Here is a 274,634-nt window from a genome sequence, read left to right as displayed (position 1 = left end):
TGTCTTCATACAATGACTCCACTATATATTTGCCACCTGATGGTTTTCATGGGAAAGCACCTGGGGAGCAGCGCTCTCTGTCTCTTTGACCTCGGGGTTGGCTCGCAGGTCAGAGGATGATTGGCTAATTACTCCTCTAATCACAGCAAATGTTTGGTTATCACCCAGCTTGGCCACGCAGGCCAGGGGTGGCGCTGTTGAGCTTAAAAAAACACAAACAACCATTCATGAGCTAATGGATACCAGTTATAGGCCCTACTGCTGTGTGGGAGAGAGAGAGAGAGAGAGGCTGACATGAAGAGAAAGTAGGGGGGGGGGGGGGACTAAAATTTTAGTTTTTGTTATCGCATGACAGTCAAATTAATATGTATAATAATGGCAGTTTCTATGTGTGCGGTTTTCAAACCACTGCTGCTGAAGTACTGACATCATAGTTTCTTTTATGAGTCTTCAGCATCATGCGAAAACAGCAGCAGTAGTGTGGAAATCACACTTGATTCAGGAAAATGTAGTAATCTCAAATTTACTGGTAGATTTTTTTTTGTCAGTTGTTCCGAGAGGAGGATATTCAAGCGGGTGACGCACGAGGTCAGACGAGAAGTGAAATTTTGGCTAATGGGTCATTTTTAAAGTTACAGGAAATTGTAAAAGAAATCGTCAAAGAGAACAAGGTTAGAAGAAACAAAGAGAGTTTACAGTTGTTGTTCTGTACACACCTAGAAAATATAATGTTTCAGTCTGTTGCTTATATAACCATTTGTGCCACTGTGTGTTGTATGTTGCAGATTTTATGTAATGGACAATCAGTCAATCAGTGGTGACAAACAGAGAGTCTTGTGTCAACTGTACAATATATTTGAAGTTAACAGCATACAAATGGTTAAATATGACCATATCACATAGTGGTGCTTCTTAATTTTAATGCATTGCATAGACACCAAAGGCATGTTTGCAGTTTATTTTAATGTAATATTCGCTCAGTTGAACTCATCACTAGAACTAGAGACTAGTTCATTATTTTATTGTCTTGCCTATGGAGACACCATACAGTATCTCTGTACTGGTCTCCCTCTCTATCAGAGTTGATGTTATAATTGTTCAGGTTACATTCCTGAAATCCTTGTCTCCATTTCCACCTCAGAGCCACTGACCAATCACTGCTCTCCATTCCCCACCCAGTTAAAATCAAAGTGTGATGAAGCAGTTTCTTCTTTAGAGATGTTTTTTTTTTTGATGGTTCTGTGTTTTCTACTTCTAGAATTCAGTGGACGCTGTGTAGCTTCCTGGCTCATGGTGAACTTAAACAACTGTCGTGTGTGTTTTGCTTGTGGTTTTCCAGGGATGTCAGAGTGTCCCCGTTAATGAACTGCGTTCGTAAAGGACGATGTGACTTTAGCAGCAGTTACGGGATGGAGCAAAGGCAATCAGAGAGAGAAAATAACACAGAGGATATGAGGAGGGAGAAGAAGGCTGGAAGTATTGAGTGCAAAGAGAAAAAGGAAGGAGGGAAATTCAAAGTGACACCTGTGTGAGTGTGATGGAGGAGTGAGGAAGGAGAGAGAGCAAAGAGGCCAAGAGCAAAACTGAGAGATTTAGGTAAAAGACATGGAGCCTAAACTATGAGCGGGTGACGGGTCAAGAGGGGTGAGGAGGTCAGAGTGAGCCCAGCAGCTCTACTTAGAACAGGATATCCTGCGAGGAAAAGCCATCTGTCTCTCTTTCTCGCTCTGTCTCTTAAATCCCCACAGAGGGCAGAGTGGAGAGGAGAGGTGTAACCTTTCACTGGGAACACCGGGGAAAACGCTGCACGCTCCCGACCAAGACGCTTTGTTTTCCGCCGTCCACCGACACGACAGACACTGACAGACAGACAGACGGCAGATACGATGTGTCTGAGCGTGTGAAAAGTGTGCGTCAGTGTGTGGTGAGAGAGCTGTGATGTGATGTTTTCATCCCCGCGCTGCTGTTTGTTGCTGTTTTCATCCCCGTCGCTGCAGAGGATCCACCAGCCAAGATAAATTTCCCTGCGGGGACAATGAAGTTTACATCACTGTATCTTATCTCAGCCAGACAGACAGTGAGTCAAAAATGATGAAACATCCCCCTCATATTTTAATTACGATCATGACATAAATTGATAAGTCCTGCAAAAACACTGACATCCATTTGTGGCTTTTTAAGGTTACTGTTATCAAATATGAATCAACAGTTCGTATTGTCGTAGAACTGTGTCAACTGGGTTTGGGTAAAAGCTCCAGGGTTGGCTTGAGGTTTTCAAAACTTCTGTTATTTGGCTACCTGCCCTGCTGAAGTGCCTTTGAGCAAAGCACTGCCTCCGTGACGCCTCCAGGCCCACCGCGAGAACAAAATGAAACACATCATCTTTGTGTTGGGTGTGTTTAGAGAGCAAGACAGGTGCTTTGTGACAGGCCATCTCAGGTCACTCTCTCTCTTTTGGCACCCGTGAGAACAATGGCTTACAAACTCGAATGCCACCCAATAATTACACAGAGATGCCAGAAAGTGAGAGGCTCTTCTGGGAAAACTGTGGTCTGTGGTCTGTCGAGGCGGAGAACAATCTTATCTAATAACACAAAATGACCTGAAACACGAGATTTTGGTTTTGTTGTTTCGTCTTACAGCCAAACTTGGAATGAGCAGGGCCCGATACTGTTCATTAGAGCGGCCTGTTAACTAGTCTTAAGCGCAAACATTAACGTTTTTGCCAAAGCAACCAAATCTCCTTAGATAAATGTTGAAATTATGACAGCAGATGAAAAAAAACAAAAAACAGATACAGATAAGGTTTTATTTTTATAGTTTTTCGTCACGTATGAAACAACACCAACTCAGTAGCTGTCTAGCTAAAAGAAGTCAGTCACAATAATTCTGTTTAGATTTCTCTATTGTAAATCATTTCAGTTAAAAGGCTGAAAAGAAGTGAGACAGGGTAAGAAACACGAGCAGTCGGACTAATCAGACTGTTTGTGAAACACCCAGGTTTGCCAGATATACTTAGCGGTGAGCAGTAAAATTATTACCCAAACTTTAAACATCCTTCACACATGTCGGCCTGATTCTTGGTACAGGTTTGGGTCACCACACTTGCCATAGTTATGTTTGATTGAGACGTCTTTCGCCTGGGTATCCACAATCTCACACCTCGGCAATTACTACTGACTGTGGAGCTATTAGCAGAAAGATGTGACGGCCAAAACTAAGAGAGTTGTGATTAATCACAATGATCCTTTAAGCACATCACAGTGAGACGGGCTAACGCAGCTAAGGTCGATGATCTGCCAGAGAAACACCTCCAAGCCAACCGCCCCTTGCTTATTTGACAAAGTCTGCAATTAAATTTTGTTTAAATGAAATCTCTAACTTTGCAGGATGACAGGTTACTAAAACTGTCCGGTAAACAGGCTACTTGTGAGTCCATGTGACCTTTGTTTACAAGCCCTGCTTCACTTGTAATTGGGTATCCTGAAGGTAAACAAACTGACAGAGCTGCCACCACGGTTTTGGAAGATATCTGTGGGTGGGGTGGCATCCTGGAAAAAAAGATGCAGGAGAAGAGATCCTGATGAAGATCGACATGGTTAATGGTGTGTGTTTTTTTTTTTTACTTTTTTGCTCTGATCCAAATTTAACTTCATTTTGGCACAAGTAAAAAAAAATACCCAGAATTACTTTCTTATTTTCTCCTTAAGGAGTGTCCAACCTCCCTCATCAGCTCAACGTGTCAGACCAAATTTCAGCCTACTAATGTTTCCCTCCTGTGCAACAGTCATGGCCAAAATAGTCATTACTCCCCCCATACACTCAGTCATATACCCAGTCTCATATTCTCACATTCAAGTGCACTCTTAAGTGGGTGATATTTTCCGTACGGGAACATTAAGGTTTTTTTTTTTCCTATACTGATGGTTTGTAGTGACAACAAGCGAGAGACATGAGAGAGAGAGAGAGAATGAAAAGAGAAAGAGAGCGAGGGACTGAAAGTGAGAGATGGGGAACGAGTGTTGAGCTATTTTTGGCCTGTCTGGGTGTTTCCCACACACACACATACGCTCACGCTTCTCAGGCTTGTTGTTGTTAAGAGTGGTGGGTGTTAAAGGAGGGTAAGTTTTGATTTGATTTGACTTTGCGTTTCGAGAGATCCTATGTTTGTGTGTGGATGTGTATATTTGTGTGTGCGTGCGGGTGTTATCTCAGGGATTTTCCTGCGGTTGCCATGGTTTCTGACTGTGTTTTAAACAAACTTGCCGTAACTCCAAACATCCTCAGGGTGTAAAGGATCCTCGAGCCCTTTATTATAGGCACTCCGCTTGTGTTGTCGCCGGAGCAGCTGACCTCAGTTCACTTTCAATTTAACCAGATCAAACGTTCACGAGAGGCTGTAATTCATTCACATACGACCATCTGTCACTTTAAGTATTTACTGTATCTCTGTCCTTTTGGTTGTGGTGGCACTGCAGCTTCGAGTTCTTATTTACACTATGACTGATATTGTTTCTGTAACGTTACTCCTCAGATCGCAAGGCATAATTAATTTTTCTCTATGCCCCTGGAAAAAAAAGTCACATTACTGTTTTCACTTAACCTTTCAGCACTGGTTAGTGATGACTGCACACACGACACCGTTGCTCTGTTGTGGAAAATGTCTGTCAGCGATGCATTGTGTTTCTGTGGACGGCACATGTCACCGAGGCTTTCAGCGTGGCTGCTCCTTTCAGACACTCTGCTCTGTCTATCACTGTTTCACACATACACACACACATGCACACACACACCATGGAAATATTTAAAACATGCTTGTGTGAGCAGTCTGTAAGGGAATGTGTGATTGTGTCTTGTTTGGGTTTCCATTCATGTTTGCTCAGCCATTCTGAGGGATGTATGTGTGCATCAGGCTTTTTCTTTTTCATCGATGTGTTGAAGACTAAATCCCATTATGACCTTTATGTCAGATGATGTGTCAGAGCTTAATTTAAAGACGCTAATGTTTAAATGAAATACATATTTATAGATCCTTGCAGGATTTCATTTGGTGTGAGTTTTCAGACTGGATACAAAACTGCATAACAACTTCTATTTTCATAACTGAGTAATATACCAATAGTTAGTTTCTTTTCTTTTCTATTTTTTATGTTATGAATTTCTTACTTTGAAGACCGCCGCTGTTGTTGTTTGTTTTTTGTTTTTTTTTACAAAGGGAAGGTATTTTCATAAGCCTTTTTTGGCCTTCACCTCTCCTCCATTGTTTATGCAGGTTATATAATGTGCAACTTAAAAAAAGTAAAGTAAAGTAATTGTTACAGAATTATAATGTAAGACAAAAAACTTGAAATTCAATTTAGTTCAAAGCAGCTACATATCTCTTGCTTTAGCCAGTGTGTTGGACGTCTTTCTATGACATGGAAACTGTAGTAATTGTGATTAAATTCAGTTCTAGCAGTCAATAATGAAGTTATTGCTTTCACAGAAATACTACATTTCTATAGCATGATCATGTTTTTATCGAGTAAAGCAGATGCTCAAACCACAGGCTCTGATGCCAACTCTGTTTTTAGTGGCTGTGTTTTGGCCTGCTGGGTCTGCAGCTCTGTCTTCAGTGAGTTCAATCTCTGGAGGCAAACTGTGTAATTTTCTTCAGTTTCAGTATATTCTGTGTTTTCAGTGCTTTAAATAACTCCGTAGCCTCCATGTTATACCTGCCACAGAGCTGGAGAATCGTGCGGTTTGAGTGTGCTCTGTCCGTCCGTCTGTCCGTCTGTCTCTCGTGATTAGCAGCTGACCTCCACAAGACTGATTTTTACTGGACAATCTGTCAACCATGGGAAAAGATTATTTTCTGTAGGATCCTGCAGGTGTGAAATTTCTGGCGCTGAGAAAGATTGTTGGCAGAGAGAAACTTTGAGGGGAAAAGAAAACTCTGCGTTTGGTGCCACACCCTGATACTCTCTCACTCTCTCTCTCTCTCTCTCTCTCTCCCTCTCTCTCTCTCTCTCTCTCTCTCTCTCTCTCTCTGTCTTTCTTTCTCCCTAACACACACACATACACACATGCACACAAATGCAAGTTTGTAACCACACACAAACACATGCTTGTGTGCATACATGAATATCCACATGCACAAAAAATAAAAACACACAAATAGAGCTCAAGTTTTTTCCTCCCAAATATTTTCCAGCCTTATTATTTTTATCCTCTTTGTTCTTGTGTTTTCTCAGCCCACTAAAGATAATAAGTCTTTTCCTCAGTGTCTGCCGCCCCCCACCCCCCCGCACTCCTCCTCATATTACTCTCTGCCTTTAACTTCCTGTCTCCCTCTTTCTATCTTATTTCTCCCTCCTCCTCCTCCTCCTCCTCCTCCTCCTCCTCCTCCTCCTCCTCCCTGCTTCTCCTTCTTGGCTTTTCTTTCTTTCCCATAGTCCTCCTCTGTTTCTCCCTCTCTCCTCCACTCCTTCCTTTTTCTTCTCATGCAGCATTCCTCACATTCCTGTTGGCTTCTTAAGGGGAAGGACCCCACTGGCAGACCAAGGCCAAACATTATTACAGTGCTCTCAGCCTCTCTCTCTGTTTCTCTCATCCCATCTCTTTTCTTCTTTTACTCTCCATTCAACTCCTCACTCCCCACTTTTTGACTTATTGTCTATTCGTTATCTTTTTAATCCCTTAACTCCCTTGTTCCTTCCCTCGAAAACCTCCATCCCCACTAATTCCAGTGTACAGATAGTGCCTGTAATGCTTGTGCTTTAACTGTGTTTAACTGGCTCACTGAGACTACTGTGTTTCATAATTAGTGGAAATAAGGGTCATACCCTGTTCTGTTACGTAAAAACAGGCTCATTCATGTTTATACAAGCGCATGGGCTGCGTTTTTTTAACGACGACACACTGTCCGCACATGGGAGATAAAGTGTCAGACACACAAATGTTCACAGAGAAGACAGAACACACACATAGCCAGGCAGATCTTGTTTAAGTCTTTGCAACATAGATTATCTTAAATATTGAAATTTGACATTTCAAGATTTGGTTCTGCAGAAACACTGGACAGAAAAAAAAAGTAAAATAATATTTCAGACTCCACCTTTGTGTTTTCTCATTGTCGTTCTGTGAGTTTTGCACAGTTTTTGTGTGTGTGTGTGAAGAATCGCTTCTTGTGTCGAATGTTGTGTTGTAGCAGGAGCGCACATCTCTGCAGGTGGGAGGCAACTATGTAGCTCACAGTTGACCACATCCTGCCCCATATAGTACTGACAAAAGAGCTACATACGTCAGACTGGCTGTTTTTAACTGTGTCATTTCAGCACAATTTACTTCTAAAGTATGACTGATCATGTTTCTGAAAACTCAACTTGATTCCAACTTTTTTTTTTCTTTCTTTTCTTTTGGCACTGAAGCTGTGGTGCATTAAATTTTCAGCACTGACCACACTGTCTTTATAGCCATGTTGAATTAGCAGGGATTTCCTTTGTATTTGAGGCGCAGGGTAAGAACTCAACAGCGTTCAAGTTGCTATAAGCTCTCACATATGGGTTAACTGAGAATAATGCCAGTACTTCATATGGCTGCAAGTGCAGGGTTTTGGAATAAATTGGTAAACTCTTTATTTTTCAATCTTAAAAACAAGATAAGAAAGTGAAATGCAGTCCCTGTTTGTGTAAAGGAAATCTCTTTTTAGATCAACTACATGCTGTTTGTGGAAAATACCAACTGACCAGTGCTGGACTGTGTGTATGTGTGTGTGTATATGTCTATAATCCTCTCTCCCTGTGGGCGGTTGCCTGCTGCACTGCTTTTCTGTCACCCTGTGGTTTTGTTATTTTCAGTCTGAAACCGGATGTGATTCAGACTGCATGGTAGATTGTGTAATTGAATGGACTAACCACATATACACTCACATGTGCGCACACACATATGCACACACTCACGCACACACACTTTATGTCGATGAACATACACAAATGCGATCACACACGGAGTTATGAAGCGCTCTTACACCCACGCACCGAGGGTTTCTGGGAATGGTGCTGGGTTCCCCCCGTTCTCAGAGGCGCCCCAGGGTGAGCGAGCGGACGATGCAGAGCCACCAGCAGTAGACAGACGCACGCTTCTTGGTTTCAGTATTGGTCTGAAACATCAGTTGTTGACCCGACTGACACTGAGATCGGAAAAAAGGATAAAACGCACACGCTTGTGCTCTGTGGAAACAGAAGGACGGTTGATAGTGGGGAAAACACTGAGAAGTGCTAGTGAAACTCATAATAAATGTCAGTTTCTGCCTCAAAATTTTTTTAAAACTGCACTATGCAGATAGGGTTAATGGCAGAGAAGATAAGGAAATCAGGGAAAAGACAGAGTGGAAAAAGTCGTCAATTCAGCCATATAGTTATTGTTATATTCTGAATGTGGCATTTTCATTCATTGCTAATGTTAACGTTGCAGAGATGCATGGATTTATGATTAAACAGTGAAAGGAGTGAGGACTTCCATCAGGCTCGCTACGATTCAGCACATGTGATGTGATGCTTTAGGTGATGTGCTGTGTGTGACTCAGTGTGAGCGTCTGCACAAAACAGCGACCTGATTCTGGGAAAAACTCTGGACCGGAGAATCTGAGAAAACGACGGCCCTGCGTCACATAAGCCACCACAGTTAACGTGTGTGTGTGTGTGTGTGTGTGTGCTGTAGGTGTCTGAGCGCTGACAGGATGCTCTGCTTCCTCCAACCTCCTCCTCAGGGTGCCCCGCCGTGCTAGGTGGTCGTGACAACAGCGAGCACAGATTTACCTGCAATGACAGAGAACTGTACAGAACGAACTGCCACTTGTTCCATTTAAATCAAACTCGTCTGCCCTCCAGTTTGTCTGTCACAAAAACACCAATATAACCCACATGTGAAGAACACTGAGTCATTATAGATAATCAATAGATCAAAAGAAGTCAAAAATCTGATAATGTCAGCATACGCAGATGGTGAATACTACTTCATATTCAACCACATTTTACAGTCTGCTCAACCATTTCACCCCATTGCTTGTCCTGACGTGTGCATTCAGTGTTCTTATCTTTTCTTGGGCTTGTTTCAGACTGTGAGAAATATAGTCTGATTTCTACATAAATTAACTGCTAGCAATTAACAGCTTATTTACTGCAAAAAACATTTATAGTAGGTTGACTGTAACCTGCACAATGTTAACTGGTATTGTTGAAATTAAACAGTAATTTAATTATAGTAAATATATAATTACAGCAGGGGCATTGTAACTTTAAAATAAAACACAATACATTTTATAAGGTCAAATAAGATATTCCTCTGTTACTCCCACGATGGGGAAATTTTCAGTATTGTAGCAGCAGCAAACATAAACGGACACTAAATAAAAAACATAATAGGTATATTAAAAAAAAATCTAATAAAATAGCTTGTAATGTTATGATACTAATACTCATTTATAGCAATTAACATACTGCTTTATAGTCAATGCAGTATTACTGAAGAACTGTAGTATTAAAAATTGTTTAAAAATATTTTTTAGTAATTTACCATGGAAAGCCAAATCCTTGACAATTATTTATGGATAATTTTGGAATAGTAGAAAACATACCTCCGTGCTCAGCATGCTGTACCATAGTTATGGGAATTTTAATGGTATTTTTCCATATAGGAATATCTGCTGTGGGATGTGAGCTACCATCTGGTTTTCCACATCCAAACAAATGGATTTCCAAATGCAGTTAGATGACATTTTCATAGAGGGAACTCAGCTTTTCAGCTCTTTCCCCAATCCTCCTCTGCAACATTAAAACTGATCTGCTGACCGAACAGTGCTGTGGACACTAACAATGCCACTATAGGTGTGTTTTGTTTCATAACAGGCTTTCTTAGATGTGCTTTGATTCTATACAGATTTCACCTTTAATCCTACAGCACATGCACAAAGTACAGCTTTAATCTCAAAGAGATTACAGCTCTACATGCTTCGGGCCAGTACAATAGAGTACAGTAGATGAAAACTATTTGTACAAGCAGCTCAGCAACATATGACATGGTTATTAGGCTCGTGGTAACTATTCCAAACATTTCCTCTAATGAGAGCCTTTCAACAGCAGTGAAAACAACGTCCAGGAGTCATTTCCTCGTTTACACGGTCGGACGCCACCGCAGATTAATCACAAAGACGTTTTGTGAGGCTGTCGGTGTGATCTCAGCTCACTGAGGCCAGCATGTTTTTATATGATGAAAAACGATATTGCAGCAGTGTTAAGTGTATTTAAGAGAACTGATTCTGACATGAGATGAAACTTTAAAGGTCTCCTGAAATGACTCAACAAACCGTAACATGTTATTATTAAACAGGGTTACAAGGGAACGTCTTACTGATCTCCTCCTCAGCGAAAGAAAATTCTGTCCAGTGATTTATTTTTATTCTGCGGCTTTTCATTATAGGAACCAAAACATGTTCACTGACAGGAAGTCCAAGTGAAAAAGGAAACCAAATGAAGTTCTAGAGAAGATTTTTGTTTCCTAAGAAAAGGCTTGTGTCTTTTTGAGATGTCATTCTGTATAGGAACGTGCACCAACAGCTAATAGTCATTTGTTCTGTGTTATTACCGAGACATTAAGCATTAACTGGACATAAACTGAACTGGCGCGTGAACGTTACCAAAATGTTTTCGTCTCCCCACCTACACACAAAGAGACAGTTTAGCACAGGAAGCAATTCAGGATCAATAGTGGCCGTTTATTACAAAGCAGACCAGTGTGAGTCAGTGATGCAGGTTCCTTTGATTTTTAAAGCAGCAGACTCATCAACACGTGCTTCATCTTGAGGAGTCACATGCTGGTCTGAGGTTGTTTCACCCTGACAAGACCAGAATAACACACTGACCAGGCTGGTTGTGGTTTTGGAAACATTTACCTACTCATGAAATCATTAAAAGTGATCTATATCGGTTGAAAGCTGTGGAGAGTTCGTAGCACCGTAAAGATACAGGAGGTAGAATCTGACTGAAAAGTTTAATGGTCCTTCAAAAATGAGGGTGTCTGGACCATAGGAGGGCATCTCAGTGTGGCGCTACAACAAGGCTGGGTTTTAATGGATTTTGACAGCAGATGGTGCCACAGTGTAGGGTGGTGTGTGTGTATATGTGTATATGTGTATGTGTGTGAGTGAGGGGGCATTGCTGCACTTTATTTGACACAAGACTCTAGAGACTGTGGAGACAAAGTTAAAGACTGTTGGAAAAGTTATGAGGAACCAGTCGCGGATTGGCTGCAGTGCTCACCCAATGAAAATCAGGCGGCGCAGGAAAACAATAGTCCTGAAGGTCCGTGTGAAGTCAAGGCTATTTTTGGTGGGGCCCGCCTCGCTTGCTATTTCTGTCGGCAGGAGAACGGAGGGGAGGGGGCAGGACTGGAGGGGGCCGGACTTTCTTTTCTGCAACTTGCCTCCGATAAGTCTCTTTTCTTTTCCTCCTCTCTTGCACTGTGTTTGCTGACAACACCAGCGGATCTCTCCATCACCTCCCGTCGGGCTTTTTCTCTGTCGCTCTTGAGTTTTACGCGCCGAGCTCCACTCGATACTCGCTGGATTTTTACCTTCAAACTTGAGTGTTTTGGAGTCGGAGTTGTGTCAAGAGGCTGTTTAGAGGTGTTCACGGCTTCTGTCGTTCAAGGTAGGAAACACCGGCTGGCTGGTGACAAAGGTCCTGACGTGGGAGCGGCTAGAAGTTTGTTAAATGTCCCGTGCGTGTGTTTTTTTTTTTTTTGTAATCAGAGTTTTACATCGCGGGGAGAAGATACAGGGCTGAGCTACCTGCGCAGGTGTTCGCTTTGTTATACTAATTGCTCGCGAGCGCTCAACTGTAATTCACAGTAGGCTATATTTAACAGCTTAATGCTTCCTATTGTATGTGTTTAGAGTTATTTTTCATCTTTCATCGGTGTCTACAGTTTATTTATCATGGACACCACGCTCCTCAGAGGATATTATAAAAACAGGCTGACAGGTAAAACTGTGCTCAGGTGGAAGAAACATTAAGACTTACTTCTGAACCTACATACAAACTTTGAAGTCTTATCAGCTATGTCTCAGTTAGCTATTATTCACATTCATTTATACTTCTTTTTTTTCACTTTCGGTCCTGTTGTTTGACCCCATGAGGTTTTTGCTGCTGAACAGATGTGGGCCAGTGTCACACACACACACACACACCGATTATTTCAGAGCTGCCTACTTCTGTACCATTTGAGAGTGTTTTATTTCTGCCACTATACACACTCTTTGTGATCTTTTCTGTCCAGACCTGGGCACTAATAAGACCTGACAGGTTGGTGTTACATCACAGGAGCAGCTCAGATGGTGCCCAGCCACACCCGTCAGGTGTCCAGGTCCTGCTCATACAAAACCTTTAAGGAGCATTAAGTCATCTCTGACTTTTATTTGCCTCTGCTGGCTGCCAGCAGGAATGGCAACAACCCTCTCTGGAACAGATTACACTGTCGCGCTACTGACACTTTCACGACCAAAAGGAGAATTTTAGATAAAAAAAAAAAAAGAAACTGACAGTTTTTCCTTTATTGTTGCATATGGGCTTCTTTTTTCACTTATTTATTTCTCTCTTTGTTTCTGCAGATGGAATCAGCTCCTCTGGGAACATCATAAAGACAAACAGACACGACAACATATTTCACACAGTGGCAGGTAGGACGTTTTAATCTCTTGAAGAAACTTTACTGAACAGCAGCTTAATAAGTAGTTGTGTTGTGGGTTGGTTACATTTTACACAAACTTGTTAAAGTGAGGCCACGGCCGCCCATCTGCACTGAAACATCCATGTGGAAAAATGCTGCCTGTCTACAGTCAACCAACCCCCTCAGGCCTACATCTTGTCCTTTTTACTACCTTATTTTTTACAACACACGCACACACACACATTACACATTTTGGGTGACAGCAGTTTTTCCAGTGCAGCGTACAGAATGATCTAAGCCGTTTGACTCTTAAGAAAAAACTGCAGAGAAGTACAGAACAGGTGTTGGCCTAGTTGGAGCGCTGCACTCGGTCTGCTGTGTTTTTCATGTGTGGGTTTAGAAATCTGGTTTTCACCGCAGGTCAAGTGTAGGTATGTGTGCTAAGAAAAAAACCTACAAAAATATGTGAAAAGTAAGAGTTCACGTGCCGTGTTAAACTTATTATAATGCTGAATTGTTTTTTTTTGTTTTTTAAAGTCTCTTCCAAGTACTGGAAAGGTACAAATCTGCCAATGGGGCCAATTCACAGCACAGTTGTAGGATTCACTTCACTTTTTTCAATTTCACTTCCATGATTGTGTCATCAACATCTGAAATTATCCAAACGCATCTCCTACAAATGACGTCCAGTGATATCACAGCATCTCTGAGCGCGGTCGCGGTCTGCCGGTGAAAACGTCAGCAGCGTCTACTTTATATGATGCAGGATGTGAACTCGAGTCAACTCGGTGTGCTTAATAAAATATAAGAAACTGAGATGGGCTTGTTAGAATTTCAGTTTGGTGACTCACTGTGGGGGAAACGCGCCAACATCTCCTCTTCAGCCGGAGGTTAAAATGTATTTGATGTGCTGCTCCACCCGTCAGAAACAAGTCACTCGGCTGTTTCTTTGTGTCCTGCCTTTTTAGTTTAGATTAGCATTCTCCGCTGTGAAGCATGCCTGTGTGATCACACTGTGTAGGATTACAATGCATGACTCTCTGAATGGAAGCCGGCTCTCGCTGTGCCAGGCTCCGCTGACTGTATGCTAACCAAGAACCCACTTTGTGCCCTGTGCATGTGTATGTGTGTGTGTGTTTCTGTGGAAAAACTCAGTGAGGTCATGGCCGTGGCTGCAGGGTCTGGTTACATGTGTGTTGTCCACACAGGGCAACTGACACTGGCTCTCTCTCCTTTGTCTTCCTCCATAGTCTCTCACTCTTTACCCACATGGACCCTCATATAAGCTTTTTCAGCATCCAGCATCCTGCTCTGACACCTGGTGTCTCTGGAGCTGGAGACGGGTTAGCACTCTGTGGTGGCAGCACTCCATGCCAGATGTGTAAAACATGTGAAACCACCTTTTTTTTAAAGTCTCAAACAGACTTATAAACACACATGGGACACACAGGACTGCTATAATATGTAGGGCACCATGATTACGTCTGGAACACCACTGAAAGTCATTTCTTTACACACACACTAAATAAATCAACAAGTAGAAGTACTGTCTCCAAGTGTATCTGAGGTGGTTCCCATTGCAGTGACCTGAGGAGACCCTGCATACTGGGATAATTCACCATGCAGTCAAGTTGTGAATCTCTTATAAAACCATGAAAACTCATATCTTCAAGATTCTGCACACTTGAATCATATTCCAGCTGTTTCTCCCAGCATGCAGCTGTCTCCTCTACGCACATATCTGCATGGATACAAACATACAGTATTGTTGTCAGATGTTGTGTACTTTCATATCTTGGTCAATAGGTTGGTAATTTTAGAGTTAATTCTGAGGTCACACTCAAGTCATAAGATCGAGTGTTTAAAATGTTGTTTTCCTCATAAGAAGTCAAAAGGTCTGTTCATAGATTTTCAGCCACCTCTGTACGATAATATCCTGCAGTCCATGTCCGTGTGCATACAGTATGTTCAGCTACAACTACATATTTTTGGGTCCTCTTTGGCTCACTAAGCAGAGCAGGGACAAACTTCAGGGACAAATAACAACAGGCAGGATTGTAGTAGCTGCAGTGAAGAGCACATATCCTCTTCCTCGTCCTGGTTTCCAAGCACCAGGATCAGCTGATCAGGGTGCTCTGCATGATGCTGCTGGAGGACGAGTTAGTTACAGCAGACGGAGCAGGAATGATGGGAAGGTGAAATAAGAGAGGATGTGAAATGAGGAATGTGTTTAATTAAGGCTGCAGCTGATGCGATGTATTACATATTTACACAAGTAGGCGTACTCGGATTTCATTCTTTGTTGGGTTTGAACAGTCCAACAACACAACATGATATTCAGTTTATTATCAGAGAAAATCAAGAAAATAACACATATATTTACACTGGAAAAGCAAGAACACATTTTTATGTAAAAATAAATCAACATTTATTTTAAAAAAAGTTGCAAAAATTTTGTTAAATGTGTATTATGTATGTTGATGGATTCATAATTAATTGTCACAGTTTATATAGTTATATATACTATGTATATAAGAACACACTGCACTATTCATTCAACATTAAATTGTGCTTCAGCCTGAATGTCAGGTTTGTGAGGCATTTTTGTTCCAACACGGTATCAAATCATTAAATCTTATTTCTTCTGATCAACAACCATATTAACCTCTGCTTAGGGTCATTTTAAACCGCGGGGGCCCCTTAGAGCCAGGCTGCAGTGCAGACACCGGCTGTGAAGTAGTTGTGGTGGTGGTGGTAGTAATAGTAGACGGCAATGAAGGAGGCGGCTATTTTTTGACCTGCTGAACAAATGGCTCGATTGTCCTGCCTCTAGGTGCGTGAAATCACTTGATATGTCAGGGGTAATGTTATATAATACTCTCCTTGGGGCCCCACAACACTGTGTGTGTGTATTTTTGTGTTTCTCTGTGACAGCCCACACTTATTAATAGTATTTTGGTGCAAATGGGCCAGAGAGACTGTGTATGTGAGTGTTTTGTGGCCTGAGGTAACATTGTTCTTAACGTTTTTATTAGTGTGTCAAATCAGTTCATGTTGTATTAACCTTTGAGCTAAAGGCTCCTCGCTGTGGTCAGCTGGGTAACTGGTCTGTGATTGGCCTCCAGCCGCAGTCTGCAACCCCTCGGGAGTTCTCTCTCTCCTTCTCCCACTCTCCTTCTCCCTCTCTCTCTCTCTCTCTCTCTCTCTCTCTCTCTCTCTCTCTCTCTCTCTCTCACACACACACAGGCACACACACAAAGACACACTTAATCCCACTGAAATTTACTGAAGTCGATGGAATTATTTTTCAAAGGATTTATTGCTGTGGCATTTGGAGGGGGGAAAAACCTTCAATTTTCACCTCGGGTCCCACCCACTGCTCCAGACCAGAAGCCTTGGATCTAAAAAAGCGTTTCTTTAGCCTTCGCTGATTTGTTTTTTGACCAGAAAAGCAAATTCACTCTTGTTTAGGATCAGGGCGCCGGCTCGTGAAAACTGATCCTGAATATTTCTGCCTGTGTTTAATCAAAGCTTTTTGTGTTTGAAGTGATAAGAAACAATCTTCATGAAAAGATCCTATTTACTACAAACATCTGGCAAATGTAAATGCTGATTACAATGACAGATGTGCCTGTGTCAGGAATGCTCATCATAACCGATATGACAGTCAGATATGGGATGTCTGATGAAAGGCCGGCGTCGGCCCCATATATCAGTCTAGCCTTAAGTTTTTCCGAGACGGGCTCCTGGCTGTATTTGGGTATTGTCTGATCTAAAGCGCGGTGGAGAGTAATGGCTGGCTCACATTCACTCCAGATCAGCGAGGTGACTGACACTGACCTCAGATCAGATAGCCTGTTGTGAGCGCAGATGTAATAGGATCTCCTCTCATCTGGATGGACTCCTGACTGCAGGCGTGCATGTGCTTGTGTGCGTGCGTGCGAGTGTGTGTGTGAGTGTGTGTGTGTGTGATGGATGGTCCGCAGTGACGTTTACAGCTCCAGGCTAATTTCAACAACTCTGTGAAGAGAAGGAGGAGGAGACACAATGCATGTTTATTTAATGTGTGTCTGTGTTTGTGTCTGTCTGTGGGTGTGTGCACATGTCAGGGTGTTTTGTGTGTGTGTGTAAACGGTTTTCTCAGAGATGGCCTTTTGACACTCACAAGCTGCAGAAACAGACAACAGTGGAGCAGACTAAGGGAGTTTTATAGATACACACCACAGAGAGGGATATATTCAATATCACAAAGAGGAAGGAAACTAGATGCGCGAGTATACATGCAGTGATTTACCAGCCTGCAGCCTCTTCATACACACTTCATCAGATTCACACACACACAGTCTCTCTTAATTTAACCCCCCAAACATACTTTTCCTCATTAATCCTGTGTTTACACAGTCAGAAATGTGCTATAATACAATTGAAGGTATCTAATATCAGACCTGTGGCAGATGCCTAAACACTTTCTGCTGATTTTTTTTTTTTTTCCTGGCAAACAGAAAGACGTTCACATTCTCCACCAGTGGCACTTCATAATTTGTGCCGCCTGTTTGTGGCCGGAGACGCTGTTAAAGCAGCTCGTTTCTCAGCACATAGAGAATAATGGTCGCTGTGTAGTCTGGGCAAGCATAGTGACTGCTGCTATAGCTGCTGTTTATCACACATTCATCTGGTGATAATTTTATTGATTAATTGATTGCTACATAGAAGAGTTAAGACGGTGAAAAGTGTTATTACCAGACAGCTGCTTTTGTCAGATCAACTTCATTCACACAGAAAACAAATAACGCCAATAAATATTCACATTTGAGAAGCTGGGACCGGAGAATATTTGACCTTTTTTCCTCACATAAATCAGTGAATCAATTATGAGTGATAGTAATGAATTAGTAATAAATAGATATCAAATTAGTTGCACAAATAATCGAGCTAATTGATTGATTTCAGCACTAATCAATCAGCTGTTTGTCAGCCTGTGGCTTTATTTACTCTGTATAATAAAATTGATATCATGATTTATCTCCATGCATGTTGTCAAGAGAAGCCAGACTGGAGTGTGGTTCAGAGTGTATTTGTGGTTGGCCATGTCTGGGTTTATATGGATTTGTGTGTGTGTGTGTGTACCTCTGACCAGAGTGCAGAGCATGTGCAGGAATGTTAATGTCTTCTTCCTTTGTTGTCCGTGCAGACAGCTGAGTGTGACTGTGCATATTCATGAGCCTGCCTTCCTGGAACACGTTAACTATTAACTAGAAAAGAATGTAGATTCAAACAAACAAAAAAAAGTAGGATGGAGAAATTAAATGAAAGAAAAAAGTAGTAGACGGATTCACTGTGCGGGTATAGAAGTAGAGAAAAGGGGATGGTGGGAAGTTGTATGAAAATAAGAAGATGAAGTAAGAGGCGGAGGCAGATGTCGGCGCCCTGTCAGCAGATCCCCGCAGCGACACTTCACTTCATTAATGTTTTGCAATTTCCAGAGGAACTGAAGTTGTTTATTTATGTCTGTTGCTCTGGCGGTCGGCCAAGTCGAGGTGTTAGGTTCCCTATACCAACTCTGCAGGAGAGAGGAGGTCCTGCAGTGCAGCGTTGCGTCTTCAAATCTGTTCTAGCGCAACATAAAAAACGAATTATTGTTAAATTTCCCTCTACATTTATGATGAGAAACTAAAAGACTTTCCTCACTCCTCTCTCTGTGTTCACCCTGATGTGATTTTACATGATGCTGCCGAGCGTGCTGCAGGGTGAAGTGGCGCTGCAGCAGGATAAGCCGATATCTACACTGGCTCTTATCAGCGGAGAAGCCCTTTGCTGCAGACTGGTTTTACCAATCTCGCCACCACTACCACAGGCTATCAGTGTATCAGTCAGCCAGTCACCACTGTTTTCATGACTCACCGTTTTCACCACTGATAATCAGCCGGATCAGTCAGTTCATTTGAAATCACTTCCCCTATGACGCTATAAAATGTGTGAGACGAAATTAATAGAAGGGAGTCTTCAGAAACAGCCGTGAGCTCAGTGTTTTTTGTTTTTCTATGTCTACCTTTTGTAGTGTGACTGTGCTGTGAGTGTGTATTGTGGCTTGTGATGATAAAGGTGCGCTGATATTTGTGTGTGTGTTCTAAGATAAGGAGGGATGAGTGGGGGGATCCCTTTGAGTGAGATGTGGTGTTGAGCGGCTTTATCTGTGTTGGGAAATGTGGAGAATGTGTTTGATGTAGGGGAGAGAAGGAGTGTGTGAGAGTGAGAAGGAAAGCTCGGACACAGATGCACACACACATCTTAGAGTGTGTCCGCTACAGTGATTATAAAATGATAAGTTTTGAGATGTGTGCGAGTGAATCCCAGAGGATTCCCAGAAAGCCTGAGTGAGCAGCATGCAGGCTGATTGAAAGCAAAGGTGTGTTTTGTGGTCGTCCCCTGTGCTTGCACTGGTAGCTGGTTGCCGTGTGACCGCTGCAACAGCTGTACGGCAGCCGCTGCAGGGAAACGGTGTCATGGTGAGCGACTTCAAACAGGCGAGTGAGTTTGTGTTTTCCCCGCTGAAGTGAAGTGTCCACAGGCGAGGCGGCGGGCGAATACCTTCCAGTCCCAGGACGTGTCTTTGCAACTGATCATGATGTCTGACCTCCCCAAGGAGGGCGGCAACAGAAGAAGAAGAAGAAGGAGAAGAAAGAATTTACCCACAGGGAGAAGTAAAATGTCAGATGTTTGCATAGGTCAGCAGCTGATTCAAAGCATGACTGCTCCGTGAGAGGAATTTGGGTTTTTCAGACGAGCTTAGTGTCAGGTTTCTGAGAGATTGAATGATGGCGCTTTCAGACAGCACAAAGAAACACTTCATCCTCACCTGCGCTTACACGTAAGATGATTCAGTTCTCTGCTCGGACGGGGCAGGTGTCACTGCTCACGCTATAGACTTCCTCTTCTGTTTATTCCCAACAAACCAGAAACAGATTTATTCCCGGTAGGTGGAGAAGTGGAGGGGTTGAATCACAGCTGAGCACAATCATCGTACATAGAAGTGCATCTATCAAAGTCCCAGTTCCACTTTTACCCCTCAGCTCTACCCGTCCCATTTGCATGTTCACATCAGGGGAAGAGGTATCCTCGTCCTCTTCTAGATAAAAGTGTAGGCTAAGGGACCACACTCCAGGACCACACTACCTACACACTATGAATGGGTATGACAAACATCCCAGAATACACTAGATACACCGGCTGCACGATGAGACAAAAAGTTAATTTTAACAAGCATTAAAAAAATTATGACAACCAATTATGTTACCTTCAAGCATTATGTCCAGAAATTACAACCCTGTGCTTCATAGAATTTTTTTTTTTAAATCAATATTTTGCTGGATTTCAATTTTTGCCAGTTTTACATTGTTGTTGCTCACACTTTTACATATTTTCACGTCCAATAAAGCGGATGATGTCCAAAATGATAGCTTATATTCAAATTAGTGTCTTATTTTGAAGGGGGATATTTCTCCACCGATACCCCTTGCCACTCTGCTGGGAGGGGACAGGAGTTGGGGGTAAGTGAAGGGGTATGACTGAGAAATGTGATTGGGCCCAGCAGAGAGTATGATGGACAGGAACCAGAGGTGAGAAGGTCAACAAGGCCTTGAGTTGTTGGACTGTTGTCGTCTGTGCCGGAGAGAGAGGAGTCGCTGTCATTTATCAAACAGGACGGCACACCTGGTGTCTCCTCTCTGACAGGCAGAGGCTTCCACATGCATGTGATCATCTTAGTTTGTGTGTGTGTGTGTGTGTGTGCGTGACGTGTGTGTAATGACTGAGACGCTCTAAAGTTTCCAGCTTCAGGCGATTTTGAGGCGAGCACAAGATGACAGGAACATATGGAATGTTTATGAGTGTGAGCTTTGACGGTGAATGGGAGCGTTACTGGCATGCAGACCCGGTGAATCCTAAAGCACCTGTTTAGTCGAAGCAGGACAGGATGTAATAGCTCACTTAAATTCCTCTTTTACAAGCCTGCGCGACATTCATAAATCTCTGAGATGAACAACGAGCAGCCAAATTTTTTAAACCTGTAATTTCTTTAAAACAAGATTGTTTGTCTGCCTCGACCCAGTGTGCCTTTTCACCCGTGAAAAGAATGCACTTCCTTGTCGATGTATTTATTTTCATTCCCACCATGTTATCGGAAAACCAGCATTTATAATGACATTAAACAGTCAAAGAAGAGTGTGTTGCAGTCACAAGACATATTGCAAGAAAAGTGTGACTCTTTTTTTCCATGGTAGCGGCATGTAGGAATGACAGAGTGGGTTGGCCGGTCGGTTTGGTGCCGACTAAAATATCTCAACAACATGAGGTGAACTGCACTGAAGTTCGGTGCCCAGAGGATAAATTCACATTTGTACAGTAGTTTGGATGGATCACGCTGACACCAGGGTACAGCCATGGCTTCCTCAGGACTTAAGTGACCCCTTGGCACATTTTCCTGTCATTCCAATATCAGGTAAAATTTTATTTTACACCTGCAACTTTCACCGATTTTCCTTCTACACATATATATATTTTGAGAGTATGCTGATGTTAACTTAACATGCGGTGCAACTGTTTTTAAAGCCACTCCCTCCATTCAGACTCTAAAAATAGCAGCGCTGAGGTTGCAAAAAAAAAAAGATGACTATGAAAAATTAGTTGTTGAGTAAACAATGAATATATTTTCTAGATATTGTTCCCTTTTAATTTGATAAACACATTAACAACCCGTATTTGTCCAGTATTGTCTGAAGGCAACAAGTTGACACAATCAAAAAGTATCATGGGTTTGACGGGGCTGAACCATATGCCAAAAAAAAAAAAAAATGCAATTGCGAGAAGAGTGGTGATTTCAGTTGAAAGGGTTAGGGTTAGTCATTTCTGCATTTCATTTTCAGTGGGAAAAATATATAAAAATGATGATGATGTGATTTCTTGTGGGGCGTTGTACCAAAGTAGTACAAATTTGTAGCATTTCTTTTGCACCACAGTGCTTTATTTATGGTCTCATGTGACACTTTTTGCCGTTATGAGAATAACTGCAGCTCTTGCTCTTTGGATATCGCACTTAGTCATATTGCAATTCTAATAATGTTTTGGTTAATCGATCAACGGGTAACGGAAATAATAAACAATAAAAGTCTGTGTAAAGGAAAATCACAGCGTTGTTGTTTTTTTTAAGGAGATACTGACTTGACGATCTGCAGCCAAAGATTTACACGAGTCATGTGGATGATTTAGGTGCTGCAGGCGTCCTCACTTAACCCTCCGTAGATGTGAACAACAGCAAAATGTTCTCACTCAAGAGGGTCGTCCTCATCACACACACGACAGAGGGTCATTCTTAAAGTTGTCGACAGCCTCTCACACACACACTCACTACCATTTACACTTGAACAGTCAAGTGTGCACCAACAGAGCAACACTATAAATATAGAAATAGTTTGGCGACAGTTGTAGGCAGGCGAGTCTACACACAGACACAGGCACAGACACAGACACACACACGCATACATGCACACACATGAAGCTCAGTCGGGGCCAGCTGCTCAGGGAAGATGAGAGGTATTGAATGGGAGTGACAGCTGTGGATTCCTCAAGATGAAGGAGGGAGAGAGCGAGAGAGAGAGAGAGAGAGATAGCGGGGAGACAAAGAGGGAGATAAGTTGGAGAGAGAACAAGTGTGTGTCAGCGAGAGCCAGGATGGCAAAGAAAGACACACACACACACACACACACACACACACACAGAAACACACACACACACACACACACACACACACACACACACACACACACACACACACACACACACACACACACACACACACACACACACACACACACACACACACACACACACACACAGAAACACACGCACTGACAGAGGAATGAAAAGAGGTGGGACGTGCCGGAGAGGAAACACTGATGATTTATTTTCCTTTTTTTCCCCTTCATCCAGATTTAGAGACTGAGGCCTGATTCTTTTCTTGTAATAAAGTTGATTTATATAAAGTAAATAAAACTGGAAGAAAAAGAGTGAGACATTTGTTACAAAGCTTTGAACCTGAGACCAGAGTTGAATTAGATCAGTGTCTGTGTTTGTGCTATTTACTGTACCTTTTTTTTTCTTTTACATTTGTTGTACCTCACACACACAAACATTACAGCTGGTACTTGGTTAGTATTGTGAACCAAAGAGGGAGATAGAGTAACGAGCATGTGATCCTAACTGTCAGTATCAGACTATTCATAGAGATCCTGTGTTGCACAAGGAGGATTTAGCAACTCTGTCTTTTTTCTTTTTTTCTGGTGAACACTCTGTCACCTCCTGCACCTTTTACTGGATGTGGTAAATTACCTCTTATACTGATACTACATACATACATAATGTTATCAACAACATTAGTAACATGTGTCATCAATAACTTCTAAAATAGCTGCTCTAGTCTAAACTATTAATATCTGGCAGGTCTTTGCTGGGAAAACGCTCAGATTCTCAGGAAATGATGAGTTTTACATGATCGGCTCATGTTTCTAACAAATAAAGGAAGGAGTTGGTATCATCATGAGGTGTCGCAGTCACCGCGGTTCCACAGACAAAGAGAACTTTCAGCATCACAGACAGAAACTAAAATTTCATCACACTGCAGACGGAGGGAGGCATGTCAGCCAGCCCGGCAGACAGGTAACCTCCTACAGTAATAATAATAATACATTTATTTATAGAGCACTTTCCATCAAAGTGCTTTACAGAGGTTAAAAACGACAAAAAGCACAAGCAAATACATAAAAGATAAACAATTTCAATGTAAAAGATAAAATACAATTAAAAAAGATAGATAAATAAAAACAATGTAAACAAACAATTTTAAGAATTATAGACAATAGAGAAAAGATGTGTTTTCAATTTAGATTTAAAAATGTCAAGTGAGTGTGCCTGTCTAATATCCTGAGGAAGATTGTTCCATAGCTTTGGTGCACGGAAGGAGAAAGCCCGCTCACCAAGGCTTTTCTTCTTCACCTTTGGGACACTAAGAAGCCCAGTCCCCTGTGAGCGTAAGGAGCATGCTGGCTCGTAGAGGTCAACCTGATCCGTCAAATAAGCTGGTGCGAGACCATTCACTATTTTGTAGGTGAGCAACAGCACCTTAAAATCAGCTCGCTGCACTTCTCCCAAACTAAAGGCTATGGTTGTAACTGATGTTAATACACTGTCTGTCGTTTGTCTGGGAGAAAGTTTAATTTTAGGAATAATTTTGTTTCAGAAAAAAACCCTCCTTTTTTTAAGAGTTAGATGAGAAGACCGATACCAGTCGGGTGTTTCAGTAACAGACTGCCCTTTCTCCTCTCTCCTGTCCGGCAAGCGTCACTGTTTAATTTTTGCAACCAGACTTTCCGCAATGGATTTTTTTCGAGGATGATCAATGATAGAAAGTTTGTTTAAATCTAATTTCAACCAGTATTTTGATCTCCTTGTTGCCTCCATCAGCCTGCGTCCTCTGACTTACAGCTACAGTCAGCAGACGGTTAGCTTAGCTTAGCAAAACGTGTAACATCATACTGCGTGTGCTTTTTAGTGCTGCAAGTTGTTTTTCTCAAAGTTTATCCAGATTGGTCGCAGTTAAACTCACAGTTTTATTGACACCAACAATTGAAATAGATAAAACAACAATTTAACTGGATAGTCAATAGTTTACCTAGTAGTTTTCCATGTTCCTGTAATGGGTGTGTGTGTGAGTAAGAGTGTGTTCAGCACATTAGTGCGTTGCCTTCAGGGCCGCTGTTAGTCATTAATCTGAGTTGTTAATGGATGTCAAAGCACTCAGCTTTTTTTTAAAAAAGCCGTACAGTGAGAGGAGGAACGGGAACAGTGATTTGGGTGTGTGCGCGTGTGTGAGTGTATGTGTATGTGTGAGAGAAACTGTAAGATGGGGACTCTGAAAAGCTGTGGTTGTGTCTCCTGCCACTGTGCTCCAGTGGGCAGCTTCAGTGCCACAGGGCTCAAGGGCACTGCGGCAGTGGCATCACAACAACAGCTGGAGGGGGGGGAGAGGGGAGGAAATGGGAGTCTAAACTGAGCACTTAAACAGGAAGCCACCCGGGTCTCTCATTGTTGTGTTTTTATAGACTCTACTTCCTGCAGGGCCGACCGCCCCGTTACCACGGTTACAATCCCTGTTGTTTATGGGATGGATGGTGAAGATCCCACAGTTGCAAGAGCTGATGATCATCCATGTGACACTTGAAAAAGAGAAGAAAATGGGACGTTTTCAAAACCCTCACCCCTGTTTTGTCATCATAACGTCTCATTATTCTCTTCTTTCATTCCCTATATTTATATTATCAGGCTGATTTCAGTCACATTGTCTCTCATTCTGTCTGTGGTGTCACTATTTGTAGTTTAAATGAAGTTAAAACTCTTTTAAAAAACCCTTTCTGTCTGCAGCCTGCAAAATGTCCTTTCTTTCTCTGAGCTAGGTGCTTACACCGTGTGAATGACATGATGAAATCAACAGTTTGACGTCTGACACTGTCAACAGACAGAGGCAGAGATAGCAAGAGGGAGGGAAGAGAAGAAAGAGAAGGAGTTAAAGAAAAGAGGATGTGGCCGACAGTAAAAGATGACTGGAGGGGAGTGGAGCTCTCCGTCTAATTATAGATCCTGCTGTTAGCTGGCTGATGCAGAAGTGCTACTGGGGTTTTCACACAGCCGGATATTTACAAGACGCGGTATGTGCCTTTGACTTTATTTGTCGTTTAACTTTGTGCGCCTGCCTGCACGTGAGCGGGTTGTTGTTTCTCTGGACGTCTAGGTCTTTTGTTAGTGTTGTTGTATCAAACTTCTCGGTTCTGACTGTGCACGGGAAACCCGCTGTGCTGTGTGTTTGCGAGCGTGACAAACTGTGATGATCGAGTCTCCTCAGCCCAGTGGGGAGTTGAGAGGGAGAGAGAGAGAGACGGGGTGGGGGGAGTGGGGGGAGTGGGGGGCAGATTTTCTTCTCTTTTGTCTGTCTCACTTGTTTAGTGACACTCCTCCTGCGCTGCTGTTGCTACACTTGTTTCAACAACAGCGACACAATGCAAGACATGTACTGTCTCATTTTGTGTGTGTGTGTGTGTGTGTGTGTGTATGAGCCTGCTGACCTTACAGACAGCGGCCCTGGATGTTTATGGAAACTCAGTGAGGACTTAGGAAACTGGACCCATGCTGCATTATACATCAACCTTCCTCTGTTACTGCCATCCACACACACACACACACACACACACACATAGATAAATACAGCTGTACAACTCCATGGCACCATTTCACACACTCTTACCCTCGTCTCTCACACACATTGTTTGTCGTGATTACCAGCAACGACGGCTTGAAATGCAGGAAGCCTTTGACACTGGTCCATGTGTTATCGTCCAGTAAAAGTGTGTGTGTGTTTGGTTTGTGTAGCTCCTGCAGGTTTGTTCCTCCAGGCAGCAGCTGTACTGTCTTAAAACGTATATAACGTGTGTATATCATATATCAATATGTGATGTAATTCCTAGATAAAGAGGTGTGAACTGTGAAATCCAGATGTGTACCAACCCAGCTCCAGGCAAAGTCTCCACAGATTGTATTTTTGTTTCCCTCTCATCTAATCTGTCTCCTGTCAGTCGTATAGAGGAAGGTTTAAAATGCGCCTTCAGCATAAAGGTTTTAGTTAGCTAAATAAGGAAGTGAGGAATAGTAAGATTTCAACAGTGTCCAACTGTACGATTCAGTGCCCTCAGTCTGTCTAAACTTCCTCTCTTCCTTTATTGCTGAAATGATAAATTTATCAACTGATAAACATTTTCTACTTATTCATCAGCTTATGGCTATTTATGAATCATTTGCTTGTTCCAGCTTCTGAAAACCAAGGATTTCAAACCATTACACAGTAATCTCAAAGACATCAGCTAAATGCTCTGTGAACAGTGACTAGAATGTTTCATTAGTACGACTGACAGCAGCTGGACACTGCTGTCATCATGTCACCATTACAGTGTCACAACTTTCCAACATGGAGTTTGGAGATGGATGTGGACGACCCCTGAGAGCGGAGCCCGCTCTTCATATTATGAAATACCAAAAAAACGACTGAATCCTTATGGGTCAGAACGTGGTCATATTAATGGACGTCACAGCTGCTGTAATCCCATCACATCATGGTCTCCAGTTTTCAAACTTTCTTCTGACTCACCAACACTTTGTTACAAATGATCAAACAGTGAGTGATGGAGTGAATAATGGAAAAAGTGTGAGGGATGTTTGATAAGTAAATAATCAGCAAAATCTAATCTATTCAGCTAATCTAAAAGTCTGAAATTCTTTACTACCACCACCAGGAATCAGGTTTCATTTTGAATGGGCGAAAAGAAAGATCAGTCCTGTGTTTCACCAGATCAATATATGACCAGACAAATATTTGCCTTATGAAACCTACGTATGTAATAGCGGACCCCAGTAGTCAATCACTTCATATTCAGGCCTGCACCGCCCGCTGCAGTTGGGTTAGTCATTTATTTATCTGTTTATTTTGTGTCTGTGTGTGTGAAATGAGAACAGTTTGGTTTGGCAAAGAGTTGCTGCAAACTTGGCTCAGTCATTTTGTTGCACACGCACACAGACACCTGCACACACATTCGTACACTCATTGATTCACTAAGTGTTCCAAGTAAGTATGATTGTGAATGAGCCGACCATGCTGGGAGATATATGCGCATGTGGATGTTTGTTTTTTTTCATTCCTGAGCCAGGGGGAGAGAGATAAGAATGAGCCTTTTCTATTAACAGCCTCGCTGACACCCAGAGGTGCTGACATCTATCAACTGAAAGTGGCTGTTGCCTCTAAAAGGTGTAGTGTGATTTCGACACGCTCATGCACACAGGACAGTCAGAACAGAGGAGGGCCGTGCAGCTATATTTGGACGTGTAACGAGACACAAAGTGGTGGCGTCTGTTCGCTTGTTGACTTTGTACAGCCAGAGCATCTATCACTTGTGGCCCTGCGCTGGCTGTCAACTCTTCCTCAGCGTGCAGAGTGACTGTCTGCAGCTTGTTGAAGACCGAGACTGGCTGGTCCTTGTTGTCTTTTGACTTTACTTCTCCTTGTTTTTAGCCAAGCGTGTCTTTTTTTTTTTCATTTTTCATTTTTTATCATCCCTATTCTCCGTCGCTTTGCGCCATTCAGGCTCTTTCCCTCTGTCAACACATCCACTCCATGAGAGGGTGTAGAGGGAGAGAGGAACCCAGGGGGAAATGGAGAGAGGGAGGGAGGAAGAGCAAAATCTTTGTATATCCTCGTCTTACCTGTAGAACCAGTCCTGACTGAGCAGTGAACATGTTCACAGTAAAAGAACAGAGGAGGGAGGAATGAGCGTGAAGGGATTAACCAAACATCAGGTTGTGACTCTCTCTCTCTCTCTCTATGTCACACACACACACATATACACACAAAGAAATTCGTATTGTTCACAGAACTCAGCCTCATCCACCTAATCATACAGATAAATCAGCACATTCCCAACGGCCTCTCTAACCAGACGAGCCATATCATAGTGTGTCGTTGGTGATTTCCATAATGACACGCTGACACGCCCATTTACAGTCAAACACACACACACACACATTATTATTTTATTCAAGAGGAACTTATCTGTACTGAATCCAGGGCCTTTGAACCTGTAGGACACCAGTCTGGCTTGATTTGGCTACAACTGCGGTTACTGCTGCTTTGATAGCACACACACACACACCTTAAGTACTCAGTTAATACGACAAAGTCAGAGCCGCCCTTCTCCCATCCCTGTATTAAACTGTGGCATCAGTGTTTTAGTAAAGAACATCCATCAACGGCGTAAAAATGAATCATCATCTTCTTTTCTGCACACCTGCATCCTTATGTCTTAATCGCAGGCTCGTTGGTTCACAGTTGACGCAACAAATAGTGAGAATGCTGGAAAAGTGCCAGCCACATATAGCTAAATAGCACCATCGCATAATTGCGCAGTTGAGTTTGAAACTAAAACGTGACACTGATAATTATGTTTAGACCCACCTAGATCTGCTGAAATGTAGGTGGTGAAAATAAGTAGTTGAGAAAAACTCAAGTGATATTGATCGACCAGGCAAATCCTGATAGAGTTTGACTTTCCTGCAGGTTTTTCTCAAGTTGTCTCATGCTCTCACATGCACCTGCTGCTTAAATGCACAGAATGTGTAGACGTGCATGCAAAACATTGTGTGTTATTCTCGTTCATGGTTTCCCAGCCTTGTTCTCTCTGAAAAAAAACAGCCCTATTTAAATTAAATCAACAGAATCACAACCACAGGATCAGGATTTGTTATTCTTCTCTGAGTGCTACACGCAGATGTAATGAGCTGTAACATAATACCACTTTTTAAGAAGTAAAAACATTAGAGTCTCTGTTCCTTGGAGAGACCCACGAGAGAGGGACTGCGGAGAGATTACACTAAATGTGGTCGCAGAGGTCCGGAGACTAAACCGCAACACGGATTGTCGACTTTAAGTCACACTGGCAGCAGAGGAACTGGGTCATTATCAGGTAGTTTACAAGTGTCTATCACTCACAGGGCAGCAGTGGTCAATTAGATTGTTCCTCAGCTGAAGGACCGGATTTCATGTGCAGCTAGCTAATAAAACATGATGTAGAAAACTGCATGAAATCGAAACAAAAGACAGCCACTTTTTCTCATATGCTATAATAATAATAATAAATGGTGCAATTCTCTTGAGACTGATCTCAGTGTGAATCCATTATGGATATTTCACTGGAAGCTGAGGTGTGAAACTCCGGGGTGAGACTGGCCTTGACAACAGGAAATAGAACTGTAATGTAGGCATTAAGATTTGCATTGGTTTTAATGATTGGAGAAAACTATGGGATGTTTGGGAACATCAAGATGCTCAAGATAATCAAGATTCACTAATGCTTATACATTATGTATCATAAAATCATCTAGTAGTGAAACGTGGACATCTAATAGCCTGTATTATACTGTACACTGAGGAATGTGAATATTGTGATTTTGTTCTTTTATTTTTCTATTACCTTTATTTTATCCGGCTTCCTAACAATCTTTAATGTGTTTGTGAAGCTCTAAATCAAACCAAAAGTCCGCAGAGCACAATGTCCTTGATTTGTGTTTTTAAAAAAAGTGAAAACATGAATTATAACATGGAGTCTTCCCATCATGCCTTTTCTTTACTGCTGCAGAGTCAATAACTGGCCCTGTCACGTCTGTTTGGGAGAAAATGTCTCTAGTCAAGTGGTGACTGAGTGTACAGACAGTGAAAGGTCAATAAAAGCCACTTTACAGTGACAATTGACCGATTCACACGTTCACGTCCAGTGTCAACCCTGTCGCTCTCTCTCTTTATCTGCTCTGTTGTTCTTCATCTCTTTACCTTTTCTTTTTACCAGCTCTTTCATTTGCATCTTTTCATTTCACTTCACCAACAACTGGAAACTGGATGTGACATCACTGGGAGACTCTGTGTGTGTATGTGTGTGCGTGTGCGCGCGTGCATGTAGGTGGTTTTCTCTGTCGAAACAAAAGGCCCAGTGTAGGTAAATGTTGGAGCAGTGTGTGTTTTGCTATTTATAACCCATGGGAGGCAGGGAAGGAGAGAGACACTGGTGTTCCCGACTGTGTGTGTGTGTGTGTGTGTCTACTGTAGCGTCCTTTGTTTCCTTGTATAAGCATGTTCTCCTCTCCCTTTCCTCAGAATAATAGCCTTGTTATTCTTTGCTGTCATTACCGAGAATATATGTGCGTAACATAGTGTGTGTGTGTGTGTGTGTGTGTGTTTGTGTGTGTGTGTGTGTGTTTACCAAGGGATTTCTGTTATTCCAGTCATGGTCGGCATTCAGTCAGTCTCTCTGCATTCATACCTCCTAATATGGAGGAGGAGTACTGACACTGCATGCACACAGACACACACTCACTCACTGCTGTGTCACATCAACCCAAACAGTGTTGTGCTAATAAGATCACTGTGTGTGTGTGTGTGTGTGTGTGTGTGTGTGTGTGTGTGTGTGTGTGTGTGTGTGTGTGTGTGTGTGTGTGTGTGTGTATGTAGTGTACATACATCCACTTGTACGAACAACATGATCATTCTATTCAATTTCATTCCCTTTCACCCATTTCCACTGGCATGTTGGCACAAGGCCAGATTTCTGGTGAGTGACATTTACTTCACACACTGCAGAGCAACACCATGAAGCACAACGGAGATGATGTCACACCAAGTTATTTCAAGACTCGCTCTCTGTCTGTGTATTTGTGTGTGTGCGTGCGTGTCTTTTAAAGGTTCGGTTCAAGCATCGAGGCAGGTTTGTGCAATAGGTGTTTGCTCAAGCCTGTCGTGTGCGCAGCTGTTTATGAGTGTGAGTGTAGATATCTTCAGTATGTGTGAACCTTTATGGAGATTTTATTGAGTGTGTATGGGGTGTATTTAAATGTATTTATAATGAATGTATATATATCTGCAGGTGTATGTGTGTCGCTTACTTCATTACTTCATTATTTTCCACATGTGCGTTTATTTTGTGAATGTGAATTTATGTGTTTACAGCTGTGTTTTCTGTGTGAGTCAGTGTGCATTTTTGTGTGAATATGCAAGTGCATCTGTGTGTGTATGTGTGTGTGTCTCACAGACAGAAACCACCCCCAGCCTTTTCCCAAGCTGTTCCCTTCCTGGATCCTGTTTTTAGTGTCGGATGAGGCAATCTTTCCCATTGACTCAGCCATGTAATGCAAATAGCCCCAAAAGCATGCAAAGAGCATGGAAATCACACACACAGTACCAGAATGACAGTGTGAGTTTTTGTATAATAGAAAGACAACAAGAATCTATTATTTTGCAACTATATATGTGTGTTTGCGTGTGTGGTATGAGTTTAGATGTCAGCCCAGAAACCCAATGCTAACCTCTGTTTGCTTTCCATTGCTGTTGGTTTGTTTTCATTGTCAGTTTTCATTCATATGCACTGGAGCTGTATTGGATCCAGTATCATGGAGCACCTGTTGCATGCTGGGTAGTTGCTGCAGAGCCTAACTTGTCTTCACAAAAAAAAATGTCCTCACGTAGGAGGCCACTAAACTTCTGGTCACGCACCTGTACAACAGATCACTTCTTACACTGTTGCACTGAGGAAATGAAAACTAACTGAGATGATATCTGCCTGTTTTAACATGTGCCATTTATGGGCTTTTTATAGCACAGCAGTAGCAATTTGATGATCTACAGTGAGTAGATTTTATGATGAGATAATAAGAGGTTAAACATGCAGTCACAAAATATTATCTCATCTAATTCATGTCGGTTTATAGGCCCAAAAACTGTAGTTTTCTGTCCATTTCATGAACCAAATCATTAACATTTAACAGTGGATGATAATGATTTTGACAACAAAATAGTTTTAGCTGTAATTATTAGTAATTAAAGCAATCCCTATGAGAAAACACATGAATACAAGGTGCAATATATCAGAGGCTTGTGTAACTGGCTAATTTAACGTTGCTATCACACAAAGTTGGTTTTCTATGTCACTGTGGCGGTTGTTTGCTAAATGTTGGTTCATGCCAACTGATTCTGAAGCTGCGCTCTTGACAGTTATTATGATGAGTGATAATGAGAGAGTCGTTCAGAAAACTTGTATTTATACATTTCTCACCAACACTGATTATTTCTGAATGAGTCCTCCAGCTGCATTGCCTCTGTTATACGAAACCATGCACACTGGTTCGTTTAGTCTCTGTTCACACGTGCTCATTGTATTGCAGGTGGACTTTCCCACACAGTTTTGTGTAAACTAGCTGTTCTTAAGGGGGATGAAGCGAACTGACGCCTCTCTATCCTCTCCCTCCCCTCTCCCATGTTTTTTTTTTCCCCCAGACTCCTTGGTGGCAGTGCCGGTGTCGTGTGCGGCCTCGTTTCCCATGGACCTCAGGGTGGGAGAGCGGGGGATGCGCCCTGGCTCGGACACGGCGCTCCTCACCCCGCTGCACCCGCCTTTACTCCTCACCCAGTTCCCCCCCCAGCCATGCGCCCCCTTCTCCCAACAGCAACTGCATCAACAAATCAGGGTAAAGGATACAAAACACAGAGATGGATGCTAAAAACATCACCAGCCTCGTGAAAAAAATACTGCTGTATAATACTATAATGCTTGCTAAACACTTGACTGTGGCTGTTTTAGTTTAATGTGGAGCAGAGGAGGCGAGAGCAGGAGCACCACGAGAAACAGCAGGAGCTGCAGCAGCTAAAGCACAAAGACAAGAGTCAACAAAGTGAGTCCGCACACACACGCACACACACTCGCTCTCACACATCAAACTTTACCAACATGTTGCTTCCAGTCCCAGTTTACATTTGAACTTGTAATTTCTTTTCACTGGGCTGCAGTAAGCTGTTTCCTCGTCTTTAAAAATAATTACCGACCACAGTGCTAATCATAACCAGAGAGGAAAGTCCCTCCGAGCGATGTCATTCATCTTTATTGAACAGTGTTACTCGCCTTTCAGAGCTGTTTGCATTGAAATGAGATCTAAATTTAACCCGCAGCTACAACAGGGGAGTTAAATATAGCTTTGGTCTGAGCACACAAAGTCACTGGGTCAATATTGACTCGATCACTCCTCGCACCTCTCGTCGCCTCTTTGTGCACACATGTCCACATACACACACACACACACACACACACACACACACACACACACACACACACACACACACACACACACACACACACACACACACACACACACACACACACACACACACACACACAGACATGCACAAACACACACACGGATATAGGAACAAACTCGAAGACAAACTGGTGACCTTTACCCTGCATACCCAAATTTGAATATACTCACTTACACTGTACACACTTAAGTCTTGCATAAATGTTAAGAATATATAATAAATAAATGCCCTTTTTTGCCTGAGCTTTTCCTTGTTCCTTCTTTTTATTGTGAAGCACTTTTTTTATGATGGGTGCTCCCATGTTTTTAATCGACTCTCTGTGTGGTTAATTGACAGGTGCAGTGGCCAGTTCCCTGGTAAAGCAGAAACTCCAGGAGGTGATACTTAATAAACGGAAACAGGCGGCGCAGGAAAGAACAAGCTCCAACACTCTGACTGCAGCTCCTGTAGCATACAGGTGACACACGCACAGACACACACACACACACACACACACACACACACACACACACACACACACACACACACACACACACACACACACACACACACAAACACACACAAAAGCAGAACACAAAAGGAAAATATTACCAAATCTGCATCATGAGCACATTAGTTACACTACATGTCAAAATCGACTTCACATCTGTAATTCTTTAAATAACTCCTTAAATCTTTGTCAGCTCTAAAATCAGAATTTTCGAATAAACTTCCTCCACATGTTGTCTCACTACGCTTCATGCTTGTGTGTGCTTGTGTGTGTTTGCGTGTGCGCAGAAAGCTTGGCCCAGACCCAAGTGTATCCTCCCAGCCTCTGGTCTCATCTCCACCACAGCCTTCCCCTGAGGGCTCAGAGGGGACGCCGCTGCGCAGAGCAGGTAAAACACCACTCTTTAAAAGGACGGAAGGAGCAGACTGTAAAGGTTTAGGGATTATGAATTTTAGATGAATGAGTAGATTCATAGATTTATTATAATAATGATAATTTGGTCAAACTGCAGTGTTTCAGCATTTAGAAGCTAATAACACTGAATAAACAGATGTGTTGTTACGGTTTGCCAATATCTTTGATATTAGATGAGTGTAATCCCTCTGAAGACTATTGCATGTTAGTGTCTTTCTTGGCCAGACTTGATTTTGACTTGTCACATTCAGAAAAGCACAGGTGCAAACAATAAGATAAAGGATGGATTCCATTTAGTTGTCTTGTTTTTTTCCCATGCTGGCTCACAGCGTTACTTGAATACAACAGATCCATTGTTGATGTTATTAGTAACACCTGTGGGTTGTCTGCTGTTACCAGTAAATTCAAAGGATTTCATTGACTGGAAATCTCTTGAATCACTGTTGGGATGTTACCGTCAGCTGCAGCAGAATGAAGTTAACTATTTGGACACACTCACACTGAGTAACCCCCCACCCTCCCCACTCCTCTCCCACACACCCTGCCACTTTCGTTTCTCAGCATCTGAGCCCAATCTGAAGGTGAAGCACAAGCTGAAGAAACACCTGAACACCCGCAAGAGCCCGCTCACCCGCAAAGAGAGTGCTCCGCCCACTATCAAACACAGAGTACCTGACACACTGGGTAACTACACGCGCAAACACAAATGAGTTGTAATACACTTCAGTTGTTTGATGATTACATGTGATATGTGCTTGATTAGGTCAAACAAGGGAAGAATGGATTCTCTGATGTGATCAACTGCAATATACTGTACATAATGTATATGTATACATATGAGACTTCTTTTAAATTTATTTATTTTTTTGTATTTTTTGTCTGAGTGAAATCTGAAGCTGCAGAAATTAATTTTAAAAAATCTATTTAAAGTTTCTGAATGAACTCTTTAAAACAAGCAATTGTTATTCACCAATTTGTCAGTCACCTAATTAATTAATATATGTCTGTATGTACATGCTCACATTTATATTAAATGAAATGTACATGCATATTCATATTTAAACTCCACTACTGTCTGTTTCTCTCCAGACTCGTCTCCCAGCAGCAGTAGCACTCCCGTCTCTGGCTGTAGTTCTCCTAATGACAGCCTGCCCAATGAGAATGGGCTACTGCCATCTGCAGGCGGCCTATCACACGAGGTGAGAAACGCGCTCATTTACTTGTTCAGTCCGTTCAGAACGACAAAGCAACCACGTCTCAAACTGAACTGCACCTTTCCTTCTGAAAGCTGATTCGGGAAGAGACAGAAGTTACGAAAGTTTCCTTCTCTCTGGAGGTGGAAAACCATGAGCATTTTAAACAACTGAGCACTTGGTTTGATTAAAAAGAAAAAGAAGTGATTGTTTCATGTGCATGAGCTGTGCCGAGACCCTGAGTAATGACATGTTTAAAGCAGCGGCAGGGGGCACAGGAACAATGCGTTTGTGTCAGCTGTTTATGCATAATTCATTTAATCACAGAAAGTCAGAGCAGAGCAGCCTCCGTCACACCTGCCTCGGATGTCTGATTCATGATTCTCCAGTGTCCAGACAGCTCACGACAAAACATTAGCTCAGGTTTAATTAGACTAGACAGGCTTAGATTACAGCAGCGGCAGCAACCATTAGGAGCATAAAGCAAAGACAAACTTTGTAACTAGAGCAGAAGAAAGAGGAAGGGTCTTTATTCCTCTGGTGTCTCATAAAAACAATAATTCTAATCACTGTTGGTAAGTTATGAGCATAATTAAATTTAGATTTGAGTGTAAATGTAATAATTTTCAATGGAAAAAATGTGTTGTGCACTTCCAGGCGCAAAAGCTGCTGCTCAGAGATGGCACTCTAGCAAACTTCACCATCCAGAGCTCCTCCACTCTGCCCACCATCACTCTGGGACTCCCAGCCAATGCCAGGGTAAACACTCAACTGCTCACTTATTTTGAAATCATCTGTTTTCCCTAAAAGAAGTGGGGAAAAGCTGCTGGGAAAATCCTCTGCAGCCTAATGATGTTTTCACCAAACTTACACAGTGATCTGCTTCATTTAAGATACATTTTTAAAAGTGAAATTGAATCTGGACAAATGATCAGCTAGAACAAATTCATGTCTTTATGTTGGCCTGATGACTCGGCTGTGATGAGACATGATGTTTTCTGTAATAATTAAGTGGCTGAACTGTCTGTCTGTGTGCAGGCTGAAGGAGAGCTGTCCTCCCTGAAGGTCACCCGGATTCCTGTGCTTACGGCCGGGGGCTCGCAGGTCTTCCTCCCCCTGAGCAGAGAGGATCAGGCTGGGCACCCCCACCTGCCCGTCATCATCCTGGAGCCCTCAGGACTGGTACACACTCCACTACTCACTGGTGAGGCACACATATATACACAGGAGATACTGTAAATACATATATTATACTTCAGATATGTACACGCATATACACACTCTGTGTATGTGCACAGTTGTAGGGACACACTTTATCATTGTTGAAACCTTGATAAGGAAATGCTCATTTTGATTTCACACTCTGTTACTGATTTACATCATGCCCTGGAAATGTGTGCACATGCAAAAGTTCTCAAGGCTGCAAAATACACCACAAATAAACCATAAATGGACACACATGCATTCATCAACCAGGGCCCACTGGAAATGCAGTGGTTTCACACAGGGCCTTTAATTGTAATGTCTGAAGTCCTATAGCACCACCCAGTGGTCACATTTGAAATGTTTTTCTTTGACACCGTGGCAAGTGAAGCACTTCCAGCACATCCACCTGTCAGTGGTTTTATCATCTGTAAAAGTAGCACATAAAATAAACACCTGACCTGTGTGCACAATATGGTCCTAAACAACACTGGAGAGAAATGTGTACATGTTGGCCTAACTCCTCCCTGTTCTCTGTGTGTCTCTCACCAGTTCCAGGCTTAGACTCGGTCCCGCTGCAGTTCGCCTCCCAGTTAGACCACCTGTCTCCTGGAGCTCCTCAGCCCCACAAGCCCCTGAGCAGGACACGCTCTGAACCCCTCCCCCAGAGCACAAGGACCCTTCACACACATCTCCTCCACCAGCAGCACAACACACAACTACTGGAGAGGCTCAAACAGCAGACCCACCTAGGCAAGGTGTGAATACACTCTGATCTGCATTCATGGAAAATGATATAGAGAGAATTGTCTCTTGACCTTCTATTTGAATTTACTGGGAACAGTGGTATCACATGATCGATGCGTTATTACACATTTGCATTCGATTTAAATTGTAAATATATTCAACTTGGTGAACGTTAACAGCCTTTAAAATGGCAGGCTTTGAAAGTTAATTAACGCAGAGACCAAGTTTTTTTTTTATGACTGAATGAAGTGAGTTTGAAATGATGAAGCACACCTCCCAACGGGGGTCTACTGTAGGAAAAGTGTGTGCGTTTGGTCTAGCTCAAGTCACACACTATGCATCTGGATTCAGTATGAAAAAAACTTCTTGAGGATACCATTTTATATATATCTTTATTTCGGACTCCGGGTCCATATCAAAAACATAACACAACAAGACGTAACACAACAACACACAGTAACACAACGACAGACACACAGCACAGACAATAAAATAGATTTACATGTCTGTAAATCTACAAGACAAATCTCAGAGGTTTTCCCGTCTGTATCAAAGTAATCCATTGATGGCCACTGCAAACAGCTGGAAGTGCTGGAACAGCTAGATCCTCATACTTTTAATATTGCAAATTTGCTAACATGAACGCTGGCCTCACAGTTTGAGACTTTCCTCCTAATGTTATGTGAAACCACCAGGTCAGAAGAGTTCTTTCGAGACCGTAACAATCGTGTCTCAGAAGGAGATGGTCTCAAGGCTGAAATCATGGGTGTGGGCACAACAATTTAAACATTAAAACGCTGCTTTGTTGCAATAATGAGACGGAGATGTCTTCCTCCAACAGGAAGCTTGACCAGCTTGTGTTTACTTCTGGGACCACATTGGCAGTTTTTGCATGTTTGCCCTCAGAATCTCCTTGTAATTCTGTGTATAGTTAGATAAGAACTGAGACAGAAATGATACAGTGTTATAGGAATTATAGTCAACAGAAAAAGCTGTATCCATCTGTCATCAGATGTTGCATCAGTGATGTGCTGGTCCTACTTGTGAGTCTCTGTGTAGATCATGTCTTCATCTGAATGTTGAAACACCTACATATTCATCTATGTGTGTGTGCAGCTGATGTCCAAGCCCAGCGAGAAGCCCAGACTGCACCAGATCCCCTCTGAGGACATGGACTCGGAGGACGGTGGTGGGATGTCGCCCACGGAGCCGACCTATCAGAGCAGAGTGAGGTCAGAGTCATTGAGAGAGGCGGAGCCAACAGCGTCCAAGAGCCACGAAGAGCAAATGAACCTGCAGCATGCACTCATACTCAACCAGGTAGGAAACAGTGTGTTCCGTTCAGACTGACCGACAGATGGCTGTTCCTCATCAGTCCTGTAGATGGCAGCCTAACTCCTGAACTTGCACGATTCCAGTTGTCCTTGCATCATCTTGTGGTTTGACAACCACTCATTATATTAAAGTGGTCATTTCAGCACGATATGATGACAGAGTGCATGTAATATGAGCTGAGCTCAGACTCTTTACCACATCATCAGGAGTCCAGCCTGGACAGAAAGAACAACAATAAGAGGATTTTTAAAAAGAGATCAGAGTCAGAAATGAGTTCAGTCCGAGTCAGAGATGACTTCCACAGCACTTGATACTGATCCTAATTCCCCTCGATGGTGCTGGTCAGGTCAGAGAGGACAGTTCAAACATTTTATTGACACGAAGCTGAAAGCCTAGAATACAAGTCTTTATTCACTGATAAACTACTTTACGATAAACGTCATGATATTTGCTATGAATTCCATCCATGACTGAACTCTCCTTCATCCTCATCACCCCCACCCCTCTCTATAGTCATTGCTATGGGAGCAGCAGAAGCAGCTGCAGCAGCTGCATCGACAGATGGAGACCCTGGCAGTGCCCATGTTACGCGGCAGCAGCAGTGGCGGGGTCGGCAGCGGGCTGGGGGTCCACCGCCCCCTGTCTCGTACGCAGTCGTCCCCAGCCTCCACCTCTCTCACTCTGCCTGAGAAGACCCTGAGCCTGCCCCCACAGGAGACCAGCAGCAAACCACGCTTCACCACTGGTGAGTCAGACAAGCTTGTACAGTATTATGATATGTACTGTGTGTGTAAATATTTTCTTTTCAAAAATTCTAATCCAGTGGCTCCGTGGCCTATGGGTTAGGATACTGATAAACACCAGTTTCAATCATATTTTGCAAGATTTTCCTGATCATGCTCTCTCATCTCCTGCCCTGTCTCCATTGTAGCTATCTTATAAAGACGTGAAATCCCCCCACAACACTAATAATAATAATGAAAATAAAGAAAGCATCATGCTCTGACCAGCAGAGGTCAACATCTCCAGTAGAAGTGAAAGAAATTCATAAATGAACGGCTGCTCCTGATGAAAAGCCTCTCCACCTGATTTTAACAATGTAAACAATAAATGAAGAAGAGACTGATAAACAAAAGGAGAAATTCGTAGAATAATTAAAACAGTAATGACCAAAAAAAAAAAACTGCTGTGTTTTTAGTTTGACAGTGTTGTAAATCTGTTAATTTGCTTTGTTGTTACCTGAAGATTGATTTCACTGATATCTCTGCGCTGGATGCATTCCAGCTGACTGACACCAGTCTTGCCAAAAAATAATTTCAACACAGAGCTCCACATAAAACCACAAGTTGTGTATTAATTAACATGTGTAATACACAACTTGTGGTTCCAACTGTTATCTATCATCGACATCTTCTTTATATTTAGCTTCATGTTCATAGCCAGACATCAAACTTCTCATCTAAGGGTAAATGTGACTTTTCCTAAAATGTTTGACTATTCCTGTGATGGGTTAGGGTTAATGTCAGCAGGTGGAGGTGGTGCAGACTTTCACACCTTCAGTGATTGAGGTCATGGATAAATCAACTTCAATATTATACAATAAACTTCCACTACTCTTGTTATTACAGAAGTGAAAGTCTCGAGACCCTGTGGGTGTTGGTCTTTGGCTTCTGGTGTGAATATCTTGTGTGTATATGTGTGTTCAGGTCTGGTCTATGACTCTCAAATGCTGAAGCATCAGTGTACATGTGGAGACAACAGCAGTCACCCAGAGCATGCTGGGAGGATACAGAGCATCTGGTCTCGACTACAGGAGAGAGGCCTGAGGGGACAGTGCGAGGTACACACACGCACACACACTTTCAGGTTAAACAGTGATATTATTTTTATCTCCTTATAGCCTGAAAATAGAATGGTTTAGTTTCCTTTTGAAATCCAGTTTTCTGTCTGTTTCCTATTATTACTCAATGCTAATATAATACACTGTCCACATGCATATGATTCTTGATTGCAAGGTCAAATGAAAATATTGTGTCTCTGCAGAGTATCCGTGGCCGTAAAGCCACTCTGGAGGAGCTGCAGTCAGTCCACACAGAGCGTCACGTGTTGCTGTATGGCACCAACCCACTCAACAGACTCAAACTGGATAATCGCAAACTGGCCGGTAACATACAGCTCACACTGATAAAACGCTAGACCTTATTCCGAGCCAGATTATCTATTTGAAAACTATTTTATAACTAATAATGTTTGTCTGCAGAGTAAATGCATTCAAAAGCAAACTGTGTTCCAGATGTCAAGTTATTCTCTTGAGCAGCAGACTTCATTACATTCACAATTATGTTTCTATTTTCCATCTTGAACTATGTTAAGTTAATTACGAGCAAGATTCAGATAGGGAATCAATTGGGGGCCATCCTATGATTTTTGTTCATAATGTTTTATTCATTCACAGTGTAATATAAAGAGAAGCAGAAACTGTAACATACTGTATATGTAATGATTGTATAAAAATGTTTTTTGTTTCTGTTTTCACAGGGATCCTCTCTCAGAGGATTTTTGTGATGTTGCCATGTGGAGGAGTAGGGGTAAGAAGCACACTAACACACACACACACACACACACACACACACACACACAGGTTTCTATTTTTGATTGTAATTCTCTAAAGCTCTTAATGGACGCTATACAATACACCACAATCACTGCATTGATGAAAGTTGATCTTGTTTCAAAGAAAAGTATAGAAAAGCATGGAGAGAAAATTACAAGAAAGACGGAGAGGACGACAGGATATTAAAGAGGAAGAGAGAGTTTGCTTGGCCCAATGCTAACGTTCGCCTGACAGTCCGTGTCGGACCATGACAAGTCAGACTAATGAGAACAACATGTCCGTGACCAAGGATAAAAGAAATGCCTCGGATTTCATTGTCCGAGCCAGATGGACAGTAATGCCAGTTTGTGAACAAACAGCAGAGAGAAAAAACAGAATGGAAAGGAAAATTAGTGGCAAATATGGATCTGGCCTCGAGATGAGAGAGTGAAACTGACATTTTTACTCTCCAGTCACAGCTGTGTGTTTGGTTATCCATGCCCTAGGGAAAGTCTTTGGTTTTCTTTTATTGCCCCAGAGATGCTGTTTTGGACATTCAGATGTAATTCAACAACAAATATTTAAAACAAAAAAAAATGGTTCCACACATATGGATAAGTGAGCAGATATAATCAATGGAATCCTTTATTTGTCTGTTGATTGGCAGGTTGACAATGACACAATCTGGAACGAGTCACACACCTCCACGGCGTCACGCATGGCGGCGGGCAGCGTTGTGGAGCTCGCCTTCAGAGTGGCCAAAGGAGAACTGAAGGTGAGGAACTGAACTGGGACAGAGTCAGAGACGGACAGGAGAGGGATGGGGGACAACGAGTAGCTACCTCCCATTTGTTGCTTCAACCCCCATATCTGTTTCTTGTTTACGTCTCCTGCCTCCCCTGTCTGTCTTCATGAGGTACTGTATTTAGATAGTGATTTAATTTGCCAAACTCCAAATTGGTTTGCAGCTTTATTTCTTCTCATAACAAAAGTTTTACCCCACAGGAGAATATGTAAACAGTTACACTGCAAGACGTGTCCCCATATCAGAATATGATGGATGAAGTGCAGGCACGGAAGTCCAATAAATATGATCTGATGTATGGTATAGTTGTAATATTATATATATATAGTTATAGTATATTATAGGGTTGTCAATTAATTATAACACAAATTTAACAATTAAACACAATTTATTGCATGAGTGTCCATGGTTAATCCTGACTAATTGCAAATCAGTCACACTTTTTTTTGTTTGTTCAAAATGCCCCTTTGTTTTCCAAGTGCTTTATAATGGACAAATATGCTGCTTTATGCAAATATAATGAATAATTCTACATTAACCAATAACAAATGCTCAAATAATGACATGACAATCATCTGTAACTATTTGCAGAGACAGTTTAGCTTGCGACTGCGAGCAGATTCATCACTGGTCTTAAAACCATGGGTTCAGGACAAAGGCCAGTGTAAAAGGATGTTTGTTGATCACGTGACAAATGCAAATAGTAATTTTGAATTAATGTTGTTTTTTATGTTACCTTTGACAGCACTAATTGTGTGTTTTCAGTTACGTACATCATGGCAAGCATAACACAAACACATAACGACTAATTACACAGTCATTTGGTCAGAAGGTGAAAAAGGCAGAGGGTTTTTTGTGGCAAAGATGTAAAAATTAGAATTTTAAAGTTAGACTCACAAATGCAAAGTTAGTTCTTTCGGCTGAAAACAGGCTGATGACAACTGCTGGGGTCAGAGAGGAACATCAGCTTAGAAGTGCATCCAGTAAAGAAGCATGCCTCACCCAGCCTCAAGGAACTACCAACCCACTTCAAAGGCGACTGGGTTTCAGAAAAGACTTTCCCCTGTCTCATAATGGCCAAATCTTTCTTCCTTTTCCTCCCTCACTGATTAAAAGTCTGGGATAAACATGACATTTTTCTGTTTTTTCAAGTGTAAATATACCACTGGCTGAAAGTATTTATAGTCGGCAGCTTCAATCCAAACATTTCTCTACCCAAAAACAAAAAGATGAAAAAAAAACAATGTGTAAATCGGGCAGAAAACGTAAAACAATGGCTCAGTCTGTAGTGAGCAGCAGCGGTAAACAAACCACCAGACCACAGCACAACCACAGGACAAGCACTCCACTTCAGAAAAGCTGTTTTTGTGCTATACATATTGTAGGGGACGTATACTGTGCATACTCATTTACAAGACAACATAATAAGTACCATTGATGTCCTGAACTTGTGCATTTGTGCTCGTATGTGCATGAAATGTTTTGCTTCATGCTTTGAGGTTTACTCTCTGAGATCATAAAGATGAAGTCAACTTTGGTTCACTTCACTGGATTTTAAAATAGAAGTGAAAATATAATTTTATAAAAATCCCTAAAGCTGCCAGACTTTCTGTAAACCTCTTGGGAAAAAAACAATATTATCAGGTTTTAAGAAACATAAACTGGGTTTAAGGTCAAAGTCATTTTGAATGATTATGACATTGAGGATTTGTGCCATTGTGAATGCTGCAAATACAAGGAGCACTGATGTAAACAAACCTCACACAAACCAGGAACAGTAGCTGCCGTCAACAGTTGATCTTTGTCACTATTGATGTCAATCTCAGTGACAGGTTATATATTTTTTTCTTTAAGTAAGAGTTTCCTTCATGTTAAGTGTTTTATTTCTCATTCATTTAAAAACCTATAAAAGTGAAGGATTGTAGTTTCTTGACATGTAAAGTCCTTCACATCACGTTAAACCCTGATTAATGGCGCCTTCTTCATCTTCCTCTGTGCAGAACGGCTTTGCTGTGGTCAGACCGCCGGGGCATCATGCGGACCCCTCCAGTCCAATGTAAGTGTGTGCGTGCATGTGCATGTTTGTGCGTCAGTCACAAGCTCAGCCTGACCACAGTGAGTTTTCCTGTCCTGGCTGCGCTGTCAGCAGCTTCTCTCCCAAGGATATTTATGGAGTGATAGAGAAAAAACAAAGGGACAAAATAAGGAAGATTAATAAGTTTGTTCTTGTGTGTGCGCATGTTGTTTTCCTCTTTCACTGATGCTTCTTTCTTCATTTATCCTGAGCACAGTCATGCACAGCTCATCAACAATGAGTGAGGATGCGTTAAAGTTCTGAGTCACTGAGACTACAGACAAGGCAGAGAGGCACAGAGCCTCTCCACCCGTCTCATGTGTGACTGTACACCGCACATGAAACTCTGAAGACAGCAGAGTTTAACTGATTTTTCCCTCTCATATTCTAAACTGTCTCTACACTCACATCCACCGTGTCTGTCTCCACAGGGGCTTTTGTTACTTCAATTCAGTGGCCATAGCCGCCAAGCAGCTTCAACACAAGCTCAGCGTCAGCAAGATCCTCATTGTCGACTGGGTGAGTTGTCAAACTCTATCACTCATGTCTGTGAATTACATTTTTGTTTTGTACACTATCAATATACCTTTATCCTGTTGATAGGACGTTCACCATGGTAATGGCACCCAAGAAATCTTCTACAGAGACTCCAGCGTTCTCTACATCTCACTTCATCGCTATGATGATGGGAACTTCTTCCCTGGCAGTGGGTCTCCGGCTGAGGTGTGTGCCATCACAGGAAACTCTGTTGCCCTGTTGTAAGTAAAAGCCGCCAAAGAACCCCCAGAATTAAATGAGTTTTCTACATGTTGGTTTCAGGTCGGTTCTGGAGCGGGTGAAGGCTTCAACGTCAACGTGGCGTGGACGGGAGGACTGGACCCACCCATGGGAGATGCTGAGTACCTTGCTGCTTTCAGGTACAGTATAAGCAGCTGCTGCTCGGTTTTGAACACTGCAACACAAGCTGCCAACAGAAGTTGATAACGTACTGCACGTCACAAAAAGATAAACCAGTGTCTCAGTTGCTCCAGAACAGCTTCAGCGCTCCAACGCTGCAGGGACAAACAACATCCCATGTCTCTTTCATCAGTAAGGCTGGCACATGAGGAATGCAGAGAGTTTGTCTTTCTGACTTTAATTCATGTCTTGGGATGCGAAATCCGGTCGATTAGGCAACAAACAGAAAAAGCTTTGCCACCAGCTGTGTTCCACTTTTTATTGATCAGGATTCTCAGTGGAGCTGTAATCAGACAATTTCTCTCATTTCCTTTACACTGAGCCACAACAAACAGACTTAAGCTGATCAGAGGCTCGGCTCCACATCGCCTCTGACGTACTTCTTGCGTAATTAATAATCCTTGTCATTTGGAGAGCATGTGTCTGGCGTTCTTGGTTTCCAGTAACTTCAGATGCTTTTACAGCATATGGCAAATGGTGTCCAGGTCTTGTGTTTGACAGACTGCAGACTGTGACTTCCTGCTCGTGGGTTGGGATAATTGTCGTCGGTGGGTGTTTGCCACCAATAAAGTTTCAGTAGTGTGGGCTTTTTGGTCGTCTGGCGGAGCAAACACTGAGGAAACTGTGGCGACCGCATGGTTACTGGAAAAGGGGAACAGTGGCAAAGCTGCAGACATAAAGGGGGGGGGGGGGCTGCTTGCTTACATCAGGTGTGGGGGCCATGATCCCAAAGTCCTGTAATTACTGTGCTCCTCCAATAACACACAGTGAATATGAGATTTATCCAGACATGTTGCTGCTCATCTGAAGAGTTGGATATCAGAAGGCAGAGACCCTGATGCTTCAGGATGCTGTGTTTCCCAGCTCCAGCCCTGCCTCCCTGTAGCATGAACCTGACCTCTGACCTCTACATAAAGACAGATTCCCTCGTGAGAATAAGTCAAAGCAGGGGGCCCGGCGCACACAGCGTTTTTGAGGGGGAGCAGTTCACCTCCATGGCAGTGACAGGACATTCAAAATTTATTAGCAGGCTAAACGTGGGTGTTTCGATTGGATTACAGTACATCTGCCTTGTGAGAGCATATGTGAAAATGCTCATCTGGCTGTTTTGAGGCAAAAGCCCAGAAGCTCCTCTGTATGTTTATTGTCCAACGAATAGTGGTAGAGCCAGGTGGATGGAGAAAATCCCCAGAAATTCGATCGATATATCATGGTTTTATGATGGTGTTTTCCTCTTCAGTCTTTTTTCAAACATTTAATGCAGCTTTCAGCATCTGATGCCTGTAGATGCATCTGCTTATAATCTAGATTGAAATTTGTCCCTGTTTGTTTCTTAACGTCAGGCGTTCTGATGTGAAGCAGGTAATGTCGCCTTCAGGGGTTAATCCTCGTGTGAGAGCGAGTTTTCCAGGACTCTGTGTGTCCACAGAGGCCGGTGTGGTGTTTACCTCCCACAGCTTGAGATCATGAACAAAAAAACAGAAAAGGGAGTTTTTTTCACATTTAAAAGAGAAAATGTTTTGAAAAGTATTTAATGACAAAATTGAGCCGAGCTGCTCTCCCACCAGATCCAAAGAGAATTTAAGAGGGATGTGCCTCCTCAAGTTCAATGGGAGCGACAGATTCAAAGTATCATTTTTATTACATAATGCCAATCGTATGGGCCGCTCTTCAGATCTGGACCTAATAGAAGATCTAAGTAATTCTCAGTTTGTTTCAATCTGCCTGTAGCAGCAGATGATGAGAGTTCACCACATCAAAACCTCTCAGATAATTGCCTGCTCAGTTATAGAAAATAATACTGATTTAAAGATGTGATGTGAGCTGAGGTCACTGATTCCAGATGAAAGTTGAACTGAGTCCAATAGAAGGTGCCATTTCTACCGCCGGTCACTTTTAGTAATAGCTCATATAGAAGGAGACATGAGAGGAAAATGTGAGTAGAGAGAGGGAAGACATGACACTATGGTGGACTCGAACTGTTGTATAACATCATTATACTGTGTTGAAACATAACGAGGGACAAGGCTCTCTCTGCTTTGTATTGAAAGTACATTAAACAGCTTCATCCCCATGAAATAAATGAAGCAGATAATGTGATTACATGGTCAGGATCTCAGCCACCCAGAGCACCAGGATGCAGTGAAATCCTGACAGAACACAGCGGTGTGACTGGTCCTGGATCAGTCTCAAAAGGTCATGTCACTACACAACTCATCCACCTACTCTTACTACTAAGGATGGGTACAAGTACTGTCATTATTCAAGTAGCATTTAACTTCTCACTTGCCCGTGCAGTAGCCACAATAATCTCCTTCCCATCCACAGCCAAACAGTAGGCTTGGTCAGAGAAGCCTATATCTTTTCTTACAATATTATATTTATTTATATAATTTGTGAGCAATCAGGTACTTATTCATAAGGTACTGAAAGTGCTTTAACTTTTAAATGACTGAAAATGCCCATCCCTACTTGCCACCTGTTGCCACCTGAATCAAATGAATGTCACTAAAACTTACTTTCTGAGGCACCCATCTACTTAACTCAACTCTCTCAGTGCCGCATGCTCTGGGGCCGCTCCATCGCAGTCCAAACTGTTCTCATCTGTGCTTTCCTGATGGTGGAACAAGCCACCGTGTCGTCTCCTCTTTATCTTCAAGAAGCTGTAGAAGATTCATCTGTGCTGATTCTTCCTCTCCTTAACCCCCAAACCTGCCCAACTAACACACTGTGATCTCTGATACTGATGAAAATAATTACGATTGGGCGCCGTGTGGTGCAGTGGGTTGCGCAGGCGCCCCATATGCAGAGTCTATAGTCCTCGCTGCAGTCAGCCCCGGTTCGAATCCTGCATCAGGTGGCCCTTTACTGCATGTCATTCCCCCTCTCTCTACTATCCTGTCAAATAGAGGTGAAAAAAGCCCCAAAATATACTTCAAAAATAATCATGATTAAGATCTTTACCCTTGTCGAGCAGCTGAAAAAAAAAACGTCTTTCTAAAAAAAGTTGTTCTCCAGATTCCGAACAGAGCTGGGAATTATTCATCAGGTCAAGAACAAAGGTGAGAGGGAATAACCGGTGGAATTTGAGCTGAAAATTTCTTCAGAGAATCAATGATGATGATGATGATGATGATGATGATCCTGCAGGGACACATAATCTCTGCTGTAATGAGAGGCCACTTTGCTTTAACGTTTTAACAAACAGCATTTTTCCTTTATGGAATCAGAATCTAAAAAAGCCCCCACCTCCCACCCACCACTCAGGCTGCACACATCCCTTTGGAATTAATGAAGTTTGCAAAAGTTGAGCTCTGGAAAAGAGTGTATGCCACTGATTGAAGTCAATTTAATGGGTGAAAGTTTGAGGAGCGTTGGTGCATTTTCACCTTATCCTTCAGTCTACCCCCCCCCCTTCTTTTCCATCAACCAGGCCCCCACCACCACCATCACACTACACACACACACACACACACACTGCCCCTCTACGTCTCCTCCCTTGATTGATCTTTAATAAGCATCCCCTCCTCTCCTCCACCTTCCCTCCTCCCCTCCATCTTTCCATTAGTTTGTCTGTAGTTACTCTCTCTGGGGGGAGCGCAGGACCTTTAATGGGTCTACAGGGGAGGTGGGGTTGGGTTTTGCGGTTAGGTGTGTGTGTGTGTGTGCTTGCTCTGCTTCATATCCACATGACTATGATGAAGTTTAGGTCTTAGGAATTATTTATCAAATCAAAGTGTAACAGAGCCCCAACATACACCACATAGTGATGTAAGGGCTGTTATGACTTTGCGTATGTGTGTGTGTGTGTTTACGTGCATTATATGTTAATGGGTGTGTGCGCTGTGTATATATGTTTGTGTTTTGTATTTGCGTGTATATGCTGGAATGTATTTGTGTTTTATCTCTGTGTGTCCTCATTTTTGTCTATGAGCTCATGTTGTCCATCTGCATGTAGTCATGACTGCACTGTGTGGATATGTGTGTGTGTATGTGTGTGAAAGGGAGGGGGGGGGGGAGGGGGTGGGGGGGGTCTCCAAAGTCCCCAGGCAGAATAATGAAAGTAAATGGATCCCAGATGGACTGTTTTTCCTCTTTTTCTCTGTGTTGTCAGTGACGTGAGGCGAGTGACAAGCCTCTAATGGGAAACAGACTCACACACTCTGACTTTGAACTCTGCCGACGGCGTCGAGCCGCAGAGCTGAGCCTCTTTCCACCTCAGGACACCACCGCTCTCTCCTCAACAACAATAGCATGGAGGAAATGGTCATGTGTTTGATGTCCACCAGTAACACTGTGCAGCGAGAAGAGCTGACAAAACAATATGAGTCGTCAGACCCGAGGCTCTGCAGCCTCTCCAGAGCAGGGACAATGGTCTTTTGTCAGCTGCTGCGCTGGGATCAAAAGTTGTTCACAACTTTTTGTAGATTTGATCATAAATATTTGTCGTGGCAGAGATCATCCAGTTTGGAATATTAGTGACAACGTCCAGGAGCATATTGATGAGACGAATATGAGTTATTATGCTTTGAATCAACTAAGATGTGAGTTTTTTGAAAGTCACTGTTTGGACACTGTGTTGATGTGTGTCCCTGTTTGTCCCACATCTGACTCTTCATTTGCTGACTTGCTTGTTCCTTGCTTGTTCTTGTTTCCCATTCAACACAGATGCATTTTGTTCACATAGCGACTGAATGTCGCTGGTTTTACACCTTGTTTGTGATTTGAGGTGAAAAACAAGCGAGGTGACATCACCACATTAACTTAGTAAATAGTGTAGTACAGTAAGTGTTGCTCTTTGGAACTGGCTGTTGACTGTAGAATTGTGCGCTTGAAGTCGGCATACCAGGTGCGTGTTAGCATGTTAGGGTGTGATGATAGGTTCAACGGTGTGATGTTGAGTTTTAAAATCTCAGGATCCAGATTTCCTAAATTATTATTGAGACTTGTGTGTGAACTCAACCTCTGTGTTATTCTATTACTGTTTTTTTTAAGTGTTAAGTGTTTGAAGTTTGCTTTTCATTGGCATTTATGGTAAAAAAAAGAAAAATAATGATATAAAACACACTATTATGTGATTTGTATAATCAAACTCTTTAATTTACAGTGTCTTGTGTTTGTGTCCTCAGGTCTGTGGTGATGCCCATTGCCCAGGAGTTCTCCCCGGACGTCGTCCTGGTGTCGGCTGGATTCGATGCTGCTGACGGACACCCAGCTCCCCTGGGAGGGTACAAGGTCTCCGCCAAATGTAAGCATAGCTCTCTACCACAGGCCGCAGAGTCCGACCTCCAGCCACTACCTCAGGGCCTGGTTCTTAGGAAGGGAAGCCAATAAGAGCTTTATTTTATCGTGCTGCCAGTGTTCGGAGATATGAATAGATTATTACAGCTCCTGTCAAGCGTGGACCAAAGAGCAGGAGCTGTGTCCTCGACTGTAACTGGCTTGATCACTGATGTAACCATAATCATAGTAATTGATAGTTGGTAATGTTGCTGTGGGAGGATCCACAAGGTAAAAATATAACTTTGTTTTTGTAGAATATCAGAAATTATAGTAAAACGTAACACCAAAGGCTTGCGATACGTGTTCTCAGCTCACAGCACAAACTTCATTCTTCTTGTTGGCTTTTGCATGGTTCATTCTTCAAGTTAACATTTCTGTGTGTTTGTCTACCTCAGGTTTCAGCTTCCTGACTCGCCAGCTCATGTCTCTAGCAGGGGGTCGTCTGGTTTTGGCGCTTGAGGGAGGTCATGACCTCACAGCTATCTGCGACGCGTCTGAGGCCTGTGTCAGTGCACTCTTGGGCATACAGGTAAGGCATGCTGGGTAATGGAATCAGTTTTTAAACGTGTGCTTCCGGATTATCTGAGTAACCAATACACGAGGGAAGCATGGAAAGGAAGTAACTTCTCAGGGTTTGTAGAATTTGGATGTGTGGAGGTTTTAAAAGCTCAGGCATGACAGGATGGAAAACCTAAAAAAAAAAAAAGAAATTCAACGAACAAATTCAGTTTTTAAACAAGAAATTATCTCTAAGTAGCCATTAAGATAATGAAATGTTTCCAGACTAAGACCAAAGTTTAAGACTGAAGGTCACTGACTGTGTCCTCATGTCTCTGTCCTGTAGGAGCCACTGCCTGAAGACGTGCTGCTCCAGAAGCCCAACGCTAACGCCGTCCGCTCCCTGCAGACGGTCATCCAGATACAAAGTGAGCAGCACTGACAATATTCTTCTGCTACACTTCTATTTTTTTGTTGTTTGTATTGTTGTTGCATCAGAACAGACTCCAGATTAGTTTTGTTTTTTCTCACAATGACACTACTGTAGTAACCTGTGTGCGTGTGTGTGGCTTTTGCAGGTCAGTACTGGCAGAGTGTGAAGGCTCACAGTGGCTCAGTGCCTCTGTCCTACCTGGCTGCTCAGACAAGAGACTGTGAGGAAACAGATGCTGTCAATGCTTTGGCTTCACTCTCAGTGGGAGTCCTCTCCACCAAGAGGTACAGACACACACTCACACACAGACACACACACACACACACACAGTCATTCAACCAAGCAAAGGCAAAGGCAAAAAAAACACTTTCTCCTCTTACATCTGTGTCTCACCTTCTCCTCCAGTATCTCCGATGAGCCAATGGAGCATGACAGCGACTCCATGTAGAAGGATCTGACCAATCACCTCACAGAGACTCACCTTCAGGAGTCTGGGCCCGATATTGTGGCCTCGGATCTCTTGCGCTGTCACGTTACCACGATTGGGCATGTATTGTAATGCCACCGAGTCCCGGCCATCTGCCTTATCCACCAACGCATGCACGTCCACCGACCCACAATGCGGAAACCTCTCACAGACCAACAGTATGAGCACCTCAATGCTGGTCAACACTCAGCTGAAGCCAGCGACGCGACCTGCAGCTGGTAAACCTCCTGAAACCTCACCAAAGAGCAATACAAGATGATTTTTAATAGACTTTTCATGTCTCCTGACTGACAGTGGACCGTGGTCCCGACCCACAGCTCCGTGACCACAAACCTTTGTAGGAACAGACACTGATTCTTCTTGAAGCACTATGTACCAGCAGCTGTTTTGTTGCCTTAAATTTTTTTGCCTTAAAAGAAAAGACCAACATCTGGTTCCAGAAGGAGACGACTTTGGATTATAAACTCTTTTCTCTCGTGCCACAATCGCTTCATCCATATCAGAGCTGAAGCAACTGTCGACCAAATGTATTGCAGGACGGATGACGCAGAATGAACCTACTGTATGACACCAGGTGAAAGCATGTACTGCATGCACATGCACCTGATGGATAAGATGCAAAAAAGAAAAACCAACAACAACAACAACAACAAAAAAAACACAAAGAAAGAAGTGGCCACATCAAAAAGAAAGAACATGGAGAAGAACACACGGAGATTGTCTGTTTTAACGATGTCATCACATGCAGTTAACCACTAAAAGTAGACAACGAAGTACTCAAGGGAAAGAGAGAAAATGAAGACACAAAAAGGACAACTGTGGTTTTTGTAGAAACAAAGAAAGGGCAAATGTCCCTGTTTTTTAATTGCACTGTTCATTCCATAATGTGAACCATAAGAAATTCCAAAGCTCTGGGAAAAAAACAACTCCTCTCTTTAGGTTATTTAATAGTTAGGTTTTTTTTTTCTTTTTCTTTTTTTTTTGAAGATTTGGATGAAATGGTGTTTGCTATATTTTTCCCACTCTTTATGAGATGTCTTATGAAGTCTCTGACTCAGTCTTTGGACTTATTTTGGCCGAAATACTGTACAGTTGTATTTCCTCTGAAGTTCATCTGAAAAGTAGGCAAGGGTTTAGTAGCAGGGTTATTTTTCACTCCTGTTCAGTGTCTTAAATACACACACACACACACACACACACACACACACACACACACACACACACACACACACACACACACACACACACATACACATACACGTACATATACACATACAACATGTACAAAGCAATGATGAACTGTTGATGTACCACTAGTATTGAATACTGTATATTCTTGTTTATATTTGAGACTAAAGGAGCATTCATTCCACCATAGCACCACTGAGGACCATTGTATTGTTCAATGGCGGCAATAATGTAAATGCACTTAATGGACATCACCCAAAGAAAACTGCCTTAAAAAAAAGAAAGAAAAACAGCCTGCACATGGCAACGGGACTGTATGCAAGCAGCACGAGGGACCAGTGCGGACACTGCTCTTACTCTATGTTTAAGAAGACGACATTTGAACCTGTGGATTTAGGTGAACATCATATATGCAGACTTTTGTATTTGTGTGTGATGAGTACAGTCACCCTCGCTTGGTCTGAATGTTTTGGAGTCCAGGCTTCACCACAGGCTAATTAAGGAAACGAATGCATTGTGTTTCTGTTTGAATGTGTTTTGTGAGTGTTATGTGTTTCCCATATGTGACTCTTCTCTGCAGCCGTGCTCAGCAACTACACTCCTCGTCATGTTACCATCAACCTAGTCATATCATAATAACACTCCTCTGCTGCAGAGGGGTGTAAGGGCTCTGCATTCCACAAGTAAAGCTAACATGATCATGATTATTAGTTTGCAAAAGTCCATTTGTCATGTACACTAGATTTGACCATTTGATGACCAATGCTAATGTTTTTTAGATTACAGCTGCAGATAGAAGAATATAGATGATTACTTTTGACAAAATTTGACTCTTATTTTTAATCATTTGAAGCAGCGAGTGGACACTAAAAGTCTCAGAGTGAAACTGAGACTGATCAGATTCATATTTAACTTGTGGATCTCATGTGGCTTTTGTCTGAAAGTTGTTGCTTTTGAGTTTTTACGTCCATGATTGGATTTTAAAAGCAGCACAATCCTTTCGTCAACAGATTTGATAAAAAGAGATGTTTATGTGTAAATACAGCTTTTGGAAAATCTAGAATAAAATAAGCACGACCTCCACTGCAAGTTCATTTAACTGGCTGAAGGAGCTATTGTCAGTATAGCGTTCAGGTAGGGAACTGTATGAGAGTTTAGTCAGACCCTGGGCAGCATCTGCCCAACAGAAGGACTCAGAGTTTTTATAGCAGACGACAGGACAGTCGGTCCGTCTGAGGTCCCTCTGCTGTTGCACTACTGCTCCATCCCAGTAGGAATAATTAAGGAAATGTTGCATTGGGGACTTTTATTCTGAAACTAGTGCAAACAAAAGTGCGTCATTCTTAGTGTTGTTCATAGTATTCTTAACAACTAGTGACAGCATTCGAACGCCATGCTGTGCCTGTCTTACACAGCACGCCCAGCAGGTGCACGCGGTGTCTATGAAGTAATGTTTTCTGTCTGTAAATGTGTGAGAGTGAAAGAGAGAGTGTGTGTGTGTGTGTGACTGCATGTGCACTAGTACATTATGTAAACTTTTGTCATGTGTGTGGATTTGCAAGTGTCAGAATGTGTGTGTTTATGTGTGAGTCTGTCTAATACTGTAAGTGACCTCTCCTGTATTATATTCCCAGTGGCTGTTTTTTTGTCTTATAGAGGCCAGTATTGCCTCAACTCTTAATTCCCTTTATTACTGATGTCATTTGTACCTTCTTCTTAAAGAAAGACACTGTAAATAGAAACTTTGAGACCAAAATACACATGTCACACATGTGCCTTGATGCATTCAGTTGTATGTGTATTGGTAACTTTAACTAACTGGACTTACAGTAACTCTGTATCTAAAAAAAACATGACATTGAAATCTTTGTTTCATTGCTATTCTTTATTATTCACCCGTATGTGTTATTTCCCCTTTACATTTCCTACCATGTGTATGTATAGAAAGATTGTCTATTTTGTACTGTTATTTTTGTCTTTTCCTCTTGATTAAAAAAAAAAAAAAAAATCCAGTATAAGCCCGTTTTTATACTTCCTCTCTTGTCCAAACATGATCATATAAAATTGTTTGCATAATATTTTTTTCATAAATGAATAAAATAGTGATCATCTTCACCATATCCTGATTCTGAAACGTTTAATGGAAAAAAGGGAAATAATATTGGAGATGAATTTGTCACACACTGTTTCTAAAAAGTCCTGTGATCAAACTGAATACTATCACTGACTGCAGTAACAGATTGGACTTAAGGCTATTTAGGTGAGCATTGTCCAAATGATTGTATGGGAACAATCTGAAGTTAATTGTGAAAAAGAAAATGCTTCATTGTATTATTTTTTCAGATATTTTTGTTTTTAACTCATTGAGTGCCAACCACGTAATTTCTCGTTTTTCGTTCCCATGCGTTGAGTGCCAAAAACGAGATTTTACGTTTTTTGCTTTTTTTTTTAATTATGAAAATAGACACTTTAATACACCTTATGTGTAAATTTGGGGACTCTACGACGAGCAGAACTGAAATAGATGACGATCAAAGTCTCATGACAGCTCATGATCTGGAAGTTTTTATCATAACTGGGCTTTTGCAAACAGAGTTCTGCATGTGGATGCAGCAGCTGCTCTGCTCTCACCCGCGAGGCTCCAGCAGCTCGGAGCTGAAACAGGAAGCTCTCAGCCCACTGTCCCGCCCGGTCTTCATCTGGAGCAACACCGTGTCCTCCCCAAAGTCCTCCCGCGGTAAAATCTGATGGTCTCTGGACCAAAGCAGGCTGCCGGCACCGACCCGTACCACAGACGGACCGCGACCACCGGCGGGACCGGTGTTCCCGAGCCGCTGTGGCCGACTGACCCTCACGCTCCGCGGCGAGAGGATGTGACACAGCGCGGTGCGTCTGTGTTAGTGTTGTTTAGTGGCGCCCCCCGCCCCCGATGGTGGTTTTGTGAATAGAACAACAATTGTTGTATATATTTATCTTACACGAGCCCTTTGATCCAGAAATGCGAGTGTCAGAAGAGCGACAGGCACAAACAGAGCACCTTTCATAAAAGACGCTGTATCTCCTTTTCTAGAAAAAAAGGAGGGATTTTGATGAAACCCAGCCATGTTTAGCTTGACTTGTCTCAGGAATGGAGGCACGTAGAAACAAACGGTTTGTGGCCATTTGACGCATAAAGTTTCACCTTTCAAATGAGCTACAGTATGTGTTGGTGGCAATAATATAGAATACACTATGGCTCTACATAAATCGTCAAAAATGGTCTAAATTGCCGGTACACTTGACTAAAACTTTGGAAAGGAGCGGCACTCAATGAGTTAAGAGGAAATAAATGGGTATTTCTACAATAAAATGTGTTAGCTTAGAGAATATGAGCTTAAAATTGTAGACATTTCAGGAAGTATCACAGTATCAACAGGGGCAGGGGCAGGGTTAGGGTTAGGGGTTAGGGGTTATTCCCAAAAAAAAAAGAGAGAGAAAGAAATCACAATTACTGGACTCTGTCTCATTTATCAAACATACCAAAGGCTGAAAGTAGGTCCTCACACCAAACATTACGCTACATCTAACCTGTGTCTTACAGAAATGCTTGGAAAAACAAATACAGTCCACTTTCAGTTCAGTTTAATTAAACTCAAATGTCATGCTGCATGGAGAGTGAAAATGTGCAGGGTCTTTTTAACCCCCAGAGATCCAACCACAATCATACAAGCATCTAATTCATAAATCATAGTCATTACATGATACTCTAGATCCAGTTTGTTGGTAGCTATGGTAGCACTTTTCCATTTGAGATGACATGAATGCTTGGACGTCATTAGCATGTTTCCCATCCGTTCACATGATGGATGATGTAAACGCTGTGATGGATCACAGCTGTGACTCAACAACATCAGCAACGTCTCTAATTAGTCACCTGCTAACAACCAGCACCCACAAAAAAAAAAACTAACCCTAACCCTAAAACTCATCAGGCCTGTGAATTAAAACTTCTCCCAATTAATAAGATGTCACATGACTCTTTCAAGGTAAACTAAGAGTTGACAGAGGTTTTATTGGCAAAGAGGCAGAGAGAAAAGTTGATCTAATCACTGTATCTTTAAGCCACGAGCAGTTTCGACACCCCACTCATTGACGCCTCACTCTAATCAGTCAGTCTAATCAATCTGGAGACACCTGAGCATGACCAGAGGCTGTAAGTGGCTGCACCCACTGATAACTCAGCACACATGAACATCACATTTGCTGCAGTGTTTCAAAGCTGTCACATTTAAGAGGAAAGAAAGAACATTTTCAAGCAGTGTCACTGAGAAAATATGCAGCTATTCTTGGTCTTTAGATCTGTGAGAGATGCTGACACGTGTGTGGGACTAATTAGCCTCTAATTAACTTACAATGTGGATTTAGGAAAGTACCAGGAAGCTGTGTCAACAGAAATCAGCAGACATCAGTGCATGTGTAGTGTTTTGTCATGTATGTGGTCTAATAGATGATGGAGTATTTATTTTCTTACACTGATCAGCTAAACTATTTGTATTTTCAGAATTTACTCCTTTATTTTTTTTTCTACTTCAAACTTGTGCAGAGTTTTAATGATTTAACTCTATGCTCAGGCATGAAAATACACAACTGAACAGATCAAGCAACAGCCAAGAGTTTTTTTTTAAAGTCCACACGGGCTGTAAATATCCCCCAGAGCCCTTAATTGCATATTAACCGTGTTCTTTTTGGAGGCATTAACTGTTCCTCAGTGACCAGGCAGAGGCACACATACCTCATTAAAAAAAAAAAAAGGACAGAGAGCGGGGGATGGAGGAAGGAAGGGAAAACAAGAGAGAGACAGTTTAACAAGAGAGACAGGAGACTAAGAGGGTGTGGTGCCAGTGTAAATCTTTGTGCTGTTCATCATCATCCAGTTTTAGCCAAACAACAGGAAACCTTTTGAAGAAACTTTTATTTTTCAGACAAATAATGATACATGTGCGGTGTGTATCACGAAATCTAATCCTGCAGGGATGTTTCTGCTTGTAATGTTTATAATCAGTCAAACTGTATCAGTGTTGTTTGTCATAAGCACCACACTGTATACTTCAAGTAAATGCTCTCAAAACAAAAAAAAAGAGTCTCACGCTGGTTGTAAACACATGTAGTAGAGATGAACACACTATTATCTGAGATTGGAGTCTAGCGTTAACTGTAGTATTTTTCCAGTGACAGCTATTATATAAGTTTCCTTAGAATAATCTCCAGGGGAAAAGAGTATGAAACGAAGAGAAAAAAAAAAAAAAAAACTGAACAGAAACACTGCTCCAACTTGACCTGGGTTGCCAGTTTCTTCTCAATAAATGAGATTTTTTGTAGGTGTAGCTGGTCCAGAGAAATGTCAGTCTGCATCCCAAACAAGATGCATTTTATTATTTTTAAAGTCTTTTTTTCTTTTCTATCCAAAAGTGAGGTACCTAAAGGTTTCTGTCTGCAACAAAGTCCATGTGATTTGGAAGGAAGAAATGGCAGCAGGGAGCATGGAGATGTAGAGGGAAGATCACAGTCACTGCATTCAGCAGCTGGAAAGATAAAAAATTGAGACATGTTACTGACACTCATTTAGGAGTTTGTGATTTTACTATATGTATCATTGAACAATGGACAGAAGGATTTCCAGATTACTGCTGTACATGAACATATTTCTTTATATTTCCAGAATGCTGTAACCCTAACCCTTACCCCCTAAACGTTACCACTTTTAGCTTTAAGATTCCTGCATCAACTTGTCAAGTCAGAAAATGGCTTCAAACATACATCGGCATTAAAATGAGGAATGTGCCAAAGTTAGCAAAAGCACTCTGGCTCATTGTTTCCAAATGTGCAAATCATCAATCACTGCACAAAGAGTTCTGGAGTAAAAATTGCAGATGCCATCATGTCTAGAATTAATGTTCATTTCATAAACAAAATGCACAGGGGCTGCTTTTTTCCCCTCTCTCCAAGAAGTGAATTCTTTTTAAATGTCAAGTGTCTTGTAACATGTCAGTGAAGGTTAGTCCTCTGAGACCACACTGTGCTGACTGTGGGGCTCAGTCAAAGACTTCATAGGAGCTGGAAACATTAGCCACCTCCCCGGGACATTCTAATGATAGGTTGCTGGGCTTCATGCATATTGGCAATGAAGGAAGAAGTGGTTTGTCATGGATATGTGTTGAATACAAACACCATGTCAGACCCCATTTCCTTGTAGTTTGGGTGTTTATACGAAATGAAAGCTAAACCTTGCAGGTGCTGTTTGCTTGGCATTTGGTCTCTTTCATGTGAGACCGACATCTGAGGCGCAATAATGCAAAAACTGGCTTTTGTTGCTTTGGTGCTTGTGTATAATTTGGTAATTATGGATGTGAAGGGCACCCGGGTTCTTTTTTAAAACTCAAGATGTGGGGGGATGTGTGTGTGAGTGTGTTTTAGTGCCTGGGTGCGCGCGCACGACTACACCTATGCATGATGGCTCATTTGCGTGCGTATAAATCAGCTCTCACCTCCTCCATCACTCCCAGTGGTTTATGGGAGCCCAGCGGGGAGGCACATCAGCCTCCCCCCTTTGATGGTGACACAAATGATTCATGGCTTCTAGAGACCGTTTGTTTTCATTACGCCTCCTCGTCAGCTCGCTGTAGCTGTATCACGGTTTCATGCAACGCAAGCAAATTTGGGCCAAAATGAGAGGAAAGAATTTCAAGAGGAGAGTTGTTTTTGGCGCTGGAAGAAACAAAGGGGCTTGGTTTGGGTATGAAGAGGAGAAACTTAAGTCAGGATGACGGCTGCCCGCGGCTACTTTTTCCACTGTCGTTTGGGTTCAGAGGTGGTCAGGGATTCATAATATGTCAGAGTGTCGGAAAAGTAGGAGTTGAAAGGGTACGGAAAAGTCAAAGGTCCCAGCCTGTCTTCGTTCAAACATCAAATCTTGTCTTCCCAGCTCTGACCTTTTGTCTAATCCCTCCTCTGTGTTCTCTGGTTGTTGCTCTGTATGTGTTATATACAACTTGCTTACACTTGTCCACCTGGGGCAGAAATTAACTTAAACAAAAATTTAAAATGAGCATCACATGCAGGTGAAAGAATGCATACCTATGATGATGACAATGGTAACGATGATGATGACAATGATGGCAGATAAATCAAGGGTGACGATGATGATGATGATGATGATGATGATGATGATGATCGAACCAGAGGTCAACCTTCCCAAGAAAGCCGAGGGGTCAAAGAGTTGTGCTGTCATGTGGAGGCAACAATTATGGCACTGCATCCCGTACCATCGTCAGGTTGTTGACTTGACTAATTGTTGAATGAAGTCTGGTTGTTTTTGTCTCTCTCCTGTCCTGCCCTCCACTGTGATCTATGTAAACAGAGTACAAATGTCGGGGGGGGAAAAAAGAAAAAAAAAACTTCATTTCTCCAGACCTGTCACTGGCACATGTGAGCAGTAAGAGTTGCTTGTGGCAAGAAAAACAACAGAATCACGCACAATCCATATTTACATCTGATATGTAGATCGACAACAATGTCAGGTACTACATCTTTCATAAAGGTGCGGTGGCTTAAATGCTCACATAAAACTATCAAGGGTCAGATAGTCTTTCCATTGAGGCAGCTGGATAATCCATGCTGAGGTGTGTCAGTCTACTGGTCGGCCACTGGTGAGCTGTCTGTGTCAAGTAAGAATATTTCCGTCTTGAGAAATTCGTCACACGTTATCGGGCAGCAGTCAAAAGACGAGTCCTGCTTCCAGGCAGTGGTTAGTGACCGGCGGACATGGTCGACCAGGCCCCCTCCATTCTCCACACGGAGAAGGCATAGCTCAGTCTTTCATGGGCCAGGTAGTTGCATCCAGCCAGCTTAGAGTCCATCTCGTCACTCTGCAGTACCTGGTACAGGAAGTCAATGTAACGTGATGCCAACTTGAGGGTCTGTATCTTGCTCAGTTTGTCAGAGGGGAGCGTAGGAATTATCTTACGCAGTGAGGCAAAGGCGTCGTTCAGGGATTGTGTCCGCTGCCGCTCCCGGATGTTGGCGATCACCCGCTGGGCATGTGGGTCCTCGAGGGCTGAGAGACCTCCAGGACTGGGGCCGGGGACAGGAGAAAGGGACGGGCCTGAGGAAGGTGGCCGATGCTGAGGACTCCTCTTGAGCCTTTTGGGTCCGGTCGGGGTGTAGATCTGGACGTCGTCCCCTGGCTTGACCTTGCTGTAGTTTGCTGATGTGGTGGGGGTCACAGCGGTAACGTGATCCTCTGTGCGTGGGCCCGTCTGCCGTTTACGCCCGTTGACCCCCGGCGTCGCTACAACAACAGGACATGCGTTCGAAGGTGGTCTCCCCATGTTCTCCTTGCTGGAAACCACCCCTCCCTCAGGGTGGTCATCATTAGACTGCTCCTCCTCTCTCATGCTTGGCCACGTTTTTTCTTGAGTTTTCTCTCTTCTTTATGTGATTCTCTATCCTTCAGTGCTGCTCTGAATATCTTCAGTGTGTCTCTCTCCACTCCCCCTCTTCCTCTTTCACACTGTGTTCAGGTCGTCTTCAGGAACTCCCTCTGTTACGTTGTGTTTCTCTGGCCCTCTGCTGTGTCCTTCTTCTCCAACAGTCTCTCTTTTTTTAAAATGTGTCCCATCCAAACACGCTAAGCCATCAACACTCAGCTTTGGTTTACCACAAAGCTCCTTCATCCACTCACATGGAACCTCGTCTAAAGATCTCCTCCCAGTCTCTGTCAGTGTACACTACATCGGCAAACTGGACTGTTCTCATGCCTCACTCCTGTGGCTGCATGTGAGACAGCAGCAACCTGAATCTGACTTTTTAAAGGGAGGAGACCGTGAAACTCTCAGCTACCCACCCATCTGTCTCTCCGATTGGTCCGCAAGCCTTTTTTTGGACAGCTGAGCTTAAGACAACAGGAAGAATGAATCGTAAGGGATTGGTTCGATCGAAGGGACGAGGCGGAGACAAAGGTGTGCCGCGCAGCCAACCAAATCCAACCGTTGTGACGTTTACTTCTTGTCATAGAAGTTGCCCAAGTTTATAGGTTCCAGATTTCCTCCGAAGCGAGTCCTTACCATCCCCCCATCCTCTCCTGTCTCCCTCAGCAGAGCTCAGCACCAGCATCAGTTGCTCTCTATATAGTTCAGAGAAAAGGAAAAAGAAGCTCTGAAAATATTTTTTTTGTCTCTGGTTTGACAGTTGGACAAATCCACCTACATTTTTCAGCCACATGGTGGATCTCTGTGCCTCAGACAAAATGAAAAGTGATGATATTCTGAAGACATTGCATTCCAGGCAGATGCAGTAATGGTGGTCAGGGACTTAGGTAACATGTCTTTTGATTGTTTATTTTGTACTGGGTAAACAAAACTTCAAAAGCTGTGGTTGCCAGGTCTGGCATCATTAGTGACGGAAGAGGAAGAGAGACGAGTGTGTTCAGTACATAATAATACGGCCGTACAATACTATATTACAGATCATATCATGATTTTTAGTGTTCTATATAAATTATGTATATTCATAATTTGGAAAAAATATTGAAGAGCTGAGATGGAGAGTTCTTCTTGTTTGTGAAACAACAGAGGGAGTGTGTTTTATTGTACTGGCAGAGGCTTGGCCGCAGTTTCTAAGCATAGACCTGGAGGGAGGGAAGAGCTGGCATTCAGTCAGCACCGCCGCACCGAGGTCTAATCACAGCATTAAGGAAAGAATGAGTCGTGTGAATCAGAGCGAGGCCTGTGGGACATTTTGTTACTTTCATCCACTGAGCTCCGTCTCCAGAACAAGCCTCGGTCCAGGTCCAATGTGGACTGTTGCTTTCCAAACTTGTGGGGTGATCCCTCCAGCATGGCCTACAGCCACACCCCCACAAGAGAAGAGACCATTGTTGCCGTGATGCCTTTCAGAGACGTGATGCTTCCCGCTGATGAGGCCGCTGGAAAACTCAAGGTGGTTTTTGTACATGACACAGAACTGGAAAATGTCAGAATCTCTCCACTGAGTCAACTCACTGCTGGCTCAGGTCCGCAACAAGAAGAGAAACCTCCATTGTCTAACCACAGATGATACCATTTCTCTTGCGCATACACAACTGTACACACAACGCAACAATATTTGCCCCTGTATTCATAGTATTCACAGCCCTATGTCAGAAATAGGTGTTTTAGACTCTTGTGCAGCTTCTTCAGCCAAGACACAAGTTCACCTGCATTAGAAAACACCTGCTTTTACTTTTGACTGCTGCAAAACAATCTCATGATGCTTGCCATGTATGTGTCTGGGAGACTGGCTGGCTGAAAATTTACAGTGTCTAACGTGTCAGTGTTTAATCAAATTAAGTTTAAATTTAGTGTGAAACTACTGACAGTTTCATCTCTGCCACAGGCCAAAAATGACTGTGGCATGATCACTTTTAGCTTTAAGTTCTTTTTCTCATCAAGACAAAAAAAATCTCTCTCTGCTGCCACCGAATGTTTGACTTCTTTCATTGCTAACTTTGATCGTTGAGTTGTCTGATAGAAATCCAGTTATCCAGTGTGCCACAAGTGGTAGCTGTGGGAACCAGAAGATAGAAGTGACTTTTCCATCATAGACCCGGGGGAGGGGTTCATATCTTTGCTTGATTTATTTTAAATCACAGTATTCAGCACAGATTGAATGATTCTGGTTTGAAAGTCTGAGTATATTATGAGAAATATATTCTCTAACTTTATAAGAAGAAACTGGGCACCCGGTCACACAATGATCAAATTAATATTAACACAATCAGTCTGGTGTTGAATAACTAGAAGTATTTACATGAGAGAGCTCAAGTTACTGTAACAATCCCGATCTACAGTGCTTCAAATTGTTGTCGTGGAAATTAGTGTCCATATATATACTGAGTGCACATAAACGCTGCCAGAGTGGCCGATTCCTTTTCATCTTCTTCTCTTTAAACATCATCAGAGCGTGCGTCCTTTCCCTGGGCAGTGAGTGAGACACCTGTGATGGATCACAACTATTTACATATCACAGCTCCCTTGAAAGTGTTCCTTGCTTGCTAAAAATAAATACCTCCAAGCTAGAGGAGTGATGGAAAATGGATATCAGGTTTTGATATAAACACGTATATTGGGGCAGGGGAGAGCGGAGGGTCGGGTCACGCTCACAATGGTTGGTCTTTGTGTGGGAAGGCCCCCCGGACGCTGACTGCGTCTGGAAAAAGGGGAAAGAACACTGGACCCTGTCTGTTTGAACTGCACGCTCAAATGAGGACTTAGCATAAATATTTCCACCATGAGAAATGGGAGAATGTTATCACATGTGGAGCTTATATATACACACACATGGCACACACACATGCTCGAAAATTCATAGGTTTACAATGTGGCACGCACTTACACAGACACACAAATAAAGAGGATCCACTATGTAAACAAGTCAGTGTAGGATGTTAGTTAGGGGACATGGTGAAATTTAGTTTGTCGTTCATATGAGTGAAGCTAACTATAACTGTAGTCCATTTAAACCCCATTTTTAGATTACTTATTTAATATCAACAAGCTATCTACATTACACTTGGGTTTTATCAGAGTTAAGGTTCATTATGGTAGCCTATTGTATTTCTAATGTGGTAAAGTTATTTTGTATAATTCTGTGTTTCCCATTCTTTTTTATAACAAGTCCTCCAATGTGAACTTAGATCATGAAATAATGTCCCCATGGTGGGTGGCATCGTCACGGTTACAATAATAAGCAGGTTAGGTTCAGGTACAAAAACTACCAGGTGAGGTTTGGGAAAACATTGTGGTCTGGGTTGAAATAAGTACTTCCAGAGGTTTGGAGGACCTTTGTTGTCATGGTAACAACAATATGACCTGAAAAAAGCAGTAGCCGCACTGCCTTCAAACAAAAAACTGGACTTTTTACTCAAAGACACTTTTTATTCAGATAAAGCCATACAGTACACACATACACAGAGGTGGTTATGGTTAAGATGAGGCCCTTGGTGTATTTCATAGATTGTTTTGGGTTTATGTCCAGTAATGTTACTGATTCAGCAGCAGCTATCAAATGCAGCAGCTAAATGCGTAAGTGGTTGTTGCTCCCTTCTCTAATCTGAGAAACAGCTGCTAGCTGTGACGTGATCTCTTTAAAAAAAACCGAAACAAACAAAAAATCATCAAATTAGCCATGCAGATGAATTTCTCCTTTTGATTGCTGCATCAGTTAGTGGAGCCCTCTCATTAGTAACATCAGTACAAATTAATTTTGACACTCTATGTGTTTGCAGAATTGCACATGTCAAAATCTGTCATTGTGTAAACACTGAATATGTTTATTCAGTGTTATTATACATTCAATCTCTGTCCCTATCACTGCCTTAGTAGCTAAATACATTCACTGTAGAAACAACCACTGCTCAAGTTTTTACTTCTTCTTTACCTTGATGATTCTAGGCTACTGACATATTGATAGGTAGATGTAGTGACTATGTCACTATGGTGAGAAGGTTTGAAGTGAGGGCTCTGAAAACACCACCACAAACCAGTGGACTAATAATAAATCTCCAGTTCCTCTCTGAGCTGCAGCAGCTGCTTCAATTGTCATCTGGTGGCAGAGTAAATGACATTTGGTTCCATTTCTGTCTCTGGAGCAGGCCTCTGGTTTCTCTTTGTTTTTGGATGAAAAGTCACTGACGCATAATTCAGGTCTGAGTCCTGAACCTGTGGACAAAAGGATTTTCAGTCAGTCTCAGAAAAAGACAGTAACAATGAGAAAGTGACTACTGTAGCAACAGCTGAAATACAAAAATGGAAAATCTTTACCATCACCTCTGTCTGCAGTGCATTATGTTCCTCAATGCAAACTACTGTACAGAACAGAAACAGCATGTCTGTTATTTGATAAATACTGTAAAAGTGTTGGTTTAAAACAGGAGTTTGAGGATCATCGTCATGTAATGGCTGCAAATGTCAGGTTAGACAGTTAGTAGAATTACCTTTCTTAAGCTTTTTTATTTTGACAACCAAACCAAAGGTGGCAACAGTGAGGAAAACAGTCAGACCACCCAGGATCCCGTTCATTGTCTTTGCAAGTCCACTGAACCTTTCTACAAGAAAGACAGTTGAATTAGGGTTTGTAGGTTTTACATAGTTGCTTCAGATCTGATTGATTCAAAGTGAGACACAGAGCACAACAGAAATGTTAATATGAGACAGGATGAATTAGATTTTTTGATGAAGTGTTGAAAATCTGAAACTGGTGTTTGCACTAAAATGAAATGTTAAAGAACCAGCCACTGACCAATGATCTCACCTTGAACCTCTAGATATGTTGCACCGACAATGACCGGGTCTTTACTAATGACAAATCCACAAAAATATAATCCAGAGTCAGACACATCCACTTGTTTGATTTTGAGAAAGATAGTGGACAAATCGGACGTCATCTCAAATCTTCCATTTTTAAATCCATCACAGTATCGTTCAGCAGTACCAGCTTGGAATATATGAGAAATACAGAGTGGACGTGAAAGCTTGACCACTCTGAACCAGTAAATCTGAGTAGGAGAACTGCTGTAGTTGGAGCACAGCATCGTGACTTCTCCACCAGGCTGAACCTCCACAGTGTGAAACTCAGAAACTGAGACAGAGATCCTGCCTGAAAGAAACACACAACTAATCAAGATGTAGGAACCTAAACAATAACGAGAACCATGTAAACTATTATTAGTTATCGGCAGGTGTTTTCCAATACTTGCAAATACTCACAGAGGCCACAGAGAAGTAAAACTGCCACCAGGGTAAGGTTCCTCATCGTATGTGTGAGGCTGTCACTTGAATGGTGTTTCTAACTGAACTGAATGTGATGCAACTGAAAATGTCACATGGATCTTCAAGTGGGTTGTGTGGGGAGGAATAAGTGACAAACAATTTTCACACCTTCAAAAAAGAAGGTGAAGGTGAACATAAGACATTTGAAATGAGCATGTGAACTGTATCATTTTGGTATTATTATCATTTTAAACTGCTCTCTTGTTTGGATCATTACTCTGTTGTGTGGAGCGCTGGAGGCTGAGTTCTGTCATGAAACAGCTACAGAATCGTGTATTTGCCATTTTCATTTGTATTTCTAATCTCAAATATGAAATCATTTGAAAAGTCACATTTATTGTTTAATATATGTTTTTGTGACTTAAAGTGCTATAAAACTTGTCAGCAGGAAACAGTTTGTACAACAATTTGTACTGTGTAAAAAAAGAAGAAAGCACATGCAATCCTGTGGTTGGGGCTTCCTTCCCTTTAGGATGACTCAGTGCTGAAAATGTTAAAGATAATATCAAACTAAATATTACGTTAAGACAGACAGTAGGACCTCTCTGCCAATGTGATGACAGTGATGGTTTACTATACAACAACTTGTAACCTTCAAAGGTGCTCTATCAGTACAGTTTTACTTAACTCACAGCGTTACACCCTGAGAACACCGTCTCATTCTGGCCACTCCTCTAGAAGGAGAGCAACACCTTCCCCCTCGAGTATGAAGCAGCCTCCGCTGTGGACATGATGGAAGGTGGACTGTTTCTGTGTGAAGGTGTGAAGCTCAGTTATGCTGTATGACATTTACTATAGATAAGAAAGTCAGAGGTGTTGCTGCCGTTAAGAGACCAATGAGTCTGGTTGTATGATGACAGTCACTTTGAAGTGCTGTGTGAAAATGCGTCTGATTTACTTCCTTTCACTGTTGTGAGTGGAGGATTTTAGATGTTACTGTAGGTCAAACTCCTTCCATACTCATTGTGTGTGTTATAATTGACCCTCTGGTCTTATTCCTCAAAGTTTCATGTATAAATTCTCTAATTCTTTGTTATGAGAGGTGTGCACACTGATGTCCTCCTGCTGTGTTTATATCGCATCACATTTAACTTGAAACATTAACTGCTTCTTATATTATTGTATATACATGAGGGGACAGACTGTGATAAACAGAAGCAGATGAAAGTATTTCCTCCACATACTTAGTAAATCTGTTGTTTAAATTTTCTGCTCATTTTTGATATGATGACTGATTATGACAAACTGAACAGATCCTCCAGTTTCTGTGGTTAGGGGTTGTGAGATGCAGTGGAAACAGCCGCTCTCCAGCAAGAATGGGGATGAGGATGTCATCATCAGCTACAGATAGAGGAGCAAGACACAGGGATACCAAGCTCCTCCAGGTTCTTTTAGAGGAGGGAAGAGAAGGCATCAGAAAGGACACAGACATATCTAACATTGGATCATTGGGACATTTTCTATTTGCCGTGCGAAGAAGGCTGCAAGTGAGATTTCTGGAGAAAATTTGGGACTTGATACCACAGAGGAGGCATACGTGAGGCATGCACTGGAGTGGCGTCCTTCCACATTTCTGTGGCAAGTCGTCTTAACATTTTGGTCGTCCATGCTGGGGACAATGATCTGTGACTAATATCTGTCAAGGCACTTGCAGCTCAAATGCAGAGTGAATTGCTGCAGCAACATTCACACCTTCAATCAATGAGAATTGCGTATTCATGCATCAATGACTGTCAAGTGTGGAGATACGGACAACCTGTGGAGAACAACAAAGACAGGAAGATTAACACTCAGATGAGTAGGGCTGTTCGCAACTTTGGCGGTAAAGTTATTCATCAACACCTCCTGTTCAGTATATTTCTGCCAGATGCAGATGGAGTGCACTTCACCAAGGAAGGAAACACAATCTTTTTTTTTCAAGAATCCACAGTGCACTCAAGAAGGTCCCTCAAAAATCTCCATAAAACCACACTTCGTTTCTTCCCATTTCAGTGGGGGTACACTGGATGTTTTCCACAACACAAGAATGTAAACATGAATGTAAAATTGAATTAAATGACTAATAAAAACAGAAAATGTGTACATTGGTGAAATATATGTGGGTATAAACTTTTTCAAGTTTAAAAAGTAGCAGAAGGTATTAAGCTTTACAGTTCATGTTAGATCTGTCTGAGCTCTGACTTAATCTATTCCTTCATGTCAATTTTGATAAAAAAAAAATTGTAAATTGATCTCCAATACACACTAGTACACATTACTGCTCAAGTTATTTACCACTTCTCTCTCTCTCTCTTTTTTAGTCTGTCTAATAATTAATAATATCAATAACAGTGACTTAATTTGATGAGGTAAAGTAAAACCAGGTCAGAAATGATGTAAAGTTAAAAAGGAAAGACATGACCTGGCCATCCTTGGATGCTCGGCTGAGACTTCTGATCTTCTGCATGACACTCAGGTCGCTCTACACCTAGGGATGGTGGTGGCCAAGAAACTTATTCTCTTAACTTTGAAGTCTACCACTCCTCTCACCTTTGCTCACTGGCTCAGCAAGATGTTATCGGTTATTCAAATGGAAAGACTGCGCCTGCACAAACCCAATGAACAGAACAGATTCGAGAGAATTTGGGGACCCTTCCTGTCCCAGTGTCAGGTGTGATACCTGACTCAAACTTCACATGGTACTTGCTTTACTTTAACAACTGCAACTATGTTTTTTTTTCTGTAAGTCTACTTATGTAAAATGTAAAATTACAACTGTCTGGCAGCCCCTTTTCTTTTCCTTTTCCCCCCCTCTTTCCTCTGCTTTTCCTCTGTTTTCTTTTATGTTTGACTGTTCCTCTACTGTGGTATGTGTCATAAGTTAAAAACTGTAAATAAAGTATTTAAAAAAAGGAAAGACATATAATATACTTATAAAAAACCCCAAAAAACATTTTACTTCCTTAAAACTTGATTGAACCAGGTTTGAAGTTAAACCTTGGTTACAGTGACCTCTGCTGGAGTTTTGAGTTTTGATGATCTCCACAAGAAGCAGCAGCTGTTCAGTCTAAACCACAGGTGCAGCAGGACTCAGCAGATGTAGATGACTTTGACCTGAACAGCACAGGTTCAAACCTGGTTCACCTTCATGTGCAGCTAAGCTAGAGAGAGAATAGCAAAGCACAGCACACAAGAAACATCAAATATGTATCATGAAGATAAGAAGTAATATGCAAAAAAAGAAAGAAAGAAAAAGAAAATAAACGCTTACATGAAAACACAACCCAATATGTGTTTGGTGAAATGTTGCATAACACAGTGTGTCCAACACAATGTAGTCCAGTTAAAAAGACTAGCCTACTTGTTTTTAGATTTTAAATTAATGTCAACATCAAGACCAGGATTTGTGCACCTCTTTGATCAGTGTTGTCTTTCTTGACAATGCAATAATAACAAGTCTGATAATTTTCTAACTTTGGTGAGGGAAAAAAAAATAAACTGAACAGAACAAGTCTAGCTTCAGAGTGCAACACAAGAAATATGTGTGTGTGGGGGGGGGGGGGACTGTCTACTGATCTACCTCATTAAATTTGATTATTTTTTATCTTTAATTTTTCCTTTGCTTTAGTTTTTAATTAATACATTTTTTTGAATGTTTTCTTTTTATATATATTCCTTGAATGATGTCAGATATGGTGCTATAATAAAACCCAGTAGAAACTATTAAATTGTGATCTATCCATCTCCATCTGTATAATTGTGTCTATGACAACCAGATTAGGTATGACAATACAACAGTATTACTTTTTATTTAGGTGCTTTATAATGCACTCAAGCACAATTTACATGACATAGTAAAAGATACAATCCAAGTATACGACAGAAAATACTGAATAAATTGAAATAAATGTTCTTGCATTGAAATAAAAATTATTAATTACTGGTGTTATCACTCCATATCCAGTATTTTAGCTTTATGATAAAGCGGAAGTTTTTGGTTGTTTAGTTAAGCTATTTGTTTTACTCTCGATAATGGTGTTCACCTCAAGGTGACAGTACAGTGAGGTCTGAGGCTACATTTTTGGAAAATGTAAAATGATTCAAAATGCTAGACATTATTTAAATAAACAGAGCTATTCATTATACTCAGCTGAACCCAGCTTCATAGCAGGAAACCTCAGTTACAGTGACCTCTGCAGGAGTTTTATGATTTCCACTGTAACATAATCAGAATATGAGGTGATTGTGTGAATTTTATGTTGACAAAAAAAAACTTGAATTGCATTTAAACTAATGACAGAGCAACACCAAAAAACAAACAAAGAAACTACAACAAAAAAGACATTATGTCATAAAAAATGTGGCAGCAGACAGAAAACATTTACAGTTCTGGCTGACGAATAAAGCTGCATGATCCGCTGGTTACTAGAAAACACCATTCAAAAGAAGCCAACAATATTGTTCATTTAGCACGAACCCCTGACATGAATTCACATATATTTTCATAACAGGATCATAACTTAGACACTGTGGTGATAGTTTGAAGTGAGGGCTATGCTCACACACACCATCACACAACTGTGAAGTAATAACAAATCATCAGTTTCACTCAGTCCAGAGTCAGACTCATCCACTTGTTTGATTTTGAGAAAGATAGTGGACACATACATTGGACGTCACCTCAAATCTTCCATTTTTAAATCCATCGCAATATGATTCAGCAGTAGGAGCTTGGAATATATGAGAAATACAGAGTGGACGTGAAAGCTTGACCACTCTGAACCAGTAAATCTGAGTAGGAGAACTGCTGCAGTTGGAGCACAACATAGTGACTTCTCCACCAGGCTGAACCTCCACAGTGTGAAACTCAGAAACCGAGACAGAGATCCTGCCTGAAAGAAACACACAACTGATCAAGATGCAAACATTTTGTGCAACAATTTATACTGTGGCTATTGCTGTGAAAGTAACACACTGTAAAAAAGATGAGAAGAAAGAACATCTAGCCTTGTGGTTAAGGCTTCTGGCTCAAGGTGACTCAGTGCTGAAAGTCTAAAGCCACTTTATAATGATGACACATGGTTATGAATCCAATGACCCACAATGTGTGTGAATGTTGAGCTACAACTTTAAAGATAATATGAAATAACAACAAACTAAATGTAAAGACAGACAGTAGGACCTCTCTGATTTCTCCCATTACTCACTGCCACAGTGATGATGACAGTGATGGCTTACTGTGCAACCTTGAAAAATGCTCTATCAATTAAGTTTTACTTAACTCACAGTGTAGACACCCTGAGAACACAAACCGTCTCATTCCGGGTGACGTTTTCACCTTCAACTATGAAGCAGCCTCCACTGTGGACATGACGGGAGATGGACTGTACACAAAATATAACATCAAAAGGTGCAATAAAGTTGAAATTAGCCATGCAGATGAATTTCTCCTTTTGATTGCTGCATCACTTAATGGAGCCCTCTCTTTAGTAAAATAAGTACAAATTAATTCTGGCACACTATGTGTTTGCAGAATTACACATGTCAAAATCTGTCAATGTGTAGACTGTGAGTATGTTTATTCAACGTTATTCTGCATCATTAAATATCCAGTGCTCTTACCAGATACATTCACTGTAGAAACAACCTCCAACTGCTTACGTTTCTACTCCATCTAATTTTTTTTAACCTGTCCTTCCCCCTATACCTCCACCACTTACAATCTAAGGTCTGAAAATAAAATAAAATCTTAATATTAAAATGAATGGAAACATAATGCTACAGCCAAAGCAGCTGACTGGAATATTGTGGAAGTGTTATCATAAGTTTTGTATATTTCTAAATGATTGAGGATTGTTGAGGTGGTTTGTCTCCCTCTCTGGAAAAAAAGGATTCTACTGACATATTGATAGGTACTGTAGATGTAGTGACTACGTCACTATGGTGAGAAGGTTTGAAGTGAGGGCTTTGAAAACATCACCACAAACCAGTGGACTAATAATAAATCTTCAGTTCCTCTCTGAGCTGCAGCAGCTGCTTCAATTGTCATCTGGTGGCAGAGTAAATGACAGTTGTCTCCATTTCTGTCTCTGGAGCAGGCCTCTGGTTTCTCTTTGTTTTTCGACGAAAAGTCACTGACGCATAATTCAGGTCCGAGTCCTGAACCTGTGAACAAAATGATTTTCAGTCAGTCTCAGAAAGAGACAGTAACAATGAGAAAGTGACTACTGTAGCAACAGCTGAAATACAAAAATGGAAAATCTTTACCATCACCTCTGTCTGCAGTGCATTCTGTTCCTCAATGCAAACTACAGAACAGAAACAGCATATTTGTTATTTGATAAATACGGTAAAAGTGTTGGTTTAAAACAGGAGTTTGAGGATGTGACATCTTAGTCATGTAATGGCTGCAAATGTCAGGTTAGACAGTTAGTAGAATTACCTTTCTTAAGCTTTTTTATTTCGACAAACAAACCAATGGTGGTAACAGTGAGGAAAACAGTCAGACCACCCAGGATCCCATTCATTGTCTTTGCAAGTCCACTGAACCTTTCTACAAGAAAGACAGTTGAATTAGGGTTTGTAGGTTTTACATCACTAGTTGCTTCAGATCTGATTGATTCAAAGTGCGACACAGAGCACAACAGGAAATGTTAAAGAACCAGCCACTTACCAATGATCTCACCTTGAACCTCTAGATAGGTTGCACCGACAATGACCGGGTCTTTACTAATGACAAATCCACAAAAATATAATCCAGAGTCAGACACATCCACTTGTTTGATTTTGAGAAAGATAGTGGACAAATTGGACGTCATCTCAAATCTTCCATTTTTAAATCCATCACAGTATCGTTCAGCAGTACCAGCTTGGAATATATATGAAATACAGAGTGGACGTGAAAGCTTGACCACTCTGAACCAGTAAATCTGAATAGGAGAACTGCTGAAGTTGGAGCACAGCATCGTGACTTCTCCACCAGGCTGAACCTCCACAGTCCACAGTGTGAAACTCAGAAACTGAGACAGAGATCCTGCCTGAAAGAAACACACAACTAATCAAGATGTAGGAACCTAAACAATAACGAGAACCATGTAAACTATTATTAGTTATCGGCAGGTGTTTTCCAATACTTGCAAATACTCACAGAGGCCACAGAGAAGTAAAACTGCCACCAGGGTAAGGTTCCTCATCGTATGTGTGAGGCTGTCACTTGAATGGTGTTTCTAACTGAACTGAATGTGATGCAACTGAAAATGTCACATGGATCTTCAAGTGGGTTGTGTGGGGAGGAATAAGTGACAAACAATTTTCACACCTTCAAAAAAGAAGGTGAAGGTGAACATAAGACATTTGAAATGAGCATGTGAACTGTATCATTTTGGTATTATTATCATTTTAAACTGCTCTCTTGTTTGGATCATTACTCTGTTGTGTGGAGCGCTGGAGGCTGAGCTCCGTCATGAAACAGCTACAGAATCGCGTATTTGCCATTTTCATTTGTATTTCTAATCTCAAATATGAAATCATTTGAAAAGTCACATTTATTGTTTAATATAGACACAAAATGGTCAAATGACTAATCTTCAACCTTTGCAACAGCCAGGTTTTTGTGACTTAAAGTGCTACAAAACTTGTCAGCAGGAAACAGTTTGTACAACAATTTGTACTGTGTAAAAAAAGAAGAAAGCACATGCCATCCTGTGGTTGGGGCTTCCTTCCCTTTAGGATGACTCAGTGCTGAAAATGTTAAAGATAATATATATAAATAACAAACTAAATATTACGTTAAGACAGACAGTAGGACCTCTCTGCCAATGTGATGACAGTGATGGTTTACTATACAACAACTTGTAACCTTCAAAGGTGCTCTATCAGTACAGTTTTACTTAACTCACAGTGTTACACCCTGAGAACACCGTCTCATTCTGGCCACTCCTCTAGAAGGAGAGCAACACCTTCCCCCTCGAGTATGAAGCAGCCTCCGCTGTGGACATGATGGAAGGTGGACTGTTTCTGTGTGAAGGTGTGAAGCTCAGTTATGCTGTATGACATTTACTATAGATCAGAAAGTCAGAGGTGTTGCCGTTAAGAGACCAATGAGTCTGGTTGTATGATGACAGTCACTTTGAAGTGTTGTGTGAAAATGTGTCTGATTTACTTCCTTTCACTGTTGTGAGTGGAGGATTTTAGATGTTACTGTAGGTCAAACTCCTTCCATACTCATTGTGTGTGTTATAATTGACCCTCTGGTCTTATTCCTCAAAGTTTCATGTTTAAATTCTCTAATTCTTTGTTACGAGAGGTGTGCACACTGATGTCCTCCTGCTGTGTTTATATCGCATCACATTTAACTTGAAACATTAACTCCTTCTTATATTATTGTATATACATGAGGGGACAGACTGTGATAAACAGAAGCAGATGAAAGTATTTCCTCCACATACTTAGTAAATCTGTTGTTTATATTTTCTGCTCATTTTTGATATGATGACTGATTATGACAAACTGAACAGATCCTCCAGTTTCTGTGGTTAGGGGTTGTGAGATGCAGTGGAAACAGCCGCTCTCCAGCAAGAATGGGGATGAGGATGTCATCATCAGCTACAGATAGAGGAGCAAGGCACAGGGATACCAAGCTCCTCCGGGTTCTTTTAGAGGAGGGAAGAGAAGGCATCAGAAAGGACACAGACATATCTAACATTTGGATCATTGGGACATTTTCTATTTGCCGTGCGAAGAAGGCTGCAAGTGAGATTTCTGGAGAAAATTTGGGACTTGATACCACAGAGGAGGCATACGTGAGGCATGCACTGGAGTGGCGTCCTTCCACATTTCTGTGGCAAGTCGTCTTAACATTTTGGTCGTCCATGCTGGGGACAATGATCTGTGACTAATATCTGTCAAGGCACTTGCAGCTCAAATGCAGAGTGAATTGATGCAGCAACATTCACACCTTCAATCAATGAGAATTGCGTATTCGTGCATCAATGACTGTCAAGTGTGGAGATACGGACAACCTGTGGAGAACAACAAAGACAGGAAGATTAACACTCAGATGAGTAGGGCTGTTCGCAACTTTGGTGGTAAAGTTATTCATCAACACCTCCTGTTCAGTATATTTCTGCCAGATGCAGATGGAGTGCACTTCACCAAGGAAGGAAACACAATCTTTTTTTTTCAAGAATCCACAGTGCACTCAAGAAGGTCCCTCAAAAATCTCCATAAAACAACACTTCATTTCTTCCCAATTCAATGGGGGTACACTGGATGTTTTCCACAAACACAAGAATGTAAACATTAAAGGGACAACGAGGAGTTTTGGAAAAGCGAAGCGTTTTCACACTACATTTATGAGCCTCCGCGCGCACCGTACATTTCTTTGACCGGGCGCAAGACGGACTCATGTTTTCATTCATCAATAATTAAAGTCAGAGGTTCAAAGAGGTTCACATACCACCGTAGTTCCGACCATAAACGGCGATGCGGTTGCGTTATTCTCATGATTCGCAACGAAGGAAACGCTGGTCGGCTCGACCAGCGTTTCCGCCACCACTAATAATAACAAAATAACGATAGAGACAGAACGATATATTTATCGAAAATGGGCCCATTAACAAGTGTGGGTAGCGGAGATTCATCCACATTAACGTGAGACTTTTTTATAACCGAATAGAAACTCCTCGTTGTCCCTTTAATGTATGAAATAAAAAGAAATAAATGACTAATAAAAACAGCAAATGTGTACATTGGTGAAATGTTTGTGGGTATAAACTTTTTTCAAGTTTAAAAAGTAGTATAAGGGATTAAGCTTTACAGTTTATGTTAGATCTGTCTGGCCTCTGACTTTATCTATTCCTTCATGTCAATTTTGATGTAAATTGATCTCCAATACACACTGACTACACATTAAAGCAGAAGTAAGTGATATATTTGTGTTAATATAAGTCTTAAATAGTTATATCTTCCGACAGCAATCACTTACATAGAGTGTTTGGACTGAAACACGGGTCTGTCAGTCCCTCTGCTCTGCTCTGAGCCGAAGAGAAAACATTTATCGTATCCTACAGTTTTTATCCAATGAGGAGAGAGAACGGCATGCAGGGCTGTTTGTGCAGCCAAGGAACGCCGTGAATGTGGCGACGTAGGGACGAGGACTGTTATGGTGCGTTCAAGGAAACTCGTATTTTTCCGACCGTGAAGTGGTACCAGTTCGATCTGGTACGAGTTCACCGGTCGGAAGTTACGAGTGGCCGTTATAGTGACTTTCACCGATAAAACAGGTCGGAAAAACACGAGTGGGTTGCCTGGAACGCTACAAAGTCGTAAGTTGTGACTTGAAGCTGTAATTTACGATTTCAAAAGCCTGCCTGGAACGCAGCATTAGCGAAAACGACCGGACCACTTACTTCTGCTTTAATGCTCAAGTTATTTACCACTTCTCTCTCTCTCTCTCTCCCTCTTAGTCTGTCAAATAATGAATAATAACAACAACAGTAACTTAATTTGATGAGGCAAAGTAAAACCAGGTCATTAACGATGTAAAGTTAAAAAGGAAAGACATATAATACTTCATCTAAAAAAACATTACATTTTACTTCCTTAAAACTTGATTGAACCAGGTTTGAAGTTAAACCATGGTTACAGTGACCTCTGCTGGAGTTTTGAGTTTTGATGATCTCCACAAGAAACAGCAGCTGTTCAGACCACAGGTGCAGCAGGACTCAGCACAGGATGTTGATTACTTTAACCTGAACAGCACAGGTTCACCTGGTTCACCTTAAAGTGCAGCTAAGCTACAGAGAGAGAATAGCAAAGCACAGCACACAAGAAACATCAAATATGTATCATGAAAATAAGCAGTAATATGCAAAAAGAAAAGAAAAAAGAAACTCTTACATCAAAACACAACACCCCAATATGTGTTTGGTGTAGCGTTGCTGTATAGCTACTATGCCAGATAATAATCCAACACAATGTAGTCCAGTTAAAAAGACTTGTTTTTACATTTTAAATTAATGTCAACATCAAGACCAGGATTTGTGCACATCTTTGATAAGTGTTGTCTTTCTTGGCAATGTAATAAATGTTAGAAAGTCCGATCATTTTTTAACTTTGGGGAGGGGAAAAACAAAACAAGACAACAACTCTAGCGTCACAGTGCAACACAAGAAATGTATGGGGGAAAAAAAGGCTGTCTGATCTCCCTCATTAAGTTGGATTATTTTTACCTTTAATTTTTTTCTCTTCTTTAGTTTTAGTTTTTAAAGGGACAACGAGGAGTTTTGGAAAAGCGAAGCGTTTTCACACTACATTTATGAGCCTCTGCGCGCACCGTGAAATTCTTTGACCGGCACATGGCGGACTCATGTTTTCATTCATCAAGAATTAAAGTCAGAGGTTCAAAGACGATCACATACCGTCGTAGTTCCGACCATAAACGGCGATTCTGCGGGGTTATTCTCAAGACTCGCCGCGAAACCGAAAGTAAAAAATGCTGGTTGGTCCACGCCGCGGTCCAAAAGCGTATTGCACCGTGCAGACCATACCGAACGGTTCTGTATTTTACCGAGAACCGTTGCATCCCTACTCTGTTCACTTCAAGAGAACATAGAGTGAGTTCTGAGGCTACATTTTGAAATGATTCAAAAATGCTAGATATTATTTAAATAAACAGCTATTCATTATACTCAGCTAAACCCAGGTTCATAGCAGGAAACCTCAGTTACAGTGACCTCTGCAGGAGTTTTATGATTTCCACAGTAACATAATCAGAGAATTAGGGGATTGTGTGATGTTGGCAAACTTGAAACTTGAATTGCATTTAAGCTAATGACAGAGCAACACCAAAAAACAAACACAAACAAACAACAACAACAAAAAAGACATATGTCATAAAAATGTGGCAGCAGACAGAAAACATTTACAGTTCTGAATCTGCATGATCCGCTGGTTACTGTTAAACACCATTCAAAGGAAGCTAGTACAAATCAGTAGAAAGAAGGATATTGTTCATTTAGCACAAACCACTGACATGAATTCACATATTTTCATAACAGGATTGTAACTTAGACACTGTGGTGATAGTTTGAAGTGACGGTTCTGCACACACACACCACCGCACACAACAGTGGAGTAATAACAAATCATCGTTTTCACTCTGAGCAGTCCAGAGTCAGACACATCCACTTTTGATTTTGAGAAAGATAGTGGACACATTGGACATCACCTCAAATCTTTCATTTTTAACCCTTACATACTGTTTGGGTCAAATTTGACACATTTGACAGCAGAAAAAATACCCTAAACATCATTCTTTTAGACTGAAATTTTATGACTTTTCCTAAAGTGACCCAAATACGGAAGCTTATTGCATTCATTCAATAAAAAAAAATACAGATCCTGTTTTTCTGAGTAATTTTTTCTGTTTTTCTGAGTAATTTTTTTTAAAATCAGTTTTTCTGAGTAATTTTTTCTGTTTTTCTGAGTAATTTTTTTAAAATCAGTTTTTCTGAGTAATTTTTTCTGTTTTTCTGAGTAATTTTTTTTTAAATCAGTTTTTCTGAGTAATTTTTTCTGTTTTTCTGAGTAATTTTTTTTTAAATCAGTTTTTCTGAGTAATTTTTTTTCCTGTTTTTCTGAGTAATTTTTTTTGGATCAGTTTTTCTGAGTAATTATTTCTGTTTTTCTGAGTAATTTTTTTTTCCTGTTTTTCTGAGTAATTTTTTTCCCCCTGTTTTTCTGAGTAATTTTTTCCCCTTGTTTTTCTGAGTAATTTTTTCCCCTTGTTTTTCTGAGTAATTTTTTTCCCTGTTTTTTTGAGTAATTTTTTTTCCCCCTGTTTTTCTGAGTAATTTCTTCCCCTTGTTTTTCTGAGTAATTTTTTCCCCTTGTTTTTCTGAGTAATTTTTTTCCCTGTTTTTTTGAGTAATTTTTTTTCCCCCTGTTTTTCTGAGTAATTTTTTCCCCTTGTTTTTCTGAGTAATTTTTTCCCCTTGTTTTTCTGAGTAATTTTTTTCCCTGTTTTTTTGAGTAATTTTTTCTCTACTTCGAAATCTCGCGATAACACCTCACTTGCAAGTGACTCCTGCAGCTCCTGCTCCTGCTATGACCCGTCTTCAGCTCTCTACTCCACCGGGGTCAATTAAGGTGAGGCAAGTTACACACAGGGTATGATACACATTTCAGTTTAGTTAGCCGCTAACAGTTTTGTTTCCATCATGCCGGACAGTTTCTTTTGTCAAAAGTGAATCGCCTTTCTTCCATTTTATTGGCTTGGCACAAATAAAACGAGCCCACATGCCGTCATAATATTAAGCTATATGCTAATCGTAGCCTATGACTCATAGGCTATGAGCAGTGTTGGGTAGTAACGCGTTATTAGCCTAGTAACGCCGTTACTTTTTTCTGTAACTAATAACGTTTCCGTTACCGAACGCTGCATTACTCCGTTCTTTTCCGTTCGTTCTGGTGAGGTTTTACAACGGCACACAGTTCCCACCATAGATATATATGGTTCCCACAACATTTGAGCGATCAATAAAGTTTCATTGAATTGAAAGACAGAGCACAACAAAGCACTCGGTGCCCTCTAGCGTCCTACATGTAATCAAACACGCTCCATGAAGAGGACGAGACAGGTCAGAGCACGGCATGACGGCGAGCTAAGCTAACATTAGCTAACGCAGCATCCTAGTCCAAAGCTGTGTCAGTTCAGGCTGCAGCTGGGACACAGCTCCAGAGTCACAGCGAGCACACAGCACCCACTCCACCCGAACAGCAGCGGTTAGAGTGCGACAGACGGACTCCAACTATGACACCTGAAACTGTAAACACAGCTGATCGCTCTGTGTAAACACAGCTGATCGATCGATAAAAATGACCGCTTAAGTGAATTTTTCCGTCATTGAAAACAGGTACTACGATTAGCATATAGCTTAATATTATGACGGCATGTGGGCTCGTTTTATTTGTGCCAAGCCAATAAAATGGAAGAAAGGCGATTCACTTTTGACAAAAGAAACTGTCCGGCATGATGGAAACAAAACTGTTAGCGGCTAACTAAACTGAAATCATGTGTATCATACCCTGTGTGTAACTTGCCTCACCTTAATTGACCCCGGTGGAGTAGAGAGCTGAAGACGGGTCATAGCAGGAGCAGGAGCTGCAGGAGTCACTTGCAAGTGAGGTGTTATCGCGAGATTTCGAAGTAGAGAAAAAATTACTCAAAAAAACAGGGAAAAAAATTACTCAGAAAAACAAGGGGAAAAAATTACTCAGAAAAACAGGGGGGAAAAAAATTTCTCAGAAAAACAGGAGAAAAAAAATTACTCAGAAAAACAGAAATAATTACTCAGAAAAACTGATCCAAAAAAAATTACTCAGAAAAACAGGAAAAAAATTACTCAGAAAAACTGATCCCAAAAAATTACTCAGAAAAACAGAAATAATTACTCAGAAAAACTGATTTAAAAAAAAAATACTCAGAAAAACAGAAAAAATTACTCAGAAAAACTGATTTTAAAAAAAATTACTCAGAAAAACAGGATCTGTATTTTTTTTTATTGAATGAATGCAATAAGCTTCCGTACCCAAAATACACAAAAATGAAAATATTTTTAAATTGTATACTTTTGAACAGGTGCTACAATTTTTTTTAACACTGAGGCTGTTTCGGGTCAAATTTGACCCGTATCTGTTTAGATGGATGTTAGATCCACCAGTGTGGGTCAAATCAAGGAAAATTGTGGTTTTAGGGAATCTTGAAACTGTGGAACTGTACAGGCCATGTTTGTGTGTATGATTTATGGGACAGTGGTGACAGAAACAGAGTTCAAGGGGGACTTTGACACTGTCACGAGAACTGCCTGTGTTCCCACCACATTTGCCCAGGTTCCCACAGAGACAGACACCTGCTGGTCTTTGAGGGGGCATGGGGAAACCTCGAAACAGTGAAATAGTAAAACAGCATAGTAGTGATCATACAGTATGGTGCACAAAGGAAACAGAGGTCATCTGAGGTCAAGGGGTGCCTTGACACAGACACGAGATCTGCACCTGCAAGCACCTGCACCTGCAATGTAATAAAACCATCTATAAAGTAACAAATTTGAATCAATTTGCGTTGGGAGGGTGGTGGTGGGGGGTCATGACATAGAGGTTCCTGAGCTACCATTTCAGTGACTGACATCATGGCAGCAAGACTTGGTACAACAGGCCCTTTATCTGATCTTCCAAAAGGAGGAGGTTGATAGTGATTTGGTGGAGGATGTGCCAGAGCAGGAACACAATGCCAAAGAAAACCATATTATATATAAAGCAGGGAGAGTGCATTTTTTTTTAAATAATAAGCATTTTATTATTTAATGTTTTTGTGTTCTAAGTGGTAAATGTTGAATTAATATTGATAATTATGATTTCTTATGATATAGCATTTAGCTTATAACATATAGCACGTAATGGTTGCAATGGTTAAACATGGTCATATTATGAATTCCAACAGTTCCACAATGTTCATGCCATTTTAAAATTCAATGAAATATATTTAAATCATTGTGGCTTTTATGTGTTTATGTCTTATGTAGAACAGGATGTAATACTGTGTAATAGTAGAAGTTTTTCTCCAAAAACGAGTGTTGTAAAACTTAAAAAATGCACTCTCCCTGCTCTCTGAATTTTTTTTTAACACTTAATGATACGTTAATTTATGTGTCATAGGCTATTTAAACATTCTAAATAGATCTGTAGTTTAAAATTCAATATAGACACTTACTACAGTATGAGGGAATTCTTGGTCCGGGTCAATTGACCCGAACCATACTGTGAAGGTATCAAATTTAAACAGTATGTAAGGGTTAAATCCATCACAGTATTCAGCAGTAGGAGCTTGGAATGGAGAAATACAGTGTGGACGTGAAAGCTTGACCACTCTGAACCATCTGAGTAGGAGAACTGCTGAAGTTGGAGCACAGCATCGTGACTTCTCCACCAGGCTGAACCTCCACAGTGTGAAACTCAGAATCTGAGACAGAGATCCTGCCTGAAAGAAACACGAAACTGATCAAAATGCAGGAACCCAAACAATAAATGTCATGTGAATTATTATCACTACTATTATGAGTTATGTTGGCAGAGGATGTTGTTCAGTGCAAATACTCACAGAGGTTGCAGAGAAGTAAAACTGAATGGTGTTTCTAACTGAACTGAATGTGATGCATCTGAAAATGTCAAATGTATCTTCAAGTGGGTTGTGTGGGGAGGCTGAATAAGTGACAGAACATTTTTTACATTTTAAGAAGAGATGGTGAACGTAAGACATTTGAAGTGAACATTGTATTATTATTATTATAAAACTGCTCTCGTTTGGATCGTTACTCTGTTGTATGGAGCGCAGGGGGCTGAGCTCATGGTCATGAAACAGCTACAAAATTATATATTTGACATTTTCATTTGTATTTCTCATCTCAAATATGAAATAATTTGAGAAAGTTGAATTTTAATGTTTAATATAGACATACAATGATCAAATGACTAACCTTGAACCTTTTCAACTGCCAAGTTTTTGTCTTAAAGTGTTACAAAAAACATTTTGTGCAACAATTTATACTGTGGCTATTGCTGTGAAAGTAACAAACAAGAAAAAAAGAAAGAACATCTCCTCTTGTCGCTTCCGTCTCTAGGATGACTCAGCTGAAAGTCTAAAGCCACTTTATAATGATGACAAATATGAATCCAATGACCCACAATGTGTGTGAATGTTGAGCTACAACTTTAAAGATAGTATGGAATAACAACAAACTAAATGTAAAGACAGACAGCAGGACCTCTCTAATTTCTCACTGCCACAGTGATGACAGTGAGTGATGGCTTACTGTGCAATAACTCGTAACCTTGAAAAATCAATCAATCAATGAACTTTTACTTAACTCACAGTGTTACAGAGACACCCTGAGAACACAGTCTCATTCTGGCCACTGAGTCGGAGAGCAGCTCTCTGTGTGACATTTTCACCTTCAAGTATGAAGCAGCCTCCACTGTGGACATGATGGGAGATGGACTGTATCTGGGTGAGGACTTGCCCTTTGGGGGTGAAAGGAGTCCTCAAAATATACTGACACCTGCTGAGGAGGAGAAGTCTAGAATGGCTCACTGACTCTAGCAAGAAGAAAGAAGACATTATGCTAAAATCTTGCAGATGTCTTGCAAAGATAGCAATAACTCCAGCAAGAAAGAGGATGACAGAGAAAAACACAAGAAACTTGGGCACCTATAGGATGACACAGTTCAGGGCAGAAACATCTATTCGATTAAATGTTATGTTAACATAATAAAAAGGTTGACAAAAAAATGAAATCAAAAGGTGCAATAAGTTGAGTGGTCTTGTTTATTGATGAACAAAATCGTCAAATCCACTCTATCCCCAGTACATTCACAGGCAGCAAAAATAATGTTTGGGGGGAAAAAGGAGAGAATAAAGAACACAACCCTGGCTTAGAGCCCAAAAAACATAATCAAAGGCAATAATAGTGCTAAAATATATCTGGTGTTTTTTTCCTAATCATCACAGGATGCCCTTATATTTATAAGCAATCTAACATTCACAGGATTTTATGCAAAATATTACAAGAAATAAATGAAACCTGACTCCAAAAAATGCCACAAAAATGTATTTTGCTCATATGCTTTTGCTCCCTTACACAGACATTACAATATTCTTCCCACCCTGTTGCATATAAGTTTATCTTAAAGAGTAAAATTGGTTTAAATATGTTATTTTGAACAAAATATTCAGGACACAGCAATGTGAGTTGTGTAAAGTGCCACTAGAGGTTAACTTATCTGAAAGCTGACTCGACACCTCTGCCTACATGGTTTGAGAGAAAGGTGTGTATACTACTCTTCTTTCAATAAACGCCCAGTTCTAGCCCAGAATTGAAGCTAGGCTTTCTAGTCCTGTGTCTGTCTATGCCGAAGATTTGAGGACAAAATATATAGGAAAATATTAGATATATTATGATCATGTAATACAGACATGAGTAACGGAATTTCGTGTACAATACATAAAAAAAGGCACTATAGGTAAATGACACATGGAAAATAGGTAAAAGCATGAACATACAAACACAAATCTTGAACCACCGTGATGGAAGAAGTAAAGGTAGCAGTAAAAGTTCATGTCCAGCAGAAACTGCAGCTGCACACAGAGCCATGAACCAACCTGACAGCCCACTGTGGTTAAGTGAGGATAAAAAAGCACCCACAGCTGCTCCCACTGTCACGCCTATCTTCCCTACCACACCATAGGGTTCTACTGCTCGTCCATACTCATCTGTTGCTGCCTCTGCAGCAGCAAGAGTTACCCCCACTGCCCCTGCAACTCCCGTCAGAGCTCCTATAGTGGGACCTGGACCTAGTGCAGGTAGACGCAACTTTATAACACCTAACACTGCTCCACCTAAACCTGCAGCAGTAGTTGCACAGATTTTACATGATTTGCCCCTGTGCAAAGATACAAATAATGAAGCTCCTATAGCAGCCACCGACATCTGAGTAGTGAAAACTCCAATGAAAATACTCTCAAGTACAACACTGCTGGTGTTAATTGGTGCAGCGCTGCTGGTGTTTGCAGGTGCTGGTGCCTGTAAGGTGACTATTGGCTGCTCAGCAATATGGAATACATCAGCTATGATCAACATCAATGGTACAGATGAGGCAGATATTTTGGTGAAAAGGGATTTATTTGGATAGAACGCCATAGTTGTGTAAACAAAAACACCTAAAAGAGTTAATCTAGTATTTGCGAAAGTAGTTGTTATAAATACCATAAATGTAGCACCTGGTGTGAAAGACAGCCATACCAGTGCATACTGTTTATAGCCATCAAAGGAAAGGAATTTGAACCAATGCTTAATAAAAACATGGATGACTAAAAGCACAATTACTGCTACTACTGAAATTTTAAACCACATGGAAATACTAACATTTAATATGCTAGTTAGAAAACTTTCTAAAGCTGGGCCCAGAGCGTATCCAATTGCAGTGGCAACTGTGAGACAGACTGATCCAGCCAAAGCACAAGCCTTTTCCAACTCTGCCTCACCAGATATTTTACCCGCCATTGCATATGTCGATGATCCAACAAAGATGCATCCAGCTAAAGAAATGGTTGAGGAAAACAAACCAAACACCTGTGCAAACAAGGATATTTGAATGCCATGCACTTCATTATACTTTTCCCATTGCAATATTCCTTTAACGGCCGTTTCAAAATAATAATCATTGCCCATGTAGTGCTCAAACTGCTCCATGAGGGGCCTGTTGTCAGCCAGAAGCTCCAGGGACTGAAGGACAGTGACGGCCATCATTCCCAGCAGCAGACCTCCAGCAGCTCCTGACCCCAGCCCCAGCCAGAAGACAGAAACAGCTGATGCCAACCCTGAGGATAAATGGATATGGAGAGTATGAAGGTGTCTACTAGTGTATTAGTACTAGGGGTGGAGCCGAACCCGAATACGGTATTCGGAAAGGCACAAATAACGTGGTTTTTTTTTTTTTTTTTTTTTTTTTTTACAAATAGGGTGAATTCAGGTATATTGGGACAATTTTTGTAAATTCATTTTCTGAGCCATTTTTTGTCATCAAGATTAATAAATAATCCAACAAATGAGATATGTCTGGATTCCTCTATGTGTCTACATTCTTTATGTGAAACAATTACAATTATTTTGTGGGAGCACAGCACTCTATTTTAAAGGTTTTGACACAAAACAATTTTTCCGCAACTTGTTTGGTAAATTGGGACAGTAGGTTTGGTAATTTGGGACACAGGCTTGTGGTATGGGATATTGCATGGAGCTACAGTTATATTAAAAAAAGACACGAATAGATTGCTTAATTATGTATATTAGGCCTATAGCCTATTATTTTTATGTTGTGTATTGTTTGTAATCTCGTGATTTGATTACAATATACCAATTATTTCAACAAACAGTCACTCTTGGCTTGTCGGTGAAACGCGCGCTGCTCAGGGACTGGGGGAGCATACATCAGTCCGACTGCCCAAAAGTCCGACAGCTCATTTCTCCGACTACCCATTCTACAGTGTTAAGGTTAGGTTTAGGGTAAGGTTAAGGGTTAGGGCTACTTAAGTCGGAGAAACGGGAGGTTGGACTAATGGACGCAAAAATAAAGAAATGTATGGTCGGAGAAATGGGTAGTCGGACAGACGTCATGCGCCCCAGGGACTGGGCAGATCTGTCCCACTTGCTTTCTCTCCACTCCGTTGTGGGAAATCTCCACAGAGTAAAAAAAAAATACACTTTTTTTTTCTCTCTCCCGCTTCGCTCGAGTGTGGCTGAACCCGGTTTGAGCCGAGCGCGAACGGGGGAGAAAAAAAACAATCTTTGCACGGTGCTTTGGTTGGGTTTTAGGCAATGAAGAAAGGAGTTGGTTAAGTTTAGTAAAGAGACCAGGTACAGGCTAGACAGGCCAGAAGCATAATGAGCTACTATGTCATATTATAGATCTCCCAGTCAGGGGTTGATAAAGTTTAGTTATTGGAATTCTGTGCATTAGAAAGAACTGTTATTTTAAGTAGTATTTGTTTTTATTCTGTCTGTTCAACGTCCTCCAACAAGGACGGGTGGTGGTGGGGTTCATAATGTTCACAATATATTTGATATTTTGGTTTAACCATGGATGAGGTAATGGCTGTTATGTTATTTTCTTTTCAATGACATTCCTTGTTACATGTTCATTGCTGGATATATGGAAAAACATCAACCAATATTGCAAATCCATAATTATTATAATGGAATATTAAAGAATACTTACACTATAATGTAAATTAGAAGTGTAACGCAAAAAAAAGAAAAGAAGGATTTTTACGCCTATTTTGAATTTTAATCGAATACAAATACTCCCCCCCCCTCAACAAATACAAATACAGATACAAATACTGGCTCCGCTGCACACCCCTAATTAGTACTATCTTTTACTGTGCGTTCAGACCGAAAGCGTCGAGAGCGTCGCGGTGGCCGGAAGTCATTCATTTTCAATGAGAACCAGCGTCGAGGAGCGTTGAAGAGCGTCAAAGGCGTTGGCGTCGCGTTTTGGCGGCGAGAGCGTCAGGAGAAAGTTGAAATCTCCTGAACTTTATGCTAATGAGCGATGATGCGGAGCAGCGGCAACCAATCAGAGTGTAGATGTCCCCCACTCAACCAACCACAACCGACGTCAACTTCTTTGACGCGCGTCAAAAACGCCAGGGTGTTCAGACCACCAGCGTCGCGGAAAAGTGTCAAGAGCGTCTTTTGACGCTTTTGACGCTTTTGGTCTGAACGACCCATTACAGTACAGCACATTATACACTTGACTTTGGCTTTTACATCAATGACCTATAACTTCAACTGGACTTTAGCATTTTGACTTCCCTCCTGTGCATTTCTGGTAAGTAATGTATAAATATAAAATACTGCGTCTTATGCTCCAGTTACTTTTCAACCGAGAACATGATCTTCCCCAATCCAAATGTTTACTCATACTGTACTTTGTATGAGTGGATATTGTATTCCAATAATGTAAATTGCAGGAAAACATGTTGTCGGGTAAAATTAATTTCCAAATATCAAATACATTGAGTAGCATCCTCTGAACTAATGTGCATTACATTTTAATTTAGAATTTTATTTATTTTGTTAACTAGTCTTATAAAATGTTATTTGGAAAAAGGCCAAGATATCAAAGCTGCTGTGGTCTATACAAATCGGACATCAGGACAGTATGTAAAACAGTTGTTATTGTGTTAAAGGAATTGTGAGGGCCTATTGCCACTAGGGCCTGTCCTGTGTGTGGTTGTGTGTCTTTGCTTCTGTCTGTGCAGGTTGGCAGTGGGTGTGGCTCTGACGCTGGTGGACCTGGCTAGTCCCCAGGTGTTCTTAAGTGGCTCGTTTCTCCCTCGTCTTCCCTTGCTTCACCTGGCTCCAGAGGGAGAGTGGAGTGCAGCTCCGCCGCAGCCCCTCGTGTTCTTTTGTTCTTTTGTTATGGTTCTGTTTAGTTGTTACATTCTGTTGTGTTAATAAATGGGTTAGGGTTAGGGTTAGGGTTAGATCAGTTTATCGTTTCACCTTTACGTTTCGTTGTATTTGTCCGGCCTAGAGCCGGGGTCGTGACAGAATGATAACTTAAAAGTTAATACTGGGGATCTGTTAATCTTGATGTATTACTTTGATAACATCATAGCCAAAACCTGAGACTCATCCCAACTCTGTTCACTATTAGCTACTTTATAAAAATATATAGGAATGCACATTCAACTTACCACATGTAACACAGGAAGGTAGTCTGATACCTGTGTAATACATAAAAACAATGTGTAAAACAAAACATGACTGCAAAGAAAGATTGAAAATTTCATTCGTCAATACAGTTAATTGCATGAGAGGAAAAATGGATTCATTGATTGTTAATGACTTTATTGTAATGAAACATAAAACACAATTTTAAAGAATGGGATGGATAGGATGGATGGTCCACTACTATACTCTCTTACACACACTTTTAAACGCATACACACTACTATACTCTCACACACGCACACACCATTATACTCATACGCACACTACTACTCTCTTACACATACTACTAGAAAATTTCCTCTGGGGAAATTTTGAAAGGCCCACGGGGCTACTGCCGGTTTTGCCATCTCTGTCAACATGGAAATCAAACCCACGATCTTAAGGTCAAGACAGAGCTGATCAGACAGACACATGATCATCTTTCTATAAGCACTGATATGGAGGAGCTGTAACCACATTAGGTTAACTGTGTGTGTGTGTGTGTAATCACATGAAGTTACCTGTGTGTGTTAGAGTGTGGGAGAGGAGTGCGCGCTTCCGCGCGCATTTGTGTGTTGATGTGTGTGTGTGTGTCTGTAACTGTAATCACATGAAGCTGGTTCTAGAGTCTGTGTGTGTGTGTGTGTGTGCGTGTGTGTGTGTGTGTGACACTGACTTGACACATGTTATGAGCTGCATCCTGTGTCAGTCTGATTTAGCTGTGTCTGTGTTTATAAACATTTAAACGAGCGCCAGGTGGATTGTTTATGAAGTTAACGAGCTCTGGCCTGAGAATCAGACATTACCACGGCAACTCGAGGTGGTTACCACGGCGATAGGGGCCCCCCAGGCTGAGGCAGACAGAAACGTGAAGAAAAAGAGCGATTTTCTGCCTCTGCACTGGTCTCGCAAAAACGGTAGCTCCTATCAGAACAAAACACAGATCAACGTTGCTCTAAGGACTTCCTGAAAAATGTGGTACGATTTGGTGTTTCTACAGTAAATATTTTGGAGACGCTGGCAGTTTTAAAACATCGGTCCGTTCTGCTTCTCTCAGAAAATATTTGTATTGGAGTCAATGAGAAGCAGAGACAGACGTGGTCGCACTCAGAGGCTTATTCTGTAAATTCTGTAAGTCTCTCTGATATTTTGAGCACATGATATGAGAGATAACAAGTTTGTCTTACAAATTCTGAAAAAATCATGTGTGTAGAGTGTAAATTGTGGCCGTACTGACAGTTTATCCAGAAAAAATACAGAATGTTTTTTCACTCTCTCCCACTCTAACCGATGATGTCACGCACTCTGACACGAACATTCTGTGCAATACACAACCATTATAATCTCATAATTTCTCCAAAAATGATCATGGTCATTGATCAGGGATTGATCAAAAACTATATGACCTCAAAACGTGGAGTAATACGACAATACACAAGACTTGTGTCTACTGTTTAAAGTTTAAATGAAGTCTCTAGGTGAAAGTATGCCTGAGCATTGACTAGTAGCGAATCGAAAATCGTCCGGAAGATAAAAAAAAAACTAGAAAAAGATAGCATTTCCTGCAGAAAATGCGTGTGAATGCTGAAAGCAGCTGAACGCTGTTGCTGAATGAGCTGAAGAAATTGTTACAGTAAAACAATGCTGAGTTAGCTGAAGAAACTGCTTAGGCAATGTTGAAAAAGGCTAAAGCTAAAATATAAAAGTTGAAGACTGAGAGATGAATGTCTTTCTATGGGCGAAAGAAAGAAAGAAAGAAAGAAAGAAAGAAAGAAATGGGGTAGAAACAAAGATGAAAGAAAGAAAGAAAGAAAGAAAGAAAGAAAGAAAGAAAGAAAGAAAGAAAGAAAAAGAGAGAAAGAAAAAGAGAGAAAAAAGAGACAGAGGGTTTGAAAGAAAGAAAGAGAGTAGGGGTAGGAGATAGATAGATAGATAGATAGATAGATAGATAGATAGATAGATAGATAGATAGATAGATAGATAGACAGACAGACAGACAGATAGGACAGAGAGTGAGGAGGACAGAGAGAAGAGGATAGATAGATAGATAGATAGATAGATAGATAGATAGATAGATAGATAGATAGATAGATAGATAGATAGATAGATAGATAGATAGATAGATAGATAGATACTGTTGAATAATATCAAACAAAACAAAGAAAGAAGGAAAGAAGGAAGGAAGTACAAAGACAGAGAAAGGGGGTAGAAATCAAGAAAGAAAGAAGTAAAAAGACAGAAATAGGGTAGAAGAAAAAGAGAGAGGGGGATGATAGATAGAAAGAGGTAGATAGATAGAGATAAAACAAAACAAAGAAAGAAGGAAGGAAGTACAAAGACAGAGAAAGGGGGTAGAAATCAAGAAAGAAAGAAAGAAGTAAAAAGACAGAAATAGGGTAGAAGAAAAAGAGAGAGGGGGATGATAGATAGAAAGAGGTAGATAGATAGAGATAGATAGGGAAAGAAAGACAAAAAGAGAAAGAAAGAAGTTAAAATACAGATGAAGGGGTAGAAGAAAGAAAGAAGAAAAAGAGAGAAAAAAGAGACAGATGGTTTGAAAGAAAGACATAGATAGACAGACAGACAGACAGACAGACAGACAGACAGACAGACAGACAGACAGACAGACAGACAGACAGATAGATAGATAGATAGATAGTTAGATAGATAGATAGATAGATAGATAGATAGATAGATAGATAGATAGATAGATAGATAGATAGATAGATAGATGCAGGACAAACGACCATTTCTATGAGAGGCCGTTTAGGAAATAATTCACATTTGCTCTCACATGTTGCATCATACTCTCTTACAAACACTAGTATAGTCACGCACACATACTATCATACTCTCTCACATACACTACTATAGTCACACACACTTACTACTATAGTTACACACACACACACTTACTATCATACTCTCTCACAAACACTAATATAGTCACACACACTTACTATCATACTCTCTCACAAACACTACTATAGTCACACACACTTACTATCATACTCTCTCACAAACACTACTATAGTCACACACACTTACTACTATAGTCACACACACTTACTATCATACTCTCTCACAAACACTACTATAGTCACACACACTTACTATCATACTCTCTCACAAACACTACTATAGTCACACACACTTACTATCATACTCTCTCACAAACACTACTATAGTCACACACACTTACTATCATACTCTCTCACACACATTACTATAGTCACACACACTTACTACTATAGTCACACACACTTACTATCATACTCTCTCACAAACACTACTATAGTCACACACACTTACTATCATACTCTCTCACAAACACTACTATAGTCACACACACTTACTATCATACTCTCTCACAAACTACTATAGTCACACACACTTACTACTATAGTCACACACACTTACTATCATACTCTCTCACAAACTACTATAGTCACACACACTTACTATCATACTCTCTCACACATACTATTATACTCTCTTACACACAATATACCTACTCATACACACACACACACTATGTGAGAGAGTATACTGGTGTGTGTGAAAGAGTATAGTAGTGTATGTGAGAGAGTTTGATTGAAATGGAAGTGAGTTTAAATTTCCAGTTTCTGATTGGTTCTTCGCAACACCGCCGGAACTAGGAAGTAAATTCAGTTAGGCCTACGTGTTTTTTTTTGTTTTTTTTACGTTGATCCATTCGATTGTTTTCCACCGTATAAAAATGTAGCCTAATCATATACAATATTCACAGAATTGAGGGATGAAGCAGTTATTATCCCCATTATGTTGGAGTGTATTAGTGATCAGACGTGACCGAAACATGGTGTTGTGATTCAGCCGCCTGCTCAGGGCCCATCACCGCCTGACGGCGGGGGACGAGCCCGGCTTGGTTCACTGGTCTCGGGAGACTGCTACCGGAGGCTCTGCTGCGGCGGAGATCCGACGACGCACACGGGGCGGCTGGGTTTTGCTGCTCTCCGCCGTCCTGGTGCACCACAGTTATCAAGACTGAGACCCGCATCAGCCGAAGCAGACCTGCTGTGACACGACACAGTGTTTCCCGAGACCCAGACCTCCGTAGTGGCCAGAGCACGGCACAGTCCCGAGACCAGCGGAGCAAGCTGGGCGACCGAGTCTCGGCTCTTTCTCCGCCGTCAGTCGGTTACGGCGGGTGGATTGTGCCAATCCAACCCACTCGCCATAGCCAGTGATCTGCTCTGGCCACTACAGAGGTCTGGGTCTCGGGAAACACTGTGTCGTGTCACAGCACGTCTGCTTCGGCTGATGCGGGTCTCAGTCTTGATAACTGTGGTGCACCAGGACGGCGGAGAGCAGCAAAACCCAGCCGCCCCGTGTGCGTCAGCGGAGCCTCCGGTAGCAGTCTCCCGAGACCAGTGAACCAAGCCGGGCTCGTCCCCCGCCGTCAGGCGGTGATGGGCCCTGAGCAGGCGGCTGAATCACAACACCATGTTTCGGTCACGTCTGATCACTAATACACTCCAACATAATGGGGATAATAACTGCTTCATCCCTCAATTCTGTGAATATTGTATATGATTAGGCTACATTTTTATACTGTGGAAAACAATCGAATGGATCAGCGTAAAAAAAACAAAAAACACGTAGGCCTAACTGAATTTACTTCCTAGTTCCGGCGGTGTTGCAAAGAACCAATCAGAAACTGGAAATTTAAACTCACTTCCGTTTCAATCAAACTCTCTCACACACACTACTATACTCTTTCACACACACCAGTATACTCATGCACACACACCACTAAACTCTCTCACATAGTGTGTGTGTGTAGGTATATTGTGTGTAAGCTAGTAGGCTATAATAGTATGTGTGAGAGAGTATGATAGTAAGTGTGTGTGACTATAGTAGTAAGTGTGTGTGACTATAGTAGTGTTTGTGAGAGAGTATGATAGTAAGTGTGTGTGACTATAGTAGTGTGTGTGAGAGAGTATGATAGTGTGTGTGACTATAGTAGTGTATGTAAGAGAGTATGATAGTAAGTGTGTGTGACTATAGTAGTGTGTGTGAGAGAGTATGATAGTAAGTGTGTGTGACTATAGTAGTGTATGTAAGAGAGTATGATAGTAAGTGTGTGTAACTATAGTAGTAAGTGTGTGTGACTATAGTAGTGTTTGTGAGAGAGTATGATAGTAAGTGTGTGTGACTATTGTAGTAAGTGTGTGTGACTATAGTAGTGTTTGTGAGAGAGTATGATAGTAAGTGTGTGTGACTATAGTAGTGTTTGTGGGAGAGTATGATAGTAAGTGTGTGTGTGTGTAACTGTAGTAGTAAGTGTGCGTGACTATAGTAGTGTATGTGAGAGAGTATGATAGTAAGTGTGCGTGACTATACTAGTGTTTGTAAGAGAGTATGATGCAACATGTGAGAGCAAATGTGAATTATTTCCTAAACGGCCTCTCATACATTTCTGTACACCTTTAACACCATCTAAAACCACCAACCACCCTATTCAACCAGCTTCTAGACCATCAACCAGCTAAGACCCTAAAACCACCAACCACCCTATTCAACCAGCTTCTAGAACATCAACCAGCTAAGACCCTAAAACCACCAACCACCCTATTCAACCAGCTTAGACCATCAACCAGCTAAGACCATCTAAAACAGGGGTGCTCACACTCCTGAGAGCTGCTTTTAAAGTGACCAAGTCAAAATGATCTACCAACATTATTATTGATTCACGTTTATATATAGCCTACTATATGAACATATACATAACCAGGGTGCGATTTGCCGGGGGGGATGGTGGGGATTCCCCCCCCCCTCTGTTTTCGATGTCCCCCCCTCTGGTCATTTATTATTATCCCCGGGGGGGATACGTGTTGTCCCCCTCTGGTCAGACAGAGCCTACTTTAGATCAAGTCTACATTATTTGAACCGTGAGCCTTCTCATCCTCCCTACAGTAGCGCACAGCGTCTCCCAGACCGTCATATGTAGGCTAGTCCAGGCTACTGTAAATTCTCAAAAAAAAAAAAGAAAAAAAAAAGGCGCGTCTCGAGATGCCGGTTGCATTGGGTCGGGTCTGTCTCAGGTTTGAGCAAATAAAAGCCGGTCTCAAGCTGGGTCTGTTCTATATGTTTGGGTGCAACAAAGTCACTGTTAACAAAAAGTTAGTAAAGTTAGTGACGTGTCTGTTTGGAGCAGCTGCTGACTATGCGCAGCTGCAGTGACAGTTTCCTCATCACTAAACCTGGGCCACCATCCGATCCTTCCTCGGGACAAAGTCTCTTATTGTATATTCTGTGTTTTTCTTCTCTTTAACCATCTCATTTCAGTTTTTGTCGGTTGGCAATCATCTGGTGCACACGCTGTTTCTCTCTCGCGCTCGCTCGCTCACTCACTCACTCACTCACTCACTCACTCTCGATGCGCATATAAATGTTATAAAACAAAATAAAAAGGAAAAAAACACAGATGCGCAAATTGAAATGACCTATAATCTGACTCTATTCAATGACCACAGCTGATCACAGCTTGTCGTGACACACCTGTTACGTCTCTATGAACACAACTACAGGCTTTTTTCCCCCATTTATTTGCTCAAACTTGGAGCCAGACCCAGAGTCTGGTTGAGAACGGTAGTTGTCAGGTGCGGAGGTACGGTGCGGCGGGGGAGGGGGGGGGACTATAGGAACCCCCCCCCAGCGCAAACTATCCCCCCCTCTGTTTTTTTCACAAATCGCACCCTGTACATAACACTTTTTTTATTTATTTAACCTTTATTTTACCAGGCAAATTGCTTGAGATAAAAAAAATCTCTTTTACGAGCATGGCCTGGCCAAGAAAGCAGCAACAAGATAATAAGTATACTTCATACTTATCAGTATACTTCATATACAATATGTCAGTGTAGCCTACCTTTCATAACTGCATGAACCCATATGGCACAATAAATGTCCGTACATTTTTGGTCTTCCAGTCGTTGGTCGGACTATGCGACGGACGGACGGACGGGCGGACGGGTGGTTAATAGCGCTGCAGCTGCATTTACCGTGCGCCCCTGTCTGTATGTGAACCTGTGTCTGTCTATGTGCGGACAGAGATTTTTTAATAATCATTTAATAATCATGCTAGCGTTTCACCATCTCTCATCTTCGCCAGTCAGCCTCTCAACCTGCCGCCTCTCTCGCGTGCGCACCGCACGTAACACACACGAGAAAAAAAAAAATTGGACACATTTTTTTTTTTTTTACTTATTGGGAAACACTGATCAAGCTGTGCGTGCGCACAACTCTCCGCAATATTCCATTGATAAATCACACCGGACGAATGGTGCGGACATGAACACACCTCATATTCCACCCCCAGAATGCCTCCGCACAACCATATAGGTCAGTACGTGCATAATTGACCTTTCGCAAAACCCCGCCCCCGAACGGTCATTGTCCAATCAGTGGCTATCTGTGACTATTTAGTGGTAATGGATTACTACTCAAACTTCCCTGAGATGGCGCTACTAGCAAGCTCAACATCAACTTGTGTCATAACACATGCTAAATCTATCTTCGCCAGGCATGGCATCCCACACACCGTGGTGAGCGACAATGGCCCCTGCTTCAGCAGCAAAGAATGGCAGAAGTTTGCAGAGCAATATGATTTCAAGCATGTGACGTCAAGCCCACACTATGCACAGTCAAACGGGCAAGCTGAAAAAGGAGTTCACATTCTCAAGCAACTCCTAAAGAAAGCAGCTGACAGTGACTCGGATCCCTATCTGGCTTTATTGAGCTACAGAGCATCACCTCTTCAGTGCGGCCTATCACCAGCTGAACTGCTGATGAAGAGGAAGCTACGAAACTTGGCCGAGTCATCAAAACGACAAATTAAAGCAAAAGAATCGCTCAAAGATTGAACATAAGCTACGTCAACAGAAAATGATGCAAAAGTCATTCTATGACAGAACAACCAAGCATCTCCCTCCACTGACTACCAACAACACAGTCAGGATTGAGGATGCTGATGGATGGAGTACAAAAGCAACTGTCCTGCAAGAAGTTGCTCCACGATCGTACACAGTGAAAACTGATGATGGACAAATCCTCAGACGCAATCGTCGCAGTCTGTTAAAGACTCCTCAAGGGACTGTTGGTGAGCTCAGTGTAACCTGTGGTGAATCTCAGGTAATTCCCACACCTGTTATGGACTGTAACACTGACTCTCACACACCTACTCCAAGTGAACCTGAGTTAAGAAGGTCCACAAGAGAAATCAGAAAGCCTGATAGACTGAACTTATAAACAAAGACAATTCAATATACATGTTAAACATGTTGAACAAAATGTATATTGATTGATGTTGTGAATGTGTTCTAAATGGTCTAGTGTTGGCTTAGATATGAGTTATGCAATCTGATGTAAACTGTTTATACAGCTTATATGTTGCAGAGTTATGCTGAATGTGAAATGGTTAAAATAACTGACACAGCTAATGTGATAATTCATGTTAATGCATTTTACCTTAGAAAAAGGGGGATGTTATGATTAGATGTTATTACATGTTTGACCGCTAGGCGGCAGTACTGGTTAGTAGTCAGCTTACCGTACCATATAACGAAGTAGAGCAAGACTGCATGAAGCCACATGTATGTTGTTGAGAACGTGAGACATTAAACTAAGTTACTTGCTATCAACACGGCCTCATCCTTGGAACACGAACATGACAGCTACCACCGGACGAGCGGTCTATCACAGGCTACAGCCGGGCTGCTGTGGTGGTCGGCCGGCTAAGCCGCGGTCTCCTCCCAGTGGGAAAACGACCTGCATTGTTAATGTCAACTGACTGACCGTTTCATTGTAAAACATTTATTTATTGATGTAGCGGTGGTGATTGTACATAGCCCATTATAGACTAAATAGTTTTGTTTGTTGATATAGCCTACAGTCTACACCACTGAATGAGACAACATTTATCTCCTAAAAATAATTCATCCAGCCGGCGGTAAACCTCTAAAAAACTGCCGGTAGATTGATGGGCTCCTTTTCTCCCCTGGGAGGACGACGCAGATTAGCCGACCGACCACCACAGCAGCCCGGCTGTTGCTTCTGTGATGATCCGCTCATCCAGAGGCAGCAACCGGGTTGGGGCTTGGTTTCACCCCTGGAATGACGCCACGGCTTAGCCGGTCGACCACCACAGCAGCCCCGGCTGCTTCCTCTGTGGTGATCTGCTCATCCAGAGGCAGCAACCGGTTTACTTAAGTGCTCGTTTTCTCCCCCGAGAAGACGCCGTGGCTTCGCCAGCCGACCACCACAGCAGCTCGGCTGTAGCCTCTGTGATAGACCGCTCGTCCGGTGGTAGCCTAGTTAGCTGCTCCACAGGTGGAGCTTCACTGCTCCGGCGTCATTTGGATAAAAATAACCACATATTGGGGATCTAAACAGTCTAACATCTAAACATCTAATCAGATCTAAACAGCAGCCGGGCTGCTGCGGTGGGCTGGCTAACCAGCTTCGTCATTCCGGGGGAAAAAACTAGCCGGGGGAGACCTGGATGACAGCGGAGGTTAGCCGGCCGACCACCACAGCAGCCCGGCTGTAGCCTCTGTGATAGACCGTTCGTCTGGTGGTAGCCTAGTTAGCTTAGCTGCTCCATAGGTGGAGCTTCACTGCTCTTCCAAACCAATATCGTCCGGCTGCGGACACAAATGGGCGTTACTGTCGCCCCGTTGTCGAGGCCAGGAACGCCCCCTTCGCAGCCAGGAACGCCCCCCCCCCCCCCCCCCCCCCCCCCCCCCCCTCTCCCCTTCTTCTTCGTCTACCCGCGCTTGTCAACATCCGGGGGTTAATAGCTGGGTTAACATAGCCACATCCGCTAGTCAGTTTATACGACTTGTAGTGGAATGGATCTTGATACTCAGAAAACAGGAACAGAGGCGTTTTTTGTTTTGTTTTTTAACCGAGCAGCTAATAGCCGCTAACGGCTTTTTAATTTATTTTTTTTAAATGAGCGGCTGACTAGCCGCTAACAGCTCTTTACCGAATAAATCCATGCTCATTACGTTAACGAACTTAGAGAAACCCGGTTATTCAGTATCCCTGTGTACATGATAAATACAGTGTGTAACGTGTGTATTTCATGTTTCCAACCGGAAGCGAAACTACTGGGAAATATGTAGGCCTAGGTCATAAAATTTACAAATTAAAAATGCTGCCATGTTATATAACTTCAAAAAGGGTGATTTCTGTACACACGTTAGGCTGCACAGCCTCCAGACAGGGCTGCTGTGTCCATAACGCTGCACACATGAAGCTTCACTTTTCATTCAAATAAACTAATGCAACTGCCACAATAAGATTTCATCAATGAAACCAGCATTTATCTCCTAAAAAGAGTTAAACCAGCCGGTGGTTTACCTCTAAAAACCTACGGATAAGTTCATTAACAGTCGTTTTCCCCCGCAAGGTGACGGAGTAGTCTGGCCGGTCGAGCACGTCAGGAGACGGGGTTGCTGCCTCTGTGATGTCCCGGTCACAGCTCATATTTATCCAATATTTATTTTATCCAAACGACGGCTGTTTAGAAGTTAACCTCGAAGCGAAGCTCCAGGTCCGAGCAGTGACCGCGGCATCACAGAGGCAGCAGCCCGGCTCCTGACGTGCTCCGCCGGCCAGCCTGCAATCGTCACCCCGGGGAGAAAACGACTGCTAATTAACTTACCCGATGGCTTTTAGAGGTTTACCACCGGCTGCTTAAACTTCTTTTAGGGAATAAATGTTGGTCTCTTTGATGAAATCTAACAACTGTGGCAGTAGCAGAAGTTTGTTTGAATAAAAAACCATGGTTGGACAGTAGCAGTGCTGCCTTGGGGTCAGTCTACGCACAGAAAACACCACATTTACATAAATAAATAAATACTTTAAAACGAGCCAGGCCTGTCTCAGAGCTGGCAAGACTCTCCGGTGGCATATTGAACGATTAAATGCCGTTAACGGGACGAGAGAGCAGTCAAAACGGCAGCTCCAAGCTAGCTACAGCGAGGGTAGGTTCATTTCCTGTTTACAAAGTAAAAGCACCTAAGCGATAAAAGGCAACGGGTATTTTATTTTGTGAAAATAACCGGAAGTGCGTTGCTCACTACGGCTAGTTTTACTAGCGCCAGAGAACGCCGACTTCGTCGGAACAAATTTGTAAACAGCGGGTATTTTGTCAGATTTTCAACACAGTGGGGATCTAAACGACCACTTTCTCGCCTGAAAATGTTTCAAATGTTGCTAAAGTTATATATTTACAGAGTTTAGCAGCAGCTAGCTGCTCGCTAGAATGCTACTTCAACCGGAAGTACGTCACATGAAAGGCTACCAGCCAGGAACGGATGAAAGGGCAGCATTGTAAATTGGAGATAGGTCTGAGACACCACCTATCTCCAATTTACAATGCTGCCCTTTCATCCCTTCCCAGGAGACTCAACAATCTAGCCTCAAAGAACAACTACTGTTCACAGGTGGCAAGTGACTCCAATGACTGCCGTTAGAAAACAATAGGGCACTAACAAAGTCGAAACCAACTTCCCACCAACGACTGTCACTCCAACGACTGTCGTTGGCACTTGCGTACACAGCTGCGTACATGAACTGATGAAGCCTCTTGGATGAGAGGTGAAACGTCTTCCTAGACAAATAACTAAGTCCAGTTGCTTTCGATTTAACCTCCTTTGAAACTCATTAATGTTGTTACTGAAAACATAAACTGTTTTAATTCACCTGTTGACTCTGCCATTATCGTCGGTAACACGAAGCACCTGATCTGAAAAGGAGAAAGATACTTTTAAACAGAAAAAAAAAAAAAAAATTGTGAATTTTCAGTATTATAATGCAAAGACCCAAATCTCCATAGTGTTAAGACCTGTATTAAGCTCACCAGTGTTAAACAGCAATAGTCAGCAGTAATCTTGGATCCTTCGATGCTTAGATCTTCCCACTTTTCAGTTCTTCAAATTATGTGATAGGCCTAGTATTCCAATTTTTCAATTATGAGGCAAAATCCTCACTTGACTTCACAATTTCGGTCAAAACACAGGTGATGTTCTCCTTCTCATCGACCTGCTGCGTTGCTTTTATGGCACAAACTGAAGTTGGCAAACTGGAAATTCAACATTCTGTAACTCACCTATGATGAACACCTGATCAAAATCTTTGAGTGATGATTCATTTAGACTTTTTTTGTTTGTTTTTTGCTTATGCTACATTTTCTTATCTTTGAACTTAAACATTTCAATTAATTAATGTATCTGTAGTATATGATATCCCCATGAATAAAAGTCACTCTCTTTGGTCACACTGGGACTCCTCCCAGTATGTACAGTATGGTGGTTGGAGTATAGCCAACTTCACACTTGAGATCTTTACTTTAAATGTTTGTCTGGTGATAGTAACAATGTTGATCATCAGGTTTGTGTTTTGTCTTCAAGAGCTGGGTTGTCACGAAACATTTCATTTCCAGTAAATGCACAGTCACTGTGAACAAAAACACAAATATAAAAGATAACAACAAGGAGAACATTTGCAAAGTTCTGGTTCTTTAGCTGTAGCTGTAAAAACAAAAGCAGAATTATAGCTGCTGCGCAGCGATGGGTCGGGTCCGGGATATATTTTGGCAAATTCTGAACAACAAACAGTAGAATAGGAAGACAGGACAGTTGACCGTGTAATGTTAACTCATTGAGTGCCAACTACGTAATTTCTCGTTTTTCGTTCCCATGAGTTGAGTGCCAAAAACGAGATTTTACGTTTTTTGCTTTTTTTTTAAATTATGAAAATAGACACTTTAATACACATTATATGTAAATTTGGGGACTCTACGACGAGCAGAACTGAAATGGATGACGATCAAAGTCTCATGACAGCTCATGATCTGGAAGTTTTTATCATAACTCTGCTTTTGCAAACAGAGTTCTGCATGTGGACACAGCGCAGCTGCTCCGCTTCACCCACGAGGCTCAAGCAGCTCGGAGCCGAACAGGAAGCTCTCAGCCGACAGTCCCGCCCGGTTTTCATCTCGAGCAACACCGTGTCCTCTCTAAGGTCATCCCGCGGTAAAATGTGATGGTCTCTGGGCCAAAGCAGACCGGCATCACCGACCCGTACCACAGAAGGACCGCGACCACCGGTGGGACCGGGAAAGCCGCTGTGGCCGACAGACCCTCACGTTCCGCGGCGAGAGGCTGTGACACGGTGCGTCTGTGTTATTGTTGTGTAGTCGCACCCCCCCCCCCCCCCCCCCCCCCGCCCCCGATGGTGGTTTTGTGAATAGAACAAAAGTTGTTGTATATATTTATCTTACACGAGCCCTTTGATCCAGAAATGCGAGTGTCAGAAGAGCGACAGGCACAAACAGAGCACCTTTCATAAAAGACGCTCTATCTCCTTTTCTAGAAAAAAAGGAGGGATTTTGGTGAAACCCAGCCATGTTTAGCTTGACTTTTCTCAGGAACAGAGGCACGTAGAAACAAACGGTTTGTGGCCATTTGAAGCATAAAGTTTCACCTTTCAAATGAACTACAGTATGTGTTGGTGGCAATAATATAGAATACACTATGGGTGTACATAAAAAGTCAAAAATGGTCTAAATTGCCGGTACACTTGACTAAAACTTTGGAAAGGAGCGCGGCACTCAATGAGTTAAGATTAAACCCACAACCTCTGGAACCAAAGACCATTGTTTATCGCACTGAGCTAACTGGCAAGTGGTAGGGCTACAGTGGCTTCACAAATTGCCAATAATAATAATAAATAAATAATTGTGATTATCTGCGGCACTCGGCCTGCGGCCTCGTGCCTACGACCGAATCACAGCCGTGCTGATACAGTACAACAGCACTCCCTCTCGTGTGATATTGCTTAAATAGCATTCATGTCCGAGCCAATTACTAACTCAAAGTCAGAGAGTTCAGCCAATATACTATTCAACTGAGTAAAAAAAACCTCTTCATATAAGTTAGGGGCATATATATTGATGAATGCCACTTTTCTTTCATTATAAATACACTTCAAAAAGGCAATTCGACCATTTTTATCACCCCCTTTATCAATGATGGTTATTCGTAGTGCTCTACGTATTAATATAATAACCCCTTTTGTTTTATTTAGTGCAGAAGAGGAAGCACATACTTTATAAAGGTGGTTTTCCAGCCTATTGACATCATCTTTTTGAAGATGTGTCTCCTGGAGCATAGCTAAATCAATGTTGTTTCTTGCTAATAAATCTAAGCAGGCTGCTCTTTTATTAGGACCGTTAAGACCCTTGAAGTTGCAACAAAAGATCTTCAAACTACCCATGTGGTTTTCAAAAGCAAAAAGTTCAGGACAAGGTAATATATAAACAGAGACTGAGTAACAAAAACATTTTGATAAATGCTGATTTTATGCCAGCACAGTACTATACAAAGATATAGAGAAGGTCCTGTACATCCTCCCACCCCAACCCTCTGTGCCACCCACAAATAGGACAAACATATAGTCAAAAATAAAGTTGCAACATAAAAAAAAAGTGTTGCCCTATTATGCCGACTCCTCTCGCTCCGCCACATCTGTGCGGAGGTGTAACACACTTTAAGAAAGAGAAAGGGAGAACGGGTCCACGCCGCTTCTTTAAGTAACAACCCAAAATCAGTTATATAGTTCATTCTACTTATTAATCTTATTACAAAAATATCTACCTTGAAGTTAGAAGGTGAGAGGAGAAAAAAAGAGAGAGAGAAAAAAAATCGCCTTACTTATAGACTGAAGTCAATGATCACTCATGAAGAGTGGGAGAAAAAAAAAACAAGAAAAAAATGAGAGCAAAAAAAAACTCTGGTGTCCTGACCTCGTCATGACTGAAGACAGAAGCCTCTTTCTTAATCGTTGGAGGTAGAGCTGGGCGGTATGACCAGAAATTTATATCACGGTATTTTTCATAATTATATCGTTTTTTTTTTTTTCATGCATGACTGGGTGTTAACCCCATTTTCTAATAATTTAGAGAATAATTACTGCAGTAAATTGGCTTAGAATGACCTATTTTACTGTCACGAGTGAATATTGTAGAAGAACATTAGTATCCAGACTAGTAATACTAGTATTAACACGGGTTTGAATGGTCCCACAAAATGCTGCTGTTCACAAAGAGGTGGCAGTGGCACTCTTAACTGTAATGAGGTGAAGGAATCAGAATGCATGACTATTGCAGTCAAAATACAGAACCCTTTATTAATATAATACACACTAAAAAAATAATCAACTTGATTATATATAAAGATTTTTGCACATGAGAATAATCATCAATCTAAATGCTATCTAATAAATATCTGTTCTCAAAATGAATTCATGACATCAATTATAAATAAACATTTCTTCACACACATTGGGTCTCATTCATGAAACGTGAGCAGCACGGATTTGCGTGTAAACCCTGAGCAGCGCAAATTTACGTGGATTTCCGCATTCATCAATCTTTTAGTAGTGCTGATTTTTTCGTAGCTACTCACAAAATCTACACCTGCTCCGGACTGTGTGTAGCGCTTGTGTAAATGTAGGAATGCAAATAAATACTGCTTGTCACTGTTGGAAATTACAATTTTAATCCGTATTACTCTCTCATGTTCAAAATACGCCGACGCCTTTGAAACACGTAATTTAAACATGACAAACAATTAGAAATATTTGGAGAGAGAGACGTTTTAGGGATCGGGCACGCACAAACACGTCAAGGCTCCATCTAATGATGATAAAAATCTGATATAAAACCGGAAAAAACTTTTTTGTGTTGCTACAGTACACGCTCGGTGGGCGCACACTTCACCCTGCGCAGCAGCGCAGTCGGCACCGGTTTGGATGGAGCTGTGACAGACGGCTGGTGCTTCTAAGAATATAACCTGCCCGTATAACTTCATGTGCTGATACAACCATGCTCCTCTACAGCTGAGGCTGTGAAGAGCCTCCTCCTCCCGTCGCTGCTGTAGCTCTGTAGTTGTGTTTTTTTTTTTTTTTAAGTTTCATATCTAACTATTCTGGCTTTACTTCTTAAACGGTTCTTTAATCAACCAAGGCAGGCCCACTTAATTCACTAAATCTGTTTCTTCCCTCCACACCTTTGACCTGTTCCAGTCACACCACTACTAACAGAAAAGAATTAAATATTTTTTCTGGACTCCACTTCACCCAAAATGACTTTGATCCGTGATCTCTCTTTTTTCTCTCTCTCCCTCTTTCCTCGTTTGCGTCATGGCCACAGGTGAGCAGGATGCACCAACCTCCTAATATGGTGGTCAGGATCTCCTTATATGGCTATTCATGTATGGAGATCTATGCTAATTGCTGATCGCCGGGGGCGTGTTGTTAGTTTACGATGGGTTGGCATTCATGAAGTTACACACGTGTTTACGATCAAATCTGAGTTTCCCGCACCGTTCATGAATCCGGAGTAGAGTTTTAGTAGAGTGAGCTTTTATGTGCAAATCTACACACAGATTTACTAACATTTCATGAATGAGACCCGTGTGCCATCACCTTTTCCGATGTTTCTGTTAAAATTAAAAACACTTGTGGGGAGAATAAAGCCAGTCATTTTCATATCTTTTGGGGATGCCCCTGTATTCTCCCTTATTGGCGGGAGTTACATTAGCCTATAAGAGTATGGAAAATAATTTGAAAGTGAAAATTCCATTTACATTTGAAGTTTTATATTTGGGAAAAGAGAACCAGGAGATTACAAGGTCAGGAGAAAAATACATATTTCGAATAATGCTGGTGGCAGCTAAAAAAGCCATCACCAGAAAATGGCTTAAAACGGATGCACCAAAAATGGAGTATTGGGTAGAGGTAATGCTCAATATTTATAGAATGGAGAAGCTGACTTTCTCAACTAGACTAAAAACAGAGACTTTTAAAAATTACTGGGAAAACTGGGTTAATTTTGTGTCTCCATTGAGAGCAGACTTTGTGCAGTTAGGATAGATTACGGATCCCCCTGGTTCAGGCTACAAATTTGTTCATTGTTCATATGAAGAGTTCATTTGCAAAAGCAGATAACTCCGTTTTTAAAAAATTCCAGAATCTTCATTTTTAATTTTTACTTTACATAAGGTGATATCAGTCAAACCAAAGTTGAGTGACTTTGAGATGTAACAAAACAGACATATCTCAAAAAAATAAAGTTTTATTGAAAAGAATAATTAGCAAAGAATAATTACAAAGCCTCAGCTCATTTTTTTCAAAATGGCACTTATCTGCTTTTGCAAATGAACTCTTCATATGTTTATTATGTTTACCCTCCAACAGGAGAAAAGGGACGATGTAAGAGAGATGTGAAAATAAGGACAGGAGTGAAAAAGCGTTTCTTTTATTTCTTCAAATTTACTCTACAGTAACTTTCTTTGAGAATGTATGTTTATGTCTCTGCTCCCTGGTGGAGAAGTTGTTGTATACTGTTTGAAAATTGTAGCCTATGTGTGAAATGTTAAATATTGATATGTGGAATCAATAAAAAATGTTAATTAAAAAAATTAAATTAAATTAAAAACACTGTTAAAAATCACTGGCACATTTTGTCTAGTGACCCCACTGTGGGACATGTTTTCAAAAACACGCCTTTGCTCAAAAACGTGCCCCGAATTTGAGGGGAAAACTTGTTAGAGCTGACTGCCATGTCCAGCCACAGCATTTTTTGTCCAGTTTACCTAGTGGCAATTTTCCATGTCATAACTGTGTCCATTGCAGTGCCATGATTAAGGGTGATGTGTTCACACATCCACATTCTGGTAGGAAGTTTAAGGTTAGAGGTAGGATTTCGTGTAAAACTAAGTTTGTGGTCTTCTTTTAAAATGTCCTTGTGGCTTATGCTATGTCGGTAAAACCAAGAGGGAACTCAAGACCCGTATCTGTGAACACAAAAGCAGCATTAGAAGTAAGGATGAAAAATTGTCTGTAGCAAGACATTTCAGTGCAGCAGGCCATGATGTTTGCTTTTTGAGATACCAAGGTATTGAAGAAGTTAGGCCACTGAAAAGAGGGGGGGACAGGGAAAGAACACTTTTACAAAGAGAGGCGTTTTGGATCCATAATTTACAAACTCCTTTTAAATTGTTTAATCTGATGTATTTGTGCTGACCAGTTTTTTTAGAATGGGGGTCTTTGTAACCTTTAACCTTTAGTCTTTGTAATGCTTTGTGGCCTCTGTGATGGGGCTTTTTGATTACCGATTACTGATTTGATTATTTTGATCAGATATATTTTTGTATACAATATTGAATTATTTAGTCTACTGTTTTTAATATTTTTTGCCCTGTGCGCTTTATGTGTATATTGTTTATAGGAGACTAATTATTTCGTGAGGAGGTCGACTGACTGAAGAATGTTTTAACACCTGTGGTAATCAGTCTGATGGTACTTATCTCTCACTTCAGTCACCTGTGATCTCACATTAAAGGGACAACGAGGAGTTTCTATTCGGTTATAAAAAAGTCTCACGTTAATGTGGATGAATCTCCGCTACCCACACTTGTTAATGGGCCCATTTTCGATAAATATATCGTTCTGTCTCTATCGTTATTTTGTTATTATTAGTGGTGGCGGAGATGCTGGTCGAGCCGACCAGCGTTTTTTACTTTCGGTTTCGCAACGAGTCATGAGAATAACGCAGCTGAATCGCCGTTTATGGTCGGAACTACGACGGTATGTGAACCTCTTTGAACCTCTGACTTTAATTCTTGATGAATGAAAACATGAGTCCGTCTTGCGCCGGTCAAAAGAATTTTACGGTGCGCGCGGAGGCTCATAAATGTAGTGTGAAAACGCTTCGCTTTTCCAAAACTCCTCGTTGTCCCTTTAAAAAAGACTTTGGTCGAAACGTCTGTGCTTGCCTGTCCTACAATAAAGAGCATCAAAAGGATTTTGAGAGTCGTGCTGGCTTTTTCCCCTCTCAGAGCTGAACTCGGCCAATCATGTTGTTGCACCAGCGCATGCGACAGACCAACTTACCTGGTGGCAACAACAACACGGCTGGATTCGAAACAGCACAAAGACTATTATATTACTACATACTGCTTTAGCACCGTGTGTACTGTACAGTATGTGGTCAGGTTGAAAATTTACTCTAAGGTTTTCGGAGAAGTGCAGAGAGCCACCGGCGACCAGGAGCGGCTCCTCATCCTGGGGGGAAAGCTGTTAAATTTACCCGCAGAGTTTTAGAGGTTTACTGCCGGCCCAGCTGGTTAATTTGACAGTCACATTGGTTTGTCTCAATGAAAAGTGAAGCTTCAGGTGTGTGCTGCTGAACAAAAGAGCTACCTCGCTACCTCGGGGCTACGTATACAGAATTCACCCCATTCACATCAATAAACGTTTTACAATGAACCGATCAGTCCACATTTTCTTTAATTTAATTTTTGAATGTAGAGTTTTGTTCGTCTCAGTTTGTAGCCTAAACATTCAAACTGGGCCCCCTCCTCTCAGGCTAAGCGTTAGCCTCCTGCCTATGACAGCAGTAGCAGCAGCAGTCCAAAAAATATTTGGGTGAAGCACTGGAGCCGTGGACCGATAGACACCGTCACCATTAACGAGAGCCTCTATTGTTTTATTGTATTATTAATAGCAAAGTTCCCTTGGCTTGGATGTGGCCCAAATAAACAGAAAAGATCTGGCCCACTTACGGAAGTGAATGACGGCCCATATCTGGCCCAAGTATATGAAAGCTATGCTTAACCATAACATAACCAGACCTCTACCAGAACTGTACCAACTACATATGGCTTATAGCTGGGCCTCATAGGGCCTGCCTATACGGCTGTGTTCAGGTAAAGCCTACTGGCTCTTATGCTCTGATCTGACAGACCAAAATCCAGATTTTACCCAGAACCTAATAATATACACCAAACCTTTCACCTGGCCCACTTTTGGAAGTGAATGATGGGCCACATCTGGCCCTAAGCTACATTAAGCCCTAACTGAACCATAACAAAACCAGACTTCTACCAGGAGTAAAAAAAATTATTGTATGGCTCATATGTGGGTCACATACAGAATACGTGTGGCTCAGTTCTGTTGTGGTTGTGATCATTGTGGCCCATGTGGTTGACAGAATAAAACTTACTTACTTGTTTTTCATCAGATCTATAACACACCTTCCATCTGCCCCACATTATGAAGAGAATGACAGGTCAATTCTGGCACCAAAAATAAAAAATGATCATTTTAGTGTAATAGCAGTAGACCTACTGATTAAGTTGTTCGATACCTATATAGATCACTTAGGCTAAATCACACAAAATCAATATGAGAAATTAAGAAACACACAAGTTTCCCTTTAAAATTGTATTTTTTCATACTTCAAAATTGCCTTCAATGAACTGTACAGAACAGAAATTACATCCATATAAAAACAGAATAAAAAAAAATCTGATCAAATAGGCTACAGTAATACTATACAAAAATACAAGAACAGTGTAGAAATATTAGAAATGAAGAAAGTTTAATTTGTGCATCAAAACTGTCTGTCTTAACTGTCAGTTTCAGCTTGTGTTTTTTGTCTCTCTTCACACCAAGGCCCAGTTTCCCATCACCTCCACCTCCTTGTCTGAAACAGCTGCAGTCAGGGTTTCGTCTACGGCACCTTCAGAACACAGGACATTTTGAAAGAGTAGTGTTAATATTAGGGCTGTCAAACAATTAAAATTTTAAATCACGATTAATCTAAAAATTTCCTGAGTTAAAGCAGAAGTAAGTGATATGTGTTAATATAAGTCTTAAATAGTTATATCTTCCGACAGCAATCACTTACATAGAGTGTTTGGACTGAAACACGGGTCTGTCAGTCCCTCTGCTCTGCTCTGAGCCGAAGAGAAAACATTTATCGTATCTGTTGTGTCGTGCTATAATGCAGATGTGAACATAGGGGGCGCTGCAGGAATGTGTGTTACACTGCAGTTGTGGTTGCTGTAAGCAGAGTCGAAGAAGAATAAATAAAGCGCGTAGACTGAGGCATAAAGAAGCTCTCCGGCTATTCATTTTATTTCTATAAATACTAAACACCACATTTTGGCGACGAGGATGGCCGTTTTCGTACCTTTGCCTGCACCTTTCATGCCTTGCCCAGGCGAACCTGCTATCGCTTTTACTACGTGGTTGAAGATGTTTGAGAACTACATGCTAGTTATCAATGCTACGGGGGATAGCTGGCCTGATGCTAGAAAACGCGCCGTTCTTCTCCATGCACTTGGCACAGAGGGACAGAGACTGTTTTACGCTTTACCGGATACAGGTGATACTTACGCTGCAGCTGTGGAAGGACTGAAAAAGCACTTCGTTCCTAAAGTTAACGTAATAGCGGAACGTCACAAGTTTCGACAGAGAGCACAGAGACCGGATGAGACGGTAAACGAGTTTCTGGCTGCACTACGCCAACTCGCTGCTGCTTGTGAGTTTGGAGATATGGAGGAGCAGATGCTTTGTGATCAACTGATAGAGCGTGTTGCCAATACACGCATACGGGACAGACTGCTGCTGGAATCGGACCTGAACCTGGCTAAGGCTACTACATTAGCCCTGCAGATCGAGACCGGAATACGCAACGCCGACGTCCTTTCTGACAACACTGCTGCTGCACCGGTGAGAGCAATACACTCACACTCACAGACGCGGAACAACCGGCCGCGGGAAAAGAAGAAGCTGGCCCCGAGGACCGCGCCTGCTACAGCTCCAAATGCCGGTAAACGTCGCTCCTGCTACCGCTGTGGATCTACCAGCCACTTGGCTAATAAGCCATCATGCCCTGCGACCAAAGCCACATGCAACTCCTGTGGTAAAGTGGGACATTTTGCCAAAGTTTGTCGGTCTGGCCAAAGAGAAGTGCGTGAGGTACTGATAAACGAACTGACTGTGCTTTACATGAATGATGCTGTGCAGGATAAGATTCTCTGTACTGTACATGTTGATGCTAACGAACATTCTCATGATGTTGAGCTAATTGTTGATACGGGCTTATCTGTTTCTATTCTTCCTGTGAGCATATACCAGAACCTCTTTCCTACATGTGAACTTGCTAAGCCTACTGTGACCCTGTGCACATACTCAAAAGAGAAAATACAAGTTATTGGACAGTTACATGCAACAATAACTCATGAGGGACATTCAGCTAAATGCTCATTTATGGTTGTTGAGTCAGGTGCTGCTTTGCTTGGGTTAAACCTGTTTGTTGCTCTGCATATGTGTATTGAGGGTAACAAAGTAATTCCTGCTGCAAAACCCAATGTGTGCCCTGACCCTGAGTCTGCAGTACCAGTTGCACCACCACTGATTGCTGCAGAGGCTCAGGTACAAGAAGTTGGATGTGCAAAAGGATTTGTGCACAAAATACAGCTGATGCCACATGCCATTCCAGTTCAGCAGAAGCTGAGGAGGCTTCCTTTTTCAGTGAGACAGGCTGTTACTGAGGAGCTCAAAGACCTACAAGACAGGGGCATCATCGAGCGCATTGATGCGTCACCATGGGTCTCTCCCATCGTTGTCACCCAGAGACGAGGTGGAGGAAAGCCTCGTATGTGTGTTGACTTGAGAGAGCCAAACAAATCAATTGTCTGTGACTGCTACCCCTTACCACACATGGACGAACTGCTCACCAATCTGCGGGGGGCTACTATGTTTTCCACCATTGACCTTGCCTCTGCATATCACCAAATGTTGCTCCACCCAGATAGTCGTGATATTACTGCATTTATCACACACGAGGGCCTTTTCCGTTTCTGTCGTGTTCCATTTGGCCTTGCTTCAGCTCCGTCAGCTTTCCAAAAAATGATGTCTACCATACTGTCTGGCCTCCCAGGCGTACAAGCTTACCTTGATGATATTATATGTTATGGTGTCACTCAGCAGGATCACGATGCCAGCCTACGGAGGGTGCTGCATGCCTTGAATGAGGCGGGACTCAAGTTGAACATGCGTAAATGTAAGTTCAAGCAGACATCTTTGTCTTTCCTAGGACACACCATATCCAAAGATGGACTTCACCCTGACAAGGATCGAGTCAGCGCAGTGGCTCATGCGCCTGCCCCACATGACACAGGCTCCCTGAGATCCTTTCTTGGTCTCGCATCGTGGTACAGTAAGTTCATTCCCAACTTTGCTACTGTGGTTGAACCATTACGTGTCACTCTCAAAGACTCTACTGACCTGAAGTTCACCTGGACGGCTGAAGCTGAGTCCAGTTTTGCTGAACTCAAAAGACTGATACTTGAAAGCCCTGCCCTGGCACTTTATGACCCTGAACTGCCTACTCAAGTGACCACTGATGCTTCTGACTACGGGCTGGGGGCTGTACTCACTCAACTCCACCCAGACAACACCGAGAGAACTGTTGCCTTTGCTTCCAGGACTCTTTCCCCTGCTGAAAGAAAGTACTCTACTATTGAACGTGAAGCTCTTGCATGTGTTTGGGCGGTAGAGAAGTGGAGAACCTACCTGTGGGGACGTCACTTCATGCTTCGTACTGACCACCAAGCACTCACATCTCTCCTCACATCCAAAGGGACTGGTCGTGCTGGATTGAGAATTGCCAGATGGTCAGCCAGATTGCTTTGTTTTACGTATGATGTTACTTACCGTCCAGGCAAACTGAATGTGACAGCTGACTGTCTTTCCAGGCTTCCACTTCCCACTACAGGAGATGCGTCTGAGGTACCAGACATGGTCGCTGCTGTCTTTCACGAATCTCTACATGCTGTTTCCTTGCCAGAATTCACTGCAGCCTGTGACACATGCCCTGAACTGACCCAGCTGAGACGTCAGATTCAGACAGGCTGGCCCAAATGCCGGAAGTATGTGACGCCTGAACTTGCTCCATACTTCCATGTGAGAGATGAACTGGCCGTTGAAAACTCACTCATCATGAGGGGCACAGATCGCTTGGTTGTTCCTGTTTCACTCAGATCCAGAGTGATAGATCTGGCACATGAAGGACACCAAGGACTGGTACGTACAAAGCAGAGACTTCGTGAGCTATATTGGTGGCCACAAATGGACACTTATGTACACAATATGATAGCTTCATGTGTGTCATGCCAGTACACTGATAAGACTGCAAAAACTACACCTGCACCACTCATACCTGTGGATCTTCCAAGTGGACCATGGGAAAAAGTAGGGATTGACATTACAGGTCCTTTTGACCATGCTACATGGGACTGTCGCTTTGCTATAACTCTGATTGATTACTATAGTAAGTGGCCTGAGGTAGCCTTTGCTCCTACTGTCACTGCTGAAGTTGTTATTCAGTTTTTGACCACTGTGTTCAGCCGTGAAGGAAATCCTTCCTACCTAGTTTCTGATAATGGTTGTCAGTTCACCTCCCATGCATTTGCCAATTTTCTGAGGGAGAGAGAGATAAAGCACCTGCGCTCTAGTGTATATTATCCAAGAGCTAATGGAGCCATCGAGAGGTTCAACAGAGTGCTTAAAGAGTGTTTACAGACAGCTGACAAAATGCACAGACCATGGAAACAAACTGTAACAGAGTTCTTACAGAACTATCGTGCCACACAACATGCTACAACAGGAGCTACGCCATTTGAGTTGCTGAGACACAGAAAGATGCGCACCAAACTACATGTACTCCCTGTCTCCCACAACATCAAGACACACGCACAAGTGGAAGAGACAGTAAAACAAAAGCAACAAAAGAGCAAAGAGTACACAGACAGAAAGGTCGGTGCAAAAGTACCTAGGTTCCAAGTAAATGATACAGTGCGTGTCCGGAGACCTGAACATGTTCCAAAGGGATCATCCAGATTCACAGAACCCCGGACTGTCATCAAGAAAGTAGGACCTAACACTTACCTGCTCAGTGATGGTCGGAAATGGAACGCATCCAAGCTGGCATCCTTTCCCAAAGGAGCTCTGACCTCCACTGGTATAGACAATGACACTGCTTTTGATGGTTTTATGGTGCCTGAGAATGTACACCCTAATGTCCAAGAGCTAGGCCCAAGACGGAGCCAGAGAACAAGAAATACACCCCAATGGTTAACAGGTTTCATTAGATAAAGGAGTACACGATTGAAGCACTGATACATGGTTCCTTATAAAAAGGAAAATGTTCTGATACTGTTCCTTTGAAATATAAAAATAGAAATGTTGATACAGTAATGACTGATGCAAATAAGGGTTCCATACTGTTACAATGATTTGCTATTGTTAATTCATGTGATGCTGAGAACTGAGTTAAAATAATGTTATGTTTGATAGTGGTTAAACATTTCATATAGTGCATATCATTTAGTTAAAAATCACATGATGTGAATACAAAAAAAAAAGGTGAATGTGCATTTGTTTAATCTTACATATCCTGTGAAAGAAGATAAGTGATACTTATTAAGTTTCATACTCATTTATGATACTTACGGCAGTTGATATTTGTTATTGTTACAGAATGCTGTTAGAAAAAAAAATGCTTCATTTAATCAGTCTGTGAAAGTAATTCCTTCAAGGAAAAGGGAAATGTTGTGTCGTGCTATAATGCAGATGTGAACATAGGGGGCGCTGCAGGAATGTGTGTTACACTGCAGTTGTGGTTGCTGTAAGCAGAGTCGAAGAAGAATAAATAAAGCGCGTAGACTGAGGCATAAAGAAGCTCTCCGGCTATTCATTTTATTTCTATAAATACTAAACACCACAGTATCCTACAGTTTTTATCCAATGAGGAGAGAGAACGGCATGCAGGGCTGTGTGTGCAGCCAAGGAACGCCGTGAATGTGGCGACGTAGGGACGAGGACTGTTATGGTGCGTTCAAGGAAACTCGTATTTTTCCGACCGTGAATGGTACCAGTTCGATCTGGTACGAGTTCACAGGTCGGAAGTTACGAGTGGCCGTTATAGTGACTTTCACCGGTAAAACAGGTCGGAAAAACACGAGTGGGTTGCCTGGAACGCTACAAAGTCGTAAGTTGTGACTTGAAGCTGTAATTTACGATTTCAAAAGCAGCATTAGCGAAAACGACCGGACCACTTAGCCTACTTCTGCTTTAATCACGATTAATCGCATCTTCTTCTTTTTTGCTTGAAATCACAGCAATATGAATGGATATTGCTTTCCATTCATGGATATTGCTTTCCATTCATGGTCTTTAAAAATCAGCTGTCAGAGAGAGAGAGCAGCCTTGTTTGGTGATAAGAAGAACAAGTTTCTCTAGTGTAGGAACATGAGGAGAAAAAAAACATATGCAGCTTTTCTGTAACATTACAAGACGGCGACGGCCGAGGTTCCAATGTCACAGCGTTAATCGAGCAAACCCGATGGTCCATGGAGGAGAGTGGAGAGTGTGGAGCGAGCTGGGAGCCCCCTCAGCCAGAGCTCCAGTCGTCTGCGCCTCCGCAAGTCTCCCAGAATCTCCCCGAAGTTTCCAAATATCATAATAACAAAACAATAAAGAAGTCAAAAACTTAATTTTCACGTTATTCTGTTTTTGTGCAGCTTCACATGTGTGAGTGTGATTTTGTGTTATTCTGTTCTTCCGTATTTCCGTCCTGGTTTTAAAACAGAATAACAGAAAAACAACGTTGTTTTTTTGCTTTTTTGATTTGGTTTTGAAATGGAAAAACGAAAGAACGAAAGGTTCACTGATTAAGCGGGCACTTTGGTGCGCTGAATTGCGTTGTACGTCTCACGTCAATCAAACAGGAAATACCCCTAAAAATGACATTTCTCATGGTTTGAAGTGAACAACGCAATTGAATTATACTTCGTACACGGACCAAAAACCCACTCAGCTCAGTTTTATAATGTAATAGGCTATATTTGATATCTGTGACACATTATTTTATATGTGTGTTTCCCCTACATGTCCAGAAGGTGTCCTCCTTGATGCCCTTGTCTTTAAATATGCTTGCTTGTTGTCCCAATGTACTTAAAGCAGAAGTAAGTGATATATTTGTGTTAATATAAGTCTTAAATAGTTATATCTTCCGACAGCAATCACTTACATAGAGTGTTTGGACTGAAACACGGGTCTGTCAGTCACTCTGCTCTGCTCTGAGCCGAAGAGAAAACATTTATCGTATCCTACAGTTTTTATCCAATGAGGAGAGAGAACGGCATGCAGGGCTGTGTGTGCAGCCAAGGAACGCCGTGAATGTGGTGACGTAGCGACGAGGGTTGTTATGGTGCGTTCAAGGAAACTCGTATTTTTCCGACCGTGAAGTGGTACCAGTTCGATCTGGTACGAGTTCACCGGTCGGAAGTTACGAGTGGCCGTTATAGTGACTTTCACCGGTAAAACAGGTCGGAAAAACACGAGTGGGTTGCCTGGAACGCTACAAAGTCGTAAGTTGTGACTTGAAGCTGTAATTTATGATTTCAAAAGCCTGCCTGGAACGCAGCATTAGCGAAAACGACCGGACCACTCACTTCTGCTTTAACATACGTGCTGACAAACATGTCTGTGGTGTGAAACAGATCAGCAATTGTAATGTAATGATGAAAAACTGGGAAACCTTTATGACACATAAACTATAAATATTATGTTTGATCGCAGTCACCAGTGCTGTTTTTGTTGAGGAAGGACACGTACTGTCAAATAATTAATGGTCCAATTCGTTTCATGAACTGACTTTTATGCTTAATGTATTTATGGGCTCCTGTGTTTTAAACAGTTTACCTGCATGTTACTGGTTATTTTCAGACACAGCTTTTCCACCACTGTCAAATGGTTAGAGGCTGAATTTGGAGAATGCTCTTCTCCTTCATTAAATTGAGTGCTTTTTCACTTTGCTTTTTGTCAGTGGGTGACCTTAATATCTCAACTGGAATGTACCCTAGATTCTTTGTAAAAACACAGCAACACTGTTTACAGTCAACAGGATATGTTGGTACATGTGATTTTTACTGTGTGTACAGTACCAGGTTCCCCCATTTGTGCACATCCAAGCACAAGCAGCTCATATACACGTATGCTCACAGTGAACCAAATGGACTTGGCTAACACCTTTGACCTCCATGCATTTCTTAAGGTCAGTATTGCTTGTGGAATTAGTGATTAGTAAGAGATGTTGCATTTGTGCAGCTTTTCTTTCCTCATATTAGATTTGTCTTCTGCAAAGTGGAGTCCTAACACTTCACCAAAAAAGGCTCAAAGGACATTAGTATAATAATGTCATGTGCAGCATATTTTCACTATCAACAGCAGCCTCGATGGTGGTGTCAATACTTGGCAGTGAAAACGACGCAGACTCTCGGACAGGAATGTTGTCCAGCACGCATTTGTGGATTAACCTGCCATTCAGATTAACAGCTGAGGGTTGCTGACTTCCTTGTTTGCTCTGTATGTTACCTGTGTTCATTCTAGCATTACCTAGACAAGAGTGTGATAAGTGAAGAAAGGGAAAAGAAGACATCTACATCATGTCTTGGTCCAAGCCAGAGGAGTTGCTTGCACTTGAGCTGAGCTGCCCTATCTGTCTTCAACTCTTCTCTGATCCGGTGGTTCTCCCCTGTGGGCACAACTACTGTCTATCCTGCATCGGCAAGACAGCTGACACCGCTGACAAGATTGGCAAAACGCTTCCACGTTGCCCAGAATGTCGTGAGGAATATCAAGGTGTGGAAACCCTGAAGAAAAACTTCAAACTCTCCAGCATCGTTGAGGGTTACTGCACCTCCGCACCACATCATCAAACGCTTCCCAGCTCTAAGCCGGGGATGATGGAGGTTTTCTGCGACCAATGTACAGACGAGCAGTCGCCCGCCGTGAAAACATGCCTCCAGTGCGAGGTGTCAATGTGTGCCAGGCATCTTCAGAAACACCTCGAGAGGGAGTCCTTCAAGACACACTCTATGATGGAGCCTTTTAATAAGATGGGGATGAAGCACTGTGCCACCCACCTACGTCCATTTAATTATTTCTGTTCGAATGACATGTCCTTGCTCTGCACTGCATGCTTGGTAGAAGGTCATCACCAGAACCATGATCTTCTTACCTTCAGTGTGGCTGAAGAGGAGATGAGGCGGGCACTGGAAAGCCGCAACAAGGTTTGTTTGTTTTTTTATCATTGACATTAGCCTAATGACATTGTTGCCATCAGGTAAACATACTGTAAGGCATAATGAGATAAGACAAGATATACTCTCTGTAGATCTGGATATAAAGTGAATGACAGGGATTTTATTGTGACAGATCAAATTTCAATCCAAGATGTTGCCTGGTAAGAACTGTGGCAACAGTTAAAATTAAATTATTGACAATTAAATGAAATACTCATAACATGTCAATGTGAAAAATGTCAAACTATTCCCCTTAATTAGCAAGAAAAGTTTATTATTTCTAGGACATTTATTATTATTGTTATACTGAATATACTTATAGTGAAATTTCACATGCTAAACCTTTTACTCATTCAGTGGGAAAAAGGCTTGAACAATATGACTGGAATTCATGTTGCTCCTTCTATTGTTCTGCAATGCCAAAACACGTCTTACCGACAAGAGCGTGAAAATGAGGCCAAACAGGTGCCGTGAGTTCTCAATTCCAGGGGAGCCATAAAAGACATGTGTTGATGGTTACATACTTTAATTTCACCTGATATGCAAATATGCTTTTTTTAAACACACAATGCATTTTTGCAGGTGGTTGTCTGCAGGCTGCAGATGATTGAAAATCTCCTACAGAAGAAAGCAGAGGAGCAGGGAGCTTCTGAAGCTGTAGGAGACAAACTGATGAACAAGGCCGTCACTCTCATGGAGAACATGGCTGCACTAGTGGACAGGTAACAGACTGCACAAGTGTTCACTGACATTTCAAACATTCTTTTTATAGGTCCTAAAGTCACTGTCTTGGCTTGAGCAATGAAAACACATACTTTGGTGACATGAAGGGGTTTGTGCAGTTTTCTCTGTACATCTCACTTCTTTGAAGTCAAACTTAGCTGGGGGGTTTTTCATACTTTTACTCTAATTGTTTCTTCTTTAACATGCATTTCCTAACATTTCATCCAATCATTGTTGACTAAAGAATCAATGGACAGTAAAACTATTTGTATTGACAGATGGTTAGAAATATTGCTATAATGTATAATGTATTCTGTCTTGTTGTATTGTATGTTAATGTATCATCTACCTTTGTAATGTAGCTTTCATGACATAAAATACAGACAGTAACAGATGAACAGTTTCCTCTAACACACACCATATGTATTTAAATTGGTCTTGGTTATATGTTTGGTTTTTGGCTGAGACACTGACTGCCCAATTTGCTATACACTCAGGCAGCCTTCTGGAGGATCAGGGCTACAGTACTGTTGTAAACGTGGCACATTAAAGGCCTGCTTGAAGTTTTTAGATGTCTGAAATGCACACAGAACAATATCTGTGCAAAAATAGCAACAAGACAAAGAATCTAAGCACAACAGACCTTGGAGCTCACAACAACATGTTCTAAATAGCATTGCTGCTAGCATGTTAATCTTCACCAGGTTGTGTTTACCACATTTACTGTTTTCATTTTGCTTGTTTTTCAGACCAAAGTAGCCTACATCAGAGGCTGAGAGAGAATGTTATTATCCATCCACACATTAACTATATAACTTATGTTATGGATATTCTGCCATCAACCAAAGTCCTGGACAAATGAAGAGTTTGACCTGATGATGGTGCTAAATTAAGTGATGACATCACCAAAGCTATACGTGGATTTGCAGTGATATATGCAATGGCATTATGATGGTGTTTCTAGTCCAGCCTCCTGCTGATGTGCTGTCATTGTGCTGTGTTCAGATACAGGGAGCGTCTCAGCATGCTGTTGGAGGAGGAGAGAGACCAGCGCAGAAAAAGCTTGCAGTTTGGGCTGAGTGCACTGGAGGATCAACAGCAGCAGTTACTGAGGGTCCAACAAAGTGCCACAGAGGCACTCAATGAGGTTGACACATGCATCTTCATACGCAGGTACAATAGAGCCAAAACAGCCTAAAAAGTCTCTCTACAGTCTAATCTAATATCCAAACATACTGGAAGTATTTTTAGTATTTTCAAAGGTACAACCAATAGAAGCAAGGCCATGAAATGTATTGGCTTGAATAAACTCATATTTTGCTAAATTGGAGCATGTAACATTAGGTAAAAGTTTTACAATTTACAAGTGCTTCACCATGCGGCTAAAAATAAAGAAATTAGAATAAAAAAAATGTATTTCAAGGCATTCATAGGTATTGCTAAAAAACAAAACAATTTTTATTTGTACAGCTACTAAGACAGAATCTATGCATTCAAGCATGACTATTTGAATAAAGACAAAGACATGATGCTCTACCACCTGGCAGCATTGTAATCCATGAAAATTAAAGTCATTACATTACTCTGCTCTCTAGATTCATGGAGCTTGACAAGAGAATGAGAGAAGTTGTTGAAGACAACAGTGTCTCCATGATCCTCTCAAAGGCCCCGCTCAACACTCGCCGTCTCCCCACAGACCTCAAAACCCAGGCTTTCCGTTCAGAAATGACCTGCCTCCTGGATTCTCTTCACCTTCTCCTCAATCCCCTGGATCTCACCTTCAACATCTGCACTACCCACCCCAGCTTGAGTGTGTCCAATGATCTACGCACAGTCAAGTACAGCTCCACCAAACAGCAGTATGGTGAGCATCCAGAGCGTTTCACAACTGCACCTCAGGTTCTGTGCAGCCAGAGCTTCTCAAGTGGGGAACATGTGTGGGTGGTGGAGGTGGGGGCCAACACCATGTGGTCAATGGGCGTGTGTTACAAGACCAACCCTCGTCGTGGTGACCACAGTCGGCTAGGGCACAACTCCGTGTCCTGGCGGCTGCAGTGGAAAAACGGCAAGCTGACAGTGTGCAAGTCGTCCTGTAATGTGGCTCTGAAGGAAAGGACCCATAATCCTCCGCTGAGGATTGAGGTAGCACTGGACTATGAGGGAGGGACGTTAACTTTCCACAGCATCAGAGGGCACAGGGAGCACCTCCATACCTTCAAGGCTGTATTCAGGGAGCCGGTTTATCCAGCATTCAGCATTCATTCAAACACACCAGACTCCTGGATCACACTGCATAGTGGGATGTGAATGAAGTGTCATTATTTGATACCTTCCAAGCATATAAATCAACTAAGATTGGTCTGTGCGCTTTAACATGTAGTTTTTTCTTTCAAATATCTGCATGGAAATAGTAACCTACAGGTTGACTCAAACTCTGCCAACATGGTGTGTGGGTCATTGTGGTGGAAATGTGGCCAGCACAAATTCTCAACCATGCCATGTCCATCCATTGTCTATACCTCTTATCCATGCGGGGTCGCGGGGCAGCTGGAGCCTACATCCTGGATAGGGTTGCCGGTCTATCGCAGGGCTGACAGATACAATGCACACACACAACAATTTAAAGACAATCCAATGTACAATCTCCTAAAGCCATGCTGCCATACAAAAGTGTTTATTTACTATCTAGCATGACTACATTAGCCTATCTAATCAATCAAATGAGATCATTTGCTATTCATGATCAGGACTATCAAAGGACTATGATTTTTGTGGAGTAGGCTAGCCTACTATATAGCTCAATATAGGTGTTCCATAAATGAATAAGATTTTGGGGGATTTATCTGTGGTCATTTGAGACACACTATGTAATGTTTCCGTTTTAGCTATTTGTTTGGCATTAACTTAATGTTACATGTAAATGTTATGTTTTGTCCTTTCTATATGGTAAATGTAGCCTATGAAAAGATGAACACATCATGAACGTCACAGTGAACACACGCGTGTGTTTATGCAACAAATAAACAGATTTTAATACTTCTATTTGAACATCTCTGCCTATAACCATTATTACCGTGTGTACACATGACTGGTGTGTGTGGTGTGTGATTGGCTCTTGAAAGTTCATTCATTCAAGGAGAATAGTCCGTGACAGTGAGGTTGCCAGGTTTGACTGTAAATAGGTAGCTAAAAGCAATTCCGTCGTATATGATTTATCTAAATACACATCCCGGTGAATTATTTTATGAATAACTCTCTTCGTGTAATTTTATTCTTGCCTTAGTATGAAAAAATAGACTCCTATGGCGCGGGAGTTACATCTATCTATGAGAAGAGGGACGGAGTACGGAGAACCTGGCAACCCGTATCCCATCTGTCACAAATTCTGTCATTGGGCAGGACACTAACATTATTTCATGTCAGTGGGATTATTACACATAAGACAATTAGCAAAGCCGTCACAGAACACCAGGAGGTATGGGCTCAGGAGAGAGTACGACCAGGAAAGTGTCTTTCGGTGTGGACGATGAGGACAGAGTCAGGATTCTCCGTGGAGTCAAGGTAATGCTAGTTTAGCCAGCGTTTGATAAGCCATGCTAACGTTACTTTAATGTGACGCTAACGCAGCTAACTAGCCACTAGCTTGTTGCTGCACGGTAAATGGAGTAACAGGTTTATTGTGAGGTAAACCAGGGTAAAGTGTACAAGCTGTGAGGCGACTGCTGATGCCAGGCAGCAGGATGTACAGGCTCTGGTACAGGGATGCAGGGGCTGGCTGAGGCAGGTTGATTTACGACCTGAGGCACTCAGTCGTAACAAGCTTCGGATAACGTTAACTTAGAAGTTTGCTTTTCTTATTGAAAATGGGTAAATGTCTGCCGCATGACTGACGCGTGTTAAAAACATTCAATGTCTTCTGGTAAATTCGGCGCTGTTATTTTCCACATTGCAGCTCTGAATTCATTGCTAGTCCCACATTTTCTCCACGATCACTAGCTGCTGTGCAGCCTTTGCTAACAGCGTTAGAGATGAGGCGTTCAACAAGCAGTTAATAAAACTAGTAAACTAAATTGGCAAATTATAAGAAAGACACACACTGATGTCTTAACCGCCTCTATTGTTGTTGCAGCTGTGCAACATGGCCAGAAACAAGGTGGCTTTAAATTGACAGATTTCATATGAGGTCTGGCTTCCTGTTCTCTGCTTCTTCATCCTGCTGCCTTCAAGTGCTGTTGACTTCGTCGGAAATTTTCTGAAAGTCATGACCAGCCAATTAAATCTATGTTAAAACACCTCTAGGACTGCAACTAATCGTTACTTCAATTATCGAATAAGCAAACGATTATTTTATTTGTTCCTTGTTCAACTGTTGTTGGTATGACAATAATCATATTTTCCACCAGACTTACTTTAAATGCCTCCTTTTAAGTCTAACACCCAAATATATTCAGTTTACTGTCATGTGTGACAGAGAAAAACATCAAACTTCATTTTTGAGAAGTAGTTTTTGATCATCATCATTTGATCATCAAGATAGTGTCTGATTACTTGACTTATCAAGAAATTACTGCAGCTACCTATCTACCCCATATCCACAGTTGTCACCATGTATTCTCATGCATTTGCAGAGATATATGTACATACAGTAAAGGCAAATGTGCCTCCTATCCTACAGTACTGTATACTGCATTATCTTACTGTAGGTTAAGAGTTCATGTCACCAGATGGAGATTTGGGCTTGAACAAATTCCAAGTCCTTGTGTCACCAGATGGAGACTAGGCATAGATGAGCCAGAAAGACATTAAGGAAGTGTCTAACACAGGGAGAAATAAATTGGTAGCTACACCTTGACCTCTAGCTTCACAACACACACACACACACACACACACACACACACACACACACACACACACACACACACACACACACACACACACACACGGACACGGACACGGACACGCACACACACAAGACGATATTTGGCTGTCCAAAGTGTGACTGCATCCATAGCATTCCTACTTCCTGAGATGTGGGAGGAATTGTTGGATATGATTGCTAAATTTCCAGTAGGATTTGAAGGCACCTGCAGCTCTGGCCGTACTCATGCAAGTGCAAACTTGCAGTAGCTATAACAACTGAAATATAGAAGACAGAGCACAAAAATTGAGTGTTAATAGTTCAGAAACTTAACTGCAACACAATGACTGTGAACAGCATGTTCCAAAAGCAAACAAACAAACAAACAAAAAGGGACAAAGAGCCTTTCCGATAAGCATACTTACGAGCCCTGCCTGCACATTCAAATGTTATGAGTCATAGAAACAGTGAGTCAAGGGCTGGTCCTACTTCTGTGGTTTTTGGTGTAGCTATGTTTAACTATTTCCCTTGACAGGCACAAGTGCACACATCCAGTGTTCTTGGCATACAGTACTTTGCTGGTTCAAAACAAAGTTACTCTACTTACTAAACTTGTAACTTACACTAAGGATTGAAAAGATAAAAGGATGCTTTTTTGAATAAAAATCATACCATATAATGTGTATGGTTTGCTTTATAACTGTGTAACCCGATAAAGTTTATGTAAACTTGTAGCAAAGCCTCTAATTGTTTTTGCTGTGATGATGTTGAAATGTAAACGTTGAATAGTTAGTTCTGTGTTGCTTGCTCTCCAGCCAACTCATCATCCTTTTTCATTCTGCTTTTCATCCTTCTGTCCAGCTGTCAGAAGATGTGCTTCAGAGGATGAGAGGAGTAGCCAACATTGCTCCAGAACGCACACCAACATCACCCTCCAGCACTCAGAAAGACACAGGTATCAAAAACCTTACGACCATTGTATCTGTTTATGTTGCATTCAGCCTCTGTTACAGCTGTAAGAGAAGATCTGCTGTCATTTTTGAAAGTCTGTGTCCGTCAGGACATGAAGGTTGATAAACCATAACAATTACTACTGTAGGCAAAGATAGTGTAAGGAAAACATGGGAAGTGTAGTATCAGTTTTGACCATTTTATTTATTACCATTTTTATATTTTGTATTCATTTATTGATAACTCACCTGTCCCCAAGTCCCCAAACTTTATGGAAGGGCTACACTGAATTGTAGTTATATCCCCAAATCATAACGCAAAGACTAAAATGTAAATAAATAAATAAAAGATGACAATGATTTCACGATGAATCACAATGAATCTTGACCCTTTTGTAACACCTCTGTTGAGAAACTTTCCCTGCGATTCTCTTCCCTGTCATGACTTTCTCTTGCTGTCCTTGTCATAATAATATTAATAATTAATATGAAGCCAAAAATTGCCATAATATAAATTGAAAATAATTCATTATAATGCAAAATCAAAGTCTCACTTTGAGCTTGTCTAGCGGCCACATACTCTCATGTTCTCATCTCAGGCTCTTGGTTCACAATCCTTTTTGAGCTCCTCATTATGATGCACTGTGACTGATTTGATTAGTAACATCTTAACAGATAATCTTGCTGATTAGTTCTACAGTGAAGAGCAACTTGGCCAAAGACACATTTTTAGAGCTAATGAACAGACATGCTATAACAAAAGAGAAATCCTTTGCATTTACATTAATGCTACAATCAACATACATATTTAAGGCATTAAAACAAAAAAGGACAGTAACAGGTTAAATAATCAGTATCAGGTTTTATAAACATGAACTTACACCATATAATAATTCTATCTAGTAATAGTGATATTTGCAATAGTCTTGATCTTTGATATCTTCTCTGTCTTTGTCCAGGTGCCTCGCGCAGTCCCAGCTCAAGCTCCAAACCCAAGCAGCGGCCCCAACAGAGCAGCCAGTCCAGTGCCAGCAAACCAGACTCCTACGCTAAGGAGGAACAAAGGAGGTGGCTAAAAGAAACTTTTTTTTAATAATATAGATTTTGATTGGTAGACAGACATTAAAGCTGATGTATGTTTTGTAACTATATAAACCCCTTTAAAGGGGAACTATACAAGATTTTTGCCTGAATTAAACAGCTTCGGAGTAATTGTGATTTAAGTTAAATTACTTGTTGCGGGGAGAATGGAGGCTGTTTGCCTTCCACATAGCGTCTCTTGGCTGAAAACTAACCTTGCAAGTTTAGCGCCTCCAAACCCGGTGTCCCAGATCTCGTCTAGCGAGAAACATGGGCGGCACTATGACACAAACATGCCCAGTAATCTGTAATCTCTTCTTTATGACAGATAAGACTCCGCAAATACACACATGGTAAAACTTGTATGATATACTATAACATTATCCACCCCTCTATGGATTGCCTTCTTGCCAGCTTTGTTGAAAACAAATGCACATGGCCGGGGAGGGGTGGGGGTGAGGGGGGTGAGGGTTAGCTGCGAGTTGTACAGTACAATATGCACTCTGAAACTGGAGGAGGAACACTGTAGAGAAAAAAAGCGACCTGACTTAGTTCAACATAGTTCTCCTTTAATTGGGGACTGGTTTGCGTTGGAACTTTAGTTTGAAACTGAGGTTAACAACAAAGACTCAGGCATTTTAGGGTAAGATTGCAGTCAAAACAGAAAAACAAGGGAGGTATGAAATATGGAAAACATGTCTGTGTTTTGTAGTAGGTGTTTAAAATTTAACTTTTAATTGTCAAAGACTGGGCATTAAAATGTCAAGTTTCACAGGTTGTATATTGCACTTAATCTTGACAATTCCTCTAGACCCCAACACTGAGGAGGAACTAATTGTCTTGGATTCTTAATGGATCTGAAATGTGTTATTTGCTGCCCCCTTGTGGACATGCATGCCCAAAGTATTTGACCACAATCAGAAGACTTTGAAAACCAGGCATTTACTTTCACAGGCAATGAATGTAACCATTGTTTGATGTATTTCTGGTAAAAATGTGTTTTAGGTTCGAAAAGAAGCAGAAGATTCTCAAGGAGGAGTTGGCAAAGGTGGCACAGAAAGAGAGGGAAGCAGCCATTCAGGAGATAACTAAAGCCATGAACCGAGAAAGAAAACAGACACGGCAGGAAGCTGAGAAGACCAAACAACTGGTACACACACAAACAGACACAGACACACAAACAGAGGCTTGTGTGTGGAGAATGGGCTATATGTCCTGGTGCAAACCTCTTCCTGATGTGGCGATGTCAGACCACGTTGTTAGTAAATCACAAAATCTCATAGAGAAAGAGATACTCTTTAAACCAAGTGATTGTTGTCTTTTTAAGCTTTACATGAACACACTGAACACTAGGGGTTGCACAGACTAGTCGACTAATCGACTAGTCGACTTTACTGCTCCACAATGACGTTTTCAGCTTGACGTCGACTAGTCGCTGATCATGTGACAGTACAAGAGTAGCGGCTTTAAACAACAGCTGAGTGCGCTGAATGAAAAAAATACGAGCGCCGTCAAGCTGGATAGAACGAGCGCGTACCAGACAGGAAGTCGGGCACAGAAAAGGCGAGAGAATCCGGTCAATTTTCAAAATAAAATAAATGATGATTAAGTTTGCTTGTCCGTTTGCGTCTACACACAAGACACACATCCATACATACAGCGCTAGAGACAGACCTGTGGAAAACCGAGCAGCCTACAGACGGGTCGATGTTTGACCGGCGCGGAGAGAGCAGGAGAAGCTGCTGCCTGCGAGACGCCAAGCGCCTGTGAGGCGCTGCGCTTCCGCGGGCAGTGTGTCCGGGCTGCCGGCAATTTAAAAAAAACTCCGCTCATATCGACAGCTTTACGTCGCGCACAACAACAACAACCAACCAGAAAAAAAGCTGTGAGTGAAACTGTGAGTGAGCAGGACTGTGATGGTGACGAGGCCTGTGTGTCGTTTTCCTCCCTAATTGTTTAACGGACAGTAGCTACAGTAGGCTAGGCTATTATCTTTTGCACTTGTATAGGAGTGCATATTACAAAAAACCAAACTGATTTACAGCTTGTTGTTTATAAAGCTGCTGTTCTGTGGACTAATTTCTGTGCATGAGCGTCTGTCAGTGAATACAGATTGTTGCAAAGCATTTCCCTCCTCCTGTGATTTATGATGGGAAAAATATGAATGACGTCATCAGCGACTAGTCGACGTCGACTCGACTTTCATAACATTAGAGTCGACTTTTAAAAATCTGAAGTCGTGCAACCCCTACTGAACACATTCATGTGTGGGGACAAGTGAAACTAACTCCTAAAATGGAGATGAAGTTTTGACTGACTGACCATTTAAAGAGGAACTAAGCAGGATTTCTCCCGTGGCTATGCTACATTTTTACCTTAATTAAAAAGCTCCGGATTAATTGTGATAGTTGTGATGGTTAACTACATGACTTGTGACTTGTTCCGAGTGAGAACGGAGGCTCTCTGTCTTCCACCTTGCGTCTCATGGCTGAAAACCAACCTTGCAACATCAGTGTAGTTACTCGGCCGCCGCCCCGGTGTCGCAGCTCTCGTCTCTGCGGCATAGTGTCACAAACGCGCTCTGTAACCCGCAATCTTTTGTTTATGACGGTTAAGACTACACAAATACACACGTTGTAACATCGTATATGTTATCCACTGCTCCATGTATTGATTTTCCGCCAGCTTTGTTGTAAACAAATGCACATGGACGAGAGGAGCGTTAGCAAAACAGTGGAAAAGCAACCGGACATGCATAGTTCCCCATCAAATCGGTTAAGACAACGTAAGATGTCACCATTCACAACACACAGTACACCTTCAAATAAAAAAAACAGCTTCTTTTGCTTTCTATAGTACTTTTAATACAAAAAATGACTAATCTAATCTAATGAACATGTAACAACATGAAGAACTGAACATGTTAAAGCACTGGTCATCATGTGTGTAAGTGTCATGTCAAAACACAGAGGCCCTGCAGGACAGCAACACATCATATTGTGTGGGCCTCCTGACCCCTTTGGCTTCCCCCATAGTTAAAAGAATAATGTGTGCATCACAATGGTGGTGGACCCACACTGACAGGCACCCACCTACTGTCTGACTTTTTGTTGTCCTTACACAATGTTTCTTTTGGTGGTTTATACTGTATGCCAGACAGTGGAGGATGGGAGCCTGTTAGTTGTGTATAGCTCAGTTATAGGATCGGTCACCTTGATGCAGTTGTAGTAGGCTGACGAGAAACATATTGATATGAAATTAACAAATGATTGGCTCTTGGTCAGGAAACAAAGAAAGTGCTTTGCAGTTAAAAGTCAACGTTTGTTCAGAGAATTGTGGTTGGATTTTGTTGGGTGTCTGGAGGGAATGATTTGTAGTCCAGGGCATCTCTGTGGTAATGGCTGTTAAAATCTTGGGCAGTGCTATGGTGACATTTGTCCTTCTCATCCGTGGTCCTTCTTCTTTGCTGAAAAGAGGCTATTAGGGAAGTTTTTTCTCTTTTTGCCCTTGGCCATCATTCACAGTCTACAGAAAACCTAGCTAAGTGCTGTATTGTCACTCAAATCTGTCCTTCAGTTAATGTGGTGCATAATGTGAAAACTCCTCTTCCCACTGCAACCTCTACTGATGACCAGTTGGCGGAGCTGTTGTAGCCTGTGTGTACTGACGCACAGTGCTGCTGGTGTTTGTTCAGCAGTCTCTCTTGAACGTTTGGCTGAAGACTTTAGGGGTTTTACATGTGGAGAGCGCTGTGATGAAGCTGTGTGAAAGCGGATTCATTTGAGAAGATAAGTTTGTGTGGGGTCAAGTCATGATTCAGTCCAGTGCACTTTTCTCCGGTCAAATCACATGTTGGAGCATTTTGCACAGACAAATTGGGTCTTTGGGATTGCATTTGTAATTTCCATGGTGGTATTCCCTCTGCCTCCTCCTCCTTCTCTCACCTATTATATCGCTCTTCGTTTTCCATCTCCCCCTCTTCTCACCGCTACACTCTACCTCTTTTCCTTGGTCTTCTTTCTCTCTTCTCGCACACCCCCACCCTCTATCTCCCTCTCTTTTCCTCTCTTTTCTATACCAGCCCATCACTCTCTCCTTCCTGCCCTGGAGACAGTATTATCAGTGCAGTGCAAGCGGTAAATTGCACCCTGAGAGTTTCCTGGAGCTGGAGATAGGACTGGTGCAGGGTTGGAGGTATAGTCATGGGAAGAGGAGAGCTTGTTTTACACACCAGTTTCACATGACCCCCCCCCTCTCCCCTCCTCCCTGTGTTGAGACATGCTGTAGCACCTGTCTTATCTCCACTACAACACACTCCCACTCCTAATAGAAAGCCGCTGGAGGGACGTTGTGAGCAGAATGACCAGTGGAGCAGCACCGGACCTCCTTATGCCGTGGGCTCCTTGTAATTACTGTTTCTTGTGCTTTGAATACATATATGCATATACACATCAGAATGGGCAGATTTGTTCTAGTATAGTTCCAGTATGAAGCGTTACGCTGCTGATTCTACTGATTCTGCTGTACATACACCACAACAGCAAAATGTACAGATGTACAACAACATAACAAGCAGATAAATACTCAAACAAAATCTGTTTATGTACTATGTTAAGTACTGTGTCGGGTAAGATCCAAAAATGCTTGGTTATACATTTCCCATAATTCATAATCCCAAATTAAGTTATTTGTATATGGGCTTAAATAAAGTCGTCCCTTTCATTTCACAAGTCATTAAAACATCAACTAGTGGAGTGTTGAATCCCTTTACCTTAATACAATTAAGTTCTACCCTAATGTTTTCATCATTAATTCAATGATGGAATTAAACGTTGTCATTACAAAGATAACACCATCATTACATTACATCTTTTGCTTCTCTTTTTTCCTTTGTTATTACCATGATATTACATTGCTGTAACTGAGCTATACAGTAAGGCAACATGCCACAAAAATACAAAGGCTATTTGTTGGACAATGGTTTTACTGACATTGGTACATTGTATCCGAGTAGGTGAAATGGTACTCGGATGCCGCCCAAGCCGAGTGAGTACTCAAGTACTCGGGTATCGGCTACAGCTCTATACTGCATACATGCATGCATTTTCCTTCCTATACAGGCCCGTCCAAAAAAAAAAAAAGGCACACACTCTAATATTTCGTTGGACCACCTTTAGCTTTGATTCCGGCTCGCATTTCCTGTGGCATCGTTTCGCATTCATTTTTCAAAAATTCTCAATGGGGTTAAGGTCTGGACTTTTCTTCCTTGAAGATGATGGTTCCTCACAATCCTTCCAGTTTTTAATAATGCGTTGGACAGTTCGTAACCCAATTTTTGTAGTCTCAGCAATATCCTTAAATGTTTTATTTGCTTGATGCATGTCAATAATTTGACCCTTCTACAGATTGATATCTTTTCCATGACCACAGGATGTGTCTTCTGGCAATGTTTAAGAAATGAGACTGCATCAGTTAGGGTTAAATAAGTTATTGCCAGCTGAAACATACTGTAACCATCCATGCAGTAACCATCCAATGCAAGGCTCTTACTAGCTTAGTTAAATCCAGGGTGGTGACTTTTTGGACGGGCAGTGTATTTATATGTGAGTTTCCACAAAGTGAACTAACACCCACAGTTTAGGTGTAACGTAGCACATGTACTCTTAAAATCTATCTCCAAGAATTCAAATGGATCTTCATACTGTATGAAAGCCTCCAAATTAGAGCACATGCCAGCACGGCTGGTGGTATCTAGCTGCCATGGTCAGCACCAACCTACATTTGGCAGCTGGCCCATGTTAATTTCACACCCTGTGAGGGAAAGGTTTAAAGAGATGACAGTGATGCAATATTGCCTGGAGAAAAGGGATGAGGAAGACTGAACATATGAGGAGATGAGAAATAAGAGGTGACAGCTGATTAAGCATTTACTAAGTAATTGGGAGCAAGAAGGATGTGAGGATGAAAAAGAAGTGACTGAACATTTTGTGAAGGGTTAGAATGAAGAATGAAGAGGTGCGGAGAATGAATGCGAGCGAAAGAGCAGATGACACACATTTCTTTTGGAAGTGAGCTGAAGAGGAAGGAATGGACGGAAAGGTGAAAACGAAGTCTTCACAAGCGATTTAACATTTCCTGGAGCATGAGGAGGTGGAGGGGAAGAGCAGCGCTGGAAACACCAGAGGGAAGGAGTGACTCTTTGTAATGAAAACTCTTCTGTGCTTTGGGGAGATGATGTTTGCAAAACACTTCCTGTGAAGGATGCACTTGAACTAAGACAGTGCAGGGGGTTCACCAGTGTTTCTGATAGGGGGGAGGAGTAGGAGACCATGAAGGTGAAGGGGAGAGAGAGTCGTGATGTAAATGTGTGGCCAGTAACTTTGTAAAGAATCACTGCGGTGTGACGAGCTGATGAAAACAAGGCCCAGTTTAGCCTTGATTGTGGAACAAAGGTGTGAGGAAAAGGTGCTACAGGTGACTAAGTGCTTCCTGTCCTGTGTGTGCGTGGGCTCAGCTCTGAGTCACGAGTCAGAGGGAGCCAGACAATGATGTGTGGCATCTGCTATTTAGTTGCCTCTTTCTTGTCTTAGCCTTCACTCCCTCACTCTATTTCACCCTGCCTTTTGTCCTCCTCCCAGAGAACTGTGTGATCCCGCCATTCCTCGGGCCCTTTCTTCATCTTTCAGCCAAGGTCCTCATCCAGTGTGCTGCGCTCTGTGAATAGTCTTTGTTAATAGCAAATCTTCTGCAGATTAATTTCAGAATGGGAGAGGGGCATGGGAGAATGGAAAGAAAGGAAGCAAGTCGAACTAAAGGGCTGAAAGGGATTTTCTCTTTTTATAATGTATTAATGGCCTTTTGGCGCCTGTTGAAAGCAAAAAAAAGGTTATAAGTCACATTAGCATACGGTAAATTTCTCCCTCTCTCTCTGTTCCCACAGAACAATTACGCAGCCTATTTTATTAGCTGCCCTTTAACTTCCTCTGATGGAGCTTCAGCTAATACAAAATGCCATCCATGCTTTCTATATTCTTTATACATGGCTGTGAATCACAGGTGAACTTGTTGCATCCAACACGGGAGAAACGTACAATGATTTAAGTTACATTATGTTGAATTTTTGTCATATGTGATTATAGCTCTGATCTGCTCTGATCAAGTCATGTTAATTAATAAGGAAATTATTGATTATGTTTAAGTAACACAACATTGGTGCAGTCAAGGACCACCATTGTGCATCCAGTTGCCCAGCCATTGTCCACAGGGCTGGGCGGTTAATAGAAAAAGTATCAAAACCCCAGTTAGAAACCCTCACTGACTTGCAGTCAAAAGTTCAAAATCTTACAGAATGTTCAGTCACGTCCAAAAAAAAAGTCTACATTCACTCAATGCAAAGCTGGCTAGATGACTATAAAACGAGCAGCCTCTACATAGTTAAGGAAAGTTGACACCGGCCAAAAAGTTAGTTAATGTTAATCACAAAAAGTGCATTAGCAACAATTTAAGTGATTGGGGCTGAACCAGTTTGTTTGATAACTTGGAGCACAATCACATTGAGGAATATGAAGAGTGCACAGCTAAAAAAGAGTTGTAAAAAAGAGAAATTCTTTACAGTATGGAACTTGTCAGAGAACCACAAGGGCAGTAAAAAGTAGCCAAAATAAGTAACTGATCTAAATTAAAAAATAAATAAATAAATAAGAAGCTTGAATTAACTTTAATCAATACAAAATCTCCAGGGCCTTATGGCTCAGAAATTGTGGGGCTGGGAGTGGAGTTTTAAAAATGTAGGAATTTAGCAGTGAGATGAACAAAATTGAAGTCTAATGGAGGATTTAGACTCTTTTTTTTTTTTTTTTGAATGATACTGCACCTGAAGAATAGTTGGTTTCTTTAACTGGTGTGTTTGGACAGGTCTCTCTGACAGCTACACCCCAGGGATTTAACTCTTGGAGGTGAATTTGCCATGGTGTGAATTTCAGCTTCTCTAGCGGTCTCCAGCGTTTTTTTTCTCCAAAGCCAAGTACAACCTTCGCAAGATGCGAGTTAATGTAAGTAGTGTGGAGGTGATTTAGTTGATCAGTAAAAGTTGGTTAGATGCTGGGGTTTTTTCAGTAAGACATCTGTTGAAAAAGCTGGATGAACCAGTTCCTCTGAGCGACACTAGATGGCAACAGAAGGATATTCCATATTTCACTGACTCTCCATCTCTCTGTCTTGCGCTGTAATATTCAGTCTGCTGCTTTGTCTCTGTGTCCATCATGCACAATATTAAGTTAAATTTCAAGCGTGAAATTCTCTCATTGGAAAGCCAGTCACAAATGTTATGCCGGAAGTTCCCCATGTTAATTTAATCTACCTTTTCTCTCTCCATACGATGACCTTTCATCTCTTCCATCATTCTTATTGCTTCAGAATTGGTTGTGGAGTGGCACAGTGACAGGGAACATTTCATTGTAATGTTCAAATTACTTTAGTCTTCACGGAAGCTGTCACATGCCAGGAGCCGCTGCCGCTCCTCGTTTCACCTGCCTCTATCGGAACTGCAAAAATAAAGCTGGATTCTTCCACAGGAAGTAATTAGTCTGTAAAAATTGGCAGAATTTGTTTTTCAGTCACAATCTGTGACTTTCCGTACGTTTTCTTTTGTTTGCTTGGATTTCTTTTCTTTTGGCTTAATACCTGTCTTTCTGGGTGTCACATTCTCTCTTTTTTGTATGAAGGGAGCAATCTGTGTTTTAATTACAAGTGATTCTAATTTTATTCTGGCTTTCTCTTGTTTTATATTTCAAACAGTAGCATTTCATTAAAATTGACTTGGGTGTTGAGGCCACCACAGCTGGAAAGTTGTCTCCTACGAGACTTAAGCATTCTTCTCTATTGCTCAACCCAGAAGATATTAGTGAAGAACAACACAAATGCTCACATATCCAGTTCTCTCCATGAGAACAATTTAAAGAAAAAAAATTAAAAAGGAGATGCAGTGTGTGTAGGATAGAACCACAGTTTAATGCAATCAGTCATACTGTAGCTGATGTAGAGCATTTCATGTCAGTAGCTAAATCACATGAAGCCTTTACATGTTTTGGTGCTGGTTTCAGAAAACCTCCGTCTTTAAAGATGACCTAAAGGAACCAGTCCCGGGACAGGAGTATAATAAACCTGAAACCAGTGTAGAGATCAAGAGTTTGTATTGGCACAACCTCTAAAACTGTATCAGCCAATGCCAGTAACAAGCTAATAAACAATAAACAAATATAATTTATATACTGCTTTGACACATCTGGTAGTCTCTCTGATGTTTCCTCTACTAACTTACCAAAAGCTTGTCTGTAGAGAGTGAGAGGTTGCATCAGTATAGCTGCTAAAACCATATGATAATCTAACAAACAACATTAACCAATACTGTGTCTGCTAGATACCGATTTTGGTGTCAAATCAACTTGTCACTACTCAAACATTCCTCTGTGGCTGAGTCTCTCTGCTTTTTTACTATCCGTCAATCTAATGCGAATAGTGATGGTGGCGGGGGCACAAGACCTAAACCAGAATTTCTCACTGAGGTATGTATGTGTACATGAGCTTCCAGCCCCTTTCGCTCTCTTTTGCTGCAAATCATGTTAAACAAAATATGAATTATAGTGTAATATTTTTTGACATAGTTTAAAACAGTGGTTCTCAATCTTTTTTCAGTGAAGTACCCCCTGTGACATATTTTTTCAGCCAAGTACCCCCTACCCAGCGCAAAGCATTTTTGGACCAAAAGACGTAAAACACAGCAATGTGTCATCAGTGTCTGCTTTATTTTACTTTAAAACTGTGTAAAACATTGGTTATAGTGGCCTCTTTTGAACTATTTGGAAATAAAAATATATAGAAATACAGACTAAAAAATAATCAACTTGATTATAAAGATTTTTGCACATGAGAATAAACATCAGTCTAAAATGCTATCTAATAAATATCTGTTCTCAAAATGAATTCATGATATCAATTATAGATACACATTTCTTCACACACACAATAAAAGTCCAGACAGTAGGGCTACTGCTTTGCAAGTCAGTCTGTGTCCTGCAACACGGTGGCATGGGGGGACTGTGCTCAATCAGAGGTGTGGCTTCAGATCATAACTCCAACAGGTTGAGAGCCAGAGGACTTCTCTCTGTCTGTGTTAACTGAGGCAGTGAAACACACCTGCATTAGTGGCCTTGACTTTATGAAGTTGATCGCTTTGATGCTGTCGTTTACAAATCTCATGTAACACCAACTCATAAAGTTTCCTCATGAAGCAGTCAGGAGGCTCACCGACATAACGTGCATGTTTTGTGTTGAGATGCGTCTGGAGATGAGCCAGCTTCATGCCACTGTTTGCTAACTTCTCCCCACAGAAGAAAACAAAACATGATGCCTAGAGTGGGTTGCAACTCGTGGACGTAAATCCCTTCATCACAAATTCTTCTGAACACTGTCGGGATTTTACCGGCTCTGGTTTCGACTTTTTTTTTTTTTAATCACTTATCCCTCCGTGTTTCAGCAGCCTGCTGCTACGTCAACCCCGACTCCGTTGTTTGATTGACAGGCGATGCCAGGTTGGGTTAAACCATCTGGTGGGGGGGGGGGGACTTTTTTTAGGATAATTAATTAAGTAGCCCACTGAATATAAGATTTAGTTTATGAATTTAGACATGTATTTTATTGAAATATCCATTATATAATTATTTTAATGGATTTTGGAATTTATATATTTTTTTATATATATATTTAAAATCTCACGTACCCCCTGGAGTGCCTTCACGTACCCCTAGGGGTACGCCTACCCCCATTTGAGAAACACTGGTTTAAAACATGTCTGTCCAGTGGCTTTTAAATTCCCTCTGGGAATCAATTAGCACAGGTGTAGCATCCTTTACCCAATCCTACAACTCCTACTTTCAGAACCACTGCTGCAACTTGTGGTCTGTGGGTTCAAACATTTAAACTGATTCATTCCCTGGAGGGACTTGCATGGTTAAGTGATAGACGCAGCTTCTCATCTTTGTGAGACAGTCTGTGCTTGTTTAGAGGTTTTTAGCATATATCTATAATTGTAATTGAAGTACTTCAAACATTAGCAGCAAACATCTGTCACAGGAACCTGACATTGGCACCAACAAAGACCGCAGCGCTAAATATTCAGCTAAATTCCCAGTGTTTGATTCCCTGATGGTTTTACTGATGTGGCAGCGCCACTCCAGAGCAAGATCGCACTGGGATCCCTCTTGTCTGCCTATCTGTTTGTCAGGAATGAGCCAGATGTTGGCTCTGATTGGACAAACCTGCCTCCCTTGTTTTTACCTAAATCCATGTAATCAGCTACAGATTCTGTGCTGATGGAAAGACCGTGTTGTCTCTTCTCACACACACACACAGTCAGAAAACTCATTCAGGCTTTTGCTAAGGGTGTGAGAAACAGCTGTGTTCACGCACATAGACACACAGCCACACGCGTAAAAAGTGAAACAGACTGAGGCAGATGGGAACGTGCTTCATTATAGCGGTACATGTGAATTGTTGAATGGCTGGATGTTTTATCATGTACTCCTCTGACTGCTTATTTAGTCCGACATATGGTAACACACTGATATTATATCATTTAGATGAGTGGAAAACTGGTTAAATGAGTTGCTTTGCTCGGCTCACAGGCTTTGTCTTGAATTTCAATGGATTCACATTGTTCAAGCAATTTAAGAATCATTACAGAGTTGATGCAGAACACACATGCTTTAATTTTTATATGCATGCTTGTACACTAAAACTTATGAACTCTTGAATAGTTAATCACAAAGCTGCAGAGCTTGGCTCGAAAAAAACATAAGCTCACTAAGGGTTAAGGAAGTACAAGCGAGTTCGGAAAAGAGAGGATGCAGTGAAAACAGGGGTAAACAGGAAAGGGCAGACCAGAAAAGAGAGGGGGTGTTGGGAAATGAGGGCTGCTGGAGAGATGGGGAGATGGCAAGACTGGCATTGAAGGGAATAGTGGGAAAGAGGTGAGTGATGGTATGGGTTGAGGAGAAGGAGGCTGAGGTACAGATAAGCCCGCAGTTGTATCAGTAATTGTAATCTGCAGCAGCTGACATGGTTCTGCATGTAAAGCTATTAGGCTGCTCAAAAACCAGCCTCCCTCTGCTCTGTCAGATAATCAGGTAAGAAGCGCGCAGGCAGACGGATGGGAAGCCCAGTGAATCGTAGTACACCATGAAGCAGGGCAGACTGAGAGAAGATTGGACATCAGAGTAGATCCATCTGAATTTATTAGCGACATTGTTGCTGCAAAATCAGCACACTTACAGGGGCCTGTAATCGACAGAGTCACATTTTCACACAAGAGATGAGTACGTTATAGCTCACTGGAGCAGTTAAAGGGTAGTACACTGCGTCTTTGTGCTCGATATAGCTTGTGTGCTGTAATACTGAAATACAGCTCGGATAGGATGTAAGGCGTCGCTGTGTTCCCCACTGGACCGGGATATACATTTTATTACTATAAAATCGATATTCTCAATATTCTCTCATCCCGAGTAATGCGAAGTGGAAGGTTTGTGTCTAAACATCTCCGCCTTGTTCCTGAAATCCTCAACTCTCGCTGAGAAAGATCATCTCTGCTGACGGTTCATGTCAGCTCACCTCCAAGCTAACACCGACTTGGGCATGTGAGCAGATACTAATGAGACAGTTTTAGCAGGTTTGATTGCAGTTATGGTTCCTGACTGTATGCACTGAATGCAGAGTCCCCGCAACACATCTGCTAGCAAAATCCGATGTTGCTACGAATGAGGAAGCATTTTGTTTAATGTGTGTCGCACTGAACATCCAATCATTATGAGCCCAGCTTAGTCAATATTAAATTGCAGCTTCATAGACACTTTGACATGTCGCAGTAGAAAAACACAGGTGCAAAGGAAATGAATGATGGCTGAGTTCCATTTAGCTACTTCATTCACAGGGTCTTGGTATTATTCATGCTGGTTCGCTGTCACACTGTCGAGGCTCACTAAGGCACTTGAATAGAACAGAGGTGTTGTTAACATCATTGATTATGTCCACCGCACTTTCTCTACTGTAACATGTCAAAATGTCAACTGTAAAAAGGCCTGTTGTCATTATCCTAAACATTTCATGCAACACAATTTTTGATCAGAGCTCTTTTTTAGGTGAGTCTCAAAAAATGTGTTTTAAAGGTACATTGTGTAGGAATTACTCCCATCTAGCGTTGTGGTTGTATATCGCAAGCAACTCAATCGTATTTTTCATGCTGCATTCACGTGAAACTGGGCAGACGGCAGACGGACAACAGCCGCTGAACGTAACGGCATAACCAAGCCTCTATGTAAACAAGTGGCAAAACAATACACGTGACAATATGTTGTCATGGCGATGTGGTATTGTTTACCTGACCCACGTTTTACCGGCTTTTGCTCGAATTCTGTGACTAAAATGACATCTGGTTTGTTACTGACTGCCGTCTGCCCGACTGCACCTGAATGCAGCATCAGTGTAACGCTCCATTCCTCCTCACTGCGTTACCGCGGTGACTTTTCACAGACGCCACCTCGACCTGAGCCGACAGCTCCGGTGTCTCCGCTGAGTTTCCGTGGTTTCCTACCGTCACGCTGCCACTGAACATAAAAACATGGCAACACCACATGGCAGCCAGCACCGAGCTTACCCGCTCCATGGAGATATGAATGATATGAACGGCAAATTCAGAGCTGAAAGGAACACTTCAGAAGTATGTTTTTCATTAATCAGTAATCACCCCATCAACAAACTGAACAAAATAATCGATTTTCGTGAACAGATAACAGGATAAGTTACACAATGTCCCTTTAAGTGCTGTGACTGCTTCAGACAATTATGGGTTTGGATTCAATCAGATTTAATCACACAAATCTTAATTGTAACAAATCGTATTATTTTAACATCTTAAAGCACATATGTATACAATACACAGATTAAATGCAGATGGTACAAACATACAGGTGTACAAGAAATGTTGAGATTCAGACTTATCGTGGTCCCAGGGGATTAACACCAGAGACATGAATACATGTTTAACCAAAGGGAATTGGTCTGATCATTCTGCGGATTCATAACCAATATACTTTACAAAACCAGCCATTATAATGATTAGGATCCTTAAAAAGTACATCACAAATTACATATTGAGCATCCTCATAGTGCATGTGTGCACACTTAAAATACCCACACTGCATATCGTTGGCAACTGGCAAGACAAGACCACTTTTACTCTACATCTCATAATTATGTAGACGCTTAACATTAAAACATTAAAGACGAGACGTTGTAAGGAAGTGAAAAAAATGTAAAACTATTAATAGAGGAGACGAGGAGGAGCAGGATGATGAGGATGAGGAGGGGGAGGAGTAGGAGAAGGGCCAGTGGCCACTATTGTACTACTCCTTTCTCTGTAAAGCTGCCTTGCTGTAATTATCAGTCAGATTATTATTGAGTGCTAATTTATTGCCTCGCTGGGAGCTATGTGTTAAATAAACGCAGCAGAGTAAATAAAGAGAGGGGGGAGTACGAGGGAACGGGAGAGCAGGCTGCTGCTACTATCAGATGGCAACACAGCGCACAGGCTGCCCACGGGGGAAGAGTGTGATGCGTGAGTGTGTATTTATACATGTCTGTCCTGTGAGCCCAAACACTAGTATTCCATGCCCGTGACAGTTTGTTGATGATCCGTTGGACTGTTAACATTGGTGGGTTGCCCTCGGATGCTCTCTTCATGCGTTCCTTCTGTACCGGATCAGTGATTTGGGCCCCTCAGAGCTGATATCACTGTGGCGAAGACACACTAATAGTCAAGCCAACCGCCATCTGTTGTCCCTAACAACGCAATCTCAAAACCTACAGTACAATAAGGCTATTGTAGGGTAGAACTGTGTGACTGTGGGGGTTAAAATGTCATATATTTGTGTTTTAAGGGGACATATTTTTCGTGCAAGTAATTCGAGTGTCAATAACTTTTTTTTCATCATGAGTCCTTTCACACAGACAGCGAATACGCAACATCATTTTTTTTCGGAGTTAGGTTGATTTTTCTGAGCTTTCACACGGCAAATAAACGCATCAACCAATCATGTAGCGTGGGATGAGGCTTCTTTGTTTTTTTACTGATCACTCTATGTTGAGTTTTTTTGAATCAACATAGCTGGATTTTTTCTTCTGTGACCAATCACCCTGGAAGCAGATCATCTTCATAGGGACAGTTTGTCTTCTAAGTCAAAGTAGCTCTAACCTTCACCCCCTTCTGTCATAGCCTGGTCCCAACCAGTCTCTTTCACTTCTTTCAGAAAGAAAATGGCCACTCTCCATTGAGACACGTGCTGAGAAAGCATCACAATCCCAGGTGGAGTACAGAAGGGAAATTAAAATTGAGTGAAAGTACCTAGGTGGGTGGAGCCAGTCAGCCAGGCTACTTCCTTCATTGACTGGACTCCAGATTGTATAACTCCCAAGTCCATTAACTTTTATCGACGCCATTAACCAAGAGGTTCACACAGTTTTTGTAGCCAGCATTGTCAATGTTAGAATGATGGACGAGAACAGTACAATTATTTGCATGTTATTGAAATGACTTGGAAAAGTAAACTTAAGTATCTAAGATCAAGATCTGATCATATCTAAGGTGAGAGAGTTAGACAGGAGTTGAGAGATAAGTTGAGATTGTTGAATATTAGGGCTGCCCTTACGGTGGCCCTGAGGGGTCATGACGCTGCAAAATCCAGAACACAACACATTAAGAAAAACACGCTGCAAACTCCACAACACAACACATTAAGAAAAACGCGCTGCAAACTCCACAACACAACACATTAAGAAATTGGCTGCAAACTCCACAACACAAACGCGCTGCAAAAGTCACTGACTCAGCGAGTGAGTGTCACGACCTCCTGTATCTGGCCCTTCAAATTAAAAGCCCTATAGCCTTTCATAGTTCAGTCATATTGATTTTAACTTAATTTTGACAAGACAGGGCACCAAATGTTTTTTTTTTCTTCCTGCGACCAATCAACCAATGAAATTTTGGTCGGCTAATGACTTAATGACTGAAACCAGATATTCTCTGCAACAAAAGATAACAGGTCTCTAGAAATGGAGGATGCACATGAGGTGACCTATCAGGAAGTTTGGGGGGATATAGGCAACTCTGTTTGTTTATATTTTAAATTCATCCACACCATCCTTTTCACCTAATCCTGTTGTGGTGGTGGTGGCTCCTCACAACTAATGAACTGTATCAGACTTCTCTTGGCAGCAGATCGACACCAACATCTCAGTGTGGGCGTTTGGTCCACCCCATCTCACAACTGGCACCGTGACATGTAGACAGCTGCAGCCAACTGGCAAAGATGACACAAAGAATGGCCAGAGAGCAGCACTGAGGCAGTACCACACTTCTCACTGACTTCTCTCACATCATTTCAATAACATGTCTCAATGTAGAGCAAGTCATCGCTTTAAATGCCCCCCCCCCCCCCCCCCCCCCCCGATTTAAGAATCGTTTAGTATTTTAATATTACACAGCAAGAACATTTGAACCAGCTGTTAGACAGTGATAATGATGAGGGTGATGCCCTCTATGGATTAGTCCTGCTGCTGCTTTACTGACAGAGTCACAAAGACCTCATTGAAAATTACAAAACCCAGACTGGTTTTATTTCACTTTTTTTTTTTTTTCTTTTTTCTCCATAGTAAGGAATTCTGAGATGATGACCAGGTTATGGAAACATCTATTCCTATTCGTGCATATTGACCTTACTGTCTGAAATCAGTAGAAAAGTGGACAGACATGTTTGTTCTAGGCTTGTGGTCCAGAAATGAAAGAGTGCAGTGGAGGTTTGAGCAAATGCCTTAAAATCAATATCAATCAAAATCAATAGCCTAAAAGTAGCCAGAGTGGACTGTATTTGTACTGATGTGAAGTATTTTCTGACACCTGTTAAGCAAATAGTTGATAATATGTTCAACTTTTGCAAGTTCATATCATGTCAGGATCATAACCATAGCCGTTTCTATTTTTTTCTGACTTGCAGTTTTTATTTCATAACATTCAATCAATCCTGCAACATAGTGGACATAATGCAAAAACAACCAAACAACTCACCCAGTAGAGTCGTCTACTTTTCATGAGTATAGAGACACTGCAGATCATAACTAACTACAGGTATCATAAATAAAGATAGAAATGACATTGCATAACCGATATGAAGTGAGAGAACTAAGCAATAAAAACAGAATATTAATAGAAGATTACCATCACAGCGCTATATCTTATTCCTGTTTAAAACAAACACCGTGCATCCGCTAGCTCTTTTTACTGGTACATATATATATAGAGTTAACTGTAGGAGAGTTTTTTCTGTTCTGTCCTGCAACCTACAGTATGTGACAAAAAAATGTTTTCCAACAGGTTTGTGACAACTGTTATAAACCAGTCTCGACTCATCAACATCCCAGAAAGTCCCTCTCATCTCTGTAGGTAGAAATACAGGTACTGTACCGGCATCAGGGGGGAGTAGTAACTACTGCGTAAAAAAGTGTCCCCAGTGCTGGGAGTATTTTTCCCACATGGCAACACTATTAGCGTCTGTGGTTGGCAGTGTGTGTCCGTTGATAATTTGGTTGTATTGGTTGTTTGCCTGGCTCAGACCCTTTCAGTCCATTTGGTCTGCATGTTCAAGTTCGGACTCATGGCACTGTGATGGGAGCTTTTAGATGCTGTCATTTAGCTCCAGCTAACAAGCAAAGCTGTATTACAAACAGTGGGAGCTGTCTAAACCTCTCTGCTAGATTTCAGAGATGTTTCCACAACAGAGGCACAACTTGCTTGCTCACTCAGTCTTGCTAGGATTTAGTTTTTTCTCACATTGTCATTTTTTTTCTCCATTTGTTAACTGTTCAACCCTCATCATTTTCAACTCGTTTTTCCCATCACTTGCTCTTGCACATTTTTTCCTCTGTCTCTAGCTTCTAAATAGATGCTTCACACTTCTAGCTGTGTACTGAATTGATTTTATATGCAGACGGTGCCTGGGGCAGGAAGAATATACAGTAATACGTTTGTAAGCCAATCTCCCATGTAGCCCATGGCTAGCAGCTGCCATATTCAATTATGCACCTTCTTAATAACTGAAGCTATTTTTCTGCACTTGTTTACATTTGCTGTGTATTCGGTCTTCATTCTGTTTCTTGAACTTTCTGCCTTCTTCTTAACCAGATCTATTTTCTTTTTCATTTTAGTCGTTTTGTATGTTTTTAGTACAACTTCAATAGTGTTAGAAGAAAAATAATTTGATATGGCATAAGACACACAGCATTAGGACAAAAGATGGGAGGAAACATTGTGAGTTTCTCACAATCTTGAACACAAACAACCAATAATGCAGTGTAAAGTGTGTAGATCTGAACAAATTAGTCTGATATACTTTGTGTTGATCAAACTGCTGTTTTAAAAATAAAAATAGCTGACAGTATTTAAATGTCAAGCATTTCCTGGTTCTTTGTACACTGAGGAAGACTATTCTTGTCGAAACGTTTGTAACTCGCCACCTGCTTCACTAAAACACCAAAAGGACATTTTGAGAGCGCTGGCCTTTCTACTCTTTTTAATGTACAGTACATCTAAAAGCACAGCCATTTTCCTGGTCATTTTGCGCTGTTTTTGCAGCTGAGCATCTTGCCAAATTGAATTCCTTTTGTGTACCGGTGCACTCGGCCAAAACGCCGATGGTGAGTCTGATATCAAAAAGGACTTAAAAACAGACATTACCAAATGAACAAATCCACAGCTCGGGCGCTCAGTTTAGGGATTAATTTGGTAGGGGGATAATCCTGAGATGACTTGGGTGTGTTTGTTAGATTTGTTCATCATTCTTGAAGCTTTGGGGTAAAAACTGTTTCTCAATCACTTCTGAGGCTAATGCTGCTGCTTTGCCATTAGTGAATGGAAAGGATCACCACTTGAATTAATTTTCTTTTCTTTCTTTCTTTTTTTTTGCTAAAGTTTTATTTTGAGACTATGCTCTTGGCTCCAGGGTCAGACTGGATATTGAACATCGATACCTCTGTGCTTTGCTTTCTTGCTTTGTATTGAAAATGGTCTTGTAATGTTCTTTAGTTATTTCCTTAAATTGTATTCATTTGCTGATTTAAACCAATTTTTCACAATTTAAACACTTATGTAATTGTTAAGTTCTTATGTTTTGACAACATCCGACATTGGAGATGCTTGTTTTCCTTCTTTAAGGCAAATGCCATGCTAGCAGCTCTGTGAAGCTATGTTCTGGCATGTCAGTGCTTTTAGCTGAATGCTAACATCAGCATGCTAACATGCTAACAATTGGAAAGTAAGTAGATAAGAGGCCGACTACGTTTTTTCAGTTTGGTTTAGCATGTTAGCACAGACGCACTGGCCTTGTGTGTGCATGTGTGGTTGTCTCTGTGTGTGTCTACTTTAAACAGTCTATCTGTGGGGTATTTTCACCAACATTCAGTACTTCTGTGTGTTTTCAAAGCCAAAACTATCCATATCTCTGACCTTTGGAGTTGATTTGGTTTGCGCCAGAAGTGATAATGATACATTCTTTAATTTTTCAGCTCCTATATGGTTCGCTTTCACACACGTTTGTTTTCACGCCTGTTCAAAGCTGCACCACTGGCAGAGTATCCAATTTCTGTGATGTCTCTAGCTAGGTAATGCTAAACTTTAACAATGATTTCAGCTCAAACTTGTGGAGTGTACCGGACAGTGGGAAGGGATCGAGGTCCGGCCGCGTTCACATAACAAACAAACCGCACCAGAGTTCGATTGTAGCCGCGCCAAGACTGCACGTCGTTTTCGTGCGCAACTGCACCGCATTAGAGTAGCTGCTTGGGTTCGCTGCTTCTGCCATGACTGTGTTGTGTTTGAATTGTGACTGACTATAATACACCTACTATACAGGGTTTTGTTGATAGACATTGATCTCTGTGATGGATGAACAAAATTAATTGTCATACCGTAGTTTCATGTCTGCATCGGCTGCATAAACCTGCAAATTCTATGCCTGCACCACACACACAGATACTCTGAGAGGCTGATTTTTGTGTAGGTGCCTTGCCATGATTTAAACACAGCAGAAGAGGTCGATAGAGAGACTGAACATGTCACATATCGGCTATTGGCAATTTTACAGGGTGACGACAGGATGATCTGACTATGAATAAGAAAGCACAACCCTAAACACACACCTGATTCCTAGAACTACATTACTACCAAAACACAGCGTGGTGTTGTAAACATCTTGGTCATATTCTTAAAAGTAACATACAAAAAAATCATATAGCATAGAAATATTTGTTAAGAATGCTCAGCCATAGGGTGAATGGGCGAAACCGGACTGTGTTTCCTTTCTTTTGCAGTCCTGACAACTGCTGCTGCTACTGCTGTCAGGGGCAGGAGGCTAATGTTACACAATTTAGCCCGAGAGCTAAAGGGCCCAGTTTGAATGTTTAGGTTACAAACTGCAACAAACAAAACTCTACATTTAAACATTAAATTAAAGAAAATGTGGACTGATCGGTTCATTTTAAAACATTTATTGATGTAAATGTGGTGATTTCTGTATACATGTAGCCCCGAGGTAGCGCTCTTCTGTTCAGCAGCACACACCTGAAGCTTCGCTTTTCATTAAGACAAACTAATGTGACTGCCACAGTTCACAGACCAACATTTATCTCCTAAAAAAAATTGAACCAGTTGGCGGTAAACCTCTAAAACTCCACGGGTAAGTTAAACGGCTTTCCCCTGGGATGAGGAGACGCTCCCGGTCGCTGGTGGTAAAATATTTGTCCTCCTGTTTCGAATCCAGCCGTTTAATTGTTGCCACCAGGTAGGTTGGTCTATCGTTGGTGAAACAACATGATTGGCCTTGTTCAGCTCTGGCAACGCAGGTGATTGGTTGTTCGTGAAAGGGGGCAGGATATGCGCCATCTTTGCCGTCGCAGATTTCCCCATTCAAAATGATCTGAGTGGTCTGTCTCTACAATATAGAACGTCTCTGGTGAAACTCAGTCAGTCACCCCTATGGTTAATATATCAAACAATGCTTCATTGATTGTCTAAGGTCTATACAGTATGTGCTTGTCACTGCTGCTTGTGAGCTGTTGAGGTCTCATTGTGATATCTTAGTGCATATTTCAAACAACATATCACGTTCATATAATGTGGAAAGATTCAGTTCAATTCTTTAAGGCCATAATGGCAGCCAGAATTGGATCTTCTATTGTGACATTTATGAGATTAACTGTAGAGCAACCTGTTTATCTTTCAAGCTACTGTATGAATGTGAACTTGCGTGTAACAACTGGGAGAATGCAATGATTTTTTTTATTTTTTCACCACATGACAGTGTTTACTTAGCTGGAGTCCTCTTGCACCGGCACGGTGGGATGCCATAGCAAAGATAGATAGAAATAAATCAGGCGACTGTGTTTGTTTCACGCAGTGCTGATGTCAATTTAAATGTCAGTTTAAACACAGTCAGGAGCAGGAAGACATAATAACAGGCTCATTGACACACATAAGTAGACACAAAAAAAGTCTAAATGAATGACACAGACAGGTTCTTCCAGGTATCCCAAAAGAGAGACAGACAGCATGAAGCCCCAGCCCCATCCTCATTGTGTGTGTGTGTGTGTGTGTGTATGCGGTGTGTTGTGTGTAAAGTCACGCCTGGCTGGCTGTTATCTACCATAGACTCGCGGGTCCCTGGAGGGACACCAGAGGAGTCATCTGATTCACTCGCAGTTTCTTCTCAGACTGCAAATTAAAACAGGACCAACACAGAGAAGCTCAGATAGGAAGGAGAGTTGTGTTTTTTTTAATTAAATCCATTCTGTTTCTGCTTAATCCCTGCCAAACAGATACTTGTCTAACATATAAAATTAACACATGAACAGCTCCGGTTCCTCTTTTCACTTGCATCAACATGCAGCAGCTGCAGCTTTTCAGCTCACGGTGCAGGTATCTCTCACATCAGAAACCCTCCTGCTCTTTGTCTCTCCTCAGTTAAGGTCTGTTTATGAAACACAGACGATCGGCTCTGATTTGATTTGGCGTTCAGCGGCCCTGATAATTATGATGAATCTTCCTCCCTCTGTATGTACGTGCATGTTAGACTCACCTCACCTCGGTTTCTCTTTTACGGGTGCAGCTTTTTCACCGCTGCAGCGCTGCTTGTCAGACCTAATTCATGCTGATAATAACGGTGATAATGCTGATTGAGTGACATTAATATGCGGTGTGTGCTTGATGTGAAACATTTAGTACACTGGCTTAGGTCAAATAGCGATACAAAGAGGTGCTTTGTAGTTATTATTTAAACTTTCTAGACGTCGGTTTTCCAATGTGCACCCATTTTGGTATTAAGACATGCAAGCTTTATGAATTACATGTGCTCAAACAGTAGGAACTTGCAAGATGTTTGCCTCATGTCTATACTTGGACTCAGAGCAACAAGTTTCTAATCTGAGGAAACATCCTCCGCTGTGACAGCGCTAACATGCTGCTCCTGTGTAGTTCACTGGCAAAGAAACCAGAGGAGTCTTGTTTATCCAGGCTAATTGCCATTTTGTTTTGCATGGCACAACTGCAAAGCTTTTCATTTTCAACACATTCCAAAATAGCTGCTGCTGAGAGTCCATCAATAGCCACAAGTGGCTGACTAGTGAGAATTGAGTCAGAAAAGCAATTAACCTGCAGTCTTTACCGCATGAGGACAGTGTAATGCATAAGTGACCTGAGAGTCATATTGAAATTATGTAATGTTTTAAGATAACTGGTAAGTTTGATATTTTACAGAAGTTAGAACTCCTTGGTGCAAAGATTTCTCATTAATTTAACAAGTCAAGTAACGGCAAAGTTTGTATTTATGAAGTTTTTATTCCTGTTTCAGTTCAAGTTGTGAAATTACAAATATTTTTTTATTCATAGATTCTTGAGTTTTCAGTAAAGAGGAGGGAGTGGGTGTGAAGAATTTCTAATTACTTATTTCAACGTCTTTGTATCGTTCGAAACAGTACTTTCTAAAACATTTTTGAAGATGACCTTCAGCATTTTATACACTTTTATACACATACAGTACTTTTAACATACTGCTTTGACATGATTACATAATCTATTATTGTGCTTGTTCCATTGCTTCACTTGAACTAAAAGAGCAGAATATATAAACCAAACAGGCCTTGTTCATTATGACAGCACCATGTCACCAGATTTATCGATGATATGTGCTTGATGGAATATATGCTATCTTTTCAAAATGTTGTCATTTCCTGTAGAATGGGGGAATCTTTGAAATTTTCATTTCAAAGGAGCCAACTTGAATGTAGACAAATGATACCAACTGATTTGACTCCTTGAAAGTTTTCATTCTGTCACAAGTTCACAACTCAGTCATGGTTTTATGAATCCAGGGTTCCTTGTGAAATAGAGTACACTTTGCTACGGATGATCACAATAGCAGTGGACGTTTCTGAGGGACTTTAATCAGATCAAATCTGTGATTAATTGCAGCTGTATCTGCTCACAGCTCCCACTCCTCCTTGATCTTTCTGTCCTAACCCTGCTTTGTCTCTGTACACCCTCTTCTCTTTCTATTCTATTTCCCAACCCGTGTAGTCCGCGGAAGAGATGGAGGAGATGGTAAGTTATGTGACAGTTTTGAAATTCCTTCTCTTCCGTCCATTTCATCTGTTCTGCTGCTTTCTTAACCCTCCGTGTTTTATTTCACCATCGTCACAAAAAAAAAACCGAGCTGAAACCATCAATGTGCTGATTAGAAATATTCATAATACTTTCTATTATACCAAAAATCCTTGACCGTTGAAAAAATTAAATAACTCAAAATTGCAGCTTCTGGAGAAAAAACATCCTGTTTGATTTGATTTGAATAGGAGGTAAATTGAAAGCCCCTTCTTTCTGTTTTCTTATTATCTCTGTCTTTAGTTTTTCATGTCTCTTCATTCCATTTCTCCTCCCTTCCATATATTTTGCCTTCCCTCTAGCCAGGACTCTCCTTCCATGCCAGCAGCAGCTGCAACATCCTCGACACTGTCGCCAGACTGCCTGCGTTTGAAAAATTATATATTGGCCTGACATTCAGACGTTTGGTTTTAGAGGGATTTATAACACTTGTTGGAAAGCTTTTATTGCACTTAATGTAACGAGTTGTCAACCTCGTTCTCCTCCACCCGGCTCCACTCTGTGTGCGTCTGCTGAGAGACACACACAGACAGACACACAGACACACACACACACACACACACACACACACACACACACACACACACACACACACACACACACACACACACACACACACACACACACACACACACACACACACACACACACATACACACCAATAGGGGGAACAGGGGACCTGTCGGGCCAAGCTGCCAAGAGGGGTCTTATGTTTACACTTATTTTGAAAAAACAAACATGGAATATAAAATTGACTTTTAAGGTCTTTTACCATAATATTACTGAAAATGTGACTTTTAATTATTTTTAAAGAAATTGCCAAGAGGGGACTTGGATCTCTGAGCGACATTTACCTATCAAAGAGTGGACCTCCACATACTGCAGTGGAGCTGTCTGCACCCATTCATTCACCTAACGACCCATTCATTCACCTAATGAGTCCTTGTTCACAACAATGACTTTCTCAGTTTCTTTCAAAAATGGATAATATAACTTTAGAGTTATCATTACTTATTTTAAAGTCTCTGTAGTACAAATTGTATATAAATATATAATCATGGCCACATTTGAGAGTGAATATTTTTTATTGAATTGCATGCAGTTCAGAAGTAACATGACTGCATGCACTAATATCAAGTTCTGCAGTATAAGCAACAACATTTACTTTAAACCGGCTTTAATATAGATTAATTCTTTTTTCTTAACAAAGATAATTTGCTCGTCCGTCTTTACTCATCCATAAATGCGTTGCCTCTGTCATTCTTAGCAGTCCAAGAGGGGATCTACTATCATCTCAATTTTAAATAGTCAAAATGCTCTAGACATTTGGTTTCAACCAATTAATAGGAAATAGGAATGCATTTTATTTATTGTTTTGCATTGCAGAAAAAAGGTCCACACTTGGTTCATATGGAATGACAGGGGTCCACTGTTGGCTGGTACATAATGACACAGGTTCCCACTTAGTTAGCATGGAGTGACATACACACTCCATCATGTATGAATATGAAAGAAATAAGCAAAAGTGATCATTCTTAAGATATTTTTTTTTCATCAAAACTTAACACAAACATTTCTAATAAAGTAGCACCAATAATGTTTTCATTATTTTTAAATGTAGGGTGTACTACTGCAACACATATTTCTACAGTCTATTAATTTTTCCCCTACAAGAGTTTTATACTCCTTGACTGCATTTTTGTTATAGGAAAAAAATATTTGAATTAAAACTAAGGGTTTTAGGTCATTTTAATGTACTTGCATCATGAATCTGTATTTATGAGGATGTATTTTATTTACTTTTTTACATTACAGAAAAAGGTCCACACTTGGTTTATATGGAATGACAGAGGTCCACTGTTGGTTGGTACGGAGTGACACACACACTCCAGCATGGGTGGATAAGCAGAAATGAGATAAATTGCTAAGTTTTAAGATACATTTTTAATCTAAATTTAATACAAACATTTGTAACTATTAATACACACAACACACACACACAAACACATGCAAACACACATATTTAAACTAAAGTAGCACTGGTGAAGTTGTCATTGTAGTTTTTTTAAAACATGGAATGTACTGTGAAAACTCAATGGCAACCTATCAAGATACTTAAGGGAATATTTCAGTTATTGACATTTATGGCTCAACAATAAAACATGTATGGGAAAATAAAGGAGGCGCTGGGGGGTCATCAGTTTGTCTGAGATACAAGGGATAAATCTTCTAGAGGATGGATTAATCTCACTAAGTAATATACCACTGCAACACACCTTTCTACAGTCTGTCAAGTTTTTGACTTAATGAAGTTTCATACTCCTTGACTGCATTGTTGTCATGGGAAAACTACTTTAAATAACTAAACTCAGGATTCAACATGGTCTGATGGCCCAGAGCCACAAAGTGTTATTCTGTAGTCACCTAATGTCCCATATAGATGAAGCTCTGTGGTGGCCACCTATTGTCACTCTTCTACTTTTTAACAGCACATGGTTTCAATCAATTTTAATGTACTTGCATTCTAAATCTATATTAATAGGGATGCATTTTACTTATTGTTTTACATTGCAGAAAAAAAGGTCCACACTTGGTTTATATGGAATGACAGGGGTCCACTCTTGGTTGGTGCATAATGATACCCACTAAGTGCCCACTTAGTTAGCATGGAGTGACATACACACTCCATCATGTATGAATAAGAAAGAAATAAGCAAAAGTGATCATCCGTAAGAGAAATGTTTCATCACAGCTCCACGTTACACTTGTTCCAGGCTCTGCCCGTCGTTTTTCTCTAGAAATAGAAACTTTTTCCAACTTTTTTTTTATCTCTGTGTAGCGATCGCACTCGTCTTCTCCTTCTATTTCACTTCTTGCTCTGATCTACAGTCTCATTCGTTCTACACATCCCAGAAACCCCAAAATTACTCACAGTGTGGGCGACAGCGTCCCCATTTACCAGCCGCAGAAAACTGCGTTTGACGTATACAATATGTACGTCAATGGCACTCAATGAGTTAAGTGGGAGGTACACAATAAATCTAATTCTAATCAAATTTATTTTGAAAACAAATAGTAGAATGGCAATCTGATTCAGTGATTAATTTGTTACACATTTGGGTTGCTTCCTAATTTCCTGATTTTTTGATGTTTTAGTACCCAGCTAAACACAACAACAAGTGTGTATAATCCTTACTATCTACATTATGTATGTGCCTTGTAGGCACTTTACTTGCAGTGTTTTATAAATCTGAATATTTTTTATCACATCACATCTACCCCGACACTTTAGAGCGCTTCTGTCTCGACGCCGTGTTTGCCTTCGTTCTGACCTGAACACGGCATGTGTTGTTTGGGTTAGAAACATGCACATTTGCAAAGGAAAAAAAGCAAAATCGATAAGCGGAATCATTAAGCAGGCACGCACACAATCCCAAGGAAATGATCACGTGGGAACCAGTTCTGAAGAGGAACCGGTTCTCAATTCCCACCCATAGACTTCAGTCTATGATGTGGACACAAAAGCATTCCTCTACATTGAAGTAGTGAAGTCATCAACACTCATGTATTTCACAGATCCTAAATCCTGGTACACACATAAAGATTCTCTAAATTTCAACCAATTTTTTATCTGTGAAAGACCCCACACGTGAAGATAAAAAATCTGTGATTGAACAGTTTTGATCGTATTGTGTGTGGTGTGCTGTGATATTCCAAACACAACACACCACACACATTAAGATTTTTCAGAGTCGTGACCCTCCGGTCAGAAAACTCAGAAAGAGATCAGTATTGTTGTAGCTACTCTTTCGGGTCTATTTCCGGAATGGACAATGAGAGCGATGTAATTTTTTTAAATGAAAGCGGGACACTTCAGCCTTTACAACGATACCATCTGTGTGTCTGTGGCTTCGGAGGCCGAGTAGTAAAGCGGCTGTGAGCGGCGGTCACATGATCATTTAAACATGGCTGCTCTATTGCTGGCTGTTGCTGGCTATGATCGCTACCGTCTTTGCTATCGGCTATCAGGAAATGTCCCGTGTATGCGTGAATGTCTGTGTGAACCTCATGTAATGCCAGGGCTGCACCGTGGCTCTCTGTGGGATTACCGGTGTTGTGTCGAGAAGTGGCTTGCTGCGAGCAGCATGCAGAGCTTGGCACTTCTCAGCACAACACCAGCTTTCCACATGCAAGATGGCTTTTGATTTGTAAATATTGAACATGTTTAATATTTACGATTATCAATTCAGCGCCGAACGTTTTCTGAGGCGATTGTTGTGAGAATTTTGACTCTTAACACACCACACACTACAAGAGAATCTCATAAAATAATCTTAAAACCTTAGGATAATCGGCCGATTTTTGTCTTTGGTCGGAAGGGGGAAGATCGGGGCAAAATCAGCCCGATTATCTTTATGTGTGTGGTAGGCTTAACTCTACCTCCACTCTCAACTCTAAATATGGAACTGGCTGAGAAGTGAGTGAGGGCTTTAAATCTGTGCCAGACGACTTGTGTCAGTCCTTGACTGTCGGCAGTGTGGGGGATGGTTTCTTGTAGCTGACGATGGTCGTTAGCAACTCTGAAGGGCAACCTGGAAAAGACTAGCATCCCTCAGCCAAGATCTTATATCCAAATCAGACTAACAGACAGTGGAATTCCCCAGTCCTAGGTTGGCCATGTGCTACACACCTATGGACTTCTGTGGCAACTGTAAAGAGTGGGTGTCCCAGCAATAATCCACCCTGTCAAGTCTTTGATGAGTTTTGTAAAGGTGTGTGATGCCTTGTGATCAGTAGAATATTTTGTCAGCCTTTATATGGTCAACCATGGTGTGCCAGTAGAAATGTTTCTGAAATTAGGATTTATCAGATTTCCAGAGATACAGGGGATAAATCAGCTATAGTGGATGGAATAACTCCAAAATACCCACTGTTGAACTACTGCAACACACATTTTTACTTACCAAACTATTAGCTCTACTGGAGTTCATGTATACCTGTCTGCATATTTTTGGTCCACAACAAAAGTTAAAACTAAAACTAAATTTGTGTTCTTTTTCCTTCTGTATATTACACACTGTATCACATAGTCATACACATCTATAGATGAAATTGGTGTATGAATTGAAACCTAATTTAAAGTTGTCAAAAGGTACAGGATTGGCACAGGGTCAGAGAGTTTATATTAAGTGGGAAGTACACAATAAAAGCTGTATTCAGTTCACACTGGTGCTCAGCAGAAATGGGTCTGGTTGCTTTCAGGATGTGTGGATTGTACATTCAACAATCCCATATTACCTTATTCATAGCATCTGAAGTGGATTATAAACAAATTCAATTAATTGTGTTCAGAAGATGGTAAAACGTTATCTAATTTATTTATAGTATTATAGTAGTTATTTTTAAGTAATTCATTTGTTATCTATTTTGGTTGTTTCCTAATGATTTTCTTTCGTTTCAGTACCCAGCTAAACACAAGTGTGTATATTCCTTATTATCTAGGTATAACCTTGTGCATGTTGAAGTAAGAAATGTGACTTCATTACATTTACATACAGTTTTCTAAGTAGAGTTGAACATTTTTAATGGGGTTTCAGTCTATGATGTGGGCACAAAACATTCCTCGACATTGAAGTAGTTAAGTCACCAGCACTCATGTATTTCACAGGTCCTAACTTTAAGGTAGAGTTGTTGAACTGGGATCTGAGAAGTGAGTGAATGGAGTGAGAGCGGAGTGAGTGCCAGATGACCTGTGTCAGTCCTTGAGTGTGGGCAGTGTGGGGGATGGTTTGTCGTAGCTGACGATGGTCGTTAGGTATTTTCAGGTTGGGCTTCAGAGTTTCTACCTTCTTTCAGCCAATATCTTATATCCAAATCAGACCGACTGAGACACAGGTATTCCCAGGTCTTAGGTTGGCCATGTGCTACCTACGCACCTATGGCCTTTGGTGATTCAACTTCTGTGGCAACTGTAAAGAGTGGGTGTACCAGCAATATTCCATTTTGTCTAAAGAATTGTCAGCTCTTTGATGAGTTTTGTGAAGGTGTGTAATTACCTGTTATAATATTTGGTGACAGGGCCTTTATTTGAGCCACCATTGTCTGCTAGTAGTAATGCTGTCTGAGAACAACAATTAACATGGAATGAGAAATTCGGATTCATCAGATTGTCATGGATACAGGGAATATGTCAGTGTGTGGACGGAATAACCCCCCAAAAAACCCTGTTAAACTACTCATTAAAAGGTATTTAGAAAATCAAGGGAAATAAAGGAACGCATAAATATAAAAACACATGCAAAGCCTTACAAAGCCTTGTAAAGGACAATTAGGACACAGCAAGAACTATATTCCTCAGACACGGTCCACACCACTGTCAACTTTTTTTTATTTGTGTTGCAGCAGTTCAACATTGAGCTATTTGGGGTTATTCCATCCACACAATGCCTTATCCCTTGTATCTTTGGCAATCTGATGAATCCTAATTTCTTGTGCCATGTTAAGTAAGATGTTGTTCCCAGACAACATTTCTGGCAGAGAATGGTAGCTCATAAAAATGCTCTGTGACTCTATATTGCATGTACCCATGTTTCAGTCAGTCTGTTTTGAATGTAAGTAAGTGGAGTGAAATGCACACTCCATCATGTATGAATAAGAAAGAAATAAGCACAAGTGATCATCCTTAAGATAAATTTTTCATCAAAACTTAACACAAACATTTCTAATAAAGTAGCTCAGATAAATACAGTGGGGCCAGGCCGTTAAGTGCTTTAAAAACAAACATTAAAAGTTTAAAATCAATTCTGTAAGGGACAGGGAGCCAGTGAAGGGAGTTAAGAACAGGAGTAATGTGCTCACGTCTATTAGTGTTAGTTAAAAGACGGGCAGCAGGGTTTTGGACAACATTTTAATTTTTTTAAGACGTTAGTTTAGGCGGCAGCTCATTGTTGTTAAGGCGGCCGCCTTAACAGGAAAGCGCTGCGGGAAACCCTGATAACTGAAATATTCCCTTAAGTATCATGGAAGGTTGCCATTGAGTTTTCACAGTAACTAACCCTAACCCCATGTTTAAAAACAAAACTACAATTACAACTTTACCAGTGCTACTTAAGTTGAAATATGTGTGTTTGCATGTGTTTGTGTGTGTTGTGTGTATTAATAGTTACAAATGTTTGTATTAAATTTAGATTTAAAATGTATCTTAAAACTCAGCAATTTCTCTCCTTTCTGCTTTGCTGGAGTGTGTATGTCACTCCGCACCAACCAACAGTGGACCCCTGTCATTCCATATAAACCAAGTGTGGACCTTTTTCTGTAATGTAAAACAGTAAATAAAATACATCCTCATAAATACAGATTCATGATGCAAGTACATTAAAATGACCTAAAACCCTGAGTTTTAATTCAAATATTTTTCCTATAACAACAATGCAGTCAAGGAGTATAAAACTCTTGTAGGGGAAAAAATAATAGACTGTAGATATGTGTGTTGCAGTAGTACACCCTACATTTAAAAATAATTACAACATTATTGGTGCTACTTTATTAGAAATGTTTGTGTTAAGTTTTGATGAAAAATTTATCTTACGGATGATCACTTTTGCTTATTTCTTTCTTATTCATACATGATGGAGTGTGTATTTCACTTCATGCTAACTAAGTGGGCACTTGTATCATTATGCACCAACCAACAGTGGACCCCTGTCATTCTATATAAACCAAGTGTGGACCTTTTTCTAAAACGTAAATCAACAAATAATTCCTATACAGATTTATGACGCAAATACATTAAAATTAATTGAAATCACATGCATTTAAAAAGTAAAAGTCTGACAATAGGTGCCCCCAACAGGGCTTTATCTATATGAGATGTACGTGGCCAAAAAGTAACTTTTTGTGGCTCTGAGCCATCAGGCCATGTCAAACTGTGTTTTCCCATGACAATAATGCAGTTAAGTAGTATAAAACACCAGTACAGTGAAAAATTAATAGACTGTAGAAATGTGTCTGGCAATAGTTTAACATAGGGACTTTGTGAGATTAATCCTCTCAATGAATTATCCCTTGTATCTCTGACAAACTGATGATCTCCCAAACCCTCTGTATTTTCCCCAAAGATAACAAATTGCCGTGCCAATACTTTAATATCAGTTACTCTTTGATGGTTTACTTCTACATAATATATCATCATAGGTTGCCATTGAGTTTTCTGTAATATAAAACAGTAAATAAAATACATCCTTATGAATACAGATTTATGATGCAAGTACATTAAGATTACCCTAAATCCTAAAACCCTCTCTTAAAAAATTAATAGACTGTAGAAATGTGTGTTGCAGTAGTACATCCTACATTTTAAAAATAATTACAACATTATTGGTGCTACTCATTATAAATTTTTGTGTTAAGTTTTGATGAAAGTTTTCTCTTAAAAACTATCACTTCACACTCACATGATGGAGTGTGTATGTCACTCCATGCTAACTAAGTGGGGTCGTGTGTCATTATGCACCAACCAACAGTGGACGCCTGTCATTCCATATAAACCAAGTGTGGACCTTTATCTGCAATGTAAGTCAACTAATAATTCCTATACAGATTGAGAACACATGTATATTGTAAAATTGAAACCCCGTGCTTAAAAAAACTAGACAAGCAACAATAGCAAGGTCAATTATTTTTAATGTTTAATCAGAATTCAACAGAAATGATCTAAATTACCATTTTATTTAAAATTTTGTTATGGGTGATCAATTTTTTCAATATTTTAAAATATCTATTATACCTAATACAGTGTTGAGTATAAACTTAAGACATCCATGAAAACAGAACCTTTATATTTTGTTACAAAGAATAACAAATTATGTTTCAAGGTACTGGTTTGTTCACTAAGGAGCCTGTTTGATAGCCTCTCTACAGTCTGAAAGGCTGCCGGGGCTGCAAGTCGTTCACACTATGGAGGAGTGTAAGAAACGACGTGTGTGAATGAGTCGTTAAAAACCCTGCTCCAGCCTGCCGGGGCACTGCTGAATATGGTATTTTACACACACACACACTCAGGTCCCCTCTTGGCTAAAGTTAAAAAAATTAACCAGAAGGTTTTTCACATGATTTTTAGTTGATTTAAAGCATGTCCAAGAGGGGACCTAAAAAAAGTCCCCTGTTGGCTGCTTAGTCCCCTGTTGGTGAATGTGTAACGACGCCGATGTCCCCTCTTAGATAGGTACAACAGTGCACACACACACACACACACACACACACACAGACACACAGTGAAACAGAAAGAGGGCAGAGAATCATGACTGTAAATGGCAGTAAAACACAGTAGAGAATCTCACATTGAGTTGAAACGAGTTCACATAAATATAAATATATCGTTTTTTAGAATTTTTTGGAGGGGTATCGTCCAGGGCAGGATGCACCTCCAAGGCAATAGTAGAGGTAACACTGGTAGGTGAGCTGAGGTCTATGCAGTAGTTTGTGTTTTTATTAGTTTTTCCTTTTTTTCTACAGTTTAACATCCTCTAACTGCAGCAATCTCCAGTCTGTCAGTGATTAAATTTGATGAAGATTAAAGGTTAAATAAAATTTTGGATCAATGCTTAGTGTGACAAAACAGACTTATTACAGCTAAGAAGAAAGTTTCTTTTTCCAGTATGCGCCTCTGTATGCATCTCTCTATGGTCCCTCTTTGTTCTGTCTTTTCATTTTCATTTCTCCAGTGCCGCTCATTTGCATGGTTTTTTATTTTTGGCTGTAATTAAATCAGTGTTTGCATGTGCCTTTACCATGTGAGCCTGTTTGGCATGGGCTTGTTTTTTGTGCACATATGAATTATGTTTGTCATCTTGACTGCTTCATTTCTGCTTGAAAATAACATATGATCTGCATCGAGTTGGGGGTCTGGCGTGATTTTCTGCGCTGGCACAAACATACAGTGCGCACGGGGAGATCGATTCCCATAGATGGATAAAAGGGTTGGTGAAGAGAGGCAGGTGAAAAGGGAAGGTTTTCAAAGAGGGTTGGGACTTGCTCTTTGAGGGATTTTGGATTTTCTTTTCTTTGTACCAAACATCATATGGTCGAGAGAGAGAGATTGCTCAGACACTTGTGTTTTTGGGTCTGCAGGCTGGTTTGTGCATGAATGTAAAAGCATCTTAAAAAGTCTTTGTGATGCATGTGATTGTTGTGATACATGAATACATTCACTAATGCGTTTCCTGTCATGTCTTTGAATGTGTTCCCCACTGTACATCACGTTAAGGTCAAGTCAAGTTAATATATTGGAAGTTCAAGAAATTATATAATATTAATCAGCAAACTCACTGTGTGAGATATTTATGAAATGAAGAAAATATCATAGATAAATCCCCTCCACTCAACCATGGTGGGAGCCTCTCGGTCTGGTTTTGCTAAAGGTGTCTTTTCCACATGAACAATGTTGCATGATTCACAGTTTGAGCATTTCTACTAACATGAATGGACGTGAGAATCTGCGATTCACAAGATGAGCAGCTGTGTTGGGAAAAAAAACAGGATACTTTCATCATCTGTGAGAGTTCTGTGTTTAAAGTGACATTGAGGACAGTGTATGAGCAAACATTTTAAATAAGAATACATCAGCCCCTCTCATTTCTCCCATCACTATCTTCCTATCCTGATTATTATCTGTAAGCTCCACAGACTTAACTTCCAGCTCTAACTCATAGGATGGGCACCACTGTCATATTGTATGATGTACTCCATGAGAAATTATCACTGGAATTCAAATGAATCTGATGACTTGAAATTGGGGGGGAAAAGGACACTAACAAAGAAAAAAACAGGACTAATACTGTACAACATCGCTGTAGTGAGAAGACACAGCATTACACACTGTATACATTATTTCTATGTGTGTTTTCTCTTGTAGGTTCAGCAACTACAGAAAAAGGACTCACAGCTGAAAGCACTGGATGCCTTCTACAAGGAGCAGTTGGCACAACTGGAGAAGAGGGTACAATATTTATACACACACACACACACACACACACACACACAAAACAATGTTTGCAGACTTGGACGGACTTCACTTTTCAGCACACAAAAAAAGATCCCAAAATACACAAACAAATTAATGTACAATCACAGAAATGCAGGCACAGAGACAAATTCCACACACACAATAATTATTCATATGATTGGTGTATATTCACCTAGCTGCAGCATTATGACAAAGTGTGAATGACTGCTGATGTTACCCGATACCACGAGTACCCTCTCACTCATACGTGTTGATGATTCTAAAAGTGGTCATATAGAACACAACACTATGAAATGAAAATCATTTTAATTTCTCTCTTCAATTTGTACAAAGTATATTTTTTGGCTTTTTGCCTTTTATTTGATAGCACACAGTATAGATACACAGCAAATGGGGAGGCAGAGAGAGGGGGAATGACATGCAGGAAAGGGCCACCCGACGCGGGATTCGAACCGGGGCCGGTTACATGGGGCGGTCACTTTACCCACTGCACCACGCACTGCCCCTGTACAAAGCATTTTAGTTGTTTCTTGCTGTTTTGGTGCTTGTTTGTTTGTTGTTCAATATGACACCATATTCAATACAGCAGCAGTGCTTCCCTTACAGTGTTTTTTAATTGGGGGGGGGGGTCCATTATTTTATTTTTATTATAATCAAAATAACCTATAACAGGTGTTTTTTTGTTGTTGTTGTTTTTTTCTAATTAAATAGAGAGCTAACTCTGAGATGTGCAATTTCAGAGTCTAATGTGTTGCTATAGTTTCATTACATTCATTACAATGCATTTCTCCTCTCCTCTGACGGGCGGGGTTCCCCCCTCCCTCCTCTCTCACCACACACACAAGTGCTGGGGGGAGGGGAGAGAAGAGTGTTGCTGTTACTGTAATATCGCCGTTTTTAAACTCTTACGGCTAAATTCACCCTAAGTGCGTCTTAGCTCTGTGTAGCTCTGTTACTCAGCTCCAAATGCTCTGGACGCTGCCTGCTCTGCTCTGCTCTGCCTGGGGAGTGCGCGCTCGACGGTCGCTGTGGGGGCGCGCTGTTAGTATCGATACTTTTAGAAATCAGTAATGTATCCAGATGCGCTGTTCTAGCATCGATACTTTTGACAACCATACAGAGCTGTGCCACAGGTTGTTGTCTTCTGGGGGGAACTAGTTGTGGCGCATGTACCATTTTAGTAACGGGCATATGAAATGACTGCAATATCTACTTATCATCGTGGAAATAAATTAATGAACGTTTTCCGTACCCCTGGTTGGGAATCACTGTTGTAAGTCATTATTTGCAGTACAACACACCTGTGCAAAAATACATACAGTAAGTACCATTAGAGGACAGTGAGTTATATTAACCTGATATTTTGCTATACCAAGATGAAACCCTCAGATGGGAAAGCTTTTCCACTTTTCTCCTTTCTCTAAAGCAGCTTTACCCTTAGACTATGGTGGGTAGAGTAACTACAAGTAATGCAAGTGTGCTAAAATCAATAAATTGCACATTTCAGCATGCAAACATGTTTGAAGTAAACTGCAAGGTAGTACACACGAAACTCTGTGAAGGGACACGCTGCACAAGGTGTATCTGTTAATGTGATTCAAAGGGGAACAAGGACTGTAGCCAGTATCTCCAGAGGGCCCTTAGAAGCCTCTTCATTCTCTTTCATCTGTCCGTCCAACAGGGAGCGCACAGAAAAGGTGTGGAAGCTGTTAGTCTCGAGTTTGGTCTCAGTCTCACGAGGAGGACCTTCACACAGGCTCTCTGAGGGGCCGAGCTCTCTAGTTCTCAAATGGAGGGTAAAAACTATGACGCCGTGTTTACCGTGCTCAACTCCAGCCCGTCCTGCTGGAGCAGGAGCAGATGGAGACACACGGTGCTGGCGTGACATTGGTGCGCCGTCACCGTGGAGTTACAGCTGCCCCCTGTGGTTCGTCAGCTGGTAGCTGAGGGCAGACTTCAAACTCAATCAGTCATTCAGTCCTTCACGTCTTCACTTCACTGTCACATTTAGTTAGTTGTTTGTTTGTAGTTGCTGTTGTGGAATTAAAAGACAGAAAATCTCCAACCAGTTTGGAATAAGTCTTTGATGTTGGGCCCACCAGTTTTATAAAACTTGTTTCTGTGTGCTTATGCGCATAGAGGTTATGTTTAGTGTCTGCCATAAGCTACAATAAGCGGATAGAGTCACTGACTCGGGCAATAGGCTTTTTTCTGTTTGGTTAAATCTGAAGTTTTTTGAGCTTTTTGAAACTAGGCATGTCCAATCCTGTCCTGTTGCCTCTGCTGAGGATGACAAGGAAAATGGTCTTTCTTTCTTTCTTTCTTTCTTTCTTTCTTTCTTTCTTTCTTTCTTTCTTTCTTTCTTTCTTTCTTTCTTTCTTTCTTTCTTTCTTTCTTTCTTTCTCTGTCTTTTTACTTCCTTCCTTCCTTGCTTCCTTGCCTCCTTCCTGACTGATGTCTATTTTAACTAACAGATGGACAAACACACAGACTCACATCACAGTAGCACAAAATCTGTATTCTAATTACCATACAGTCATCCTAAATAAACATTTATTACGACGGTAAATAGTATACACACATTTTAAGCACACGCTCGCACACACACACACACTCAGATGTCTTGGTGTCAGCTGCCTGGCTGTTTGTGTTAGTCTCATTAGTAACAGGTTGGGTTTGCAGAGGGAGTAGAAGACTGGTAGGCTGGCATACGGGTGGCACAAGCTGTATTTGCTGTTGAGCTTAGGATGTTTGTAGACAGACCTCTATGTGGGTGTGTGTGTGGCGTGTGCATGTCCGTGTGAGACAGAGCGACAGACAGTGTGATTCGCATGCATACTGTATATCCAGGTGCCTGTGTACTGTAAATGTGTGAGTTTATGTGTCTCTCTGCAGGGCTGAGTGTGTTTGCAGACTGTACCAGAAGCCACATAATGCCACGGTTTTAGTCTGTTTGACTGCTCAAAATTTTCTCAATGCTTGAGGTTTAGTTTTTCCGAAACTGCTCAGACGAACTGAACGGAAAACTGAGCTGGGCTTATGTTAATGTTATCTCACCCCTTTGCATTAACATACGTTCCTGGGTTGAGATGTAGCAAAGCACCCTAACAATAGATGTTCGACAAGATGTACCAGGAAATTAAAATAAAGGCTTGTAATTTGAGTTGCAGGATAATACCTTAAAACTTTAGTCACACACTCAGAATAGAGAAAACTGAAAATGGCTACACAGCCAGTGTTAGCATTAACTGATGTTTTACTTCCCAGTCTTGACAAGAGCTTCAGCCATCATTGCATTGCACAAGAGGATATACTGTAATTCACTGTCTGTGCAGAGTTACTTGGGAAGAGACTAGATGCAACTATGACTCTACATTGGGAAAGTTAGGTTAGCTAGTTAGCATTCTTAATTCAGTAAAATTAAACAAGAAAGTTTGATGCTAAACTTTAAACAATTACTATCAGACTGGTAATTAAATGACTCTTTAATTAGAGTTTTTTTTTTTTTTTTTTTTTACACAATAACAATGTTACTGATTGCTTTCTGTGTTTTATAAATTCATGTTTTTGCCTGCTTTACACTTGCTATTTTGAGAGTACAAGTGTGTTTTCACTGACTAATTAAGGCAACATGTAGTGCACTCTGGCTGTCTTTACACTGCACGGTTCAAGTGGCCCAATTCCGATTTTTTTCTCTCAAGTGGCTCAGATCGGATCTGTAGCATGAATGTGTAAACGGGACAAATACGCATGGAATCGGATATTGTCAGATCAGATTCAGGCCCCCGTTATATGTGGAAATAAATCAGATACAAATCGGATCTCTGCCAATGCGTCTGCAGTCTAAACAGACAGATCTGATCTTCCCTGGCAATGCGTGTCATACGTCATCAATGATAATATTAATTCACGTGCTCACGCGTCTCGCTGAACCTCTGTAGTCCGTGATTGACACGTGAGGCTGACCTGGACTACCGTGGCCAGCTGTGGTCAGCTGTGGTCACTGTCGTTACAGTGTTTAATAAACTCGTCGTCCCTGTAAATGAGGGAAACCTCAGTGACCAACGAGTTAAAATAAAGGTTTAAATAAATAAAAAAAATAATTTTTGTGGTGTCCGCGCGTCTGTTTTTTCCCCCCTCACTAGTTCTTGTTTTCATATAGCCACTACAGTAACATTCATTTCTATGCGGATCGATACGAGGGCAAGCGAGGGAGCGCGAGATAAACACCAGATTTCACGTTTTCCTACCGGCAAAAACTGAACCGAGCCGATAAGAAATCAAGAGAGGAAAACCAAACATTGTATACAAATGTGTGAGGCTGTCCCCGTCTTCACGACGTGAGCGACGGAGGATCAAACGGTGGCACAACTGTCACCGTCACTCAGCTGCTCATCTCACAGCAGCTCCGCTCCACGCAGCCACTTCACTAACGTTATTTTGTAACGTTCACTTTGTAAGTGACGTGTTGGATATAGATCTGAACACCAGACTCACCTTTGTTTAAAAATATTCTTATATTATTACGTGACAATTTCCTGAAATCACTAGTTTATTTCCAGCGGGTCGTTTCATGCAGGCACAGCAGGTGTAAATGCAGATTATCAGATATGGATCACTTCTGATAGAACATGTAAATAGACCGTCAAAAAAAACGGATATAGGCAACAAATCGGAATTGGGCATCAAGACCTGCAGTGTAAAGACAGCCTTAGACACTCTGACTCTAGAGTGAAACATTGGACACTTTGCACCCTCAATGGTCCCCATCTTGACTACATACTGTAGCAGAAGAGGAGGGACGACCAACACACCTTTTAAACCGAAGGGAATGGTGCCTAAGGAAGCTGTAGCTGTTTCCATAATGAACAACATACCAGACAAGTTTAACTTGTACTAAATCTTACACAAAATGTTTTTTTTTCACTTAGTACCAATATTCAGTTGTATAGAGGCTATCAGTGTGTTTATTAATTGAGCAGTCTGTGATGACTTGCTACTATGCATGATAATGCAAATTGTTGCTAGTAAACAACAATGATTGCACAACATTTGTGTTGAATTTGAGACAAAACTACCTAAATCGAAATTCATGCTCTACAAAAGTAAGTGCATAGTGTGCACGGTATCTGAAATGAGGCAGAGAATTGGACTTTTATTTTTATTTTTTTTGTCTCTCCCTCTCTTTCCCTCTCTCTCTTTCCCTAATGGCTGCCTTTCTCTCACCCTCTCACACACACTCCTGTCAGAGTAGAGTAGAGTTTGAAGCTGGTGGAATTAGAGCGTACAGAAGGAGATAATAATCCTCCTCCAAGTCTGACAGGTTGCTTGACACACTGTCAGCAGTGGCCTCCACGCAGTGCAGCAGAAATATCAACACACACACACACACACACAAACACATACACACACATTAACACACACAATTTCAAATAATGTCAATGGCATTACCTTTATTCCTGGCCAAACAGGGAGGCAGAGGGCTTATTTAAGATGGCATACACATACACACGCATGCACACACACACTCACACACACACATACACGTACATATTAACATATACATATTGACAACATACTGTATGTGTAGGTGTGACAGAGCCCTCTGATCAAAACCTGAGGATTTTTCTGAAAACTGTATTAAAAACTCCACTTTTCTGCTGTGTTGCACTTTCTTATGGAAATGCTTACACTCTGGGCCCTGTGTAGACTAAGTCAAAGTTTAACGCTTTCATCCTGTGAAAAGCTATCTGCTCAATATGCTGCAGCGAGGGCTTCGAATCAGCTTATTAGTTTAGCTTGTTAGCAATATTTCCACTGGGGCTGCACCCATCTGGAGATGAAGATATGAGTTTTATAATAAGTTAATGTTTCTAAACATTGCAGTCTTGTGGCTAACATTCCAGTCACCTCATTATTTTTGCCGGAAAAAAAGTGCTTGTGTACATTCCTCAACAATAGTAAACATTTCATGAGATCCAACCAGCTACATTTATTTAATTTAAGTATACAGAGTCTCTACTGTAGATAAAGGTGGTGTGAGCCAGAGAAATATGAAAATTAATTCGACACAACCTCTTAAAGGTCCAGCGTGTAAAATGAGGGGAAAGCAAAAAAACAAAAAACGCTCCAGCCGTTTGGAATTCTTTCAACCAGTCACAATCGTTGCGATCGGCGCCATAGCAACGGTGCGCTTGAAAAATATTGCCGGTTGGAAAGTGGATTTGGGTCTGCAGTGTAACGACGGTTGGCAACCGCTGACGGATATTTCTTCTTCTGTTCAGTTCATGACACAGATGTACAGTATAATAGATCCATGGTTCGGTTCCTGTTGTTGTTTGTTGATGTTTCCCTTTACTGGGCAGACTGTGAAAGCTGCAACACGGAGGCAGGACTTCCGCCGGGTGGCTCGTTCCGGCCAATCAGAGGCTAATCGCAGCAACACACTTCCGTCAGGCTAGACTAGGAAAACAGTGATATCTTGCATTCCGATTCTATTATTTCTCTATTCATGGGTTGCAGTGACGTCACGTCGAAGGGACCGCCGCCATATTTGTGTCCGATTTGACAGGTCTCCTCATATGACAGCATGCAAACCGCAGGATGGAAATGACAGTTTCTTGACAAAATGACAGGGTTTCTTACATCCTGTCTGGGTTTATATCTCTATAACAACAGACAAACTCCATATTATCCCACTTATTACACAGTTTATGAATTAATTAATTAATTTGAGACGTAATGTTGATCAAAGTCCTTAGTCCGGTCACTTCTCCGCTGTTTGCTCCTCACCCTCCTCTCGGTCGACTCGTGTATAGTTGTTTTCAACGAGCTTTTGATAATCAATCAGTAGATTGATGAATTATCATGTAAATCTTACGATGTGCGCATTTATGTCGTCCTGTCTGTCATAAGAGACTACGGTTACGGGACACGTTTGTGTCACAGCTGTGTCACTGCGCTGGCCCGTCCGCTCTGTCCGCTCTGATCGCAGGTTTGGTTTCCAGCAGCGGTGAGGGAGGCAGAGAGCCTCCACTCTCCCTCTAACAAGCTACAAGTCATTTTTCTAACATCACAATTAGTCTGAAGCTGGTAAAAATGAAACACAAGGTAAAAATCCTTGATAGTTCTTCTGCCCTGCTCCGCTGATCAGAGCGGCGTCCCTAGCAACGGCCCGTTTTACTTAGCAACGGTCTGTTATACAGAAATAAAAGACCCTAAATGCAGAATCAGTGAGTAATTAATAAGAAAGTAATCAAAATGCAGAATTCAATATATCCATGTTAGGTTAGAAGTTAGGTTAAAAAAAAGTGAACCCCCTCTTTTTGTGAGACTTGTCACAGCCCACGCTGCCACTGATAGATGCCTGCAGTCAACTATTTATTCCGCCTATAACTTTACGTCTTTTGGGATGGAATAAAACTGCAGTCCGGGTTTTTTTTGGCGACTGCTATCACAGTCAACAGCACAATATAATCCTGGCATCTTTCAAATAACGTCAATTTTCGGTATCTTGCTGATTTCCTCCTACTACTCCACTTGTTCTGGTAACGTAACATGCTGTGATCTGTGCCCAGATTGCCCTGATTCGGACACAAATATGGCGGCGCAGAAACACAGTGACGTCATGTGAATCTAATGAATTGATAGCTTTCAGTCACGTCACTTCCCAGGGACCTGGCGGTCAAAAGCAACATTCCAAAATAGCCCCGCAACGGACTTTCTATGGACAAACAACCGAGTAATGACTTAAATCATCTGCCAGGAGCCGAGAAAGAAAGATATAAAAACAACTTTGAAGTTTTGGGCACTTGTGACCCATATTCAACACCAGCTGCTGTATACGAGCTGTTTAAAATGACCAGTTCCCTGCCGAAGCTCGAGTTGGGCGATGTTTACATTTACCTGGTGGAGAATCCATCATCCTCCACCGCTTGCAACCAACCGGCGCGGTGAGGCCGATGTTGTTTAACGTATTTTCAGAGTGTTTTCCATTAGTTCGTAACTTTAACATGACAGGCTTTGTCATAGTGTGCAGTGTTGTGCAGAGTGAGAGTAGTGTGGCGCTGATTGTCCGTAGATTGGAGGAATAAGCCAGGCTCACTCACAGAAGCATATTGGCTGCACTAACATGTGAACTGAGGCTTGATTTGTGAATTTGTGACAAATCTGCGGACGGAAGTGCAGCACAGCTGTTGTTCGGCACGGTAACCAGTTAAATCAGACACCAGTTGGGCCATAACACCGGTATTTTTGAAGCAGCAGGGAGCAGTGTGTGTTTTTCTGCCTTGTCCTAAGCCGCGGACAGCGGGGAAGTGGATTGTTTTGACCGCCAGGGGGGCGTTCCATACGGGCCGTGACGTCACATGAAAACTATCAATTAAATCATTCTATTGTTTATTCATGAACGTGAAACTCTTGAAACGTGCTCTCTGGTACAAACATGGCAGTGCAAGACGGTGACACTCTCTAAACAAGACCATTGCTATATGTATATATAAAAGAAGAATTATAAGGCTATGAAAACCAAACAGATTTTATATTATAGGCTAGCGATTATATTCATTGGTAGTATATTCAGATTTTGCCAATAAACCTTGACAAATATTTAGGGCTGACCCAAAAAATTCGAAGCTTCGAAGCTTCATTCGTTGCCATGGTAATCGATCATGAAAGTCCGTGATCGATTTTTTTTTTTCCCTTTTTGACACCGGTTCTCATAGGCAATTGTTACATTAAAATGAGTAGGCGACTTGGCATCCTGGAAACCTGCCTGATTTTAGAGATATGCAGTGTTTGTTTTGCCATAACATTCATTATTTCCGCTCCCGCCCCCGCCCACGGTCGCCGCCGCCGCCATCCCTAATAGAGAGCCTAAGCGGAAGCAGGAAGTAACAGCGCCATGGGACCTCAACTCTGAAAAACTCGCCATTCAAATGAATGAGACTGAAAATTTTATTTCGTGATCCGATTGAATTGCGCCATGAGAAAAAAACATGTCCTCTACCTGTTTAAAACGTCACGTTTCATGAAGAGAAATCAGCCGTTTATCGTAAAACGGCAACAGAAGAATGTATTTTGTGTGAAGACGCTCTACGGACTACAGATCTGTGTCCCACAAAAAATACGTCACCAACTGACACGGGAAAGGGCGGCATTTGGTGTGTGACGTCACCTACGCGACTTGTAGTCTTTCTGCTTACAGATTCTTCTGAATTTTATTCTACAATAGCTTTACAACAAACTGCTGATTTCTCGGGATGAAACGTGATGTTTTAAACAGGTAGAGGACATATTTTTTTCTCATGGCACAATTCAAACGGATCACGAAATAAAATTTTCAGTCCCGTTCATTTGAATGGCGAGTTTTTCAGAGTTGAGGTCCCATGGTGACCGTTACTTCCTGCTTCCGCTTAGGCTCTCTATATCAAAATCAGATCAAATCCACTAGGATTTGATGCCCCAGAGTGAACAAGTGGATATCAACATGCTGTCTATGTGAGCGAACATAAACAGAGTCGTCAGTCAGTCAGTCAGTCAGTCAGTCAGTCAGTCAGTCAGTCAGTCAGTCAGGTGTTCCATTAGTGACCTTTGTGACCCCCTCAGTGGCTTCAACACTGAAAACAACAGTACAGGAGAATAATGTAAGATATTCACACAAAAGAATAAGTGCTGACAGCAGTACATTTAAGCATATATGACAAATAATATGACACAATGACATATTTCTTGAGGCTCAGGCTCATAATATACACACACATACACACACAGACAGAGCAGGGCCAAAAGTGTGACACCTTAGAAAAGTCCTTACTGTCGCCACTGTCCCGTCAGACCAAAAGGTTAGATGAAGTAGGAGTGTGTGTGGGTTAAAGTACTGCTCTTCCTACTGTTGGATCAAGGAGCAGCATGTGTGTGTATCAAAGCTAGTTTTGCCACCCACCTGTAGAGCAATGTTTGGGATGGCTACAAAAATCTATGCTGCAGCCTTATGTCATGGCACAAAATTTCAGTCGGGGCAGAACAATCTCATCAATTTACATTACTCATATATGGCCTGTGATATCAGGTCCTGTATCTTCGTAAAATAACTTTGTTTTAAATTACTTTGGGCACAACTGGGGTACAAAGCCCAAAACCTGAAAAATCCAGAAAAATATCAAGCATCACTCTACCTGTTTAAAGTGCATCACGTAAACGTCTGACAACTTCGAATCCAACACAGAGCAAAAAAAAAATAGTTGTAGCATCACCGAATATCACTGAAGACTCGACATTTGTCCTATCCAAACACAAAAGATGCAGAGGAATCAAATAGATTAAATTAACTAAAGAATTTTGACTCTTGCCCAAGTATTTTTTAAAAGATTTTTTTTTTTTTTTTAGTTTACTTTACTTTTATTACTTGATACACGATGAGCCTGCCGTTATTATTTAGTAGTTGAATAGTTGTTTTTTTTTGGGTTTTTTTAAAGATAATTGCAAAACCGTAAAGGTGGTCATTCGTCATCTATATTGTAGGTTACTGACTTGTATCCTTTTCAGTGCCTGAGCAGTGGGTTGTCTTTGCAATCAACCTTCCAACTTAGGTGAGTTTTGCTTCTGTGGTTGTAGCTGTAAGAACACATTCAGCAGAGAGAGAAGAATAACAAGGACAGAAACCATAGGACTCCTGCAGCATTTGCTGCCTGCACTCTACCAAATAACTTTGAACGTTCCAATTGGTCTCCCAGCTCTAAATTTAGGAAAATGTTTTCCATCGTTGTAGAAGTGGTCAACATCTGTTGACAGCTGGGAGCACTGACTACAATCATATTCAGTAGGGAAGCACAAATTTGTTTGGCTCTTGAAGGCTGAGGACAGTAAAATATAGCTGTTGCAACCTTTTCACAGTTAACAAGCTTTTTGACACTGCACACACTGTGTGGTTTCCCCTGGTTTTGTGCATTTCTGTTTGTGTTTAGCACATTTCTGAGAACGGTCTTAATAAAAAATCCATCATTGACATTCACATCATTTTTATTCTTTTGTTTGTGCTATGCACAAAGTTTCCCCATCACTTTGATACCTAAGTCTGGTCCGGCAATTATCCATTCTATTAACCACACCCCGCTGTTATCGTTGTATCGTGTATTCAGATGGAAATTATGAGGGAATACAGAGAGGATCTTGGTGTTGGGAATAATTTTTCTATTTAAAGAGGAGAGAGAGCTGTAGGAACTTAATACTGTAAATGAAAACTCGGAAAGAGGGGTCTATGACATGGGGAGTGTAATGAGCAGGTTGGAAAAGAGGTTGTAGGTGGCCTGAGAGTTGTAGTCAAAGCCCAGGCCACTGAAGGAATGATTCAGGTTTTTCAGCACCAGATTCTGTCAATCAGTTGATATGTATTGAATGTTGTCAATTTTGTCCTTGAGGAAGATACTAGTGTGGTTGATGAGATCAATGCAGCATGAATGGGAAAATAAGAAAAAATAGTAGGACCAGAGGAACAGGACCTATTAGTAGAAGGAAAGGTTATAATATACCATATACCATTAACCGCTTGATTATTTCAAAAGAGTGTGATTTTGAACAAGGTGATAAAAGAAAGGAAGATCCATTCAATTTCATTGGGAAGTGGTCTCAGACCTTTGGACCCCACAGCATTTTTGGAGTATAGCTACCAATATTTTGCCATTAGGTTTGAATTTATTCTCAGCAGAAGTTTAATAACAATGTGAAAATTCCATGTCTTTTTTGAAACAAAGAGGCATAATCCTTATTTGATAATGGAAAATCAATATTTATAAATATGCTATGTTTTGGTTATCACAAACAATGTAAAGATGTGAAAAAGTTTTTTGAAAAGGAAGGGTGTAGAAATATGTTGAACAGAAGGAAGACGGGTTTGGTTTCAGTTCAGTGCCAGTGTGAAAAGTAATACAGACAGCTGGATCAGAAGTCCTGCAAACTGCCCTTAATTCACTACTGTCACCACGGCAACCAATGCTGCCACACTTACAGTATTAATAATTTGTCTCTATGAATAAGGTATAGCGAGGTTGATTTTAATTTCATTTTTCCATACTTTTAAATGTACATACTGGAACTGATCCTGGACTGCGAGGCAAAAATTATATAACATGCTCATATCCAGAAAACAAAACAGAACAAATAGCACACTGCTGCTAGTAATGTAGTCCTGTTACAGGAGTAAAATGTTTCCAACCACCATGAAATTACAGGATATGTTCTCACCAAGAAACATCTCCCCTCATTCACTGTTTGTTTATGAATTCACTTAAGACTCGGTGTACAACTACACGGTGTAAAAACAGCTATGCATGTGTTATTGGGCCTACACAGTTTTGTAGACATGACAAGGTGGACTCTAACTAATTTGTTTGCCGCTCTCACTGATTCTATGCTCTGAAAAATGCCTATCATACTGTATGTTGGGGTGGGATTCAAGAACTGGTGTGTCTGAGTCTAATCCCTCCATGTCAAACTCAGATGTCTGTCTTGAAGTGTTTCCCTGGACATCACATCGCGTCCTGGATTGATCTGTAAATTGTAATAAGTGACTTTGACAGTCTGTTGTCTATAGCTGCTTTATACAGAATGAAACATTTCGCCTTCAGTTCATTAAATCCCTGCAGCCATCATCATTCGTACTTACATATTAGGACTGATCGGCCTGACTCATTGGTTTGAATGAATTCATGCTGGCAGCCATTACCTTTTCATTAGATTGGTTGTGCCATGAAATACTAAAACTATGTGTGTTAGATGGTCACTTAGCAAGATAACTAACTACTGGTGTGTCACTGTGACCAGACACTTGCTATGCGTAGTCCAGAGAGGACCATCACCTGCCACAATAAACCAAACACCACTGCCTTTGTACCTTTTCTACCAAAGTAGTCAGGGCAAATGATTTTACCCAGTTCACAAATCTCCCCCTCCCCCCTCTGCCTCCCCCTCTCTGTATTCCATTCTCTCTTACCTTCCTGCCGTCTGCCGTCTGCTGCCTCTCCTTTTTTTTTTATTCTTCTCCTACCTCCCTTCAAGCTTTTTCTCCTCCCTCCCCAGCTGGACAGTATGCTGGTTAAATATTTGGGGGGGGATACTGGGTGCTGGAAGGCCTAATCTAGGAGGATCAGTATAGGAGAGGCTGCAGTTGTTGGGGATTAGCTGCTTGTTTTATCATAATACCACTGCCTGCTTGCTTTGGGTGGGTGCTCACCGGGCAGGCTGCAAAGTCAGAAATCAGGATTTCTTAAAAAATGTATGAGTAATGGAACTCATTATTGCTGAGCTTTAGTTCAGCGAAAAGAGAGTGGAAATGCAAGAAAACAAAAAACAAAAATAACTTTTTTAGAATGAAAGTACAACTCTGTAACTTCCACCACAATGCTACTGAATTGGGAAAAAGTGAAAAAAACAACAACAAAAAAAAAAAAAATGGAAAAGAAAGACAAGGTAGAAAAGGAAGCTGCTACAAATGAGTTAAAGACAAAGATGAAGAAATGCAGTAAAGAGATTAATTGATCATATGTAGAAACACGAACAGACGGGGTGGAACTGAGTTGAATTTAGTGGTAAGTAAGTTCACAGTGCAGTATAAAGTTATTAAAAATCTGAATTAAATGTCAGTTCTTTAAAGGGATGGTTAAATATATTTTGGGAAGAGTGCCTGTTGATTTTCTTGCCCAGACTTAGATCAGAAGATCGATTCCTCTCCTCTGCCATAAACTATGAAGCTTCTGCCAGCATCTCATTAGCATAGCTTAGCATAAAGACCAGAGACAGGGGAAACAGTAGCCCTGGAGCTCACTAATTAACATGTTATATCTATTTTGTTTAATTCATGTTAAAGTTATAGTTTTACTAGTACTCTAAGTTTTTTTTTTTTTTTTTTTTGTGAAAGCTCTCCCCAGATATCACGCTTGGTCTCATTATTATTCCAAAAGTGTATCACAGTGCTCCAAAATATCAATACATTTCTCAATAAAAATTATTTCAACTGTGATAACAGCTTTCATATAGATATTTGTCGAAGCCTGACTGGCTTTTTTCTTTTCTTTTTTTTTTTAATTAACAGGTAACCAGGACACACAACACATAGCAACTGCAATTGTCAGACAATGACATATTTGTAACAATTGCTGCATCTCAGGTGTTGTTGTATTTATGGACACAAAACTGGACAAAAATGTGCAGCTGCTGGAAATCTGGTTGTGATTATACAAAACAACAAATTCTCCAAACGCCTTTGTCCGCTTATAATCGAACTCACTAACTATACAAAAAAAAGGAGACACAATAATGCACATGTTACAAACTAAAATAAAAATAAAAATAACAAAAAAAAGATTTCAGCTAATGATTCCTCTTTGTCTTCCTGTGTTGTCCTCCTGCATGTCTAGAATATGGAAAGATACGAACACAGCAAGGAACAGTTCCATCAAGCTGCCTCCATGACTGAAGCAAACGTGAGGTGAGAGACACACACACACACACACACGCGCGTCCACAAACCAATTTGCAGTTCCAAAAGTAAGGAGATATTATTCCCTGGAGCTTCTGGCACGCACTCACCAACTCACACATGACACGGGCGTACACACAACAGAATAATAAGCAGCCATAGATAGCGATCTGCTCTTTTCCTCATTTTTTAACCAGATAAACGCACACATTCTCTCGAGCAAACCTGACTAATGTGATAAGTGTTTTAATTGGCTGCTTTAATTAAGTCGAATTTAACAATACCCTATTTCCCCCATCTTTGCTTCTCACTGTGGACTTGTAATGAGCCACAGCCAGGGAAAAGGTAGCTAAATTGCCACTGCAGCCTGTAAAACACACAGCTGTAATTCACATTAGAGACCAAGCCTTGACTTGGCTGTTGAAAAGTACGGGGGCTTTCAAAAGACAAGAGTCGGTACAGCTAGCAGAAAGACTCAAGTATGCTCGTTTATGTATGTGCCGCGGTGCGTCCTTATCCCTGTAGGCAGGTTTCAGACAGTAGCCAACAATTTGTAAGTCACGTTTATCTGTGTTTTTCTTATGTTGCCATGAGTTTCGACTCATTTCACTTTCAAATTGAAATTTTGTAGAACCCCAACTTTCCACAAATAAAGGCAAATAAGTCAAGAAAGGATCAAGTCAGAATGCAACATATAGGTTATAGTTAAACCTCCAATTTTGCTAAATGCATTAGGGAGCATTAAAGGTCCATAACAATTTACAATTTTCTATGCACAGGCTTTTTCTATGAAATGAACTAAAAATATTTTGGGTGCATTTAACAGCAGCATCAGGATCGGCAAGGTAGACAAGATCTTCTCCTACCAAGCCACATCCATCCTTTCCCGCTGCGGGATGTTCCCAGGCCAGTTAGGATCTTCCAATGTCTGTGCTGGTGTCCTCTCACTACGACATGCCTGCAATCTATTTAAAGCTTCTCTATTCAGTATTCTAACGTTAACAATGGATTAAATGACTACACTCAACCGAACACTTCACCAGGGACACCTATACACCTGCTTTATTCGTGTGATTATCCAATCAGCTAATCATGTGGGAGTGTAGTGCTGTTCATAACAACCCAGCAGATACAGGTCTGGAACTTCATCTGATGTTCACATCAAATATCAGGATAGTGGCGAAAAAAGTGATCTCATTAACTCAGATGTGACCGTGGCGTGGTTGTTAGAGCCAGATGGGGCTGAATTGAGTATTTCTGAAAACTGCTGATCTCCTGGGATTTCCACACACAACAGTCTCAGAGGAGAGTGGTGTGGAAAACAAACAAAAAAAAAACACGAGAACAGTGAGTAGCAGCTCTGTGGACAAAAATACATTGTTGACGAGAGGGGTCAGAGGAGAATGGCCTGACAGAAAGTCTATGGTAACTCGCGGAGGCACTCTTCACAACTGTTGAGAGCAGAAAAGCATCGGAATAAAAAGCAGCACAGGCGACCATAGGTGTGAATAATTACTCTGAAGACATTAAAGACATTTTAAACTCTGCTTGTTTTAGTATCTAGGTGTTAGATAAGTTGAGCGACTGAAGAGGACAATTACCAACACCTCTTCTCTCCTTAATCATGAATGCATGAATCGACTGCTCGATTTAAGAAGCCCAGACTCCTGCGATGGGGAATTGTACTTAATATTCAGAGTTTGAAACACGTGCATGGTCAATTCCACCTGGATGACTCTAAAATCAGCCAAGAACAAAAAGGTTCTGCTTTTGGACAGAACAGAGGATTACCTGCCGACTTGCCTCTCGCACCAAAGCCCTGCACTTCGGTCTTAAGCCTGTCGATAACGAGTAGCTGTGGGCTTGCCCCTGCATACTCCAACTGCCCGTTGTGTGTAAGCATGGCAGGGGATACACCCTCTCCGTGATAATTTGAAGTGACTGTCTGCTGCTATCGTCAGCTTAGGAATAAGAGACCCCCATTACAGTCAGGTTTTAAACAACGCCAACATGTTTTTGATCCAATCTGAGCAGATGCTGAAGACCAGGTGATCTTAACCCCTTGGGAATACAGTACAGTAATACCTCTAATCCTCTGCTCATTGGGATGGTGTGTGTGTGTGTCTGTGTGGAGGGGGGGAGGAAGGTGTTCTAAATCCATGAGTGTTTTATCAGGGAAGATAAAACGATCCAAGCTTCCTGTATGGCACTACCTTTATGGTCTATTATATGCTGCTTTTACAGGCTTTAGAGAGTGGATTAGGCTCTCATTCATTCTGTAATCTAGTCTAACCCTAACCTCCGGGGAATTCAGTAGTGTTACTTTAATGAGTGGATTCAGGTGTGAGGGAAAGAGAATGTCTGTGTATGTGGTATCAAAATATACACAACAAACAGAGGGTATTTGATTTGGATCTGTTTACTTCAGTGTCACGCTTCACCTCAGTAGAACGCACCCATTGTTAATGATTGCAACACCTGTGCTTTTCGTACCATGACATGTCTGATCAGTGTCTGCTGCTCAACAAGTGATATAATTTGTGTTTTGCCCTATTTTTGGTGTGCATGTATCTTCCAAGATAAGTGAGTATGGTCCGGCCCTTTAGATGAAATCATCATGTAAGATGATAAGTCATTTTTTGGTCATGAAAATGTAGGGGAACCTACACTGTAAATGTCTTCAATGCCTGTGAGGCTAGTTCATACTTGATATCAGCTGCTCAGAGTTTGCTTTAAGTTATCACAGAACATTCTGTTAGTCGGTGTGAATTTCTGTCCTTGAATTTCTTTTCTTTCCTTATGTCTTTTTGTTGTATCTGAACATCGTGTCCTCACATAGTTGTATTAGCGGCTCCACACACCTCCTCAGCCTTGTTGTCTGCTCCATCAGTCCTTCAATTTAAACAGCCATCTATGCCTTATGTCACCAACCTTGGATGCAAGTGTACTGGGAACAAAAATGCGGCATTGATTCGCAGTGCTCTTGCAGTAGGTGCCTCAGAGCTTTTGTTTTCATGGTTACAGTTAGAACAATGCAGTTAACGTTGCGAAAGCTACGCTGTTAGCTCTAACAAAAGATTTTGGTTTCAGATAAGTGCCTCCTTAGAGTTAGGGTTAAAACACATGGTTAAGGATTATGGTTAAATGGTTACATAACAAACATAACAATACAATTCAATTCAATTCAATTCAAGAACTTTATTTGTCCCCAAGGGGCAATTAAGAGGCAAGTAGAGCAGCAAACTTAAGTTAAAAAGGAATAAAAAAAAACAGTTATGAACAGTCATTAACAAAATAAACTTGTGATACTGTGTGATTTATTTATGAATAGACAAAAAAAACAGGTATAAGTCATGGTTCCAAGATGTAAAGAACATGGCATATCAAAAAGTAGAATATGTAAATAAACATGAAAGTATATTCATTTTCTGAACTTTAAAATTGCACTTTTACAAGATATATTTAGTCAGTAAATTTGACTAAGTTGTCAGTACAGTACAGTAGTACAGCAGATGTGTGTATTTTAATTTAGTACTGATGTTTAAATCTTTGTTTGTCTCGAAACAAGTTAAAATGGATACAGAATGTGTGATCTTGAATCAGTCTTTGAGTTATTATTGAATCATTCATGTATTTGAAAACCAAACGCAGTGCGATGTTCTAACATTTTCTGATGCCAGAGCTTCAGAGTCCCCCGTAGGAAACTTCAGGCCTGCTCTGTCTTTATGCTGTAAACTGACTAAACTGAGTGAAGTTTCTTTCAGTGCAGCGCTGTAGAACAAAGCTACTATAAAATATGAGTTGGGTGACTCCTAAACCCCGTTGGCGCTGCTATCCGTGTCATTCTGTGTTTTGTATAATAATGTGTGTATACGTGCCTGTGTGTGTGTGTGTGTGTGTGTGTGTGTGTGTGTGTGTGTGTGTGAGTGAGAGAGAGATGTGTTAATCCGCAGTTTAATCCTTGAAGCAAGAAAGGCGGCTTCGGCTGCCAGCACTCCGTGGTTTGAGGGACCCAGGGAGCACAGGGCCAGTGTGTCATTGTCGCTTTTGCGTATAAGAGAGAGACAGAGAATGAAAAGAGAGAGAAAGTAACCTGTAGCTCTCTGAAATGTCAAACTTGGTGGAGCATAATGGAACAGTATGATTGACTTTACTTTTGTTACCCTGGCCAAGGAGGTTATGTTTTGTCCGTTTGTTTGTTTGCTACCTTGTATTGTCTGCGGGATTATGCAAAAAGTACTGAACTGATTTGCTTCATTCATTCTCGTTGTTGATTAAAACCATTTATTGCAACAAATGGTGTACAGTTAGACTTGATGCTGAGGGCCCCCTGGATTTGACAAGCGCTATGCTATGTCACTCCAGAGAGCACAATAAATAACCCCCCAGAGTGGAATCGAGGCACTGAGAAGACATTGGAGCCATTTGGACTCTGAGACACTGAGAAGGTGGAGGCTGGGGTGGTGGAGGCAAGCTTTGACAGCAGCAGTTTGGTCAATGCAGAAGTGTTGAAGGGGAGATCAGTGTGACAGCCTAGATTTAAATACTGTAGACCACCCATTGTGGGAGAATGAATGTGATTGGATGGAGACTAATGGGCTGGCTGTCAGCTGACTACAGCTGGGGCTTACGACTTCCGTGTCCTGTCCTGCATGAATTTGCGAAAAAGCTTCATTTTAGTGAAGGGATGCTGCGTGAGTCAGGGAAGAAGCCATTACATTTTGAGGCAGATCATTCACTATAAATTTGAATTATTCCTCTATGGAGTTTTGCTTGACATTAGCCTTGGTGGAGGTCTGTGCTTTCTCAGTGTCCTTCCAGTTCTGTATTTCTCTCACTCTGTCTCTGTTTGCATTGTTTTCTTTGCTCAAACCTTCACATTTTCCAATACAAATATACTGAATGCGTCGAGATCACTGCTCACCAGAGCTGTAGAAGTTATTCAGTGATTCTTTAACAGAGGTTTATTTTTTGGGGCTCAGTAATATATTTTGCACCCCTTTTCTTTTTGTTAACTTATCAGAGTCAAACATGTCTATGATGACTTTATATAGGCTATAACACATGACACTAGTAGACATGTATGTACATGTATATACTGAAAGAGTGAAAAGGTTTTGTGAGATGTTTTGCGTGTTAGCTATTCTACCTCACAAAAAGATATGAATTTTTCCTGCCTCGTCTTTCTTTGTAATTTTGTTTTGTTAACAGGATGGAACATAGTTCAGTAGCATCCCTACTATTCATCCCCAGCAGTACCAACTCAGTAGTTTCCCAGTTTCCCCAGGACACAGACTTAAAACATTTGTTCTCAACTTGTTCAGGGAAGCAGAAAAACACAAATCAACATGTTGCCCTGCACTATTCATGCAAGAGGAAGACACATCAATACAGATACATACGTAAGAAATAAAAAAGTACAGAGCAAAGTTCCCTCAAGTGAACCAAAGAATGGTTATTAAATGAAACTAATACTTCTAGTTGACCCCGTCCCCCAATCCACCACCCCTCCATCCTACGCTCCCTCTCACACCCACTCCTATCATCCATCTTGATCAACACTGAAGTACAGCTTTAGTCCTTCCACCTCACAGGGATCATTAATGCCTACAGCTTCTGCCAGGTTACCAAATGACTGGAAATATGACTTCAGGCTTGCATCAGCAAGACTTGATTGAGCAAACAGATGTAATCTTCATCAGAGCACCTGAGATAACCTAAAAATCTACACCCCTAGGTCTCCCATTGATTGTGTACATATGGACCCTAAAGCACCAGTGGCAGGTGGTGATTATTTACTGTACCTGGGAGAAACTATCCGCTGTGAAACTCTAACTGAGATAGAATCTTGAGGTAAGAGTCGGTCAATAGCTTTGAGGTTTTCTGCAGTAGTTTAGCACAGCTCCTCAGCCGCATGACCTGTGCACCCTCCATCGGCTGACGACCACAAAAAAACAGAGGAGGCCTCTCAGCAGTGGTCTGTGGCAGAAACTTGTCCTTGAACTGGCCGACAATGTAGCAGTGATTGCTACACCTAAGTGTTCACCACTTAGCGAAGGCATTTTGAATTTTCTGGCTCTACAGATTTCAGCAAGCTGTCAAAATAAAACCAATAAAAGTGAAAGAGACGAGAAGCTCTCTTTTTTTAGTGTAGATACACTTTGTATGTCAGTGTGAGGGAGACGAGCTCCTCTTCAGAGCTGAAAGTAATCGAACGAGAGAAAGATGGAGACAGACAAGGCAGATATCCACGTCAAACCGCTCAGGTCACTATCCAAGGCATTTTAACAAGGCCAGCTGTCTGTTACAGTAGTAGCTGAACTAGCCTTAATAGCCAGCCTTTGTCAGATCCGGCCAGCCTGTGTCAGGCGATACCAGCCTACAGAGATCACTCAGAGATAAGGCTGGGAACATTGACAAGACAAGTCCAGAGTCAGAGTCAGTCCAAGTTAAAAAAGCAGACGACTTGGCAACTGTTGCTCTGCTGTAAGAGAAAATCCAACCAGAAACATGGTGTGTTGTTGTTGTTCACTGAATTTACACCCAGTTACATTTTCAAATGTGTAGCTCACACACTGCTGAACGTAAAAGTGGCTCTTTAAAGAAATCTGTCCGATTTTAATGGAAATGTGTTAAATCAAGTGTGTTATTAACATTATCAAGTGGCTATAGTCCTATAGCTCCTTCAGATGGATCCATAGCCAGGGTTGATTTATAGCTGTCAGGTATATGAGAATATATTTACTGTGTTAACACACACATCCTAAATGATCTGATACATGTTCTAATTAATAAGGAAAGTCAGGAAAATTGGAACTACTTAATACCAGTAGATCAAACAGAGGTTTTGATTAAATATACAGGGGTAAAACAGGGGAATGAGAGGCTGAATGAAAGGTAATGTTGAATCCAGGACTGTCTTGCCCAGTCTTTCCACGGTAATCAGGAATCATCTGAAAACTGTGCAGCCTTTGACTGCTATTCTATTAAAATTATATGGGAATAGGCTATATGCCGCTGGCTGAAATCCAGGAAGTAGTGGTACTTCCAGGTTGGTACTACCGGAATTTCAGCCAGCTCCTTTATTTCCTGTTGTACATGATTTGCCAAACTGATTAATCCCGGTGTGTCTGACCTCAAAACAATAATCAGACACACCTGGCTGGCTGAAATTCAGAAAGTACCAACCAGGAAGTACCACTACTTCCTGGATTTCAGCCAGCGGCATATAGCCTATTCAAAGATTTATTACATTTTGTTTCTGATGAGAAAACAAATGAGTAACATAACAGAAATGATATGACTGACAAGTTGGGTGATTAAGAATGTACTGTACACCCGGGGAGCTGTGTGGCGCAGTGGGTTGAGCAGGCGCCCCATACTGTATGCAGAGGCTATTAGTCCTCGCTGCAGCCGGCCCTGGTTTGAAATTCCCTTTAGAGCATGGAATTCCACCCCTCTCTGCCTCCCCATTTCCTGGCTCTCTTAACTTCTCAACTATGCTATCAAATAAAAAAAAATGCCCCAAAAAATATACTTAAAAAAGAAAGAAAGAATGTCCCCCCTTTTTTTCAGCAATACTTGAATTCAGTACTTGACTGCCATCTACAGCTACTGTGCACCGGGATGGAAAACGACACACAAAGTTGCTAAATGCTTTACACTTTATTAACTGACATGCTGTCTGTTGGTCTTTAACACGCTGAAAAATTGACAACTTGTAAAGTATCAAAACAGTACAGCACCCTCTCTTTTAAAGTGTAATATGGTGGCATGTGTGGAGCTGGACTTTTGGTTCATCTCAGTTTGTGACATGCGCTCAGTCACCTGTTCCCATCACCAGCCCAAAGAGAAAATTATGAGACCAAAACTGTTGTTTTGCCATTCTGTAAACACGTTTATTTTGCTGTGATGTTGGCCATTTTAACATGGAAGTCTATGTAAACTGACTTAAGAGTCATCTTGAAGTGGTCGTTTGAATAACTGTAGAACAGTTGTTTTCATTTTCTAGCTCATGAGGTTGGCATTTGTAATATATGACAATTGGCCCCTGGGTCACCAAAATGGTAAACCTCTCTCTGTCTACAGGTGTGTTTCCCAGTACATTTAAGCGTGCCATAGTGGAGCCTTTACTTAAAAAAACAGGCTTAGACCCGACTGTCCTCAGTAACTTCAGGCCTATTTCAAAGCTGCCAATCTTGTCCAAGATCCTAGAGAAGGTGGTCTCTGAACAACTGTCATTATTCCTGGATCAGAGTAACATCCATGAGACCTTTCAGTCTGGTTTCCGCAAACATCACTCTACGGAGACGGCCTTACTGAAAGTATCCAGTGACATTATGATGTCTGCTGATTCGGGAAAGTGCACTGCTCTAGTTCTCTTAGATCTGTCCTCAGCCTTTGACACAGTTGACCACCAGATCCTGCTGAGAAGACTGAGGGATGAAGTAGGACTGTCAGGGTCAGTTTTACACTGGTTCTCGTCATACCTCTCTGGGCGTAGCTTTAGTGTCACAGCTAACCAAATAAGGTCTGAGTCAGCAGATCTGTTGTGTGGAGTCCCCCAAGGCTCCGTTTTGGGTCCTGTTTTATTTTTGCAGTATTTGATCCCCTTGGGAAAAATCATCCAGAGATTTCCTGATGTTTCTTACCACATGTTTGCTGATGATATCCAGCTTTATTGTTCCTTCAAGCCAACTGAGCTCCAGAGGCTAAGTTCCTTAGTTCAGTGCTTGGTGGAGATAAAACAATAGCTAAGTGATAACACCTTGCAGCTAAATGTGGACAAAACAGAAACACTGGTTATTGCCCCTGATGATTCCATTCCAGGGATTAACCAGTACTTGGGTGACTTGGGCCAGTCTGTCAAACCGAGCCTAAGAAATCTGGGTGTTGTGTTTGACAAAGACATGTCATTAGTGCAGCACTGTAAACAGCTGACCAAAAATTGCTTTTTTCAACTGAGGAAAATTTCGAAACTCAGGAAAATGGTGTCACAAAATGACTTGGAGCTGATCACTCATGCATTTGTGTCTTCGCGTTTAGACTATTGTAATAGCTTGTTTTCATGTCTAAACAAAAAGGAGCTGTCTCACCTGCAGTTAGTGCAAAACTCTGCAGCGAGAATTCTGACTCGCACTAATAGGAGGACACACATAACCCCTATTCTTAAAGCTCTTCATTGGCTGCCAGTTTCGTCCAGGATCAATTTTAAAATTTTGGTTTTAACTTTCAGAGCTTTGCATGGCCAGGCTCCACCTTACATCAGTGATCTGATCCAGCCTTACACCCCAGCTCGGGCTCTGAGGTCTGTGAATCAGAATCTGCTGATGGTGCCACGCACTCGTTTCAGGACCAGAGGAGACAGATCCTTCCAGGCTGTTGCTCCCTAGCTCTGGAACGATCTTCCGCTCTCTCTGCGTTCAATGGAGTCTGTTGACTCCTTCAAAAAGCAACTAAAGAGCCATTTATTTGCTCATGCTTTTGCTTAACTGTCTTGGGGCTGCTATGATTGTCACCTAGTTGTCTTGGCCTTTTAAACTTAAATTTGTATGTACTTCTTAACTGTGTATTGTTATTGTTTTTGTTTTAACTGTGAAGCGCTTTGTGACCCTGGTCTGTGAAAGGCGCTGTACAAATAAAGCTTACTTACTTACTTACTACTTACAATGTTATATTGTGGTGAAAAGCAGACTATTTCTTCCTTTACCTTCATGCACTATAACATAAACTCAGTAATGTTCAATAATTCTACTCTTTAAAACCATTGAAGAGCATAATCAATTTTTACAGAATAGCTACTGTGGGAACCTGGATGACAGTGTATTTACTAAAACAGCATTGAGAAAAGAGTGGCAGAGGAGAGGCATCGATAGACATGACATACTCTACCTCATATTCAGTGCTTGAGAGACAAAGTAAAGTCTGCGCTCTGGTTTATAGAAGACACTCTCTTCCTGGTTGCAGGTGTGATGGAAATGGAGAGATGGAGGAGGACGAGTGAAGCAGTGTAGAGACACACGATAGAGGAGAAGAGGATTTGTGCCCTCAGTCAATTGAAAAGCTGTCAGGGTGCAGGTGCATACAAGCTACAAGCTAGAGATAAGAGGCAACTCTATCTCTCTCGCTGTTTTCCCTCTCCACCTCTTTTGCCCTTTTTCTCCCTTGTTATCACCTCTCTCTTTTTCTTAACTTCACCATCATTCCAGTATTAATCAGGCTAGTGATGGTGAAGCAGTCAGTTCAGGGATTCTGACCCTCAAGCATGTTAAATGACGTTTTCCTCCTTAGTAAAGCATGAACCTCTTTACTGTGGTCTGTCGGTCTCATAAACATTTGCTCATGAGTAGAAGAGTCCAGTAATGAGCAACTTCTCCGAATACTAACCATGTTTCACTACTTTGATTTGAATTAAAGCTAATGAGATGACCTGCTAAAATGAATACTGCTGTGCTAATTCATTTTCTTGCTAAGAAATACCAGAGAAGATAGTTATTATAGGCCAAATAAAAGGTAAGAACATGAAGCATAAAGACTGGATAATGCGCCTATAAAGCCGCTTGTCCACTGGTCCAAAACCTGACTCGCTAACATCACAGCCTTTGTTTCAATGGAACAATTAGCATTCACTCTTGAGTCACCTCTGGAGTAAATGCGGGTATTAATCGGCTCTGGCTCTGATTGGCATTGACGGAATCCCAACACTTGGGTGAACCTGCTAATCCCTCTCCCTTAGACAGACCTGTTGTGTTCCCAACAGCACAGTGCTGTTAAAACAAGAGTCAACAGGGCTACATGATGAAATGAAAAGAATGTGCTACAGCCCTGAAATAAGTTTGAAAAACTGTTAAAGCGTCTTTCAGTTAGGACATCACTCCTTGCAGTTGGATGTGTCCTCAGTCTGAACAGAAAGGCAAACTCGATTTGGTAGTGGAAAACGTGTCAATGAGCTTTTATTAGCAGGTTAAACCACATTTTATACTGTTATTTTCTCATTTAATTGCAATTCGGTTGTATTTTCCAACTCTGTAGTAATGTTCAACAAGTCTTGACATTGAAAGATGTCGTGTAAAGTTGACATTGCCCATACAGGGTTAAACAGCGTAAAAACTTAATTGTCACAGAACATTGTCAGAAACATGCAACACATGCCTCATGTGTTGGCTCACAAACAAGATATTGCAGAGTTTCGCTGAACTCGTGCTGCAGCCCTCAAGTCAAGCACAATATTGGATTCTCTTCATTTTTCCTCCTCAGGCGCTGCTTCCTATGAGGCGTTAACAAGATTTTCTAATTACTTGCCTGAAACACAGTAGAGATACCAATACTTTGTAGTTGACAGGATAGAAATAAAATGGCACAAAGGACAAACAATGCTTCACATGTGCAGCCAAAGCCATTAAGGAAAACACAAAAAACATCACTCTTAACTCCAAGAGAAGCATTGTTTAGAGCTGATAAAAGCATCTTCCTTATCAGTCTCGGAGCTTTGCCAGTGGCTTTTGTAGTTGCTGGGGGTTTTTTTTGTGGGTTTTTTTGCATGTGTGCGTGTTTTGTGTCTTTCCCATTTTCCACTTTCTCCTCTCTTTCATTTTCTCTCCCCCTCTCTCTTTCTCTGCTTTGGTAAGCTGGTCTGCATGGTCCAGAAGTCTGAAGCCTCTGTGTTCCGTCCGCCTCTGCCTTCGCAGCCGGAGATTAAAAATAATGGGCTGCACCATTAATTAAGCAACTAATCTTACTGTTTATGTTTTGTCATATTTACTGCTCACAGATGCGTAGAGAACTCCCCCAAAAAATGACTGCTCCCACACACACACGCTAAATAGCTTTCACAATCACACACACTAACAATAACAACACCGTACGCGGCTCGAGAAGCTGTCAGAGAGGCTGCTTTACTTCAGTCCAGTTGAAAAGCCAATGCCTCCTCCTCCGTCTCAATTCTTATTTATTTATTTTTGTAAGCGGCTAAGTTAATATTGTTGATTTAAGACCTCACCTTCAATTTGGTGTAGCATGTAGACAGAGCTTTAGCTTTTGCCGCGCCTGAACCAATTTTCTGCTTCAAGCGCCTTTAATAAACCACGCAGCGCTATCAGGAGGCTCCGGCTTCCCTGATGAAGGCCATTTATTTCAAATTAAAGGAGAGTTCCTTATCTTCGGCTGCCTCAAACGGACAGAGAGATAAAGTTGGCGCGCTTTGGTGTCGTCCCCTCTATGTTGTTAATGTAATGAGAGAAACGGAAGGACCGCGTGAGGGAAAAGTGAGACAGGAGACAGAAAAAGTGGAAGAAAACAGATTAAACAGGAAAGATAAACCAATGGACGTGGTGTGGGGAATGGAGTAATCTGATTGGTTGTCGGTCCTCTTTTTAAAATGGGCTTGCGAGAAAACACCAGTGGATGTTTCATTCTTCTTCTTTCATCTTTTTTTTTATCTTGCTTCCTTCCTTTAAACGTTTCCCTCTCTGTTTCTTTTCCCTTTCTTATTTAACCTCCATCAGCTTTTCTCAGATAAACTCTGTCTTTGCCTCCATGATATTGTTGCTGATGATAAAGTGTGTGTTTTCCTCTGTGGATATTGGTATCCTGTAATTGAAATGCTGGGGTCAGCTCTCCCCTGTAAATCAAAGCCAAAAAAGAGCCTTTAATTTGGCTTTCAATTAAATCTAGTGTTAAACGCTGCTCACAGAGAAAGGGGTGTGTGCGCTGGGCCACCGTTCGGAGGAGACTGATGTTTCGGCATGTAGGGAGGTGTCTGTGTGTATGGCACGCTTATACTGTACCACAAAGTTAGTGTGTATCTGTGTGTGTGTGTGTGTGTACAGCATGAGCCTTTTTCTACCTGCGTGGGTGTACATAACTTGCTTGTCTCTGCTTCAATCAGTCAGAATCCATTACAGAGAGGCGCCCAGGCATCAAGCCTGTCATAGTTAACAATCACACAGATAGACAGGCAAAGACCAATTATAATACAGCCCACATATCAAATTAAGCATGGCTAATTCAGTCTCTCAAAGCACACTTTTCTGCTGTATTTGATCAGAATGATCCTACCCACTCAATTAAATGTAATTTAGCAGTAATTGCATGATTTGCAATGTAGCACGTACTATGCACACCACAGGTTGTCAAACAGGTTGCAGTGGGTGTAAATGTTAATTGTTTTTCATCTTTGTCTTGCCTCATTTAACCAGACCTCTTTTTATTCTTTCTTACACTTTGGTGTGTTCGTTTTAGTCAAAAAACAAAAACAAATAGATTTGAATCTGTTTTTTTGTACATTTTTATTCATAGTTATTTTCTTGCAAGGATTTTGAGGGCACAGCTGTGGGCATCTTAGTTGTACACAGTCACTATGGTTACATGTGTCATCTTTACCAGAAAATGCAGCTTATCTGTACACATTTACTGCACACCAACGCTGTCAAGTAAATCCAGTTATCCACATGTGCACCTAGCTCAGGTCATATTTCTATTTCTTTACTAAACCATTACATGATCTCATAGTCTTTCAGCTGTTTGGTTGCTCCCATGGTCATCTCAGTGGATTGTAGGTGAATTTATTTACTTTAAATGAAGTTTTCTTTTTCTTTTTTTTGGTTTAAGTCATGGACCATTTTGTCAGAAAATATTTTTTTTCATGATGATGGTTTTTATTGATGAAATTAACAGTCAATCACATCATTGAATAAATTATTTTCTTTCAGCCACTTTGGGGACAGCCGAAACAAGCTGAGACCCTGATTTATTATGTCATCACAAAGTTCATATGGTGAGCTTACTGTAGTAGCAAACCATTGTGTATCTGTACACCCAGCTTTTAAAGAGCAACGTTGTAATTCACTTAGAGCCTATTTGCTGCCAATCTGGCGAATGTTCTTCGACTATTCACACTCATTTATCCTTTTAACTCTGTTTCTGCTCCTCACCAACTCCTGGGGGAAATATGTGGCTGATGCTCTGTAGACCTGAAGGCACACTGCAGAGTTTAGTGATAATTTCCAGAGAGGGTCATGTGATACATTGTATCGCATAGACAAACATAGATTCTGACTTTAAATAGAGGCTTTAATTTTGTGTACCTTTATGGAATCTGCAATAGTTTCTATTTGTCTATTATACTTATTATTTTTTGCCAGGATTTTTATTCATTCATCTGTTATGACTTATAAATCCTCTCCAAAAACAAACCACATTTATTTGTGAAACTTTGATCTACAGTGGATGTGAAAATCTAACAGTCTGATCCAATATGGAACTGCTGGTGCATGTCAAGTTTTTTTTCTTTTTTAAGTGATCTTACTTTTTGTTCTGTTCACATCATTTTACTGAAAGCTCAGATTTACACTGTCAGTGATCAAGTGGGAAAAAACACTTACTATTTTCTTTCTCTCCATTCCTAATCCCATCTGTCTGTACCTTTGTGTCTGCAGGGCTCGTAATACAGATCCAGTCTGTGCAGGCCTTCAGTCTCAGATTTTATCCTGCTACAGGGAGAACGGAGACCAGACCCTCAGGTGTTCAGACTTCGCCAAAGCATACATGCAGTGTATCAGCGCTGCAAAGAAGGTAAGAGTGTTTTCACCCACACATTTGGTATAATCACTGAACATCCTCAGGTTGAATTAATCAGGAACAAAATCATAGAAATACATTGCAATTATTGTCAGAGATCCCACAAAATTGGAAGAAATAAGTCTTGAGGATTAAGTCACGAGGATCAGTTTCTGAAACCAATCACTAGCACCTTTCTTGTTGTGACCATGTTCCTGCAAATTGACCATGACACAACCACTGACTGTTTGACATTTGCTTTGTGAGATGCCTGATTAAGATTCCTGAGACACTGGAGTTTAATGACTTCACTTTGAGTGTCGACAGGATGGAGGAGTAGCGACTTCCTACCAAAAGTAATAAAAACGTTGAAAATAATAATATCATATTGGACTTCTCCTCAAAGAGGCAATGCTTCAGGGAAGTTTGGGACATAACAATTCAGTCTGAGTGGTGGCTTTTGAAGTTCTCTAAGGAGAGACATGTTTTTATTTTCACAGCGGCTCTCTGTCTGATGTAAAAGAAAGAAATTCATTTTTTCTCATGTTCACAAGATTATTCTGGGAGAGTTGGAAGGAAAAAAAAAACATCTGATTGATAGGGTTTTGAGTGCTGTCACTTTAGGTTTTTACACAGGAAAAAAAGCCTTGTCATTAAAAACAGCTTTCAGAGTGAACGTCTGATGCAAAAGTGCGTAATCCAATTTCTTCAGCGCTAGCAAACTTGTTTTCCTACCAAGACTGGAAATGACACCTTTTCAAGGAAAACACAGTTTTTGGTTTGCTATAAAATAAGTCTTCAATCACAGTTCACCTCATCACTGCAACATTTCACCCTCAAGGTCATAATTTGAGGTCATTTTCAGAAGCCACTTCACTTAAAGTAATCAAAGAGAAGCAGACTGTAAGCAGTAAATGAGGGTGTAAAACCAAACATTAATTACATGTCTGATATTTTCTGAATATGATCACACTTACTGAAGCACGTAATAAATAATATGTGTGCTTTTTTAACTTTTTGAGTTGAAGAACACATTTTTGCAAAAATAGGTCTGTTAGTGGTTCATTTGATTTCAAGTAAACAAGATAGAGAGCATCGTCCAGTCAGACGCAGCAGGAACGTCTGCAGTCTCCTCATTAGATTCAAGGAGGGTGTGAGAGAGAAATGCTTGCACTGCAGACTGTGTTTGACTGTAAATAGGATTATGTAATATTAGGCCCTGTTTAGAGGCTTTTTTTTAATGTTCATTTGCATGATGCTTCTGCATTTTTTAAGCTTGAAACCTGATCCTTGAACTCAGTGCTGCATCACAGCAAGAAGAGGACACACTGTACAGTATCTCTGGTGATGCTTTAGCTGTGAAGTACATCAGGATAGTATCACAGTGCTTTTAGTTTTAGTAAATAACACAATCATGTTTACTGTTGAAAGTCAAACCTGATTATACACTCAAGGGTAAATGGAGCACCAGAATCTACCAAGGAGGAGATTCACAAACTTGTATAGGCTTCGTGCCCGAGCTGTGTGTACTCCTTGTGTACCATGTCAATATTTCTTACCCTCTGGTCCCAGCTCCGCTCATATTTTGGGACTTTTACTGTATGTAATCCTTGTTCCCTTTTCTCACAGCAGCAGGCCTTTTACCCATGTTACCCATGTGGCTGCTGCACAGTTTATTTTACCTGGGAATAAGTTTGAATGTACAAATGCCAGTTGGATGTTAATCTGCATGATAAATAAAGAAAAATGCATATGGATATTTAAATACATAGAAAAAGTTTATATCTGATTAGTATTTTAGTACAACGCCTTGTTTTCAGTTTCAGTCTTTTACATGCTCTACACTCTATCTTACTGTTTCTAATTAAACACCCTCAAGTGTTTCAGTGGGCAGAAACACTTAATTTCTTAACATGGCCTTTACTGCCGTCCTGCCCTTGAACATATTGACTGGTGTCTGATTGCTGGTGTTTCTGTTGTTTGCATGCAGTTCAGATCTGAAAGTTTCTATCGCTTAGCAGTTAGGGATGACTTGCTGCTTTCTCGGTTCGAAGAGTTGTATTTTTTGTAATTCCTCTACCTCTTGTAGTAAAAATAATACATGAAAGTTTCTTTTCCGTAATGGAAGGGAGGCTCAGTGTATTGGAGGCACTCCTCTCCTTCTTGAGCTACTGGGAAACTAGGGCATACACACACAGTGCAGTCATGAACCAGGTTTATATCCAGTGTTTTTATAGACAAAGTCTCTTCATCTAGTTCTAATGGGATGAGTTAGCAGTACTGCAGGCTGTAAACACCTTGTTAACTGAAATTGTTTGCACCGGAAACGTCAACTGAGCATCGATAAACTGGGCTGAGAAGAAGTGAATTATGATCAGTCAGTCAATCAATTAGTCATTCAGTCAGTCAGATACATCACAGATTACAGGGCCATGATCAAGTGGCTTCCACTTTATTTCTTATTTACACTCAATTTGAATTATTTACCAAGCAGCATTGTTTTATGTTTTTTTCTACATCATATCAGTTCCATAAACAAAGCTGCCAATTACAGTATATGAAACGAGTTTTTGGTGATGATAGTTTCACGCAGAGATAAAAAATGTAGTTAATATGGTTTTGCCTTTATAGTTGTCTTTGTCTCTGAGCAGTCAACGGAGGTTATAAACTATGCATCTACTGAGTCAAGAGATCTCTTCTTTTTCTCTACGGCACTTTTTTTTTTTGTATTTCATCTGCAATGAAGACCAGACAAGAACCTCTACTTATGCATGCACTCAGTAAAATCCAGCCTTTGTACTGTACTTTTCAGCATTCCTCATTCCTCAGTTGGACCTGCTGCTGTATTATTCAGAAGCAAAGGCAAGTTCCTCAAGTATGTGCATCTCTGCAAGTCTGCAGCAGTTTTAAGTTACAAATTCACTGAAAGTTAGAGAGAAAATTGCGAGGAGGAGGAGGAGGTGGGAGAGAGGAAGTTGGAGGGCAAAAAACTGGAAGCATGCACTTCCAAACTTTGTACAGTACACGCATCTGAAGGTGTAGCTGCTCATCATGTACCCAAACAACGTATTACTCTGCCTCATGCTGGTCTCCGCTCACATCTCTGCAGCGTTGCTCAGGGGCACTGAGGCTTCCCCTGGCATACAGTAATACAGCATGTGATAATCAGTCTGCTGAAACGTGATTCCTCTGCTCTTGTACTAATGTAATGTGTGCGTGGCTGCCCGTACGTGTGTGCACTGTCAATGGCATCTAAACCTTTGTATCTGCCTTGTCCGCACACAAACCTGCATTTCTATACACACAGTTGACGCTATGTTTACAGCCTTGTATTTCTGCACTTATGAGAACCAAATGTCCTTACAAGGCTGAGCAGTGTGTGTGTGTGTGTGTGTGTGTGAGAGTGTGAAAATGTCTTTCTCATATTAGCTGGGGTGAGATAACGAGGAGTGAAGTGAAGACCCTTTGAAGACGGTCTTTAAAAGAGCACGGCAGATCATGCAGGGTGTGTGTGTGTGCGCGCGCACATGTGTGTGTTTTTGTGTGTCTGTGTTTGTGTGGTGTGTGAATAGCTTTCTACATTGCAGTCTGCTTTAACCTACACATCAAGGTCTTTCTTCTTGATTGGCCCCCGAGGCATCTCCCTGACTTTCACCCCATCAATTTTAAAGTTTATAAAGTTCTTCCTCCATTTTCTGTCTTTAAAAGCTGTCACAGTTAGTTTGGTTATTACTGATAACTTTTTTTTTCCTGTTGAGTGGAAGCAGCAAAAGCTGTACAAAAAAAAAAAAAAAAGAAGCTGTTAACAAGCGCAAGATGCTGTATTTTGTTGACAGTGAAAAGCATTGCAAGCGTGTTGAACTTTTAAAGACAAAGTAACAACCCCTATAGACAGAACTAGCATTAGGTGATCAATACTAATTAGTACAGTAGCACCACGTGTGTGTGTTTTCTGCCCCATCAAACTTGTTTTTAATGCAATTGTCACAATCCATTGATTGAACTATAAATATGTGAAGACATAAATATCAATATCAGCAGCTCAGTTTCCAATTTAGCAGCTAAGGTCAATAATGCTGTAGACTCACAGGCAGACACAAAAAGCTGCTGCTGAGCTCTGACAGGTCAATGAATCTGAAAAAATGATGTGAAATGCTTAGATTTAATTGGGAGGTTTTGTTCACTACTAACAATCCAGTGCTAATAACTGCAGTTCCTCGAATGACCACTAGAGTGTGGCTTCAACAGTGAGTCAATCCCCACTGACTCTTATGTTAAAATGTCCAACTTTACAGCAGAAATACACATGTTTACAGCCTGGTACACTTATTTTTTAATTCAACATTTATTTTGCTCCATCTTATGTTTGGGTTTTATTGAGGTTTAAAGTTATTCATAACTGAGGGTGTGGCTGTTTTGACTGTCAGGTGGGTGAGTGTACACTTGCCATAAACTACTTCACAAACAACAACTACAAAAACAATCTTTACCGATTTCTGTAATAGTGAAAGTTTGTGGTAAAGTCAGGTACTGCATCTTCATTTACAGTCTATGGATCCCCCACAGCAAAGATGGTGTAAAATGAGGACACCAAGCTTTTAGCATAGCAAATGAGAGTAAAATGTGATTTTTGTCTTTTTTGTTTTAAGTTTTCATTTTGTTCCAGAATTCAGATTGATTGAGCACAGCTGATAAAATATTCCATTAACATTTGTCATTTAAGCAGATGCTGACAAAACTGATCCTTCACTTCACTTTATTAAATGTAAGGAAATATGAATTTCCGTTTTACTTTGACCTCGGAAAAATGAGAGCGCATACTGTATCATCACAACCTAAGATGTAGTTTAAATTTTAGCCTTAGACTTTAACCTCTCTTTGAATGTACAGACAGTTGATTTTAATTAACAGTATTTCGAGCTATCAGTAATTATCTGCCCATGAATAATTGGTTCCATTTCTAATAATGTTCACTTTATCAATCTTTGAAGTAACACCATACATGTTGCTTCACACTCTTTATCAGCTTTTTCTTTCTACCTTGTATAAAATAGTCTACCGGAGAACTCTGGCATGGTTTATTTTCATATTAAATTATTTAGAATGTAAATGTTTGAGCCCAACAAACTGAGTGGAAATGATAGTGTGATATTTCTACCGTGTCCACTTAATAAACCAAAAATATTGTTTGTTTCGGTGGTGTGAAACGCATATTAAACAAGTGCCATGACTCTGGGGAAAAGTTGTTATTTCTGTTTTTGTTTCACTTGTAAGAAGAACAGCTGATGAGAGATGTGCTCACTGTTGTGAACGTAAGTTTTATTCTGTTTTTTAAACTTTCGGATCAAGCAAGGCATGCTGCTGTTACTTTGGTTCACGCTGTCAAAAATGAAATGACAACAGACTTTTTAATGGGTGAAAGACGACTTTAACTGGGACTGAATCTGTGTCCGGTGCTTGTTTTGTCTTTCCAGCGTCACAGATGCAGCTGTGATGTGTTTTGATCAGTTTCACAGCAGGTCAGCGGACAGGCCTGCATGTCACGGCCGTCCTCCAGCTGGCCCACGCTACTGTCTCTGTGCGTGTGTGCGTGTTTGATGGCAAATGAGGGGGGGGCCCCACAGAGCCTGCAGAGGCAGAGCAGACGACCTCGTCATTATTCTCTGGGAGGCTGAGCCTGACGCACCACATGGAAGACATACGTACACACTGTCCGGTGGGAATGTGTAGTCATTTATCTGCGCCCTCAGATGCAGATACATACAGTACACAACACGTGTGTGCTTGTGCGCGTGCGTGTGTGTGTGTGCGCGCCTGGTAGGGTTTTCAAGTTATTTAGGGCCAGTCTCAGACACAGCCTGGCTCTGATGCTGATGTCGACCTCAGCTCACAGTGGAGAGTAGGAAAAGGAGACGGACTGAAAAACAAGAGGCAGTGCAAAATATGTACTAAGAGAAACTTAGCAAAGAAAATCTGTACAGAGAAGTACAGAACAGGCTGAGAGTGAAAATACCCCAGTGGAGAGGAAAAAAAGAGCAGGTGAAGGATATAGGGGTGAAAACAGAGAGAGTTTTGGGAAAACACAGAGCGATGACTGGTCCAATCACAGATATATGTGAAACTACAGCAAGGTTGGGATCTGGTCGGCTGCAAGTTGAGACCTCTGAATCTTTAAATGCTGTTATTTTCCCCTTCAGCAAGGCCAACTACTGAGGCGTACACACACTCACATGTATATATCCGGAGCCCCGCTAGTACAGACATCGCAGGCTTTGGGTTTAATGCCAAGGGAGCTACCCCTAAAGTTAAAAGCTGCCTGTCAGACTGGAAAGAAAGAGAGAGAGAGAGAGAGGGCGAAACAGGACCAGAGAGAGAAGGAGGTAGAATCAGAGTGAAAAAAAGAAAAAGTTTAGAGAGTGGTGAGAGGCAGCAGAGTGATTGAGAAAGAGATTTGGAAGCACTTCTCCTTCTGTGTGCCTGGACATTTTTTCTGTGATACATGTAGCCAGCTCCTCTATCCACTTTTTTATTGTCATGCTGTCATTGTGTGCGTTTACAGTTATTGGTTATATTGTCATCATCTCCATCCTGGGAGGCAGCGTCACTTTAAGAGAGGAGAGAGCAGGTAGCCCACTGATTGTGTTGTCTTAAAAGCAAGTTTTTAACACTACAGTGTGTTTCTCAGTGCTGTGGATATAGTGGATATATGACTCCTTGCTGGTTTGATGTTGATTCAATGTCGTTTTCTCATTCAATTCATTGTAATTCATTTTCTTTTATAGCAGCACGCCAACCTGTAAACTAATCACCTGACAACAAAACTAACAGTAATGCATTTTGATAAGTGTGATTGAAACGGACGGAAGAGTGACACGGGATTTATTTCTGTTTGCTACTTCAAAACTTATGCAAGGTTAGCTGTGTGAGTAAACCTACAGGACAGAGCTGACAGATGGGATTTTATTACTGAACCTACAGTAACCCCAAACATAACTCTGTTTAAATCTTTTAGATGATAATGGGTGTGTGCATGTCAGCTGTTGGAGTGGGGTGGTTATCAGGTTATCAGGCATAATATATAGTTACATTTACATGACAAAACATCATTAAGCGGAACATTCCCACCTCCAAAAGGTCAAAGAGTCTGTCTAAACTGTCACTTTTGTATCATGATATATGAATGTTGCATGTATGTATATTTTATGACAGACCATCCTTTAATCTATATTTGTCTTCCAGTAAAGGCACAAACAAAAGGTCTACTAGATTTTCCTTTGTTGTGCTCAATAGACAATGACAGTGACATCCTGCTTTGCAATACTGTGAAATCATCCTTGACGATTGACATCAAGGGTAATTGTTGGCAACCAAGATACAGGAGAGAAAAACATGTCTGTTAGCACAGCAGCCTGAATAACTCAACAGTCCAATAGAGGACTCGGATATGACGGATATGAAGAGACAAGTAGACTGAATGCAGCTCACAACACGTCTCCTGCAGATGCACATAGACAACTAAACTGCAACAGCAAATAGGAAACATGCTGGCAGGCAACACATTTTTAAATGAATGAAACCTCGGATTCAGCAACACTAGATCAGAGGTGGTTGGAGTGGATGGCGGGGGTATAAAGCACATGACTATACGTAAATATAAATATTGAGTCTAATGTCAATTTTATGTGTATTGAATAGACTGAGGTCTGATCTCAAGAAGTATAGTAGTAGTTCAATAATGTCCTCGTCCAGTGGGTCCCAAACATTTCCAACTCATGGCCCACTTCAAAATCTTAGAAACGTCCCACACCCCCCCCCCCCCATCTGACCCCACATCTATATACAGTAGTGGCCAAATAATGCCCTTTTTATGATTTTAAAGATCATTTCATTTTAAAAAGATAGTTTATTCCTTTATTTTATTATTTTCTACCAAAAATGGATGGCCCAACGGAGAACCCAGCACTGATGGATATTTTAATGGAGGAGAAATGTGTTTCCTGTGAACATTTTAATGATTCATTCAGTAACAACATATTTGCCACTTCCCCGATATGTAAGCTAACAACAAATCCTCATTACATTAAAGCAATTACACAATTTACAGTTGCCATTCATAATGTATTTTGGAGACAAGGTTGCAGCTCGTGTACTGTTTTCCATTTTGAGCATTATGATTAAATTAGATATGTATTTTGTAGTTTTGCCTTTTCTGTGGCTGTCCAAGTTGTTGAACTCCACAGTTCCTGACAGCCATGGCTAGTTGCAGCAGGGCGTAGGAGGACTTGCTCATGACTTGTCAGAATTGTCAGCTATCATACTGTAAGACATTCTCTAAAATTAGCCGGTGCATTAAGACTGAATGCCCCTCTCCTGCAGGGAACGGGTCATTAATTTACAGCTTACAACTAAATCCTCCCTTGATGCATAGCTCATTTTAGATTGTTAGATTGTTGTGTTGTTGATATTCATGCCATCCTGCAGAGCTACAGCCAGGTGAAAAAAGCAGGTAGGGGGTTTGAGTGATGGCAAATGATTACTACTGTTTACAGGTGAATCCCCCACATTTTTAAAATATACCCAACTTTGTTATCTAAGATATAAATGTCTGATTAAACGCATGCTTCTGCCCAGCACTTATGAGCTACCAGCACCAAACCAATATGACAGGCCTGTATTGTGAGGCTGGTAATGTTCACTTTTTTGTGTCAGAGAGGTGTTGTTGATGTAGCGCACAGGATCATAGTGAGAGGTGTTTGCTATAATCTGCCCCCCTTATTTATGTAAATGGGAGGGTGAGCAGAACATTTGAGCAGGGGAGCATTGCTGTTAATGCAAGGGGAGTGTTTGTGCACCCAGAGAGTGACGGTTTAGCATTTTGTAGGAGCACCATTGAGAACTGAAATGGCCCAGCTTCATTGTGCAGGAGCCTGTGTGCTGTTTCTGAGGCAGGCTTTGTGTACGAATGCGAGTCCCTGCGGATATCACACCTGAAGATAAGGGAAAATAGAAAATAGTTTCATCAAGTTTTGATAAGTCCATTTGCAAAGAAAAACCCTATTGACAATACTGATATACTGATAATAAATCAGTATCTGTTGCCTATCTGAGCACACACTGACTTTCGCAAAGCCAGTGAATCACAGCAGTATAAAACCTAATATTGATTTCTTTTTTTTTTTCTTTTACCTTCAGTCTTATTCTTGATTGAACAGGAGTCATGCCGGTACAGAGATCACAGCAGCTCAGCTACTCTGTATGTAATATAGACAAAACACTGAGGAAAATACAAAGAGAAGGCTGAGGACAAAGAATTGTATTGAAGAATAATAATAAAAAAAAACATGTGGTAGGTACATACAGATGTAGAGAGTCTTAGATAAGGGTGGTTGACGTGAAAGACCAATGAGAAATACGTAAATGGGAAGGCCTTGAGAAACGTTGTACACTAACAAACAAAACAGAAATATTGAAAGGATGAAGAGGAGGAGAGTGTTAAAGTGTGGCAAGAGAGCACAGTGAAAAGAAGAGGCACATGCAGTAGGTCTGAAGTGAAAGTTGAGATTAAATGTTAAGAGCCAGGAGCTGTAGATTGCTTTAAGAGACAAATACTCAAAGAGACTTTCTCCATATGGAGTATGAAAGAGAAAAAGATTAGTAAGAGTGGTAGAGTGGAGATGAACTTTGTGATGAGGCTTTAGGGCAAAGACGAGCGCTGGGGGCGGGAGGTCTCGGGCGCACGGACCGCGTGGGCGTCTCTAAGTGCACCTGCTATTTTTGCTCATGTAGGTGCAGCGGTGCAAAGTGCTATTAGGGCTGGATGAGGTGCAACACAAATCAGAGGATGCAATGATTTAATAAATTCACTCTTGGCCAGTCACATCACAGTCTCATCCTTTGGAAACAGCCATCACAGTCACTGTTATGCACAACAACAACAACTGTTTAACAAATGGAGAGTGGTTTCTCCAGGTGTTAATAGTGCACCGCATCACTTTGACTGTTTTTTTGTTTTGTACCAGTTGAATTTCTCACCACAAAGGATGCACTGTAATGCATGTTATACATATCAGCCCTGATGCACTGCAACTTAAAGGGATATGGCAACATTTTTTTCATGTCTTGCCTCACTCCCGAGTCCATGACAAGCAGATAGACACCATCCTTTCGACTGTGCGTGCAGTAACAAGGGAGATAGAGCCCGTATCGCCCGTAATTAGCTTAGCTCAAACGCTGGAAGTGTATAGGTAGTGTTAGCCTGCCTCCTACCCAAGCCGAAATCAGCAGTCAGAAGCTGATTTCGTTTTAGCTCTTAACTCTGTAAATATATCACTTTATCAACATTTCAAACATTTTTAGGCGAGAAAGTAGCAATTTAGATCAGCAGTATGTCGTTAATTTGTCTAAATAGCAGCTGTTTACAATTTAGTTTGGATGAATTCGGCGCTACTCAAGCTAGCCGTTGTGACCAACGCACTTCTGGTTACTTCTGGTTACCCGTTGTTCTTTACATACAGAAAACCATGGCGATAGAATTTGTGCTTTTACTTTGAAATAGGAAGCTAACCTACCCTCGATGTAGCTAGCTTGAACCAAAATAAACCATCTTTTCTTGAACCCTCCGTTTTGACCGATCTCGTCCCGTTACTGGCATTTGATCGTTCAAGATGCCTTACCAGAGAGTTTTGTCAGCTCTGAGACGAAGATCGGTCCGTTTAGAGTTGCTGAAGAGTGTCTCTGATGAGTTTAGGTGGAGGCAGGCTAACACTACCTATACACTTCCAGCGTTTGAGCTAAGCTAATTACGGGCGATACGGGCCCTCCCTTGTTACTGCACGCACAGTCGAAAGGATTTTACAGTACTGTATCTGCTTGTCATGGACTCGGAAGTGAGGCAAGACACGTTAAAAAAAAAAAATGTTGGCGTATTCCTTTAAGAAAACTCCACATTGGCCTCATTCCTGTGCATAATTATGTATTGTGTTGTTCAAATTCTTAATCTTTGCAATCTGTTGTGAGAACCTGAAGAAGAGAGAGCGGAGTATAAAGAAAATATACAGAGTCAAGGTCAGAAAAAGTAAGCAAGAAAAGCATGATGGCAAACACTAAGCAACTGAAGAAGCAAGGAGAGGAAATAATGAAGAGGAGGTGGACAGCTGCAGAACAGAGGTGGAGGCAGACGAGGGATGATGGGAGATGGGGGAACGGAGCATTTCGGACAGATAAGGGCGAGGAGAGAAACCAGGAGGAGGCTTGAGTCAGGAAGGGAGAAAGAGGAGAGTATGAAGAGGTAAAAAGCGAGAATGGAGATACGGGCAGCCGGCGTGAGGAGAGGAGTAGTTGTGAAAGAAGAGCAGGAGATGGACAGAGGATGAAAAGATGTAGAGAGAGGGGGAGAAGAGGAGATGGCGGGCCCCTCAGCAGTCAACACTAATGAAGAAGAATGAGGATCCTCAGCTGCTTGCTGGACCTGCTACTGACCTCACACACACACACACACACATCCAGAAAGTTTCACACACCTACACTTGAATATGCACTCAAAAAATTCATGAAGCGAACATGTAGCTGATTCACCTCATTCTTATACGTGAATAAATATTAAGTGTATTGTAGCTTTCTTTAAATTCTCAATCTTTATATCTGTTCTGAGATGTTTCTGTCAGATTAAAATCTCAGACACTGGAGTTTCACACCGAGCATCTAAGTTAGTGTCGGTTGCTTGCAGTGTTTTTTTTATGTATGCACTATCCTCTTTCAAAATGCAGAACTTTTCTACAAAGTTGCTGTGCCATAGAGCAGATAGCACTGTCTTATCCGTAGACACTATCCTGTGACTCCGCGCATGAAGTGAGTGAGTTTGTGCCCACTAGAGAAAACAAGAATAAAGCTCATAGGTACACAAAGAAAGACAAATTTAAGATATTAACAAATGTTCAGTGGTTGTCTTTCACAGTTTTGCAAAGGTGCTGAATTTATTTTAAAAGGTGACATTCATTTGGAGCACTTTTTTTTGTCAGATTCCTGTTTCTCTTCTCTCAGTTGAAGGTCTGTTTGTGCCTCATTAGCTGTGACTACCTACAGACAAGAAAAAATAAAGCCTGAAGGAATCCTTGAACAGTTTTTCCTCCCCAGCTCACAGTTTTGAACAAATGTTAATAAAGACTCACAAGAACATAGCACGCACCGAGCAATGAGGAATGTCTGTTGACCAGAAGTTTTCCTTTCCCTCTGCTTTTATTTCTGATGTTGCAGCTCATCAAAGAAGGTGTCTGTTAAACCCACCTCTGTTTGACTGTTTTATTTGTGTATATATAGAATATATATGATTAGCGTTTTTTTTTTGTTTTTTTTTACAGTTATCTCAGTCAAATTACTTGTAAAGAATCCAGAGCGGCATTCAGCCACATTGAATCACATGACACCAGGCCCGCACACGTGGACAAAAGAAGTAGCCCACATACTTTAGACAGGTGTTGTGATCCCAGGGTAAAGCTGCTGCCAATCTGGAGCTTTGACACAGGCAGGAAATAGCTCAGTGGTGTGGACTAATATGCCAACATGCGTCAACATGCCAACAGTGTGACTGCAGGGCACCGCCTTGACTTAGAGGTTAAGACACTGACTAAACACTGAAGCCTCCTTTGGGATCCTGCTGTGTTACAGCTTCCCTGTCATCTCTCCATCTCCATCTCTACAGTTTTTTCATTCATGGATGAAAACGGCAAAAACTGTAAGAGAGATAAAAAGAAGACAAATGTAGTAGGCGTCATTCTTCAAAAATCCAGGTTCAAACAAATGAGTAATTTATCTTTTTTTTTTTTTTTTAATCTATTTGTAGGCTTATTCTGAAATGTGCCGGCAGCTGGCACTGTTTAAAAGGCAAAGGATGGTGATCCTAAATACTGATTTGATTTGTCTTAATTATAGTTAAAAAACCACCCATGACATTATTGTTGAAAGCTTCCTGACTTAAAGGGACTACGAGGAGTTTTGGTAAGCGAAGTGTTTTCACACTACATTTTCTATGAGCCTCCACGCGCACAGTGAAATTCTTGGACCGGCGCAAGACGGACGAAAGCATAAAGAATGTTTTGAAATCAAGAATGAAAGTCGGAGGTTTGAAGACGATCAGATACCGTCGTAGTTCTGACCATAAGTGGCCTTTCGGCGGCGTTATTCCCATGACCCGCCGGGCAGCGTCCGCGAAACTGAAAGTAGGAAATGCTGGGCGAGCTGACCACTAAATAATAATAACAAAATAACGATAGACAAAACTATATATTTATCGAAGATGGACCCATTAACAAGTGTGGGTCTCTGTCCTCCCCCTCTCTTTCCTCTCAAACCCAATGTCAAGGCCCTAAGCCCCTCCCACCTTGTGCCGTTTCTGTTGGAGGTATTTTCCAGTTTAAAGGGAGTAACCTTGCGGTAAAGCTGAATTATAATTTGGTAGTATACGTAAAAAATGAATTGAATTGAAGTGACCATATACAACAGTTGGCCAATTTCGATCCATCCATGAGCTTTTTCGCTTATCCATGCAGGGTCACAGCTGACAGTGAGGGTGGTGTACGCCCTGGAAGGCCACAGTTGATTTGCATTATTTTTACCTCCCTTGTTTATTCACCGAATATTAAAGCAGGAGTAAGCGATCCGGTCGTTTTGGCTAACTTTTTGTCTGCCAATGGAGTTAGCAGCCCCCGCCCTCGTCATGGATCTATTGGTCCTCGTCCCTACGTCACCACATTCATGCGCATCCCTTGGCTGCACACACAGCCCTTCATGCCATTCTCTCTCCTCATTGGATAAAGGTTGTAGGATACAAGGAAGTATACAAGAAGTTTTCTCCTCGGCTTACAGCAGAGCAGAGTGACTGACAGACCCGTGTTTCGGACCAAACACTCTATATAAGTGATTGCTGTCGGAAGATATAACTATTTAAGACTTATATTAACTCAAACATTACGCTTACTTCTGCTTTAAGCCGTGTAGGAAAGTGTGCGGCATTTTGTGTCTACAGCTCATATTTGGACCTTCTCTTGTTTCTTTTACTGTGCCGTTGGGTATGAGTACTGAACTCTTTCAGCTAAAAAAGGCTGCCATAGTTAGCTGGGCAGCCATGCTTTCTTTTTCTATTGTTTGCAGAGGGGGGGTAAATACAAATGATAAGACCAGCAGCATACCTGTAATGCGTACATGTGTCTCCATGTTAACATTTAGCATTACTTCACAGAGTTTCATTTTTACAATTGGCTCATGCAAACATGACATATCACACATATTTTTTCTGGTCAGTCGTCATGGAAACATGACACTCAGCCAGTTTTGCAGCTTTTAGAAAAAAGGTGTGTACTAGCTGAAAAAAACATATAATTTATTTTTGCATCTGGTGCTCACCCTTGATCAGCGCCAGTGTGTGTGAAAACACCTCACGACACAGCGAGGTGGCTCAGGTGACCTTAAACAATTGATTTTGTGGCAATCCAGCCATAATGACTGATTTTCAACATACAACCTTGATGCCTTCAGTTTGGAGAAGTTGCCATTGGAAGGTCTGCATAGATGATGCAGTAGTGTGCGAGTGTGCAGGATAGTAATATTTTGCTTTCCAATTCCAATCGAGTCAGAGCTGTCATGATTTATTTCAAGCATGGTTGATTTTTACAAGCTGAATTTGTACAAGTGGACCTAAAACATAATGAAGGCTGCTGGTAGCTGAAGAGAATTTAGTGTTAGATAAAAGGGAGAAAAAAAGAAACAACAAGCAGCGGTTCTCAGTGTTTAATTGGTGTTACAGTAATTGTTTGTTTGTGTATTTTCCTTCAACTTGAGTGTTGCTTGCATTGTTTTGTTTGAAACATGGAATGGATTTGATAGACAAGATGGGTTTCTTCTTTGCTCCATGTTTCATTAATGACTTTTGCTGCCACAAATCTGTTTGAACATATGACATCGGAGATATTCAACTCCAGCTTGGACCCGGGTGTGTTTTATATTCTCCACATTTTCAAAGTGTGTTTGTGCCTCATTGCATTTTGGCCGTATGACCTTGAGGGTGCTCATGTGTATCTGAGTGGAGGGTTTGACGCTGGAGACGTGGTTTTTCAGACTTGCAGAAAAACAGCCAAATTTGTTATCATGAATAGAGGGATGGAGTTCAGGACGGTCATTAATGCCGGACTGGTGTAAACAAACACCTTGTTGAATATTTCTTTACAAATAACATTATTGGATTCTCAAGCAGGTCTTCCCTATATCATGTAACCATTGGTTCTCTGTTCACAATAGGGAAAGTCTGTCACCTCACTTCTCCTGTGCACACACACACACACACACACACACACACACACACACACACACACACACACACACACACACACACACACACATACTGTATATATATATAACACAACAATGTTCAGTCAGTTTGTTTTTGCTTTAGTCTATTTTTTTTATTTATCTTTAATGAATCTTCCTTCATCTGTCAATTTTGTTTTTCTGCGTCAGCTTCCTTTAAACCAACACCTTTCATCTGGCTTGTATGTCTGTCTGCAGCGTCTTTCTTTTTCTCCCCCTCTTTCTCTGGGACTACTCCTGTTTTTTGTCTCTGTTGTTTTATTCCGTCTAGCCTCCTATCTGTTTCTCTTTCTCTAAACCCTTTCTTTTCATTTTCTCTGGCCGCTTCCTTCATTTTTCTCTCCCTGCTCTGCAGTTGACTTATTGATTTCATTTTCATACTGTTGGCAGTTATTCCCTCTGTCGTAAACCATCAGCGTTGCCTCCTTTCACAGCGGCATTGATCATTGTACAGCCGATCACAACCAATCACCAGCGAGCGTCATTATCTGCTCTCACTCTTTCTCTTTTGTTGTTCGTCTTTCTTGTATTGTGTGCTCTGTGGGTTATATCTTTTAATGCAGCTATTCAGAGCTCCAGTGAAATAACAGCCCTGTACATTTGGGTATTTAGGGAGTGAATTAGGCTTCACTTTTCTTTCTCTTTTCTTTCCCTCAGACTCAGTGTTGTGAAAAATGACTCACTCAGGTTGGAAGCCAAAGGACTTTCACAGAAAACTGCATCACAAAACTTTCACAAGAAATTATCAGAAGCATACTCTTCTTGTTGCAAAGAAATTAAACTTTTACAGTGCCTGCGTTAGTTCATAGTTAGTGTTGTGTATGATTGGATTTGAACATAGTTGTGTGTCAGTCTCGAATTACTATTCAACCAAAATCAAATTGCGTTTTTTTGTCTGCTACAGCATAAATATCTGCTCTGTAAATCACATGTCCTGCTGTCTTCTCCTTGGGGGGAAAAAACTTAGCAAAAGGGAAAAAAATATATTGCGGTAAACAGACAAACTCAGCACACCCCTGTGGAGTCCATGGCACCCCTGGGAGTCAAGGAAATTCAGAGAAGTTGGTGCCATGTTCTTTTGTAAAACAGAACCATTACTATAAAACAGTTATAATATTGAAACATGGTGCTAACCATTTATCCACAGAGGATGAGACAATATAGTCCAACAACAGATGAAATGCTGAAAAGGAAGTCGACTATTTCCAGTGTTGGAGGGACAAACCTGATCAGTGGTTGTGTTTATTCTCTGTCATTTTGATGGACACAATAAACCTGAGCTACACAAAGATAAAGAGGAGGTGGGTTTGTAGTGTTTTCTTTTTTTTTTTTTTTTTAGAAATATGGATGCGTATTAAAAAGATAAACATTTATAATGTTAAAATAATGTCAATTTAGTTGTTAGCTGCTATCATGTCACTTGACTAGTTTGCAAGTCTAGGCTAATTTATGTCTGGACATGAGTGAGCATACAAACACAACATCTGATTATTATTATTATTATTTTTCTAATTATTATAACTCAAATCTCAATATAGAGTGAGGTCATTTTTAGCAGGGGTATTGGAACCTCTAAGATTTTGAACATACTGTGATGATCTGCCTCTTGTTTAATGATTTGTATTTCTCTTTGAAGACCATGAAATTATCAGAAAGTAACGTTTCACTCAACCGCCGCTGCCCCATCCCTCTATTCTCTTGCTTGCTCGACCACAGCTGCTCACGATCTCTGAATCACAGTTGCTGTATCGTAAACTCAAGTGGAGACTTAAGATGATGCTGTAATTGTAAATACTTCTGCTTTCATGTCAGCAGAGGTTTGGCCTTCACTTGTACTGTACAGTTTAAATGCAGATGAAATAAAGGTCCTCTCTGTGTACCATTTTTGTTGACAGTATCACAGAACCTTTTCTCCTCACTGAAGCTTTGTGCGTCTTTCAAATCAGATGACACATTTAAACAATTAAGCCATTAGGACATTTTTTAAAGGACATCTATGTTTCTTTTAATTATCAATTAAAAGATCTGCATCACATTAGCTGTGGTCAATTTGAACTCTTTCTAAACACCTGCACAGCATGTCATTCGTCAGACTTAGGCTTTGTGTACATTTTACTGCAACTTATATTACCAGTAAATGTGTCCTGTATTTGTTAAGCTGGATGTGATCATAAAGGATGGACTTCTAACTGGACATCTTGGCATCATGTATGATGCGTTTCCTTGAAAGCTTCATTGTGGCCATAGTGGGAGAGGAGACAATTGTTCCTCATCCCCTCAGAGATAGTTTTGCTATGCTAATAGGCACCATGTACTGCCTTAATGTGGAATACCCTTGTGATATGAAGTGCTCATTTAAATTCCTGCAGAGAGTGATATTGAAGATGAAACCTGACCACTGCTCAGCTAGGATCCGCAGACTTAGAACAAAGTGCTGAGCTGTGGTTTATAGACTGATGACTACACATCTCAAGCTTTAACTGGGAGGAAACTGTTACTCTGCAGTTTTGAACATTGCTTCCCGAGAGAAAGTAATGTGTGGACGAAATATTGGGGGAATATATAGGTGCAAAACAATATAAACTCCCGGTTTAAATGCTGTTAAGGAGTTATGTGAACATATCTAACCCGTAAGGACACTTTATTTACTTGACAGTGTTTTAAAATTGATCTAACAGACTGTCAAACAAAAGCCAAGTTCTGCTGAAAAATATCAGTAAGCAGAGATATGGACTTGTTTTTCTAACAGTTGGAGGAGATGTTTCAGTGTTAAACTGCTGCTGAAAAAGTCGTTGGTTGAGACATTTTAAAAGCAAGGTTAAATTCTGCTCTTTTGTAGTTATATTAACACCTCAAGCTTTTACTTGGAGGAAACATCTGTCATTGTGCACTGCTGCATAATAGACATGCTTGTTTTTCTTGCTTTTACAAAGTGTACTGCTTGGGTAATGAACACCTGAAGCTTTTCTGCGTCAGGAATCATAGACATGGAATTGCCTTTACTTGTATGATATTTATTAAGCCATTAATTTTCCACATTTTGTGACATATGCTGCCTATCACTCTCTTTGACAACCTCAGTCTGTTTAAGTAACTTTTCTTCCTTTTTCCATCTTTTCTGTCTCCTTCAGTCCTTTTCCACTCTCAATCTGTCTCCCACAGATTATATCTTTCTGTTTGCCTCTACTTCTCCATCTTACTCTATCTATCCCTCTCACTTTGTCTCCCTCTCTCTCAGCTCTGTACATAGGAGAAACCTTCATAACGTTATCGTAACGTAGATATTTTATTCTTTGACCGCTTTATGTCCATTGTGCACATTTTAGACTGTCTTAATTTTTTTTTTTATGAATACAATCATGACATCTAGTATTAAAGGTACATTGTATAGGAATTACTCCCATCTAGCGTTGGGGTTGTATATCGCAAGCAACTCAATTGTATTTTTCATGCTGCATTCACATGAAATTGGGCAGACGGCAGAGGGACAACAGCCGCTGCCCTTAACGACATAAACAAGTGGTCCATCAGCACGAGGCAAAACAATACAGCTGACAATATGTTGTCATGGCGATGTCGTATTGTTTACCTGACCCACGTTTTACCGACTTTCTCTCAAATTCTGTGACTAAAATGACATCTGGTTTATTACCGACGGCCGTCTGCCCGACTGCACGTGAATGCAGCATCAGTGTAACGCTCCATTCCTCCTCACTGCGTTACCGCGGTGACTTTTCACAGACGCCACCTGGACCTGAGCCGACAGCTCCGGTGTCTCCGGTGAGTTTCCGTGGTTTCCTACCGTCACGCTGCCACTGAACGTAAAAACATGGAGACACGACATGGCAGCCAGCACCGAGCTTACCGGAACACTTCAGTTTGTTGATGGGGGTGATTAATTAATGAAAAACATAGCCTATACTTTTGAACGAAATAATCGATTTTCGTGAATAGATAACAGTAGAAGTGTCCCTTTAATAATTTAAAAACTTGAAATGGCAATTGGTCTCACCTGAAATCATGATTGAACCAGTGTGGAACTGTATGTTGTTTGTATGACCTCAAAAAATGGTCGTTAGAAAATCAACTTAAACTCAAAAAGTTATCTTCAGGTTGAGGTTAGTCAGATGGTTAAGGGAGCAGGTGAATATTTCATTCCATTTTTAACCAAATTGAAATTTATTACAGTGTAGAATAAAATTATAATGAATGGTACTTGTAATTAAGTTATTCAAACTTTTTGGGGGGGGGGGGGACTTTAAGGTGGATACAGTTCTAATTTTTATAATGACAATGTTCGAAGAATGGGACAATGTCAAAGGGACCACTCATGCTGATTAATGTGCGTCATCTAAATCTGCAGCTCAGCTCTTGGCTGGTGCTGCTTTCAGTGAACTCAGACACCAGTAGCCATCAGCTGGTTACCATAGTGAAGCATTGAACAGAGAGTGGTGAGAAATACAGCTTGATGATGTTGCACTAGAACAATGGATAGCAATGGATAAAATCCTGCTTGGATATCATTTGACAACTTGAACTCATCATGAAGAGCAGTGTGTTTGGCCTTAGGATGAGTTTGAAAAAGAAAAAGAAAAAAACAAGTTTGTTGACATCTTGTTTGAGACCAGAGAGTAGACTAGATAATCTTTCTAAAATTATTATTTTTAATTATTTGATTCTTGTTAGTTCCTCATCTTAATTGAAGTTAAACACAGGATTGCTGGGAAACAGTGGAAGGTTAACTCACCAGTGTAGCCTACAACACACACACTGGGCAAGACAGAACAACTGGAGGTACAGCAGTGGGCTATGCCAGCCATGAAAACCAGTGTGATAAAGTTGCTTCTAGAAAACAGGGCTGACTGTAACTTGGTGTGGCAATGCGTGTCAGCCCGTGTGCTGCCACTGTGCTTTGCCCTTTTGTATGCAAATTATTATTTTCTTCAGCACTGGCTGCTGCACAACGACAACAAACGCGTTCCCTCGCACGACTCTTAGCCACTGTTGTGTTACACACTGAACTCTCTCTCACTCCGAGATACGTAACACTTGCTGGGTCTCTATCTGCCATATCTCTGTCTGCCGCTGCTTTTCCCTCATACCCCCTCCCCCTCCTGTTTCCCTTTCTTTTGTTGCGCTGCAGAGTGCAATCGAACAGCACATCAAACCAAATCTAGTGCGTCTGTTTCCTCTTTCATCTGCCTCGAGGTCCCCGGTGGCCCCGCAGACGCCTCGGAGCTTTCGAACAAGGCAAGGGCCGAGGGGGTGGCGGCGGGTGGGGTGCAGAGACATGGAGGGAGGGAGGGAGGGTGGAAGGAGAATTGAGGATACCCACAACTGCCTTCTAAGGAGATACTTTCAGCTTTAATACCCCGTACCCTGTGTAGCTGTAGCCTGACCTTTCTTAGCCTCGCCTTACCCGTCTGGTAGCACCGCCGGACCCAGAATTCAACACAACCCTGTATTGTGTTGTGTTGAATGCACCCTAAGCTGCATAATGCAATTGACACACTTTTTTTTCCCCCTGGATGCATTTCACACCAATATTCTGGTCAGCATTTCATCGGCCCCGTACACGTGCGCCTAGGAAGGGGTTTTGTGGAAGAAAGACCACCAGCTGGGATAAGAGAGGACAGCAGTGGGGCTTTTAGGTGGGTTTTTCACCGGCTTTTGTTGCCTCAAAGCAGCCGCAACATTATCGGAACAGTCCACTTTGTACCAGCCTCTCTTTTGTGTCCTATTGTCGCTCAATCCATCAGTCTCTCCACCCCCTCTTTCTCTTTATGAGTTGAAGCCTGCCTCTCCTTTGTGATCGCTCTCCAATTCACACCCCATTCTCCAAAAAGAGATCAATTTTTTTTTCCTTTTTTTTTCTTTCTCTCCTCTGGCTTTTTTGTAAATAAATAAATACCATTGTGTTATTGTTTGCTCGCAGAGCTGTGTTGACAAGTTGACTTTAATGTGAAACTTTGAAAATAACTTTTTTATAGTTGCTCTCAGTTACACACAATTTTCTGTCTCGCAAATGCAGCACGTTATTTAGACTGTACTAGAACAATGACTAATGACCTCTGTGGTCATTTGTGGGTTTTTATTTTTTATTTTTTTGTCCAGTAAAATCATTCATCCAGTACATCTTCCTTTGTGCTTCCAAATGGATGATCTGCTTTCACTGCCCATTCTCTCTGTTTACACTGACTCACCCTGCTGCTGCATAATGTACTAATAATAATGTGCCCAGAGCTACTGTATAGGTGTGCACATCTCCCAGTGCTTTAAGCAGTAAGATACAGTGGCAGGATAAAGTAACTGTTGTGAAGTAAAAAGTATCTTTGGTATTAGTAGGTGTAGGTTAGAGTTTTGACAAAAAAGTAAGTAACATCACCTGATGTGAGCCATGCCTGCAGAAAACAACAACTGCTAATTTGCATGAGTATGAAAGGGTTACAAGGTCGCGTCAAAGAGCTCAGATATTCATCCTTCAGATGTAACTGTTTATGAAGGCAGATGACTGGGGTTCACATTTACACAGCGGGTGAAGCTTCTGCTCTCCATAAAAAACACCACTGCACCCATGAAGTTTGGCAAAGAGCAACTTGAGTCTCCACAACACTATTTGGGAAATATTTTATGGGCCGGTGAATCTAAGGGTGATTTATTTGGGAAGGACATGCAGCGCTGTGTGTGGTGTGAAAAGGGCAGCTCGACATTATCGTGGGAAAATGAATTCCTGAGTTTATCTTCCAGGATAATGTCAGGGTGTCTGTCCACCCGCTGAAGCTCAGGAGAAGCTGCAGGACGATGACCCCAAACATCAAAGTAAATCCACTATAGGGTGACTTCAAATAGCCTTTTTGGAGAGGCCCAATCACAGCCCAGACTATGAGACCCAGAGACTATGTGGAATGACCTAAAGAGAGCTGCTCAAAACAGACACTCTCAGAGTGTGTCTGAGTTGAAGCAGCTCTTGAACATTGTGCAGGTATCAGCAGCAGCTACTGCTCGTCTATATTTATGACTAAGATGAAGATAATATCAAGTTTTATGACTAATTAAAGCAGAAAACCAGGGCCCGTATTCACAAAGAATCCTAGACTAAAAGTAGCTCTTAGTGATGTAATTATGAGAAAAATCTTATAATTTCTCGAATTCTAAGAAAATTCTTAGAATTAGACCATTAGAATGAGGTTGGTATACCGGACAAAATGAGTTACGCCACTCAGACCGGAGAAGGCACGTGCAAGCCAGATAAGCGTCTTTACGACAATACGCGCTAAAGCTCATGGGAAATGCAATCTTCATTCCGGCAAAACACTACCGCTTTTGTCCACAGGGATCGCCAAAATCAACACAGAATGAAAGTTCTTTGTAGATGCTTTAAGGAATGATGAACTACTCTTGTACAGTGAGTCACTGTGGCAATGTTAAGCAGGTGTAATCTTCTAGTTCAGGAAGTTTATATCTTCTTAGTCACAGTGGAATCTCAGCTTTAAAAACATGCATGGTGGCTTTTGGAATAAATCAAGGAAGTCAGGGAGTTATTTTAGTTGGCGCACATTGCATCATTGATTCTGCATGAATCTGATGTTTGATTATTGATAACTGTGAGTGCTGATCCGACAGTTTTGATGATTTATTAAGCAACAGGATTGAGACAGGATTTGTGCTTCTCAAGTGGATTTGTTGCTTTCCTCTGTTGTATAAATAGAACATCTTTGAGTTTTGGACTGATTGATTTTATGAAAAAGTTACGAAGAGGTTATTAATAATGAAACTATTCTTTAATTGCCCTCATAGCTCCTAGTTATTGATAAAAGCGGTGGATTATCCATGTATCCCAAAATGAACTTTGTTAGCTGAGACAATCTGTGCAGTACGTGTTCCCTCACACATCCTCCTCCACATCCATCCCTCCATCCCTTGCTCATGGAGTGGTCAGGCCAATCAACCACAGAGCCTTAGCCTATCACCTGGGAACCCCAATTGCCTGCCAGTCATCAGATAAAATGGATTTTCAATTGAGTCAAGGCTCCCAGGTTGGGTCAAGTAAAATGGAGGGTGGACATACTTGTGCTGCTCCTCCACCTCTCCCAACTAGTGTTTGTTGTTTGTTTCTCTCCTTCTGTCTCCTACTGTGTTCTGCCCCTGTCCCTCTTCTCTCACCACTCTCCTCATGCTGGCCAGAGCCACATGACATGAACATAGGCTTGTTGTAAAAGCCCAGATACCAGTGTACTACATATCTTGGAGGTGGGGAGGTGTAACCCCAGCAAACACTTAAACTCTGGATGCATCTCCAATTAGAGCAACAGGTGAGAAATCCATTAGTTTTTTAGTAGGGGAGTATCGGTGCACAGTGTATTGAGTACTTCTTTCTGTTCACACCGTTGGCCAGCAGCACACCACCTTATTTATCATTGTAAATTTAATCTGTCTGTTTTTTGGAGTAAGTGATCAGTTTAAAATATAATGAACAGATTAACTGATAATAAATAAAAAAGAGGTAGTTCATCTTTAAGTAGTGAACATTGTATCTGGCTAGCCTGAAATTGACTTAGACACAATCTTTTTGGTGTTTTCTCTTCTCCACATCCCACCCTGTTATTCTCTCTCACCACATTCTCCATCATGAATGTTTGGACTTTTTTTTTGTTGTCACAGTGAACATTGCACATTAAAAATGTTGGTCTTATCCCAGGTGAATACAAAGTAGATAATCCCAGGGCAAGGATACCATTGTAACATATTTTGCACATTTGTACTTCATGACAAGGACTTTACTGTGTAAGTCAGGGGATTGGATTTTTCTTATTGTCAACAATTATCAAGGCCCAAACCAATCTGTTCTTACAAGGCCTGATATATCTTACTCTTGTTGTTGTACAACTTCATTGTTGTCCAGAAACTGTTACAATCATGTTTCCTATCATGAACTACTCTATTGAACTACTCTATTGTTTATTACGAGTCATGAAGGTAAAGATCAGTTTTATGTCAGGCAGGCTTTTGAAGAAGTTTATTTTGAATGATGAAATTCTTTCAGATGTGATCATAAGAATAAAACATAATAATAACAACAACAGTAGATCTTCTTTTTAAGTCCTCAAATTTTTTTTAATTAGTTTCATACATATTAAAGAAATCTATTTTTTCTTTATAAGTGTAAGAGGTTTTCTTTGGTCTTTTCTTTTTTAAATAATAGATCCACTTTTCTTTAAATGCATTTCTTTTCAAATATTTATCATTGTTATTTCAGGTTGCATGCAAATCAAAAGTTTTCTTGAAAGTTGAAGGAAGTGTGAGCAACTTAGTGATACATGCAGGTCCACAGCTACGTATCAGATCTGGTGTTATTGACCTGACAAACTGTGATGTACAGGTCAAAGATCACTGCCGCCTGTCTGTCACTGCTGCTGTTTGTGAATGCATGTGAGCAAGTCTTCCTCTCTTTTCTTTTCGAGCTGGAGAGCGGCCTCACTCCTGAACCTGCACGCATCTCTATGACAGATTTCTATTTTGAGTTGATGCTCTTATCAGTCGCTTTATTTCTCTTTTAAGTGAACAGTTGAATACAGAAGCATTCAAGGAGAGACTATATGCATTCTCAGGTCTGCATTGAAGTTATTGTGCTATATATAAACACCTACAACTCAGAGTCAGTGGAGTGTGGAGTTAGAGCAGAAAGGAGAGAAGTTGGAGAGAGAGGAATACAGGCTTAAAAAAAATGAAAAAGTGAATGATTGAAGAGTGGATGAGAGGAGAAGAGAAGAGATGATGTAGTGGAGCAAATAGGAGAAGAGGACAGGAGAATGGGAGGTGAGGAGAGGACACCTCAGGGATGAGATGAGAGGACGGGGGACGGGAGCCATATTGATCATTCTGCTCTGTGAGTCTCTCTCTGTGGTTTTAATGGTTTGAGTTTCACAGCTGGCATTAACTCTGCGGTGCTTAGAACAGATAACATGCTCCCTTCACTCTCACACACACACACACACACATACAGATACACACACATGCACATACAGTACATACATACACACTGTCTATATCTCTTTACCAGCAGGCTACGGGTCAATGCACCCCTGGTGTTCAGTCAGTTCAGCTCAATGCATCGTTCCACATGGGCTACAGGAGATATGCCGGAGGTTCAGTGGGACCAGTTCCCTGCTGCTGCCCTGCCTCTGAAACTGAGCAGAATCTATGTGCGAAACCAAAGCAAATCAACACGAGTGCTGATTTTTTTGATTAAAGTATAATAATAATAAAAAAACATAATTATACACCATTGAATTAATTGCTGTAATGCTAATTCAAAATGTATTTTTTCACTGCTTGTTTAATATATCTGTATAGAAATGTGTGCCACTGAGGTTATTTTCACCATATAAATCCTTGTTTGCATAACAAGTGCATAAGTAAATTGTGTGTCTTTGTATGCAAGGCTTAAGTTATCCTTCATTTATTTTCCAAATGCAGCAGATCTACTGCTGGTTATGTTTACTTTCTTTATCAAGCTGTTACCATGACAGCATGCTGATATTTCACTGAATGCCATTAGTTTAGAAAGTATTTGATAACCCAAAGTTTTACATTTAAATTGGAACATTTGTAACATTTCTAATAGTTGTGACAAATTATTGAAACAAAGAGTTTCAATGATGGCGTCAGAGGTAAAGTCATAGGATCAGCAAAATCATGAGAATTCATCCTCTGGGAACTATGAATGTCGTCACATAGAATTTCATGGCAGTCCATCCAATATGTGTGTAGATATTTCAGTCTGGACCCCGAGACTTTAGGTTCAGTAAGGGGATTTGTCTGACATCACCAAGTGCACACAAAGAAATGATACTGTATTGATCTTGATTCTAAAGTTTTACTGCAGCTATGCTTCAACTCTATTTAATAAAAACTATTACTGATGAAATAATATTACAATCCAAGGGTCTAATATCATAAGAGCCTGAGTAACTATGTGGGAAATGAAAAAGAAAATGACTTGCACAGCAGGAGATTTTATATCACAACTAGTGAAAAGAGAGTCACTTACGATTAATCAGGAAAAAAATAAAAGTGCAGTTTCAGCCTCTTTGAGGTATAGTTGTGTTTTTTGTGAAATTTGATGCAGACATTCATGCCTCCCAGAGGATGAATCATACTTACTTTGGTGGTGATTCATGAACTTTTCATCTTGCACCACCGTGTCATCAGTTTTAATTTAGTACAATATTTAGCTTTATGACCGAATACCTGCAGTTCGATGACCATCCCATCATCCACGGCTGTACCTACTTTATGTTTACTACCAATAGTGCGTTTCCTGCACTAAAATGGTGAGAAAGGATAACATTAGCTTTTAGACATCAACATGTTAGCATTGTGTTATCCATGCCCAATTCTAACATGTAGCACAGAGTCTAAATGAAAAAGAGCTTGACCGTCTTCAGGCTGTACAGAATGCAGCTTCACAGCTTTTAAAAAGAGCACACATCAGCCCAGTTTTAGCATCCCTGCATTGGTTACCAGTCCATTTTAGATTTAATCTGGTACTTACTTTTGAATCTTTACACAGTCAAGCTCTCCTAACCTCTGATCTGATTCAACTTCGTACTCTGAGGTCATTAGGTTAGAGACTGTTGGTTGAAATGCCCTGCCTCTCTCTTAATGATGCTTTGAATCTGTTGATTCTTTTAAGAAGTAGCTGAGGACTTTTCTATTTGAGCAAGCTTTTAATTAGACAAGGGTCTTTATGCCTGTGAATAATATGCTGTTATTCATAATGTTTTATGTCTCCCTGTTTATTTTATTGTGAAGCACTTTGTAATTTTCTGTGATAGATACATTTTACTTACTTAGTTACAGAGCTGCTAGCCTGGCTACACACTCCCTAACCTTATATCTATCTAATTAAAACGATACATTTCACATTTCTTGATTTTATTTAGATTTCTGCAGAGTAAAGTTTAAATCACATGTCCTTGTGTATCACAAACCTATTCATAGCTTGGGCGAATCCTGTCTGTGCCAATTCCTACCTGCTTATCAGAAACAAATCATTGTAATCAGAAAAATTAATTGCTCCACATTGTGTGACCTCAACAAATCTATTGAATAATAATTGTTCTCTCTTCAAGTCCGTCCACCCATTACTTGCATGAACCTCCTTTCATGGAGTATGTGAAGGAGAAAGGGCGATCTCAGATAAACTCTCACTAAGATGGCTAACAAACTGAATTCATCATGGTGCCGCTGTTTGAAAAATACACTGCATTCGTCTGTAGTGCGATGAGAAAATCAAGTACATACACTGTAATATATCTGGCTCTCTGTTTATTGGGATCCTATCTGGGAGATGAACTATTCAGGGTTAAGCCACTCCGTTGTAATCAGGTTGGTGATCATGGCTACGTTCTGTCTTGTTGGATGTTGTCTCTGGGAAAGCATGAGTAATTACTAATAAGGCTTCAAAGAGTGTATTGACTTTCACATAGAAAGACATTCACCAGCGCTTAAAACACCCATGAGCATCCTCCTCATGCTCTGTAACTCAATATCTGACTAACAAGGTGCTGTATATCACCAAGCTTTATTGAAATAGGAACAGGTCTCCATAGTGGGAAAAAAGCTCTATTCATGTTGAATAGTTATCACCTTGGCTTAACAGGTTGCCCCCTGTCTTGATCGTGTTGCCAGGATTTCAAGGTGTTAATTGATCATAGCTGGAGAGCACACAATCTGAGTGAAGCCGTCTTGGCCGTACACCATAGCCTGGGAGTCACGCTGTCAGATCTACCGTCAGGGTCACTGTGCTGCTTTGGGTTTCTAAGGATTTTATTGATCTGTGGTTGAAGGTTCGAGGTTACACTTCTTTGATCAGTGGTATGTATCTGCTTTCAAATAGGACTCAGGTAGACCTGGTAGTCTATAGAGGTCACCAAGTCTCCCCCCTCAGCGGAACAGAGCACTATGTGTCGTGATTATAAATGAGAATTAACCTGAATCTGAAAGAGGTCACCGGTAGATCTCCTGCATTATGAGCGAGATCCTGAGTGTTACATTCAAAGCCGGCCCCCACAAATTTCACCCCGATGAAAGGGTGGAAGGAATCTTTACTGAGTCCTATGAGATGCTTTTATTCTATGGTTCTTGAATGGGTACCTGTTGTTCCAGTTAGAGCCCTCTTAACCTCCAGGCCAGGTTCCTTTCTGCACCAAAAAAAGGTTTGAAATTTCAACAAGCAAGGAATTGAAGTGTTTTTTCTCTGTATGTGTGTTTTTGAGAGTTCAGTGATGGAAATATGTTTTATCGTTCTTTGAAATAGAACCTGCCTGAAAAATCAACAATATTACTGGCTTATGATAACTTATTGCATGTCTTTGCTACATACATCGGCAGACATTGCTGGAGATATAGTAGTCACAGGTAAGCCTAGGATCATTTAGAAAATACTTATTCATTGCTTCACAATCCTCAGATATGTCACTTTCCTCATCCATTACCACTGTGACATGTGAGTGGGACATTATACTGAGTCACTATATTTGTATGGGGTTATTTTAAAAGATAGTAGAAGATTGATATTATTGTGTTTGATGCCAGCCAATGACACTTCCACTGCTCAGATTTTCCCTCTTCTTACAACACCTCCTGACTTTGGCAAAGATATACTTTTGGTTGACCAAATATTATAACACTGTAACACTGCACTGACTATAACTGTCTGTTAATTAAAAGAAAATGATCATTTAAAAAAAAAGATAAGATAAGATAAGATAAGATAAAATGCAAAAAGTGCATCTTTATTTTGATCGAGATTTTTCTAATAAAGCGCTACAAAATGGGTAATGGATTGAAAAGGTTAATGGCCAAACCTCTTGTGCATTAGAGGGTGAAGGATGAAAACTGGGGATTATTTCATAGGTCAAAAGGAACAGTCCCATAAAAATCTGACAACTGCCAAACACAGAGTTGCATGCTGTTGCAATTTATTGCAGCATGAAAAAGCCTCCGCAGTAGCACTGGAGAGCTGAGTAACATCAATCAACGAGTTCACTTCACTCCATTACTGAAATAATCTCTACTATTACCCGGTCTGACCTTTCAATTGTGGTCAGTTAAAGCTGGGTAAGTATGCACAAAACATGAACAGTCCCTGCACCCAAGAACATCTCAAAGGTCAGAAGGTGTAACAGGGGTACAAATGGACTAATAATCCCTTCTTTTGTCTCTTTTTCTCTTAGAACCTGCTGGTCAACCGCGGATAAAGAGTGGGAGGAAAAGGGTAACATTGTTACTTGAGAAGGCTTTTACTTTGGCTTCAAGAAGCACTTTTTCTGTTCCTGGTTTAAATTATGAGAGAGTGGATTTGCTATTAGCATGCCTTGTTTTTAAAAGTTTCCTATTATGCTATTGATCTGCTGTATAATCAGTTAAAGTTGTTCTGCACTGCTTCATTTGACAGGAAGAGCTTTTTGAAAGAGTGTGTGTTAGGTTCATGTACACTTTAAATTTAGTAATCTAAAAGACGATTAGAAAGTATCTCTAAAATATAAGATGTAAAGATGAAGTCAGGGTCACTCCTCCATCAGCTGAATGAACTTGCGTCCAAACCTCTGCTGCTTCTGTACAAATGAAAAGGAAGGAAAGCATTCCAGGTTGGGGCCGAATCAGGTGCATAGGGACCGTCCTTGTTTTGATCTCTAACTGAAAGAGGGTTGTATTGCTTTTAAGTTTTATGGTTTTTTATTCTTTTTTAACCACACTAAACTCAGATAATCCTGGCCATGACTTTTAATTCATTAGACCTGTGATGTGTCATATCATTTTATTAAACCATTCATATCTGGTCTCATCTGTGTCTTGAGTTTCTTCTCTCATCTACTACTCAACTAGTTAATGCGCTAATTCAGCTTTAATACCCTGTGTATTTCATCTCAACTAAGTGATTTACTGATTCCTCAGTGGAAGTCAAACCACCTTTATGTGTTTTAAGACCACCTTTCAATGAAATGAAAGAAAAAGAAGTGACTGAACTTCACAGAGCAACAAGGAAATGAGCAAAACCTTGGTTTGTTCTGTGGTTGGTTAATGTCTGACTGACACTAGCTGCACTGCACTTCTTGCCTGCAACATGTCACTCCCTAATTAGACTTAGCATTTACAATTCAGACTTCAGGCTGAGCTCAATTTTACTAGGAAATAGTGACAATGAAAATTGCACTGCAAATTGGCAGCAACATTTTCTCTCAATAAAGATAAGATAAGATAAGATAATAAAGTAACTACAGTATATGTTTGAAATGAGGCCAAGTGTCATAAAGAGGACACATCAGTCTGAGCCAGGAAGACAAATAATAGTTGATGGAAACGCACGGAAAAATACAAATCCAGGTTTCTGTTGAACAAAAAAATCCATCAGCACACGAACAGCATCTGATGTTTCCATCCAAATCTCCCTTGAAATTGAACAGAACTACAGTCACTAGAGCCAATATCAGCAGACGACTGATCGACAAGAACATGTGGGGAAACTAACCCATCACAGGAGAAAAGGACAAAATCAGATGACGTGATTAAGGGCTCAAACAATGCCAAAAACATGATGGAAATATGGCATTTATGTTGTTGTCATGTATTAATACAGAGACTGTCAACACCCTCCTTATCACTCCATTATTCCATCTGTCACTATTTTTTTGACGACTCAGTCCCACTTTTCATCTGCGTCATCGTTCATTTGCTACATTTGCTTTTTTATCAAAACACCAACTTTTCCAAGAGAGGATTTTTTTTTTAATTGTATTCCTGAATGTCCCGCATGCATGATAAAAGAAGAAGTGCACTGGAGAAACTGAAGCATTGTGAAAAAACTTGAATGGAGAAAATACTGAGATTCAGACACTGAGGAAATATTGATTATTGACAAGAAAATTGATGGTAGCAAATAAAAGTCTGTGAATGTGTTCACAAATAAAATGTGTGGAACAATTTTCCATGTGCCTTGCTGATGTTTTTCTTAATCACAATGTGTGTGGTCATTCCTCCTATCAAAGCACTGATACCAGGCCCCAAGATGCACCTTGTTAATTCTAAAGAAAGTTTTTCACCAGGCATATGAAAACAAATAGTTTTTTCAATCTTCTGCAGCTTTTCGCCCCATACATCATGTACAGTATGGGGCGAAAAGCTGTATCTGAACCTACTGACTGACAATTCAATTTCCGTGCCTCTACAGAACCTCAGTGAAGTGTTAAAGTGACCAGGTTAGAGAACGGTTAGATCTACTACATCTAGTGCCACTGACAACAATTTGATTGCTACTGGTGCAACGGATGTCTTATATAGGTTTGTCTGGCGGCACTGTTAACACATACACCAGTTGCACTTCTGTTATATTACTGACAGGTAGAGTTTTACCTGTGCACAGTGTGCAGCCCCTGAATTCTGCGTCCTATAGTATTGAACAACATTTTCTGTTATTACTAGTAACCATACATGCTGTCTAATCAATTGGCGCTTAAAGGGACAACGAGGAGTTTCTATTCGGTTATAAAAAAGTCTCACGTTAATGTGGATGAATCTCCGCTACCCACACTTGTTAATGGGCCCATTTTCGCTAAATATATCGTTCTGTCTCTATCGTTATTTTGTTATTATTAGTGGTGGCGGAGATGCTGGTCGAGCCGACCAGCGTTTTTTACTTTCGGTTTCGCAACGAGTCATGAGAATAACGCAGCTGAATCGCCGTTTATGGTCGGAACTACGACGGTATGTGAACCTCCTTGAACCTCTGACTTTAATTCTTGATGAATGAAAACATGAGTCCGTCTTGCGCCGGTCAAAAGAATTTTACGGTGCGCGCGGAGGCTCATAAATGTAGTGTGAAAACGCTTCGCTTTTCCAAAACTCCTCGTTGTCCCTTTAAGTTAATGAAGCAATAATGCAAATACATACAGTACTGTGCAATAGTTTTAGGCACTATAAGTAAAGTGAAGAAGCTTCCCATGAATAGTCTTGCACACAGTTTTTCAAGGTACTTGACTGGCAGGTTGTTCAAACATCTTGGAGAACTTGCCATGGTTCTTCTGTGGATTGAGGCTCTCAGTGTCTTCTTCTGCCCACAGCATCCATGAAGCCACTGAAGAATGGCAATCTTATAGTTAAAACCTTCTTCCCCAAGATGTGTCCCTAAGCCTGATGTAATTTGTGGTTCTAACATCAAAAATTATACAAAGAGACAGACGCTTACTGTGGTGTTGAGATCAAATCCCTATCTAACCTAAATGCTCACACACAGAAACTAAGCTCAACATTCTGCCGTGGTTCCTGTTTCTGAACTAAAGAAAGGAGGCAAATGTTGTATCAAAATTAACATTCAAACAAAGAACAATTCTTACAAAAAACTGCGAGTCCCCGACCTCAGCCTTTAAGCCTGCGGAAAATAAAATGGCAATAATAAGGAGGACTGAGAAGGAGACTGCCCTCAGGCCTGAAATGGAAAATAATGAAAAAAGTAGATTGTAGGTAAGAAAAATGATTGTTTCAACATATTGTAATACAACCCATTTTTAACACTTTTTGATAGAGGAGAACAAAACATGAGGAAGGATTTTATATTTCCTTTTCAGAAACATGTGTTAGTATTTTTTTGTGCGAGCCGTGTGATTTTTTTCCAGCTGGATATTCCCTCTCAGCAACACTGAGGTGTACCCAGGTGTGCAATAATGTACTTGATTGACTTGTGGTAACAGGTTTGATTCAAGTGGCTACATTCTACCTGCTCGGGGTAATTCCTTGAGTTGTAGCTTTATATTCTGTAGTGAGGCTCTGGTAATTGGCTTTGAGCATGGAGTCAGGCTGGCAAAGCTCCGCCGCTATGCACCTCACTGTTGAGCAGTTGCACACAAATACACACACACACACACATGCGCGCACACACACGTTTGGGCATGAGCGGCCAATCTTAATAAAAGAAATGACACACGGGTGGAGGAGGGAGGGCAGGCAGAAGATGCGGTCACGCAGATGTTGCTACGGTAACAGCGGTGAGCAAGGAGTAGAAGCTGGAAGGCAGCAGGTTAGAAAAGAGAAGTGAGGAAGACGACATCCGGCGCATTCAAATGCGTCCTTGCTCTCTCCCTGTTGATCCCGTGTCATACCCAATTACCACTGCAGCAGAGGGGAAAGAAGGGGAGCGAGGAGCGGGCGGATGCTGGGGGTGGGGGGTTGTAGCTACGGTGGATGCAGACAGAGAAAGAGAAAGAGGAGTTCTCTGGTGGTGTCTGTTTGAACCTGTCAGGGATATGCTGCATGTGCATGTGCCGAGGTAAACACCCACGCCTGTCATTACACCTTTACAAGGGAAGGTTGTGGCAAAAATACCTCATAACCGCAGCTTCAAGAGCACGTGTGCGAGATGTGAAGATTCCAGTATTTGACAACTTCTCTGTGAAACGTGTGAGAAACTACGAGGATGTGCATGGAAGACAGACAGATTTCCCTCTGCACACACACTGGCCCCTGTTGTATATAATGTTGAGACAAGTTTCTCATGTGTATAGTGACAGTATATGAGTGGTGAGACAGGGAGGATATATAATGATATTGTTCCTATTAAAACTTGAGCCTTATTATCATATTTTTCATCAGTTAGTTTGTTTGTTGATTATGATTCATTGTTCTCATCAAACTAATTGCAGCCGCTAATTGTTTGTTTGTCAGTTTGTAATCAAGAAACAATTTAGCAAGATGATCTAAACCACTTTATTTGAAGTTAAACCTGAAATGCGACTCAATGATCATTCATTTCTCAGGTAAATTGAGTGTGCACAACTCCACCAGGTGCAGCAGGTCAAAGATGCTATAGAGAGTTGGTTTATGAATTCTGATGGATGCTCTGAACTGTTCGGCCAAAGGGCTTCATTGAGGGAGACCAAGGTGTTCCCAGGCCAGGAGGGATATAGTATCCCTCCAGCAACTTCTGGTTCTGCCCCGGGATCTCCTCCCAGTTTAACATGCCTGGGGCCTCATTTATCATTGTGGATACACCTTTTTTTACGCCATTTCCCCCCCGTTTTGTGCGTACGCACTTTTCTCCGCCAAATTTGGGATCTATCAAGCCAAAACCTGACGGGGAAAAGTGCGGACATTTACACCCATTTTGACCCTGGCGTACGCCTTTTTTGAGGAAGAGGAGGAATTGGCGACACCGTTGCTGAGTCAGAGAACTGCAGTGTGAGAGGGAGAGAGGAGCGCGGAGTACATTTAGAAGAGCACAGTATGATTTTTTAAAGTAATTGTGGTAGTGTTGGACCGTTGATGCTGGCAATCCAACCCGCTCTATAATAACACTAGGCTTTATGTTAATTGATAAACAGAGCGCATTGTGGATTTTTATTTTTTGATTAGGCTATGTGTGACGTCCGACAAGGATCAAACCATCCAAGTTTAAAAACACACCGGCAGCAGCGCACACTGATCTGCAGCTACTGAGACTGTTATTATTCTGTCACCTGAGTTAACGAGGTGCACGTGAGTTTGGAGCTGACGAGAGGAGAGAATAAAGAGTGAGACAACGCGGCTCTGAGGAGGAACTGTGAAGGACTCAGCTGTAATGGAAAATGACCTAAACCAAGTCCAGTAGAGCTGTAGAGCTGTAACTGTGTAGTGGGAAGGCGTGCAAAGTAGGCCTAATGGTAACTATCGTCCTGCTTCCTACATTGTTTTAACATCTAGGTAAAAAGAAAAAAAAAAAAAAAAAAAAGATTTTCTGGGATAAACGGGCAGATTACATAAGATTCTTCTTCTTTCTGCTCCCTTTTGTTGAGATTTGGGAGGTTTTTGTTTTTATTGTAGCTTATTAAAATGCAAGATCATTTTTCTGACTGATTTATTGCCCGTGTATCTGCTTTCGGAGAAGCGGAGAAGTTCCGCTTCTTTCCCCCGTCCTCCGCCGGTTGTCTCCGTTGTCACTTTGTTGTCACAAAAGTTGCTGCGCCACAGAGAGCACATGGCTAATTAAATATGCACGTGCTGACCATATATAGTTGTATATAGGCGTTCCGGGGGTGGAGTAAGAGGTGTGTTCACGTGTGCACCATTCTTGAGTCCTGTGTGATTTATTGCGGAGAGTTGTGAGTACGCACAGTTTGATTGATCTGAAAAAGGTGTAAATATTTAGGGTGTACGCCATTTTCGTCTTTTCGCCGTACGCAAATATTTAGTAGCAGTTTTACACCCTCTTTGATAAATGAGGCCCCTGGAAGACCTCCAAAGAGAGGTGCCCATAGGCGTCCTTATCAGATGTCCAAACCACCTGAACTGGTTCTGTTCAATGTGAAGGAGCATCACTTTTACTCTGAGCTCCCTCTGGATGTCTGAGCTCCTCATGCTATCTCTAAGGCTGAGCCCAGCCACCTTATGGAGGAGGACCATTTCAGCCATTTGCATCTGCGATCTCATTCTTTCGGTCACAACCCAAAGCTTCATGACGATAGGTGAGGGTTGGAACGATTATCGACTGGTAGATTGAGAGCTTGTCTTTCAGCTCAGCTCCCACTTCATCACAACAGTCTGGTACAATATCTACATTACTGGCCCGCTCCCTCTGTGGTTCTTACTCTTAGTCATAACTAGACCCTGAGATACTTGAACTCCTTGTCAGCTTGAGCTCCCAGTCAGCAGTGGTAAGTATCTGCAGATAGTGGTCTGTGAAAGGACAGGGTCCAGGAGCTGGGGTGCATTCACCTCATCATGGAGACCAAAAGACGTCCAATCCAAAGCAAACACAGGGCGTCCTCAAATATCTTGTACAGCACAGGTGTTAAGTGGCCCCTGAGCTGAACAAAGGCATATTAACACAGGGCTCTTCTACATGATGGGGCCTCGAGATTTGGTAATAACCCAGCTGCTGTTTTAAGGCCTGTGGCTTTTTACTTAAACGCTTCCAGAGTTGAAGTTTTATCAAACACTTAATATGATGCAATGAATGAACTGAATAACAACATATGAAAATAGACCTAGCATTAGGAGCAGTCTGGTGGTTCCATCAACACCTCCTCCAGTCAGTGTCCCTAGTTAACAACTATGTTATTTCACTATTTGGTTACAAAATCCAACAAGTATTCACATTTCAAATGTAGTCCTCAATGCAGGTTGTACTATGACATCTCACAGTGGTGTAGTCCCAATTATGATGCTTGGAATAAAAACCTAAAATTGCTGTAAGATCAAATGATACAAAAGAAATATAAAATAAAAAAAAAGATTCTGAATACAAGATGATAATTGTTTTTATCACACACGCATACACACACATATGCATATAAATTACATGCACACACACACACACACACACACACACACACACACACACACAAGGGAAATCAGTCTCTTTGTCTCTTCCCTCTATCAGAGTATCAGGAAAATTGACATCTATTAGCCCGACACTCCATCTACTCAACTCTTGTGTTTGTGTGTGTGTGTGTGTGTGTGTGTGTGTGTGTGTGTGTGTGTGTGTGTGTGTGTGTGTGTGTGTGTGTGTGTGTGTGTGTGGTACTCTGCAGAGGCCTGAGCTTCCCCACTACATTGCTCCTTCGATTTAAGACTTCCACCTCTCTAATGTCATCAGGGGGATGAGAAAAGGACAGGAGGTGGATGAGGGGATGAGACAAAAGGAGAAAATCAGGACAGGGAGAGAATGGTCTGCTTAACCTCCGCGGTCTGACGGAGCAAGCGAACATGCAACGAGAGAACAATTTAATCCCTCTGTAGTAGCCTGGATTAGTCCTCCGATTTATCACTGCCTCGCTCTTTTCTCTGGGCTGCACTGTCATTTTCCCTCCGCTCTCATCCCTTTCTTCATCCCTTTTTCTCTCTCAGTAATGCGTCTGGTACTGAGTGGCTTAATGCTGTTTAATGTGGTGACTTCCCTTTATCAGCCTATTGTCATTACTCCTTCTTAAACACAAAGGGCTCGAATAGTGAGGATTCCATGGAGCTATAATGGTACTGACAATAATGTGTGTGACTCGGCATAGGGCTTTGCATTTATTTTATGCAACTTCTAAATTGTCTATCTGCTGTTTAACGCGGTTGCAATTCTGGGTAAAAGAAAAGAAAGGTCTCTAAACGATGAACCCTAACTTTAAAACAAGACTTAGTGAATTTGATGTTCAGCAGGTGTGATAATGTTCACCATGATGATCACCATCACAGTTTAGAGCGTTGTTTCCCAAACCTTCACCATTAAATCAACTTTAAAGACCACCCAACTGCCCAAACATCCTGACAACCATTATAACCATATCATAAATATCAATATTATTAATACAACATTTACCACATTTACCACAAACAAAACAGTCACTAGATAGCAGCTCAGGTACCTTTATAATGTTGTAAACCTCCTGCCTCCTCCCTCCCAACCCAACTTGATTCAAATCTGTTACTTTGTTGATTATTTTATTATATTGCAGGCGCTTGTGCTTGTATGTGTGTCAAGGAACCCTCTGACCTCTGGGTGATATCTGTTCCCTTTGTGCACCATATATGATCATGCCTATGCTGTTTTTACTATTTCACTGTTTCGAGATTCCCCCATGACCCTTCAAAGACAGCAGGTGTCTGTCTCTGTGGGAATATGGGAAATATGGTGGGAACACAGAGACAGTTCATGTGACAGTGTCGAGATTAAATTTGATAGAATCTGATAGAATCATGAAATTTCAGGGTAAAATAATTAAATCAGGGTATTTTTACTGCTATCAAATGTCAAAACGTATCAAATTTGACCCAAACAGAAAGTAAGGGTTCATCATTTGGGAAACATGCTTATTGATTTGCTATAAATATGAGCAATTTTAGGAGTTATTTCTGTGCAGTGTCTCTGGCTATAGAGCTAATTGCCAGACAGATACGGTGAGCTCCAGTTTACGATTAGAAGAAATGATTCTACCATGTAACTTAAAACCACAAATTGTTGTCTACATTTATGTCAAGAAATCAACTTTTAACTGCCGAGCCAGCCTTGCTGTGTTTATGCTAGGTTAATCACAATAACCTCAGATTGCTAAAATTACCTCACCTTGTTCTCAGAGCAGAAGCAAACGAGTGCATTGGTGGAACTACTTCTTTCAAGAGCATGAAGAGAAAAAATGTGCTTCTTCCCTTGGACCAACTACACAGAACCAATTGTGTCAATTTGATTTGACCTGTAATTGTAGCGTTGCTTACCTCCAGGGCAGTCCCTTTTTTTTTTTTACTGGAAATCCTGGAAGACCAGCAAAATGGATCGGTCCCTCAAGACTGTCAGAATCTCATCAGCCGGGTCTGAGATGATGCTTGTGACAAACAGACAAGTGAACGAAGACCGATCCTCAATCCACCCTCCTTGTTAAATTGTGACAAACTGATACCAATCACCCGCTGTCAAAATGTTTGCTCTCATTGCCGCTGTCAGGTAGCTCACAATGAATGGCATCCACCTTGTTAGGCCAAAAAAATTCAGACTTACTGCCTCCTTATTAAATTGAGGTTTATTTTAGGTAGAAAAGGGGAAAATGACAAATGCACTGTCCAGCAGCCTTGTTAGAACAGGACAAATGTCTTTCTGCTGACCATTTGTGGGCCGTGAGATGATTTCAACTCGGGCCACATGTATCATAATGGCCTTATTTCATTGTGCGCCCCTCAGCCAACACTATAACCAGTTTATTAAGAGGAGCCCAGATTTTGTGGCAGAAAGAAAGCATGTTGTTAAATTGAGTGGATTTTAATAATGAAATAAATAGAAACATGAAATGATTTCTTTCGCAGACAGACAGTTGCATCATCCCCTGGCCATATCACCAGTCATCAAGGTGATTTTAGTATAAGACTGCAACATAACAAAAAATGAAAAGTAATCTTCTTCTGAAGTTGGACCCTGAGTTTCTAATTGCCATGATCAAGAGCTTTATTTCTTTGGCACATGCAAGAGCTATTTTTTTTTTTCAATCTTAAAACAATGTTTTTTTTAGAACTAATATCTTATTCACCATATGGACCAAATGTAGCAGTGACACCAGAAACCGTGGGTGAAGCATCAAGGAGCATTGTCCACAGTTCAAGCCAGACCAGCAAAACACAACAAAGACGACAGCTTTGTAAAATATGGGAACTTTTTGGTGAGTAATTATGAACATGTGTATGATGTCATCTCATCAGGGCACAGAGACAGACACCTGACATACAGAGCAGATGGACAGGGATCAGATGAGAACTAAATGTGAGTTGGACAGTAACAAAGACGAAGAGGAGGTTCGTGCAAGACCGGTTCATTCACTGGTTCATCCGAACCCTATACAGGATACACCAGAGGAGTATGTGGTCAGTGACAGATATATCATTTAAAACAGACATCTATGTTCCCATGTGAAGGGAGCATAAATGAACCTTTAGTTTGCACTGGGTAACAAAGTTGTTAAGGGGAATTGGTGTAGAAGTTGACATTTTGTACTGAAAATATGGCGAAGTAGAAATTGTTAGAAAGATACAGTGATGACTGTATTCACTGTATCTTTCTAACAATTTCTAGACTACTTTTTTTTTTTTTTTACCTAACAACGCTGATGAGGAACAACTTTGAACAGCTCTTATTGAGCAGATGTCGAACTTACACCAAGGTCTCTTTTTTCCACTTAAGCTTTATTGTTGTCTCTCACTTGTCAGTCGCTTTGGGTATAAAAGTATCTGTCAAAAGCAAAAATTTATCTGGACCAAAATTGTGGATTGACAGTTAGAACCAAAGCCTAGGACTTCTCAAGTGATCAACTGAAACAGCTATCTGCAAAACCCTGCCAAGGACATTGTACGATAAATTCTATGAATTAGCCAATATTGAGTTTAGCTGTGCAATGCACAGTAAAATAATATGTCAAGGGAATAAATTGTAGGCCTATTGATACATTTACTTGATTGACACTCTTTAAGTTTACTCTTATGGAAATGTAGGTTCCACATGTTTTGCTTCACACCATGAAACAACAGTATAGAATGCAGGAAATACATTAGATGAATCCAACATAGGTCAGTGTCTTGTTTTTCACTGTTGAACGATCAGATCAGATAATCTCACAAGAGCACGGAGGAAAGGTGATAATGATTGTGGGAAGCAATCTGGGTTCATGTCTTCCACAATGACCAGTACAGTGCACATCTAATTACAGAGCAGACTCTTACTTTGAGTTGCATCATGTCATTACTGCATGTGAGTGCGCATGTGGGTGTATATGTGGAGATGTGTGAAAAAGAGATTCAACACCTTTTTGCTAAAGAAAAGAAAGATGAACAGGTCATTTTGAAAAATAACACCAACCATATGGTCATTAATGTACAACAAAGCTTTTATTGAAGACTGACCCAGGTGACTCACTATTAGTGAGACTGGGTTCATATGTACACAGGTATTGGTTGAAGATTTAGAATTGTATAGTTTCAGAGTATCACCTCCCGCAGTTTCACTTCAAACTGATTAAATACATACATAAAGTTTCTACTTCACCGTCTCTGTAAGAACAAAAGGTTACCAAGCAAGAGCTGATCCACCTACCCAGTTTTACTGCTACAGGTAAGAGCTAACTCAGATTTGTTTGTTTGTTTGGGCCCTAGTCTCGTAGACCGCGCGAAGTCTAACCTCAGCGCAGCTTCGCCACGCCAATGGGGTGTGGTCCAGGTCCATTTCGCAAGATTGGTGGGCCGCGCAGTCAGACTTAGACCAGCGCAAGCCCTCCCCTCGTCCCTCCCACCGGCGCAAACGGCGAAGAGGGAGGAGAGAGGGCGGGAGGGAGACAGGAGGAGGAGAGAAAGGCGTGGAGTGGGTTTGACACAGCCGAGTCAGATCTTCACCAATCAAATGAGCTCCTCTCCTCACCTTTAACTGCGTGGAGGGCGATGCGCGCTGCAAGTTTGTCATAAATACTTGGACATGGACGGAGGAAACAGCGACGCCAGAGGCCGAACCTCTCCCAGGAGGAAACAGCTGTTTCCCCGGAGGTCCGAGCTCAGAGTGACCAACAATGAGTTTACTAATAATAATACAAATATCCTTAAAGCAGATATCAGTGGAATGTTTTTGTTAATATAAGTCCTAAATAGTCCTATTTTCCGTCAGCAATCACTTACATGAAGTATTTCAGCCTAAACACGAGTCTCTCCGTCACTCTGCTCTGCTGTAACCCGAGGAGAAAATTTTCCTTGTGGGATACAAGTGTTATCCAATGAGGAGAGAGAACGGCATGAAGGGCTGTGTGTGCAGCCAAGGGATGCGCGTGAATGTGGTGACGTAGCACGAGGACCAATTGATGCCTGACAAGGGCGGGGGCTGCTAACTCATGGTGCGTTCAAAGAAACTCGTACTTTGTGTTTTTCCTTCCTGTGAAGTCATACCAGTTCGATCTGGTACGAGTTCACGGGTCGGAAGTTACGAGTGGCCGTTATAGGGAACTTTCACAGACAACAGGATGGTAAAAACACGAGCTACGGGTTACCTGGAACGCTACCAAGTCGTAGTTGTGACTTGAAGCTGTAACTTACGGTTTCAAAAGCCTGCCTTGAACGCAGCATTAGCCGAAACGGCCGCGAAGCTGATATCTGCTTTAATCAGGTTTGATCTGATACACTGAGAACCCCTGCCCAATAGTATAAGAAACAACAACTAATAAACTAATAAAGAAACTCACATTTATTCAAACCCTGTGCAAGATGATGAGACAAAGATAAACAAACACCATGCGTAACGGATGAAATCCGCGTAAAGGACGCTCTCTCTCTCTGTCCGTCTCTTTTTTTCTCTTTTTTTCTGTGATAGAGAGTATACTGTAGTAGGCTATATACTGACTATCTGATACCGAGGCAGTGGTGGTGGACTAAGAGAGATGAAGATTTGTGTTTTGTTTTTCATTACGGCTGCCTGATGTGGTCGCTGGCGTTAATGAATTAATAAGTAAATAAATAAATAAATAAAGCGATCATCACAAGGGCAGAGTGGTATCTCAACACGGCAGCGACATGCAGTCATTCACCCTCAGTCCTGCTTTTGGGACATCCACAGCTGCTTTTCAGTGCCAGTTCGTCCCTGCTGTGTTAATTCAGGTGGAGTTTCCATTACGCGTGCCACAGCCTTTGATCTCTGCTTTGATCTGACGTCAGATGTGACGGGACAATCTATATAGATATAAATTCACGTGTTGATTCCATTAGTTGCATTAAATAGTGGTTATTGTGGATATTTATTGCATTGAAATGTGTCTGGAACTGTGGAGATCTGCCTGTGAGGTCTTGGTGACGTGTGTGCACTGCAGGTCAGTCAGCCAAACTTCCACTGCACCTGCTGCGCTTCGCCCTGCGCTGAGACTAGACCTGTTGGAGGTGGCGAGCTTTCAGCGCAACCTCGGCGAGACATTTTCGCACAAAACTTCCACTGCACCAAGCTGAATCTGTGACGCCTCCCCCTGCTGCGCGGCCACGCCTATCTCAGCGCAGCGCGATCTACAAATCTCCCAATCTGACTTTGCGCTAGGCTGCGCTGGTCGAAACTTGCATTAGACCGGCTGCGCTACCTCGCGCCACCTGCGCTGCGCCAGCAAACTAGGGCCCATTGTCTTGAAAGTCTTTACTTGTAAAATTGTTTTAGCTAATGAATTGGAAACCCTGCTAAATGGACTCGACTACACCTCCAACCATACCCAGGACTGCATTTATAGGATTCTTATCTCATCAGACCACCCAGAGCTCTTTTTACTACTACAGTAGTCACATTCATTTTATGATACATGAGAAGAACATGTCTGCATGTAGAGGTGACTGAAGTTCCTCCGAGTTCCCAAGGTGGAATCACAACTCCAGGGGGCATTTCTGATTATGTAGCCAACTGGAAACTCGGAAAGTAGTGTTGTGCCAGAAAGAGGTGGATTAAAAGAGGAATCAGTTGGCCAAGATGCAGATGTCAGATGGGGAGTCTTTTTATTCACAGCGTAGTCAGAGATATCTCCAAACATTACAGAACTTGACATGCCTTTTTATACCGAAGATAGTTTGTTTTTGTGTTGGGTGGACTTGCCTGCTCGTGCATGTGTTGGATAGGTGTTATCCTGTTTACCAGACTCTTTGGCTATCTCAATTCCTCCAAAAAAAGGGGGAAGGGGGGCATTTCTCACTTTCACTTATCTTGACCTTTAATTCAATTCCTTAAAAGGGGGGAACATTTCTCACTTTCACTTATCTTGATGTGATGTGAACTTTAACCAAGATGCGAGTGGGTGTCTCAACACTGTGTATGTGGTGTACTTCGGTCTATGCCAATATTTACAGATGTTTCCTGTTGTTTGGTGGACTGATATGTTCGGCATCAGTGCAAGTTATGGTGACCTGGCTCTCAATGTGATCTGCAGTAGCTCTCACTCCTACAGTAAATATGTCAATGTGATATTTAAGTTTTCCCTTTGTGAAAGAAATAGCTACATTTTCAGAAATGGAATTTTCACTTAGTAGCATTTCACATGTACTGATTTGGCAGATGCTTTTGTCCAAATTGTTTTTTTATTAGTGAAGGGCATCACTAAAGCCTTAGTGCAGTCAGACCTTGGTGTAAGTGCTGCATCTATTCAACAAGTGCAAGAGGACCACATAATGAAATATCATGACAAAAGGTGGAAGAAAAGGAGGGGGTCTGAACACTTTCTGAATGCAAAAACAGCCTTTTTAACTGTGCTTTCCTGCAAAACTAGGAAGCGATGCAGCAAGGGTGGAGTTCAGGGAGGGGGTAAAGTGACAGAAATGATAAAAAGGCTCATCTGCACTACAATCACAAATTTACAAATGCATGTGTTTGTGCCTTCAGGAAGATACTGTATGCTTGGCTGAGAGGTACTTGGACTCAGATGTGATCATTGAAAGGTTTGGCACACCTTTACTCATGCACTGTGACACATGGATTACTGGCAGATCAATAGAAAACCGGTGTTGTCTCTACATAAATGAAGGTATTAAAATACTCACGTTCTCCTGATAGAAGTCTTATCAGATTGGACCAAAGATGTAGTGCTGCTGCTTCTTTCTGCCCTGCAGATACGCCTCAGGAATTCCCCTGTTATTTGTTTTGATGCTTTGTGATGCCTGCTGCAGATACAGTATATTTTTTCGAGGTAACAGGGACAGCACAATCCATATGTCTAATCCCCATTATGGAGACTTACAAATGTTCAATGTCAAATTTTCATCATTGTATGTTTCATCCCACCAGGCACAGCAGAATCCTTGACTTGTGAAGTGTTTCTGTCAGAGAGGCTCTCGATGTGAATCCTGGACCCGGGCATCCACTGGAGACAGCTGATCTTGACCACGTGCACTTTATCTGTGTGAGTTGCAGTCTGCTAAAGATGTTCAGACATGGCCTTATGATTCTGCTACGACTCTCCAGGGCTGCACTGTCTGAACTTGAACATTTAAAAAATGTTGTCAGCCTTTGGGTGTCACTTTATATTGATGCATTCATCCCTAACAACAATGTGAAAGTATTTCCAAATGGCCCCAGAACACTAAATCTCCTGAATGAGAAAGAGAGGGCCTTCAAAATGGCAACCTCTCTGAAAGAGAACAGAAATTAAAACAGAAAATATGAAAGAAAAGGCAGGAGTAACATGAAATAAAAACAACATTGATAACAAAGAACTATATTAGAGCAGAATTAAATCCCAAAAGAAAATTAATAGCTCTGTTAGATTTGTTCATGTTCAAAACCTGTGTATAACCCATGAAGATTTATATAGTCAAATACATGTCCTGATGTATCTCTGTTAATGGTGCCTGTGTAGTGGAAAGATACTCTGGTATTAGACCTGTTAATAACAGAAGCCACTATTATATTAGCGCCCACCAGAAGCCTTGAAATCTATAGTCATGAATTCTTTTGAAAAAGCGATGGAGTGAATGGGAGGTGGGAGTAGAGGAACAGCTAGTGATGGCTGAGAAGGACACGCAATACCATCTACCCAACACAATTGATTTTGCTTTGAAAAAACTTTTATTCACTTGGGGGGTGGGGAACAAAAACATTCTGTAAACACAACTGTGACTCATTATCCTCCTCACAGAGAGCCAGAGGTAAACTGAAACTAAATAGGTCACAGAGGAAGGCTCATTAAAGATCCCAAACAACTAACACACACTGAAAACACTTCAATTGTTTTATAATTAGTTGTATAATGTGTTTGTTTATTCTGTATTTCTGGTATTAAAAGCCTTTCATACACACCATTTCCCAAAAGCCTCACCCATCACGGCTGAGGTGTCACAGCTTGACAGAGGAGGCTGGTCAAATGGCTGTGATAACATCTGACTAAATGGAGAAGACCTTTTTATGCAGATGAGATAACAACTAAAACATTGGGAAATGACTGTCGACGGAGGCATTCGTTAATATTGAGGGAAAAATACGTATATAAAACCAAGATACAATAGTCACTGTTTAACTTGAAGCCTGTAAATGCTCGTCAATGTCAACTGAATGTTTCCCTGTACCACCAGCACATCAAACCAAAACAAATGCATCCTTGGCCACAACACCCGCGGTGCAGTGAAAGTGGCTCTTCAACACAAAACAAGAAGCAAGACTGAACGGTGAACACAAGAGCGAACAGAAACAAACCAAATCCTGGTTGCACATAGTAGCAACCAAGATTCACACAATGTACCAACCAGTGTTGCTGACTGTTAGCCAATCAGTGATAGCAACATTCGCCAATTCATACAGCAAGTTAGTGAAGTTATCATGGCTACTCAAGCAAGTTACAAATTGTAATACACAGGTAATATTCAGTAGACATCAAGTTACATACATATCAAGGAGAGAAGCCAGTTCTCAGTAAAACCCTTTAGCATCTCATACAGGTTCTCCATCCCAGATCAGTATGGACTTCATTCCACGGCTGGACTGGAATAGAAATCTTGTACGAGATGGACTTGGACTGGGACTCTCCACACAAATAACTCTAATGGAGCTGGTTGAAACTTTACAAACTTAATGAATGTTTTATTAGGCCACCAGCCGAATGTAGTTTGAACCGCATCTTGTTTGTGGGCGGTCACTGTGTAGGCTATAGTAGACATGCCTGTTCTGACATCAGTCACAAACCATAAAATAAGTTATTAGCAAAGACATGCAGAGTTATGACACTTTCTCCTTCCACCATCAAACTTTCAAATTGATAAGAAATGGGGACAACCAGCTTTTGTTATGTCACAGGTCACAGAGATGCACAACCAGACTGTGGATCAAATTTTCAGCTCCAGAGGATCAATAAATGGATACTAGGCAAAGATGAAACTCAGACTACAACACATTCAGAGCTGGTGGGTCTTTGTTCTCTGCTCAAGATGTCTTCACTCCACTATATCTTTATATAAAACATGCTTCATTCATTCATTGATCACACCAGCAAGCGGTTGCTCATAGATAGATGTTGTTGTTGTAGCAGCATGAAATTTCAGAATCAATGGCATTTGTATGAATTTATTTGTATTTACTGTTGCATGTAGCTTAACTAACTGGGGGAATCCTGTATATAATATTGTTATTACCAGAACAGCCCCTAGTCTGTATGATAAATTGGATAGCTAGGTTAAATTTAACAAGAGGATAGTGGAATATAGTCTCTGCTTACCTGCACCCTAACAAATCCATTATTAACAAGGAGCCAGGAGCTAAAACATCTATTTGTTTGCTACCAGTCAGTCTCATGCTCCCTCAAACTGTCCCCTGGACATGTCATTATTTACCCAATTATAACAAGACTGCACTTTTTATATTGCTATATCCACAGCTTTCGAACCAAGCCCTATTTAATGATGTATGACAGTGTCTGGTTTGCCTCCCCCTGTGGTCCCTTTGATTGGCAGACAAGCACTTGACACAACACCAAGCAGAAAAACACTCGCTGCTTCTCTTTTCCAGTAAATCCCACCGTTTTTAGACAGTTTTTTGTTTTCTTGTTTGTGTGTTTCATCTTCCCTTTATGTCCAAGAAAAGTTCTTTAAATGTGATTGAAAGGGATTCATGTTCATGTGCGATTGCATGTGAGTGGACGGGAGAGCTGCTGTGAATGTGTGTGCAGGGTTTATTATGTTCTCTTTGATTGTATGTGTTTGCACTGAGGAAAGGCTTATATAACACACACACACACACACACACACACACACACACACACACACACACACACACACACACACACACACACACACACACACACACACACACACACACACACACACACACACACAGAGAGAGAGAGAGAGAGAGACACTGCTCTGGGTATGGATAAATATTTCAGGTTTTGCCTTGATCTAGTCAAACAGTTAATCACGTTAGGCTTTACTTTGTTAAACTTCCTTTTCAAAAGAAAAGTATGCAAAATTAGATTTCTGGACTAAAAAGCCCTCTGGGAAGAATAGCTCTGCGATTAACACTCTGGCCTTCTAAATTTGTGTGGGCTGACTTAATTGGGGCTAAGTTTTATCAAAACCTTGTAATATTTTTCTATCCTAACTAGAGGTTGCTATGGAAACATGCCAGTAGGTAACAGAGGTCTTAAACACAATTGGAGAAATAAGAAAACATCTTTCAGACCGCAGACACCAGACCGACTTTCAAAAGTGGTTAATGAGCACCCAGTTGTTTTTTCATTTGTCAATATGTGGAAACCTAAAGTCTGTACAAACAATATAAATGATGATGTCTGTAAGTCACATCTTTGAAAAAAGTGAACTCAAGTAAAATAACATTCCCACTTTTGTTGTAAAACCCCGTAGCACCTGAATATCCTGTTCAAACATCAAGACCAGTGTTTAAACACAGAGCAACCGCTGTTAATAAGAAACCTGTACAACAGAGTCTGCACTGATAGTCTTTCAGTTTGAAGCTGCAAACATACATCTGGAGAGAACTCTTCCATTAGTCTGCTGCAGCCTCTTACAACTAAGCCCATCACATAATCCTGCAAAATTGAAGCAAAACTAACCAGATAATTTCTAGCTTCAACACACGTTGGAGGAATGCAATTTTCTCCTGGAGAACATTATTGAGTCAGAAGTAAAGAAATATATTGGTTTTTGACTCAGAGGCTCTGACTTGCCAAACATCATATTGCACTGAACCGCACTCAGAAATCTGAGCAATAACAGCACAAAGTTATTTTTCTGCATGTAGTTGTGCACAGTGGATTGTAACACAGCCAAAATGTTATGTGTGAAGGTCTCAGTCCAGTCCACTGTGGAATTATTGAACATGTAAGAAGATGTGCAGCAGATAATTCAGCATATGTGGTGCATCCATTGAATCTGCTTCTACAAATCAGATCCACCACTGTCACCAAGCTAAGCAGCCTAGAGAGGGGATTTGTAAATAGTTGTAAACTTGTGAAAATCAATATTAGTACGGCATAATATATGAGAATATATTTGTATATTAGTAATGGCATAATGATATTATAACTATTTGCTGTAATTTATACACACGGTTCGCACAAAAACCATAAACTTTGGTTTTGCCTTTCAGCAGAGTTTCAATGTGAGAGAATGTTTTAACAATGTGAAAGCATCAACAGCGGACGTCACGCTTTAGTGTCAGTCTGTCACAATCAAAGAGCGAAGGCACAACTGGAACCTCACACAACACTTTTGTTTTTATCATTGAATAATCCTTCAGCCAGAGGTGGCAAGTAACGAAGTACAAATACTTCGTTACTGTACTTAAGTAGATTTTTCAGGTATCTGTAGTTTACTTGAGTATTTATTTTTCTGACGACTTTTTACTTTTACTCCCTACATTTATACGCAAAAATATGTACTTTCTACTCCTTACATTGTAAAAACAGGCTCGTTACTTTTTTTTTTTGACACGACGTAAAAGCACCGGTAAAAGACGTGACGAACTAGAGAGGGAAAGAGGGAGAAGAAGAGGGAGGGAGGAGGAGGAGGAGGAGGAGGGGGGGGCGGTAGAGAGAGAACCGAGTTACCAACTTGTATAGCCTACTGCAACATGGAGGCAGCTTGCATGGAGGAAGGAAGCGATGGTGGTCGGACTATCCGACGGGGGGACGGGGGGACGGGGGGTTTGAACACTGTACAATCAGCGCATTTACCGTTTACGAGGGGCAAAGCAAAGCAACCTGTCCATGTGCCCGTGTCTGTGTGTACGTGCGCGTGCGTGCGTGTGTGCGCGCGTACTTGTACGTGGGTGCGACCGCACGCGAGAGAGACGGCAGGTGGACTGACTGACAGAGGTGAGAGGTGATGAAACGCTGTCTAAAAATTATTATTAGCCTATTATTATTTTGTGAGAGTCTGTGGCGGCCCAAACGTTGGGAAACACTGCCTCTGGTCAGTTCAATCTTGATTATTCTGTCTGAACTTTTTTTGTTTAACAAAATTATCAAATGATGTAGGTTTCATTAACGGCAAAAATTCATTTTTACTTTTTACTTTTACTTTGAAAGTACATTTCAGAGCCTGTACTTTCTTACTTTTACTTGAGTAAAGGAGTTGAATCAGTACTTCTACTTTTACCAGAGTAATTTTTTACACATGTATCTGTACTTCTACTTAAGTACAGAATATGAGTACTTTTGCCACCTCTGCCTTCAGCTGTACAGCCACAAACCCTTTTGTTTGAGGAAGTGGCACGACAAGCCTTGACACTCTGGCCCTGTCACTTTAGGCCTCACTGGCTTTACTTGTAATATGTGTAGTGTATAAATGTGTATATAGTGCTGTGTGAACACAGGTTGTGATGGATGTGTTTAAAAAGAGACCTGAGTCACATGAATGTAGCTCTGTGTGCGACTCCACTGTGACAGTATGGTGCACACAGTCATGGTGAGATCATGCAGGAACGATAGATGGCAGCCTTGGCTTCAGTTTACAGCTCTCACACAAACACACACACTCACAACCATCATGTCGTGCTGCATGATTCTCACTGGATTCACAGCTAAAAACTCCAAATAAAACACATGAAATCTGGACAAACAGAAGGGAGAAAAAAATAAAATTGGAAAAGGAATTAATGTATTTAACCTCAAGAAAAACAAACGATGATTTATACAAAGCTGATTAACAGGAGTTATTATTTATTCCAAACTCCTACAACATGCGCGCGCGCGCACGCACACACACACACGCACACACACACACGCACACACACACACACACACACACACACACACACACACACACACACACACACACACACACACACACACCCGTCTTAGAAGCAACCTGGAGGCAACAGGCTGATAATTAATCACACAATGTTAAATCACATGAAGAAATTACTTAGAATTGAACCTTGACTTTCAATTATGAATGTATCTATTCTGAATTTCATTTTTCATCAACCATGTACTGTTTTTTGTCTCTCCTTCAGAATTTGGTTTATATCTTGAATTGACTGTCTGCACTGCTTTTAACCCTGAAGCATCTCTGTGTTGCAGGAGCTGATCACATCCCTTATTACTGATCTGCAGCTCCACTACGCATTATTCATACTGACCGAATAGGCGCTGAAATAGTGCCTAGGGCTGCCAGAGGAGGCGAGGATGGAGTGGAGAAGGGGACAAGGTAATAGAGGAGAGAGAGAAAGATAGGAAGGCAGGACGAGAGGGCAGGGAGAGGTGAGGATTGAGCAGAGAAAGGAGAAGTAGAAGGAATAGCGAAAAGGAGAGGGAAGGAGATGCAGGTAACTGATAGGTGTAGAAAAGAAGTAGGAGTAGAAGAAGGGAAACAAGGTTCTAAGACAGAAGAAGGTTCAGATGCGCAGGAGGCAACAGGAGAGGGTTGGGGGAGTAAAGGAAGGAGGTGAAAGAGAATAGAATAGAGAGAGAGAGAGAGAGAGAGAGTGAGAGAGAGAGAGAGAGAGAGAGAGAGAGAGAGAGGATGACATGCAGCAAAGGGCCACAGGTCAGGTTCAAACCCATAGCTGCTGCAATCAGGACAAAGCCTACATGGTTACTGCTCTACCAGGCACCAAATTCCCAGCCATTATTAATCGGGGCCCAAGCGACTACAACGTCGTCCGACGAGGACCCTATTGAAATTGCTATGTTTATTATTTGAAATTATGATGTGAGTCTGACCCTGAGAGAGAGGAACAAGTAAAAAGGAGGTAAAAACAGGCAAGTAAATAAAGCGTGCGTAGGACAGAAGTGTTATGGAGTAAGTGTAGAATTAAGGAATTTGGCGCAGACAGCAGGAGGGGATGTGTAACAGAGGAGAGAAAGAAAACAGAGAGATGGCCACTCTGCTTCTGATATAGTTTGCTTGGTAGCATTAAATGGAAACACTTTAGACAAGGAATGACCTGATTCTTGCAAAGTTAAATGTTATTGCATAATAAAGAAATAAGATACAGCAAAAGGGGCTTCCAGCTGGGTGGAGTTTCAAGTATGGACAAGAGAATGAAGGATAGAAAGAAGGAAAGACAAGAAGAAGAGGAAATAGATTATGGGAGGCAAGAGGCGAGGATGCAGAGAGAGGACAAAATGAGATTTCAAAAATTAGAGGAGAAGGTGCTGAGGAGATCAGAGCAGACGGCAGCTTTACAGCAGAGCTCAACTAATCTGTGTCTGTCATGCTCCGCATATGAAACACCGAGTGATGACCGCTGTGATTCACTGCTGCTGGCTACAAACCAGCCACTGGCCACTGTGAGTGAGTGAGTGAGTGTGTGTGTGTGTCTGTGCGTGCATGTGTGGCTTTTCTATTCAGTGCAGAGGGCTTCTTTTAACAGCAGATTTGCTCTGACATGATTCATGAGGACCTAGCTCCAGGGGGGGCACAAGGGACACACACGCACTCACAAAATTCTTCGAGTCCACAAAGCAAGATTAGATTTTTACATATAATCTAAATCCTACAGGGACGTGGCTGTGGGTGATGGTATGTATCCAAGCATGCACACACGCACGCGGTGAACTGGTGAGAAAATGGGAAAAATGTGTCCTCATCTTTTCACTTGTTTGTGTCAAACACTGTCACAGGTGCTGGACAGGCTCTGTCTTTGAGTGTGTGAGGTCTGCGTGGCCATGGTGACGTTTAACACAGTCTCAACACACACACACACACACACACACACACACACACACACACACACACACACACACACACACACACACACACACACACACACACACACACACACACACACTACATACTACACACACGGATGGGAAATGTGTATATTGAGGAAGAAACACAGTGCTGTCATCTCCCATCTACATCTACTGTACAGCAGTGGACCCCGAGCCACCCAGCCAAGTAGCCACTAATGGAGGCTTGATTGACAGGTAGGGACACACAGCGCATCCCCGTGACTCACTCTTAGAAAGCTGTGGGTGTTTGTGTGTGTGAGAGAGAGAAGAACAAGCCTTTGTCTGTGGAGTCAGTGGCTGCAGGTGGAGGAGAGGGGAGATGAGAACATTAGCGGACAAATGCAGGGAGTCGGTGCAGGAGGTCGTGTCTGATGATGTACATGTACAGTTTTAGTTTGAACAGCAGTCTTAATCTTACCATTTATCTCTCTCCTGTCTGTTATTTCTCCTCCATCATCCACCTCTCTGTTGCTCAGTCTATCAGCTGACAGTTGTGAATAAAAGACATAAACATGGGCTCAGCGCTGATCTCATTACTGTGAAGGAAAGCTAATTAACTTTGTAAGGTTAATTTTTACGACCTAAATGTTCCAATCAAACTCATATATTTTTGAATAGAGGCGACTTATTTCATTCGTGTTCGCCTATTTGTTGAAAGCTAATTATTTTCTGTCCTTCATTGTAGCTGCAATAACATGGAGGCCCTGTAAAAACACTAATTCTAAATGGCAGGGAAGAGTGTATAGAGGTACAAAGAGAAAATGTTCATTTCGGGAACTGATTCTCTTCATAAATGATGAAGTCAGATTGGAGAATAACAAATACTTTTTTTTTTTTTTACTAAATCAAAACTGAGAACAAAACACAGTACAGGGAGCACAGTTCTCTGCTGTCTGTAATGAGCCACTAAACAGAACGTAGACAAGTGAAAATTTCAGAAAAAAAGGGGAAAAAGAAAACCCAATGCAAATCCTGTGGGTTGTTGATTTATAGTAGCAGTTTTCAAAGTGTGAGGCAATCACTCAGTAGAGGTGAGATACAAGAGAAAATTAACTTGAAAAATAACTAGATCATGTAGTTAAATGTAGTGACCGCAATGAGAGAGGACACAGAGTTTGGTTCAGTGAAGAAATTGATCTACAGTTATTCCTTTTTCAATACATTCCCGCATTTCATGCTGTTGTAAAGTTTGATCATTATTATTATTCTTACTGTATCAATGTGCGCATTAAAGATCCAGCCATCCAATGTCTATACCGTGGCGTTTATCAGTGCAGGGTCATAGGAGGGCTACAGCCAATCACAGCTGACATATGGGTAAGGGCAGGGTACATGCTGCACGGGTCTGCAGCTGTATATATTATAACTGGAGCAGTTTCAGACAATTGACAGTGTTTTGTCCAGCACTGACATTGTTTAAATATTGAATACACTTGTGAGACTGTGGGTCTAAAGATGAGCTGTGATAAGGTGCGTTGTTGGCGCACTGGCATATCTGGTAAAAAGTGATCAGTTAATACCTGCTGTGCTTAGAACCACCTACTGTACTTCCTACTACATACTCAATGATCCCAAACAACACACTGCCTATTGAATTAACACCATTAGTTGCCTTTAACCAAGCTGATGTTCACACTGAAGCATACAGCCAGTATCCCAGGTTGATTTTACATTTATCGGTAGCGACAGCAATGGCTAGTGGGGATTGTACGAGCTTCCACATTGCAGTTATTGTATTTTGAAGAGCTGCAGTGCATGATGGGGCAGTTAGTTACGTTCAGCACACTCACATTCTTGCTAATTTAGTGTATGAATGGGCTTTTATTGCGTATATAAAATTTTTACGTACTGCGCAGTGTGAACACACTACATGATCATTTTGATGTCTCACACAATATGTCAGAAAGCGGTTCTCAGCAGTGTTGCGTATGTTACTGTTCTATTAGTTCTGCATTATCAACTTGTACTCATAAGCAGTGTGAACTGAAAATACACATTTAGATAGGTGAAGTGCAGAAGACATAGAATACATTCCACAGAAGCGCAGACTGTTCTTTTTGTGTAGCACCGATTTGTTCCGTTACCTCTTTATAAACCTGTGTGCAGTACATGGATTCACTCAGCCCTTCCTTGCCTCTCAGGCCACACATAATAAGGAGGCGAAATCAGTTTCTTGCCGAGAGCACATATGAAATAGGATTTACGCACAATGTTGACCACCTGTCTTTATGTCCTCTGAGAGAGGGCCAACGTTCCCACACTTTAACAACCCCTGCTTCATAGAACATGGGAGCCTAGCCAGAGTTATCCAACAGTATACTATATCTGCAGGGAGTTGATAAGAGTTATTAATACCAATGAGTTAGTGAATAGCATTTAAAATATCTTTTTTGGTCTGCAGCCAAAACTTGACCGATGGAGTTTCAAGATGCTCATAAAAAATTTAGGGTGTAATCAGTGGAAGCAATGAAGAACAAGACCAAATGTCTCCTGGAGTCAGATCCACCACAACACTCAAATGACTTGTTTACCTGTTTTAACTAAGGCAGTTCCTGCCATTCACCTTATTACATTACCTGATGCTCACAATACTGGGCTGTTTATTATTACTCAGTGTAATGAATCTATCAAGATCATAGTTTAACTTTACTGTTTCAGAGCTCAAGTTTGTTTTGAAGATGTTTTAACCCTCCACATTTGCATAATTTCCATTTAAGACTTTATCAGGTAGATTTACGTCATTAGGTAACTGACTGTATGAGCAAAATTGGTTTTGTTCTCTCTGGTGTCTCTTGAATGAGACTAAGCAGGATGCCGAAGATTCAGCAGCAAAATTAATTAAAGCTCTAAAATGAAGTGGCTGGGACTTTGTGGAGGGAGGGAGGGAGGGAGGGAGGGAGGGAGAGAGAGAGAGAAAGAGAGAGAGAGAGAGAGAGCACATCAGTGACGTCATCCAGCAGTTGGTGTAAACAAGTAGCAGTAGGAGGAAAAGCGTGGGTGTTGCTAATAACACTAAGGATGGCTCAGTCTTCAGTAAGTTGTTACAGTGTGAGCCAGCAAGCATAAAACCATACAACTCACATTAAGGGAAAACTTCATGTTAAAGGATATGCACACACACACACACACACACACACACACACACACACACACACACACACACACACACACACACACACACACACACACACACACACACACACACACACACACACACACACACACACACACACACACACACACACACCACATCAACTCTGCTCACAATCCTTAAACCGAAGCAGTTTCTGTATAGAATCAGATGTCATTGATTTCATTCTTTACACCTGTGCTTTTTCTACTGTGATATGGTCATGTTCAAATATCTTGTGTGAAAATTGTTGATTGAATTGTTGACCATTTTTGATAAAAAAAAGAGAGAGAGAAGAATGATCAGGTTTAAATGTGTAAATTTACAAGAAAATAGCCAAAAAGACATTGCTTGTTTTGATAAACAGATGGTGGATCTTTGAGGTCTTTCTTGACACCATGAAACATGAGGAATGGAATGCAGTGCTCAGGTCTCAGTACTCTTGTAACATGGAAGCTCTTTCTTTTTAAACTCTATACAGTTGTTTTCAATAGGGAAATACTTATTTTAGCCCATAACCATCAGGCCATAATAGCACCTGTGTTATTTATTCTTGCAAATTTGTGAGTTAGTCATTTTTGTCTCATTTTGGTTCACTGTACCTCTGCTTTGATGACTGTGCTGTTATAGTATAACAGTCATCTCCTCTTCTGTCAGTACAGTGTGTAGGCTATGTGGCTGTTTGCGCATGCGCACTTTGTTCCCACATAGACTAAACATGTACGCCATGAGGCAGAGCGCTACGCTGCCTCTTAAAGCAGAAGTGAGTGATATATTTGTGTTAATATAAGTCTTAAATAGTTATATCTTCCGACAGCAATCACTTACATAGAGTGTTTGGACTGAAACACGGGTCTCTCAGTCCCTCTGCTCTGCTCTGAGCCGAAGAGAAAACATTTATCGTATCCTACAGTTTTTATCCAATGAGGAGAGAGAACGGCATGCAGGGCTGTGTGTGCAGCCAAGGAACGCCGTGAATGTGGTGACGTAGCGACGAGGACTGTTATGGTGCGTTCAAGGAAACTCGTATTTTTCCGACCGTGAAGTGGTACCAGTTCGATCTGGTACGAGTTCACCGGTCGGAAGTTACGAGTGGCCGTTATAGTGACTTTCACCGGTAAAACAGGTCGGAAAAACACGAGTGGGTTGCCTGGAACGCTACAAAGTCGTAAGTTGTGACTTGAAGCTGTAATTTACGATTTCAAAAGCCTGCCTGGAACGCAGCATTAGCGAAAACGACCGGATCACTCACTTCTGCTTTAACGCACACAGACGGCCCCCTGGGTTTTTATGCGTCCAGCCGTTTCGACTAATTCAACTGCAGTGATGGATAACTCTACTGGAGAGGCTCAACAACTTAATGGGCTTCATTTGAGGAATAAACAACAGTAGCTTTTACCTGATGGGAGACCAACGCCTGAGGTAGGTGTTTTTACTACTTTCTCTTTCTCTCTCTCTCCCCCTCTCTTTCTTGCACACGCACGTGTAATAGGCCTGCGTGTGCGTGTGATGTAAAGTGAGCAGTGGTCCAATATCGCGATCCTGTTATTGATGAGTTGGGTTTAATAACATCTGATAATAGTAATATAATAGCTATATCAACATAATCCCTGTTTAAAATTAAACATTCATCATTTTATGCGACTAATACAGACTTCACATGGCGAAGGTAACTTAGCCTATAAACTGACACTGTATCATCTTATTTTAGGAACTTCTGCTTCTCTTTAGAGTCTGTACCTTTAAGACATGCTCTATGTGTGGCCACGCCCCAATCAGTGATGTCACAGCAGGTGTTCTGGCTTGATTGCTGATTAGCTACACCTGCTGTGACACCAACATTGAAAGTTTTAAAAACTTGGTACAAACTGCACCAGCTCTCTGACCTGTGTGCTCCAACAAGCAACTATCGATTCACCCCTTAATATTCAGTTTAGTTGAAGTTGCAGCAGCGTGAAAGAAGAACCTTGTAGCTCTGATGGTGGGTTTGGATAGAGAGAAAATCCTTTACCTGACTCACAGGAAGATGTCTTCAGGCTAAGAGACAAGGTAAGAATCCACAATCGCAACACTGACGATGTGTTTTTCACGTGATACAGCACTCTGCAGTGGAAACTGTGGTGATGAAAGACGATAAGGGACATATGGAGACTTTTTTTATACAATGTAAAACCCTGAGAGTTGAAATCTGATCATGAAAACTCTCATCTTGTAGCCTATTTCTCTATTCATTCAATTTTTTGAATTTATTTATGTAGCCTGAGAGAGACATGTCTATAGCAATCAATTTACATAGTGGCAGGCACATTTTTTTTTAACCATAAACAGACCACAGATGGCTCTTTCTATAGGTTACCTTGCCTGTGACTGTACAGAATAACAAAATAAAAACATTAAATTGCAAATCAAAGGTGGAAACGTCAAATCAGGACCACCTCTAACATTTTGTTCAGACATTCAAAGCTGTTGGAAGGTGTCCATCCTGTCTGCATACCCAATGATGCACAGTTCATCTCTATCAGTCCTCATGTTTGCATCGTGATGGTTAGAACACATTGTGTGAATGGTTTTTAAATATTGAACTTCATGTGTGATTAATTGTCAAGGGCCTCAATGCTTCCTCATGGGAAGGTGAGAGAGGAAAATAACTGTATTTCTTTCTTAATGCCTTTTTCTTGTACCCACTTTTTTTTATGTGAGTATCATGCCTACACACCTTTTTAGATTATTTTTGTTGAGTCCTATAAGGTTTTGGATTGAAAAGTCCAGTATGTCACCAAACTGCTTGAATGGATCATGATGCACAAAAAAGGAGAGAATAGAGAAGGTGTTTTTTTCTGTTTCTGAGATTGTCAAACGAACCTGACCACCAAGGTTTTATGTGCCTGATGTGATCTGACCACGTCCACCTTGTGGTTACAGTTTTGAAGAGCAGTCTAATGGTGCACCCTCTTGTTTGGGCCTTGCAGCTGCTGTTGTGTTGGTTTTGGCAGTCGTCAGAGGTTGAGGACAGATGCAGAACCACAAGGTTTCTCCGTCCCTGTGTCACAATGTGTGTTTTTTCTCTGTGTGAGTTTTAAAACTCTGACTCGTCCAGTTGCTGTGTGGTTGGCAGAAGGGTGAAATGGCCACGGTTAGAGTCAGAATGTGGCTCTCTCTAGTTGGTTTACAGCAAAGAGAAAAATGCAAGACATGACGGTGAAGTTAAAAAGTTTTCTGGCATTTTGTCTGACTTCCAAAATTCTGTGACCTCCCTTATAAAACCATTCTGTGTCTGAGTCTTTGCCTCCATCTTTCCTTTCTCTCAGCCTTTTCCTGCACTAAGTTGAGGGTCACTCTGGTGTAAATGAGAGCACTGTTCCAGAAGGGGAAGGCTGGCTTTGCGGAGAGGATTATCTGTTGGTGTTGAGCTGTGGGATTCAGTTCCTTCTGGCGTATGAGCCGGTCAGCGAGCTGCATCGCTAAGCTTGTTATTATTGTTTTGGGAGAAGGAGGCAAAGTTCTGAGGGAGAAAGCACAGGAAAGGAGGGAAGAAGGAGGGAAAAAATACAGCATGAAGGGGGAATGTGTTAAAAGATGGCATAAAAGCCCAGGCTACATCTTTAATGATTTACTGAATTTAGAAGTCAGGACAAAGATGAATAACAGCAGGATAGAAAATCACTGCATCTGCAGAAACCATCATCAGACGCAGGTTTTAATGGGGACGAGGAGGAAAAATGCTTAGATGAGCTTTTCCCACAAGCAAAACTGGAATGAGAAACCTGAGGAAAAGCTCAGTTATCTCCTCTTGAGCGACAGGCGGCCTTAGACACCCAGTTTAACAGATGGACGAGACCTTTATGGACACATCATGTGCTGCCATCTTTGTTTTGAAAAAACAAGTCCACTCTGTATGACAAATCAGATCTTGTTTTCTGGACTATTATTTTATTATTATTATATATGATGCACATTTAACCTGTGAATTTCCAAAGGAAAACAAAACCCACTGGTAAACTAGTGACATGATTGTGTGCTCTACTCTACCGTCTTAAATTTCTACTTTAACAATGTATCTGATTTATTTATTTAGTTAGTTTATTTAAGGACAATGCTCAAGTCGTATATTGTGCCAGATATACACTAATTTTCATCTGCAGTCCCTGGGCACAGACAACGGTAAACAAGGGGCAAAGCGGCTCTTTTTAAGTAAAAACAGTTACATCCATACATGGTATCATTAAAATCCAAAATCTGAGATTCCATACATAAAAATGAGAAAAAAGCTAGTTAAAACAAATGCTATATTAAATCTTATCAGCTGATGTTACCTAGCCATGACCGCCTATCAAATTTGACAGGGCAGCCATGCCTGCTGCTGTCTGGTCGCTCCTCCAGGAAGGTGCTCTCCACAATATCCCTTTCATTTTAGGGGTGCATGACTGTTTTTCCTTTAGCCACTTTTTTTTAATACTAGCTTTAAAGCTCCTCAATGTACTGCACTCTTTGCAGTAGCAGAACAGTGGAACACCTTGCCAGTCAGTATCAAACACATTCTAAGAAAAAAATGTTAGGGATGGGTGTAGGGTCACAATAGAAACCATGTAGGTCACAGGTTCAAGGCATTAAAACCCTCAACTAAAGCCTTTGTCCTGTGATAATGTAGTGAACCAAGACAAGGTTAGAAACATTTTTCTAAATGATAAACTAAAGTTAAAATAGTAAACAACCCATGAAAATTAACCTGACTAATGTAGACATCACAGTTGCCATCCTTAACAAAAACCAAAACAGTAACATCAGATGGACAAACAGATGGAAGAAATTTTAATGAAGTAGCTAAATCATAAACCCTATGCTCCTTATTAGTAAAACAGTACTACACACTTGAACTCAAGGTTTTTACTAATTTTGCATTCATTTAAAATTGTTTAGCAAAATTTGATGTCACTTCCACCTACTGTACTGTAGCCTAACTATATCCCATCACTCACCACCACAGCCTCAGTGCTGCTAACTCTGCACCTCCATTGTGGTGATGAGCCTGTCTCTCTACCTTGCTAGTGTAACTGCCAACTTCCCCTCTTGGCTCAAACATAGCCGATATGGTGCCAGTCCAAAAAAAATGTTTTCGTTGTTTTCATCATCTTCCCTCACTTAATCTCTGTATGACTTGTCAATGAGGTCCATGAGGTGGGTGAAGGTGGAGGACATCCTCCACAGCAGCAGGTGAAGAGTTTAGCTACCAACAATCCCACAGTTCCTGGTGCACATTCAACGCTGTTGGCTAGTACCATAGATGGCAATCAATATCATTGACAAGTCCCTCCCTAGCTTTGTGTTTTTACTAGAAACACATAATCAAGAAGAACTGAATGGCACTCTGAGAGTTATTTCAGGATCGTTGTAAAGGTTGTAGATGAGAATAAGAATGGATAACAGCTTATGTCCGTCTTGTGTTAAATGCTGCCAAATTAAGCATTTAATGTACTTTGAGGCTACATTTTGTTTTGGGCTTTGAGTTCAGATGACCAGAAATCAATACTGTGAGTGAATGCATCATGAGACAATAGGGTTGTAATGTGTATGTGGCCTGCTGTCCAGTACAGGATGTCTGATTTGGTTGAGTTGTGATTCAGATCAATATTCCTATCCTCTAATTATCTCTTCCAATGCTCAGACTTTACCTGCCAATAAGTTGGAACATGGTTGGCAGATGAAGACCTACATTGGGTGTAAATATCCTCATGATTCCATATTGGCAAAGTCCTATATTGCTGTGCCTGTTACATCTGGGTCAAAACCTGGGCTAGTGCCATCAGGGCTAAGCAGCTTTTAGGGAAAACCTGTGGTCCTTTGCTACAAATGGATTTTTTATTTTCTTTTTGCTTTACTGAAAACATACTGAGGTGTGAAATCAAATGTGACTTGCAAACTGTGACAACTCTGGTAGACACAGGGTAACACTGCTCTATTACAGCAAATCAAAGGTGTGTGGGTGTGTGTGTATGAACCAAAGATACCTTTCCACTAATGATTAAAATGTGTTGATTTTCTTCCAAAAAGAGAGTAAAACTGAATTAAATTTGCCTATGAAAATTACCAATGCCTTATACTGTAAGTAGGTAAGGGGGTGATCTACAACCAAACGATAAAACTGAAAAAGAAAGTAAATTTTAAGAAAATGTCACGGCAAAAGTTCTTTAATGTAATTCATGTGCACTTAATGTTTGCTGACTGCCTGGCTGCCTGGACTGCTGGTTGATTCCTTCTCCCATCTCTCCAGCCTGTCAGCGTTTTGACTGGGGCTGCTTCAGGTACTGTACTCTGCTGACACTGATGGTTGCACCGTGCACATCCCATGCACTCAGGCTGAAAACTCAACCTGGCATTTTCCTGGAGCTGATTGGGAGACTGGGGAGACATAGCACTCTCACACTGACAGGCAGGTCCAGAGCCTTACTTATGATACAGTCATATCAAGGAAACTAGTGGCCATAAAAAATGTCAGGAGATAATGCTATGTGGAAACAATTAAAGAAAAGGCTACTCTCAATCTTCCTCTAACAAGTGGCCATCAATTCTCTAGTATCAGAGAATATGCTGGTCTTCATTCGCACTAAGCTCGTTTCTGGTTGGAGGTGTGTGAAATCATCTTGTTTGATGTTTGGCTGTAATGAAAACTGCAGGGTGTTTGAAGGCATGTGATACAGCTAGCCAGCAGCAAACATTCTCTCTGGTAGCAAAACCGTTTATTTTAGTTACAGAAAATGTTATAAATCAAACGGCGACTGAACAAGGAGACTTTGGAAGAAAGAAAATGAAATCGTCTGACAGTTTAAAAGACAAATTCTTTCTGATCCGCTCTAAATTTTACAGTTGTTTGAACCTCTCAAATGTTCTCCAACTTTCTTGACAAATAATTGCTCATGTTTTTAATATTTAAGAATATTTAAAGGTTGAATATGGAGAATGCTTATTAAAAGCTATAATAAATAATACATCCACAGGCCGTTTAGATGGGTGCAGAATACAAGTATTGCTTTTCCATAAAAAAATATGTTTGGTCTGAATTAAATAATTTAAGAAATTTTGACGGGCTCGACAATGACTTCCTGTTAACATTGTACCAGCCAGTAGCCATCACTTTTCCACTGTTTTACTAAACCTCCTCCCGGTCGTGTGCATTTGTTTTCAACAAAGCTTTTTATAATCAACCTAGTGTATCAATGGATTATCATATTCATGTTATGATGTGTGTATCTTTGTACTCTTATCTGTCATAAACGGTGATTATGGTTTACTGTGACTCGCGGTGCCACCGAGACGAGAGCTGTGACACCGGGTCAGAGGCTCTGATCGCGCAGGTTTACAGTAGTTTTCAGCCACAATGCCTCCACTCTCCAAGTTACAAGTCATTTATCTAACATCACAATTAGTCCAAAGCTGTTTAATGAAGGTAAAAAAAAAGAAACTTAAGGTAAATATCCTGCATAGTTCTTCTCTGTGCTACTCTGATCAGAGTGGCGTCCCAAGCAGCGGTGTGTTATACTTGGCAACGTTCTGGCTACGACTGCAGGAACAATTTTTCTGTTGTTGCAATTCCTATCTTGATTAGATGGTGGTATTCTGGCAATTCTCCATATTCAACCTTTAAGTGATAAATTTGATTATGTTCAACAGTATTCTTACACACAATTGCACCGAAGCTTTGCTCTTTCCAAATTAGACAACTGATCAGAAGCATAACACAATAGGTGCCCTTTTGTATGGTGATACTACGATGACCCTGACAGTTAAACACACTGCATCTAAAGAAAACAAATGAAAATACATGCTACAAATTCAGAATACAGTTGTAGTTCTTTTTAGATTGTTTCACATTTTTGGTGACCATGCAGACAGACGGCAATATGGAGTTTCGCTTCCCCTCATGCGTCAGACTAATATGGTATGGACTTATTGCACAATGCTTCTGTTTAATGTTGCAGTGGTGCTGTGGTCCATAAATCAAGGCATGAGTCAGACTCAACAGTCTGATATAACTGCACTTTGTTTGGCACTGTGAAGCTTTAAGGTAAATGCTAAGATCAACATGCTTGTTATCGTGCATGTGCTTATTTGTAGTAATCACACAGTACAGCTGATCACCCAACAAATTGTCCCTTGAGGAACATAAAATGTTGTTGTTGCATCGATGTGTCACAGGAAAGTTGAAGTCTTTAACCTGCTGGTACCACATGAGAAGTCATGGGATCAACCGTGCTTAGGATCCTCTGGGGAGCATGAAAGTCTGCATCAATTTTCATTTTGTAGTTATTGAGATATTTCAGTCTGAAGCAAAGCTGTGCACTGAACCACTCTTGGCATAGGGTACAACACCTATATGGACTAAATAATCTCCCTCATTAAATGTCTCGGTATTTGATTTCACCTTTTATAATATGTCTTGGCAGTGATTTTTCCGCTGAGAAGAAAATAAGGCTTAATTGACTTAATGTATTTGGGGACGTGTCTGCTAGATTGACAAGCACTTCAAACTTCAACATTAAGCCTTACTCACTGTTACTGCAATTTTGCTGGGGAGAGGTATGAGTCATTTGCCTACTTTCGTCTTCTCTTTTCCACCTTTTTTATTCACTTATGCCCCTCATGTTAATCTCTCGCCCTCAGGTCTGGGGGATGTCCTCGCCTCACCCTACAGCTCTCTCCTCATGTTCCTCCTCTTCCAGCCCACCGTTTCTCTGGTGTTAATCACAGCCATCGCCTTCTCGCCACGGGGGAAATCTCCATTGCTACTCCTCACTTCATCTTGAATTAATGCATGATGTCGGAGAATGATGGGAGATTCGGTGCTGCCAAGAACGGATCAGGTCAGTGGTGGGAGATCCAGAGAGGAAGAGGTAAATAAATTCTTAACATAAAGCACTTTCGGGTTGTATAGAGCTCTTGTAACAAAACACCCATGCAAGAATGAACTCGGCATTGTATTATATGATAATTTACCATCTACTCAAAGCTATTTATTTACTGTAATGTGCTGGTACTTAATTGGCCACCATTTGAATTCTAGTACGGACAGAAAGAAAGTCACGGTGGAGAGAGGTGTGGAAGCAAAGGAAATTAGTTTCATGGTGTGAACTAAAGGCTGAAGGAAAGAATGAAAGGAAGATAAACATAATAAAAAGGATGGTTGAGGTAGATTAATGTAGAAAATGAAGGTTTTAAGGTTATAGCTTCGACTCAGCCTGAAGAGGTTTTCTCTCAGGATTCAAGTTGCAGTGGCCTTGCAGCCATCAAGACCTCTCACTGAACCCTTTGCTTGTGTTTTTAAGGAACTTAGGCAGCAGTTTGATGTGTCATCTCAACAAGCAATTGTGATAAGAGAAAAAAGATCACCATGAATACTTTCACTCAGAAACTCACAAGGTCAACAAGCTGAGGGAGTGAAAACTGAGCCAGTAATATATTGAGCTTGTGTTTTTTTTGTAGCCAATGTCTTTCATCATACCCTTGTAATGCCCAAGTACATGGTACAAATAATATACTATAGGTTTTTCAGATTGTAAAAGGGGTCTTTCTGTAGCACCTTATTAGCACCATGCTTTTCAAGGCAAATGAGCCATATCTGATTAGTTGCTTGTCTGTCTCTCTCTAGCAGGCGGTCCATACCTCCTATATGCCCATACCTTCTCTAATAATCTGCATAAACAGAAACACTATTAACTGCACAACTTGATCCTCTGCAGGGTTTCCTCATGAGCTCCTTCATCATGGTCTCCTGTGCAGCTTAGAGTTGCCCGGTTTGCTCTGCGTGACATAAATATGCCAAGTGCATACATATCTTGGAAGCGGTGACATGGTCTCAGTCAATTACACTGCTGAACCAGAGTACCTGAAACACAGTCCTCAAATATCAGAGTCAGAGTAACTGACTGTGGATTGGAGCCTGATGTTTTAAGCACCTTTTCATGATAATATTAATATTAATGATAATTAATATGGTATTTATACAAATATGCAAAGGGAATGCAAATGGGTCATCCCATGTCAGCACTTCAGCACATCAGCAGAAAATGGGGGGAAAAGAGGGGGAATACATGGGCAGTCTGCCGCAGCTGGTATCAGCAGCAGCAAAGGTGAGGCAATACACAGACAGTAACACCTGCCAACAAAATCCTGCCCCATCCTAATGACACCTACGTGCATGGATGAGTAGACATGCGGTACACATAATAGTCCTGGTTTCAGGGTTTGAAAATATGGTCCTGTTTAATTGAAAAAAAAAGCCTAAATGAATGTCTGATGGAACAAACAAGAGGACACAGTGAAGTACAGTATATTAGGATTCTGCTGATGCTGCAACCTGTGCTGTATTGCTGCAGGCTGTAGCTTAAAGGCCTTGTTCGCTACAGAGCCTGTCTGCCTGTCTGCAGCCCCAGCTGGCTGGAACTGAGCTTGACCCACATCATCAGATACAGAGGATGAATAATGAATGCACAGACAGCCAACTAGCCATCCACAGAGACAGCCAGCCAACCTTTACGCACGTCAAGAGCCCTGTCAGCCAGTCAACCTGCCGTGCAGCCTGTTGGTCAGAAATCCAGTCAGTCAGCCGTGCAGCCTGTCAACCTCCCAGCCCTGAATTCAGCCAACCAATGAAACATCCTCTCATCTACTCAGCCAGCCAACCAGCCACACAGCCACCCTCACAGTCATGCCCATCCGTGACCCTCATCGTCATCTCTTCACTTTCTCTCTTCCCTGTCCTCAGTGACTTCCTCCTCACTTGTTTGCATTGTTCCCCTGAACCCCCACCACCACCAAGCCACCCACCCAGGCTGCACTCTTGTTCTCCCTTCTCCTCTTCGTCTTCCTCATGTGTAAAAAGGGCAGGCCTGTCAGAATAGTTTAGCCACAATGCATTGTTTTCTCTGAGGCACAGACAGGGTCAACTGACCCCGACTGTGTATTTACTGTCGGGAAGGAGAAGGGGTAGAGTCATAGCAGAAAGATCCAGCTGTGGCGGAGTGTTTGACAATTCATATTTATTTTCTGTGAGTTCAGAGCTAACAACACAAGTCTCAGGGTTCAACCGCTTATTTTTTTTTATAATAGCCTAAATGCCTTGGAAAAAAATGGCCATTCCTGAATAGTTTGATCTTTTTACATCAAGCCTCATCATCTACAGTAATACTGTGTCTACACAGGCTCTGAGGTGAGAGTAGCATGGCAGCAGAAGCAGCAGCAACACTAGCAGCAGCTTAAGGGCCAGTTTATGGTCTGTCAGAACTAGTTTGTAAGACATGCTGTCGAAAACATCAGAAATGAAGTGTTTACGCGTCGCTCCATCCAAATGGTCACACTGGAAGGTGAATTTGAAAGCCAGCCTTCATATGAGAGAAGGGAAGAGGAGATGTTTAATGTTGTGGTTAATGCTGCAGCCATAGACTGTTCTTAGAGATTGATGTAGGTTCTGTGACGTCACGTACACATGTTTCTAAAGAGCAGTTTGAGGCTCAGTGGACTTCTCCCCTGTCGTCATTTTGCGTCCAACTCGCCAAATCCAAAAATCAGAAAAGAGGACCTCCATACCTCCATGCAGTATATCAGCTGCCACAACATTGACGCATGTAGTTGGCTTTGAGGATGTTTTCTTGTCTAGCTGACACACACTACAGTCATGCTAGAAGCTCTGCAAGGCTGTACTTCTGAACAACAAGGCTTTGGGCCAAATGTCATGGCAACAGGCTCACTTGTAACAATGCAATCATATGGATGTGTAGCAGGTTTGTTTAACATATTCAGGATCTTTGCAACAAAGCCAATAGAGTTTCAGTTGTAAAAGAATATGTGCAAAGTAATTCTATCTGATTTATTACATAAAGGAAGACTAACAACTGTCTAATCACTCAATGTCAGAAAGCTCTCTTAAAGTCAGAATATAGCCTCTGATGATGGCTTTGAAGCTGTTATGTCATAATTGAGGGCAATGTTATCATGGTGATGGAAAAATAATATACACGGTGCAAACAAGACTGCAGTGTAATTCTCTGTCCAATGTGCAATTGATTCTGTGCACCGGGGCGTGCCGGGGCACTAACCCAAGCTCAAGTCAAGCACGTCCTGGTTAAATTGCATAAGAGGCTGAGCTGCCTTTTGGGCAAATTAAGCCCCTCTGTCGCCCTGCTGCTGACTGCCCCAATCCTTTGCTGCCTTGTTCACACTGTATCCTCCCTCTCTCTCCTCCTCCTCACAGTCTTTCTCCGTCTCTCCTCCTCCTTCCAGCCCTCTCTCCCTTATGCTTTCTGTCCCTTTCCTCCTTGTACAGTATGTACCCACATAGCTGAGCCGAGCCAAGCTGAGCTGGCCAGGCCTGCCTGCTCACCGTGATAGTAACGGCTTTAATAAAAACACCGTTTGGGGGATGAGAATTGAATTTCATACTTGGACGCCCCGACACTACATGTGTTTCGTTTTAATAAAGAAAGAAGAGCAAGCGGAGTGAGAGAGCGACGGTGGTGCAGAGCCACTCAGCCAAAAGAAGATAGGCCAAGGCTTTTCTCATTTGTCCTCACATTCCTGCTTCCTTAAGCTCAGCTGTGTGTTTGCTGTTCCGCCGGGGAGGGGAGGGGGGGCTTGCATCTGCCTTGTCAATCAGAGCACTTCCACACTTATTCAAGATAAGGCTGAGTGTTCAACCATTTCAAAAACTGGCTCAGATTTGTCTCATCTCCCCCTGCCTTTTATTCTGAAGTCGGTATAGTCACACAGATATTTTGAATCAATTGATCTCTTTGTTGTTCGCTATCACTGATTGTGATTGACGTTACAGGTGATTCAGTCAGTTTATATCCGGTTAAATTTTAGGAACAGGAATAACTCTGTAGTTGAATGAGTTGCATGAGCAGTGATAGCCAGCACTACTTGTATTGTACTTTTTTCTGGTGTGACTCTTGAGGTGCTATTTTTGGTTTTGTCTGGTGTCAAGGTGGGCTCGTTGTGACGTCACAAAGTTCTGACAACGCATTTTAAGGCTTAGTTTCTGAGTAGGCTACTGGCTGTGTGTATTTCCCTGGGGACTGAGCTCATTGATGCCTGTTACGAGTGTCACTTACAGAAACTGAGTGGTAAACCTGACATTATCTTTGAGTCAAATAGCTTTGCTCAGGTCAGTGTAAATAGTTGGATTCATTAGTTGCATCTAAGATGAGTGAAAACATGAAATTCACAGTAGTATCCACATCACTGATAGGTTGCATCTCATGATGGATTTAATTTTGTGTTCAGTGTTGGGTCTTTTTGGGTTTATAGTTTAAAGATCAGCAGTAACCTCATCTCCCAGTTATCAAACCATGTTTTATCAGCTATGCCAAGGTGTGCTTTCACCAGTATGTATAAGATTATTTCTCAGCATATGTAGATGATATGCGTCTTGATTTTAAAGGAAAAAACTACAACAACAAAAAAACTGGCAAATACATGATTGCCAGAGGTGTGTGTCCTCTGAGTGCCATTATAATTTCTATAGAGTTTGTGGTCTTGTGTTGGAGGATTCAGCACTGAGGTGTGTTTGTTCATCTACTGAACTGTGCATCAGGTGACAGTGCTGCGTAGAAACTCTTGAAGTTATGGTGCTTAGCAACACGGATGCAGAAAACATCTTTAAATGAGAATGTTGCAAATTAAGGATTCAGCTATTTACTATGAAATAAGGAGCACATAGCAAAGCCTGCATATAACTATTGTCAGAGGCTTTTGGCTCATTTCCAAAAAAAGATTGTTTTAAGTTATTTAGATCTTTTTATGTGTATAATATCTGAGATTGGCTGGTGTCTACCGCTTGATAGTAAATTTCTAAAGACAAGAGTTTTGTGAATTGAGTCTTGTGACTATCTGCAGCCATGAGGAAGGCATACGGCATCTGTCGGAACTGAAAAAGGAGACAATTGTTCCAATAAACAAAAACAAAAAATTGATTTGTCTCCTTGTCATTTCCATCCTGAGATCTGTGAAAAATCAATTTCCCAACCTTGTCTTCAGGGATAACTATGTGTCAGAAATGTTCACGAGCGCCGCGGATTGTGTCGCTGACTGTGGTTGTAGTATTGCAGTTGGAGAGCCGAGTGCAGCAGGCTTGTGTTTACGCGGACACAATTTCAACGACACAGCAAAATTCAGAGCCACATCAAATCATTGAGTGCTTGAGAAATGCCAAACCATGCCTTCCTCAGATATTAGACAATACATCAGCTGCACAAGAAGCTCAATTAATTCACTTTTCATTAATTCTGATAAAAGATAATGGTGAGTGTTAGAACGGATTGGCTCTTTGGCCTCTGTGAAAAGGTCAGAGCTCTGAGAGCCCTGCTTCCTTATCAGAGCTGTAAACATGTACAAAACTCGTTGAAATTGAGAATTAACACTGATATTGACCTCAACTGCCTGCAACTGACCCAGTGTTGATCTCCTTGAAGTATCTGCCCTGACCTCTGTGCAGCGTGGTGCTGCATGGCCTCTGACACACCAGTCAAGAAGCACAGGCTTAGTTTGCTGTTATTCCTGCAGGAGCTGCCCCCTCGCATCAGACACAAATGGAACAAAGCACCACAGGAGAAGATGTAGTAGTATTAAATAAAACGTTTTTGCCAAAACATATTCAGAGACTCAATAACAATAGCACAGTTTCAAATATTGGCAGAAAAATAATTTACCTTCTGTAAGGAGAACACGCTTATGCACACACACGCAAGGAAAGATTGTTGAAAGCTCTTTTGGAGATTGTGTCCGGTCATTCTGCATTATTGATCATAGATGGAGGACCAGGGGAGTTGCTCTGTTTTGAAATGTGTAGAAAGAAGAACAAACGGATGTAGAGAGAGAGCAATGAATGAGAGAAGTAGAAAAACAGAGCAGAAAACAAATGGATAGAGCCAAACATTGTCTTCCTGTGGGGCTTGACTACAGGCGCTCACCAGAGATTCTCTCCAGTACTACACACCCATACAAACCCCCAACACTCAATTGGTCTCGATTGCAGCTGATACCAGCTCTTGTACATCTCAAACTTACACTGTTGCACCGTAGGCATTGGAAAATACCAAATGACCGCTTGGGAACTTCTTGTCTTGCCAGATCCACTCATTTAGAGTCCAACAGTAGACTTCTGTGGATAGTAATCCTGATCCTGCAGACTTTGGTTTGAGTCACTGATAAAGCTTGCTTGACAGATGCATACTTTTTATTACCTGTTTGAGATCAATGTCAGGGATATATGGAGGCAAAAAGACTGTTTCACTGTAAGGAAGAGACTTCACTATGGCTAAGCTAGATGACGATGGTCAGTAATTATCTCCAAATCAAAGGCTAGCTGCTTGTTAAGCCACAAGTTTTATTTCCTATGTCTAAGCATCAAGTGTGGAGCTTGTTGAAGTTTTGGAAGGTACCTTTGAGAGACACATGTGAAAACAGGACATCACAAGAATCATTCCCCATAGCCTTCATGGTCGCTGTTCGCTGTAATGCGTATAAAGACAGGCGATGAAAGAAAATCACTATTAGAAGAGGGGATGTAAAAGAGAAATTACTGCAACTCTGTGTATATTTCAGTGCAAGCTAGTCCTGGGGAGCAGCTCATCATAAGAGTGCACAGGCCTTAATGGAAACTGGCTGTGTTGTCTCCCATCTCATTTGAAATGTGGTGCAGGACGACAGTTTTTAAAGTTGCATGCCATCTCGGGCAAGAGAAAACCTCTTAACAGATCCAGGCCTACACACATGCACGTATACTGTAGACAGTCCTTTCAAACGTTGACCAAGCTGTCATGGGGGAAAGAAATGAATAAATGGATGAAATGTGGCGTGATTTTTTGATAGTCGGAAAAAAAATACCTGGGTGAAGAGGCAGATGAGAGGAGCAAGAGGGACAGATTATGAGATAGAAACAAGAATGAGTGATTGAGAAAAAAGAGAAGGAAAGAGGAAACTGGTGACAAATTGCAAATGCTCCCTAGCAGCTCTGACTGACAGGCCAATCATCTTGCGAGCACATCTTGAAGCGATGCCTGGCTGACTGTTATTAATTGAAATGTGATTGGAGGAGGAGTGGGGGGGTTGGTGGGTGGCCACGATGCTCACATCTAATCCACATCAGAGCAATTAATAACGCATTCACTCCTCTCCTCTTCACTCTCATCACCACTGATATTTCCAATGGTGACCAGAAATTAGAAAAGGAGGGAGAAATAATTGAAAAGGGATGATTCTGAAAGGGGAGCTGGGGGCGACTGATGGAATTGGGAAAGGGGATTAATTTGTGCAACAATTCAGGGGGCTGCCCAGGGGGGATTTTTTTTTTCTCTTTTAATTCCCTAAGAGATTTTGTAATAGCCAAAATCTCAGGACTCACTTTCATTCATTGCATATTGAGGGGAAATAGCAGAGAGAGTTCAGGTTCATTAACTTTCTTCCTTCATCAAGCTTTAAATAGGCAGGTACTGTTAGCAGAAGTACTTATCCAGCTGAAGTCAGCCCCAGGCCACCAAGTAAAGTTAAGGTCACATTCCTCAGATTCTTGGATGTTTCTGCTCCTTTTACTCTGTTTTCTTAAATTTTTAAAAATGGTTTCCCACGCAATATTTCTGATTTATACGCAAACTAATTTGTTCTGCTAAAAGAAAAATCTTGGTAGTAAGAATCTGCCAAAAAAAAGTGTTTTTTTCCCACACCCACCCAATCTACAGTAGTAGATGTGTCATACTGCACAGAGGTCAGCAGAAGGCAGGGTGGGTGATTGGGTGTTCAGTACAGAGCACAGGACTTTGAAACCAGGGACTGGGGATTACGTCCTCTTTCCCTTATGTTACTGTAGATTACTGCCTCCTCATGCTAAAGGAAAGACAAAGGAAAGACAAGGGAAAGATCAATGGATCTTATCCTATGTTGGGCTTCTCCTGATCAACACTTCATTAACTTGTTGTAATCTCAATGTTGCATAAATCTACTTTATGATGGTTTTTGACTAAACATCACAGTCTACCTTGAACCCAAGATACAAGCTGTGGTGGCAAAATAAATGCCATGTTATCAGCTAACACAAGCACCAGTTAACTACCGTAGTGTGGTTAGCAAGCTGCATCTGAGGTGAGACATAAGCTTGTTTGACGGTTGTCCTGACAGCTGCAGAGAGATGACAAAGGGATGTGGTTGATGCAGTGCCGACAGTGCAGCGGCTCATCTCAGTCTCAGACTGCGCTGCCTTGGTATAAATGGGTGTTTTGACTGCAACAATCTTAGATGCCGAGTGAAATCACAACCTGAAAGAACAACTGCATATTGGATTCCATCTCTCACCTTATTTTTTATCTCCACTTAATCAGATCACACACACAACTCCCTTAGTACAGTGCAGGTTTATATGCATAGAGCTACTCTCTTTTTCACTGTGGTTTCTTCTTCTAAATGTCAGATTCATGTGGCACTTATGTTTATACATCTGCTCTGAGCTAATTCCCAGTATCTGTATGCCCATAGTCTTAAAAGACCCATATGAGTATGCACAGTGGTGCATGGTGTGAACTGGTGAAAGGTGTAGGATGTCTGAGGCACAGGTTGGTCTAAGAACTCTAAGAACTGTGATTCATATCAACTAATTTGACGTTTCATTCAGATGTCATTTTGTTTGCTGCTGTTCCTCACCCACTCTACTGTCTTCAGTTTCCATATTGTGCTGGAGCAAAGCACACTTTCTGCTAGTTCATACAGTTATTTATTTATGAGGTGCTGTATGTGAATGTTGTGTCATAAGTTCAGTGGACTGCTGCTGGTGACAGTTGTTCCCAGTGGTAAACACATGATTGGTTATCTTGTCCCTGGTCTCTCTGAAATTGGAAGAAACTTGAAGAAACCTCATTTAATATGTGAAAAATGGATGTTGAATCTTCTTTTTGGAACTGATTTCGAACATCATCTTTGCAGCACTAAATACTGGGTTTGTGTTTAGCTTCTGCGTCACATAGTTTCTTGTCTTTCAATACTACATTTGAGAGGAATCGGACACAACTGCTGCACACCAAACTCTGTAGCTACACAGCATCTTATGTAAGCTATCAAGGTTCAAATTTTCTGTACAATTTAAATTCCATTATATTTTCTACTACATAAAGTTGAGGAGGAAAGGTGATAGGGTAACCTCGCCCTGAGTGGCAGCTTTTAATGGACATCAATTTATTTGAGATTTTTTCTTTCTCTCTCTCGGAAAACAAATCTTTGTCAGCTTTACCCTGACATTCTCGTTCTCACTGAGAGCTCTTGCACTGTGTGGGCACATACACGCACACGCACACACATGCATATACACAAAGATTACAAATGCCGCCTCAATCGAATGACTCCTCTTGAGTAAGGGCTGCCATTATAAGCAAAACCACATCACTGTGAACATCTGTAGTCAGAAGTGAAAAGGCTCTGAAAGGAATACAGCAGCACATAGAAAAGCTGTAGAAAACTTCAGGTCTCAGCTCTGACTGCACAACCTTGGCCCTTCGTATTCAGAAAATCTCCTGTTCTGAGACCTTTTTAAAGGCTGAATATCATTTGAAAATGGATTGAAAAACACGTGGGAGAAATAATGAAAGGAGGTAATCTGTGGTGTGGCTCAATGGGCACAGCTCGGCACCAACACTTGACAGGATTTCAAAGTTTGTTTCCAACTTTTATAACTGAGCTACTATTCTAAATTAACAGGTTTCGAAAAAGATTTACTAAACTGAACAATATGAGTGTGTGTTCAGTAAGGCAACCTATCCTCTACTGTGTCCTCCTCACTGTCGAGTGCCTCAGGGATCGATTTTAGGCCCCCTGTTATTTTCTTTGTGTATGTTGCCTCAGGGCTCTATCTTCCGTAAGCATAGCAAATATGGCAAAAATATCATATCATGGTTTTTAAAAATAAAACCACGCGATATAGCGCATTTACCGTTTATTAGCGGCCAAGAGCAACCTATCCATGCGCTGTGTGTGTTTGCACATGCGGTGCGCCCACACGCGAGAGAGACGACAGGTGGAGGGGCTGACTGGCAGAGATGAGAGATGGTGAAACGCTGTTTAAAAAAAAAAGCGACCAACTCCTGCTTTGACTTTCAGCCATGGCTCTCCATGCGGCTACCGTTGCACACACAAACAAGGAGGCGGGTAAGAAAGCGCGTCGCTGCCCGTAATTTGCTATGATTGGTCTTTCAGGTTGACGACGTAATACGTTAGCCTCGTAAACCAGCCTCTCGCGGAAATGCATTTCATTTCATTTCTCGGGAGAGTCTGGCCTCATTCCCCCTGTAAGCGTTTGGGGTGGGCGGGAGCTGAGCGGGAGTAGTAGCGTTGACAGACAACCCCATTCAGCCAATCAGCAAGTTGGTGTAGTGACGGGGCATTGCACCAGTCAGTCCCTGATTGGCCAACGTGCTGTGTCAATCACAGCGGCGACGCTGATTGGCTCAGCCTTCTGAGGGTTTCAGGCCAAACGTTTACAGCGGGAATGAGGCCAGACTCTCCTGAGAAATGAAATGAAATGCATTTCCGCGAGAGGCTGGTTTACGAGGCTAGTAATACGTCTGGTGTGTCGGTGAATCAGCATAGAACTGCAATTTATAGAATGTGCCCCCAGACGATCCCTACGATCTCTGCACTTTGGCAGATCGTCTACACGTTCTAATCCTTTATGATCTGATAAAGTAATCTCGCGCACCCCTACGTAAGCATAATATCCTCTCATTGTTATGTGGATGATCTATCTGCAGATCTATCTCTCTCTTCGGATGAGCTGTAGGGACTCATTGAAACCAATATTTTTGATGAGCTAAAGCCACCTTAAAGCAGAAGTGAGTGATCCGGTCGTTTTCGCTAATGCTGCGTTCCAGGCAGGCTTTTGAAATCGTAAATTACAGCTTCAAGTCACAACTTACGACTTTGTAGCGTTCCAGGCAACCCACTCGTGTTTTTCCGACCTGTTTTACCGGTGAAAGTCACTATAACGGCCACTCGTAACTTCCGACCGGTGAACTCGTACCAGATCGAACTGGTACCACTTCACGGTCGGAAAAATACGAGTTTCCTTGAACGCACCATAACAGTCCTTGTCGCTACGTCACCACATTCACGGCGTTCCTTGGCTGCACACACAGCCCTGCATGCCGTTCTCTCTCCTCATTGGATAAAAACTGTAGGATACGATAAATGTTTTCTCTTCGGCTCAGAGCAGAGCAGAGGGACTGAAAGACCCGTGTTTCAGACCAAACACTCTATGTAAGTGATTGCTGTCGGAAGATATAACTATTTAAGACTTATATTAACACAAATATATCACTCACTTCTGCTTTAAGGTCAATGATAATAAAACTGAGGGTACTGTATTTGGTCTTCCATAAGGATGCATAAATCCATTTGATGGTCTGGATCTCCTTGCTTCCAAAACCAGCCTCTTCATAAAGAGCCTTGATGTAACCTTTGACACCAATCTTGATTTTATAAGACAAACCGGTACTGTGGTTAAAGGATCTTTCCACCAAATTCGTATTCTGTTTAAAGTCAAGAGATTAGGAGAGGGTCCTCTGAGCTGTGCTTACTCCGTTGCCTGCAGCTGGTGCAGAACGCTGCTGCTGGCCTTTTGACTGGCACCAAAAAGTGAGATTATATCACTCCTGTTTTGTCCTCCCTTCACTGGCTTGACATCCGCTTTAGGGTTGATGTTATTGTTTTTAAGATTTCAAATGGTCTGGCTCGCCCTCCAGACTGTCACTACGTCATTTCCTGCTTGTGCCTGTAGTAGTCTGTTGTTGTGTGTTAGACTCTCTAAAATCCTCCGTCTAGATTTCTGTTAACTTAATCGCTTTAGGCACAACTGTACACTACGCTTAGTATATTACACATGTTTCTGTCACTTAAAGGGTTAGTTCGGGTCTTTTGATATGAATCTATATGGCATCCCCATCACCAGTTACGTGCTGTGACAGTGACTTTCCCCGGACTGTGTCCCGTGAGCGGAGTTCCGGTCTGGTTTCGGTGCTGACGAATGTAGTCCGGCTAGTTGGCTGGGGTCACGAAAATAAAGCGTTTTTCTTCTGAAAACAATATGCGTTCAAAAGAGTGATATATTTGCATCACAAAACCGTTGTCCACGAAAAAGTCTGACCTCGCAATCGCTTGGCGCTATTTTCTCTCCCTCCGTATCACTGCGCGCTGCCGCCTGTAGATGGCTGTGCGCATTTCCATCAGCTGTTTCACTGAGTTTACTGCTCGGATAGTTCACATAAACATATCTGATTATGACACAAGTGATGAAGCCATCCCTTGTTTTAGCACAGAGCTAAAGGGAGAGCTTTATGAACCTGATGTGATGCTGAACTTCGTCAGATGGTGTTAGAGCCATAGACTGTTAGGTAGACCTATATAAAAGAGGTGGGTGATCGTTACAGCGCAGTTCATGGTGGAAGATCAGACCGACAAACATACACAGACAGACAGCGTGCATCACCTGCACCGGACGGTGCTGCTGGAAAAAAAGAAAAGAAAAAAAAAGAACGGCGCTCCAGCCAGCTGACGTGCAGCTCACCTGCGGCTCACCTGCAGCGGTCAGAGGAGCCTCAGTTCTCTCTCTTTAGCCTGGTGTTTGGCTGCACTTTGTTTAAAAGAGTTCAACATGTGAAGATCTATAACCGCCATCTGACCACCGGTCAGCTGAGCCAGAGCACAGTGGACGCAGCTGGTGTGGAGGCTCGCTATTTTATAACGGCAAGAAAAAAATAATCGTCCTGATTGTCTGATAGTGTGTGTACATTTGTCGGGCTGATCTTCCATCACAGACTGCGCTGCATTACTGATCATCACCTGGTCACCCTGTCTGTCACAGCTACAGTTGTGGTCTAACTTCAGCTTGTCACTTCCCTGTCCCTCCTCTCTCTCTCTCTGTCTGCTCGTTTTAACTCCATCTGACGAGGTTCAGCATCACATCAGGTCCATAAAGCTCTCCCTTTAGCTCTGTGCTAAAACAAGGGATGGCTTCATCACTTGTGTCATAATCAGATATGTTTATGTGAACTATCCGAGCAGTAAACTCAGTGAAACAGCTGATGGAAACGCGCACAGCCGTCTACAGGCGGCAGCGCGCAGTGATACGGAGGGAGAGAAAATAGCGCCAAGCGATTGCGAGGTCAGACTTTTTCGTGGACAACGGTTTTGTGATGCAAATATATCACTCTTTTGAACGCATATTGTTTTCAGAAGAAAAACGCTTTATTTTCGTGACCCCAGCCAACTAGCCGGACTACATTCGTCAGCACCGAAACCAGACCGGAACTCCGCTCACGGGACGCAGTCCGGGGAAAGTCACTGTCACAGCACGTAACTGGTGATGGGGATGCTATATAGATTCATATCAAAAGACCCGAACTAACCCTTTAAGTCTATCACAGGACTTTCTCTGTACTCCTCCATTCAACTTGTAATACTTGTCGCAGGACCACTAGCTTACATAGCATACTAGCTTCTCTCTCTCCTTCCGCTTCTCCCTCCACTTCTCCCTCCCTCTCGTGCTCTGTGTGCCTGATGTTCAGTTACTCCTCTGTCTCCCTTAAAGGACAATTCCAGGCGAATTCAACTCGGGTGTATTTTCATATCATTTTAGGTCTAAAAGAAGGAATCTGAAGATTTTCAGTTTAATTGCTCCTGTTTTGCGGCAGTTGCGTCTGTCCCCGCATCGCCACGGCAGCAATGAATGGGAGTGGATGTAAGTTCCGCTGTTTAGGCTGTTTACAGCCCTCAAAGCCACAATTATTTTTCCACAGACAGCGTCAGATGGCTACTCAAACATGCACCGAAAAGTTTATTTACTTCAAGCAAGCCGACATGTTTGTAAAACTAATCTAAAGTCTCCCGGAGTCTCGCGCGAGCCCGAAGTTGCAGTGCTGGTGTATTCAGGCACAGTAGGAGCTACCGTTTGTGTCATAAACACAGGAATATCAACTCTTGACTTGCTTGAAGTGTAATTTTTTTTTCCACAGACGGCGTCAGGTGGCTACTCAAACATACGCCGAGAAGTTTTTTTTACTTGAAGCAAGTAAAGAGTTGATATTCCTGTGTTTATGACACAAACGGTAGCTTTTCCCACTGCATGTGAACACACCGAGCACGGCAACTGGGTCTCGCGCGAGACTCCGGGAGACTTTGAATTAGATCTAGTTTTACAAACATGTCAGCTTGCTTGAAGTAAATAAACTTCTCGGTGCATGTTTGAGTAGCCATCTGACGCTGTCTGTGGAAAAAAGATTGCGGCTTTGAGGGCTGTAAACAGCCTAAACAGCGGAACTTACATCCACTCCCATTCATTGCTGCCGTGGCGATGCGGGGACAGACGCAACTACCGCAAAACAGGAGCGATTAAACTGAAAATCTTCAGATTCCTTCTTTTAGACCTAAAATGATATGAAAATACACCCCCGAGTTGAATTTGCCTGGAATTGTCCTTTAACGATAACAGTACATGTAATAAGTGTAGTCTGTTCGTAGTCCTGGAGGCGAGACTTAGCAAGTTAATGACTAAACTCCATCCTATCTGAAAGACCTCATCATTCCAGTGTTTCCCATACATTCATTTATTCGTGGCGGCCTGCCTCTATTCTCCTTCGGACCTACAGGGAGCTCCAACTTGGCTTCATTTGTCTAATGGCCATGTGCATGTTGTGTAGTATTTATGGCTACTGTATTGTGTGTGTGTGTGTGTGTACTGATGTATGTATTTATTTTATTTCTGCATTGTAAAGCAATTTGGTGCCTTACAGTTATTGTTGTAAAGCACTTTGACTTCCCACGCAATAATAATAATCTAAATTTTTGTTATATTTCTTTCAAGGTCCTTGAAAAAAATATGACAAAATAGATTAATATTAACAAAATACACTGACAGTTACAATAAGCTTGATTTTTAGCCTTGAATAGAGTTTGGAGGATCTAAAATTTAGTACTTAGAAAATACATCTTCCCTTGTGTTTTCGTGCTCCACAGCCACAAAGATGTTCTCCTTTATTTATGGGGAACTTTTTAAGACAACCAAGTACATTTTATTGCTCTGGGCCCCAGTCTCTACAACACAGACAGATCACAGTAGGAGGAGAGAGATGTGAAAAGGAAAAGTGAGGAGGGGTAGGATTACAGGGGAAAGGAGAAGGGAGAAGTGGTGTCCACAAATCAGAAAGATGGTGTCTGCAACACTGGTGTGTGGACAGTGTTGAGTTTTGTCACATTGTGATTTAAAGGGATGACATCTCTAGTGAAATGAAGATGAACATTATGTTTCTTTTGTTCTGGACTGTTCTGTAATTAACAGTTTAGTGAGTGCACACATATTTGGATTCAATAATCACCAGATGAATCCCTGTATTAATGTCACTAGTGTCCCATCCATGGTTGGACACTTAATATCATAAAGCATCTCCCCATCTCCCCTCTTGCTGTGTTTCCTTCTATTTAAGCATTCCCCCTCTCCACTGAGAGAAATCAATAGCTGCTTTTCTGCAGCAGGACGCTGTGCTTCGTATTTCCGTTTCCAAATGCAACTAATATGGAGTGAAAGGCAAATACTTTGTAACCTAGATCCTCCCAGTTGTCAACAAGTGCAGGAAACACAGATGGGATCAGGGAAAATATGTCGGTGTCTCTGATGAGCAGGTCCTGTCCAAGACTGTTTGCCCCCCTGCAGTGGAAGACGTGCTATTAGCTATGCAGGGCAGGCTGCCTGTTCTGGATTAATCACAGCGACTGACTGGAGCAAATCAATGAGCTAAATGCTAACACTTTGGCTGGGACACAGACAGAAAAACTGGTCTGTTAGCAGAGGCCAAGAGGTGACATTTCCACTCCACATGGCCAGCTGCACTGCTGTCCAACAAGACAGACAAGAGAGATCAGTGCGTATGTTTCTGTAGCTGCCCCTTCCTCTTGTAGACACTGGCTTTGCCATGACAACAGTCATATAAAGATATTTTCAAAGACTGATGTCTTCCTCACTTCTTCGACTGATGGACGATATTGGTGTGATGTTTTTCCTATAACTACTGTCTTATTCTCATTGGGTTTCTTATCTAGTGAGCATCATAGGTAAGGTTTTGACAAGGTTTAGTCTAAGAACTAACCAGGTTAAGCAATCTGGAATTTCTGTTTTGATATCTTTGATATAGTGATATAGTAATTGCAGCTTTTTGAATCACACTTCCTACATGCATGCTTTCATCAGTTGATCAGAGACCCAATCACCATTGTGTTACCTTGGCGAAAGATCATTTTTTGCATTCAAACAAGACTCTACAAACCATGGTAATAGCTCTGTGTTTAGGAGAGGTGTCCCAACTCAGGGGCCAATAGAGGCCAACCTGAAATGAGACAGTCTGGTCTTCAGATTTCCTGTCGATCCTTAATCAAGATTTGTGGAGTCTCCCATAGTCACTGTTTTGAAAAGTGACCCGTCATTAATGAATCCTAGCATAGTTTGGGAAACCTATAATCACACATTTCTCAACCGGTTTTGAAGGAGCCTCTTGAACTGGAACAGCTTGGTCACCTCAAGTGATGCAATGGTGGTCTTGGTGATTTGACCTAACAATTCAGTTTATAACAGTTCATCCTCTAGTCTAGGGAACATGAATATCTTTACCAAATTCTTAAATCAAGATATCTCAATTAAAACCCCAAAATGTCAGAACATCACCAGGGACAGTGGGATTCGTCTTATGGCACCATTAATGTCTGCACAAATTATCAAAGTATCCAGCAGTTGTTGAGACATTTAGACCAAAGTGATGAACTGACTGACTATGGCAACGTAACTAACATAATGATTTTTTTTTAATGACCTCAAAGTGCAACAATTTGTCAGACCATTTTCTACTGAAAGAACTTGTATTAGGGAACAGTAAAAGGTTGATGAACATTTTCTGTCTGAAGTTACAGGTTGCAAAACCAACACCACACGAAGCTGATGGATACTGCAGGGTTGGATATAATTATTAGTGGTTTATCTCCATGTGAACTTCCACATGAAGTGTTTTGATCTATTGTTAATGAAAGTGCAGCTAATGTGAGGGAACCTTTGCGTAGCAGATTGAGAATAAACTTCCCAGGTTAAAGTTACACTTTGTACAACTGATTTCGCTGCACTGTAAAAATGTTTTTTTGCTCTCAGCTATGCTTCTGAGTCAACAGTCATTCACAGGACCATAGGAGGTCCTTGTCAGGTACACGTACACATAAATTGCTTTAGGCACTTTAACAAACAACCAATGCTTCTACTTTTTCGGCATCTGAATTTCTTCTGCAGCCTCCTTGCTTGCGTTTATTGGTTGGTCTTTATCTCCTCTCCTTCTCATTTTCTTATGCTTTTTTAATTTCTCTCATTTTATCTTGCATCTCCTTGTATGCACAACTTATACATCCTCTTCCATCTCCCTGCCTTTTCTTCCTGTCATTCCTTATCACTCTCTGCTGTTTTCCCTCCTTTAACCTTTTCTCTCCCCTGAACCCTCTTTTTCCCCCTTTCTCCTCCTCACTCTTTCCCCATTCTTCCTATTTCAATTTATCCCTCTTTGCAGCTTTTCCACTCTTATTTTATTTTATTTCCTCTCCCTCTCTTTCTGGTTGCCATACAACCTCAGCCTCCTCCCCCTCCACCTCTTTTGTATGTATCTCTCTTATTGATACCCCCTCCTCCTTCTGCCTCTCCCCCCTCCATCCCTCCATTTCTGGGTCTCACCAGTCGTTTACGCCTCCTCAGTGAGTGCTATTACAGCATCACTTTGCATTTAGATAACCATCGCCTCGCCATCCCAAATTGGTCCGGAGCAGAAGGAGGGGGATAAAGAGGGGGAGGGGGAGAGAAAGGGAGGAGGAGAAATAGGAAGAGGAGGAGGTGATATAGAGGTTCAAGCTGAATCCTTCCCGGCGAAATAATTGCAGATGTTGGAGCCCCTGTGAATGGTGACACACAGGGAAATTTTAGAGGAAATACAGACCAGCAATTTCACCACCGGCAATTATGATCAACAGCATTTTTTCCATTACACTTTCATTTTGCTGCTCCCCTGCTGTGTCATCCACACATTTATTTTGTCCCAGAATTCCTTCCTACCCTGAGCCCCAGAGTTATGCACGGATGAGTTGCGGTCTAGTATCTGTAACATGAAAACTGCGCTGCTTTCCAAAGCCAAAGAGCCTGAACTGTGGGAGTTGAGACCTAGAAAAGTGACACTTAATGCTTCATCTTGTGTCCTGGTAAAAGTTTTGTTGGTCACACTGTGTGGGTTGCACTGTTGTAATGTTTGCTGACACACATCATTCATACCGTGCTTGCTGCTCTTTGCTTCTCATCATGAGGCAAATTTGTATGGATGCAACACAAGCAACATTAAGCATCATCCATCAGTGTGTTCAGCTACAGTTACAATACTATCACTCTGAGTAAATTCCTTCCAGTTGAAGTTTCCAAACGAGCTGTTTATGGGAACACTAAATCAAGTGATCAATTGGGGAAGTTTGTGTTTATGTGCGTCAAAGCGTGTAATTGGATGAAATGTTGAGAAATGTCTTAAACTTTTCTCAGAGACAGAAACGAGACTCACTGGTGTTATTTAAACTGAATAAGCCCAACGTACAGTATGCCAGTTCTTTTTCTCATTAGAAGAAAATCTGCATTCAAACACTTAAGCTTTGCAGTACTTTGCTTTAAAGGGATATTTCAACATTTTGGCAAATTTGCCTATTGCCATAATCCCTATTACCCAGGGGGCAAAGCAAAAAAACGGACACGGAGCGTTGTAAAAGGTTTGACACCAGAAATGATATCTAGGAACTTCAAGGATTAAAACCTGGGTGGACAACCCGGTCAACTAGCTGCTGGAAAGATACAGGGGGCTAAAACCCCTTTCTGGGGTCATTTTGCTGGCGAAATGATGTAAATGCAAATATTTAGGTACTACATTGGCATAAATAGTCATACAACTATAACATTTGGCAGAGAGTATCTTGACACATAGGGGGAGGCATGAAAAAAAGATTCTGGGGTTTGTTGCAACTCAATTTTAAGATATCTCCCTCAACATCCCAAAAAAGACAAAAAAAAGTACTGTTCGCCTGACAAATTCTCATGAAAATTATTATTTTTCAGCACTTTATGGAGAATATCTATGCTTAACATGTATATAGAAAATTTCCTTAATTCATAAGCTTCCATTTGAAACCAAGACAGCCTTTCTATCTCAAAAGCCCCACTTGCTGTGGCCAACGGTCTTCTCTATCTGTCTGTTCACTTTGGGGAGACCAGAAATAGAATGGTTTCTGATCAGGCCAGTTAACATGTAGTTTTTCACAATAGGTGTTGCATTGTTTGGAGACAGCCTGTAGCTTTCCAGTAGCTAGTAGAAAGGCTATCTTGGACTCAAATGGAAGCTTATGAATTAAGGAAATTTTCTATATATATGTTAAGCATAGATATTCTCCATAAAGTGCTGAAAAATAATAATTTTCATGAGAATTTGTCAGGCGAACAGTACTTTTTTTGGTCTTTTTTGGGATGTTGAGGGTGATATCTTAAAATTGAGTTGCAACAAACCCCAGAATCTTTTTTTCATGCCTCCCCCTATGTGTCAAGATACTCTCTGCCAAATTTTATAGTTGTATGACTATTTATGCCATTGTAGTACCTAAATATTTGCATTTACATCATTTCGCCAGCAAAATGACCCCAGAAAGGGGTTTTGGTCCCCTGTAGCTTTCCAGCAGCTAGTTGACCGGGTTGTCCACCCAGGTTTTAATCCTTGAAGTTCCTAGATATCATTTCTGGTGTCAAACCTTTTACAACGCTCCGTGTCCGTTTTTCAAAAAACTGGGATTTTGCCCCCTGGGTATATAGTCTTAGGGGTAGCTTCATTACATTTAATTGTCGGTGCAGATGTGAGCTCTGCATGGTGTGCAGTTTTTCCAGGCTTTCCCTCCTCAAACTCATCAAATACATAATCCAACAACTCCAAAACGCTCTCATTGACAAGTTGGGACGTGCATATTTACCACGCTATGAAATAATA

General features: G+C 41.3%; 4 protein-coding genes across 6 annotated transcripts in view; 3 read left to right on the top strand and 1 right to left on the bottom strand.

The window, feature by feature from the left end:
- Nucleotides 1–55,108, top strand: part of hdac7a (histone deacetylase 7a) — a 57,602-nt gene extending 2,494 nt beyond the window's left edge. Inside the window, exons 1-26 of one of the 3 annotated variants that reach the window (XM_083975116.1) lie at nucleotides 11,607–11,687; nucleotides 12,647–12,715; nucleotides 32,672–32,862; nucleotides 32,976–33,066; nucleotides 33,824–33,944; nucleotides 34,265–34,365; nucleotides 34,953–35,075; nucleotides 35,481–35,590; nucleotides 36,242–36,343; nucleotides 36,623–36,788; nucleotides 37,340–37,545; nucleotides 38,651–38,854; nucleotides 39,383–39,614; nucleotides 40,576–40,709; nucleotides 40,913–41,033; nucleotides 41,408–41,457; nucleotides 42,130–42,237; nucleotides 44,268–44,323; nucleotides 44,773–44,860; nucleotides 44,945–45,064; nucleotides 45,161–45,258; nucleotides 50,428–50,546; nucleotides 50,977–51,110; nucleotides 51,426–51,507; nucleotides 51,658–51,796; nucleotides 51,918–55,108. In XM_083975116.1, coding sequence (XP_083831242.1) covers nucleotides 32,716–32,862; nucleotides 32,976–33,066; nucleotides 33,824–33,944; nucleotides 34,265–34,365; nucleotides 34,953–35,075; nucleotides 35,481–35,590; nucleotides 36,242–36,343; nucleotides 36,623–36,788; nucleotides 37,340–37,545; nucleotides 38,651–38,854; nucleotides 39,383–39,614; nucleotides 40,576–40,709; nucleotides 40,913–41,033; nucleotides 41,408–41,457; nucleotides 42,130–42,237; nucleotides 44,268–44,323; nucleotides 44,773–44,860; nucleotides 44,945–45,064; nucleotides 45,161–45,258; nucleotides 50,428–50,546; nucleotides 50,977–51,110; nucleotides 51,426–51,507; nucleotides 51,658–51,796; nucleotides 51,918–51,960 — 2,895 coding nt within the window. In that variant the 5' untranslated portion in view covers nucleotides 11,607–11,687; nucleotides 12,647–12,715; nucleotides 32,672–32,715 and the 3' untranslated portion in view covers nucleotides 51,961–55,108. Of the gene's footprint in view, nucleotides 1–11,606; nucleotides 11,688–12,646; nucleotides 12,716–25,431; nucleotides 25,461–32,671; nucleotides 32,863–32,975; nucleotides 33,067–33,823; nucleotides 33,945–34,264; nucleotides 34,366–34,952; nucleotides 35,076–35,480; nucleotides 35,591–36,241; nucleotides 36,344–36,622; nucleotides 36,789–37,339; nucleotides 37,546–38,650; nucleotides 38,855–39,382; nucleotides 39,615–40,575; nucleotides 40,710–40,912; nucleotides 41,034–41,407; nucleotides 41,458–42,129; nucleotides 42,238–44,267; nucleotides 44,324–44,772; nucleotides 44,861–44,944; nucleotides 45,065–45,160; nucleotides 45,259–50,427; nucleotides 50,547–50,976; nucleotides 51,111–51,425; nucleotides 51,508–51,657; nucleotides 51,797–51,917 lie in introns of those variants that run through there. The other 2 variants (XM_083975115.1, XM_083975117.1) reach the window with 2 other exon arrangements.
- A 5,863-nt stretch (nucleotides 55,109–60,971) lies between these two features.
- LOC310988300 (twist-related protein 2-like) lies at nucleotides 60,972–61,619 on the bottom strand (the record flags this gene model as incomplete). Its single annotated transcript, XM_083974847.1, has 1 exon — nucleotides 60,972–61,619. One exon carries the CDS (start codon nucleotides 61,617–61,619, stop codon nucleotides 60,972–60,974), a length of 648 nt encoding a protein of 215 aa, XP_083830973.1.
- A 56,140-nt stretch (nucleotides 61,620–117,759) lies between these two features.
- Nucleotides 117,760–121,428, top strand: LOC310988465 (E3 ubiquitin/ISG15 ligase TRIM25; the record flags this gene model as incomplete). Its single annotated transcript, XM_083975063.1, has 4 exons — nucleotides 117,760–118,386; nucleotides 118,981–119,120; nucleotides 120,127–120,294; nucleotides 120,717–121,428. 4 exons carry the CDS (start codon nucleotides 117,760–117,762, stop codon nucleotides 121,426–121,428), a joined length of 1,647 nt encoding a protein of 548 aa, XP_083831189.1.
- Nucleotides 121,429–122,503: 1,075 nt separating this feature from the next.
- Nucleotides 122,504–220,091, top strand: LOC310989184 (MICOS complex subunit mic25a-like). Its single transcript, XM_083976152.1, has 8 exons — nucleotides 122,504–122,682; nucleotides 124,841–124,934; nucleotides 125,889–125,997; nucleotides 127,015–127,159; nucleotides 160,731–160,814; nucleotides 175,253–175,323; nucleotides 189,750–189,885; nucleotides 219,468–220,091. Exons 1-8 carry the CDS (start codon nucleotides 122,599–122,601, stop codon nucleotides 219,489–219,491), a joined length of 747 nt encoding a protein of 248 aa, XP_083832278.1. The 5' UTR covers nucleotides 122,504–122,598; the 3' UTR covers nucleotides 219,492–220,091.
- The last annotated feature ends 54,543 nt before the right edge of the window (nucleotides 220,092–274,634 follow it).

Source organism: Trachurus trachurus (assembly GCF_905171665.1).
Source record: "Trachurus trachurus genome assembly, chromosome: 7".
Lineage (NCBI taxonomy): Eukaryota > Metazoa > Chordata > Actinopteri > Carangiformes > Carangidae > Trachurus > Trachurus trachurus.
The sequence above is the reverse complement of the archived record's forward strand: the minus strand, read 5'-3'. Positions and strand labels throughout refer to the sequence as shown.

Bases quoted from the DNA above. Each gene is read 5' to 3' on its own strand.
- LOC310989184 (XM_083976152.1), top strand. From the start codon at position 122,599: ATGGGCTCAGGAGAGAGTACGACCAGGAAAGTGTCTTTCGGTGTGGAC. The intron at 124,935-125,888 runs GTATCAAAAACC...GTCTTTGTCCAG, and splicing joins CAGCACTCAGAAAGACACAG to GTGCCTCGCGCAGTCCCAGC. The intron at 175,324-189,749 runs GTGAGAGACACA...TTGTGTCTGCAG, and splicing joins ATGACTGAAGCAAACGTGAG to GGCTCGTAATACAGATCCAG.